Source organism: Cucumis sativus, chromosome 3 (assembly GCF_000004075.3).
Source record: "Cucumis sativus cultivar 9930 chromosome 3, Cucumber_9930_V3, whole genome shotgun sequence".
NCBI classification, from domain to species: domain Eukaryota; kingdom Viridiplantae; phylum Streptophyta; class Magnoliopsida; order Cucurbitales; family Cucurbitaceae; genus Cucumis; species Cucumis sativus.
Genome location: NC_026657.2, coordinates 8,443,787 through 8,687,148, shown reverse-complemented (window position 1 = coordinate 8,687,148; position 243,362 = coordinate 8,443,787). Strand labels below are relative to the sequence as shown.

The 243,362-nt window shown below is 33.9% G+C and overlaps 34 protein-coding genes, 1 long non-coding RNA gene and 2 other non-coding genes across 71 annotated transcripts; 22 read left to right on the top strand and 15 right to left on the bottom strand.

Moving 5' to 3' along the window:
- The first annotated feature begins 7,809 nt into the window (after positions 1–7,809).
- LOC101213244 (protein PHR1-LIKE 2) lies at positions 7,810–12,094 on the top strand. 2 transcript variants are annotated; one of them, XM_011652575.2, is made up of 6 exons: positions 7,810–8,647; positions 10,381–10,457; positions 10,652–10,706; positions 10,991–11,054; positions 11,140–11,209; positions 11,319–12,094. In XM_011652575.2, exons 1-6 carry the CDS (start codon positions 8,425–8,427, stop codon positions 11,736–11,738), a joined length of 909 nt encoding a protein of 302 aa, XP_011650877.1. In that variant the 5' UTR covers positions 7,810–8,424; the 3' UTR covers positions 11,739–12,094. The 2 variants fall into 2 exon arrangements, with proteins under 2 accessions (XP_011650877.1, XP_004133994.2); XM_004133946.3 differs by having other exon boundaries at positions 7,812–8,647; positions 10,976–11,054.
- Positions 12,095–12,995: 901 nt separating this feature from the next.
- Positions 12,996–15,504, top strand: LOC101213966 (probable calcium-binding protein CML22). Of its 2 annotated transcripts, none has more exons than XM_011652574.2 (5): positions 12,996–13,179; positions 14,073–14,333; positions 14,424–14,620; positions 14,710–14,884; positions 15,175–15,504. In XM_011652574.2, the coding sequence occupies exons 2-5, from the start codon at positions 14,129–14,131 to the stop codon at positions 15,279–15,281; spliced, it is 684 nt and encodes a 227-aa protein (XP_011650876.1). In that variant the 5' UTR covers positions 12,996–13,179; positions 14,073–14,128; the 3' UTR covers positions 15,282–15,504. The 2 variants fall into 2 exon arrangements, with proteins under 2 accessions (XP_011650876.1, XP_031737636.1); XM_031881776.1 differs by having other exon boundaries at positions 13,008–13,179; positions 14,108–14,333.
- A 1,254-nt stretch (positions 15,505–16,758) lies between these two features.
- On the top strand, positions 16,759–20,712 carry LOC101204513 (hypothetical protein). The gene is made up of 3 exons (XM_004134329.3): positions 16,759–17,961; positions 18,491–19,998; positions 20,270–20,712. Exons 1-3 carry the CDS (start codon positions 17,355–17,357, stop codon positions 20,327–20,329), a joined length of 2,175 nt encoding a protein of 724 aa, XP_004134377.1. The 5' UTR covers positions 16,759–17,354; the 3' UTR covers positions 20,330–20,712.
- A 2,293-nt stretch (positions 20,713–23,005) lies between these two features.
- LOC101204267 (ubiquitin carboxyl-terminal hydrolase 2) lies at positions 23,006–28,313 on the top strand. 2 transcript variants are annotated; one of them, XM_031881759.1, is made up of 3 exons: positions 23,006–23,275; positions 23,596–26,306; positions 27,345–27,661. In XM_031881759.1, the coding sequence occupies exons 2-3, from the start codon at positions 23,602–23,604 to the stop codon at positions 27,376–27,378; spliced, it is 2,739 nt and encodes a 912-aa protein (XP_031737619.1). In that variant the 5' UTR covers positions 23,006–23,275; positions 23,596–23,601; the 3' UTR covers positions 27,379–27,661. The 2 variants fall into 2 exon arrangements, with proteins under 2 accessions (XP_031737619.1, XP_004134376.1); XM_004134328.3 differs by lacking the exon at positions 27,345–27,661 and adding an exon at positions 27,668–28,313 and having other exon boundaries at positions 23,009–23,275.
- A 712-nt stretch (positions 28,314–29,025) lies between these two features.
- LOC101213004 (O-fucosyltransferase 1) lies at positions 29,026–33,948 on the bottom strand. The gene is made up of 10 exons (XM_004133945.3): positions 33,687–33,948; positions 33,421–33,586; positions 32,820–32,898; positions 32,630–32,700; positions 32,014–32,102; positions 31,194–31,317; positions 30,822–31,105; positions 30,489–30,618; positions 29,649–30,376; positions 29,026–29,459 (listed from the first exon to the last, which is right to left on the bottom strand). Exons 1-9 carry the CDS (start codon positions 33,692–33,694, stop codon positions 29,756–29,758), a joined length of 1,572 nt encoding a protein of 523 aa, XP_004133993.1. The 5' UTR covers positions 33,695–33,948; the 3' UTR covers positions 29,026–29,459; positions 29,649–29,755.
- An 894-nt stretch (positions 33,949–34,842) lies between these two features.
- On the top strand, positions 34,843–34,933 carry TRNAY-GUA. The gene is given in 2 exon segments: positions 34,843–34,879; positions 34,898–34,933. It is a non-coding gene; the product is annotated as a tRNA-Tyr (tRNA).
- Positions 34,934–37,307: 2,374 nt separating this feature from the next.
- Positions 37,308–60,555, top strand: LOC101204025 (protein NO VEIN). Its single transcript, XM_004134327.3, has 13 exons — positions 37,308–38,056; positions 38,926–39,269; positions 39,446–40,118; positions 42,832–42,936; positions 44,183–44,354; positions 46,614–48,370; positions 49,373–49,585; positions 53,008–55,275; positions 55,734–55,843; positions 56,447–56,849; positions 56,930–57,247; positions 58,322–58,579; positions 58,947–60,555. The coding sequence occupies exons 1-13, from the start codon at positions 37,568–37,570 to the stop codon at positions 60,009–60,011; spliced, it is 8,175 nt and encodes a 2,724-aa protein (XP_004134375.1). The 5' UTR covers positions 37,308–37,567; the 3' UTR covers positions 60,012–60,555.
- Positions 60,556–61,139: 584 nt separating this feature from the next.
- LOC101212114 (chromatin assembly factor 1 subunit A) lies at positions 61,140–64,213 on the top strand. The gene is made up of 2 exons (XM_004133941.3): positions 61,140–61,752; positions 63,709–64,213. Exons 1-2 carry the CDS (start codon positions 61,342–61,344, stop codon positions 63,877–63,879), a joined length of 582 nt encoding a protein of 193 aa, XP_004133989.1. The 5' UTR covers positions 61,140–61,341; the 3' UTR covers positions 63,880–64,213.
- Positions 64,214–64,755: 542 nt separating this feature from the next.
- LOC101212358 (alkaline ceramidase) lies at positions 64,756–67,961 on the bottom strand. The gene is made up of 3 exons (XM_004133942.3): positions 67,677–67,961; positions 66,698–67,009; positions 64,756–65,758 (listed from the first exon to the last, which is right to left on the bottom strand). The coding sequence occupies exons 2-3, from the start codon at positions 66,946–66,948 to the stop codon at positions 65,245–65,247; spliced, it is 765 nt and encodes a 254-aa protein (XP_004133990.1). The 5' UTR covers positions 66,949–67,009; positions 67,677–67,961; the 3' UTR covers positions 64,756–65,244.
- Positions 67,962–69,928: 1,967 nt separating this feature from the next.
- LOC101211869 (eEF1A lysine and N-terminal methyltransferase) lies at positions 69,929–76,655 on the top strand. 2 transcript variants are annotated; one of them, XM_004133940.3, is made up of 16 exons: positions 69,929–70,396; positions 70,719–70,820; positions 70,993–71,059; positions 71,304–71,485; positions 71,714–71,974; positions 72,596–72,679; positions 72,789–72,836; positions 72,928–72,992; positions 73,670–73,718; positions 73,792–74,050; positions 74,618–74,739; positions 75,021–75,101; positions 75,184–75,258; positions 75,568–75,725; positions 75,939–76,089; positions 76,174–76,655. In XM_004133940.3, the coding sequence occupies exons 1-16, from the start codon at positions 70,043–70,045 to the stop codon at positions 76,372–76,374; spliced, it is 2,259 nt and encodes a 752-aa protein (XP_004133988.1). In that variant the 5' UTR covers positions 69,929–70,042; the 3' UTR covers positions 76,375–76,655. The 2 variants fall into 2 exon arrangements, with proteins under 2 accessions (XP_004133988.1, XP_031739115.1); XM_031883255.1 differs by having other exon boundaries at positions 70,257–70,396; positions 70,681–70,820.
- Positions 76,656–77,285: 630 nt separating this feature from the next.
- On the top strand, positions 77,286–78,921 carry LOC101212603. Its single transcript, XR_968907.2, has 4 exons — positions 77,286–77,440; positions 77,610–77,665; positions 78,233–78,274; positions 78,627–78,921. It is a non-coding gene; the product is annotated as a translation machinery-associated protein 7 homolog (long non-coding RNA).
- Positions 78,922–80,602: 1,681 nt separating this feature from the next.
- On the top strand, positions 80,603–84,149 carry LOC101211635 (RPM1-interacting protein 4). Of its 4 annotated transcripts, none has more exons than XR_004215659.1 (5): positions 80,603–80,755; positions 80,933–81,036; positions 82,340–83,045; positions 83,245–83,427; positions 83,863–84,149. XR_004215659.1 is itself a non-coding variant. In XM_004133939.3 (5 exons), the coding sequence occupies exons 2-5, from the start codon at positions 81,031–81,033 to the stop codon at positions 83,890–83,892; spliced, it is 894 nt and encodes a 297-aa protein (XP_004133987.1). In that variant the 5' UTR covers positions 80,605–80,755; positions 80,933–81,030; the 3' UTR covers positions 83,893–84,149. The 4 variants fall into 4 exon arrangements, 3 of the variants coding, with proteins under 3 accessions (XP_004133987.1, XP_011650873.1, XP_031739362.1); XM_004133939.3 differs by having other exon boundaries at positions 80,605–80,755; positions 82,340–83,014; XM_011652571.2 differs by having other exon boundaries at positions 80,621–80,755; positions 80,942–81,036; positions 82,340–83,014.
- Positions 84,150–85,627: 1,478 nt separating this feature from the next.
- Positions 85,628–97,848, bottom strand: LOC101203780 (beta-galactosidase 9). 3 transcript variants are annotated; one of them, XM_004134326.3, is made up of 19 exons: positions 97,368–97,848; positions 96,763–96,858; positions 96,559–96,671; positions 95,946–96,012; positions 95,677–95,769; positions 94,947–95,090; positions 94,294–94,382; positions 93,727–93,832; positions 92,839–92,926; positions 92,551–92,672; positions 91,106–91,309; positions 90,451–90,683; positions 89,825–89,940; positions 88,905–89,002; positions 87,996–88,106; positions 87,744–87,854; positions 87,041–87,249; positions 86,372–86,720; positions 85,628–85,974 (listed from the first exon to the last, which is right to left on the bottom strand). In XM_004134326.3, exons 1-19 carry the CDS (start codon positions 97,551–97,553, stop codon positions 85,837–85,839), a joined length of 2,673 nt encoding a protein of 890 aa, XP_004134374.1. In that variant the 5' UTR covers positions 97,554–97,848; the 3' UTR covers positions 85,628–85,836. The 3 variants fall into 3 exon arrangements, with proteins under 3 accessions (XP_004134374.1, XP_031739360.1, XP_031739361.1); XM_031883500.1 differs by lacking the exons at positions 95,946–96,012; positions 97,368–97,848; XM_031883501.1 differs by lacking the exons at positions 96,763–96,858; positions 97,368–97,848 and having other exon boundaries at positions 95,946–96,028.
- A 2,365-nt stretch (positions 97,849–100,213) lies between these two features.
- LOC101211386 lies at positions 100,214–104,361 on the top strand. Its single transcript, XM_004133938.3, has 5 exons — positions 100,214–100,482; positions 101,614–101,862; positions 101,945–102,038; positions 102,747–102,880; positions 103,800–104,361. Exons 2-5 carry the CDS (start codon positions 101,641–101,643, stop codon positions 104,043–104,045), a joined length of 696 nt encoding a protein of 231 aa, XP_004133986.1. The 5' UTR covers positions 100,214–100,482; positions 101,614–101,640; the 3' UTR covers positions 104,046–104,361.
- Positions 104,362–105,345: 984 nt separating this feature from the next.
- Positions 105,346–110,135, top strand: LOC101211137 (hypothetical protein). The gene is made up of 12 exons (XM_004133937.3): positions 105,346–105,629; positions 105,703–105,805; positions 105,894–105,960; positions 106,164–106,265; positions 106,347–106,411; positions 107,042–107,131; positions 107,525–107,604; positions 108,347–108,563; positions 108,720–108,775; positions 109,150–109,245; positions 109,449–109,632; positions 109,818–110,135. The coding sequence occupies exons 1-12, from the start codon at positions 105,562–105,564 to the stop codon at positions 109,932–109,934; spliced, it is 1,245 nt and encodes a 414-aa protein (XP_004133985.1). The 5' UTR covers positions 105,346–105,561; the 3' UTR covers positions 109,935–110,135.
- A 477-nt stretch (positions 110,136–110,612) lies between these two features.
- Positions 110,613–115,570, bottom strand: LOC101210887 (probable magnesium transporter NIPA2). The gene is made up of 9 exons (XM_011652569.2): positions 115,399–115,570; positions 115,037–115,236; positions 114,774–114,830; positions 113,732–113,822; positions 113,226–113,386; positions 112,396–112,523; positions 112,168–112,305; positions 111,472–111,564; positions 110,613–111,397 (listed from the first exon to the last, which is right to left on the bottom strand). The coding sequence occupies exons 2-9, from the start codon at positions 115,161–115,163 to the stop codon at positions 111,221–111,223; spliced, it is 972 nt and encodes a 323-aa protein (XP_011650871.1). The 5' UTR covers positions 115,164–115,236; positions 115,399–115,570; the 3' UTR covers positions 110,613–111,220.
- Positions 115,571–116,533: 963 nt separating this feature from the next.
- On the top strand, positions 116,534–116,606 carry TRNAR-UCU. The gene has a single exon. It is a non-coding gene; the product is annotated as a tRNA-Arg (tRNA).
- Positions 116,607–118,665: 2,059 nt separating this feature from the next.
- LOC101203535 (serine/arginine repetitive matrix protein 2) lies at positions 118,666–125,543 on the bottom strand. 5 transcript variants are annotated; one of them, XR_004214891.1, is made up of 9 exons: positions 125,414–125,543; positions 124,385–125,192; positions 123,364–123,807; positions 122,702–123,224; positions 121,129–122,297; positions 120,885–121,025; positions 120,290–120,797; positions 119,873–119,934; positions 118,666–119,642 (listed from the first exon to the last, which is right to left on the bottom strand). XR_004214891.1 is itself a non-coding variant. In XM_004134325.3 (6 exons), the coding sequence occupies exons 1-6, from the start codon at positions 124,908–124,910 to the stop codon at positions 120,790–120,792; spliced, it is 2,811 nt and encodes a 936-aa protein (XP_004134373.1). In that variant the 5' UTR covers positions 124,911–125,510; the 3' UTR covers positions 120,181–120,789. The 5 variants fall into 5 exon arrangements, 2 of the variants coding, with proteins under 2 accessions (XP_004134373.1, XP_011650869.1); XR_004214890.1 differs by having other exon boundaries at positions 125,338–125,510; XR_968906.2 differs by having other exon boundaries at positions 124,385–125,510.
- Positions 125,544–126,010: 467 nt separating this feature from the next.
- LOC101210647 (glutamyl-tRNA reductase-binding protein, chloroplastic) lies at positions 126,011–130,308 on the bottom strand. 3 transcript variants are annotated; one of them, XM_004133935.3, is made up of 5 exons: positions 129,726–130,299; positions 129,372–129,452; positions 127,525–127,629; positions 127,221–127,370; positions 126,011–126,442 (listed from the first exon to the last, which is right to left on the bottom strand). In XM_004133935.3, exons 1-5 carry the CDS (start codon positions 130,104–130,106, stop codon positions 126,197–126,199), a joined length of 963 nt encoding a protein of 320 aa, XP_004133983.1. In that variant the 5' UTR covers positions 130,107–130,299; the 3' UTR covers positions 126,011–126,196. The 3 variants fall into 3 exon arrangements, with proteins under 3 accessions (XP_004133983.1, XP_031739287.1, XP_031739288.1); XM_031883427.1 differs by lacking the exon at positions 126,011–126,442 and adding an exon at positions 126,598–127,046 and having other exon boundaries at positions 129,726–130,308; XM_031883428.1 differs by lacking the exon at positions 126,011–126,442 and adding an exon at positions 126,976–127,117 and having other exon boundaries at positions 129,726–130,308.
- Positions 130,309–136,399: 6,091 nt separating this feature from the next.
- LOC101210403 (chaperone protein dnaJ 20, chloroplastic) lies at positions 136,400–137,912 on the top strand. Its single transcript, XM_004133934.3, has 2 exons — positions 136,400–136,914; positions 137,544–137,912. Exons 1-2 carry the CDS (start codon positions 136,402–136,404, stop codon positions 137,682–137,684), a joined length of 654 nt encoding a protein of 217 aa, XP_004133982.1. The 5' UTR covers positions 136,400–136,401; the 3' UTR covers positions 137,685–137,912.
- A 4,918-nt stretch (positions 137,913–142,830) lies between these two features.
- LOC101203290 (nipped-B-like protein B) lies at positions 142,831–146,888 on the bottom strand. Of its 2 annotated transcripts, none has more exons than XM_011652565.2 (4): positions 145,386–146,888; positions 143,964–144,861; positions 143,599–143,717; positions 142,831–143,488 (listed from the first exon to the last, which is right to left on the bottom strand). In XM_011652565.2, the coding sequence occupies exons 1-4, from the start codon at positions 145,461–145,463 to the stop codon at positions 143,246–143,248; spliced, it is 1,338 nt and encodes a 445-aa protein (XP_011650867.1). In that variant the 5' UTR covers positions 145,464–146,888; the 3' UTR covers positions 142,831–143,245. The 2 variants fall into 2 exon arrangements, with proteins under 2 accessions (XP_011650867.1, XP_004134372.2); XM_004134324.3 differs by having other exon boundaries at positions 142,831–143,482; positions 145,386–146,887.
- A 2,613-nt stretch (positions 146,889–149,501) lies between these two features.
- Positions 149,502–152,775, bottom strand: LOC101210151 (Werner Syndrome-like exonuclease). Of its 4 annotated transcripts, none has more exons than XM_004133933.3 (6): positions 152,375–152,775; positions 152,037–152,216; positions 151,049–151,179; positions 150,790–150,951; positions 150,039–150,149; positions 149,502–149,879 (listed from the first exon to the last, which is right to left on the bottom strand). In XM_004133933.3, exons 1-6 carry the CDS (start codon positions 152,676–152,678, stop codon positions 149,823–149,825), a joined length of 945 nt encoding a protein of 314 aa, XP_004133981.1. In that variant the 5' UTR covers positions 152,679–152,775; the 3' UTR covers positions 149,502–149,822. The 4 variants fall into 4 exon arrangements, with proteins under 4 accessions (XP_004133981.1, XP_011650865.1, XP_031738584.1 ...); XM_031882723.1 differs by having other exon boundaries at positions 149,510–149,842; XM_011652563.2 differs by lacking the exon at positions 150,790–150,951.
- Positions 152,776–152,939: 164 nt separating this feature from the next.
- On the top strand, positions 152,940–167,278 carry LOC101209902 (DNA repair protein RAD50). Of its 2 annotated transcripts, XM_004133932.3 has the most exons (27): positions 152,942–153,377; positions 153,494–153,580; positions 153,740–153,907; positions 154,904–155,079; positions 155,598–155,712; positions 156,301–156,529; positions 157,037–157,215; positions 157,366–157,536; positions 157,658–157,762; positions 157,851–157,958; positions 158,064–158,275; positions 158,571–158,663; positions 159,530–159,657; positions 160,132–160,246; positions 160,359–160,488; positions 160,711–160,920; positions 161,764–161,972; positions 162,180–162,381; positions 163,823–163,992; positions 164,070–164,394; positions 164,984–165,109; positions 165,198–165,250; positions 165,822–165,972; positions 166,109–166,171; positions 166,247–166,380; positions 166,530–166,658; positions 166,776–167,278. In XM_004133932.3, exons 1-27 carry the CDS (start codon positions 153,255–153,257, stop codon positions 166,813–166,815), a joined length of 3,951 nt encoding a protein of 1,316 aa, XP_004133980.1. In that variant the 5' UTR covers positions 152,942–153,254; the 3' UTR covers positions 166,816–167,278. The 2 variants fall into 2 exon arrangements, with proteins under 2 accessions (XP_031738582.1, XP_004133980.1); XM_031882722.1 differs by lacking the exons at positions 164,984–165,109; positions 165,198–165,250; positions 165,822–165,972; ... (2 more) ...; positions 166,530–166,658; positions 166,776–167,278 and adding an exon at positions 164,496–164,633 and having other exon boundaries at positions 152,940–153,377.
- Positions 167,279–169,687: 2,409 nt separating this feature from the next.
- LOC101209658 (adenosylhomocysteinase) lies at positions 169,688–171,758 on the top strand. The gene is made up of 2 exons (XM_004133931.3): positions 169,688–170,573; positions 170,696–171,758. Exons 1-2 carry the CDS (start codon positions 169,863–169,865, stop codon positions 171,440–171,442), a joined length of 1,458 nt encoding a protein of 485 aa, XP_004133979.1. The 5' UTR covers positions 169,688–169,862; the 3' UTR covers positions 171,443–171,758.
- Positions 171,759–172,553: 795 nt separating this feature from the next.
- On the bottom strand, positions 172,554–175,384 carry LOC105434825 (protein RALF-like 24). Of its 3 annotated transcripts, none has more exons than XM_011652562.2 (2): positions 174,850–175,383; positions 172,554–172,812 (listed from the first exon to the last, which is right to left on the bottom strand). In XM_011652562.2, exon 1 carries the CDS (start codon positions 175,271–175,273, stop codon positions 174,890–174,892), a length of 384 nt encoding a protein of 127 aa, XP_011650864.1. In that variant the 5' UTR covers positions 175,274–175,383; the 3' UTR covers positions 172,554–172,812; positions 174,850–174,889. The 3 variants fall into 3 exon arrangements, with proteins under 3 accessions (XP_011650864.1, XP_011650863.1, XP_031738606.1); XM_011652561.2 differs by having other exon boundaries at positions 174,845–175,376; XM_031882746.1 differs by lacking the exon at positions 172,554–172,812 and adding an exon at positions 172,837–173,838 and having other exon boundaries at positions 174,845–175,384.
- A 3,780-nt stretch (positions 175,385–179,164) lies between these two features.
- Positions 179,165–182,171, bottom strand: LOC101203054 (heat stress transcription factor A-5). Its single transcript, XM_004134323.3, has 2 exons — positions 181,661–182,171; positions 179,165–180,961 (listed from the first exon to the last, which is right to left on the bottom strand). Exons 1-2 carry the CDS (start codon positions 181,886–181,888, stop codon positions 179,786–179,788), a joined length of 1,404 nt encoding a protein of 467 aa, XP_004134371.1. The 5' UTR covers positions 181,889–182,171; the 3' UTR covers positions 179,165–179,785.
- A 1,440-nt stretch (positions 182,172–183,611) lies between these two features.
- On the top strand, positions 183,612–185,535 carry LOC101209164 (trihelix transcription factor ASIL2). Its single transcript, XM_004133930.3, has one exon. It carries the CDS (start codon positions 184,021–184,023, stop codon positions 185,119–185,121), a length of 1,101 nt encoding a protein of 366 aa, XP_004133978.1. The 5' UTR covers positions 183,612–184,020; the 3' UTR covers positions 185,122–185,535.
- A 2,419-nt stretch (positions 185,536–187,954) lies between these two features.
- Positions 187,955–192,522, top strand: LOC101208921 (nucleolin). Its single transcript, XM_004133929.3, has 12 exons — positions 187,955–188,475; positions 188,789–189,333; positions 189,435–189,524; positions 189,626–189,865; positions 190,286–190,507; positions 190,610–190,898; positions 190,971–191,281; positions 191,364–191,473; positions 191,636–191,685; positions 191,788–191,861; positions 191,955–192,051; positions 192,246–192,522. The coding sequence occupies exons 1-11, from the start codon at positions 188,136–188,138 to the stop codon at positions 192,048–192,050; spliced, it is 2,367 nt and encodes a 788-aa protein (XP_004133977.1). The 5' UTR covers positions 187,955–188,135; the 3' UTR covers position 192,051; positions 192,246–192,522.
- Positions 192,523–193,910: 1,388 nt separating this feature from the next.
- LOC101208677 lies at positions 193,911–198,365 on the top strand. Its single transcript, XM_031883170.1, has 5 exons — positions 193,911–195,390; positions 195,854–195,952; positions 196,603–196,647; positions 197,443–197,580; positions 197,826–198,365. Exons 1-5 carry the CDS (start codon positions 195,004–195,006, stop codon positions 198,153–198,155), a joined length of 999 nt encoding a protein of 332 aa, XP_031739030.1. The 5' UTR covers positions 193,911–195,003; the 3' UTR covers positions 198,156–198,365.
- A 547-nt stretch (positions 198,366–198,912) lies between these two features.
- LOC101202818 (uncharacterized protein At1g28695) lies at positions 198,913–202,232 on the bottom strand. The gene is made up of 3 exons (XM_011652558.2): positions 202,035–202,232; positions 201,539–201,934; positions 198,913–199,629 (listed from the first exon to the last, which is right to left on the bottom strand). Exons 1-3 carry the CDS (start codon positions 202,185–202,187, stop codon positions 199,132–199,134), a joined length of 1,047 nt encoding a protein of 348 aa, XP_011650860.1. The 5' UTR covers positions 202,188–202,232; the 3' UTR covers positions 198,913–199,131.
- A 1,912-nt stretch (positions 202,233–204,144) lies between these two features.
- LOC101208436 (rac-like GTP-binding protein RAC2) lies at positions 204,145–207,182 on the bottom strand. The gene is made up of 7 exons (XM_004133927.3): positions 206,720–207,182; positions 206,518–206,605; positions 205,822–205,931; positions 205,669–205,732; positions 205,147–205,211; positions 204,974–205,039; positions 204,145–204,430 (listed from the first exon to the last, which is right to left on the bottom strand). The coding sequence occupies exons 1-7, from the start codon at positions 206,834–206,836 to the stop codon at positions 204,332–204,334; spliced, it is 609 nt and encodes a 202-aa protein (XP_004133975.1). The 5' UTR covers positions 206,837–207,182; the 3' UTR covers positions 204,145–204,331.
- A 999-nt stretch (positions 207,183–208,181) lies between these two features.
- Positions 208,182–213,622, top strand: LOC101208191 (NADPH:adrenodoxin oxidoreductase, mitochondrial). 3 transcript variants are annotated; one of them, XM_011652556.2, is made up of 14 exons: positions 208,182–208,372; positions 208,623–208,797; positions 208,957–209,061; positions 209,517–209,630; positions 209,723–209,776; positions 210,009–210,125; positions 210,284–210,393; positions 210,469–210,542; positions 210,931–210,992; positions 211,235–211,433; positions 211,671–211,731; positions 212,089–212,156; positions 212,378–212,523; positions 212,794–213,622. In XM_011652556.2, exons 2-14 carry the CDS (start codon positions 208,681–208,683, stop codon positions 213,025–213,027), a joined length of 1,461 nt encoding a protein of 486 aa, XP_011650858.1. In that variant the 5' UTR covers positions 208,182–208,372; positions 208,623–208,680; the 3' UTR covers positions 213,028–213,622. The 3 variants fall into 3 exon arrangements, with proteins under 3 accessions (XP_011650858.1, XP_011650857.1, XP_004133974.1); XM_011652555.2 differs by having other exon boundaries at positions 208,182–208,382; XM_004133926.3 differs by lacking the exon at positions 208,182–208,372 and having other exon boundaries at positions 208,418–208,797.
- Positions 213,623–214,343: 721 nt separating this feature from the next.
- LOC101207799 (cytochrome c oxidase-assembly factor COX23, mitochondrial) lies at positions 214,344–216,849 on the top strand. The gene is made up of 3 exons (XM_004133924.3): positions 214,344–214,527; positions 215,597–215,673; positions 216,351–216,849. The coding sequence occupies exons 1-3, from the start codon at positions 214,431–214,433 to the stop codon at positions 216,396–216,398; spliced, it is 222 nt and encodes a 73-aa protein (XP_004133972.1). The 5' UTR covers positions 214,344–214,430; the 3' UTR covers positions 216,399–216,849.
- Positions 216,850–218,197: 1,348 nt separating this feature from the next.
- Positions 218,198–220,090, bottom strand: LOC101207556 (60S ribosomal protein L37a). The gene is made up of 5 exons (XM_004133923.3): positions 219,948–220,090; positions 219,451–219,490; positions 219,100–219,188; positions 218,611–218,693; positions 218,198–218,514 (listed from the first exon to the last, which is right to left on the bottom strand). Exons 1-5 carry the CDS (start codon positions 219,948–219,950, stop codon positions 218,451–218,453), a joined length of 279 nt encoding a protein of 92 aa, XP_004133971.1. The 5' UTR covers positions 219,951–220,090; the 3' UTR covers positions 218,198–218,450.
- Positions 220,091–220,770: 680 nt separating this feature from the next.
- Positions 220,771–223,859, top strand: LOC101223089 (BTB/POZ domain-containing protein At5g17580). Of its 2 annotated transcripts, XM_011652553.2 has the most exons (4): positions 220,772–221,253; positions 221,720–221,778; positions 221,879–221,948; positions 222,028–223,859. In XM_011652553.2, the coding sequence occupies exons 2-4, from the start codon at positions 221,744–221,746 to the stop codon at positions 223,627–223,629; spliced, it is 1,707 nt and encodes a 568-aa protein (XP_011650855.1). In that variant the 5' UTR covers positions 220,772–221,253; positions 221,720–221,743; the 3' UTR covers positions 223,630–223,859. The 2 variants fall into 2 exon arrangements, with proteins under 2 accessions (XP_031739105.1, XP_011650855.1); XM_031883245.1 differs by having other exon boundaries at positions 220,771–221,253; positions 221,720–221,948.
- A 730-nt stretch (positions 223,860–224,589) lies between these two features.
- Positions 224,590–226,698, bottom strand: LOC101222852 (RING-H2 finger protein ATL51). The gene has a single exon (XM_004134320.3). The coding sequence runs from the start codon at positions 226,206–226,208 to the stop codon at positions 225,060–225,062; it is 1,149 nt and encodes a 382-aa protein (XP_004134368.1). The 5' UTR covers positions 226,209–226,698; the 3' UTR covers positions 224,590–225,059.
- Positions 226,699–232,758: 6,060 nt separating this feature from the next.
- LOC101207305 (hypothetical protein) lies at positions 232,759–242,369 on the bottom strand. Of its 10 annotated transcripts, none has more exons than XM_011652539.2 (20): positions 241,982–242,369; positions 240,786–240,946; positions 240,430–240,511; positions 240,273–240,350; positions 240,109–240,168; positions 239,884–239,988; positions 239,475–239,585; positions 238,982–239,023; positions 238,050–238,220; positions 237,669–237,808; positions 236,892–236,989; positions 236,690–236,796; positions 236,562–236,604; positions 236,165–236,256; positions 235,844–235,892; positions 235,371–235,441; positions 234,108–234,227; positions 233,908–233,993; positions 233,656–233,701; positions 232,759–233,158 (listed from the first exon to the last, which is right to left on the bottom strand). In XM_011652539.2, the coding sequence occupies exons 2-20, from the start codon at positions 240,860–240,862 to the stop codon at positions 233,123–233,125; spliced, it is 1,614 nt and encodes a 537-aa protein (XP_011650841.1). In that variant the 5' UTR covers positions 240,863–240,946; positions 241,982–242,369; the 3' UTR covers positions 232,759–233,122. The 10 variants fall into 10 exon arrangements, with proteins under 10 accessions (XP_011650841.1, XP_011650840.1, XP_011650852.1 ...); XM_011652538.2 differs by having other exon boundaries at positions 240,786–240,985; positions 241,982–242,356; XM_011652550.2 differs by having other exon boundaries at positions 240,109–240,186; positions 240,273–240,360; positions 240,786–240,845; positions 241,982–242,354.
- Between the last annotated feature and the right edge of the window lie 993 nt (positions 242,370–243,362).

Genomic DNA, 243,362 nt, shown 5'->3' with positions numbered 1-243,362 from the left:
CTTCCTCTTCTTTATTTCTTTCTTTCCCTCTTCTGCCTCGTGTCTATGTGGAACGTTGCCAAGGTATTTGTCTATATCCACACATCTTCCAAACACTTGTAAGTATGTATTTATTTTAGAAACATTTATTTATCCAATATTTATATATTTATTTATGCAGGTGGTAAGGATAGATGACTACAACATTGTACGTCCAAGTGAGTTGGCTTTAAAGGTCTTGTTAAGCAAACACCCGGTCTGTATCAGCATTTCTGTTGATGAACATGGTAGTTTTAAAAGATACGGAGGCGGAATTTACAAAGGTCCGTTCCCAGAAAAATCAAATCATTCCATGTTAGCAGTACGGTATACTTCAAAAACTCATGGGGATGTATCTGGGGAGAAAATGGATATTGCATAATCGCCACTGAAGTATTAAGGAAATAAAAAATTTATCAAAAGTTTATTAGTTATCCAATAATTAACAAATAGGAAAATAGTAGTTTCTTTATTGTTAATTTACTTAATAGGAATTAACAACTTTATTAACTAACATTATTCACGTCATGAATTGAATAATATATTATGACTAGATCGATTTTGATAACATTTTCAACCATTTCATGCTCTCTCATATTTTAATATCTCAGACTCAAATTTGGCAGAAATGAAACCATCCAATGAAACCCAAATATGAAAAAAGAAAAAAGTAGCAACTTACAAAATACTTAATTAAATGTTAAATTTATTTGAAAATAAAATAAATGGTAATACAATGATGTATATTTCTAAGGCAATAAATGTCAAAGGTCTGAGTTAATTCAATTACATAAAATGTGACAAATTGATAATTTTAAGTAAATTTGGAATGGAAAACAAGATATACCTATATTACAATTCATCCACTCACTAAAATCTAATTCCAAATACACTAACTTTTATCACAAAATGGTAAAAATTTATTATAAATCATGTAGTTAACAATCAATATTAATGAAGATGAAAAATATAGAAATTTATTCTCTTATCGACTTAATTTAATTATTCAGTAATTATAATGTATTGCTAGAGACATTAATAAAAATAAATGAGTATTGATGATATTATATTCTCATACCACTTACCCTCTTCTTCTGATGATATTAAATAACAATAAATTAGTATTGGAGACTAAAATTAGGGTTTTGTGATGAAAAATAAAAATCCAATTGCACATAACACCCGAAAAACCCTAGAAATCGTGTTCACATGGTGTGTAGAATATTGAAGAAAATTCACCAAAAAATAAGGTTTTAGAGTTCAATAATTTCCACATAACTTATGGTAACAATTTTTTTTTAAAAAAATAAAGTCTACTTTTCTTTCTTGCGGTCATAATTGTAACTTTTAATAATATAATTAAATCAAACTCAATCATTAGGTTACCAATGGAGGATTTTACTTAATTTTAGTTATGTTTTTTAAACTTATTATCACATAATTGGTTTATTAGGCAACGTTGTCACTTTCCTACGGGTTCAAAATATTATTTAAGTTAGTCATCTTCATCATAGATGTACTAAATTCAAATTAATGCTAACATAAAAATGAAGGTTCATATGTTCTTAATATACATCAAACCAAATTTATCAACTAATTAACCTAAATTCATTTATTTAAAGTAGTCATATACTTTATTCAATAAGAACTTAACTAAACTAAACTCGACTAACATTCAAACGTACATGTTAATAACCATGAGATACACGATTCAGATCTTTCTATCACCAATCCAATCGTTGTACAATACCTTTCATTGTTCCTAATTTGTCGATTTTATTTTATTTTGATTCATATCAATTCATCCGGTAAATTTGACCTCTTCGGACAACGTGTGCTAGATATTATTTAGGAATTAAAGCATCCATTTCTCTAACCTAAAATATAATGTCTATTTAAGTAATAATGTTGAAAGAGTTTCAAAATGAGAAGCTTCATTTATATACTCTAATACTCTAATTTATTATTCTTAGGTTTGATAGTACTATTTGCCAACAAAAGAAACATTGCCATGTGAAATAAATGGGCTTTTAAAAGCAAATGAAATATTTAAAATAAAAATTGTCAAATCATTATTGTACAAAATGTTATACAAAAGCACTTCCTCTCCTCTTCACCTCCATGGCTACAAAAGCCACTTTTTCTGCCATATAACATGGAACCAAACCTTAAAAATAAAATAATAAAAAGAAAAATCCCAATAGAACCATAATAATAAACGAACAAAATATATATTTTTTTTAAAAAAACCACGATCGTGAATGTGAAGTTGCTAAGTTATGCACGTTTCACCTAATCTCACGTTTGAGTGTAAAGAAAAACTTGTTGTAATGTCGTTCCTAGGTAAATAGTCACTATATATTAAAATTCATGCCCTCTAATTAGTCATGTATCGAGACAAATTGTTTTCTTTCTCTTTTACTGTCAATCTACGATAGCTTTATTTTTATATTTTGAGGTTGATTTTATTTTATTGTATATATACATTTGAATATTTAAGTCAATCTCGTACTAGTTTATAATAAATCTTAAATTGATTTATTGTTACGTTTATACATTATATCTTTTATCCATTAAATTTTAAAAACTTGTTCACATCGTGTCCTTTCCATAGTTAGTATATTATCATTGTTATTTGATGAATATCGATAAAAATGTTAACTTCACACTAACAACAAGCACAAGTTTTAAGATTAATTCAACGTGATTTTTACATATATATTTGAAAACACACATAAATACTAAAATGGAATGACATACCAAAGTATTAGAACCAAACTAGCTAGCCTCTAACGTCCACATTGTTAACCATACAAAATGACACGTGAGATGTTACTGATTTGGTAAGACATAGACAAATGACAAAATAAAGCTAGGTGACAAAGATAAAACATGGTAGCATATGATCTATTGTAAAAGTTACGTAACAAATGAAGAAAAAGATATTTTTAGGTTAAAATACAAATTTGTTCCACGTGATTTGAAGTTCGGTTAATTCCATATGTCCATGATAAGTAGTTTAGTTGTTTGGATCGATAATTATTTATATAAAACTAAGTGTCGCAATTTTCATAAGCCAAAACCCTTCATCATCATCCACAAAGTAAAGCACAAAACTCAATGATTTCATGTGATGTTGAAATTACATAATAAAGGAAGAGAGAAATACAAGAGAGGGCCATAGACCAAACATCCCCAAACCATATCTTATTTGATCCCAACAGTTTGAGTAACATAACATTCATTCAATTGTCCACCTTACCTATTATTTATTTATCAGTAAACAAAATTAAAAATAGTTTCAACAAGTTTAATATTAACTTATTCGATGTTTCGTTTTAATTTCAAATTTAATTTCAGTTTAGTCCCTCAAACTTTAAAATGATACACTTTTAGTCTTTAGATTTTGAGTTTGGTAAAGTAAACATTTGTAATTGATTTTAATAGTTATGGAAATAACTTAAAATTTTGTTATATTCGGTCAAATTTATCATTTTTAACGATCTTTCGAGTAAAAACTAAACTCCAAATCAATTTATTTATTAATTTGGTTGAGCCTAGTGTCATTTAATTAATTTAAATATATAATTAAAATCTGAAGTTAGTATATTTTATTTGAAATAAAAGGTGGGGTTGTAGATTTGTGATATATATGTGTGAGTATGATTATTGGCTTTTGAGTGGCCCTTTCAAAGGGTACCCTTTAGTGAGTTGACTTTGATTTTGCTTTTGTTTTCTTGATTGAGGAGAAAGAAGAAAGCATGCATATTACTAAAATCCTCATTTATAATGAACAATGTCACATTCAATTGGTGACACCCAAATTTGTTGGTTGCTTAAGTTAGGTGGAGGAGGGGACCTTAGGGCTCACATTTTTCTTTTCTTTCTTTCTTTTTTTCTCATAAAAATAAGAGTACCTTTGATATTTGTGTTTCTTATGTGTTTGAAATGATACGAGAAGTGGGTCTCCCTATAAGAATCATTTAATCAATTTACGTGTTCTTTTTTTCCCTTCTTTTGAGTGCTTCCAAAGGTTTTTTTTTTTAAAAAAAGAGAAAATATGCAAAAGTGAAATCAAGGTCAATCCGACAAGGTAAGGAGAGGAAAACAAACATCAATAAATTTCGAACTTTTTTGTTGCAATATATTCATTTATTTTAGAATTGTTTGAGCGGTCATCGATTCAAGAAAAGGCTTGCACTTGTATATAGTAAATAAGATTGTCAACAAATTTAATCAAATTATTGATATAGATTATTTTAGGTTTAATTTATAGTAATCAATCTAATTATAAATTAAATTAAACATAGACCTAGAGCCAACTTACCTTATACATGTTTAGGTGACATTAAACTCAAATTTTTTTTAACATAATTTGAAACATTATTCATTCAAATAATACACATATACTCAATATACTTATAAATAATAATAACAATATTAAAGTATGTGTTTGAAATTAACTTTTTTTTTTTAAATAAAAAGTAGAACAAAGGTTGATGGAAATGTTGGTCAAAGAAAGTGATGAATTGCATTATTATAGCAAAAAAACATATAGAGTCAATAAATCAAATTAATAATCATAAGTTGGTCTCCTATGAGGATGAGCTAAGGCATGGGTGGTTGTCAACCATGTGGTTGTTAATAATGGTTATCAAATCAATCAATTAATTAATTATACAAAGTAAACTCTTTTTGGGTACCCATAAATAAAAATAACCAAAATACAGATCAACAACAAAATTCCCCATTTTTTCACAAAACAAAAAAATATCCCCTAACAATTTTACATTCTTAGTTATGATTGGCTTATCTTCCTATCCAATCATGCCTCTAATCTCGTTTTATCTTTTTCATTTGTCATTCACGACTAAAGTTTAAAATATCGATCCAAATATTGAGATTTCAATTCTGAAATTTGAAAATAAGTATATGATGTTTAGACATGGATAATAGTAAAGAATTACATTTTAAAAAAATTTAATAGATAAATTATATTTTTGACAAAATATTTATTTAATGGTTTTGTTATGAATTACAAAATAAAAGTTTAATTTTCATTACTTAATTTAATTTTTAGAAAAATAAGCATTTTAAAAAGTAGTAAAATAATAAAATTATTTAAAATCCTTTAAATAAAATAGTTCAATTTCACGATTTCCTTAAAATAAATAGGGTCAATTTTCGAGTTTTTTTCAAAAATAGAAAAATTCGAATTTGTAGAACAATACCACTAAAATACAAAATTTACGGGGAATTGACAAAAATAGGCCAAAAATGGGGTAAATAAAGACTTTTAGGATTGATTGTAAAAAAGTTGACATTTAGGACAAATTGGAGGTAAAATGACGAAAATACCCTCATTTCATGTTCAACATTTCAATTTAAGAACCTGCGAGATGTTTACGAGATGTCTACCAGATGTTTGCGAGATAAAATAATAATAATAATAAACTGTTTTAATTGTTTTATTTTTTTAAAAAATCCGAATATGAATTGTGTTATATGTATATATATTTGCATCTTAAATGTATCAAGTTGATTTATGGTTGATTTAAGGTTGTTTTAGAGATGTTTCAAAAGATGTTAGCAATTTATTATTATTATTATTTTATCTCGCAAACATCTGGTAGACATCTTGCAAACATCTCGCAGACATCTCGCAGGTTCTTAAATTGAAATGTTTAATCTGAAATAAGGGTATTTTCGTCATTTCACCTTCAATTTGTCCTAAATGTCAACTTTTTTACAATCAATCCTAAAAGTCTTTATCTACTCCATTTTTGGCCTATTTTTGTCAATTCCCCAAAATTTACTACATAATTTTTTCATTGACAATTTTTTTAAAAAAATATAAAAATAGATTAAAATTATATAAAAAAAGTATTGATTTTAAAATTTAAATTATAAAACTGAAAAGAAAAGAAAAAAAACACATGGGGCATAGTTATTTAAAATAGTATATAGCCCTTTTTACAATTATTTGTTTATTTATTATTAGAACATTGAAAAGAAAAAAGAAAGGCCTTTGTACAATAACTATTTGAGTAGTTTTTAGAAGTCCAAATTTAACTCACATACCTTTTGACATTAAAATTGCCTACCAACAACTCCTAATAAAAATAATAAAAAGTACCTAGGTTTCAGAAGTGCTTTAGTTACTGTTTATTTGTTTTTGTGTATATATATATATATATATATATTATACTTTGTTTTTGTGAAGCAAAAAATGAGAAAGTGAGAGTAAAAGTTGAAATAGATTTTGGCATGATGTGGTTTCTGTTCAAAACCACTGCTCCTCCACCTTACTTGCTTGCTGCCTTACTTACTTACTTACTTACTGCCCTTTTGCTTTCAACTTGAGGCCATGTCTTTTCATGAAAGACAATCTAACCCCAAACCCATCCCTCCAATATCCACCAATACTTTCAAAATTATTCTATCACATTTTTGTCCCTAACTCACTACCATCCATCTACCCACTCTTTTCAATCCAACTCTATTTTATATCGTTTTCACTTTTTACAATTTTAGTTTTGTTTCATTCTCAATTCGACACTCTTTGGATTTTAATAATTAGGATTACGTTACGGCACTACAAATATTATTTTCTTATTTACAGCACTATCACCTTCGTTTTTTTAAAAAATAAATTACCCACAAAAATGAGTTTGAGTTAATAATTATTATATTAAAAAATAATTAGTAGGATTGACTCGAATAATAAGATGAAAAATGACTGAGTTTAATAACTAATAAACTAAAATAGTGAATGTGTTTCTTTTATTGGCCAACAAACCTAACTCAATTTGGTGGTTAAACGTTCTTATAGTAGTAGGAGAGGTAGTAAACATTTTACGTTTTTAAACGTGTTCAAATTATGAGTTAGAGAGAATATAATCACGTTATATAGTATGAATATTTTGTTGACTTTTTATGTTTGATGTGTAAATTTTAAACATGCAAGAATATATGTCTATATTTTTCTTAAAAAAGGTTAGATATTCAAAATATGTATTATTAATATTTTTTTAAACTAAAAATATTACATGGCATTGCTTGCGTGATGGAAATTGAAACTTTTTCGACTTTTGAAGAAAAGAATTCTCAAAGTGCAAGTGCTTATGTTACAAGTATTACCAAAAAAGTAAGACCAAATGTCTTTGAAAGCAATTTTTCAATTTAAAAAGAAAAAGGAAAATAATTTAATCATAATATTTTGATAATAAGAACAACCAACTTAACTTTAACAATACAAGCACGATTCTAAAATTAAAAGATTCAATTTTATCGATAGCTTAAACATAATCTATCGCAAATTACAGTTAAAATGATATTTTAGAATTGAAGAAAGATTCAATTTCTCATTTAGTAAAAAACTTATCATAACAAAACACGAAAAAAATTATTAATAACCGCTGAAAATATCATATTTTATTTTTGTAATCAATATTTTCTTGTAATATGAAGCGAAAATGACATATTTACCCTTGTGAAAGCCATCCAAAACCTACCTTAAATAGACGCAATCATGGAAGTAGGGGACAAAATTTATAATAAATGACCAAAAATTAAATTTGTAATTACACACTTCATTTATTTACATCACTTTCATCTTCTCTCTACTAATTAAAATTATTATTATTATTTATTAAAAAAAAAAGAAAGAAGAAGAAGAAACCCACCAGCTCCTTTAATGGAGGGGTCCAGTCTGGCCGCCCTCCTTTGGCTGGCCTCCCATCTTTTTGGACTAGCTCTGTCTCCTCTTATCCATAAAAAAAAAACAAAATTAAAAATTAAAAGTAATCTCTTTCATCATCTTCCTTCCACCTTCGACTTCAATTTTCTGAAAAAATAAAAATAAAAATCTGTTCTAAGGTTGTTGTTCCTCCATTAATGGCGGTTTAAAGCTCCAAAATTCTCATGTGGGTCATACCCAAAACCCTCCACTCCCAATAAAACAATTTTGAAATATGAGTTCTCAAACTCACTTTTTTTTTTTTTTTTTTGTTTAAAGATTTGTATGATTTTAAGAATTTTCAAATGGAAAAGAGTTTTAAAATCAATCACATGGCAAGTAGACTGCAGGTTGCCTTTCTGATTTAGCCTTTTACCCACGCTCAATACAGACTCATACTGACAGAGACAGAAGAAAGAGAAATTTTTTTAAAAAATTAAAAATAAAAATTGGGACAGAGACACTACGCAGAAACATCGCTGTCTAAATTTCTCACTATTTTTTCTTTATTTAATTTGTTTTTTTTTCTTTGAATTATTTCTTGAATTGCTTGACCCATTTTCGGAGCTCCGACCCACAAGGGTAGTGTAATTTAATCGAGTGGATTTTTTGTTTGTTCCTTTGGTTCTCAATTCTTTTTGATTTTTTGCCCACTCGCCGGAGCAAAAATGCTCTCTGGGTTTTCACAGGAACCGGCCGGAATGTACTCCACCATTACGGCGCTGCCGATGGACGGCGGCGGGGGTAAGTTTCAGGGTTCTTTAGATGGAACGAATCTTCCCGGTGATGCTTGTTTGGTTCTCACGTCGGATCCGAAGCCGCGCCTCCGCTGGACGGCGGAGCTTCATGAACGATTCGTTGACGCCGTCACTCAGCTCGGCGGCCCAGACAGTGAGTTTTTTTTTGTTTTTCTTATTCTTCTTCTAATTGCTTCTTTTTAGTTCTCTATCTGAAATTTGGGCTCTGTGTTTGTGCAGTGTTTAATGTAATGTGTTGGGATTTGTTTTTCTTCTTTTCTTGCAATGTGTGATTATAAAGAAGTTGCGTTATTCTGTTCAAGACTCTGTTCTTGTTTCTCTGCAAATATGGCAGCGTTTGTAGAGATTTTTATGTTGAGGAATTTGGATGTAATTTCACTTCGTTGTTCCTGGTTTCTTGGAGTTTTGGAGATATTGAACTATTTGACTGTGATTAAAGGCTTTCTTTCAAGAATTTTAGTAGCTGAAGTTGAATGAGAAGTTTGATTCTATACTTTTTTCTCTCTGTCTCTCTGCAATTACTTTTGGGAGGAAGAAGATATTCAAAATTTGATGATTTTATTTAATTTTTGGGATAAAAAGCTTCACCACCATTGAGTAGAGAAGAATAGTAAAGGGAATTTTGATGCTGAGTTGAAGTTGGAAGGGCTGTTCTTACATCTAAAGACAAGGCAGAGAGGACAATATTTCTTGCTATCTTGTAGAACATTTGGGTGGAGAGAATTAGGAGAAATGTTAAAGGAAAAATAGTTGTCTATTTTGTATACACTCGTTGCTTGGAGTTTCAACTAATGTTTACTTTTCGTAGTCAAAAGATCTTAGTGAGATCCACTTATCTATTAAATGTAGTAGAACTAGACCGCCTCATCAGATTAGTATGCAAACAAGCATTGTCCTTTCTAGAGGCTGCAGTATCCTTGAGGGTGTTGTGGTTAACAAATAGATTCAAACCTTCCTTTGAGTGTTTTAAAAAAGAAAAAAGAAAAATAAAAGTTTTAGAACTATCATTTGTCTATCTTTCCTTTGGTTTCCATGTGTTTTCCTTCTTTAAGTTAAGTTGGGTTAGGTTTCTCAATGTTTCCTTAAAGTGCTGTGCATCAAAAAAGGGAAAAAAAATAAGAGTAGTTGCTAGATCCCTGGTCAAGATCAGGCTACATAGATGAAAACAATAAGCTATTTTTCTTTATATCTTTTAAGACTCCTTCAAAAACCTCTCAACTTGCAACTTTGATTTTGATTGATGGTTTGGTGTTCTTCGTTTTTGCCCTGGTCAAAATGGCCAAAATGTGAATTGTAACTGCTTGTCTTTCCTATAAATTGCTCTCCTGTTTTCTAACTCAACCATCTAGAGTTTCAAATCTTCTCGGTTATGTAACCATTCTGTAAGGCTAAGATGCAAGCTTTAGCAACGAAGTACTTAGATTTTGTTGTGTTTGCAAAACGATTATGTTGTCGAGTAGAAAGATTTGTATTGATATCTTGTTCAATTATTATGTTTTAGTACATGCTAGAGAGTCGATGATCTTTAGGATGTTTTTGATCTATGGTCTCCTCTTGGGTGCTCCTAAAGAGTTTTATTATTCATCCCTTGTGGAGGATAATTTTTGTGATCTCCTTGGCTTTAACGTAGGTCCTTTTTGTTTTTTGGGTAATCCATCATATTTATGAATTTTGGTTTCCTTTTAAAAGATAATATGCAGTACTTTCATTCGCTGGAACCGATGTTTTGGTCTAGGACTGGGTGCATTGTAGTTCAACTTGCCTGCTTCATAATAGATGTTTAGAACAATTTTTCCTTGCTATTTCACAGTGGTCAGAACGCACTGTTGATCTCATTCATGATTTTGGTTTCTCTACTTGTTTCAGAAGCAACCCCAAAAACAATTATGAGAACAATGGGAGTAAAAGGTCTCACCCTTTATCACTTAAAATCACACCTCCAGGTTTGTTCATATCACCATTATACTGACCGTGTGTGTGTGATTTTCCTTTTTTCTTTTTCTTTTTTTTTTGGGGGGGGGAGTGGGGAGGTCGAATTTGAGGTTGTGTTCTTAACCTCCAAAACTTTTCTCATTGAGAAAGTTCTTCCATTGTAGATATTTACACCATATGTTTTCTTGATGCCTTGTGCTGGCAGAAATATCGGCTTGGGAAGCAATCGTTCAAGGAATCAACCGAGAACTCTAAGGATGGTACAAACTTCCCCATCTAAACAGTTAGGACTTGGCAGTTTCCTTCCTTATTTTGCTTGCTTTCCTGCATTTGTTGGAATGAAAATATCAAGTAGTTCAAACTATGTTTACCTTTTTATTGAGATAATCACATGTCAACTAGCCGGAAACACGGGCTGTGGTTTGTTGTTGTATATCATTTGTGTGCTGTTTGATATTACGAATGCTTCTTGGAGGTAAGTGCTTGCATCCAAGAAAAAAATAAACGACTCACAGACATAGGATTTCAGCTTCTTGCATTGCAGAGAGTCAAGAAACAAGTTCCTCGTCGTCGCCGTCGTCGAGAATAATGGCACAGGATCTGAATGAGTATGCTAGAGTTTTTCCTTTTATCTAACGGTTTTCCGTGTGTTTTCTATTGGTCTTCCATTGAGTACTTTTGTTTTTCAAACAGTGGTTTCCAGGTCACGGAGGCTTTACGAGTGCAAATGGAGGTTCAAAGAAGGCTGCACGAGCAGCTGGAGGTTAGTCTCTCGTTTGGTCTTCTCGAACAAACCCGAATGTGTTGTAAATAAATCTTGAGAGAAAACTCACTGTTTTCCATTTTCTACTCCATGCTTTTACTATAAGCAGGTGCAGCGACATCTTCAACTTCGCATTGAAGCACAAGGCAAATACTTGCAGTCGATACTCGAACGGGCTTGTCAAGCATTGAGTGATCAGGCTGCAGCATCTGCAGGACTCGAAGCTGCCAGAGAAGAGCTCTCTGAACTTGCAATCAAAGTCTCCAATGATTCAAAAGAGATGGCACCATTGGAGACTCAGAAAGTGCTTCCCTTTTCAGAACTTGCTGCTGCTTTAGAAAATCGAAAGGCTCCTACCGTTATGCCTCGAATAGGCGATTGCTCCATGGATAGCTGCCTAACATCAGCTGGTAGCCCGGTTTCCCCAATCGGAGTAGGATCAACTGCCACCGCAATGAAGAGACCGAGACCGGTCTTCAGTCATGGAGATTCAATGGCTCTCGAGGGCAATGCTCGGCATGACGTCTAATGGATGATGAGTAATATTGGATGAAACTTAGGACTTTCCCCTGTCTAAAAGTTCAGCCTTTTCTTCTGATCTACGTCCTCTAGCTCATCCAAATGTGTTCACATCTTTAATGAAGTATTATGCAATCTATTTTCTGGTTTGTATATTCTTTATAATCAGACTCTTTTTGCTGCTTCTAGTTTCTCTGATCTTCATTATAGAGTGATCCATCCTCTTTTGCTTTTGGAAATGTGAAAGTTTCCATATGAATGCCCCCCTTTGTACAATCAATGACAAAAGTGCTGTTGACCAACTTTTTGAGATGATGCCAAAATCTTCCATTATTAATTGGTTGATTAAAATCCAACCTTCTTCCACTTGTTCTTGTTTAGCTCAAGTAATTGGATTGCTAGTAAGAAGGAGACAAAAGGGTAAAGTGCACCTTTTTCTTTTTCATTAGAGTCAATGGCACAATTTACCTCGAATTATTATTCTTATTAATATTTATAATATTATAATTGTTATTTTGGAATTCATCTGCTCGAGTTTTCTTACGAAGTCAAATTAACGTTACATTTGAGAGATTCGATCTCATGTTATACTAAAAGAATAAATTTAAATTTTTTAAAAATAATTTCAAACTTGCATGTTGTACGTTATGTTTAGCGACTTTCAAAATTCGTGATCAAAAGAATACATTAATATAAGTGGTAACTTTTGAAACGAAAAGGAATATACACTTTATACTACAAGATGAGTATAGCAACTATGTTATAAATAATTATTTTTAAAAATCTTATTTATATTTAAAATCTTCAAAATTTCTCTAACTTTGATGTGATTTTAGTTCATTTATCTCTTCCTTCTAAACTTGAATAAGGACATATCTAAAAATGATGACACCATTCCAAGTTGAATTAAAAGAGCTTTGATATTTTTACACCAATGTCGTCTCTCATAGTTTTTAGTACAATTTAATGTCTAACATGGTAAGACTTTCAGTACAACGGTTTATAATCAACCAGTAAAAAAATCATTTTTGCTATCGTATTTACTATTTCTCATTCTCTTCTCTTATTTGCTGTAATGTTTATTATTTTCTGTCTATATAAAAATATTTTACACAAAACTTTATGAAATTTGGTTAAAACTTTGATGATTGTATTAAAAAATGCAAATCTTGGTAAGATGATGATAGAGTATACTAACTAATTCAGTGTCATCAACTTTGAAAGAGAGAGAGAGAGAGTTTTAAGATATTTAAAAGCAAAAGAGCATATTGGATTATACTTCCACAGAGCTAACTCTGTTGTCAAACAAAACCATCATGGAATCTCCACTTTACGCAAATTCCATTTCCATTTTTCTTCTCTTTTGATTTTCCCTTTCCCATTTCCTCCCCTAAACCTTACACAAACTTTCTTCTCCAGTGAGAATAATTTTTACATGGAATTTTCATCTGGTGAGTACAATTTTCCTTCTAATTTTGTATCCATGTCTTTTCTTTCGTCTACTCTTTTTGTTCTTGCTACTCGATTACAAGCTCATTCAATTCTTTGCAGATGACGAAACGGATATTTTATTTGGTTCTTTCACTTTGCTGAAAATAGTTTAATCTGTGAAATTTTCGACATGGGTTCCGTAGTTTGTTGTTGTGCGTTTTGAAATTGAATTAATTTGCTTGTCTTTTACGTCGATTCTCTGTTACACGGTGCAAGCTAGGGATTTGCTTTAATATTCAATAGTCATTTTGAATGATTGCTTTGAGTTTACGTCCGAGAGTGAGAAAGATGTCAAAGGATTGATAATTAGAAATTTGGAAAGATCGTCGTCTATTGTAGGCGACGTGTTGTGTCTGAGGCTTTGGGAATGGATGGATTGTGTAAATTGGGTTTTCTTGTGAAAATGTATGGAGGATATAGTCCAACTCAAACTTTGAAGCATATACGAAGTAATTGTTCATGTTTCAATACTTAAGAAATGCTTTCATTTATAGGATTTCTTTTCCATTTTAGCAGACGAGCAACAACAAACATTGCATCTTGTATTGTTCTTATTTCTTGTGATCCTCGGCTCCTTGTTTGTTAAATCCCAATCAACCCAAAAATTTAAAAATTCGTAGAACGTCCAACAAGTGAGAATGAGAATCAATATTTACAAGAGAGTAAATAACATTTTAAGAGTTCAAACACAAAACTTCTTGCTCTGATATCAAATTAAATCACCAATACTCCATCCCTAAAAGCATTTTTTTTAATCTTCTCAAGTACTATTTTTTTTTGGTTATTTGGCTACTTCTTGAGTTGCTATTTTACTCATTGGATACACTGATATCGTTTTCATTTGACTTGTCAGGCACACATTGATTTTCTCTATCTTTTATTATAAAGGAATATCTCATTCTTGCCCTCATGTCCAAAGTTGGAAGCATATTTTTCTGCTGCAGTTCATCAAATAAATATAACAGACTGGATGCGAAGCTGGGAAGAAAAATGGTTGAAGTCAAAAGAAATTCAGCTGGACATGACAATTTCAAGTCATTGAATGGCATAATCTTGAGATTTCCTCAATTCAAGGAGGGATTACAAAACATCAGGGGTGTATTTGAACAGTATGGTGAGCTTTATTTCGACTGTATCACTCTTTCTGTGATTGATTACCTTGCTCAAAGATGTCTCAAGTTATCTATTTATCTCTCTCTCATAGATGAAGATTCGAATGGAAGCATCGATCGCGAAGAACTCAAGAAATGCTTACAACAGCTACAAATGCATATGACCGAGGAGGAAGTCGAGGATCTTTTCCACTCTTGTGACATTGATGGAAGTGCCGGAATACAATTCAATGAGTTTATCGTTCTCCTATGTCTCATTTATCTTCTCAAAGACGAACATTCTCTCACTGTACGTACGAAACAAACTATTATTCCCCCCACCCCACACAAACCGACATTTTTATTCCCTTTTCAATCCTTCATGGAGGTTTGTTACAGAAATCAAAGCTGGGTTCACCTCAACTTGAAGCAACTTTTGACACAATCATCCAAGCTTTCATATTTCTAGATAAAAATGGTGATGGCAAGCTCAACAGGAAAGAAATGGTCAAGGCTCTGAATGAGGCTTCTCCATATGAGAGATCCCCTGCACGCATTACAAAGACTAGATTCAGTATTGCTCTCTTCATTAAGGATACTCCATATTTGTTTTCGTTTTTGTTTTATATATCGCTTTTGAAACTCCAAACTGTCTGGTCAAACAATATGTTGAGTACATATTCATTTGAGCTGAGTAGTAGATTGACACATTAAATCTCCGTCTACTTAAACCGTCTTAGCTTTCAACTTTGGTTCAAACTTCTATGCCGGAAAGATCAAAGTTGAATATACATAAACCAAAATTGAGAGTGTCCTTAAACCTTGGTTGTTTACTGATTTCCCACTTTTTCTTGATGGATGCAGAGGAAATGGACTGGAACAACAGTGGGAAGGTGAATTTCAGGGAGTTTCTATTTGGTTTCATTAACTGGGTTGGAGTTGACACTGATGATGATCTCTCTCCCACATGAATTTAAAACAGGAGAACACATGAAGACAATGGATTTAAAATAAGGTCAGATTGATACAATGTTCAAAACTGAATGACTTTGCCTAGTGAATATAGTTATATACTAATTACTATTGTTTGTTTGTTTGTTTGTTTCGTTTGGTGAATTGTAATGTTCAGACGATCTTGTGGATTAAATTACATAATGTTATTCTTACTGTTGTTATTATACGGTGTTGACACAAGCATGACTCAATATCTTTGTACGAGTGAGAGATAGACCATGTGAATTATGATGTTGATCTCTCACCCATATAATTGTTGAACGAAAAAAATATTTTACTTTATCATTGACATTCTATCGTTATATTATGGCAACTCTTTTGACGAAGAAAATATCAAATGAACATACATATATCAGCTTTTCATTATACATACACACGCACACCAAAATTATTCATAAACTAATTTATATTGTAAATTCAAATAAATAAGGTCATTTTGATAATTAAGTAGTTTCTCAAAAGTAAACCTACAAACAAAAAAAGATATTGTTCTTAAAATTTTGATTTTATGTTTAGAATTTGACCCTTGGACTACAAATGGAAATAAATGGATACCGAGGAGGCCTTAAACATGTTTGGGCAAAAGTACTTGAGTGCAATACTTTAAAAATATTGTACTAAAAAGAAAAGTAAAAAACATCATATCCTAAATTTTTTTGGATTGTCAATTAAAACCGTAAAATTTAATAACTTATATTATATTCAATTTTAATTATTTAAATAAAATTGTTGATGTTTCTAAACAAGCAAACGAGGTAAATTATTTACCATATAAACCATATTAAAATATTGATAGATATTGAAATTTTGCCGTAATACTTTTTATAGTTTTGGTATTTAAAACAAGAGTTCGATTCACATATTGTTTATGAAACGTATGATTTGAATATGCTCGTGCTCAATTGCTAATATTGTACTTATAATTATAAACTTTGAAAAATTGTAAAAAATGAAACATTGACGAAGTAATTTTATTAAATTTTAATTTTTTTGTATCTTTTTACCGGTTAGATTTTTAAAAAAATTGTAAATATAGTAAAACTATCACCGATATACTTGTATCGCTGATAGACTTCATATGGTAAATATTTGCAACATGGTCTATCAGTGATAGACTTATATCATTGATAGAATTCGACAAATTTTTGCTATATTTGCAAATTTTTTAAAATTGTGTTATATACTTAATTAATTTGAATTTAATTGCTAAATTTGCAACGATTATCCATGCTCAAAATTTTTAAATTCTATTGTTTGAAAATCCATTAAAACAAAATATTATTTACAATTGCCGAAAGAAAAATCTGAGTGAGCGTTTCACGCGCGCAGAGGGCGTGGACTTGCACGTCAAGGTCAGTCAAAAGCCAAAGGCCACGTGGCACTCCCGACGCCGCCGCGTCTGGCGTGGGAAATATCCTAACATCGTCTTTGTTAATTCACTCGCTTCTCTAAGCTCGTCTTTATCTTTTTTTTTGCTTCCCTTTTTCCTCCAAATTTAATCCTTCGATTTTCTCTTCCCATTTTCCCAGCGTTATGACCCTCACACGACGTTACCAAATCTATATCTTTTTATGGAAATTTATTAGGGTAATTCGAAATTAGAAAACCGCCATTTTTGAATCAGTTCAATTCTTCTTGTTCTCGGGAGTATATTGTTGTTAAGTTGCTGGAAGAGTTGAAAGCTAATGGAAGTTTCATTGAAATGTTGGTTTCTGTTCGATTTTTACACTTCTGCTGTTTAAGTTTTTTTTTTCATTACAATTGATGCTCACTGTAGAGGAAGAGTGAAGTTTGGCGTTGGGTTTAGTCTAGATTTGTAGATTCAGCAACGGTCTCTTTTGATTGTCTGAACTTTTCACCGGCGAAATCGGGGTTTTGTTTTTTATACTCTGTTGTTTTCTTTGATAGCTTGATTCATAGCATCAATCTTATTTCAGTCCGTCGTTGATACCGTTTTGCTTGATACTGTGTTTATATTAGCGACTAGAAAACTAGTGGCAGCGTTGGATATTGAAGTTATTTTGTAGGAAATGGCTTGTGAAGCTATAAAACTGTGGACTTTTAATGGATTAGTAGCTGCATTTCTTGATCTTGGTATAGCTTTTTTATTATTAAGTGCATCAAGTCTTGTTTTCTTTACATCCAAATTTCTGGCATTGTTTGGATTATGTCTGCCTTGCCCTTGTGATGGGCTATTTGGGAACCTTAGTAGTGATCACTGCTTCCAAAAGTTACTGGTGGATCGTTCGTCTAGAAAAATATCTTCAGTCGTGCATTCTACTAGAGAAAAGTTCCCATTAGATTCCTTGTTGGATGGACCAAAATGTTGTTCTAAGTCAATGTTGGTTCACGAAAGGAATGTCAAGGGGGATCGTGTTGAATTGGAAGGTGAAGCGTCAGGTAGTTCCTCTTTTAAAATCAGATCACCACAAGCTATGGTTTATGGAGACTATCCCAGTGTCAATGAATTGCATTGTGGGGATGGTGGGGATCGCAGGAAGGTCATATCAGCATCTTCGTATGTCATTTCGCAGGCGGATGTGGAACTTGAAGACCTTTCTCGTTCTCCTTCAAGCTTCAGTGGATTTGGGAATGACAATACCGAGGATGATGGGTTCTTTTCTGTTGATTCTGGAGGTGATAAAATTTAATTTGTATTATTTTTCCTTCTTTCCCTCTTAGATAAATTTAAAATGTCATAATCATATATGCGACTTGAATTGCCTTTTTTGTGCCAGTTATGAGCTTATAGGAAAACAGATGGCTGACAACCATGTCTCCTGAATTTCATTTTCATTGTAGTGTATTATTTTTGCTTAGGAGTTAGGACCCTTAACAGTTAGGTGATTGATTGGAAAATTGGGTATTTAGAAGTTATTGGGTTGTACTTGGTGGAAACAAGATTATATTTTGAATATGAATTTGGGGTCGTGAGTTCTTACATTTTGATACTTGGGATGTATTTAATATTCAAGTGGAGTTTTGAATAATTCAGTCAAATTTTACTTATTTGGTCATGCTCAATTACTCTATTCCTTATTTTACCTTACCATTATTTTCTAACAGAAGTTTTGAGTTTCCTTGTAAGGGAAAAGTTTGCATTTTCTTCATAATTTATATGGTGATAACCGATAGCTGTAATCTGGGTGTTCTACTTCAATTGTAGATGAAAGGGAGGATTCATCAGACAACAGCGATCAATATAAAGTATTTCCGGATCTTGAACTAGATGATTCTTGTGATGAGAAAATATGTGCAGAGATGTGTGAAGCCTCTGTTGCAGAGGCTGGGAACAGCTGCAGAAGGGAGTTACGCTTGGATGGTAATGAGAGTGATACAATCAAACAATTGGAACAAGCACTTGAAGAAGAACAGTCGGTTCGTGCTGCCTTGTACCTGGAGCTTGAGAAAGAGAGAAGTGCTGCTGCCACCGCTGCTGATGAGGCCATGGCCATGATATTACGTCTTCAGGAGGAGAAGGCATCTATAGAAATGGATGCTAGGCAATATCAGAGGATGATAGAGGAGAAGACTGCTTATGATGCTGAAGAAATGAGTATTCTTAAAGAAATTCTAGTGAGGAGGGAGCGGGAAATGCATTTTCTAGAGAAGGAAATCGAAGCTTTACGGACAAGTTTCTTTGAGTATGACGGAGTAGGTGTTGATATGCTTGACTCGGAAGTTACACCCCCAAGGGCCCCTTCTTTCACCTATCCAACTGAAGATCCATGTATTAATATATTCAACAAAAAACATTCTTTGCAACATGAGATACCATCAGTGGGATCACAAAAATTAACTTTTGAGTTTGGGGAAGAGTCGCCATCTATTGGAGCGGATGAAACTGCTGATGCTGCAAAAGCTAGGGGGATGTTGTTGCTCCAAGTTCCTGATATCTACAAGGGTAGTGAAGAGATTGACTATGAGTTACAAGGTAAGGACATGGTAGAGGATGAAAATTTATACGTTGTACCAGGAAAAGTAACTGAATTAGAGCCATATTTGCAAAGCAATGAGTCAAATGCTCTAGGTAAGGTTGAGAAATGCACGGAATTGATTGCAGATGAACAAGAAGTCCACGAAGTGTCATATGATGGGTTGGCTTTTGCTAAAACAACTCTTCCTTGTCATGAAAAGAATGGTGACCATCAACGAACAAGAGATCTCTACTCTGTGAACAATACAGATCCCCATCTTCATGATATTCATGTTGTTGAAGATGAAGCTAAAACTTCAAATGAAGCAGTTGATAATGCAAGTGAAGAACCTTTGGTCAATGGTACCTCGAATATTCCAGGTAAATGTGACAGTCCATCCTTCAGTTTGTTGCAGAATGAACTAGACTTCACGAGAAGCAGCTCAGATGCCTCTGGAAGATTTCCACCAATTGCTCGTTCTCGAAGCCATTCCATGCGATCACAATTGCGTAGAAACTCGATGTCTGCAGTTGATTATGAAAGGTCAAAAATTGGCAATGAAGTTGAGTGGCTCAGAGGAAGGCTAAAGATTGTTCAAGAGGGAAGAGAAAAACTCAAGTTCTCTGTGGAGCACAAAGAGAAGGAAAGCAATCAGTTTCAACTTTTAGAAAACATAACAAATCAACATCGCGAAATCCGACAACTAACGGATCCTGGAAAGGCATCTCTCCAGGCTCCACTGCCTCCATCCTCAAAGGTACATCAACCAATCTTTAGTTGATTAATAATATACTATATGCATAGATCTATACACTCTAATATATTGTAAACAAATTTAACAGCTCATCGACAGTCATATTGTATAATGAAAATCCAATTTCGCCATTGATCTCATTGCAAGAAAACTATAAATGCTCTGCATTCCTAAAATTCTGCCTGCCCTTTTAATCATCGTCGAGCCATACTTGACATAAAAAATTCTCTTTCCTTAATCATAATTGTCAATAATCTGATGGATCTGTTTTCAGGATGTGTCAAAGAAGCGTTGCTGGCGAAGTTCGTCCTTGAGCGTTCACAGAAGCAGCTAACTAGTTTGAAACTCTCACGTATAAGAAACAATAAGAAAATAACGAAACACCATAGCAGATCATATGATAAAGCATCCTCCAGGTTAGAAATTCTAGTCCTCTTTCCCCACTGTCATAAAAGACTACAAATCATTTGTAAATTAGGAATAACTTGACATGTTATGTCTTATAGTTTGACAGGTTATACCTTCTGTACATTCTCTTAAAAAGTTCTGATGCGGCTGATAAAACGTAGTTACCATATTTATGTCTGTTTAGATGCATGAGCATAAGTTGGTAAAACATGCTTCTTGTTATTAAACCTGTAGAAGCAGTAACCATATTTGATTGTTTGGTCTATTCAAATAGCTTGTTTGGTCTATTCAAATAGCTTTTTCGACGTTCTCAGGCATCGAAAATTGAACTGAACCCATTGCTAAAATAGAGTTGGGAGGGTTATTATTATAAGCTTCATTGTTTTTTCTTTCAATATAGAACCAAAATCATAACCAGAGTTTCAACATCTGATAATGTGTTCACTAACAGAGAGTGAGAAACAATAATACAAATGTGGGACCCGTTTTATTCTGAGAGTTTCAATATTTGATAATGTGTTTACACTAATAGAGAGAGAAGAAAATTAAAAAAATTGGGACCCGTTTTATTCTAATTGGTGTTGTTTACCCAAACTAGGAATGAGAATAAATTGTAGGGCCTAACTTAAAATTTGAAGGTACATTTTGGTTTTTTTAGTATCAATAGTGTACTTTGAACCACATACTAATGAGGTATTCAATACTTACTAATTATGTTGATCAATCTCATTCTCATTCCTTATTTTGTAGATCTACACTTTCTTTGTACTTTACAATTTTGCCCCTTTTCTTCCTTTAATTTTTATATACATACAGTTTGTATATATATAGTATTTCTCTCTTCTCTCTCTACATTCTTCTTTCATTTTGAACTTGAAAGGCAGGATTAATTTTACCCGTGTCAACTATTCAAATTCTTTCCCTAAGAAAAGGTCGTTCTTGTTTATTTTGGCCAAATTCGAGTAACGATTGTCTGGGTATATACGTCCAACATTCATAGAAAATGAGAGGCAAAGAAACAAATACCATCGGAAACAAGCCCAAAGTTAGCTGACATGAATGAAGACATTGAAAAATTGAAACACATTTCATTTAGAGAAAATTTAAAGTTTCATACATACAAATATCCATTTTAGTAGAAATTCATACTTAGATACTGTGTGCTTTCATCAAACTTAGTTACTATGTGCTTTCAGTGCAATTCAAATTAGTAAAGATTAAAAGACGATTGAGAAAATAAATATTTTTAAAAAATATATTTTGACTAATTGCATATTCTCAAGGTTCCTTTTTTTATATAGATGTATTGTGTAGTTAATTAATTAGAAATATGAAACAAAATTAGGATAATCCTCTCTGTTCATTGCAATTTTGTTTATAAGTAAACGATCTATGTAAACAACATCAAACAATACCACTGACTCTTCATTCTTATTTTATTTTTAATATCCTTTCCACTTTTTTTTTTTCTTTCCCTTTTTTATGTTCAAAGGTATTGGATTCAATGAATAAGTTGAGATTGATAGTCTAACCTTGACGTCCGTACACAAGATAATCGTACTCTGACAAATTGAACGGAAGATCTTTATCATATTTTGACAAATTCACATTAGAACTGTTTTAAATTTTACTATGATTATAATTTAATTAAAATTTGAATGTGGATTTAGTCGCTAAAAACTAAAATTTGTAAATTATAAATAGGAAATTTACATAGTAGAAAATGAAAAATCTATACACTTTGGGTTTGAGTTAAAACTTTAGTTATCAATTTTGTTATAGATAGTAAATACTTTGCTAATTATTCTATTTTAAAAATCTCTCTAAGGAATACAAAAATGTCTAATTATTTATAAAATATAGCAAAAAAGAAAAACTTAATTGACTATATGAATTTTGTTATATTTTGTAAATAGCTTCGATGCTTTTCTATTTATGAAAATGTCTCAGTATTATGTGATAGATTTTGTTATATTTTGTAAACAAGTCATTATTTTACTATTTTTTTAATGTCTCTATGTTCTTATATAAAAGATATAAATATTAGATTTTATTTTTTAAAAAACATAAACAAAACTTTAAATTTTAAAAGAATCTATTAATCCCTTAAGACAGATTTGAGAAAAATTAAAATTTCCCCTAATTTATATCCAAAAACTTGTTGAAATTGAAAGAAAGGATCATGAAATTAGGAAAAATAATTTTATTAGGAACCATGGAATAAGGTGGAATTCTTATAATTGTAACTAAATTAAAAAAAATTAAGCATAACAAAAATAGGTATTAAACAAGGTCTTTAATTTAGTTCTCAAAAGAATAAGTAAATATTTTTTGATTTGCACTAACAAATTCAAATCTCATACAACAACTTTATGCTAAAAAATCAATTTATATAATAATTACAACTATTTAAACTCTAAATTTAAATTTAGATTCTATTTGGAAAAATCTACAACAAAATTTGAGGGCTGAAACTAATAATGATATTTGATTAAAAGATTTTGATTGATAAAAAGTTAAGAGTAAATAAATTGGTATTTTCGCTTATAACAATCAATTGGCGAAATTATTTTAAAATATTTTGTCACCCAATTTTATTGCCTTTTCTGAATCTATCTCTCTTCAAAAGCCCTCACTAATCTTAACGCTTTAGAGCCATCTTCTTCTTCTTCTTCTTCTTCTTCTTCTTCTTCTTCTTCTCCTTCTTCATCTTCCAGATTGATAAGAGCTTTTTAGTAGCAGCTCTAAATATCTCTTGAGATCTTAAACCTTCATTCATTCTTGATTTTTTCAATCTTAATCTCTCATGTGATTGCTCCGTTCGCTTTAAATTTCCATCAGTAGTCTTGGTTCTCTTCATCTCCAATACCAGGTACAGGATTTCGTCTCTTGTTTTGAACTCTACGATTGATTATTCATAAGAAGCTGAAATATATTGTTCTGGATCTTCGGAATTGCCCAGAAGAAGATGATGCGTTTGTAGGTTCTATTGATTGTGTATGAGTTACAGGAATGGCTGGTTTTAAAGTTCCTCGTGATTGTTCGATTTCGAGAGTGGGGGAGGAGGGGTTATTTACTTTTTGAAATAAATATTTCATTTTTGTGGTTTAGTTGATTTTGTTCGATTTGATTATGTAATGGACATATTATGGGGTTCTTTGTTTCTAATGGTATCTAAGAATTTGTTTTTAGGGAACCATGGGGAAGAAAGTTAAGAAGAAGACGAACCGAGCTCCTCCAAAAGAGAAGCGGGTATCTTCAAGTTCACCGAGGAAGGTGCCCCAACCAAGCAACACAACGGTGGAGACTGCTGATGAGGAGATTTCAATTGTGAAGGAGAAAAGCCAATGCGGTCATCTTGATAAATGCTTTAATTTAAATGAGTTATCATCTAAACTTGGGTCCGCGGAACCTATTAGCTGTGAAGATTGTCAAGATAGTTCAGCTGATAGAAGGGGAGGTAGAGGGAAGGCTAGACATGGGAAGAAAAAAGGGGGAACTTCTGTGGATGTAAAAACTGATGCTAAAGCAATTTGGATTTGTTTGCAATGTGGGCATTATGCCTGTGGGGGTATTGGACTTCCTACAAACTCTCAGAGTCATGCCGTTCGACATGTCAGGCAAACTCGTCACCCTGTGGTGATTCAGTTTGAAAACCCGCAGCTTCGATGGTGTTTCTCTTGCAATACATTACTTCCAGTAGAGAAAACTGAAGAGAATGGTGAACAAAAGGATAGCTTGTCTAATGTGGTGAAATTAATTAGGGACCGGTCGATGGAATCCACGCATGTGGATGTTGAGAACACGCGGTACACTAGTAGTGAAGTTACAGCCGCAACTAAACCAGAAAGTTCAGTATTAAGTGATTTGGATAGAAGAAATCAATATATTGTAAAAGGATTGATTAATCTTGGTAACACTTGTTTTTTCAATTCAATCCTTCAAAATCTCTTGGCCATTGATATGTTGAGAGATCATTTTGTGAAATTGGAAGAATGTGTTGGACCTTTAACTATAGCTTTGAAGAAGATCTTTATAGAAGCAAGAACGGAAAGCAGAATGAAAAGTTCAATAAATCCGAGATCAGTTTTTGGTTGCATCTCTTCCAAAGCTCCTCAGTTCAAAGGATATGAACAACATGACAGTCATGAATTGCTCCGTGTCCTACTTGATGCATTGTCTTCTGAAGAGCTGACTTCAAGGAAGATGACAAATTCTAAGGAAGAGAGAATATCTGGAAATCCCACTCCTACTTTTGTTGACGAGATGTTTGGAGGGCAAATATCAAGTGCCGTATGTTGCAAAGAATGTGGCCATACATCGACAGTTTACGAACCATTTCTAGATCTCTCTCTTCCCGTTCCAATGAAGAAGCCTCTGGCCAAAAAGGTCCAACCAGTCTCTCGAGCTAAGAAGACAAAAGTGCCACCCAAGAGAAATGGAAAGACAATTCCTAAAACTAACAAGGTTTCAGATATTGTACCAATTCAAATTGCCTCAGTTCCATCATCTAGTAATGAGTCTTCCCTTCCATCAGAGGCCAGTGCCAGTAGCACAACTACCATTATGGAGAAGACTTCAACTTCTCAGAATGTCTCAGATGCTAAAGAGTCTGGAAAAGAAATTTCGGTTGAGAATGGAGGAGAATGTGCTTCAGATAATTTGACTTGGATGGATTTTCTTGAACCAGAACTGAATGCTGACAATTGTGATATTTCCACTACTCAGGATTCTGAAAATAATATTGAAGTATTTATTAGTGACAATTCACAACAAAGCGTTTCTGGGTTGAGTATGCCAGTTTCATCCCTTCACAGTGAGCCCAATCAACGACCAGATTTTTCTTCAGTAAATTCGTGGAATGATGAAGCTCCTTTACAGGTGCAAGCCTCTGAAGTTTTGCTGCTTCCTTACAAGGAAGAGAGTTCCACTGCTGAAGTAGCAAAAGAAGATGATCAGGCTTCCTCATCAATTTTGGGCTGTGCTCAAGAAGATTTTGATGGATTTGGTCTTGGTGATATGTTTGATGAGCCTGAAATTCCTATAGGGCCCATTGGGAGACCCTCCACTTCAAATGAAGTTGCAGAAAGTAGTTTTAATAGTGAGTCTGATCCTGAGGAAGTTGATAATACTGATGCTCCCGTCTCTGTGGAGAGTTGTCTCACTTTTTTCACAAAGCCGGAACTTCTGTCCAACGAAAATGGATATAACTGTGAGAAATGCTCAAAAAGACTACAACAACAGAGGTTGGAAATGAAGAAGCAATCAAAGGTTGCTTGCAAAGCTGTAGCAAATGGATGCCAAACTGCAGTAGGGGGTGATATATCTAGTTGCAACGAGGACTCTTCAGTTGAAGTAAAAAATAAAAGAAATATGAATTTAACAAATGGTTCTATAAGTTATAGTAGTGGTGAAAGCTCTAATTTGAAAAAAAATGTAGATTGTTCCAGTCAAGATTGCTCAAAACCTGTCAATTGCCAGAAAAGCAAGACAGATCCCCCCGTTTTGGATGAGGATGAAGCGAAGGTTGACAAAGATATGAATCCTGGCCTATCACGTTCTTCGGGTTGTAATAACACCCGCAATCAAGAGAATTCAGATGATAAATCCAGTTGTTCTCTTCCCAACGATGAACCTGCAAAAACTAATATTGAGCACTTGAGTTCACATCTAGCTGTCGGTAACCAATCAGAAAAAAGTGAAGATGGTGAGATGGATTCTGATTCAACAATTGTGAATGTGAAGAGAGATGCAACAAAGAGGTTTCTCATACACAAAGCCCCTCCTATCTTGACAATTCATATGAAGAGGTTCAGTCCTGATGCTCGGGGTCGTTATAGTAAATTGAATGGCCATGTCAGATTCAAGGAAACAATTGATCTCAAACCATACCTGGATACAAGGTATTGTCTTTATCCTTTTAACACCTGGTGCATTTTACATTTTTTTTTTTCCTATTTAGTTCTACAAAACAATTGCTTTCATCCGTTTCCCTAGGTGAAAAAAATCCACTTTTTAATATAAATAAAAGAAATATAAAAAGTCCAATGGGGTGAGGAGTAAAGAAAGGAAAGTTGAAGTCAGTCAACTACTGCCTCTTCCCAAATCCATTTCAAAGGACCTAAATCTGTCATTATACTTTAAATTGTTTATCGATAAAGACCCAAGTGCCCTGTTTACCCATGTTGCTTCTCTGTTGAAGATACTCAGAAGTTGCATCAAACTTCCAAGTTTACTTTGGGAGGCTACCATGGGGGAATACTGATAGTGATAGTAAACAAAACACGACGTAAGATTTTTGTAACCATTGTTGAATATATGGAAATTCAACTTTTCTTTGTTTGCATCAACCTTCAGTTATACACCGTAGGCTCCTCCTTGTCCAACTCTTCTTATCATATCAGAAGCTGCGCTTCAATGATATGGGCACCACCGTATGGAACCTCTAAGCTCTCTAATCAAGATCTTGAATTTAGCGGGGTGGTCGTGGCAGGTGATACCACTGCCATTGTTTTATGATTGCTAATGAAATCTCTACTCTGGTCATCATCATTCTACTGCATCTAATCTCTCTGATTCTGATAGTAGCACGTCCATTTAACCTCCACGTTTCCATTATTATAGGTTTTGTGCTCTCCTTAGCAATTGGTGAAGCTTTTTTTAGATCCTTTCAGACCATCAATGAAATCGTTTCTTATTCAACAAAAAAAAAAAAAACAACCTGATCCAAGAAAATGATGATACTGATTGTGTAAACAAGAAGAAAAATTTTCCAATGTAAAATTTAATTCGCCCAATATGTTATAGCTCATGGAATCACGTTCACACACACCATTCGTGCTACAACATGAAGAACCGTGGGTAACAAAACGAATGTCATGTGGAATTACATACACTACTTATACCAGTGCTCAGAATTTCACCTAAGTGCATTTCCACAGTGCCCCTGAGCCAAGGATGTGGGCCAATCGCTGATGTACATGACCAGTGGAGTTCTTCCACGCTGCAGTCAAGCTTAAGAGTTCTCTGTCTTACATTGAAAAGGAAATATTCCCTGCTGGTTTTCTAAATTCTTCATCAGTTGCAACTTGTTCCTTCTTGGCTACATTTGGTTTGAAGCAGATACATACTTGAATGATATCTAGTAGTGACCTGGAGGGTTAAACTAATACGAACGCTGGATGAGAATTTGATGACTAGTGACTGAATTAGAATAAATGTACTTAAAATGTAAAGTTAACACCATGCTTATCTATGTTCACAGGTGTGCTGATAGGGACAAGTGTAGTTATCGGTTGGTCGGGGTCGTGGAGCACTCTGGATCTATGAGAGGAGGTCATTATGTTGCATATGTGAGAGGGGGCAACAGGAAGAGGAGCAGTGGGGAAGCTGAGGAAGATGCTTCTGTTTGGTATTATGCTAGTGATGCTGTCGTAGATGAGGTTACCCTGGATCGGGTTCTTGGATGCGAGGCATACATCCTATTTTATGAGATAACATGACAAATCTTTGGCTAATACGTGCTTACTTCTTCATAACCTCCAACAGAAAGAGAGAAGAGAGAGAGAGAGAGAGAGAGAGAGAGAGAGAAATAGGTTGGTGAGTGTACAACACCTCTTACAAAAGAATTTTTCCCCCCAGTAAAAAGAAAAATCCATTCTTTTGATCTATTAGATCTAGGTTTTGAAATATGATTATCACAGAATTTGTGTTATTGCCATTGCCAATAGGGGGTGTGAGGGGCTTGAGACCCTATCCTTTTCCACCCCGGATTTTGTTCTATGAGATAAATGATTGCTCAAATTATTTCTTTTTCCATCTATTTTTCTTCCCCGGTGACTTTCTGAAGAGTGAGAACATTTGTCTTCACAGATTGGTATTAACGAATCAAAAATTTTGAGTTGTGTTTTGATGGCGTTTTGCTTTTGCTATGATAACAAGTAAATACACTAAAATAGCTTTTACTTCAATAAATACTTTCTCGAAATGCAGTGAAAAAAGCCCTCTCGTCTTCATAATCATCTATAAATTTTAATGGTCTGAAGTTACAGATTTCTATGTGGTATCAGTCTTATTGAATAATTTCGTCTTCTAATTGTTCGAAACGACTAAAAACTGACTTGACTTCGGATATTAATATAGGGCGAATGGAAATAAGTGTTTAATGCGACAAGGTTTTCCCTTTCACTTGCTGAAGTAAAAATAACCCTTCAAAAGTTCAAACTCTCTCCCTCAATATATTGTTTCTTTTTTATTGTTTCTTTTTTTTTTTTTCTTTTTTTTTTTACAATAACGGGCAAGAAATGAAGTGTTCGAACAAGGCTTTTCAAGTTTGACTATGTCAAAGAATAACAGAAGCACACTTGCAACTGTTAAACATTTGTGATTCTAAAATAATTTATGTTTGACTAGTTATACTAGAAAGATAAATTTAGCTCAGATTTCATAAATAAATTAATGCTGCGTTTTTACGAAACCGTACCCAAGTTTTTCTTCTTTGCAATTACTCATTGCTATATGAGATAAATTCAACAATTAGACGTATCAAAAAGTCTTCTTTTTTTACATATATATATAAATAAAAACTATAAAGCAAAAAATGAAGTACTATGAAGAAAGGGATTAAACAAGAGCAAAACAAGTCATTTGGGATTAAGAGAGAACGATATTTGGAAAAGTTAGTACACTTCAACTGTTACTAATAAAATTCAGTCGTCTTAATTCAACCATCTTGACTGTCATTTTATCTATAGAGCTATGAATTAACACATTTTGAAGCCTCCATGTCAGTTAGGTATTTAAATAAAGGGATAAAAAAACAACATAGATTGGTCAAGACTCAAGAAGGAACTTCGTAAAAGTTTTTACGTGCATAGGCTGTGTGAACCAGTGGGCAAAAATATGCTATTGCTACGTTACAATATAGGACACTCGAGAGAAAAGTTAACATATGAAGAAAGTACATTATACACACCCTAGATGAATCAGCTATTATCTCGCGTCAGCATGACTTTCCTCCTGTCATCGTGTTGCAATGCTACAATAACCAGACAGACCTGAAAATAGCAAAAAAAAGAAAAAAAATGACCTTCGGGATTCAACAGGACAAAAATCAATGTCATGGAAATAAGGCTCCTCTATCATGTAAAAGGAAAGGGCAATACCAAATGACTCTCTATGACAAGAATGCTACTATGAAAAAAACTGTGGTTTATGTTTGCCATTTTTTTACCCATAAAATTTACCTGGAGGCAAGTGCCGTTGGTAAATGAAACCTATTCAACTGGAATTGGTTACTGTGTTGTGCTGAGTGAAGTTGTAATGAGCTTAATAAAATCTTGGTATATGTTTCTCATCTTCGTACTGAGGTAGTTGAATTTGATTGGGTTGAGACATCCAAATCATTCTCAGTTTGACTTTCCACCAATTGGCCGTTCAAAATCTCCAACACGTTATCTGGTGGACATTTATCAGCAGGGTTTTTCGGTGACATTTGGCAGAAACATTCAGGCCAAGAATTTGTATAGAATGACTCTGGTGAAATGCGATCATGTGGCCCGCCAAAGTGCGTGCCAAGCATTACTCTCCTAATAGCTTCTTCAAAGCCTGTTGTTCTTCCGTTCTCTCTGTCAATGAATATTGGTGCAAGAGCTTTCCTGTCTGGTCTGATTGTAGTTCGGAAGCCATAATAAAGACGGTGCCCCAGCAAATTGTTGGCAAAGTTGCTTGGTCCATCATAGGTTGGCATGAAGATGTCAGAAAGGAGACAAACCATGTAGTCAACTGCAGAACCTGTCACTCCTCTCACATTTTCAACAAGTTCCTCTGAAGATTCAACAGAGCTATGGTTCTCAAGACGGGGAAACAAAGCACGAAATGGCTTCATGAATCGTTCACCACCAAAGAGATCACCAGCCGCCAGATATATTCTGGTAGAATTGTCAAAACCCATGGAACGTAAAATGAGACCAACCTACAGAACAAAGAAGCATTGCACCATCAGTGATTTTTTACCACTTTTACTTGCATATCCTATTAAACTGGTTATAAGCAAAGTTATAGTCAAGTGTGTATGCAATCGTCACCTCCTCCGGGGTTAGGGGACATTTTCCAATTGCCCTTCTTTCACTATAAACCAGTCTCTTCTTTGCAAAATTTTCCTCTCGGTATTTCTTCAAAATCTTTTGCTCTTCAGGAGTAAAAATATCAAAACACCTGCAAACCATGAAAGAATGTAGATATGCCATAACATTACTTCTTGAGAAAAAAAGTAAACGGTCAAGCGGCAATGCCTAAGCCTCTCTTGTAACTTTCTTTAGGAAGAAGTAGTAGTGTCAGAAAGAAAAGAAAGAAGACTACAGTTAATGTAACTGTAAGGCAGCCACCTGGACATTGCTTAAATCGAAGAAAATTCTTACCCTGCAAAGGCCAGCATATCCATCTCAAAACGAAGGTGAATAGACATGAAATGGCCTTGATTGCGGAGCTTATCAACTATTGATTGACTAATTCTTAAAATATGTGGCTTAAATCTCAGAGCGTGATAGTTAACCCTGCATCTCAATCTTTGGTACTCAGGATTGTCAATTTCTTCTGCTAAACGATGTGAGAATGGAGTGAGATATATAGCACCATGCTCCCTCATCTTCTCAAGAGCAGCTGAAGTATACCAACTGATTGGAGCATCTCTAGGGGGTCGGAGCTGAATCCATTAAAAAACATGAACACAATTACAAAATTTCCAACAAAAAGAAAATTTCTTTTAGAATTCCAACATTTGACTTATTTACCTGAAAAGGTTTTATCTTCTTAGTTTTCCCATTCTTGCGTATATCTGGAATGCTTTCCACGATTCGTACATCATATCTCAGGGTCCTTATAAAATTTTCAACATCATAGATACCATGAAAACCACTGCACAAATAAAATCTATAGTTACCAGGAATGTGTTATGGATGATAAAATATACTGTGAAAGGATTAAACCAGATATAGTTGAAGTTGTAGTACATGAGACATAAGTTTTTTAGAAGCAATCATAGAAGTTCTGCATCATGCCAATCGAAGTTTTAGTTAGTAAGAATGGCTGAGAATGCTTCTATTTACAGAGGAGGCTGATTAAATCCAAACCATTCTTCTAATTTGCCTAGTAAGTATTTCTCAGGCTTAAGATGCCTAGCTTGTGAAAATGTGCACTCAACATTTCAAGGAACTGAGAAAAAACTGAAGCCATATCGGGACATAGATAATCTGCAACCTCAAAAGCTGGAAGTTAAAGCCACGTCAAAAGAATCCTTCAGAAAATTCCAGGAAGAGGGGGCTTAACTTGACTTCAAAACCTTTAACTTACTATCATTTTCTATACTTCAATTGAATGAAAAGAGCCATATACATATATATATGTATGTATATCACTTTAGCACATATAACCATGTTTCAAAATAAATGCTAGAAGAAAAAAGAAAAAGCTCCTGTCACTTCATGGTTTCATGGCCTCAACGGACCAAATAAAAGAAGTAGGCAAGTACAACATGACATCCAAATGCATGGTGACTAGAATAGATGGAAAACGGATTTCTTTTTTTTTACACAAAAGTAAAATTTGAAATACCTCTTCTCATGCCAAAAGGAGTTTGCATCTAACTCTGGTAGAACCAGTGTTGCATTCATAATCCGAGCAGCAAGAACAGCATTACAGATCTAAAACATCCAAAATAATATTTTTATGTTGAGAAACGAGCTGTGATGTAGAGAAACGAGAGAAATTAAAAAAAGACCCCCCCAAGAAAAAAGGAAAAAAAAACAAAACAAAAAAAGATGAAGAGAGCTAAAAAAGAGACTTCTATATTTTTTTATATTTGTGAGTGTCCATGTCAGCTAGTGTGCACCTCGATTAATCTCTTGGGACAACCCATTTAACCCTATAACATTTGCATGTCAAGGAAACCCATAGGATATTAAATCCTAGGTAGGTAGCCATCATGAATTGAACCCATGACAGAGATTTCTATTGTTAATAATGAGAAACAAGTGACATCAATCACCAATGACTAAGTCAGAAAACCCCAAGGGGAGTCACTGTAATGATAATAAATAATTTAAAATGATCCATCATTGGCGAGTCTATAAACATACCATCAAATTTGAACTTCCATCTTGCTCAAAACAAAAAATGCTGAGAGTGCATGAAAAAAAACTAGAGTTCGAGATATGTAAGAAATACTAACAGCACTGCGTTGTTGATTCAGACCACCATTGCAGCGAACCTTCAGGTAACCGTTGCTCTCACTCGGTGGAGCTGTCATAGTGTGAATAAGTTTTAAAATCTATCTTATTTAATACAATAAATCCATAATTTATGAACGAAAGGGAAAAGCATGCAAGAGACGGTGATCTTTAAAGGCAACAAAGAATTACGTGGCCAATCTGATCGCGGAGCTGAGGAAGGTCTCCAACCACGAGAATCAGCACGGCTCCAAAGTTCTTCAGCCTTGATCTGGCCACACAAAAACAGAATGAAATTTCAAGTTTCCATCATGTTGAAATATTGATCGCTGCCTTACCAATAGCTTTACCTACCACCTCCCTCCATGTTTTCAGAAACTAGCTCGTGCGAGATGGCTTTCTTTCCGCCATCCTAAACCAAATTACCCAGTTCTCAATTAAAAAGGCATCAGACCCTTTTTGTTTTGTTTTTTTTAATATAAGGTCTTACACTTCATTTTAAAACTACAATGTGGGGTGACATACATTTCTCCTATATTTCAATGGAGAACAGCTAAACGCAGATTTTGAAATTGTTTCAGGAAAACAAATTGAGATTGTCCCGAAATTCCAGTAATAAAATAATGGGGTGACATACATTTTCCCTATATTCCGTAAGTGAAACAGGAATGAACACAATCAATTTCATGGAATTAACTATGATACTGCCACTCTATAGTTCTACTTCAACACTCCCGCGACAGAGGACATAAACAGCAAATAATCACACGCAACAACCTTGGCCTCAACTAACCTCCGATCGAGAGACGGATCCAAAGCCACCTTTGCTCGTCGATGAAACGAACAATGAAATTGTGCAGATCAAGAGTACAACCACAGCGATTGATAACCTCCCCATCATGCTCTTCAATCCTCCGGCACCTTGCTTCACGTGAGACCGATGTAAATGGTGCCCGGATCTGCAGCGAAGGAAGTGGAAATTTCAAGTTCTAAGACAACGAGGAAACATCACAACCTGAATAAGAAAAATGTATGAGAAACCCAAGATCCAATAATAACCTTCTCATGGTTGAGGGATGAGTGTGTGCACTGCACAGAGTTGGAGATTCTGCTTCGATTTCGATCGTCAATTCGTGCACAACCAAACAGTTAGCAATTCATACACTGATGATCTACAAGATGGTGGAAGAAATTGAATCGATTTCTTGAATTTCTATATGCCGGCATGCGCAGATTCGCGGGAGAACTGGGCGTGTTGAGCACGGGCGAAGCGATGAAGATAATATTTAGTTAGAAACACAACAAGAATTTATACAACCATCGTACTTTAAATATAAATTAGGGAAATTGCAGTAAAAAAAACTCCTTACTCCTCTTTTTCCACGACGTAAATTTAAAAAATATGACTAGTAAATAAGCGTAAATTACTTTTTAATCCGTCATTTTTCAATTTAAGAAAGGTAGATTATAAAGGTTTTGTTATCACAAATAAAATAGATACGGTATACTTACCCGAATTTTAAGCTTGGCAAAATAATAAGTTACCAAAAAATACATTTTACATTATTATTATTTACGGAACAGATATATTTATATACGGTGAAAAGACACATGGCAACATTGACCTTTGTTATAGTGGGTCGAGTCCACGACTATCTTCACTATCCCATTTTTTACCATAGTTTCTCTTATACTATATTTTTTACATTATTTAAAAATATCTTATTTCCAAATGTAATTGAAAATATTTATAAATACACCAGCTTTTCATAGCCTATTTGATAGACACGAATAGACATATGTCTATATCAGCATCTATTACTAATATTTAACTATATTTGTAAATATTTTGATTTGTCTGCTATTCTCTTAAAACAATCAAGTTACTATGACTTGGTTATCTTTTTACCGTTAGATCAACCTAATTTATTTAAAAATTATTTTAAACTTTTATGAAAATGTTGCAATACTATTCAATTTTAATAGACGTGATAGAATAGCAAATCTTTGATACTAAACTTATTTTACCAATATTATTCTTAAACTTTTGAAAACGTTTAAAAGATGTTTTCATCTGAGGCTCCGACTTTTCTACTTTCCATTATTTTCTATCGGTAACAATTATTCTTTCACTTTTACAATCACACAAATTAGTCAAACTTAATGAGCTAATTAATTTATAGATTTATTTTTAATTTCAAACTTACATCGCAAACCGACCTTAGCTCAGTTGGTAGAGCGGAGGACTGTAGTGAGGCAACATCTCAGTTATCCTTAGGTCGCTGGTTCGAATCCGGCAGGTCGGACTTTTTCTTTTTCATTTTTCTTACTATTTTTTTTTTCATTTTTCTTTTTTTTCATTTTTCTTTTTTTTCATTTTTCTTTTTTTTCATTTTTCTTTTTTTTCATTTTTCTTTTTTTCATTTTTCTTTTTTTTCATTTTTCTTACTATTTTTTTTTCATTTTCTTACTATTTTTTTTTAATTTTCTTACTATTTTTTTTTTAATTTTCTTACTATTTTTTTTTAATTTTCTTACTTTTTTTTTAATTTTCTTACTTCTTTTTTTTAATTTCCTTACTTTTTTTCTTTTCATTTCCTTACTTTTTTTTCTTTTCATTTCCTTACTTTTTTTTCTTTTCATTTTCTTACTTTTTTTCTTTTCATTTTCTTGCTTTTTTTTTCATTTTCTTATTTTTTTTTCCATTTTCTTACTATTTTTTCTCATTTTCTTACTCTTTTTTTTTTTCATTTTCTTACTCTCTGTTTCTTTTCCATTTTCTTACTTTTTATTTGCAACGAATAGGTGGTCATTTAGAAAAGAAAAAAACCGTTAATAGTACTTATTTCTTTTTTTTATATTGTAACATGTTTTTTTTTATATTGCAAATTTGACAAATATGACGAAACTTTATATATATATATATATATATATATATATTTTGCAATTTTGAAAATGTAAATAACGTAGGCTCTATTATCATTTTTTTCTTCTATTTTTTTGTTGTTTTTGCAAACTTTCCTTTTATTTTCTTACTTTTACGAAGTGGTACCACATGTATTAAACAAAAATAGTAACATTAGTTGTTGTTTGGATTGTTCAAACATGTCAATTAGATGAAAAACTTACGTCCACTTTCAAACTATGTGAGTCGTAGACACGTGTGGTAGGATAATTTGACATTAACTTGGATAGTTTTTTTAAGCTGTCATTTATAGGAGTTAAAACATAATGCATTTAACGTCCAAATTTGAAGAGTTGTGGTTATTAAAAAACATATCTAAACATGTGTTCTAAACAATCAGCTAAGAGGTCATTATTAGTTCAGTTTATGGTAGTCATCTACCTATTGATTGATTTAATGTGATATTTGTTGACACCTGAATGTGTGCGTAAGCGAGATCAAACAATCACATGTATAACAAATGGATGTTGTAATTTGTTGTATGTTGTCTTAAATGAAACAGATCGTGTATCCAACATGATATCGAGGGGGACACATGTTATTATGTAATTTTACTTATAAATTGAATATGTACATTTTACGACCATTCATTTAAGTCAACAATGTGATCAAATGAGCACAGATCAAATAGTGCAAAATTTAAATTGTTAACATCAGTATTAAAGGTTCGACCGTCACAAACATGCATGGTAGACAGATGAAATTGAAAAGAATATAAGTTATCGAACATTTCATACAAAGTTTGATGATTATACGCAACGCACATGAGAACTGTTGACGAATTACAAATGAACAAAATCCTTAAATAAACGACATTAATTATGCTATCCACGTTCAATCATTAGTCTCTCTCGTACTCAAGCTCGTGTTTCAATTGCCTGTGGTCTTTCAAGTTTGACCTCAAGCTTTTATCTTATATGCATCAAACACAATATTGCGATTCATTTGCACCGTATTCAACTGTGTATCTACCATCTACATTAAAAGTAAAAACACATTTGATATCAATTTTGAAACAAGTGTCTCAAGCAAGGTTACACATAGAAACAAAGATCAATATCAATATTTTAATAATACATACAACACAACTACAATTAGAACATCGTCAAAATGCATCATAACGACAAATATCAATTCGTTCAACATCGTACCGCATCCACTTTTTAAATATTGGAATGATATAAGTCAGTCATATAGCGATAGAAGTAAACCCAGTACGTATGGTATTGCACAACCCAATTAAAACAAATGATTATCTGGTAGCTTATGGATTTTCAGTAAGTCAATATTAATTAATTTTTATAAAATAAATCCGTTGCACAAATTTTCACCATTCTACAATGTCAATTGTACGACCAGAACAACTTTATTAGCTAACTAATTGAAGTCACCTATTGTAATCTCCTTACGAAAAACAAGTACATATATAATATATTGGGGCACTTTTTTAAAAATTACGAACATGCGGTCTTCCCTCGTCGAGGAGTGAAGAAAAAAAAGGAATTTAGGTTATTTTGATTAGAAAATTCGTAAGAGAAAAGTTAGAACATTTGACAAAATATTTAGAGAAAAAACTCGGTATAACGAATTTGGTCGGTTTATTATAAAAGTAAATAGTTTGTTATTTTTTTTTATTATTTAAAATAATTGTATAATTGTTACGTTAAAGAAAAAAACTTTGGTCCATCAAATTTCATAAAATATTAAACACATGAAAAAGAAAGGGGAAGCGATGTGGAGGAAGGAAACCTATATGTTTGAAAAAGGAAAGGAAAAGAAAAAAAGGAAACCTATATGTAAATCCGAGCACCGTCATACCGGCTCCCGCCAAATAGCAAAACCCTAAACCCTAAGTCCGTATCTCTTCCGCTTCAAATTCCGACGAAGTGTACAGTGGAATAGCGGCCGATTCAATTTCAGGTTATTGAATGTGAAACCACTAAGTTTCTAACTCACGCAATCGGAGTTGAGAGCGATGTACGGTCGATCGTCCAGTTTCGGTAATCACGGTTCCGGCCAGCGGCAGCAACGGCTGCCACCACAAATGCAGTTTCCAGACGCGCCGTACCTGAATCACAATGTTCCATTTTTTCAAACTCATCCTGGGTTTATTCCTTACCAGAACGTCAACTTCCCTATGCAGAATACTGGCTTTCAGTTTTCTCCACCTTCCAATTTCGGTTTACACTTTCCACAATCTCCCAATCCAGGTGTCCGCCTTCGCAAAGCTTCCACAGCTTCACAGCCGGAAAGTTCGACTAAGAAGGCGGGAAAAGACCTCTCGAAGATCAACCATGCTGTAGCCACGGCACACACCAATCTTCTTGAGGCCGGGGAAAGCATCTCAGCTTGGAAGGTAGTGCAATCAGCGCTTTCAATTCTCCAGGTTGATTCATGGGATTCTTTAGGGTATCGTATGCAGGAAATCAGCGATCTTCACCGCATCATGGTGCGGGAAGGGAAGGTAACTTGAGAAAATACATTTTAAACTTCTCTTTTACTCTCTCTCTACTGTTTGATTTATCTGGTCAGTATTGGGGATAGAGTCTATATTAAGTATAGATTGTCTGGGAACTTGAGTGGACTGGAATTATCGGCACTAGTCTACTAGGGCCTTTATCTAGAAGGAAACTCATATTGGTCTGGCCCCACGCGGGCCGTAGGCGGGGGATTCAGGGTGGAAGAGGGGGAGAGAATGACAATCCCTTCCACTCGAAGTTTAGTTTTATCTAAATACAGAAGATGTCGAATATGAGAAAATTGTAGGTATGATCGTTAGCAACAGGGTTATTTTGTTTTGTCTGCAGCCATAGGCAATAATTGTTCTGCAAGCAATGATAATTAGTGATGTTGTATCTTTGGTTGCTCAATGATTGTTGTCTGAGCAGAGTAAAACCATTGATTTCAAGTCAACGGTAATGCTTTATTGATTTTTAGAACTCTAATGGAAAAAAAATCGCAACAGCTTTCAATTAAATCTCAAATTAGCTTAAAAATGATTCTTCAACCGTGAGATAGTTTCTTTATTTTCATTTATCTGCTTTCCTTTATGTTTTCCCCGAACAATCTCTGGAATAAGTTCTATAGATCGTCATTAGGGGGAAGATTTGGAATTTAATCGTTCTTCTCCCTCTATCTATAGAACCAAAATATCACATGTGAACCAGGTGTAACGGATCAGAAGTCAGTTGTTCAGTTTGTGTCACTCTGTAACAGTGGCCCTAGAAATAATGGAAGGTCACACCATATTTTTGATAAACATAAGTGTGTACCTACAAATTTACGGTCAAAATTATATTAAGTCCGTTATTGGTTTTGTCTGTATTGGTTTAGATCAATTCATTTATTCACTGCTTTGTGGGGGTGAGAAGAATTACTACGTTATATGAATTGGAGGAGGCTATATGCAAGTATGAAGGAGTTGGTGAATTTAAAGAGTTGAGACTGGGCCCTTTTCTGCGTCATCCTCTTGTTTTGCATTATTTCTCAGTGGATTCTGAGGTAACTGAAGTATTTAAAATAACGGGTGAGGATATTATTTCTTTCCTGTTTGAGTTCATGGATGTGGATGCTTGTAGTAATAAGAAAATAGCAGTAGAAAAGTTTTTGGAGTTCATTTCCAGGAAGCTATCAGTCGAAAAGTGGGAAATGCTGGGAATACGTGTTCAAAAACTGGGGTATGTAATTTTGTTCTCTCAGTCATTGCATCACCACTAGAATAATAAGAATATTTTCATTTATGGTTCATGCATCATATCATCTATAAATATTTAATATGCTCATGCTAGTTTGTAATTTTAGTTTGATGTTACGAATTTGCTTTTCCATGAGTGAGATGAGTTGGTCGTTGTAGGGACTATGTTTCTGTTGTAAAAAAAGCCAGGAGATCAGAAGCTGATACTTTCAGTAAGTATCTGACAAAATATGATGAGAAGCACGGGAAGAAGCGGCCTCTTTTCTCGTTGCAGAAGGAAAAGTTAGATGAGCGTTTTAGTGCAATATCTCAACGAGTTGAATCATTTTCTTCTGTTCACAAAGACTTTTGTGGCAAGCATGTTAGATTTGATTCATCAAGCTCAGGAGATGAAGGCAGTGGTGATAGCACATACGAAAAAAAAAAGGTTGACACTGACTCAAGCAATGATCTAAAACTTTCATTACAAATCAATAAAAGTGCTGATCGACCAAGTAGCTGTCCTTACCCATCTGCAACTGAAGAGATGATGCGGCTTGGATTGAAAGGTGAAGTAAGTGGCCATGCCACTCCTATTGGCAGCCAGAAGCACTGCATAGGTAGTGGTACACTCAAAAGGAAAAGAAGATCTAGATCTCGAGGGCACACTACTTCTGGAACCTCAACATCAAGCAAAAAATTTAAGGAAGATTGTAGCCTCCCCGTCAAAGATGATTTTGGTAATTCTGAGGAAGGCAGTGGCTTTGAAGCTGAATATGAAATTACAAATAATTCTTTGAGGATGTTTGTCACAATGTGGAAGGATGGATGTAGAGATATGACTGTGGCTGAGGTGTGCTACTTTTTTTACTTTTATTTTTCACACACACTCACATATATATAGAGATAGATAGATAGATATTGCTGTATGATTGGATTTATTTATACTTGCCATCTGTTCTCATGTTAATATGAATTTATGCATGTAACACTTAAAATTCTTATTCATATGCATGCTCTTTCATTTTTTCTAACTTTTCATTGGTAGGTGACAAGGAAGAAAAATAATGTTCAAGGATAGAATCTCTGAAAGGGGACAAAATAAGTAAAACACCCAAAGAAACAATAGAACAAAAAAAATACAAGAGCCTAGAAATAAATAGAGGAACCAAAAACAACAAACCAAACTGCCCAAGCTACACCAAAAAAAAAAAACATCAAGACTTTGAAAATTCAAAGACAACAATGAAGACGAAAGCTTTTTATTTTTTTATTTTTATTTTTATAATAAGAGAAATGTCATTGATAGATGAATGAAATAAGGGAGAACAAACCCATTCAATTGTTTCAAGCTCAGTTAGGTTACATACTTGCCACAGTATGATTTGAGTGCAAAGCAAGATGAGAAAGTCAACATGATAGCAACAAGGCCACAACCAACCCGATGGTCTCTCCAAAACAATGCATGAGATCCATTTCCAAGACAAATCTGAACCTTAGATCAAATAATGTGATTAATAGTCTAATAGATTTTCAAGGTGACTTAAAGAAACCATGCTGAATGGGTTGAGGCCAATGTCTCTCAATTGAAGAGACATAATATTTTATTATTTTTTATAAAACTCATCAGTAAAAAATTCTTCAGCAAGGATTCTCCAAGTCCACTTTGAAATTACGGTGTCTAGAGTTATCGATGCCAAGACCCTTCATCAATTTTGGAAGCTGTGTAGTATCCCAATTCACATTGTGCACACCACCACCTGCACAAGAGCCTTCCCAAGAAAAAAAATCACCAATCAACGTATCCAAAACCTGAATTGCATTAAAAGGAACTCAAAACAAAGAGAATTAGTATATGGGCAAATTGACTAAGTGGTTTAAATAAGCTATTGGTGAATCATGTTGGCTACGAAAGGGTTGGGTAAGTCCCACGCTGACTGGTTGGGAGAGATGGAAGACCATCTACTCTATTTGATAGAAGTCCTTGATCGAGTTTAATTCCTAGAGACTTAGTTGAAAGAAGTCTTTGAGAAGGCGGAATCGATGCGGTAGCTGGCCGCTTAGATGGAATGCTCCTTAAAGAGTTGGTGATAAGGGTCTCAATCCTAGAAGCAAATGCTACCAGGTTGTGTAGCTTCGAGCGAGGGAGGGGATAGGTGGGCTCTACGGCTTGTCATGCTTTCGCCCATTTGAAAAAATTCTCCCACTACTGCCTCCCATAGGAGTTTGGGCCGTGTCTCAGTCCCAGTGTGGCTGATTTAGGTTTGATTGAAAATCACTTGTTTGGACAAGTGGATAGGGGCATTAGATCAATGGAATGGCTAGTCAAGACCAGGGTAGACCTGTTTGCCCATACCATGAGGGCAGAGGCCAAGACGAATGCGAATAGAGAGAATTTGTAAGATTACTAAGAAAGAAAGCTTTTCTTCTACATATATTTGCCATGGGAAAACTCGGACTTGAGGTTCAAAGGAATGGCTTGGTGCCCATTCCCACTCCAAACCAGCTCCATACGCCTCTTCTAGGTGGCTGACCTAGGGAAGTTGACTGATTTTGACCGTATGTCGTGAAAAGAAGCGATCCATCCTGGCATGAGAGGACTCAGGATGAATGGCCCTCCTTCTTTTTAAAGGTGTATTTCCAATCTAAAGAGGAACAAACATGAATATGGCAACACAGCAAACGAAAACTTTAAGATACGACATGTTGGGGCACCTTAATTATTTTTAAATATATGTATACATATATCAACATGTTATGAATACATATAAATTTTTACCTTTAAACACAAATGAATGTCCATACAATTCAGTTAAAGAGATAAGAGATAAGAAAATAAATATGTAAAGAGCCTAGAATATAACAAGAAAAATGAATAACAAATAATTTGGAGGACGAAGTGACAAATAGGATGGGCAGATGGTTGTTGGGGTGGGGGTGGCAGCTAATGTGTTTTAAAACCAAATTAGGTACCCATTTAAAGACAGGCCAATTCTCATTTTAGGGTTTTTGACTAAGAAGCACCGGCACTTGTAGAATTGGGCTCTATCTTTAATTGGCCACCTAAATGTTTTTATAACACATTAACATATCTAAGAAGTGCCCCTAACATGTCCTTGAGTGTCTATAAAATTAAAAAAATAATGATAATAGACACACCACCTGGCTGTCAGTTTCTAACTTTGACAGTTGGTTTGGTCATTTTACAAGTGTTGGTGCTTCATAGTTTGCAATTATGAAGTCTATCTTGCAATCTTTGGACAATAGGTTGCAGAAATGAAATAGTCCAAGAATTACCCCTTTTGGTTGTTCCCTTTTATTTAGTGAAGGTGTTATGTAATTATTTATTTTTATTTTTAATTAAAAAAGGAAAAAGGAAAAATTATTCAGTGAAAGTTTGTTTCTGGTAAAAAATATAAAATAAAATAATGGTACCAAAAAGGCATTGGATGGTTGTTTATCTGCTTGTTGAGCGTTTAAAATTGGATTTTGGAACAGGATCATGCGTGTTTTCTTGTTTATTTATTAAATCAAAATAGGAAAGCTAAATCAATTCTGTATTGTAGGTAATCAAACGGATGCTTGACCATTATGGTATGAACCTTCGATCGACAGTAAGAGTGAGATCAATGCTATCGTCTTACCCATTCATTGGATTACTCAATGTTGCTGTAAGGGATTCATTATTTTGGATATTATTTGCTATAGTATATATTATATGTAAATTATTGGCCATTTGCTCTTTATGGTAATTTTAATATTATTATATTAGTTTAGGGCTTCTAGATATGCCTATATATATATCACTCCAATATATAGAATTAGATGAACTATTCTCCCATATTTAGTATCATTGCATAACATGATTTTACTTTGATTTGAGAAGTGAGATTTATGGTTATTTTCCTACACTAGAGAGTTTTAATGGCCGCTTTGTCCACTTTTGGTTGGAGAATATGAAATATCTGCCAGTTGGCTACTGTGGTTGCTTCAAGGCAGAATGATTTTGAGATTTTGGGCATGCTGTGAAGATATTTGAGACTATCTGCATTTGCATACCTGATGTGTATGGTTTTCCTTTTTTTGCACAAGATAATTGAATGACGAGAACACTTGTGTTGAAAAATAAATGAATGATGTGGATGCTAGACGTCCATGGGAATAAGTAATAATGATCAACCCTAATAAAAGGAGAATGCCACAGACCACACATGTCGAAAGTCCTCAAAATCCTAATTTTTTTTACAAGTCTGTATGCATGATTGCAAAATTGACCTTGACCATGTTTGTTTATTCTTCAGCCTCATGCATGTGTGCTGTCCACTCCTAACAATTACTCGACGTATGGGTTGCATTGAAAATTATACAGAAAGCTGATAAGGAGGTTTTGCCTCTTTCTTTTGAAAGTGCACCTCCCTAAATTTTTTTATCTAAATTTGTCACAACATTTCAAACAATCAACTACTTGCAATATTTTAGAGGTTTACAACATCGGTTCTGATAAACCTCATTTTATTACCTATCTGCAAATAATTGAGTCATTCATTTGTTCAGAAAAATAAGAGCTTGGTTTATGCATTTTTTCAAGGAAGCTGTGAGTTGTTGATTATGTAGACAACTGGAGAAAATAGACGTGTATTTATTAGGTATATCGACCATGACTCCTCTTATGTGAAAAATTATGCATCACTCTCATACTGGTGGGTAGAAGCATTGTATTTCGTATAATGTTTAATCATCATCAGTGCATACCAATCTACAATAACTGATGGTTTACGTATATCATTCTGTCCATTTTCTTTAATTTAAGTTCTGATAATTGCAGTATATGACTAATGATGTAAAGACGTTTTTCTGTGCTTATTTTGTGATTAAGTATTCTAGGCCCCTTATTTTTCATTGTTGCCATTACTTCAGGTTTCATCCATTAAGAATGGGATGTGGGACAGCATTTATGATTCTCTACAAATTATCAATCTACCTGAATTAACTAATACAAATGTCAAGAAACAACCGGTGTATGACTGCATAGATGTCGGTCCAAGTGCGGAGGGTGCTCTTATAAAGCATGTTCCAAAGTCCACACATGGTGAGTAGTGTTTGCTTGCTGGGCTCATTATCATTTTTGACACTGAAGTTAGTATATCAGATGGATGTTGTACTTCTTTAGTTTTTCATAAACTCGGGGTGAGCATTGATCAAGGTCGGGCCAAACATGGATGCTGAGCCAACCATAGTCGGCTCCCATTTTGGCCGAACTGACGTTGATTGAAGAGAACTGTTAAACTGACTGAATGAATTGCTTGGTCAGTTTAGTCAGTTTATTTTTTAAAATATAATAATTATTATCTGTAAAGTTAAATTTACTTTTGGGCTGGTTGCATTGCAAAAATGGCAAAAAAGCCTAAAATAATAGCCATATATCAAGGATAAAATAATTGCATATATCAGTACAAAAATTGGTAAAAGACTAAAAAACCCATATCAAGCCCACCGTTACGCACACTTCTTTTGGCTTTTCTCAAATTGAAAGCTATCAATGATAGCAACTATCGGTGATAGTCATTGGTAGTTGCTATTAGTGATAACTTTCAATTATAGAAATGTGTTATCAGTTGCTATCCCTAATAGTTGTTATCAATGGATATCAATGATTGCTGCTATTAGTAATAGCTTTCAATTTGAGAAACGTGCTATCAATTGCCATCATTAATAATTGCTATCAGTGATGGAAACACGGGCATTGGGGGGCATTAAGACTGGTCAATATTTACTATATTTGCAGATATTCTAAAGTTGTGCTATATTTTCATATTTTTCCCCCTATTATGCTATTTTCTATAATTTCTTCTTACTTTTACCTTTTTATTTTTATTTTATTTATTTATCTTTTTATTTTCTGGAGGTGGTGTATTAAAAGTGTGTGTGTATATATATAATTACATGTTTACTTTACATTTTTAAAAAAATAATATTATTATACATATTATAGAAAAGGAAAAACCAGAATTTTAAAAGTTGGTTGGTGGGTCAGTTTTGTCTCCGGTTGATTCAGCTAATAGACCAGCCACAAAACTGTCACGGATGAAATCTCATGCGTAACAGATTGAACTAATGGTTTCGGTTGATTGGTTTGGTTTGGTTTGGTTATCAGTTTGTGATGCTGATCCCTTTTATAAACAACAGTCATAGACCAGCATGCAAGAACTTTATATTGCTTCCTTGGACTTGAAATACTTTGGTCTTTTTCATTTTTAATTCATTTTATAAGAAACTGAGAACTTCATTGAAAAAAAGGACAGGGTTAGGGTTATGGTCGAGGTGTGCTTAAGCTAGCCCGGACATTCCTTGATATTAAAAAGAAATTTAAGTGTTAGGGGTAGAGGAAACCCTTGCACAAGCACAACACGATGATTGGTCGTTTGTTTTCATTTAAAGGCTATAGTTACAAAGGAATTTTGACGTTAAGGAACACCACCAAGAAGTCATTCTGTACATAGTTATAAAAAGAGTTAGAGGCGGAGACTTATCTTCAAATGTCCTAGTCAATTGTTCACTTTATTTGAAAGGCAAAGGAGCAGCCAAATTTTCCCAAAAACAGGGCCTTTCTTAACTTCAAAGGAATTTTGATGTTAAGGAACACCACCAGGAAGTCGTACTGTAAATAGTTATAAAAGGAGTTAGAGAAGACTTAACTTCAAATGTCCTAGACAATTGTCCAATTTCTTTGGAAGACAAAGGAGCAGCCAAATTTACCCAAAACAAAGTGGCTTTCTTATAGTAGTACCTTTTAGGAACAACTGGAGATATGTTGAGCTGTATTGTTTCACAATTTTCTAAATTTTGAGCAAGTAATTTATGGGGACTAGTTGCAATTAAATTTCTAGAGAAGAATTGCTTGTGATATTTATTGAAAGTAGAGATGTAGAACAAACACAAATTTACGTGGAAGCTCTAGTATAGGGAGAAAAACCACAATGTTGATATTTATTATTATTTTCTTACGATAATAAAGGTATGAAGAGGAGAATATTGATAGGAAACACGAGCCTAATTAATATAATAAAAAATTAGGACAAAGTAAATCTAAACTAACCTTGGACTTTCAATATTACCCAAGCCCACTATTTCTAACAATATTAAATAGTAAAAACTAGAAATGGTTGAGTTGAATTGAATGATCATAGAATTCGGCAGTTCCATTGTTTTATTTTGTTTTATATGGTACATGTGTACTTGTTGGAACTTTGATGTGTTTGAATCAGTTTCTTACTTTTGCAATCTTGAAATAGTATTAGTAGTGAAATTGATATAACTATATTAATAATTTATTTTTCATGACTCTAAGACATCACTGTGGAAGATATCCTCAATAAAGTTGGTCAGCACATCAAGTTTGAGCAGGAGATTCGCAGCGATGGTCGACTTCTCATGGAAAATAGAATTCAAATTTTGAAACAGCTCTGCAGCTGTGAGTTCTGGCTTGTGGAGCAATATTCTGCCAAGGATTTTAAGTCTCTTGGTCACGGGGACTTTTTCAGTTTCTTAGAGAAGCATGCGTCTATGCTTCCTGATGAGTTACACAAGTTTCTTGTGCCTGAGATTTCTGAAAGATCCCCTTTGGAGGCTTGCATGCTACAGCGTCAGTTAGTGACTTTGGTATCACAAGCTTGTAATAACTTATCCGAGAATGAAATAATAAGTAAGCAGATGATATATAACCTTCTTACTCAGCAATTTCCCTTGATCGACTTCAAACTTACTGAAAATGGGCCTTTGGAAGATTTTATGGAGCTTGTGGGGCAGCAAAAGAACAGTGTTGTTTCAAAGTGTGTCACATTTTCTGTTTCATTATTAGGGGGATCTCATTTAAGAGATTCTTTGGCCACGATGGATAATGATTCCCTCGGTGCCACTTCATTCTCTGCTGAAGCTGGGCAAGGATTGGGAGCCATTAAATCTGTGACATCGGAGGATGCTATCAAAGTCTTGGTTAGAGCACCAATGTTGTTGGATTTGAACTTATGGTCTCATTGGGATCTCTTATTTGCTCCAGCTCTTGGTCCTCTTGTACCCTGGTTACAGAAGGAAGTTAATACAGAAAACTTTATGTGTATGGTTACCAAAGAAGGGAAAGTTATACGAATAGATCACACAGCTACTGCCGATTCATTCTTGGAAGCTGCACTGCAAGGATCTCCGTTTCATACTGCAGTGAAGCTTTTGTCTATCTTCGCTTTACTTGGTGGAGAAAAATATGTTCTCTTATCCCTACTTAAGCACCATGCCAGCCGTGCTTTTGAAGTTATTATGAAGAACTCTGTTGAAAACATAGAAATGTTCGAAAATTGGGGTCAAGGGCTTGAAAAGGTGGCCTTTCATCAGAACTTCATCGAGCAGGTTGCAGCTGGTAATTTGAGTCTTGAATTGAAGAAGAAGATTGATATGAGGAACAAAGCAATTTCCTTGTTGTCTAGGTTTTTTGTTGACTGCCTTGGTTATATACCAGTAGAGTTTCGTTACTTGGCTGCAAATATATTGCTTTCTGGCATAACTTCTGTCGTTAAAGATGCTGCATCAGCTATTTTACACGAGTGTTGGAAACCAGAGCAGCGTCTAATGCTTCATGAGATAGGCCTCTCACTTGGTGTGCCTGAGTGGATTCAGGACTATCACACAGTTTCTTCTAGTGCTTCTTCAGATCTGTTCACTGATGCATGCTTAAATGATAGGTCTGAGATAAACAGAAATGTACACAGAGATGGTCTTTTGACTAAGTATTCTACTTCAGAACAAAATGCTTCTTTCTCTATTGAAGAGAACGTGTTTAATGAAAAACTAAGTGTTTCTAGTGCAAACTGTACTGCCAAAACATCTAATGATGCAAATGGCCTCAGTTGTATGTCGCTTGCTTCAGAACCTGATGGAAATAAGGATGCGGTTGAGATTATCCAATGCATCAGGCGTGATGAATTTGGTCTTGATCTTGATCTTCCCATTTCTGAGACTGGTATGTTGCGGAAGCAGCATGCTCGTTTAGGAAGAGCTCTTCATTGTCTTTCACAGGAGCTGTATTCTCAGGATTCACACTTTCTGCTTGAGCTGGTGAGCAGGGTTATTTCCTCCATTTACATTTATTATTTCTCACTTTTTTTTTGACAAGAAAGCTATTTATTATTCAATATCTGAAGGTATAAACACACATCTTATATAAAAGTGGGGAAAGGGGGCGGGGAGGGGGAGGGGGAGGGGGAGGGGGAGGGGGAGGGGCAAAGCAATTCCAGAGCTGGACATAAAATGGTGTTGCTATATTATTTGGGCCTACGTCCTAGTGCATACTGTTCCTGCATAATAGTGCTTCTGCCTTGCTAGACTTAGTTTCTCACTGGAGAACTCAACTGGGTTACAATTCTTTGACAAAACACCACCTTTTCTAAAACCTGAAGCATCAAGGTAACTTAAAAGGGGTTTGTTAAAATTAGGCAAGCCCAAATTATTCCCCAAACAGATTTACGTTTCTGTGGTCAATTGGTTAGAGGTGGATATATTTTGAGTTATTTTCTAAAAATATCAAAGTGTTCCATCTCCTGTACTGTTTTAGAATCTTTAGGTACAAGCCAATGTTTGATGACATCAACTTTTGAAGGAGCAATGTGGATAGCCTGTTACAATTACATAGCCAAGAAACCATATAATTTTTTTTCTGGTCCAAGGATTTTGGAAGTAAGTGTAGGGAAGTATGGAGTTATGAACTCCACTCCTCATTTGGCCTAGTTATAGTGGATCCCACCACTAAAACATCAATTTTGTCAAACCCCATTCTCAAATGATTTGAATGATTCATTTAAGAATTGCTAAATATAAACATCATCAAAGAGATTTAAGAAAGGAAGCAGAACCTGGGTCATTAATGTTTTGAATATTCTTGGTGTATATGGTAATCTATTAAGTTTGAGAAGCCATGCACATAGCATTCCAATTGTCTTGAAGGTCAAACCTTCCATTTCATACACCACATATTTGATTTCATCACATGCTGTTAAAAATATCCATTTAATGACCACGATTTATTGCAATCATCTGATCAATCTCATGCTGTTATTTTAGGTTCAAAATGCTGATGATAATATCTATCCACAAAGTGTCGAACCCACTCTAGCATTCATTTTTGAGGAGTCAGGAATTGTTGTTTTAAACAACGAGGAAGGCTTCTCTGCTAAAAATATCAGAGCACTCTGTGATGTTGGAAATTCCACAAAGAAAGGATCTAATGCTGGATATATAGGAAAGAAAGGCATTGGCTTCAAATCAGTTTTTCGGGTATGTTCAGGGTATCATTATGTTACCTTTCTCTTCATTATTTACCAAGTTATTTCCATTTCAGATCATTATTTATTTTCCTTTTGTGGGTTGGGACTTTCCTCTTCCTCTTATATTATAATTTCACTCATCAATTAAATAAAATTTGATGGTTTGTAAGTGTTCGTGTGTGTGTTTTCCCCTTTTTGTTTTGTTTTCATTTTTTGTTTTAGTTGTGTGGTTGGTATCTACCAGATGCTTCCGGGATAAGTAGAAATTACCATACTGAATACCATAATGCTTGAAAAATATGTTTTGTTCTCTTGTATTGATATGAAATGTACAACCGTAGTTTAATAGGGTTTTTATAGGATATTTTAATAATGTATTTACTCAGTAAAATATAACTAAAAAGGAGAAAAACTGTACAAATATTTTTTTTAAGATAAGAAACATTTCATTGATAAAATGAAATAAGGGGAGACCCAATCACCTAAAGGTGGTTACAAAAATAAAGATCCTGTGCAGGATGTTCAAGAGAACCCATTAAGTCATAAATGAGAGACTTCAGAGAGAAAGTAGAAGAGGGGTCAATATTCCATCTTTAATAATTAGGCACCAAGCGAAACCTGACAATGGACAATGGAGCAGATAAGTGGCATATTCCTGAATTTCAAAGCCAGGAAGATTACGACGAAGGCGTAAATCCCAAGCCAAAGAATCAACAAGCCACACTTCAACAACCGTAAAATCAAGAAGACAAGGCAAAACAAACGAGGAAATATCACAGAGAGAACGCCACAATCGAGCCAATGGTCCTTCCAAAAAGAAATGGTGGAACCCATGCCAAGGCAACACGGTAATCGGGGAGCAACAAGGTCAATCGTATGATAAATAAACCTCCACGGGGATTGAACATGCCTACAAATAATCGACGATAACCATGATGGAGAGTAATATTTGGCCACAATGAGCTTCCCCCACAAAGCATCATGGCTTATGTAAAAACCGTCATTTCCATTTGGCCAAAAGAGCGGAATTTCGAGGACAGAAATTACCTATGCCAAGTCCACCAAGAAGCTTAGGACGCAGAGTAGTAAGCCAATTCACATTATGCATACCGTCATCACCGCAAGATCCCTCCCAAAGAAAATTACAAATGAATTTCTCCAAACAATTAATAACATCATTAGGAGCATGAAAAAGAGAGGTAATAAGTAGGCAAACTAGAAAGAATGGCCTAGATGAGAGTATGTCGTCTGCCCTTGGAGATATTGGCATATTTCCTCATATGAAGCTTATGTTGGATTCCTTCAACAATCTGTTGCTAAAAAGATATTGAATTAGAATTGCCACCAAGAGGAAAACCAAGATAAGAAGCAGGCCAATGACCCCTTCAACACCCAAAGAAGTCACCATCCAATCAAGATCATCTTCAGAGAGTTGAATCCCAAGCAGCTCACTCTTCGAGAAATTATAAACAAACCAGAAGCTTGTTCAAAGACATGAATGACTTCAAACAAGTGAGTAAGTGCAACACGTTTAGCGGTAGAGAAAAGCAAGGTATCATCAACTATTTGTGAGTGGCTCAAAACAAAATTAGAAGCACCAATTGGGTGTGTAGCATTTAGGTCTTTAGAAAGGCCAAAAGACGGCTTAAACAGTCAGGCACCAAGATGGAAAGGAAATTAGAAAGGGGATCTTCTTGTCTAATACCATGAGTGGAGATAATCTTACCAAGGAACCTACCATTAAGAATGATAGAAAAATTGGCATTGATGATGCAACCTTGAATCCACAAACGCTAATTCCACTCGGAACCTTTGGCTTGAAGAATAACAACTAAAAACACACCAATCAACAATATCAACTTCCTCCACCTTTGTACGAGCCACTGATGTGCCTCTTCTTGAGTCTAACTCCTTGTTCGATCTTTGTTCTGGGTCGAGCAGCAACCTATGGGTTATAGTCTTTGAACCTCTCCTTTTTAGTAGTCTCACGTCTAAGAACCTGAAACTCTTTGTTTGCGAACCTATCGCTTTATTGGACGCTCTCATATGGTCTATTTCACCAAGATCAACTGAGGCAAGAACGTCTTCCACAACTGATTCAACAACATCCATTCTTCTTATTTGTCATTTGATTCTCTCGGCATCAGCAGAAGGCTAGCTAGGCACCAAGGCTACGAAAGAGAATTGGGAGTACGGGAAACCTCTGGATTTCAAATCACTGCCTCTATACTTAGTATTGGCCATAATTTACAAGTAACATTATGTAGTCTTAGTCGGAGGGGGAAGTAAGGATTTACCTAGGGGTGGTTACTGTATGGCCATGTGATTTCTCCCATGACCGTCTGGTCACATTAAAGTTGCCCCCAACAATCCAAGAATCCCCTCCCAAACCAGCCAAGTCATCAAGCTCCGACCAAAAATCAGGGTGATACAAAACTATCGGATAGACAATATACGGTTGAAAGCCAGAAAGAGAAACCATTCACCATAGATACATGAATAGAAACAATATAAAGCTCCTGTATAGCATCATGCACAGTAAAGTCAGGTGCACAGTAAAGTATCAACCGAAGATCGCATCAATCTCCGCCCAGCCAATAAAAGCAAAGCTCCAAATAGATTTAACCAAAAAGGAGTCAGTATCAGGTAATTTAGTTTCCTGAAGGAGAACAATGCTTGGGTTATGTTGCTGAATCAGCCTCTTAACAATAGTGCGTTTCTTCCCGGAATTCAGATGGTGGACATTCCAAGATTGGATCTTCATTGGGCAGCCTCAGGAACCTCCCTAATGGCTAAAGCCTGTGATTTATCGTAACAAAGATTTTGTAATTCCCTCTATAATTTATTTCATTTACCATTTGCTGTGCAAGACTTCTTAGCCTTTGGTGGTGGAAGAGAGGGAAGGGCCATAATACACAAACCATGTTCCAAGAGAATGGAGTCCATTGCTCATAAGCTGATGGGTAAAGGTGCAGATGTCGATGGAATATCACAGGTGTTAGGAATGCTAATCATAAATGCTCTCAGTGGTTACATAGATTAAGAGGCTCATATGCACAATTATCTAAAGCAACTTATTAGATGATTAGATCCTTTCTTAGTAGGTTGTTAATAGAAATGTAAATTAACTATTATCTTGGAAGATGGTTTAGCAGCAGTAGAAGCTTTTTGGCCTTTGCCTGTGTGATGGCTATTGTGCCATATATTGTTGAAATTTTCATTAATCAGTTAGAGAGTATTTATAAATTGGCTATATATACAAAAACACTAGCAAATTTTGTGCAGCGTGTCTGAATACTAAATAAACTAAGATTATTTCCCCATTTATGTGTATTGTTCTTTTGCTTTTCTTCTATTGCTCTCTCTCTTTTGTAGAGTGTGGTGTCTTTTTTATATGCAGTCTGTTCTGATGGCTAGGTGCTCTTTCTGCAGATCACAGATGCTCCTGAGATTCATTCCAATGGGTTTCATGTTAAGTTTGATATTAGCGAGGGGCAGATTGGGTTTGTCTTGCCAACTATCATTTCTCCTTGCAATGTTAACTTGTATGGTAAGTTGGCTACCAGTGCCTCTGATCATGAAGATACAAATATTTGGAACACTTGTATTGTGCTTCCTTTCAGATCAAAATTATCTGGAGGAGTAAACTTGATCAATAATATTGTGAATATGTTTGCGGACCTCCACCCGTCTTTGTTACTCTTTCTTCACCGTCTCCAGTGTATCAAGATCAGAAACTTGATTGATAATTCACTTATTGTTATGAGAAAAGAAATTGTTGGAAATGGCATCATTAGAGTTTCTCATGGGGAAGAAAAAATGACATGGCTTGTAGTGTCACAAAAGTTGAAGGCTGATGTTATCCGTCATGATGTCCAGTCTACTGAGATCTCAATTGCATTTACTCTCCATGAAGAAGAGAATGGGGTTATCAGTCCATTACTGCACCAACAACCAGTTTTTGCATTTCTTCCTCTAAGAATGTATGGCTTGAAATTTATAATTCAAGGTGATTTTGTTTTACCTTCCTCCCGAGAGGAGGTGGATGGAGATAGTCCCTGGAATCAGTGGTTATTGTCAGAGTTTCCTGGTTTGTTTGTGAGTGCAGTGGAATCTTTCTGTTCTCTTCCATGCTTTGAGAGCTGTCCAGGGAAGGCTATTTCAGCTTATATGAGCTATATTCCACTCATTGGAGAAGTTCATGGTTTCTTTTCTAGTCTTCCTCGATTGATTATTTCTAAGTTACGCATGTCCAACTGCTTACTTTTGGAAGGAAAAGAAAATGAATGGGCTCCCCCATGCAAGGTTTTGAGAGGTTGGAATGAACAAGCTCTTACTCTTCTTCCTGATAATTTGCTTCGTGAATATCTTGGGCTTGGATTCTTACACAAAGACATAATCTTGTCTGACTCACTAGCAAGAGCATTGGGTATTGAAGAGTATGGGCCTAAAATTCTTGTGCAGTTTATGTCCTCTCTGTGTCAGAAGTATAATAGCCTCAAATCAATGGGACTGTTTTGGTTGGGTTCTTGTCTAAGTGTACTTCACAACATGCTTCTTCAGTCTTCTGGGCAAACGACATTAGAGTTGGAAAGGAATGCTGATCTTATAAGATCTCTTCAGAAGGTTCCACTAATTCCTCTCTCTGATGGTACCTATAGCTCCGTAGCTGAAGGTACAATATGGTTACATTCTGATTCCTCAAATGCCACAGTTGATGGAAAGTATGGACTCGAAGCTTTCCCATATTTGAATTCCAAGATTCGTGTAGTTTGCCCAGCCTTCCTTTCTCTTTTTTCTGTTGATAACTCACAAATCGATGTGCCTTCAGTTGGGAATATTAGCTGGATGCTTTATAGGATAGGCGTTCAACGTTTATCTGCCCATGAAATTATTAAAGAACACATCATTCCAGCTATAACAAATGAATCAAATCTAAATGGGAATAAAATTTTAATGACAGAGTATGTTTGTTTTGTAATGACCCACCTACTATCCAGTTGCCCTGAATGCCACATAGATAGGGGTTTTATCATTTCAGAGTTACGTACGAAGGCCTTCATTTTAACAAATCATGGTTACAAAAGACTTGTTGAGGTACCAGTTCATTTCAGTAAAGAATACGGAAATCCCATTGATTTGAACAAGCTCCTTAGTGTGGAAATGAATTGGCATGAGGTTGCTGACACCTATTTGAAGCACCCGGTCACCAATTCACTCTCCTGTGGACTTACAAAATGGAGAAATTTTTTCCAAGAAATAGGCATCAATGATTTTGTTCATGTAGTTGAAGTTAACAGGAGCATTGCCAACATGCCTCATGATATTATGGTGAATAGAAAGTGGGACCCAGAAATAATATTTTCTGGTGCAATGGTAAAAGATTGGGAATCACCAGAGTTAACTCATTTATTAACCATGTTGGCCACGCATGGAAACAAAGAGAGCTGTAAATACCTTTTGGAGGTTCTTGATACTTTATGGAACGATCATTTGAGTGACAAAGTTGTGGGTTGCTGTATTTCTAAATCTGGTGATTCGAGCAAACAATTTCAGTCTGCTTTTATGAATAGCATTTGTGATGCCCAATGGGTGGTATCAAGTGTGGACAAGAAGGGTCACTATCCTAAAGATTTGTACTATGACTGTGATGCAGTGCGGTCAATTCTAGGAGCCTCTGCTCCTTATGCTCTTCCAAAGGTCAGTTGACTCCCCTATCTCCTGACGTTGATTACTGAATTTCAAATAAATTTTCCTCTTCTTTTATGACTTCATGTAAGGCTATAACTTGTGTGAGTACTCCATGAAGCGAAAGAAAAAAAATTCAACACGTCAATTTTTCTTGTTCCACAACTCTTCATTTGAAAGCTGTCCAAAAGATGGGTGAGGCAAAATATTTCAAGCAATTGGAGTGACTTTTTCAAGTTTTTCTTTTCAGAATTCACGGTTACAATGGGCATTTTTGAAGTGCTTTAAAATGTCCATATGCTATGAAGTATCCCTGTACACTTTCATTAATTCTTTCGATGCTTGATGAAGTGATTTATTTTATCTACAGCATGTTTCTATTGCCTTTGGTGTTTTGGATTTGCCTTAAGCTTTTGTTTGTTATAGTCTTATCGACCTGTAGATGTTGATTGATCTTGTTGTTGCGACAGGTTCAAAGTACAAAGTTGGTACGTGATATTGGGTTCAAGACTAGAGTTTCTCTTGATGACACTTTCAATATTCTTAAAGTGTGGAGAACCGAGAAACCTTTCAAGACAAGGTACCATATCTCTTTATAATAGTTTTGTGTTAATTTGTGGAACGACTGCAAGGAATTAGTAGAATTGAAAGGGGAAATGAGTTTGAAAACATTTCGTAGAACCTCATGGAGTGAGCCGAAAATAAAAGCTTAAGCTACCCTCGCTTCTTCCCTTTGAAGCTTTCCCTTAAGGTCCTTTTCCTCTCAAAAATCAAAATAATGCCGAAATTTTCTTGACATCCTTTAGTTTTAATTTACAATTCTTTAATTGAATTAGCTTAGGTCACGTGTTAAGTTTTGATAACCTCTTATATGGATTATTGATACCTCATGAGTTTCCTCAGATTTCGTGTTTTATGTGATTGTGTAATGGAAATAATAAATGTTTGTAAACCGGTCGATATATAAACGGTAAGGATCTTTCATCAATCCAATATGATACCTTTTTGTTTATAACGGGTACCCTGATATTTAGTCACTGATTTTATTACATTTTATATTTCAGCAGAATAATTTTTGTAGGAGATATGCATTCCTCTCTTTGTAAACATTTTCCATTATAGGTTAGACTTTGTTTGGTCTTGTATAAAACTATCCATTTATATGACTTCTTTGGTGTGCCAGCATATCACAAATGTGCAAGTTCTATACATTTTTGTGGAATGAGATGGCTTCCTCAAAACAGAAAATCTTGGAGGAATTGCACTCAGGGCCTTTCATATTTGTCCCTATTGTACCAAACTCTAGGCATGAGGATGTGGTGTCTGGTATATTTTTGTCTCCCAAGGAAGTGTATTGGCACGATCCCATTGTCTCTATTGACGAGATCAAGGATATGCATCTTCAATGCAGCTTGACAAAAATGGTTGATAGTCCCATAATCAAGACTCTATGCAATATTTATCCAGGGCTTAAGAAATTTTTTATTAGTGAATGTGGAGTACATGAATACCCTCCTCTACGCAGTTATCTTCAGTTTTTGAAACAGTTATCAGCTGTTGCTTTGCCTTCACAAGCTAATGATATGGTAAGTCATTTCAATAATAGATGTATTTTCTTAGAAATAATTTTAGACGATGACAACTAAAGTGTACTTTCATGTATTAGGTATTTGAAGTCTTTCTAAAATGGGCCAATGGACTAGAATCAGGACTCCTGGGTTCTGAAGATATGGCTTACCTGAAGGAATGTATAGGAAGCCCCGAGTTCAAGGTCCTTCCCACTGAACAAGATAAATGGGTTTCGCTTCATCCTTCCACTGGCATTGTGTGCTGTTGTGATGATATGGGATTAAGACAGCAATGTAAGAATATGGGCAAAATAGATTTTGTATACTTTGGTGAGATTGGCAATGACAAAGGAAAGGTTTTCCAGGCACATTTCTCTCACCTTTTGAAAGCTCTAGGGGTTCCTCTTCTTTCTGAGGTAACCTCTCTTATTTATCTTACCTCTGGTGTATGTGGCTTATTGAGTTCTGTGGAAATCTTTGGAACTACAGCCTTAACGGTACTACTGTCATGTTTCACAGGTCGTCCAAAATAATTGTCTGTTCGTTTTTCTTTTCTTTCCTTTTATTTGGTGTTGGGGGGTGGGCTTGAGTCAATTTTCTTAACATATGATTGTTGCCGCTAGACATACGATTTTCCTCAAGATAGTATCCCTGTAAACCGTGGGGAAAATGGAGTGTTTCACAATACTTATAGCATAAGTATTTGTTATGTTTATGTTTTCTATTTGGTCCTTGAAGTATCCCCTGGGGGAAAGAAACTCAAACATCTGAAAGGAACGAAGAAAACAGCCTGAGGTAGGGGAACCCCTGTCTGAACACACTAGAAGATGAGAGCCTTCCAACCTTAACTTAGATATGTCTATAGTCTTCACTTTTGAATAGAAAAATGATGGGAAATATAATACCTTAATGTTTGAAAAGGACACAAATATAGTTACTATTACATTAGATATTTTAGCTGGGATGCTGGAATTTGATGGTGTGTCGTGTGACTACATTGCCATAATATACTGATAACATTTTAGGAAAGTCCTGTTTCAAGGGATTGTTTAAGCATGATGTAAAAAAGCTTGATTCATTGCTGTTATTACCGTTTTATATGTCAATTCAACAAAATGTATCACATTATCATGCTATTGCTTTTTTTACTTTAGAGTCAGAACTTTGTAAGACAATGTATTGTTAGAACTTTTACAACTCAGGGACCGAACAAATAGGCTCCATAGACATTTCACTTAAAGCCACTTAAAAACATATTTAAAATAATTTGACATTTTTCTTGTTTGGGTCATAAGAAGCCATCTCAAACAAGTTCCAAGTTCTGGCATGGACATTACGTATATATGGAAATAGAGCTTTTAAAGGCTATCCAATACTTCGCTCGTGAGCATGATATATTCGACTGTACTAACAAATGTTAAAAACTCCACATGTTTATTGTTAACTTCAGGTATTATCATATTAACTAATGAATTACTATTTTTATGCAGATTGTAACTCGTGAAGCGAAATATTATGGTCCGAGGGACTCTAGCTTCAAAACTTCATTAATGAACTGGGCTCTTCCTTTCGCTCAGCGCTACATGTATAGTGTGCACCCTAACAGATACGCCGAGCTCAAGCAATCTGAATTTGACATCGTGAGTCGTCTACAAGTAATTGTTGTTGAAAAGCTGTTTTCCAGGAATGTTATAAAGAATTTCGGGTACGCCTCTGATGAACAGGTTCCATGTAGCTGTCTTCTGCAGGTACATGTAACCCTAAACCCTAAATCCATCGTTTAGTTATTCTGATTAAAAAATAAAAAAGTTGTCTACGAACCACGTCTTGTAATGCATCAATTTGAGCTGTTTCAGGATCACCTCGAATGAATTAATACGTGCATGCATGTGCTTAGAAACAAGAGACTTACCATTGAGATATTTCTTGAAAAAGAGAAATTACAGGACTCTTTTCCCTCTCTTTTTGCTTCCACAAGATGAAATACTCACAATTGGAATTTGTTTCTTATCAAAAAAAAAAACAGAAAGAACTCACAATTGGAAGAAAATGGTTGAATTTTCATACACATGTATGTCCTGGTTTGTATGAATTTCTCATGTTATGCTCTTGCAGGACAACATCTTATACACAACTCAAGACGAGGTCTCTCATTCCTTGTTTATGGAGTTCTCTCGTTTACTATTCAATGGAACTCCTGAGCTTCATTTGGCCAACTTCCTTCACATGATCACCACCATGGCCAAATTCGGTTCTACCGAAGAGCAAACAGAAATTTTTATCCAGAATACTCAGAAGGTTTTGAAACTTCCCGAGGAGGAACCAATTTGGTCTCTTTCATCTCTCACCTCAGTCGTTGAGACTCAGAACTTACTTCAAACATGTCTTGATCGTACCTTACCAGACGAACAAGGTTCGACTTCCAGGGCTAGAAAGAAAGCACGACATTGGCCACCTGTTGACTGGAAGACGGCTCCGGGTTTTAGTTATGCTCGCGAGAATGGTTTCAAAACACAACCAGCGAGCTCACTGCCTAACTGCAAATCATATGTGGAAAACGTGTTTGAAGGCATCAACAATCAAATGGAGAACTTGGCTTCGATTTCAACAGACACAAACTTGACCCATGAAGTTGATTTATCCACCAAGCCGGTAGCATCAGTTGACAACATTGGAGAACTTGTCAGCGTAGGTGATGTAGATCTTGAGGTAATTGGTTCTCACATTGATATACGTGGCCGTTTTAGGAAAAATCAGCTTAGAACTGGCACCCCCGATCCAGCACAGGCAATGATGACTGGGAGACTTGGCGAGCAGGCGGCCTTCAAATACTTCACTGAAAATTTCAGTGATGCAGTAGTTAAGTGGGTTAACAAAGATGCAGAATCTGGATTCCCCTTCGACATAGTTATAGAAGAAGACGAGGATACGAAACATTTCATTGAAGTGAAATCAACCAGATCTATAAAGAAAGATTGGTTTGACATCTCAGTGAAAGAATGGAAATTTGCAGTCAAAAAGGGTGAATCATTCAGTATCGCACATGTGTTATTATTACCTAATAACCTCGCCCGGGTTTCAGTTTTTAAGAACCCAGTTAAAGCATGCTATTCACACAAGCTCCAACTCGCTCTTTTAATGCCGAAACTGCCAAAGGAATTCACCATTGGCTCCTCCTGAAATGACATTCTTGTTTCCATCATTTCTGGGGATTTAGTTTTGCTTTGCAGGGAAATGCAGCAAACCAAGCAATGGGGCAGTTTGTCAGTTCGGTTTTTCGAGCTCATTGTTAGGATTCGTGAAGGAGAGCATCTGGTCGCAGCTTGCTGGGAGAAGGCTGGAATGTCTATACATGCTTTTCACAGAAGTCACAAGTCAGTTTCATGGAGGCTTCAATCTATTTATTAGATAACTTAGTCCAAATCCTCATCTTTAAGCACCAGCAGCAAGGGGCCTATTCTTTAACTTTTGCCCATCTTTACTTTTGTACATGTAAATAAATTTTTAGGGTAGTGAAGGATAACATTCATTTTAAATTAATATAGTTGAAGTTTCTGTCCCCAAACAAAGGGGAAAGAAAGAATGGCAAAAAAAAGACTTTTTAGTGTAAATAATTTTAGAATTTTTAAGATTTTTTAGCTTTTCAGTCAAAAATAATTACGTAGCAAACGTTAGGATGGGACTTCAAAACAAATGGAAAATTCATTGTACATTTTTTTTGGTACTAAATATCTCTAAATCTATCTATTTTCAATATAACTTTTATCATCCTTCAAATTATTAATTAAAATATCATTTCTCAAACCCTATAAAACAAAATATCGTAATTTTTTTTTTCTTTCAAAAAATAAGTATAATTATTGTCTGTATATCAAAGTGGGCTTGGTGACAGTCACAGAATTTACAAAAATTGGATCACTTTTAAAAACCAAATCAACAGAACCGAATTTCACTGAATTCGAAAAATATGGTTCGGTTCGACTTAAAGGAATTACGAACCAAATCGTTTCTAATTCAGGGTAAAAAACGAGCAAAATCAGATTTAAAACCGGTGAATCAAACAATTTTTAACTAAAAAATACATATTGACAAAAAAAAAACCTAAATAATACATATTGAGAAAGCCAAAATCGAAAACCAAAAACCAAATTCCATATAGCAGTGGAGTCTGAATCAGTTTGAACCGAAAATCGGTTCAGTTGCATTTAAAAATTTGAACTTTTTCGTTTGGTTTGACCATCGACCGAACCGAACCGTGCTCAACTCGTTGTGGTGTGGCAGCCAACCCTACTCCTGTTTCTTCTCTTTTTCATATCAACCGTTCCCATCTTATTCCTCTCTCTACTCTCACTCCCCAAGCTGCCATTTGCAAAATGCTTCCATCTCGAGCTCTATAATCAACCCTTTGTTTTTTTTGTTCTTCAATTCGTAATTTTGAAATCCCTGTTTTTGTTGAATTTATTTGTTCAAATCGTTCTGATTTTGAAGCCCAGAAGCTTGTACGACACCAATGGCGTTTGCGTCTGGTTCCGTGATCCGCAATGCAACCAATCTCTCTAATAACCTTCTTCGTTCCTTCTCCACTTCCATCAAAACCGCTCAACATAACAATCACCTGCAGACCCAAGAATACTTGGAGGCGAACAGCTTTATTGGTAGCTGGCAGGCCCCGAAAAACCCCAAGGAAGCGCAGGCCAGACTTGCTCGGCTCCGAAGGGAGTATGCCAAGCAGGTGAAACAGGTACGTAAGAATTACATCCAGGAGGTTGAACTCTTGAGGCTCGAAAGGGAGCAGAAGGACGAAGCCAAGAAAGAAGCGCTTAGGGTTGCCAATGAGGAACGCAAGAAGCTTAAAGCTGAAGCTGCTAAAGTCCGAGCTGAAGAGCGTAAGGTTGCTGATGAAGAGTTCCGACTGACTTTGGTAAGTCATTTCCCCATCTTCTTTAACATTTACGTCGTGAGATATTATTGCTTGAAGTTTTAATTGGTAAGAATTTGGTTGGAAATGCATCCATTACTTCGAATCTATATGAATTCTGAGAGAAGTCTGTTAATTTTTCTTTTAATGATTGGAAGGAGGGAATTTTTTTGTCTCTGGTTCAATTCCTTGCTTGAATTGGTATATTTATGGTTATATGTTTTGCTGCTCTCTTGTTCTTGTCTTAACTTCGCTAAATGTAAATGGGTGCTTTTGGTTTTCTTCGTCTCATCTCTGCTTACATACTCAACGCTTCTCTTAGTCCGACTTTGCCATTTTGGTAATTCAATAGTGGGAACTTTTAATTTGATATGCTCATTGAATGATTATGTGGTGCTTTTGAACTAAATTTGAGTCCCCAAGGGTCACAACGATGTTGAAGAGTTGCCAGAAGGTCGAGGTTCTGCTAACGAACTCTCCTATTATGTCGAGAATTTAAACATTTGAAGTCAGGATAATACTCGTACGTGAAGTGAATGCTTTCATGCCAATTGCCTATTATTATCAATCATGTGTGTTAACTGTTCATCATATGGGGAAAATCTGGAGCAAAACTTTAGTTGTGATGTTCTATATCTGAGGTCCCCAATCTTCCTTTTTCAAAAGCTTGTCAGCCGAATTTTATTCAATAGGTGCCATGGTTTTGGGAGTTCCTTGATCATTTCCTGTTCTGGACCAAAGTTTGAGCTGTTATGTTCTATAGTGAAATGTTGAAATTACAAAATTATATGAAAAGGAAGAAAATTCCCATTCAGATAAAACACAGAAAGTTTCTCTAATTGTTTGGATTGGAGTCCACGTTATAGTCGCTGAAAAGGAGGACAGGGTTGTCAAGAAGGCTTCTGTTTTCTTCTTGTTTTTGAAACTGTCATTTCTTCTTCTCTTGAAAATGATTCTGGCGGTTGACACACGTCTTATGCAAACCAGTAATTTAGAATCTGAGATTAGGAGCTTGAGATTTGAAACTTCATGTAGCTTGATGGGATTTCTTAGGAATAGAACAAATGAAAGTCAGATCTAGGTAGACTTTATTAGCTTCAAAAGAATGTTCTAGTCATTGTTTGTTTTCCTTAAGCTGGACTTTTCCAACATAATAAATTGTTTCCACTTCTTGAGAAGAGTTTGAAATTTAAGCTTTTGGGACAAACTAAACTTTGACCAATGTTCTACGGAAAACATTCATCCACTAAGGCTTCAGGAGTGTGACAAAATCTAGTGATCAATTGACAAGATTATCAATTTTGTAAGGTCTCGGTCACCCAAGTAAAATTTCCCATCTTATGGGAATTCATGGAAGGGACCATTGGGCAAACAAGTTTCAGAGTGGCCAAGTTCTTCATTCATTTTATTGAATATTTTCCTGTGCTTGGGCAATTCCTCTAATCCCTGAGGATTAATTGTAAGGCCCCCTTATTGCCCTTGATTTTAGTGGGTGCTAAATGGGGAAGTGGCCTCTCTTGAAGAGACTTTTCACTCTTCTCAATATTGAGAGTTCAATTGTACAATTATTTCGGATTGATATATTAAGAGAATATCGATATTAAAGGATATTTCTACAAGTCAAAAAACTTAGAAAAATTGTTTAAATTAATATATGAGTTATTTTTACTCTATTAAACTAAGTTATGGATATTGTTACTAGTATTTCTATTCATATTGAATTAGATAGACGTCAATTTTTTATGTTTTGCAATCATTTGCAAAACAGATAAAAAGATATCCATAGATGAATGTCAATGTCGAACTTTTTTATTCATGGATGTATCGACTGATATTTTGACAATATCAACGGATATTTTCGTCCTTGCTAAGAAGGATTTCAACCATGTTCTAGTTTTCTCATCTTTTCTTGCAATTCACTCAATAATCTAACGTGGCTCAATTGATGTGATTATATAGGTGAAAGAAAGAGCTGAGAAGTTGGAGCATTGGAGAATGATGGAAAAGAAGAGGGAAGAAAAAAAGAAAGAAAAGAAGGAGCTACTAAGACGGCAGAGTTCCATGTGGGTTGATGAAAATAAATTGGAAGAGAAGCTATTAGAAGCCATTGTTAATACCATCACTCTCTGAGCTTTCTTACTTTCCAGTGATAATTGCCCAACTTTCTCTTACGTTTCTTTGTTGGAAGCAATTTTTAGTTACTGGATTCTAGCTGAGAAGTTTCTGCATAATCCAAGTTTTTGACTCTTGCGATGAAGCACTCGACATCTTGTACACCCTTTTGTTACTGTTATTATTATCGTTTGGGGGGAAATCAGTTTCTACTCTTTGATGTTGTTTCTGTTATTATTATCATTAGGGGGGAAAGTCAGTTTCTTCTACACTTTGATGTTGTAGCATTTAAAACTTCAAACTAATAATTCTATAATTCTATCAATTTAGAGCATGTTATCTTCATTACAAAGTTATAGAATTTTAATTCTCTTCTTGTCTAATGGGAGATTGTTTTGTAACTATGGCTTGAGATTCTTCCTCCTCCTTAATTTAAGAAAGACAGTGAACCAGCCAAAAGCAATCAAAAGCAAGCGTAAGATTCAAATCCTTTCTTGTACTAAAAAGGATAATTTATGGCTATATTTACTTGATTTCTTCTTAACCCAAGTAACTAAAATAAAAACATAATTTCTTTGGAGAAGTTTTTGATATCATATAAATATAAACACTTGAAAAAAAAAAAAATAAATAAAGATGAAAATTTGTTCAAATTTAACAATAGAAAATATACTACTATGTATTTGAATTTTATATTGATTTGACTTGATCGTTAAATCCAAGCTGATTAAAGTATAATACTATAATTTTTAGTTTGTGAAGATTGAAGTATGCTAAGATCTTATGGTACTATTAATTAATAAGACATGGTTGGCTCTTGGGAATGGTTTGATAAGTAATCACGAGAAGTTACAAAGTAGACATAAAATATGTTAAAAAGTAAATCAAATCAGTTACAAGTACAACCGTCAACCATATCATATCATATATAATCATCATCAGACTACAAGTTCCAAATGAACATATAAATAACAATCAAAATTGTTATACTAAACTTGAACTGCTTCTTCTGGAAGACAATTCTATAGCAAATTAATGAAAAATCCCTATAAGACATTTCCTATGAGAGCAGTAAAACTCTAAAACTGCTTAATATTACCTGCCAAAAAGAGAAAAATAAGAAGATAGAACACAAGTTTACACCTGTAGGTAAAAACCCAATCTAAATCAATGGCAGATGAGTATGATCTTTACATCCATAAGAGAAGGAAGAAAAAAAAAACACAGGCAAGAAGGAGGGGGTAAAAGAATGTCTAATCCTATAGATCATAACCAGCCAAAAACCAAAAAACCCATGTCAAGATTAAAAGAAGGTAAAAAAAGAAAGAAAGAAAAAAAAGAATGTCGTTTTTCTTTTTCCTTCCCAAGATACGACCCTTTCGGTCACTGGCTCTTTGGTTTTTGAACCTTCACGTATGGAAACAACCCCAAAAAGTGGACTACTCTTGGGTTCCACTCGAGTTGTTGAGCACGACAAAACATTAAAAATGTATTTGCGAAATAAGAATTGAACCCCATTAATACATGCCATAATGCATGACCTTGAGGGTTGAAATACCAGCTAGAGATTTTCCTGCAGTACAAGCGATCGAAAAGCCAGCAAACGGTCCCAAGAGAGATGGTCGTCAAGTATAACTTTGCAAGCCGCTTCGCGTGTACGTCGTTCGTGTGAATATAGTACTTGTACATTCGAGGGATGCAGAGAAGACAAAGTATTGCATAATGTACCTTAAAGCCTGCTCCGAAACGTATGATTGCATGAGCAACAGCAAAGGCAGCTCCATATAGAAACAAGAACGTAGGCATCGTACTCCGGTAGTGCCAATCTGGTGAATAAAGGATGTAGATATAGAGGAGCATTTCCCATACCATTGGTGTTTCATCACCTTGCTGTTGTCTGAAAAGAAATTTAGCATTGAATCCAATTTGATAGGTTAACAATGGATGAAGAAGATTTGACAGAACATGCAACCCCCTAAATGCTGTACAAAACATTCACAAATTTCATGGCATAATAAGTTATGCATCCACTAGCTATACTTAACGTTCACGAGAGTGTTTATGAAAACTACACCATCTATTTATGAAATAAACCAATAAAGTTCCAGGAAAAAGAATTTCACAGGGCACTCATCATTACATGCACCAAACTTCCCCTAAAGAGGGCAGGAAATGTAAAATTTGCAACTCCTAACGCACTAGAATAAGAGAAAATCAGAGGACAGAGATGATGGTTGATAGAAGAACCAGAAAATTCATCCACGAGAGAATGAATTCCAATAATTGATGAAATACTGAGACAGTTTTAACTTGTTCTTTCTTTTTTCTTTTTGCTATCCTTGTGTGTGAATAAGATATAACGAGATCATAAAAAAAAAAAATTTAAAAACCATTACTTTAAGAAAATACAATTTCTACAGCCAGGATACAATCGTTTCAACTTACTTGTAACCCTAAATGGCTAAATCAATCTTTTCCCATCCTGACGTGCAAGCACAAAGCAAACCAAACAGCATAGTCCTAATTTTTATTGGGCAATTGAAAAAACGTTCAAAAGTTTCCCAATAATTCTAGTTTATCATTTGCTTAACAATTTCCTCCTACCTTTCCTTTAGCTGACAAGTCTCTAAAAGGAGAAATCTATTGAGATGGACAAGGATAGAGCTACGGTTCACCAAATTTTCTTTTTAGACTTTTTGATTCACAAACCATAACTTCCATATACAAATTTAGAATATCAACTAAGCAATTAAAAAGAAATTCCAAGCCAAAAATAGGACTGCCACATAAGTCATCTTCACTCTTTTATTCTTCAATATAAAGGAAGAAAACTTACACTCGTTGCAAGGTGGCGTGATACAACATGCTTCCTATGGCAAGGACCATATTTGATATGTGAAGAACACTAAATCTCTTCTCAAACCTTTGTCTCAAAGCATTCACGAGACCAATAAGTGCTAAAATGAGGCATGGAATATTTGATACCGTGTTGAAGAATTCGGCAATATAAGAAGAGTAGACATAGTTCTTTTCACACCACTCAGGAGATGTGACAGGACCCCAGAAACTAGATATCGTATCTGCCATTCTAAAAATAAGTATGCTCGACAACACTCAAATTGCCTGCTACCGTTCAGGATTTACAAACCTGTAATCATATTCTTTAATAAGTAATAAGTAAATGAAAAAAATAACACAGATACAAGTCAAAGTAAAAACAACTTCCATTTTTGACCCAAGCAAATACTGCAACATCTTAAGGAAATATGTATTTGATGAGGAAACTTTTCTGAATCATCATGAATTCTTAGAACTGAAGGATCCAATTGACCAAATTCGTTAACAAAAACAACCCGAAGATGTGAAATGTCTAGACAGAAAGAGGCTTTCCATCTTTCTAAACTTCTTGGTCAAGTTAACAAATCCAAAACGACAGAAACCGCCAAACCTAGAATCGCACTAAGCTAAGAAAACGTAATTGCAACTTTCATACACCATTCCTTAAAATTCTTTATCGTGCAAATAAGAAACGTCAAGAGTAAACCGACTCCAACACAACGACACTAATAACCATAGCAATGTTTTCTGAAGCAAATTTAGAACCAAAATAACACGCTGACCCTGACTTCTGTACGAACTCTTTTCATTTTTTCCATTTTTCCATCGTGATTTTACTTCCTCGTGGAATTCATGAAACTGACGAACAGTTCAAACCTTCAAACGCAACAATCACGGAGCAATACAACGAAACATGTAGAATAAAAATCAAAATTGCAAGAGAAAAACAAAGTCTACGAATTGAAGAAACTACTGACCGTTATGAAACAGATCAAAGCTAGAGAAGAACCATGGTTGGATCGTTGAAATTCAAATTCCTGAGGTGTTTCTGTCGGTGGTGCGAAGCGATCGGAGGAGATCTGAGCTGAGAGTCCGAACCAATTAGGGCTACCCAGAAGGAGGACGACGAGCGCGTGGTGAAGATATAAAGGAAGATGACGGAAATCAATTTTCTGCCGTTAGATTATATACACCGACGGTTGATATTGCTCCGGTCATCGAGCTTTGGCGCGGCTCGTGATTTATGGAATCAGAATCTGACTTTGAAGCGCCTTAATGCTGCGTGTTATTACGCGCTCACGTGCTACCTCGTCGCTTTTCTTTATTTCTTTTTTTCTTTTTAAATTGTTACACTAACGGCGATAATGTTTTAAATACTAAATTATTGATTTTAGATCAATTCTAAAAAATCTAACAAATTTCACACTTCATACGAAAATAAATAAAATTTATAATTACTTTTTTAAATGATTTGTCTATTTTTTATATTTTTTTAAAAACCTTTATCTGCAGAGAGAGAGTTCGCAAAAAAATAGAAATTATATATATATATATATATGCTAACAGAACTCAATATCATTTATATTTCTAAAATTATAAAAATAACAAATTTTAAGATCATACTATTATCTAATTATCACTATTTTTGTCAAATTTAGAACAGGTAAAAAAATAGTGTTATAAGCTATTTTCTTTCTAAATTCATTTGTCGTATATATAAATATTTTGCTCAATTTACTATATTTTTTTTAAAGCTTAGCTGTTTGTATATTTGTTTTTCCGTGGGAATTTACCTTTTCCAAATTTCAAAACTTTTACTTAATTAATTTTTGTTTTAATTTGATTTATAAGTTTTAAGAATGAGTGTTTAACCTAAATTTTTCGCTTGCTTTCAATTTAATTGATTATAATTATAGCTTTTTATTCCCTAAATCTGAGTATTAAATGTGTTTGCTAGTCTTTATTAACAAAGTTATTTGGCTGTTAAAATGTTGACGATGGATTGAAAGGTAACTTGTCGTTAAAAAATATATACATATAATTGTAGATACAATAAGATCTTAGAATTGTAGGCAAGTTTTTTTGTTTTTGTTAAGCTAATTTCACATTTTGAAAAAACAAAACTCTATAATCCATTCAATTCATACCTTTTCTTAGCACGAGTTATGAAAGTATTGATTTTATCTTTAGTGACAATGGTCAATTCATTCTAAGTAGGTGAATGAGCGTTTGTGTCGAAGTAGTAGGCGATACAACATTACATTTGTCTCTACTCGTTAATCTTAAGCGTTTGAATCGAGTTTTAATGTGGTAAGACTTTAAAAACCACGAGATCAACTTTAGATTACAGACTCTATGAACTAAATTTTAATCTTTTATAGACAGTAGTTGCTAAATTGACACCGTAACCTAAAAGTGAATGAAACACCAAACTAAATTTAAGATTCGTTCAAAACCTAGATATTAAATTTGAACATTTAAAAAGCATTTTGGGGCAAAGATTGTATATGACTATAACAACAACGTATTGCTATAGTGAATACTATTTAAAGAGTCATTTGAGGTACACGTTTTTCAAAAGTAAAGCGAACACCTCTTGCTACAGTAAATATTATTTTATACTTATCAATTTCAACATTGCTTCAAAAACTCTAATTTACTACGTTGTTTACTATTTTACATTCATCATCATTCTATTATTCACTATTACTTACTATTTTTTTATAAAATATTATAATTTAAACTAAACTAATACACACGAATCAATTGTAATAATTTCGAATTATAACAACCAACTTATTAACCATAAAAACTTCTCAACTACCTATAAGAAGTTTCAAATTTTGTTTGTCTATTTTACATTATGTCTTTATTTTATTATCCGACACGATGTTTATTATTTTATTATAAAATTAAAATTGTTTACATTAAAAACTAAATAAAAAAGAAAAATGCATCTAATGATTACAAAATTAGAAGAAAAAAAAAGTTATCTCTCCTCTTTATACAGTAAATTTAACAAATATGACTAATAATCGATGGACAATAATTTACTTTTAAATTTGTCATTTTATAATTTAGAATTTAGAATTTTTACGAGAATTTTTTTTAAAAAAATAGAAAAGTTATTTACACGATATCAAAATTTTAATTCAAGCGCACAATTACATTTTCTTCCATTTATGTTTTTTTTGTTTGTATTTTTGCAAACTCCATTTTCTTTTTAACATTTACTTTAATTTTTATTTTTTCTTAGTGGCGCTAATCCCTGCTAAAACCCTCGGAGATCCGTTCACCATAAGCACAGCAAAGCACCGGAAGAGAGGCCGAGAAAAGCAAAGCCATGGCGAAAGCCGACAACATCCTCCAAACCCTCGGCGACTTCACCAGCAAAGAGAACTGGGACAATTTCTTCACCATACGTGGCCATGGCGATGCTTTTGAGTGGTATGCCGAGTGGCCTGAGCTCAAAGACCCACTCATTTCCCACCTTCCCACCCTCTCAAAATCCCCTTCTCCCCAGATTCTAGTTCCTGGTTGCGGCAACTCCAGCCTCTCTGAGCAGCTTTACGACGCCGGCTTTCGATGTATCACCAACATTGATTTCTCTAAAGTTGCAATCTCTGATATGCTGCGCCGGAACGTAAGAGAACGCCCTGATATGCGGTGGCGCGTCATGGATATGACGAACATGCAGGTAGCTAACATCTTGATTCTCGTGTTGGTGTGCGTGTTCTTGTAGGATGTTCTTAGCCATACAGCACGTGCTAATTTTGGCGCGGGATTGATTTAGAGCGAAAATGAGTGGAATCAATGCATATAGTTTATGAATTGTAAGGCATCGGCTTTCATGAAGTGTAGCTCGTTAGATAGGGGCACTACCAAAATGAAATATGGGGACAAGTTTGAATCTTATTATCTGGGTTAGAAGGTAGCTGAGTTATGGCTACAGTTTGTTGCAGTTGATTTTCTTTTCCACAGGTTGCACTTTCCCCCTTTTTCTGACATGTGATTTACAGTTCACGAACGACACATTTGATGCTGTCGTTGATAAAGGTGGATTGGATGCTTTAATGGAACCAGAAGTTGGTTCTAAGCTAGGAAGTCAATACTTATCCGAGGTACTAATTTTGAAGTCAATTTTTGTAAGAAAGAAATGGTAATATTCTGTTTGTTTGGGCTGTCTTTAGTGTGATTTGATTTTAATTAAGCCGTAGCAGTTTATTTTAGTTTCTCTTCCCATAAAAAGGAGACAAGTTATATTTGATCTCACTTAGTGGATCGTCTTTACAGGTGAAAAGAGTTCTAAAACCAGGAGGAAAATTTATCTGCCTTACCTTAGCAGAATCTCATGTTCTAGGTACTATCTTCAAACTTAGTTTCGTAGATCATCTCTGCCACATTCAATTTTTATTTATGTACTTATTTTTGCATCTCTTCAGTTGTACGTTTAAAGGGAACAATTGGTTTTAATATTTTTTAGGGGAAAGATCGTATTAGTATGGTACTATGGTGGAAATTATTTAACCTTGGATTTTTTTTGTTTGTTTGTTTGTTTGTTTGATTCTATAAAACATACATTTTGATTCATTATGCTCTCGCAGGCTTGCTTTTTCCCAAGTTTCGTTTTGGATGGAAAATGAGTATTCATGTCATACCTCCAAAACCACCGTCTAAGCCTAGTTTTCGAACATTTATGGTGGTGGTGGAGAAAGATGAATCTACTGCGTGGCACCAGATAGAATCTTCTTTAAATTTTTCTTCACTTGATTCTCGTGGAGACCAGGTTAAAAATTGCCTTATGCTCTTCTTAAGTCATGAATTGATGTTGGAAGATTCAAACTCATTGACCAGTATTTAATAACAGAATGGAACTTCGTTCAAGTTACCTTTAAGCATGTTGATTTGGTTGAAAATTATCTGTAGTTTATTTGCTCTCTAATATAAGAACTGTTATGCAGACCTTCGCTCAGTAATTTGCTAAAGTTTGATTGAGGCTACTGATCTATTTCAGACTCGTGAACTTGTCCAAAGTCTTGAGAACGAGAATAGAATTCGCGAAAAGTATTCTAGTGGTGATGATTTGTTGTTCTCTCTAGAAGACCTGCAACTTGGAGCAAAGGGAGATCTGCAGAAACTTCACCGAGGCCGTCGAGTTCAATTTACTTTAGGTGGACAAGGGACTTCTATTTTCAGTTACAGAGCTGTACTTCTTGATGCTCGGGAGCATTCTGGCCCATTCTCGTATGAATGTGGAGTTTTTATAGTGCCCAAGGTCTTTTTCCTAGAGTCAAAGTTAATTTATTAAAGAATGAAAAATAATTCACACCTCATATTATGATGGAATATTTTATTTGTCTAGACATTGTAGATAACCATTTAATCTATACTGTAAAGCTTTGAATTTACTCTACTTCAAAGGAGGTAAGGTACCTTATGGAAAATTTTGTTGTGCTGTTGAACTTTGTTAAATCTGCTCACCAAAATTGGTTTGGGACACAATCTTTCAATTGCCACAATGGAGCGTAAATTTTGAAGAAACATCAAACTTCAGCCTCTGCTGAAATAATTGGGTTCTATTCTACCTTCCCTGACCCTGCACATTTCTGGACACTGGTTACCTCCTGTGAGAAAGAGTAGAAAATTGTCAATATAAGACTTGTTTGTTATTTGAAACTTTCTTTAGCTTATAGTAAGTAGATCATTGAAGTATTGCAAAAGGTTATGGGGAGGATGAAAATTGAAGTACATGTTTGTGATCTACTTTCTTTCTTTTGGCTGTTTATATGCCTGGATGCAAATCAGTGGATGGTTGGAATTCCCTCCAGCTGTTTATGCCTTTGATGCATGTGTTCTTACAATCTTTTTAGACGTATAATGGATTGTTATATTTCAGACTCGAGCTCATGAATGGCTGTTCTCTTCAGAAGAAGGCCAGTGGATGGTTGTTGAAAGCTCAAAAGCTGCTCGCCTTATAATGGTACTTGTTTATTGAATATCAGAACTCTTCTGCCAATTTTTATCTTTGTACCGATTACAAAGTGATTTCTATATTGGTATCCATTACAAACATCACTTATTTGCTCTAGGTTCTATTAGATGAAACGCAATCTGGTGCCAACATGGATGCTATTCAGGTACTATGTGCTTTGCCTTCAGTTGTACCGTTTGGAAATGACCTGATATTTCTAACTTTGATACTTTTCACATCTTTCGTTTTACTTTCAGAAAGATTTGTCTCCCCTAGTCAAACAATTGGCACCTGGAGAAGATGACAGTGGATCTCAAATTCCGTATGTAACATAAACTGCTATATGCTTCCTTCCCTTTTTTCCAAAAATAAATGTATCGTTTCTCTGTATCTCAATAATTGTACACTTGGACTCTGCATGGGTGAGGTTGCCGCACAGCAATGTGTCGTTGTAATTAGTAATTTAGTCTTCTACCTTTTTTATTCCATATATCACGTTCTTCATAGTGACATGTAATCAAAGTTTGCATGCCACTCACACGTAATGACAGTTACGTCAAGGTTTCTGAAATACTGTTGTTCAGAAAACTGTTCTTGATTTGGACAATTGAAGAGAAATCCTCATTTTGTATACAAGTGCAACACCTTGTTTTTCACAAGCTCAATAATTGCTACTGATTGAAAATTACTTGTGCAGGTTAATTATCAGGGGATAAATATTTGTCTATTTTTTTAAAAAAATTATATTATAATAATTTGTTTTAAATTTAAACATAATTTTAGGAAATAAAACCACTGAATGGGTGTATTTCTCAGTCTCACTGTTTGATTTGAAGGATTCTTTTATTCATTGAGGAGTTTATTATTTTATATGCGATTTATTGTGAAATTATGTTGCTGTTCTGTATATACTAGAAAAAGCGACTAATGGATGCTTTGGCAATGCCACAAAAAAATTGTTATTTCCTTACTTAGAATATTGGTTGTTATTGGTTGCAGATTTATGATGGCTAGTGATGGAATCAAGGAACGCAATTGTGTTTTCCAGGTCTTTAATGTTTCTAATGCCCTGGGAAATTGGATATCGTACTTTTCCTAACACCTTCTTACTTTATTTGTAGGGTACATCGTCTTTAACTGGTTCAATAGTAGTTGAAGATGTAAAATATGAACATGTAAGCGGCGATGCCAGTCGCATCTTCCCATCTGGAGATTTGATATTCCGCCGTCTTGTTTTCCAAAGAACGGAGAGTTTGGTGCAGTCTGAAGCTTTGTTGACAAGGGAGAGAGTTGATGACAAAGTTTCTGGTCAGATGGACAGGAAAAAGTCTCATGCATCATCCAAATCAAAAAATAAAGGAAAGAAGAGACTTAATAAGGGTAACAAACTCCGAAATATAGTTTAATTTTTAGGATTAGATTATTTTCATTTGAATGTAAATAGAATGATGCATATCATTTCTTTATTAATTTTTCTGCAACAAACGCTGTCTACTACTTAGGAAGATCCAATAGATTTTGGGATTAGGAATTTGAAATTTAGTTCAAGTGTGTATGTGTTAAGTTCAAGCATAGATAGAAAAGTGACAAAGGCCATTATTGTTTACCAGAAAAACCCAAGAAAATGTTTGGGAATAAGATTCTCAACAGTTTTTTACCAGCACAACATTTTTTGTATTTGATGCTCGTGGAGGTGGATACAAGCCTTAAACCTTAGGATGGTTCCTAGAGTGCTGCAGTGGATCCTACAGTTCTTCCTCTCTCTTGTATCTCTATTTTTGTCGTGTTTTCTTTTTCTTTCATAGTGTATAATGTGATTTCTGATCTCAAAAGCTGCAAATGCAATTAAACTACTCAAAACTTTCAGGTTTAACCTAAAGTAGTCCCAACAAAAGTTACCACCTATTCTGCACCACTCTCACTTTGTTTTCCTTGATAATGTGACAGAGTCTAGTGACCAAATGAAGGCTTATCATGGGTACCTGGCAAGTTCTTATCATTCGGGGATCATATCTGGTTTTATGTTGATATCTCAATATTTGGGGAGTGTGGCATCAGCTGGAAAAATGGTCAGTTCACTGTCTTTGATCCTTCAATGATCTCGTCCTATCTTGAAAATGCAAACTAGTACTTTTCTACAAACAATTTAGTTTTTTAATCTTGGTCATAGACAAAAGTAGAATCCTACCAAGTACCACCTTAAGCTTATTTAACCACTTCCTTCTTTCTTTTACATAAACAGCATTCGTAGTAGTCCTCTCCTGCTATTTATGTCTTGTATGCGTGTCTCTTTCTCTTGTTTCTTTCCTGTTCCAACTTCCCGCTGAATTGAACTAGCTGTTCTTGACAGGTGAATGCAGTTGTCATTGGTCTCGGGGCTGGTTTGCTGCCCATGTTCCTCCGTGCATGCATGTCTTTTTTGCACATTGAGGTAATTCATAATTGTGCTCCCCTAACCCCGAAAACTTGGTAACTTGGATTCAATGATCCTCATTGAGTTTAAAATGATCCAGGTGGTTGAATTGGATTCAATGATCCTCAATCTTGCACGGGATTACTTCGATTTTACTGAGGATGCAAATTTGAAGGTATTCTTGCCACACCTTTGTTAATTTTGTTAGCCAATACAACGTTTTTCAAAGTTTAATATGGCTCCAACCTCTACTGGTATGAATTCATGCAAATACAATGGTTATAAAAGAGAGGTTTATGGGCTGCTGGAGATCTGCAAACTCTAATATTCCTGGAGATTCTGTGGGGTGGGTTAAAGTCTTGGCTTTGGATGTGCATCTCTTAGCCTGTTTTGATTTTCGAGCCATCTAGATTTTCTCTTGAAACTTTCCTACATTGCACTTTCTATGTATCTCAAGAGTATGGGTTATCTGTGGACGTTTCAGGTTCATATTGCTGATGGTATTCAGTTTGTTAGAGAATTCAGAAACTATGGGACAAATGGTTCAACGGTAGCTCTTGATAATGGAAACTCTTCTCAAGTAGAACAAGGAAACAAGAAAGTCGACATACTTATCATAGATGTGGATGCAACAGACTCTAGGTAGTCTGAATTATCATTTGTGCGATATTTGTAGTTTGTTCTCTCTCTCATATAAAACCTATATTAGCTTATAAATAATGAATGCACAACATATCAAAACAAAACTACAAGAGTACGGGAAGAAAACCTCAAAACATATATCTGAAAACTTCCATAACTTGCCAAACTATACCCTTCTCTTTTGCCTTCTCATTGTTTTTCTGATCTTTGCAGCTCTGGAATGACCTGCCCAGCGGCTGATTTTGTAGAAGAGTCATTTCTACTGGCAGTGAAAGATGCCCTCTCCGAGCAGGGTCTTTTTATTATAAACTTGGTCACAAGATCTCCAACCGTTAACAATATGGTGGTCACGAGGATGAAAGGAGTGAGTATAAACACTCTGAAAAGAAGTTGTGTGTTTATTTTAGGCTTTGTTTTCAATTGTATCTTATAAGTGTTTCCTGTGCAGGTCTTCAATCACCTCTTTTCCCTTCAACTTGAGGAGGATGTGAATGAAGTGCTATTTGCTCTTCCTTCAGATTTATGCATAAAGGAGGATCATCTCTTCAATGAAGCATCTCTTCAACTTGAGAAACTTCTAAATTTGAAACACCTAGAAATGAGGCAGAGCATAGTTGATGCTACAACGAAGATCAGATGTTTGAAGTAGAAGCTAGCACTTTCTTTGAAAAATATTGTAATGTACAGTAAGATATATGTTCCCTTTATAGATTTAAGTTTATCAAGAAAATAATAGGGTGGAGTTATTTTTGCTTAGAAGAATGTTGATTCATGGCCATGCTAGAAAGGCTGAAACATATTCATATTTCTCTTGATTCAATTTTTGTGTTCTGACTATATATATTATGTTTTGTGGTAACTTTGCCACATTGAGAGTTTGATTGATCGTAAGTGATTCGAACTTCTAATATTTTGGTTAAAGTCAAGCTATGCTCTGGTTGACATTTTTATTTATATCTATTCATTAATTTACTTATTTAGATTTTATTTGTCTTCCTCTAGGTGTGCAATAGACTCGAATCAAAATATTTGATAAGCTTTTCATCCCTTACCATTTTTCATGACTTGTATGAATATTTAGACAATTTTTTGTAATGTGATAAGCTATTTTTAATAACGTAAGAATGGTTGATTGATAATACCTAGGTTACATTGAATTACATATTTAGTCATTAAACTTCAAATAAGCCTAAATACATTTGTAAACTTAACTGGTATAGATAAAATCTGAAATTTTGTTATATTTTTTAAAATGTTTTTCAAAAGTTTGGTGGTTACAATAATTTTAATTTTTAATTTTATTTTTCTAAATGGATTATATAAGATCACTACTTTATTTTATTAAAAAAATATCTATACCTCTTGGATAATAGATTTTTTTTTTTTTTTTGGATTTAAACTCGGGACATTTAATAGAAAGTTTTGGATTTTCTTAAACAAAATCTAAATCTAATAGATAAATTAACTGTTAATATGTTAAATGATCTTAGATAACTAAAATTGAATATTGAAAGACTAAAATAGTAATTTAACAAAAAAAAAAGAATAAAAGAACACGTGTGCAATGCTTTATGGCCTGGCTTCTATAAATAGATTTAGCCCTGTCGTTATACTTGAGAAGCCGTCAATTGTCGCGAATCGAGTAATCCCTCTTTGTGTTCTTCTTCGACTCGGGCCAAACCCTAGCGATATCTCAGCCATGTCGTCCAAGCAAGGTACGATCGATCTATTCAGCTTTTTTTTTTTCCCCTCTCGATTTCATCTTCGTTACGGTAGTATCATCGATTGAAATCGGTGTTGTTGGCTATGATATGATCTACAATCCCCGTTTTTACCGACTTAAATCGTGATATTGAGAATCGATTTTGGTTTATGTCTTTGTAGGAGGGAAGGCAAAGCCTCTGAAGCAACCCAAGGTTGATAAGAAAGACTACGACGAGGTATGCTTTTGAATTTATTATTTTATGGATCCATCTCGCGATTAGATTTTTCATGGTTTTCCTTATTTCGGGTTCAATTTTTGGTATCGAAGAATTTCGATCTGCCTTGTGATGTTTTGAAGGCTGTAAATGATTTCATTGAAGTTTAAAATTATTGATTGTTGATCACCCCCTTTTAGAGCCTCATCAAAATTCATGATAAGAGAATAGAAGTTCTGTTTAAGTAACGCGTACCTAAATTTTGGGTTCGATCTAGTTTTTTTGCTTTTTTATTATTATAATTTAATAAAAATTTAGCTGCAAGCATCATTATCGTCGATTCCATTCACCGGAGAGGGAAGGTTCGATTCATTGGTCATTATTAATGGATGCTCTCAGCTGATATCACTTTATTCCAATCATTGATCTTATTAATTAATGGTTACTTGATGAAGGGAAGATGGAGGGAACTGTATCTACCTCTACCCTAATTCGTTCTGGAATATATATATTATAGTTATCTAATTAACCTGGGTTAGATATTATTTTCAAAACTGAAATTTGAATGTTTATGGGTTTTCTCAACAGGTTGATATGGCCAATATGCAAAAGAAGAAGGATGAGGAAAAGGTGAGAACTAGAACCTCATAACTGAAAACTGATGGTCTAATTAGATGCTTTTTGTTTGGTTCTTGAAAGAATGCAAACTGTTCATGTTGGTGCACGTCCTTTTAACTTTTGTTAATTTTGGTTCATTCATTTTCATGCTTTCTATTGAAATTTAGTTTGACAATTCACTCACTAAATTTCTTTAAAATACAACCACAAATTTGTAACAAAGTGTTTCCTCTGTGTATAAGCTTTACGTTAAAATTTTGCAAATAAGAATCATAAACTTAAAATTAAACTTAAAATTGTCACATTAACTTTTTCTTCTGGTCCATTGGTTGTATAATTCTGCGATGTTTGATGATATATACAGGCGCTCAAGGAGCTTAGAGCAAAGGCTCAACAGAAGGGGACCTTTGGAGGTGCTGGGCTCAAGAAGAGTGGGAAGAAATGAGGGGTTCCCACTTCCCACACAAATTCATGGAGGTAGATTTACTTCACGACCTGAAATTGCAGACATTTAATGGCTTTTGAATCAGTTGATTGTCCTTGTGTGTTTTATGTAAAACCCTGAAAAGAAGATGATATGCTGTTGAATGATTATATAGAAGTTGAATGCTTCTCAATATCCTAAACTTTCTTTAGCTAAATATTCTTAACTTTCCTCTCGTCTTTTGTTCTTTTTTTATTTTAATAAATATAATTAGCAAAAACATATTCTAAATTATCTCTAGACTTGAAACTAAACGAGGTTAAGAATTTAGTATTGGAATTGCATTGTTGTGGTTGGGAAATTTTTTATTCAGCATTACTGAAACGGCAGTACCATTCTCTCTCTGTTTAAACTCTAGTTTTGTTGTTTTTCTTAAATTGCAAATTTGGTTTGTAACTTTGGAATTTTTGTCTAACGATTAGAAACTTAACTCGAGGTTTCAAGTTTTTAAAAATCCCCATAGATCTATTACCGTTAGGGTGATCGTCGGTCAGGCGGGCCAAAACCAGGGTGAAAACCGACAACAGTGTTCAGCTTATCAGTTTCAGTTGGTTTTTCGAAACCTTCTAATTAAACCGACCACTGACCATATTTTAATAAAATTGACCATCGAGTGACCATATTTTAATAAAATCGACCATATTGGGTGTTGGTTCGGTCATTTTGAAAAGTTCAGATTGGTTTCTGGGTGTCAATCCTCACATCTAATTTAAAATTTTACAATATAATTTCATAAGAAGCCAAACACCCAATATTCAATCAACCAACTATAACACATTATAAAAGAGAATTAATTTTGAAGAATAGGAACGTTTGGTGGTTGAATTACCAAAACATACCTTTTCCCCATGAAATTCAGAAATAGGTTTAAATAATTTCAAGAATAGTTTTATCTATTATTTTAACTTATGAGTATCCATGACAATTTTTTTTTATCAAACAATAGAAATAACGTAGCTAAATTTAAGGAACCCTCAAATTATTATTTGAAAACACTAGAGGCCTTCAAATTTATTTCAATGTTTAGACTAAGTCATCAAACATAATTGTAATACAGTGGTATATATATCGAAAATATATATAAATACAACAAATATTATAACCTTTTTGTATTTGATAATGATAGTTCGTTATTTTTATCTATCACGTCAATCGATTTAATTTTGCGAAACACAAGTCTCAAAGACACAATTATGGATCTAGAAAATTTATTCACATAAAGCTTTGAGTTGAATTTGAAAAAAATTTAAAATTAACCACTAAGCTATCTATAAAAATACTATACGTTTCAACCCTTGGACTACACTAAATTTTTCGGTGACTGCATTACAATCCTCAAAGACACAATCACGGATCTAGAAAATTTATTGACAGGAAGGTTTGAGTTGAATTTGAAAAAAAATAAAAATTAACCACTAAGCTATCTATAAATACTAAACGACTCAATCCTTGGATCTATACTAAATTTTTCGGTGACCGCATTACAATCATATTTTGTTTAAAATAAAACAACTTGTGTCTTGCAAATCCTACGTAAATACCGCTGCCTTCAGCTCCCCAATAAATTCAACTACTAAATACACCAGTCTACTACAATTCAAGAGTGGTTTTGTAATTTGCATCAAATTTGTAATTAGAGAAATGATATCTAAACTAAGAAGAAAAAAAAAGAGTAAAATTTTGAATTTATTTGTTATTAAAGATTTAAGAGTTTGGGAGTTGCACTATTAATGGGCCGACAGAAGAGTCGCTATCTATGATTTTAATCATCCAGTTGTCAAGTTCGTCGTCTTCATCCGTCAGCCAGCTGACCTCATCTTTTCCATTTTTTCTTTTTTCTTTTCTTTCCTTTCTCCAAAGATTCAGTTAAACAGTGAAAAAGGGTTCAATAATCTGATAGTGAAAAACAATAAAATATGTTCTTTCTCCACAATTCATTTCATTTCAATCCTCAAAATGGGGTCGAAGATTTGCGGATCTGTTTTTCAACTCTATCCGATTTCCAAAAGGTTTTCACATTAATCTTCCATTATGCTTCTGGTCCTACTTCGAAATCTTAGCTTTATTAAGTCAATAATTTAATGGAAGTTCCATTTTTTTCTTTAGTTTAATTTGTTTGTTTCTTCCATTTTTTGGCCGTACGATTTTTTTCTTTTGTGCTCAATTTTTTTATCGTTTTGTTCTAGCTTTTGCAGTGTCGATGGAACTTGGAGCAGGTTAAAATAGGTTACTCCTTTTCGTTTCAAAGTACTGTTTGAGGATTTAGACCTTTGTCTGAAGGCTAATGGCTGTGAGTGTTCCAAATATCTCTCTTCTTTGTTTGTTATTTTTTGCTTATTACCATTTCTTTCTTCTTCTCTTGAATGTTTCTGAAATAATGAAGTTTTATACTGAATTTCTTGGTTATCTTATTTACTATGTGTTGCGAACTGCTGGGATCTATGATTCGAACCTTGAATTGTTATGTTCGCGTATGGCTTGAACTAGATGAGCTATGCGTAGGTCGGGCTGTTTATGGAGTTTGTAATGTAGAATCATATTGAACTACGTGTGTTTGTGTGTGTGTGTGTATCGGGGGATTCGAACCTCTGAAATGTGCACGTCGACTCATCTTCTTGGTTTGCTTGTTTTAAATCTATTGATTCCTTTGTTTCTCTGTTCTTGAGTCGTGGTTGTTAATGGAGGTCGTAATGCAGAATTATGTTGAATTGATGTCGAGTTCAGAGAGTACGGAATCGGTTTTGACTGTCTTGGAGTCCAAAACTGGCTTGACCTTTTCTAGCTTATCTTAATTAATGGGTTGAACCTTTAGGCTAATTTTAAACCTCTCTTTCCATGACTGAGTCTCTTGAACATATTATGGTTTAATGAACTTTTTCTTCACCTTCCATCTTTCTATGACTTCGTCAAAGATTCAGTCAAGAATGTTTCTCCTCTCATACAAATTAAATTACATAAGGTTACTTGCCTTATTTCACGTGGGATATCTTATTCATACACTCTTCGTCTGCAATACCATAACACCATTGACAATGGTGTTTTTCATTTTCTTTTTGCCATGAATTTTGATTGATATCTGGATATGCATGTGTCTCTCGACAGGAAAGAAAATATTATTCGTTTATTTTTCACCATGAGAATGCTCATCTTTCATATGAGATTTGGAAATTGTTTGCAGTTACAAATTTTTCCTTTTCATTTTTTGAAATTTGTATGCTTCTTTGATAAAAGAGTTCATGCTGTTTGCATACCTTCGTTTTCCTTGACATGGATTGTTGTTTTGTAACCTCTTCATAGATCTGTTACCATAGCACTTTTAAGGACGATAAGGAAACTCATGAGGAAGTTTCTAAGATGATGAAGGAAATTACCTTTATTGGAGAGAAAAGTGTAGTTCTGTCAGTGTTTTATCACATTATAATATCTCTAAAAGGAGGTTCATATTTGTGTTACATGTGATTTTAGAATACTTTTCTAGTAGTCATAACTTTGTGTACGAACGCAATCCGGCTCAAAACCGAAAATCTAGTTTCTTTGCTTACGATTGGTCGATTCAAAATAGATTAGTAAAACATTTTCTTCTCCCACTGCAGCGGAGTTCACAAGTACCAAAATTTGGTAAGTGGGATGATGGGGATGATGTCCCGTATACGACCTATTTTGACAATGCGACAAAGGCTAAATTCGAGAGGATGAATCCAAATGATTCTCTTCCTCACCGTGAGGAGATTTCAAACACAGTGAGGTCAAACTATGAGCAACACAAAATCAAAGAGGGTGGTGTTGTGAGGAGGCAACCTGAATCTCCATTACACCATGATGCTCCGGAATTGTCTGGTCGGGATTATAATGGTATAAAGTCCGCAAAGAGTCGGGGTCAACAAGTATCAAGGCCAAAGCACACACAAGAAGATTTGGGCTTGGAAGATAGCAATATGAAGAAACAACTTGATTCCCCTTTGGACCATCGATCAATGGGTCAAGTTAGCTTGAACTCGCCTCTTCATCAACGTCAAGGTAACCACAGCTCGACCAGTAATTCATCGAAAGGGACTATGAGAAATGGCACAGTTTCTGAATGCAGCATAGAAAATTCACCTCTTCATTCGCGACAGCATCCAAGGACTGAAGCAAAAACTGTTGTACCATCTTCACCGTTACGGGAAAGAAGAGGCTCAAGTTCGCCTAGAGGAAGTAGTCATGAAGGTTTAGCTCCCTTAACTCCTGGAAGATCACGTCAACAATCTGTTCCTCGGGGCAATGAAACCGTAGCACCTTTCCTCATTTCCTTTCATTCACGTATTTAAGTTCACAACTAGAGTGTTCTGAAAAGATTTTGTACATTATAATGCTCAGTGACTTAGTTTCCAGATTTGTTCCTTAGATATCAACGTGTTTTTAAAACAAAAGTTGTCTACAATTCACTGCAACCCATTGATTTATGACTATTGATGAGATTATTTTGAATGACACAGTCTCCTATTGTTTGATGTTGCAGCCTGATCGTGGTGCCACAGTCCCAAAATTTGGTGACTGGGACGAAAGCGATCCATCGTCATCTGAGAACTACACTAATATTTTCACCAGAGTGCGCGTGGAGAGACAAACGGAAGACGGAAGTTTGCCAGCTGGGACCAATGTTTCTAGTATTCGTAGTCGTTCTAGTGCCGAAAACTCAAAGGTACGTCATGGTTAAATTATCACAATCCAAAAGCTTAAGACCTGATCTAAAGACTTCCTTATTTCCGAGTTATTGGTGATCAACACAACAAGTTTTCAATGAATCTTTCTTGCAAGTAAAACGGTCAGATTTTGCATGGTTTCTTAGAATCTGAACTATTTAATTGCTTAAATTTTATTACTAGTAATTCTGAATTATGTGATTTAGAAATATTTTGACCAACTTGAGATGAGATGTGATTAGATATGAGTGGTTGTTTTGTTGGGTGTGGTTGTTTTGAAAATTGAGCCTAAACTAAGCCAACTTCATGCAATATTTTTAGGTGGGAAGAACTAGAAGTGCTATTTAACTAACATATCTTTTCTTTCTCTCTCTCTCTATTTTCCATGGAGTTGGTAAAAGAGTTTGATCCATTTTTCTTCCTCTGTCCTACAGAGATGTTGCTGTTTTCCATGGGGAAAATGACTTGCAAGAAGGCATAGAATATGTTTTTTGCTTTTTCTAGATGGAATGGCCATGGTGGGAATTTGTTGTTTTTATTGGAAATGTTTGAGTTTGGGCAGAGGCATTTTTGGCCAACAGATTAGTGGTAAAGCTTTTGTTTTTGGGCATATTATGGTTCGCCACGTTCTCTTTTTGACTTTAATACATTCAAAACATTTATTACTGCTAATGCATATATTATTTCAAATATTATTCATTCAAGTGATTGAGTTCCTTCATGTTGTGTGTTATCTTTTTATGAGTGTTTATAGAAGATTTAACATATTAAGAATATTTAATATCAACGTTGAAGAATTGACGTGTAGATGGATATTTTAATCCTTAGGTCGAAGCATCGTTTAACTCTCAAGTGTCAAAGAGCAAATATTTTTTATAAAATAATTATTCAAGGACAAATATGAAATTTATGAAAATATTGGATCATAAATATTTTTTGGATTTGGTTACATTTATGGAAATTATTATTTGATTTAACTAACTTATTAATATATTTTTAATCTATTTAATAACTAAAAACCATTTTTTTTAAAAAGGAGAATTTTCATAAATATAAAACTTTTGGAGAAATTTCTTTTTTTAAAAAGTCCACAAACGTTACTCCATGTAAATATATTTATTATTAATATTAGTGTAAATATAAATATAGAATATTAAAAACCAATTGAATTAGTTTTGCTTTATGTACAAATAACTATATATGATTGTTTTGTAATAATGAAAATATAATATTTTGGTTATGTATTTTTAATTAGTCAACATTTTTTAATATATAATTTACCTTATCATCAAAGTGTTGGTTGATTTACTAATTATTTTTACAATTTTCTTGAGCTGATGAAATTAAAAGTAAAATTATAGAAACTTTTGACATACCCAAATTTTCATATATAGTAATCAAATATAATTGGATAAAAATTAATTAGTAACACCTTTTGAAAAACTAATTAGTTATTAATTTATCTTTTAACATTTCACAATCCATTCTTAATAATTTAGTGTTACATTTTTTCTTTTAGTACAAATACATATATAGTTGTAGGATCTTTTTAAGAAAAAGAATATTTATTTTTAATGATTTGTAAAGTTTCTTTCTAATTTTTTTTTTCAATTACTTTTCTTGTTTGTTAAAATTTTGATACACTCTTATGCTACATCTTTTTATATACAATATAACTTTTCAAACTCAATAAAATTAATTTGATTTCATGTTATACTTAAAGTTACTTTAATTATAATTAAGAAACAATTTTCCGAGACTAATATTTTTATCTTTTTATATCTTATGTTAGACACTTTTACTTTTATACAGAGAATACATTTTTAATACAATTTTAAAAATTTAGAGACTAAATCTACACTTTAACATTCATATAATATAAAATAGATGGTTTAAATTTAACAATATTTATTATAGAAATGTAAAGTTTTGAAATATATAAACAAATGTTGAAATATTTATTAAATTTTCATAAAATAAAACTATAGTTTCAATTAATTTTTCAAAAATGATATATTAAAGATTATAAATTATTTTTGTGTATTTATTGTTAGAAAAATTTGGAATAGAATTGATTTTTTCTTCAAACCGATTTAAGTTAATAGAAAAGAAAACAAAATAAATACATGGAGGTTATGGCTTCAAAACTTGACCTAACATATTTTAAAGAAATTTAATAGAACAGTTCTCAAATCAACCTTATTCTTTTAGTTTTGGAACCTTCTCTATTTTACTAAATTTTTTTTCTCAAGTACTTTAGAACTTCATTTCATTTGTAAAAGTGCAGTCAAGACCAAAACTAGAAATAAAATCGCAGATTTACAATGGAATCGACGATGATGATTTAAGATAATAGTAAATACACAGCATACTTACATATAGACAATGGAGGATTAGTTGTTTTCGTGTCAAACAGAGGAATGGATACTTGACGTTGAGCTACATCGAGCCTCGACAGCGAGGGTCTTCACAATGCTATGGCATGGATCGCCCCCAAATGCAGAATTTGAAATTTCAACTGTGCAACTATTTTTCCCTAAGCAAGCCTGGAAAGGGAAGATGAAACTGAATGGCTCAGTTATCCGAATCAAAATAGTTACTTTTTACCTTCCGATCTTAAAAGGAAAAGGAAAGGCTAAATTAAGAAAAATATCTCATCCAATTAAAAAATTATTAACCTTAAGAAGTTTCTCTACTTTAGAACATACATTAAAATTTTCGATGAAAATTAAAACCTAGAACAAATGTGGCGGTCACTTAAAACAATGTGATACTGCTCGAGTCTCAAGGAACCACAACTACCATATTGTTTCAGATTCCATGAATTTCTATTCGAAAAGTAGTTATGGAACGTTTTGCACAATTTTTATTTGCAATTTAGGCTTGAAAATTCACCTTATATGCAATAATATTCTTTGGAAATATCAAAAGAGGACGACTCACCTGTGAAACAACGGACAAAGAATTGGTTGCATGACAGGGACCTCTAGAGAACTTGTTGCAACTTCCTTGAGGAGTTCCATAGCTAGCAAATTCGACCGAGGAGATTACATGTCCATCGTCACAATGCAAGAACATTTCCGGGTTTGCACGGTTTGAGAGAGTTTCTCCATCAGATATATAGTCATTAGACAATTTCCTAAGAGATGGATAGTGAGACTCTGAGACTTGACCACAGATGACTCCAGTTGAATACAACTTAACTACAATCTCAAGCGGATTTCCTCCCGTTTCCTCGAAGAGAACTAGTAAATTGCTTGATTCCTTTAACCACGAGCGTGGAATATGATACCTGAAAGATACTTTTACTTGCAACGTTAACAAGCAATACAGCATCTATTCTGATTCAATATATATATTTATACTTGTAAACAAATTGAGAATTTAAAAAAATAAATGTAAACAATAGAGAGAATTGATACAGAGATTTGCATGGTTTGGTGTGTTAGTTACGGCCACAAGCAGAGGGAGAGACCAGTTTTTTATTAGAGAGAATGTCAGACTAAAGAATTATAGGCGTCCAATACAAACACGCACACAAACGCATGCCATATATGTCATCATTGAAACATAGTTTGGATTCTTTAAGCTATTTGGTAGGTTCGAACATACCAGCTTTGTGTTGGCCTCCCGCAATTTGTTGCACACTTTCCCGAATTATAAGCACCACGATAGTCACATTTTCTGGGACAGCCATCTTTTGGGGAAACCACACTCCAGTATCTACCTATATGATGGCCATTAACCCAAGCCTGCCCCTTCCCCATGCTTCCTAGATTAATAGCGACCGGATCGGTTCCATCAGGTGAACTGAAGTACGCCTACACCAGAGCCAAAATAAATGAGCTTCTAAATTCGAAGAGATTATGTTTGGTCAACTTAACTTCCATGGATCGCTGGAACTTGGAATGAGGTCCCTGATTTTCCCAAGTGTCAATTAAGAAAACCCATCTATGATCTATCGCATCAAACTGACCATATAAATACACCAGAAATAGAAAATAGGCAAAACAAAGCTTCCTTGTGAAGAATTGTCTACCAAAATCCCTACAGCATCAATCTAACCAAATAGGGACACTGGATACAGTAAAAACAGAAAATAAAGAGTTTTCCAACAGAATCATAAAGTGAAAAATCCATGGTTGGGATTAGCAAAAAAAAAAGGTCAAGAATAAGATAGCACAAAAAGTTACGCTATTAGGTAAAGAGATGCAAAAATGTCATTCCAGATCCCTCCCTGAACACAAATGACAGCAGTCAAATATGATTCTTTTTTCAATAAACAATATTATTTGATAATCTCTGGATAATCTACCTTGTACCAGGTGAATGTTGACGGAATAGCATCAACTGACAATTCGGTCCAATCGGCCTTCTCATTTTCTTCTAAAGAATAGAAATTCAAGAATTCACCCTTGAGCCCAACCTAGTGCCAAAATGAAATTTTGATTTTATATGTCAACAACTTTCTAGATGTAACTAGAGAAATTTGAATACAGATTTAAACTACTAAGACTCAGGTTCAGCCAAAAGCTAAAAGAAAACTATCGCTGTTAAATATTATTACCTGATAAGTCCATAAGGACTTGGAGAGATCGATATCTCCATTTTTGAATCCAGTGAGCTTTATACGACCTCTAATACCTGCCCCGTCTTTCTCAATGAAGGCACCAGAATTCTATTGTATGATTAAAAGAAATCAAATAATACATAAGATCCACGAACATACCACCAATAAGAAAATTAGCTTAAAAGAAAATATGCATTCAGAAGAATGAAGAACTAATTGTATGTAGTTAAACTGAAGCAAAAAAATCTAGAATTGAACCTAGAAAGGATCCAGCTCAATAAAAGTTTAGGGCCCACTCGAGTTTAAACAGAAGAAATTAATGATATTTTGAAGAATCCAGTGGCCTTTTACTACTATGGCTAATTCTTGAGATCTTTTAGAAAGAAAACATGAGCACTAACAAAAAAAAGTCAAATAGTTCAGATTACGTTGTTGTAATAGAAAATTTAAGGTCAGTGCTAAGGATGGTATCTTGAATATCCTTATCTCAGAATTGTCACCAAGGCCTATTCCATTTCATCCCAATTAAGGACGTTCATGGCAGATCAAAATGTCCTTCAAAATTCAGAAAAGAAACACTCCTTTTATGGTTAACGTTAATTGATGAGCTTCGAGCTCCATCTTTTGAATTCTCTAATCATTTACCTTTACCTCTTTGCGGTGTTAGATCACCATGTTTCTTCTTTAGAATAGGCCACCTGGATTCTAATAAGCACAGGGAATGGCGGTATCCACCTTAAAGAGACATTGGAGAAGGACACAGTGTGCTTGAAGTGAATTGATAATGCATTTAAATCCAGACAGTTTCGATAATGGCATTAAACACGGTCATCTAGTCATCACTCACCACAAACCACAGTTTCACGTAGATCTCCACAAAAGAAAAGATGTAGATGAATTTTTTACCTGTAAACCCATTGCTTGAGATAGCAACAGCAAATCATTATATCCTTCAAGAAATTGGACAGGCTGGACAAACTTCACCCATTGACCAATTGCACTGCCTTTTCTTCCATATGACAGAAAAAATGGAATAGAGTTAGCGAAATGATTAGTACATGTACACACGACACAAATTTGCAGATATTTCTTACTAGTGCCAGCAAATGGAAATTTAATCCAAAAACTTTTTCGTATAAGCTTTCTAAAAAATTTACCATATATGATAGAAAAGAATTGTTTGTGTAAAGAGGAAAATAAATACTGATCAAAATGGCAGGAATTCTTCAAAACTAGATTCAAATAACTGATCCCTGGAGAAATGGGAAGGAAGTTCAACGCACTTCATAAATAGCCACCACTAAATCATCTCAAATCTAGCTGTTGTGATGCTGCCAGTGAATATTCCAAAAAAATGCAGCAGATTACATAAGTTTGGTTTTTTTAAAAAAAAGAAAAGCCTCTTTCATCGATATAATGAACGAGAGACTACATAAATTTGAATTCGACTTATGTTTAGATATTAAGAAAAAAAAAAAAAAAAGAGGGAATATTTGTGGAAACCAAAACAAGAGTGCCTATTCAAACTCCAGGTTAGATACTGGAAAATAGAAAATGCGGCTCAACTGAATGAAATCCACCAACTCGTAAAGCGTATTCTTCAAATTCAACAATTAATACTAGGTTGTAGCACTATATTATTTTGATTCAATAAAATTAAAAAGGACAGTTTTTTTTCTTTTAAATAAACGTATATAGGATGTTTGATTCATTAAGTTATCTTGAGTTCATTAATTTACGTCGATTCTCATTCCTAAAATTAGCAAATCATCAGATCGTCGCAAAATAACAGATCAAATACAGTGCAAGATATCATGTTCAATCACCTGTAAGTTTCCCATTAACAAACACACGGAACACATCGCGAACGCTATCGATCGTAATTGTAGGGGTTATGTTTCTTTCTTTCCAAAATCTGATATCATCATTGGAAACATGTATCCTGTATTTCACGAAGTGCATAGGCGCTAAATAACTTTATTCTAAAAAATAAAGAAAGAAAGAAAGCTAAAAATGGGATAATACTATGTTAAAATCATAATTATCGTGAATATAAAAAATATATAACATTTTTACATTAATTTCAACACTCTCCTCAAGTATCGACCAAGACTTGAGGCCTAATTTCTTTTTATTTAGAAATAAAACTTTCATTGGCAAGACTTGAGAAGGCTTGAGGCCCAGAACCTCTAAGTTTGAAATGAAGAAACCGTCATGGCAAAGATTTTTTTTCCTTAAGTTTAACTTGTGAAAGTTTTCCATCTCAATTCTAATTGGTTTATTTAGTTACTTATAACGTTTCAGATTTCATTACTCGCATGAAACTAAAGTTAGATCAAGTTTGGTAATAGTATACAGTAGTGATAGTAAGACAACGCTTCTCTTATAACGTTTCAGCAAGCACGTGCATGGTGTTCTTGTTTCCAATTTTATCAATTAAGTGAAAATTTACCTGGTCATATACCAAAGGTAATCAGAGCGATCCTTTGTAACATTTAAATGCTCCAGTATACCCTTGACAGTAAAATTTTGATCACTCCAAATTCCGATGGGTTCTTTTACCGTCATCCAAGAATTAGCAATTATCGAAAGTTCATTCTGATCCGTAGCATGTAATTTCAAAGAAACATTAGCAGAAAGGGGCGCATACAACTCCAATATCTTGATGGAAGTCTGTGCTGCAACCTGCTCAACATTTGCAATTTTAGCTTCTCAAGTTAAATTATGAAGCATCCAGAGACGGAAAAAGAAGCTTTGGGAAGAGAGATTGTATGCAACTCAAAAGCAAATGGCAACACACTGGAATCAGAAAATCTCTATGCTCATCATTTCTTATCACTGAATCAGAACTATTGTAGAAACTTGAAAAAATAAAACCACCAGTACTGATTCAATTTTCCTAGGGCATCATCAACATATATCGGTAAAGCTTATAGAAGACTGAGAAAGAAACTGAACTTCCCATATAGTTTCGGTTTTCCTTGGACTTACATAGATTTACCACAGCATTGTAGACCAATTTCTAAGATGAAAGTTGAATCACATTCTTCCTTTGTGCATTACTAACAAGAAAGTTCGAAGTAAAAAACCCAATATGAGTATCATACCTTTGCAGTGTTGAACACTACGTTCTGGCAGTCTGGTAAAATACTAACAGACCATGGTGGTAAGTTATAAGTTTGTCCATTAAATTTTACAGCAACTGCTTTACGTTCATCAATGTTTGCAAGAAAGGCAGAACAGTTTCTTAGAGTTCCAAGCTTTGAAAGTGTTAGGTCATCAGTTTGAGATTTCATATGGTATACATGTGCCTGAAAACAGTAATGAAAGAATTATAATATTCATATTTATCAGTGAACTGTAAGGCCCCTAGTTAGGCAAATATTAAGATTATTAGGAAAATATTAGTTTGGTAACTAGAAGGGGGCAAATTAGTAAATAGCTAATTAGTTGGTGAGGACTGAGGGTTATAGTTATAAGTAGGAGTGAGTTGAGAGAATGGGTGTGAAGAATTTTATGGTGATTTCCTAATTGGGAATTTGGGAGAGGACTCTCAGCCCTCTAGAATGTGTTGAGGTATATTGTAATTTCTTCAATGATATTGCAATATAATTTTAGCTTTTAAGTTTTCTTGTTTGTTCTTTGTGTTTTTGAGTCTCTTGTTAGGAGGTGTCCTAACATAATCCTCTACCAAATTCCGAATTAGGAAATCATCATAAAATTCTTCACACCCATCCTCAACACTAAAACCCTATTTATAACTAAAACCCTAGCCAACTAACTAGCTATTTACTAATTTGCCCCCTTCTAATAACCAAACTAATATTCTCCTAATAATTCTAATATTCGACTAACTTGGGGCCTTACATAAACATCCATCAGCAAACAATAATTCAAATCATTTGGACACTAAATGGCATGAATAAATATTTTCATTACAAAATAGGGAGAAGACAGCTTCAGCCCACATCAAGGTAAGAAAAATCTTTCAATTGGAAGAGGAAGAGGAAGGATGTAATTAGTAAATGAGAGAATGGATTTACACAATGAGGAACAAACAAAAAGTAGCATAGTTTGTGTGATCCATTTTTAAGATCTCTTGCCACTTTCCAGCATTGATGTCACAGGTAGAGTCAAGTCATCAGGTCCCGTATCCCCCAGAGAAAAATCCAGGAAACCCTTTCAGCCAAAAGAGTTGAAAAGATGGCCCAAAACTTGCATTAAAGAAAAGGGTTGTTTTTGTTCTCTGCACTTGAATGCTAATGCCTAACTTGCCATAAACACATCATGGAAAAGGTAGGGCATTCATTGGAGATTGGGTCAGTATGGGAAAGTCTGTTACATTGCATTTCACCTTGTTCGGTTGTTAATAGAAAATAGGTGGTATTGATACATTTGTGGAAATGAAATTTTTTGTATTGACCCGTTTGGAGCTTTGGAATTTAGAAACCCTTGTTCTCTATCAATTTATCCATTTCAATACTCATTTGGATGATAAAATTTCTGATGATAGTACAATAAAAACCATAAAAAGCACAAGCTATTGTCAAACCTCCTGCTTGGGTCCCAACTTAATATACTGGGGTGAGTCAGCAGACACCAAAGCAGGTTCACAGAGCTTTAATGCAGTATGCAGATCCTTCAAGTGCCCCCATTTGGGTTCCCTTATCAAACCTATATGAAGAAAATAAATATTGCCAGTAGAGCCTATGAACAATGATTTTGTGAGCTTAATACAGGATAATGTCATGGGAATAGGTAATATTAAAAGGTAGCAGACTGTAACCGACTAAAAACTAAAATTTATCAGAGAAAATCTGTTTCATCCTAAGTTACCTACCATACTCATCAATTGGAGAGTCGTAATCATAGCTAGTAATATAAAATGGGCCTCCAGCAGTACGGCCAAAATTTGTTCCACCAAAGTACTGCAAATGTTAAGAAGTACACTTGGTTACATCATTGAATAAATGCAGGGTATAAACATTCTGTTGATTCCATAACCCTAAAAGTAAAACATTTCACATTTTTCTCCAATTAAATACATAAATTCCCTCGAGGAAAACAAATGTTTTCCCATAAATACATAATTTCATCAAGGAATTTGAAAGGGGGGAACACACACACACAAAGAACCACAAAGAACATCACGAGCCAACTTACAAGTAAGCCCTCAACTTCCTATTTAATTAGAAAAAAAAGGTGAAATGTTTGGAAGTCCCCATGAAATCCTAACCCTAAGGGATGTGCTGTGCATAATGCTTCAGCCTCGTCAAAAAATTCTATCACAAAGAATTATGTTGTCCCACTCTCTTTACTTTTCATTTCACTTTGATGACTTCATCTGGTTTTAAATACAGTACTCCATCATGATTTGCATTGTAAATTCTATCACTGTCATTCCATTATCTCCCATATAAATAAATATATGGTTGGGAAATAGATATGGCCATAAGTATATTTCATTATATAGTAGAATATATACCGGGCATGAATGTTATTGACTCCCTGCGATTTGAAGTTCCTTTCTAGTAAACGAAAGGTGTTTCTCATGAAATATGATTACATATAAAAGTTGAACTCCTTGACAGTGTTACGTAGTATGACACATGAAATCTATGTATAACCATTCAAAAAATGCACAAAACTATGACATGTTCAATTCTCATAACCATCTTGATTTCATTAAAATCTGGTAATTGACAATGTTCCAACTGATCTCACATACCATATAATAATTCTGAAAGCTCCCTTCACGTTGGAAGAAGCGGGCAACAGAGAATGCAAGATCTTCAACTGGTCTATGGGGTGACCTCTCACCCCATGATGTAAACCTTCAAAAAATTGAAATGTTTATGCCACTGAAATTTTTCAACAGAACCAATTATGCACTTGATCGTGTAAAATTGATATATGAGCTTATGAACTTATTAAATTATGTTTAGCTGGGGACAAACAGTATTATACCATGAAATGTTTTAGTCAAGCTTCTAAACTTTCAACATTTTGTAGGGCCCGGTAAATTACAAAAAAAAATGATGGAAGAATTGAAACGAGGACCCAGGAAAACAACTCCAACCAATAAAATAAAGTAATACTATCTAGGGATGATTGTCTGTCTTAAAATTATTACGACCTCTTTCAAACCAAACTTTCTACAGTAAAGTCTGAACTAGTACTTCATAGCATCTTCAACTTCAACTTCTTTATGAAAGATTACCACATAAACGATCATATAGTAATTAATAATTATGGCACAATAATCATAACCCTACTAGAAATTAGAAAACTATACCATCCATTCCAATTTTCTGTCCAAAATATGGGTTTGCTTGGAGAATTTGCCTTAAATCCGTCACAATAGTAACCATTGCATGAATTTATCTGTATCATTAACAAATTAAACATAAGTTAACAAGGTTTGGATCTCAAGATTTCAAGAAACAAGTAAATGCAAACTCTTGTCAGTTTATTATAGACACGATTTTATCGAGTGATCTTACCAAACAGGTTATACAAAGTGATGTTTAAGCTACAGTTAAATTTTTGTTTTGTACTTCAAAACCTTTAAACACACAACACACATATACTGCACATAACTTCTTAACTCATAAAATACATTTGACAGAATAGTTTTTACAAGTAATTAGAAGAGTGAAAGAACAACAACAATGTTTCGTTATGCTTTTAAAAGATGCTCTTGAACAACTAGCACTTTTTAAAAATCGATGTAAATGCATTGCATTCTTGAAGTTGATATAAACAAAACGTAGATAAAATAGAAAAGAAAACCTTCCCAAACAAAAGTTTATACTGAAAATTAACATAAAAGGGATATGAAATTTTGATCTAAACAAAAAATTTCATAAAGTACAGTGACACCTCAACTTTCTTGACTAATATATGAAAGAGAAACTGAAAATTGAGTAAATAGGGTAAAAGTTTTACAATGGTTGATGGAGCATCCTTCTGCTGGCACATAACCCATGGAACCTCAGCACCAAGACCTAGAGCCATGTTGCCAACCCATTTAATATACTCTTGTCCCCTCTTTCCATACGAACTTTCAATATTTCCATATTCATTTTCAACCTGTTATTTAGTTTCAAAGAGTGACAGTAAGAATGGTAAAAGAGGGGACACCATCCAACTGTAGTGAAAAATCCAGCAAAATAACACAATCTCATGCTATAAGAAATCATAGGAAAAATACTCTAAAAAGAAAAATGGATCACAAAAAAATCTAATAATGAGGGGTTACAAAATGAGAATATGAAGCATATCACTTTAATAGTAATACTTCAACCCCACAAGAACAACACAGCAGAATCGAATATTCCAATGCTCAAACTCAACAAAGTTCTAAAAAAACATGCAAGTATTTGCACAGCAGAGCTGAATTGTGATTTTCTGAAAAAATAACTTTCGAAGATAACTTCATCAAAATTCTGCAATATATGAAATGGTTAAAGAAAATGGAAGTATTGATAAACATTAAAATAACCAATCAACAACTCAGCTTAATGTAGGGTTGTACTCATGAAACTTATCCTATAAACAGCTAAAAAAGTAAATAATAAATAGAATCCCAATAAATTTCAATTGCAAGGTTAAATATCACGATCATTAAATTAACAGCAATATTCAATAACAAAGAACATTAACGTTTCTGTTTAACCTGCAACATGATGACAGGACCACCTTGCCAACAAAATAGTTTTTCATCACGCAAAAGATCTACTATCTTTTTGACAAATCGCTGCATCTCCTCCTATAAAAGATGAAGTGTTGCTACAGTTAATCATCTCATAGCAATGCAACAAACATTAATTGGCAATACCAACATGTTTAAGGTAAATTTATGAAGGTTACATGCCAAACTTTTGGCTCCAAAAAAGATATAATCAACTAGCAAGTACAAATATACGTTAAGAGATGCTGATGCACCTTGAAAGGAGCATTGTCTGTTCGAAATTCAATTCCAGGTACATCTCGCAACCACAAAGGAAAACCCCTACAATAATCCCATACTACATAACGGTTAACATTTCGTAAATTTGAGGAGAATAATTTTTAGATGGGCAAGACATCAGTAGTTGTACGGAGTTGTGTCGTCCGTGTAAGGACTAGAAGCTCATCCAGACAGAATTTTTCAACAGATGCACATCTTTTTAAGTGTCTAAAATAGTTCCTTATTTCCTGTTTTACCTAACCTATCTACTGTAGTATTACATTCTTTTTTAAATATGCTACTGGAAAATGGACATGGCAAACAGCCGTAATCAGGATGAACTTTGATTTTGTTTAGTAAGTCATAATACTACACCTCAGATGCCGACATGTCACGTTGTTATCTTGAGCCCTAAGTATTAAGCTACTAGATGATACCAAGAACTAATTTTGTTCTTCAAATGAAATGAATGCCAGGTTTCAAAACGTAAATGCTATCAGTTTCAAAGTGATAAGTACAATATAACAAACAACACGGTCTCAAAGAGAGCCAACTCTCACAAATTTGACTAGTAAAAGAAAACACTAATTGGGTGACAGGAGGATATACCCAAAATTCCATTCTGCACACACGTATGGTCCAATGCGTAAATGAAGGTAGAGGCCACTGGATCCTACCAGCCTTATAAATTTAACGAGGTCATATCTGCCATCAAAGTTATACTGGAAGGAGAAAATGTAAAATATATTTAAGTTATCAAGCAACCTACTAAAAACATGACGATTGGACTAGCTTGTAAGCAGATTACTGCACCTGTCCCTTTGTTGGTTCATGCCCATTCCAAAACACGTAACTCTGAATGACATCCGCCCCACCTTCCTTGCTCTTCTCAATTATATCAGGCCACATCTGTGGTAACATAAAAGGAAAGAACCTTACGATCAGGCCACATCTACAATCATGTAAAAACCTATAACCAAATTGAGTAAGTGTGATCAAATCTCACAAGTGATGAGTGCCAAACATTCTTTCCAATACCCTTATCATCTTTTATTGGAAACATAAAGATTTCATTGACATGATGGTTGATGAAATTACAAAATGGAAAGTCCTAATTAAAGGATTACAATAAAGCACTTCCAATTGGTAATGAAATTTGTGAAGCTAAAATAACAAAAAGGAAAACTCGATTTACACCAATAATAAGACAAATAAATGATGAATGATAGTAAAAATTAAATGTCTCTCTCCATTTTCATTATCTTGATGTATCCTGATTATTGAGCACAATAAACTATCCACACACAACAAATTCACTTCCCTTCATCCAAGGCCAACTCGATTATTCTCTCGCACGTCATTTCAGCAAATATAAATACAACAGTAAAGCAGTAAAAACAGAAAAATCGCCAAATTACCTCCGGAGAAGCGCGAGGATAGTGAACACCAGCAGAGATAAGCATGCGGCGCTTTCCATCGATGATCAGAGCCCTATGATCGTAGCTCACGTTAAAAGGCTTGAAAAACTCCCCAGAGACAACCAATAGATGAATCGTCAGAGTCAAACTCATCAACTGAACAATCAAAACACCTCGCACCGCCATTTAACTTCCTTGCCGCCGACCAAAAAAAAAAACTCAACCGGAACCGCCGTAGAAATATCCACTAAGAAAAATTTATAAACGTACAACCACCAAGTGACACCATAACCATAACCATAACCATTCAAAAAATTTCAACAACAGCGATCGAGCTCGAGAAGTTCAGAGCCTCAAAACACAAAGGTAATTTGCAAGGCTTCAATCAATTACCGTCCGCCATTTCTGAGGGAAGAGCTAAACTGAACTGACTTCCGATAGAAACAAGGATGTGCTGCGGGAGAATTTCGGATATTGGTGAGAATATTACCGCCACCTGTCCCTTATGTAATGGCGCGTGTGTTTACGTAACAAGCATGCGATTGGGATACTTTTGTGCATCGTTTTTATAAATATATTTTTAGTAAAAATTGCTGAAGGAATAGTTAATTTAATTTAATATAAATAAGTAAAGATCGGATAAAGGAATAGTTAATTTAATAATTTTCCACGTTTTTTTTTTCTTTTTTTAATGTCTTCGAATGATGTGTTCAAAAAATGTGTGCTTTTTGTCTATAGACGGATTCAGACTGGGATCAAAGTGGGAATAGATGCTGTCCTTGCCTATGATTTTTACGCCTTCCTTTTAAATTAATAACAATATATAATCAAACTATTTATTTCTTTTCTTTTCTCTTTTCATAGATCAATCTTGTTTTTATGTTAATTAATTATATGTATTAATTTAATCTTTTTTAAAGTAAATTGATTAGATATGTTAATCTAAAATAGTGAAGTGTGAATAGATTTCTTCACGTTGACTGGTTGGATTCTCTATCCTCCATTCTTTTGTTTTTGTTTTTTCTCTTTTCTTTGGGTGCATATGTGTTATTTTAAATTAGAATTTGACTATAGGAATAGTAAAAAATAGTAAGATTGATAAAATATTTACTGCTAGTAAAAATTTTAGATTATAACATTGATAGTATCAATGACACGGGTAGAAATATATTTTTATTTATTTTGCTATTTTTAAAATGTTCCTATAAATAATTTAAAAAATTATGTTTTAAATTGTGTTGTAACGTTTAAATTTGATCTTGTTTTGTTGATATCTACCACGCTTCAACAGACTAAAAGTTTCAAGTTGCACAACAGTTCTTTCAAGAGTGGATAACAATAGTGAGGAAGCTCGTCGATTGGGCCAATTTAGGACATTTTACGCCCTCCTTTTTATCTTTTTGTTGTAATTTTTGTTCTAAAAGCTTTTCCTTTCGAGATTTTATGTGTGAAGTTTATGATTCCCATAAGTATGTTAAAAAAGTCAAAAGCTAATAATCGAATGTTCAAATGCCATGCATCAATTTTTTAAATATCAAAGCATGTAAAAGCTTTGGTAAAACGTGTTTTGTACTATATTGTTGATCTCGTCCAAACACGTTTTTAAATACTTTTACGAATTGCAAGAATTTTAATGTAGTTGGAGGGAGTAGTTGTACACTCAAGTTGTTTGAACGACTCCATTTGTGCTCAACTCCACTCTAATGTCTCGTCAAAATTAATGGAACGATCTAGGTGGAGGGACAAAATCACTAGATCGATATCTAACCTAATAGGTTAAAGCACATTGCCAACCGTCTTTCGAAATTAAACATGTGAACAACTTTTACATAACATATTTCATCCACTTAAATTTGAAGAGTTGTTTTCAAATCCTCAGGCCACAATGAACTAGTTTATTCATAAATATAACTCTAGTTGTCTATGAGTGACAAGTTATATTATCTCTAATCGACAAATGACATTAGTATACGTAGACTGTGGCATTTTATTGTATTTGTAGCTTTTCTTAACAAAATTTCCATTTTACTAATTACCATAGTTTTTTTTTTTTTTTTTTTTGCGTTTAGATACTATAGTGAAAATATTTATAACAATTTTGAAAGCGCAAAAAGGTCCTAGGTAAAAAATTGTGAAATACAAAAATTACCTCAATCAACAAGATCATATGAGTGCAATCAATCTCAAGCATACAATGGCTCCTGATGAAATAATCATACCTTTAATTAATTCCACATCGAACATATAATGCATCGAGATGGTACGAGATGAAAGACATAGGTGTAGATCTACATGATCACATGCTTCATTTTAAACCTTTCAAAATTAAAGAATGGTATAGATAACGATACACGATCCAAAGCCTTAGTTGCACCGAATGTTTCGAGAAGAAAAAATTATGTATTGTTGCCTCACAGAATTATTCATTTAATTTTTAGATTTTGGGTCTTAGTGACACCCACAGGACTCACAATTAATGAATTATGCTAATATTTTTAGCAAGCATTACTGGAGATTTTTCAAATATAAGACTTTTGCATTATTAAATCTCTCGCTTTGATAGTACCAATAAATCATAAAAACATATATGAAATTTATGAAAAAGTGATGGTCGGTCATGCTTTTCTTATTTTGTTACCGTACTTTGTTATGTTTTTGTAAATAACTCCATTATTATCATTATTATTTTTGAATGAAAAATAAAAATCCAAAATAATGGGTGAATCAAGAGAAGAATGGGCCGAAAGGAAGACAAAATGGGCCCGACGAGAGCCCAGGGCGGGGGAGGGGAGAGGGAAGAATAAGGGAAGCGCCGAAGAGGACAAAGACAAAGAGCAACGAAGAATGGCAAAAATAAAGAATAATTTCGAGGAAAGGAGGATCTCGCAAGGATGTAAAGTTTTTCAAACAAAACACCTCCTCGCCTCTACATATATGGAATGGAAGGAAGCCAACATTGCTTTTATATCTCGATTGCCGCCCCCCTTCTCTTTCTCTCCCATTTTCTCTTCCCATTTCTTCCTCTCCCTCCTCCCTTTCCTCTCTGCAAGTCTCTTCCGTTTCATCTCTCGGTCGCTTTGCTCCACCCCCAGTTCGCCGTTTCGTTCTTCGCCAGGTACGATCCCCTTTACTGTTTTCCTCACGCTACTGTTGTATTGCCTGAATCATGCTTCTTTTCCCTGATTTCTTGCTTTTGTTTGTCGTTTTGTGTTTTTTTATGGTGGGTTCTGTTCGGTTTGATTGTTTTTTGTGGTTCTTTCTGTGTTTTTTATTCTTGATTTTTTCTCGATTTTCGCTCGAGTTCCGAACTATTGAACGAGGTCAGTTGAAGGTTTTAGGGCGCTTTGTTTTAGATTCAAGAAGGTGACTCGTTGAATAGTTTTACTCACGGTTCAATTGGTTTAGGGTTTTATGCTTTTTGGTTGGGGGTTCTGTTCTGGTCGTGAAATCTTAACCATATATTAGCTAAATTTAGGGCTTTATTATTTTCTGAGTTCATCAGAGGGTTTATTTTTAAATCATAGTTTCAAGGGCCGTGATTGGGGGAAACAATCATGGATGAAATGGGTAAATAAAATGTGGATTTAGACAGTGGGATAGAGTCCAATTGGCGTCCCGTTATTTTTAGAACACGTTTGGCATTTTTTTTGTTATTTTTTGTAGCAATTTAATTCCACCAAGGGTTTAAATTTCTAGCAGAATTTATGATCAAGAAGTATATATATAATATATATTAATTTCAAAATCGACCAAGTTATCTGTTTATATATTTATTTGAGTTACAAACAAAAAAATAGTGTGAATAGTTTCTCACAAAAAAAAAAAAAAAACATAAATAATTTATGTAAATTAACGTTAATGGTAGAAAATAAAAAACGGAGTTGTTGGTTCATAGATCAAACTCCGTCTTGATTCACCGAATTGTGTATAAATTAAACAGTTTTTTAGTAATAACAACTAAACAGATTAAATTGATGCGCACATTCTTTTATGAATTAAACAGACTTTTAATTATGATTCCTAATGGATATTTCAGTTCTTTGGTATTTTTGTCATGTATTTTCTTTTTTAGGTCGATGATGTGCAAAGTAAGAGAATTCTGTATTTTTTGTTTTGAACGTTCAACTCATTTGTTCAATTTAATGTCGACTTCTTGGTAATTACATTACAATAACAATGGTTCGACCTCCTAGTTATTTCAATCTGAATTACTTCTCCATTTTTGTGGACGATTCTACTTTTTCAGGCTTGAAAGACAGAAAGAGCTGTCGGGATGAGCATTCAAAGTTCAAATGATCTACATGATTGGAGTTCAAGAGTTATTGAGAGAAGAACAGTGTTGGACTTCGACTTGAATTGTCCACCCCCAGACGAGTGCATTGATCCAACTGGCCTGCCTGATGAAGCAGCGCAATACTACAATCATTACCAAGGACAAGCCACGGACGCCATCGACGAGGACATTGCTATAATTTCTCCTAGGAAGTTTGCTGAAGTATGTAACATTTTTGTAATATTATGATTGCATTTCTTACTTAGGCCACACTGGGGATTTAAGATGATGTCAAATTTTTTAGGCCAGGAAGAATTTTCGCAGAAACCACTTTGAGAGTGGCTGTGGTGCAGTCATCAGACGTAATGGCAACACAGAAGTTTATGGTGCTCTCTCAGGTTTATGCTCTTTTATTCTATATCTTACACTTCTTTTTATGTATTTCAATGGTTGGTTACTTCTCACTGATAGCGTGGCTACATTACCATTTCCCAGTTTTTCTGCACTTTTTTGTCGCAAACTCAAGATGTTCTTTGAGAATATCACATTCACGTTTTTAGTTTTTTCTTATTTACTTTTACATACTGTGGTGAATCTTCTAAATTGTGGACCTACAACACTGTTTGAATTAAATTTCAGTATAATGCATGTTTGAAAGAGAAAATTCTTAGTTCTTAACATGCAGGCTGCTGTGTTTAAAGTGTTTAAGATCTTTTCTAGTCACCTGTAGGCTTCCTCAGGATAGAACCAAAGCCTTCTTTCTTTCATAACATTCTTGGGCATGTATTTTTATTTTTATTTATATTCATAATCATATGTTCATTACCTGTTCCTCCATTTATTGCTGATCAATTTGTTATTCAGTTGCATCCAATTTTTTTCAAACTCTAGTACCTCCTCGGATAATTTGATTTTTTTTTTCCAAACACATTCCTGCCCAAACTTGGAATCATTATTTTAATTGCAGTCAGTCATGAGATCAACATTCTTTTGATTGGAGGCCTTTTTTTGTAGCTTGCCTCCGTTATTCATGATTATAAAAAAATGAGATAGATTAACACATTTAGTTCATTAACTAACACATGTTCTTTTTGGATATTTTGCAGATGTAACAACTTGGCCCCCTTTTACAATTTGGTCGCCTCTTACAATTAGCAATAATGTATCCTTACAGGAACAACAAACAATTCACAACTTGGACCTTCGCCTAAGCTGTGAAAGCAGTAGTAGGGCCACTAAGGTAGTACTGATTTAGTGATTATTACACTTGCAACCTTTGGAATTGCCTGTTCATTGTTGAAGTCTTTCTTCTATCTTTTATCTGCATATGTTGAAACTGAATGTATATGTGTTTTTGAAAAATTCAGTCCACATTTGTTATAAAAAAAATCAATGTTGATTTCTGTTGTAAAAATATGTGGCTGCTTACTAAAGATTTATCTTGTTCCTTTTTACACAGAAGTATTAGCCAAATGGAAAATAATGAAAAATAACTTTTTGGGACCACATTTTTTAGTTTTAAACAAATATTTTGTGAACAAGTTTTTTTAATAGAAAACTTCTTCTAAAATCATTGTAAATGAGAAAGTGCAACAGAAAGTGGTCAGTTCATCGCCTAGCAATCAGCGTGCATTTTGGTTTCCAATCGGACAGCTCCATTTTCATTATCTCTGGGAAAATATTGATTCAAGTTTTGATAACATCCTTTAGATGCTTATGATATCTAAAACGATTCAAACTATCTGTTGCAAATTTTCATATATTTACATTCTGCTGTGGCTTCTAATATATCTCCATCTTCTTTCATTTATTTTCAATAAAAGTTGTTTTCATAAAAGATGGAAAAAGAACAATAATATGATCTCCGTCTAAATTGCTTCATCTTGTGCAAGTTTTTGTGAGGGGGGGCATATATTTCTCTCTGCCAAATTTTCCATTTTTGTCTTCGAATGAAATTTGCCATTGATTCAAGCTTCTGTTGACCATTGCCATTGGCACACGTCTTGGCCAATGATGTTTTTATCTGAATTAGATTTGTGATGTTTCTTAATCTTATATAAAGCACTTGGATTTTTCTGGTAACTACATTAATTAAACACATCGGATTAAGATCCTTATTTATTAGAGCTTGAAACTAAAGTGTAAACCTCCTTTTGCAGGCAAAAACTGACACTGACATTCCTTCTACACTTGCACTAAGTAGTAGCATCCCACCTACAGATAGGACTTTGCGATGTGCAATCTGCATAGAACCATTGGTTGAAGAAACGACAACAAAATGCGGGCACGTTTTCTGCAGGAATTGCATTGAAACGGCCATAGCTACTCAACATAGATGTCCCATATGTCGGCGAAAGCTTAGAAGACGAGATATTATCCGGATTTACCTTCCTTTTACAAGTTAAAAAAGAAAAAAAAGATGAATACAACACATGAATATTGCATCTGTATTCTTTTTCTGATGATGATGACGACGTCTAGGTTTGTACTTGCACACAGTTGCATTAACAAAATATAGATTTCTTGATTTCTTCTTTTTTTCTTGTTGTTCATCATCTGTATTGAATGAAACTATAAACAAAAACTACAATCTCTTTGATATGAGGTGGTTTGTATTTGACTGAAAAAGACAGACGGTTGATTCATTAAAAATAGTTTATTGATCACTTGAATTAATTAGAAAGAGGGAATGGAAGTGTTGGCTGGCTCTCTTTTGATGAACATCTTTTACAATGCTTTTCTGTCTTCTTACTCTAAGGATATATATTTTGTGTTCCTCAGCTCCTTGAGAAGGCGTTTCTAATTTTCCTGCCTTTTAAAAATGGGATTTCTTGTTCCTTGTTCATCCATGGTGGAAAAGAATCTAAAAAACAGGTGGCTTTGCTTCTTATTTATGCTTTTGTGTCTTCATGTGTTTGATTTTCGATTAATTAGTTACCTACAAAACGATGTTTCTTTTTGTTTCTTCTTTTCACGTTCTTTAGAAAACGTAAACTTCGTAAAGAACGTTTAAGATGAAATTGTTGTTAAAGTAGTTTTAATTTAATATTTTCAACCAGTTTGATTATTTGAATTTGAAAGTAGTACAAATAAATAATCACTCTTCAATCTTCACCTATTTGAAGTTTAAGTGTCTCATACTTTTCATTATTTGTTGGTTTTTCATCTTAATTGTACTAAAAGAATAAAAATAAAAAGCCTAGAAGAGTCTAATTCAAAAAAAATTAAGATTACACTCAAACTTGAGTTAAAAAAATGAATAATCGATCAAAAAAATATTTATATTCATATGTATTTAAATGATTTATTAAAATTCATGATATAAAAGTAAGAAAAATATAAAATTTATTTTTTTATTATATTTTGAAAATAGTTTTAATTATTTGCTATCTATAAGAATTAAACCAGAAATAAAAACTAATGTGGTTAAAAAAATTTATAACCTATAGTTTGTGCATTAATCAGATCATAATTTATGTAAAACTATATATTATTGAAATTAAGGAGTATATTTTGTTAAATGTGTTGGAGGATACGCGACGATCGAAAAAAGGGTAGAAATTGTAAAAGATATAAATTTAGAGCAAATTTTGAAGAAAACAATAATTTTAGGTTGAAAATTGCAATAATCTAACAAATTTAGGGTAAAAATAGAAAGAAAAACTTCTAAAATATTCATCACATATATTTTGAAAAACCCTTTCGCCTCTCAATTTCGCGGGCTAAATCTTGCAAGGCGAAGCCCATATTCAAGCGCTCGGCCTCCATTTTCGGGTTTGGTCCAAATAAGCTGCCATGGCCATGGGAGAACTGAAATTTCTCTCTACTTCTTCATCGTTTTGAATTTTTGTACAGACGAACAACGCGGAGAATCAGAATCTCTCTCGGTTCCGTGCAAACTCAGGCAGAATAAGGAGGAAAATGATGCCGGAATCGATGGAAGCTACACCGTCTGTACCTCCAAGCCTCGATCTCCAAGCAGTTCGCAGGTTTCTCTCTGTCTTGCTTCTGTGAGTCCTAATTATGTGTAACAACGTATAATCGACGCCATTTTTGTATCAGCGAGCTGGAAGAGCTGCAGAGATCTTTGGAGGAAAACGAAGAGTCTACGACGGATTCATTAGGTTCTGAGAAGTTACTGAGGGAGTGTGCTCTCCATCTCGAGGTTTTCTACTGCAGTTTATCTTACTTTTCTCTATCCGGGCCTTTTGTGTTAAGAGAAATGTGTGGCTCTTTTTTTTTTGAATGTGCAGAGCAGAATACAGCAGGTTCTGTCCGAATACTCTAACGTTGATAGTTTCTTGGGGATTGACGATCTAGGTAACATATTAAGCTTACTTTTATATTTCTTAAGGTTTGAATGCATTTATGTATGTGCATTTCAGAATTTCGTTCTCCATTGTGTTAGATGTTCTTTCCTTCATCTCAGCTACTTACTAAATTAACGACTTACATTCCTTTCCTGCTTTCTGATCCATCTCTCCAATGTTTTTTCCTTCGTAATTTGTTGAGTCTATATGTAGATGCATATGTCGAACATATGAAAGAGGAACTTGTCGCGGTGGAAGCTGAAAGCAGCAAAATATCCAATGAGATCGAGGTTCTTAAGAGAACCAATATAGAAGGCAGTCTCTCCGTTTATGTTTTGATTTATACCTTTCAGCCTCCTATTTGTGTTGACGTCCTCCTTTGGCTTTCATTTACAGATTCTAATAAATTGAAGATGGATCTTGAAGTATTGAAACTGTCGTTAGATCGTTTTCCTTCACAGGTTGGTTTCTATTGCAAACAAATTTTTACTATACCAACAGTTACTTAATTAGGTTGAGATGATGGAGACCATGCTTTGATGCATATTTTTCTTGAAAGTTGCAATGCTAATGTTGAAAAAAGACATCAAGTAATTCCAACTATGGAAGGTGGTTGGCTTGTATTCGTTTCAATAATTAGGCGAATGAGGAATAAGGACAAAAACCAGACGGAGGAAGTTCTAGGAAATCTAACACCTTAATTTTTTTCACCGAAGCTGTACTATTTAGTAGGTTTGCTCCTTCAGTTATTTAAGTGGTTTGATTTGTCAGTATGTAAAAAAAAAAAAAGAAAATAGATTCTTTAACATATCGGATAAGATATTTTGCAAACGTTTCTCTAGGCATTACTGCCAATGCTTTGTTTTGGTCTACATGTCTCTCTCTCTCTCTCTCTCTCTCTCTCTCTCTGCTTTTTTCCCCCTCCTTCCAACGATTACCTTATTTTCAATTTGATTCTGTGGTTTGATTTTGTCAATTTTGTTTGGCCTAACGTATGATTAGCTTAACTTGTTTATACGCCTAATCAAAAGGTTCTTCTCCAAATGAGACTGTCTGCCACCATGTTATCATTACAATTTACAATCTTGTAGGATCCTGAAGAGGCCACATTTAATTGCAGCTCTATGAATGGCGAAGATCCGATGAACGTGATAGTCAACCGTGAATGCAATGCATTTGAGGTTCGTTCTATCACTTTATTGCTTCTGACTTTATTTTTGGTGGTCATATGTTCCCTATCAATTATAAGTAAGTTCCTAGGGAGCGTGCAATTTAATGATGCTGAATTAAAATGCATGGTTTCACTAACTGTTTTTTTTTTTTTTAAAGGAAACGAGAATTTCATCAAGATAATAAAAATTATACGAAGATTAAAAGTACACATGAATATTGCATAGAAGCAAAACAAACGAAGGATCAATAGGTTTCATTAACTGTTTCAACCATGACTTTGTATCTCAATGACAAACTATATGTGGTTTGACTTGTTCTGAAGTGGTTCTTCTTTTACCCATTCATATATACAAGGCTTACAATCATCAACTATTTTATGAAACTGTTTATGCTTCTTCCAGGTTTTGGAACTTGAAAGTCAGATCGAGAAGAACAAAAAAATTCTAAAATCTTTGCAGGAAGTAGATGAGATATTTAAAAGGTAAGTTGTGTTTTGAGATGTGAATTGTTATATTTAAATCTCTTGATCTTAAAACCACCTTCAGTTATGCAACTCGGTTATGTCTCTAACTTGAGTCTCCTGAGCTTAAGATTTTTAATCTAAGATCAATTAACCTATGATCCGTAAATTAGGAGCATGAACAATAGAGAAACATTAATAAGACAACCAAGTTGATTCAATCAAGAGTAATAAGAAATTGATCTATAAAATTTGGAGGTCATCAGTCCCTAAGAGCTAAAAGTTTAGCTATTCATGTTTAGCGCTACACAATCAAATGGGTTATAAAATGGGTTATGCTATTGCCATGGCATTGTAGGTAGACGAGGGAAATTAGAAGTTCGGAGCGCCATGCCATGACATTTATGCCTTGTGGTAGCACCATTTTCTTGTTTTTTCTTTGTTCTGCTGTAGCACCACATTTTCGCGACAAGCACCTAGGTGCTATTCCCTCGGGTATTAGGCTCCTATCTTTGTATGGTATTCTTCTCGCACAGAGATTCTGATTTTCTCCAAATATCTTTATAGAGTCTAGATCTTCATCTCTCCTTCATTGTTTTATTCATAGAGAATAAAATTATATATGCACAAATCGGACATGATTATCGCAAAAGTAACAACAATCAAGTTATAGTTCACATGAATTATATCTCACGAAATGTGCTATCAATTTAATACCAACGATTTCTCTCTCTCATCCTCCCTCCTAATTCTCTCCTTTTAGTTTGGATGTTATTGAGCAGGTTGAGGGCACAATTGGTGGTATGAAGGTCATTGACGTCGCTGATAATTCCATTAGATTGTCATTACATACACATATTCCAAACGTGGAAGATTTTTCAACTTTACAAAGACTTGAAGGTTTGATTGAGAAATCTGAATTGGATCACGAGTTGATAATAGAAGTTTTGGATGGGACAATGGAGTTAAAGAATGCTGAGGTATATTTCGTTGAGTACCACAATTAATTGTATCCGTGGCTATCTTGGTCTAATCATTATTAGAATTTAAAAAGTGATTCCATCTGTTGGCACCTCTTTATCTTTCTTTTATGTAATCTCTGTTGAAGTGGCTTGATTCATTAGTAATTTGCACAGATCTTTCCTGCTGATGTCCACTTGCACGATATCATCAATGCTTCAAAGTCAATCAGGTATGTTCCCTATAAGATTCCTTTATGCACTTGGTTCCATTGTAGTCAAGAAGAATTGGGAGAAACCGGAAAGATTCTGTTTCTTAAATTGTAGTGATTTGGCTACTATTTGAACTCTTTTGGTCGGTTGGAATTGGAATCAAGCTATTTGAGCTGTTACTAAGTAGCCTTATTTTCACACAGATAGAGAGAGAATAACGTTAATGGAACCATGCAGCAGTTTAATTAAGCATATCTAGCTGCGATAAATATCATATAATGACATCAGATCTATTTATCCGTAGTTGGAATGATTTGGCTACAATTTTGCAATAATTTTCCACTTATGGAACTGAGCAATTTATCTGACCCATTCATTGGTTTTGCATGAGCAGCAATTCTTCATTGGAATGGTTTGTAAGAAAAGTACAAGATAGGATTGTTTTGTGTACTCTTAGGCGGTTTGCTGTGAAGAGTGCAAACAAATCATGGTGAGTCTCGTAAAATTTTCAGATCTCTTGTATAAGTAAAGTTAATGTATAAATAAATCGTAGGGATTTCCCCCTCTTCTTGTGTCCATCTCCCTACAGGAATTGGTCAATTGGATGGGGAATGCACATCAATTTTGACTTAAAATAACGTAATTTCTATCTTTTATTAATTGTTGAGACTGAAGTACTTACTTTTCATGCAGTCATTCCTTTGAGTATTTGGATCAAGACGAAATGATAATGTGTAGTATGATTGGAGGGATTGATGCGTGTATTAAGGTGTCTCAAGGTTGGCCATTAGCCGATTCTCCTTTGAAACTTATTTCACTCAAGAGCTCAGATCATTATACAAAAGGAGTTTCTTTAAGCCTCATTTGCAAGGTGGAGGTAAGATGGCTCTCGTTTTCCTTTTTATCCTTTTTTATTTTTATTATTGATACCTGAAAAGGTCTATTGGTAACATCTCATGTCTGCCAAAAGCTAACTGGATCAAATCAGTCTACATATATAATGGATGTCATTGGGACATTATGTGTTATATGCATCTTTCTGATTATGTTTGAATCCTTCAGAAAATGGCAAATTCCTTGGACGCTCATATTCGCCGAAATCTATCAAGCTTTGCAGACGCTGTTGAGAAAATATTGAAGGAGCAGATGCATTTAGAACTCCAAGCTGACAGTGGTTAAAACCTTTGGCTCTTCATCAAGCGATTCAGGTTTCTATATTCTATCTACTTCTTATAACTGTCCTGTAAAGTTGTTTCTGATGAATTTTCATGCTGAAAATTTTAGCTTATATATTCCTTTTGTCTGTATAGACTAAAAACTCGTTTATTTATTTATTATTTTTTTATAATGGAAAGACACCTAGGTCTCAACTTAAGGCGATACACATCTAAATAGAAGTATTTAAAAAAAAAATCAAATGAACCAAAATCTTTGATACTATTTGTGATCTACTACTATAATAGATTATGAAATTTTTAAATATTTTCGGAAGTTATCATTTAAATTAATTTTCCATGCATATATAAGACACCTTACCCCTGAATTATAGATAGAAGTTGAGACCTAGAATGGGCGAATTTGTTTTTTTAGGTCACCACCACACAATTTTAGGCCCCAATTTTCATTCAATATTTCAAAGGAATTCTACTTCAACAATAGTTTTGTTGTTTTTTTAAAAGGTCAAGAGTAACCTTGTCTATCAATAAGTTTTCAATCTAAAGCCTAGAATTTGAGACCGTAGACTAACTTAACATAACCTCTGATTTAGATTTACATAATGCTCACGAGCTTCAAGGATCCAATTTTTAGAATAATTTACATCACAAGTTGCAAGTAAAAATAAAAGGAGACTATAAACAAGATATAACATCAGGCTCGTTTATATCATTGGTAGTGTATCAAGCACAACAGTCAAATTACTGACTTGATACAAAACTTAATCTTTCTGCGAAAACAATTACAATTGTTGAATCATCAAAAACCAAGACTAAATGTTGGAGAAAGAGAAGAACATTGATTGGTTATATAGAAATCTCCCAAACCCTACAATTTTACAATGTATCTTCAAATGTTAGCGCTATAGTAAACTTCTATTCAGTACCTTATCCCTTTGTTTATCACAACCTGTAACGTATATCGTATGGCTTTTTCTTTTTTGATTCTTTCTTTCTTTTTGTAAAAAAAAATAAAAAAATAAAAAATTGAATCTGTACCTCAAAGATGAAAAGTGAGAACCAAACAAACCTTCAAACTCCATTTGCCTTTGCTAATATTGTGCCCACCAGGTTTGCTTCTTTCTTACAATAAATTAAGAATCTTCCATCCAAAAATCTGTCCTCCCCCCAGCAATGGCCACCTCTTTGGATGATAAGAGAAAATTTACAATTTTTTTTTTCTAAACAAGTCTTCTTCTTTTGTTATTATTATTATTTTTTTAAAATTTGCTACGCTGCTGGGGGTGTTTGTTAGTCAGAATTTGTGTTTGAATTAGGCCGTTTCGGGGACCTAACGACAATTGGGACATCGGAGGATGGAGAACTCCCCATATCCCTAGTTTTATGTAGGAGAAAAGTTCCGGAAAGAATAGTAACAAAACCGCATAGTTCTGTTGCAATTTGTGATGCATTTTGTGAATCCCAGTCCTGTAGGTAAAATAAAAAGCCAATCAGGGCAGATAAGAGGAATTTAGGGAAAGAATAAATGTGATATAAATTACCTTAAACATAATCATACTGGCAAGGATGGTGAGCGATGTGAACATCACATAGTAAACTGGAGATACTACGGCAGTGTTAAAGGTGTCCAGAGCCTGCATGATTTATAACATAGATTCACTTCTCTCGCGATACCAACTTTATTAATATTATTAGGAAACGAAAGCTGATATCATAATCAATCTATACAATAAGATAGAAATAATACAAAATAACGTGATAAATAAATTATGCAATACAATCCCCACATTTGATTGGTACTATATATGTATGTATATCAATTGCTTCGAAAATTAAGATTGGTACGGTACATCAACCATTATCTCTTAAATTATTTTGGAATAAAAATGTTATAGTTTAGGTAAAAAAAACTCTCAACTTGACGAGGGCTGTCGGTTCGAATACTGACAGATATAAAAAAAAACACTTTCTACAAACTAAGATTTTTTTTTTTGTTAAATGCTCGAGGTGAATATCTATTAATTAATTTAAAAAGAATTAAATTAATTTTGGTTTTCCACTAATTTTTTCTAATAGATTTTTCATGAAGGGCGTTGGGTTAAGCATTTAATTAGTTTTATATCTTTTTAATTAAACAAATATACCACAACTATAATGTTATATATATATATATGAGAGAGAGAGAGAGAGAGAGAGAGAGAGAGAGAGAGGGTTGGAGTTGAATAGATTATTTTTACCTTGTTTAAATAGTTGACTTGTAAAATGCTACCTCCAGTCACAATGACGGTAAAAACCCACGTCTCAAAGTACTTAAACTGATTCATCCCTGAAAATGTGAGCTTAAGTGCAATTCCTACTGCTTTGACGCTCATAACCTACACAAAAATTAATTAATTAATTAATTAAATTCAAAAACTTATTTAATTAAAAAGACGTAGAAATCATATAGTTTTATGAGAACAAACCGTTAGAGAACCCATGAGAGAGCAAATTCCGACGTAAACAACCATGTGGGTTTGTCCGTATCTTGGCACATATCGAACAATCAGAACAACAACTAGAACCAAAACTATCACCAAGTATACTATAAAACCTGTTAATAACCCAAAGTTTATTAGTTTAAATCCATCAACACTGAGATTAAATTCATTCAACCATAAATTTCAATAAAAGCTTCATTAGTCGCATGTTATATTGTATTATATATATATATATATATATATTATATATATATATATTGATTAATTATAAGATTATGGAAATATTTTCATTCACATTCTTTTTGGAGTAAAAGAAACATTCTTTCCCAACACTTGAAGTTGATTGTAAAAGATATTGCCAAGTAGTAACTAAAGAAAACAAGTAAATTTTTTTAAATGACAAATCTACTAAAATATATATTTACAAAAGATAACAAAATGTCATAACATACATAGTAGACGCGATATATAGTTGATAAACAGTAAAATTTTGTAATATCTGAAAATATTTTGATTCATTTTACTATATTTTACAATGATTGTCAAAGTTTAGGGTGCACAGGAATGAAGTTAAAAGTTCATGGTAAAATTTGATAAATAATAAGATAAAAAAGAATGATGCTATTTTCCTTACTTGAAAAGTTAAAATACCCCCGATTTCCTCATTCAATCAAAACTAGCTAATTAGAGAGAGAGAAAACTAGTATATACTTGAAGTCTACTGTTTGTATAAACTATATAAGCACATTCAAGGTTTGAATTAAAAGCATGAAAATATAATATATATATATATAGGGTGGAAGGAATTGAGAAACCTGGCTCCGTAGCAAGCACCCAAACTTCCTTGACAGATTCAATATTTCTCTCCTGAGGAGCATGCAAAACAATAGTTGTTGATCCCACCACACACAGAACACATCCGAGCATGCCGAATATATGTAGCCTTTCCTCTAAAATGAAATGAGCTAGTACTGCACTGCAAAACGGTGTCGTTTCATTATATTACTCAAAACTCCAAACATGCTTACTACTCTCATCAATACATTCCCACACATTAGCACCAAGTACGTTAAGTACCACAAGTATATATGCATCTACATATTAATTAAGTATTATCAATATTGACAATAATATATGGGCAAGTAAGCTGTGATTTAATTACTTCCAAACCTGGCTGTCATTAGTATAACATATAGATGTATATTATGTGAGATATCGATTTACTAAGATTAACGTCAGACCTTCCATCTTATGCATAATACATGGATAATAGATGTATAATGTTTCAAAAGTAATATATGAGTGTTAAATTGTTATATACCTGAAAATTATACTTAAAGCTCCCAAAGGAGTTACGAGAATTGCAGGAGCATAAGCATAGGCAGCGAAATTAGCAACTTCTCCAACAATCACTGCACAAAATCAAATAAACTGATGATTGTTAGTAAGAACATTATTATTCAAAGCAAACTAATATAACATCTCAGCCTCTGTTACTTATGAACCTGCTTTTATTGTGATATGCAAATGCTGCAACAGTTATCCAACTCTAAATCACTCTTTTCAATAGTATGCAACTCAACTCAAGAAGGTGATTTAAGGCATGTGTGGAAGTAATTTTGAAATGGTTAAAATCACTTTTGTCATGTCTAAATAAAATCACTTAAATTTAATTTAATATTTTATATTACACATTTAAGTGCAATTTTTATATCATTAAAATTGATATTGAGAGGTGATATTAAAAATGATAAAAGTAATTGTTCCATTTCATAATCATTACGAAACATGTAGGTTATGGAAAGAAATTCTATGAATGATTATGATCTATGATCTATACAAAACAGTATAGCTCCGAAAGGAAAATGAAATTACCTATTACATTTTATACATGAACTACTCTTGGTAATTGAGAATAAACATATGATTCTGTTTGGACAAATGCAATAATGGAGGAGGAAAACAAGAGAAATGTCAATGCAGAGAGGCATACTTGAGCTCCTAAATATGGCAAAATTAGAGATACTCATAATTCCAAAGAGAAAAGCAGCGGCAACTAGTTTGTACCTTGTAACTTGAAGTATTCATATTCATAGATAAGAATTCTTCGACTTCCTAAATCTTAATTAACTACTTGAATTCGGAGAAAGAAACACTCAAAAGAGGAATCAACTGGAAAAAAAAAAAGAGATTAAACAAACACACACGAGCAGAGTTTGAAAATTCATCAAACAAAAATTCAAGTTCAAGTGCTAGTGCATGTGGTAATGCTTTCTTGAGAACGGCGGCTAGTTTTAGCAATTCGAGGTTTGAACGTGATAACAATATGAATAAGAAACGAAATGAATGAAGAAGAAACTTACTACTTATCATCCCAGCCCACCACATAGGTTCATACAAATACGAATATCCTCCAGAACCTGGTCACATGAAAACAAGTTCAATAAAACAAGAAGAAATACAACTAAAATCTACAAATTATCAAAACATCGGTTCTAACTACATACAAAGCCCTACGTTAAATCACGAACTTAATCGCTTCAACTTTTACACAAACACGAAATTCAACCATTAATTAAATCGAAATTATTCCAAAAAGAGGATTAATAAAAACGTTCAACCAAACCTGCTCTGGTTCCAGAAGCACCGGCTTTCATAAGACCTTTCTTCTTGATAATGAAGCTACTACCTATGAAGATACTGGAAGAGACAGCAAGAATGAGGCCATGGATGTTATCGGAAGATAATCCCATAGCTTATAGAAACGGAAAAGAAAGATAATCAGAGATAATCTTTCAATGCCGAAATAGACGAACCGGTTAGTTCCTGCGAAGGATTGAACATCAAGAAATTGCATTACGGAGAAAGAAAAAACAACGAATAATGCATTGTTATTATAGATATATCTATATATATGAAATTAATGTTATGATTGTGAATAGAATTAAAAGATAACTGCAGACACACAGAAAATGGCGGAAACCTGACCTTCATAACATCAATTGCTGATGGATTTTGAAGCTGGAGATCGAAGAAGGAACGAATCGGATCGGAAAGCGAATGGAAATGAAACGGAGGGAAAAAGGAGAAGAGAGAGAGAGAAAGGGAATGTGGGAATTGGGAGCGCTAAGTGGCGAACGGTGAGTCCGTTACATTTTTGTTTTCTTTTTCCTTTTATTATTATCATCATCACCATCATTATTATTATTAAATGGTTATTTTAATTTGATAAAAAAAAAAATATTGTCCACAATTTAAAACTTCCGCCACCGAATCCCGCGTTTCTTTTGCAGTTACGTCTTGCTATCTTTGTTATTTATTGCAACGAAACTGAAAGAAACTACGACCCCGTTTCGCTTCTCTCTATAATTTGGGTGGGAATTCAAACTTCCTCTACAACTTAGACATTTGAAAATATATCGTTAGTTATATACACATTGGTATGAAAATTGGACGTTTAGGTTTTCAATGGGATATCAATCCAATCTTAAAAACAAATTTTCAAATGTGTGTCGGTATGGATTTGACATGATGATCGAAACGTGGTCAAAAGTTTAATAAAATAAAGTGTATAAGTTTAATTTATATCAATCTACTAGTTTGTTTAATACCTAATGGTTGTAGGGTTAGATGAGATTTGTCAATGTGCATGTAAAAGGTTTGTTTGAAGGGTTAGATGAGATTTGACAATATGGGTGTAAAATGTTTGTTTATATAAATATTGTTTACTTTAATTTGATGAATAAGAAATCAATTATCATTTCAAATGTTATTGATGACTTAATTGTTGAACTAAAAACAATTGTCTAAACCAACAATTCAATTTTGTTTATTCGATTTAAATGCTAACAATTTCTTAAAAGTTGTTGGCGATTACTAATTAGCACATTAGATTTATAAAGTTGTTAGTGGTTGTGTTAGAATGCAACAATTTTAGAGTTTTGATTGCCTTTTGTATCAATCTGGCTTATAAGATTTAACAATCCTGTGTTGCCATATATAGATAATTCTTAAAACAAAGGTTTAAATCCATCCACTCATCCTCCCTCCTTATTTGGATCTTAAGAAGAAAAATATCAACAAGTTTTTTAAGAACATCTCATGTGAATATGAAAGGATGCAAGCGCCCATGGCCTAATGGATAAGGCGTCTGACTTCTAATCAGGCGATTGTGGGTTCGAGTCCCACTGGGCGTGCACCAATCTTTTCATCCATCTGTTTTTCTTTTTAACGATATTTTGAATCATGTTAAGGATATGATCATCTTTGTTCTAAAAAGTAGTAAACAATTTTCATCTTTCACGTTTGAGATCTAACATTAGAATTTTTTTCGTTGAATTTTACATGTATATATGATAGGTGAGTGAAACAATATGAAGCTCCGACATGTTTAAATTGATCCTATAATGATAAAATGAAAGCTTCTCTAATAAGTTATAATATATTTATCATAGTTGAACTTAACCTAACATAACATAGGAGATAATTCAATTATTATAAATATATAAATTAATAGTTTTTTTTATAAAAAATATTCTAAAATTTCAATATTTAGCTCATAATTAATTAATCTCGATTCAAATTAAATGTAGTCTGTAAGATGTAATTTTATTATAGAAAGTAACTGAAAATTAGAAGAGTTATTTATAACCAAAAAATTAAATATAATAGCTAAGTAGCCTCCGTGGTTTTACTATCGTTTGTAAAAAATGCCCCTTTGAAATAATTAATTTAGAGCCTTTATTATTCATTTATTTCTTGTTAGTCAATAACATTTGTTACTCTTAAAAAAACGTTTATTATCGTTATCTTATAATAAAGAAATCAAATATATATATTGTAACCTAATAGTATATAAAAAAAAAGTAGAGTGGAGTTATAAAGACGAAAATTTCCAAATTCATTATTAATTATTATTAAGCATTTTTAGAAAAATAAATTAAAATACTTTGAAGTTATAATTTTTGTTCATAAATATTTCATCAAATTTATTATTTTTTACCATTTCCCTAATATTAAATAGTGTGATATAATAATGTGCAAAAACAATTAATTCGAAATTTAAAGACCGAAATTCCTACAATTTATTAAAACATTTTATCAAATTTATTATCTTTTACCATTCCCCTAATATTAAATGTTGTGATTTAATAACGTGCAAAAACAGTTAATTCGAATTTTAAAGACCGAAAATCCCTACAATTTATTAAGGCATATCAATATCATCAAACGATATGGTAACATTCGTAGCATTAAAATACTCGTGAACAAAATAAATTTTGTAATCCAATAATGTCAAATATAATAGTTAAGTAGAGCTTTAAAGGCGAAAATTTCCTATTGCAAAGCATGCTAATATCATTTTAACTTTAAAACATTAATTGATGAATTAAGAATTTTAGTGTCACAAGAAAATCATGCAATAATGCAACTAAAACAATATTATGATTTAACATCGAGTAATTTTTTTTCTTCCCACTTTTTGTAAGATGAACCCATCGTCACTAGAGGTTTAGAAGGAGAAAAAAAGGCCATACCCAAATGAGAGAATGGTATGTTGAAGATTAGTTATTAACTTTTCTTTTTTTTTAAAAGAGAAACAAAATTTATTAACTAATTTTCATCAACCACACGAAGGGATCCAAGAACCGTTTTTCAATATATGGCAACACAGGATCAACGAGCACAAAAGAGTGATTCAAAATCTCAAAGCTCATTGCACACACAATACATCAAAATAGAGAAAGATCGTTAATTAAGGCATTCGCCATGAAAACAAACACCAAACTCTGACAGAAACTCCCAAAGAAAGATCTTAATCTTCCATAGATAGGATTTGAGGTTATTTAGATGACATATTAGGGCCATCAAAAAGGTCTCCCATAAGAATTTCAACAGTAAAAATAGTAAAAATGTTGAAAGAATCTAGAGGCCTAAGACCAAAAATTATTTACATTTAGAAGATGGATGGAATCACGGAAAAAAGGATGAGATATAAACAATCCATCCAACAATTACCAATTCATTAAAAAAGATTCAGTCAAAGAATCAAAAACTCAAACTGCAGAGAAATAGTAATAAATAAAAAAGAAAAACATAACAAAAAAAAAAAAACGCATAAACAGTAAGCATTTAGAGGTTATTTTCAATGTTCTTCGGAAATTTTAAACAGAGATGAAAGAGAAGTACTTTGATTTGTTTGCTAGATTTGGCTATTGGTAGTAATGACACAAATATTGGCATCAGAAGCATTCCTGAAGCTAAACATTGCTTTAAGAAATTAAATGTAAAATGAAAACTAGTTTATAAATCTCAAATTTAATCAATCCAGAACAAGAAAGAATCTGGATTTCTTTAATCCCAACTATTCAAAATTGATGCAAAAAATTCTAACCTATCCTAGCCAGGTTGACATAAACATGATGAAGACACAAGCTGTGAGGTTCAACACACTATAGCTTGGTTCTCAGTTCCTTCAGAAACATTAGACCGAGCACAAACTAAGACATTGACATCCACCTCATCCAAGTCGCAACCCGAGTTCGAAATCAAAGACTGCAGCTCTCATACCGTCGTTTTGCAGGTTATCCTACCAAGAAATTACTTGAAAAGGAAAGACCAGGAGAAGTGGAGTGGGAGGAGAGAAAATGACTAAACATTATGTTATTACCCAAACCAATATCTATCACTACTACACTACAAGCAACCAGCAATCAGATACACCATTTGTGTAGCTTATACTAATATTCTCCCACAAACAATCAACAATCAATTTCATGGATCAGGATGGTTACTTTTTAAACTCAGGAGTACTATTTATTAGTCAAAGACATCAGAGCTACAAAAGAAGTTATTAAAAGAAAAGAAAACCTGTAGCCATTAAGAGTAGCATCGTAGACTCATTGTCCAACATGCACTTTCCTATCCCCTCAAAGAAGTCACCATTGTGAGTAAAAGGTTCACTTTGATCATATACCGCTTATTTTATTTTATTTTATTTTTATGAACAAATCCACCAAAATAATGGAGTCCAAACCTATAGATTCCCCTATAAATATCTTCAACCAAGCAGTTGCATACAAGATTACCTGCCATATATATATTTGCAATTCACCGTGAATAAAATGCTTCCAAGTGAGTCAGCCATTCTGATCATACCCAGAAGGAGGAAATTTTGATGCAATTTATCTCAGCAACATCTGGTTTCAACCGACCTTTAATGATACCTTTGCCTAACGAAATAAAATTTTGGAGATTGGAGGAAAAGAGGAAAGAGGAAAAAAAGGAAAAAAAAAAAAAGAAAGAAGAAAGAAGAGATATGAGGGAAGAAGACAACAGCACCAGAGCAAATTGTACTGCGTAAAAAAAAGAATAATGTTCCAAAATATACTAATCATCGTGTAAATGATCCAGGAGTTAAATGGAAGGTTGCTGTTAATAACTTCCCACTGCAAAAGCATACCTTCGTGTAAACAAGAGAAAATCAACCCTGACAAACCTCCAATGACAATCACCCCGAATAACCTGCATGTATATTGGATAGAACAGGTCCAACGCCCATTCAAATGGATATTAAAATGAAACCCATGCAGCGGCTACATCAAAAGAACTTCTAGTGTGAGCACTAAAAATTCTAGCCTAAAACAAGAGGTATTTTGATTGTGTATAGGAGGAACCCTAGGAAATATTAACTTGGAACTCAAAATGAGATCAACTCTTTAGTCCCAACCATGGTTAGCCTTTCAGCACCCAAAAACAAAAAACAAAATATAAAAGAGAAAATACCAACATACTTTGATTCCTAAGTTAACAATTCTCGTTCAAATAGACAATTCTATCGAAAATTCACCATGTAAAAGAAGGTCATAGTTAAACATACATCAAGTAGTAAAAGAAGCTCGATACAGATTCAGGGTGTCTTGTCTCGTAGACAAAAGGACAGCAATACTTCAAACGCTTAAAGCAGACCAACATCAACTGAAAGAGTCTAAGAGACTATAGCCTGCCAACCTGCAAAAGATAACCAAAGACAAAAGAGCTGGATGAAAACTAAAAATCAGAATTTTCTGAGCACCCAAAGAAATGGAAACAAATCTTCAATCAAGTAGTCCTTTCTCAAATGAAGCAATGGGTGCCCTTGAATGCGCCAACAAGCCAGCCTGAAATTTGTCCTAGGTTATCAAGGTATTCAAGTCCGCAACAGTCTTCTAATCATGTGATTCATGAGTTACAGTAAAGCATTTCCATGACAAATTTTGAATGTAACTTCATCTCCTGAACGTCAATCACCAGAAATTGCATCTGTATTAAGGTGATATTGAGCCTCTTCTGTCAGCATTATCCAAGGAGAACTTGCAAAATTACAACCTCCATTAAACTCTAACTTCCTGTGTTAACACCCAAGAACCTATTTGCGTAAATATCATTGCAATCAGGAAAGGGAAATCCAAAAGAAACGCATTTGCTGATCTTACCAGCTAAATCAACTTGCTCAACACCAGCCACTTCGGTTTTGTTTGGTTCCTCAACATTAGAATATTGGGAAGTTAACCCTTCTCTACCCTTATCATCTCCTGGTATATCTTCTATAACCTTTGAGAGACTAGATCCATGCCCTGAAAACATTAATCTATATTCATCAATGTTTATATGTTCATAACTATTTAATTGTTCATCCACATTTTGATATATTAGATCCTTTAATTTAATTGTACTTACCTCCTAGAGGTTCTAGTATTGACTGCTCACCATGTTTAAATTCATTTTCCTCTGTACTTGGAGATAAATTACTTTCACCATTTTCTCCTGAAATTGAATTTGATCTAGACTGCTGTCTCCCAAGATTCTTTGGATTTTCAGCTATGCATCCATTATCTATATCACTAGGCTTATCTTCAGGAGAGAGTGATCTCCTTCTACGTTTTGATTTGGTTTCATCAGAACTGGTAGGAGACAGCCTGGTCACTCGTTGATGTCCAGCCTCAGGAGATATAGATCTGGATGACCTTCTATCACGATGCCTCAACCTTTTGTCTCTGCTTCTATCTGATTTCTCCCTCCTGCGATGCTTACCATCTACAGACTTTGACCTGGATCTTCTTCTGCTACGATTTTTCAGTTTTTCATATCTAGTGCTATCCACCTTACTATCAGGGAGATGTTTGCTATCTGAAGAACTTGACCGCGAACGCCTTCTACCATGATATTTATCATCAACCTTTTCCCTAGAGTTTGATCTAGAACGCCTTCTATGTTTAGAAATGTTTTTGTCCAGGCTTCTAGGCGAGGGTCTTCTTTTACTATGCTTGTCTTCCAGAGAAGCAGATCTTGATCGCCTTCTTTCCCGATTTTTCAATTTTCCATGTTGCATTTCATTAATTTTTTCATCAGAATGATGCTTCGTCTCGACAGATTTAGACCTTGACCGTCTTCTATGTTTTAGTTTGTCACTGTCATCCTTTCTTGGGGATGATCTGCTTTTCCCATGATGGCGAATAGGTGACCTTAAATCAGAATGATCTGATTTCCTACCTCTTTGTGGTGAACGCTCCCGTTGGTGACTAGGAGAATCAGAACCTGCTCTGTATGATTTTCTTCTGCGAGGACTTATGCTTCTACTTCTATTTTTCCTTGAGATGGGTGAACGACGACTTCTTGATCTATCTAGATCACGCCTTCTAGATCTTTCACTCGCTTCTCTCGATTCTCTATAACCCCTCCTATCGTCTTCGTACCTAGAATAGTGGCGAGATCTCACTGGTGATCTAGATCTATGATCTCTTGAGTGACGATACGGAGGTGAATAAGTTGGAGACCTCCGCCTGCTTCGGTACTTGATAGGTGATTTTGATTTGGATTTTGACCTCTCCCTGGGCAAGGAAGGCGATCTACAAATAAAAGGGGAAAATCAAAGTTATACCTGTTAAGATGAAACAAACTAAATTCAAAGAGGATAGAACCTGGACTTTATACACATGACATACAACTCAAGAAAAATACATACAAGTTCATGAGCAGTTTCCTTCCTACCAAATCAAACATGTGGTGAAAAGAGAAGATAAAATGCATTTGTGGTATATTTCAAAAGAATAATGGGGTTGGTATTATTCAATAAAGGAATGAATTAAGCTAAGCCACCAATGCTCATTGCTTGCAAATTCAAGACTCTTGAATTTACTCAAGAACCCTGAGGTCCTTTGTCCTATTTTATTTTATAGCTAGAGGCAGGGAATTAGCTAATTATTTTATTTATAGCTGAGGGTGAAGGATTAGGGATCTCAGTACAGCATACCTTGATTTTTCTTTTGTCTCAGTTTCTTCATTCCCAATTCCATCAACTTTAAGTTTTTTGCTTATTTCTGCTGCTCTAGCTGCTGCCAACTCTGTTGCAGACTTCATAGTTGCTGCACGATTAGCAGCCTGCTGAGCTGTCATAGTTTGCTGCATCAACAAAGCCTGCTGGAATTGCATTTGTTGCATGGCTACAGCTTGCTGCATCATCATGGGCAGAGAAGATGAAGCAAGTGAAGGGTTCGCGGCAGCTGGTTTCTGTGGAAGTGACTTTGCCATCTCTACATTTAAAGGTCGACCTCCAACATCCATATTGTTCAATGCCAAAGCTGCAGTAGCTTCTTCGGGCTTTGAGTATTCTATGTAAGCAAAATGCTTTGAATCAGTAATGGTACATTCAACAACAGTTCCACAAAAACTAAAAAGCTGCTTCAGTTGTTCCACGGTGAGAAGTGGGCTAAGATTGCTAACTTGCAGTGTTCTCTTCAGTGCATCAGCAGCCTTTCCAGATTTGTCAGATGAACCTTGCCAGAGAAACATCAATAAATAACCAGAAGCTCATTAGGGAAAAAATATATAGATTAGCAGTCTACAAGTTAATGACAGTACACAAGGGAACCAAAATAAAAAAAGAAGCATAAATTATCCCAAAACTAAGAATACCAGAAGAGTCTTTTGCAGACTGAGCTTGCTGAGCTTGCACTTGAGCAGCATGGGCTTGAAGGGCTTGGGCAGCAACAATAGCCTGAGCAGCTGCCATAGCAGCAGCAGAAGGGGCCATAGGCACTTGACTGATAGTTCCCATACTGGTTGTTGCAGCTATTGCAGTCATGAGCAAATTGTGAGGTGGATGATTTAACTTGCAATCTGTTTTCGCGCACTGACCATTAAGGTATTCTCGACATACTTCTCCAAGAGATGCTCCAATTCCAGGCAAGATAGCACCACCAGAAGCACCAGCTACAATGCCAGGAATCATTCCCATCAGCCCAGGAAATGCTCCCGAAACAGACCCGGAGTAATTAGGCATATTGGGCATATTTTGATTCACCAAATTTGGAAATGAGGATGCCGGAGCTAATCCCAGGAGTCCACCTGAACTTGTCCCTGGTTGGTGACGTAGAACAAATTGCCAAATCATCAGATAACATTGCATTGCAAAGTGGATAGAACGGATGATTCGATTAGAAATGAGGGAGAGCAAAGCAAGAAATCCTAGGAAATAAGTTATCAACATCTAATAAGTATTCATACCAACTATTTATTTTCCCCTTCCCCCTGTACATTTTAATTTCACTTTCAGATCCATAAATCTAAAGAACTATGACAAAAATCACATGAAAAGAAGGGAAAGAGCATTGCCACACCGCCCACCCACCTGGTTCCCCAGTCAGCCCATCCATTCCAATTAACAGAGTTAGAAGCTTCTCTTTTCCCTCTATTGGCATTCACATGCATTATCTTTCTTCTCCAACTCCTTCATTCATATTCATGAAGCATAATCATACAACAACTACGGGGCAGGGGATTGAGGAGGCATAATCATACAATAAGTTTGTATCATCAAACTATCCTAGTTAATTCTAACTATCGCACGAAACATTCAGGACTTAAGGTATTCTATGCACTCAATAGATTAATCAAACTTTAAACCACTAGAGACAATAAAACTGCAATCGAGTACCTGCACTAAAGAACACTGGGAATGGACTACCCATGATGGGTCTTCCGTTGCACTCAATATTAACCATGTAATTTCCTCTTTTTGGCACCACATAAGTGATCGTATATGTACCATCATTCATATCCTTCACAATGCCATCTTGCTCGGTTCCACCAACACCTACGCCAGGAGCCACCTTTACTTTAATTAGTGCACCACCATGGGGAACTTTCCTTCCATCGACATCCTTGGTTACCACAGTAAAGGATGCTGGCACACACGCGGCACCACCAGCTATGCCTGCTCCAGCTGCTGTGCATCTAGCAGGGTCCACAGGCCCAATTGGCTTGCGTTCCAAATCCTCATTATCTTCAAAATCACTATCTGAGGATGCTGCTTCTTTTGCAGGAATCTTATCTACGCCTTTAAAAGTAGCTTCGAAAGCAGCTTTAGCCGCTGCATCTTTCTCAGCTTCGCTCTTAAGTTTAGCCTCTTCAGCCTGCTTCATCCAGATTGGTTTTGCGACAACCAAATTACGATCAGCCATCAAACCTAATTCTCCTCGATTATTAGGTTTGCGCAGATATTAAACCCTTAAATTCCCCCCCAAAAGAAAAACTAAATCAAATCAACCCACCAAGGCCTCCACGACATCAAAATTCACACCACCATTCTAATACCTTGGATAGATGGAAGAAATTCCAATAACAACACACCAAACTTTACCCAAACAAATCAATGTGTATAAAATCTCAAACGTTCAAATACCCAATTCCCAACAAGAAATTCCTCGCTCGTTTGAAGAAGATTGAGTTCCGCCAGTAATTTCCTGATAGTTGTTAGGGCGAACACAGAACATAAAAACGAAGATTAATCCTTGTAGTTTCCAGGAAAATTAAAGAACAGCAGATGATAGAGTAATCCCTTAATTTCCCAGGAACCAAAAAGTAAACAGATCGGCAAAGAGAGCAAACCCTAGATCTGGAGGGAGTCCGACGAAGCAAAAGCCAACCGCGCGCAATCGATGAAGAATGTGGAAGGAAAACGTACCTATTTCGGCGACGGCGATGAGATAGGGCGCGCGATTGAGTGGAAGGAACGAGGAGAACAAGTGGAGTTGCTTCTTTGAACCCCCGATTTTTTCTGTTTCATTATTTTATTTTCTTTTCCTTTGTTAAATTGTATATTTGATCCTACAATTTTGATAAATTTAAAATTTAGCCCTATGTGCTAATTATAATTAGCCCTTTTCTGCCTGAGTTCGTTTGGAGTTAATTTTTAGGATTAACTCGAAAACACTCGATCAAGTGTTCAACCTAATTCAATCCAACCATTGATTTTTTATTGTTTAAAATTAATTTAAATTATCTACTATGGCTAATAAATAAAATCGAATAAAATTAATTTAGGTTTTCGTAGGTTTTATTGTAAGCATTCAATTTAGTAAATTCCTCTCATACCAATGTTACAAAATGGTATACAAACAGGTTTTGTTTTTTATTGACCAAAATTTAACCACATTTGTTATTGAAAAAAAAGTCGACGAGATTTTTAGGTTTCTATAGAGCCACGATAAAGACTCTAGTAAAGTAATTTAAAATTTGTCACGTTTGCTGAGTAAAATTTGTCAAACGAGCTTAGAGACCGTTAAAATCACATTTCAAACCTCAAATATATTGCTAAGAAAAATTGAATATAAGAAACAAGAATATTCATTCAGTTCTACCCTGGGTTATGACATAACTAAGCTTCTCATTCTCATACCTTATAACTAAACTTCTCATTCTCACACCTTAAAGCAACACTCAAGCTCTTTCATAAATGATAAAAGTTTTACTCTACACTATGCAATGATTTTATCATCTTGAATTGCTTCACTCTCTCAAAATCTGGAGCCACGAAATTCTTTTCCACCTCCCAAGCTTGTTGGGACATGCCATTAAATGTTGACTTCGCACCTTTCTCATCTGTAACTTCTCTAGGAAACGGAATTCGGATTTCAAATATCCCATTTTGAGGAGAGAATATGCGAACGTCGAAGCCTAACCGATCTACCCAGATCAGTTTTGCTTCTGTAAACTGTCAAGCAAAACGAAGAAGAGTGAGAATGGCACAAGAGGTGAGAGAGAATATTGAGATATTTGAGAAGATATCTCAGATTCTCAATACATGTAACTTTTTTTTATAGGAAACAAACTCTTTTTAAAGAAATGAAATAATGGAATAACAAAACATGACCACGAAAAGAGTCTCAATAAATGTATCATTTTAAGTTTTTAATACATCATAAAAACCCTTTTACGCCTCAGAAATGAAGCAATGTTCAAATCCAACTTCTAAGTTCTATCCCACAGTAGATTCAAACATATACTCCATCATTTCAACATTCACCAATAAAGATTCCTCGAAAACGATATTCGACAAAACTGAGCAAGTCGATTTATAAAGTCTGATTTGTTTTACTTCAAGGTTCGGATTGTATCCATATTATACAAAAAGTTATCAGCTTATAAGAATGTCAGGTTTCAAGATATAGAGCTAATGTATTGAGATGCAAAATTATAGAAATCAGAAGTTGCTGAGCTGCAGTTTGATGTGATTGAAGAGGGGGTCAACTCTATTAGAGGGGACGGGTGGAACAGATGACGTTGGTTCTATTAGGCGTGGTTTCCTTTCCTCTAGCCTTGTAGAATGATAAATATTTCAGAAGAATAAAAGAAAAAGATCAAGGAGGCTCCGTCTGCTGTTAGTAGGCTAGAAAAGAAATAAACTAAAAGTTAAATCCAATCTCCTACTAAGTTTAGAATCAAATAAGATGCTGAAGCGACTGTATAGATAAATGAGGTTCAATGCTAACCTGTAAGTTCAAATCAGCATATATGTTGCAAAATCGATTAACATCTTCGGAGTTGTTTGTGTTTATGTCGTCCACTAGCTTTTCAGCACAATTTCGAAGAGGATCTGGGCTTGCAGTTATATAATCTGAAGAGTTTACCCAAACACCAACCTGAAATCGTATAAAATGTTAGAATAATATTCAAACGAACATATCTTCATTTTATTGCATTGAAACTGGTCAATGATTAGTGTCAATGATTAGTGGTTAGACATTGCATTTAAATAAATTAATTTTAAAAAAGTGCAGAAAATGGCGTCTGTACCTCCCCAAAGTCATCTATCTGAAGTACCCTCTCCACAGCAACAATATATAGAAGATCTTCGTTAATGTCTTCTCCAAATCTCTTTCTCCATGTAGTATGAAGCCGCTGAAAAACATGGCATTTAACATTTAATAGAGAGTTGATCCAATCCTATGAGGATAGTACTGAACAATAACATAACGTTTCCAATGCCATAAATATAATCAATGCATGCGTCGTTCGAAAGTTATTGAATAGTAGCTCGAATAAAAATCCAAAAGCTACAAAATTACTTGTACATTAATGAGAAGATAACAAAAATTTGAAAAACACTTGCAACATCTCATAGTTCCAGAATGAGAGGGGATGAGAATATCAAGTGAAGATGAGATTTTGGGTGTATGTGTGGCTTGAAGGAGCCAGTGGAACAATGAAGGAAAAGTTTGTTTGATCCACCCCATCTTTCATGCATAACACCACAATGGCTTCGATTCAGAACCAGGCAGGCTGTTGCAATCTATCACCAACATTTACTACACGACTCAATGGTCCATAGGCAGAAATTTTAGATTCTTTGAGCATTGTGTTTCCCCGCAATTTTACTGAAAGATGTAATCCCCAACTCCTTTGGTCTCCAAACTAGCAGGCTATGGACCATTACACAGAATTTGAACCAAACCTCTCTCTTGTTTTCCTCCTCTAGCTTCCATCATTTGGTACTATCTTCGCATTGGCCCTGAGTATAAACATTTTCAGGTTGGGCCAGGCCACTACAAAACATCGAGGGAAGCCACAAGACAGCAAGTGCTTTCCTACCCAGATGTGATTCCAAGTGGAAGAAGTCCATTCATCATTTCCTAACTCTATTACTGAGAAGTCAATATATGATCAAGTAATTTTGTAATTTTCCACCGGAGGCTTAAAAAAAAAAACAAAAACAAAAATGCATTTCCTAGCTTTTGTGAACCACTACTTCTTCCTTACCATAAATGCTAGTAACCACTTCATTTCTCGATGTTTTTCCAACTCTTGGATAACTCCAAAGTCACGTACTAAGTAGCCATTATTTCTCTAAGATTGCCTGTCTCCAATCCTGCCTTCTAGAGGCTTCTCAAAGCAGTGTTTCAACTTCCTAAATGATCAACCCTTCCTCGCTCCTAAAAAAAGGAAAATATCTTGACTTTGAGTAGAAACCTCCTTTTATATATAGGTAGTTTTGGTTAAGCGACCTCCTTTCTCTTTTTTCAGGTAAATTTAGCAAAAACAACCTCCTTTTGAATGACAAAAGTTCTTCCTACAGTGCATCCAACTTCTACAAATGCCTTCTTGTAGTTGGATTCCACAATTCTAGTTTCTTTCACCTTCCACCGAAGGCATTCCACAGGTATGAAATGAGAAGTTGAACCTTGCACCCCAGGATAACAGGCTTAACAGCTACCATTCAACCCCACTGTAAGGGAGTCGACAACACTGAAGAGGATTTCTTCAGAAATGTACAGGTTAAAAGGCATCTCAACCTTTTTTAGGACTTTGGAAAAGATTTTGCAATCAACATATCATCCTCTTTGCAAATTTTATATTTTGTAAAGTTCCTATATTGATCCAGAAAGGCATCAGATTTGCGGGTCTCTTTGAGCGTTGGACCAAGTTATGCATAAAAGTATGTGAACATTATAAAAAGTATTCTCCCACCATAAGCATAAATTGTTGTTAAATGCACAATCGTATAGGTCGATTAATGGTTCCTCAAAAATGCTAAAATAATGTTGAAAGTGAGCATAGCTCCACGGAAATAAACTCCTCCCTTGGGATTGAAGGGTCCAAAATGCTAAAAGGAATTTGTATCCTACAATTTGAGATATTTGTACCTTCAAAGCCATTTTATTGTCTGGTTTGCCAATACTTCCTTGAATTGTACACTGAGGAGTCCGCAATCCACACTGCTCCAACTGCTCGAAAGAAAAATGGCAAACATGAGCGGTTTTACATCGTTTGGAAAACATTTCAATGTTCAGTATTAGACTATAAGAGCATATACTACACATTCCTTCAATGCATAGACAACTTTCAACTCATGAATTCGAAAGCAAACGAAGCCAACTTATATAGTTTCAGAGATTTCATTTTCATTTTCTCAAAACCCCAACTGGAGCCTTGACATATGATGTATCTATCCACACAAAATTTTACATTATCAATAGTAACCCAATAGAATGAATAACCTGAACATGGAGGCTGGACCTCCCATCGATAGAGAACTCCGGCAAAGATTCATTCAAGCTCAAAAGAGGCGTACCATCTTGGTCAACAGCGAAACGAACGCCAACACCAAGAGGCCATCCCTCTTGGCTCAAAGAAGAAAGCGTTCCAACAGAAGACAATTCCATGATCGTCCTCGAAACCTCAGCCGGAAACGGCTTCACATTCCGCAGTTCCGTCGGGGCCGACTCGGAAATCGTCGCAACAGAACATTTCAGAGCCCGATACGAAACTTCACGGAAACGGCATCCCTTTGGGTGAGCGAATGGGGATTTCGAAGTTGATTTTAAAGGAACAATGGAAGGTACAAACTGATTGGTGAGAATTTGAGCTTGAAGATGCATTTGATGATGCTCCAAAATCACCCTAGAGTTTAAGAATTGACGAATTTGAGATACTTTTGTTCGAATTCGTTGAAAGGGATAAGGAAATTCAGCTCGCAGATAGTAGGATGAGAATGAACAGTGCGAAAGAGAAGGTTGTGAGGATTGTGATCGACACACGAAGCTCCAGACAAGCAAACACAGCGAGAAGGGGAAGACGAAGACGACAACATAGAGCTGTGATCTGCTGTGTTGTAGCGTATTGTGGCTTGTACGTCAAACCTGATCTTCGGCCAATCAGAATTGAACATTTAAATTCTCTCTTTTTCTCCGATAAAACTATATTTTATAAAATGGTAAAAAATATTTAGCTAACAAATTTTAATATCAATCATACAAATATTTATCACGGTCTATGTGAGTGTAAATCAACATCTATTATTGATAGAATATGAAAATTTTGCTGTTTGTTATAGATATTTTGTTAAATTTTTTATTTTAGACAATTTTTTATTTTTGTATTTCACTGGTTTTGTTGATTGTAAATAGTTTATTAAATAGTTATTTTTCTAAAAAAAATATTTTTATTTAAAATATGTTTTAAATAAAAAAAATTATAATAAACACATAACGTATATTAGTGTATAAGTAAATATATTTCTAAAATGTAACCATAGAAATGTAATAGAGTTCTAACTAAATTTAATATACGCGTTTAAAGTAACGGATGGATTTATTAAAGGGCTAAAGGAGCACGTACTCCTTCACATTCTCGGTTTTTGTACTTTAATATTAATTTTAAAGTTTCATACTACAATATATATTAAATAATATTTTAACTTAGGTAAATTTTAGTTTTTGTAGAGTAGTTGTGTCCGGTAAAACAAAGTCATGGGTATATTACTCTTTTTTTTTATGCAATTTTTAAATCTACGTATTTACCTTACAAAAAATCATGTGAAAACTGTCGATCTTTCTTTATTGCTAGTTAATGTTATTGAAGTATCAGACAAACGTCAAAATATTTTTTTACATTTTTTTAGTATGTTTATTATATAGTGTCGAGTGCTCATATATAAAATTTAAGATCCGCGGTTGTATTTATACGAAATAATGGTGTTTCGTCTCTCAAGATTAACATAATTTAGCTATACATGTTTTAGCCATTGACTCTGTTTAATGTATGTATTATTTGAAAGTAAATTATTTAAGTATTTTGTATTGTCCAATTATTCACGAAAAGAAAAATTACTTTTGAATTTTCTTATTTTGGCTTGATTTCCTTGAAGGAGATGAGTGTTGACAACTGGTTTTTCTTTTTTTATTGTTGCTTTCAAACTTTATTTTCATTTTAATTAATGAAAGATACATAACATGAGCTTTGAGAATACCGAAGTTACTTATCGATTACTATTGAGAACTTGTTTGGCATATTTATTGACATGTATGTTACTCAACGAGTTAATGATAATGATTGAATGAGTAAAATATAATTCATCAAAATCAAGCGTACTAAAAGATCAAACGGCATCCATCAAAATCAACCTCAACATAAATTCAACTTCATAAGACATGTTTTTTTTTTAAAGATGGAGAGTTAAAATAAATAGAAAAAGAAAAACAACAATGAAAATGTATAATGTATTTCCTATCCCGACCTCACTTGTTGTTGCATTTCGCCTAGAAGAAGTTGTAAGTTGAGAAACTTTAACTCTAGACTTGATGCCTAGAAAACCAAATGCTAGCTCGTTTTGTATTTCGCTTGAAGATTTAGTATCTCGCCTTGTTTAATCAAAACGCTTGAATTGATTGTTTGTTGTCTCGCCTTGGTTACTTATCACAACGCCTAAGTATCAACTCGTAGGGACTAGTCATGTACTCAACAGTTTGCCTATTGATCAGTTCGCCTGGTTAAAACACCTACTACAGGAATAAGTTAAAGTAAAAGGATTGAGTCACATATTTTGCTCTATTTAAGACGTTTCACATTTCTGCTTATTTGTACAAACATATTTTATTGTATTGTCGTCCCCATAATAAAACAACACTATTCTTCAATTAGTTTTGCACTGAAACCATCAGAATCTCAACACTCAAATAAAAAACTTTGTTTTGCTCATAAAACTCACATAAAGAGGTTTGAAAGAAAGTATTTGGTGTGATTTCTCTCACACAAAATGAAAGAAGTAAAATAGTTTATATAGTGTGAGGAACCAAATAAAGACGTTGGAACTTAATTTGAAGCGTTTGTAATTATAAAAAGATTACGTTTAACGTTAAATACAAAACGGTAATAAAACGCTTGATTCTTTAATTATGCGATAAAAATCATATTATTTATTGTAACTCATCTCGCCTAGGATGTCAGCATATGTGATGAGATATTATAACATTTGACATAACTAAATATTATCTCGTAATCAATATCAATATCACATCATTTACAAAATTCGATAACTTTATCGTTTATGACTCTTGTCGCATAGATTGGTCCATATCGCATATCACGACATGTTGCGCAGTGTTATCTCATATGAAATTTTTCATTCAAACATCATTAGTTGGAGATAAGTTTTCTTCTCTCACCCACCGAACTCCTACTTTCTTTGGAGAAAATGGATATCTCTCGAGCCAACGCCACACTTCAAATTAAATTCATAGAATTTTGAAAGTGTATGAAACATTATTCTAATGGTTCGTTGTATCTAAATTTTATGCTGATTTAAACTTCAGCTGTCATCCACTATTTTTGCTCTCTTTTTGTTTTGTATTTTTTTTAATTAACAGCATTGTCTTTATAAATACCAATTAATTAATGACTTCATTGACTTTATTAATTAATAAAGACTTGATGGATTTTGCTTGATCAAACTTTAGAACCAACCAAATTTCGACACGTGTTGCATGGAAAATAAAAGGGTAACTATTTATTGGACACCACGATTATTTAAATTAAAATCTCATCTTTTTCAAACGTGACCCCACTGATATTATTATTTAACTTAAAATTTCACATTTTCAACTCGAGCCTATGTTATTGTCGTCATCATCGTAATCGTCTTGATTTGAAGAAAAATGATCGTAAAATGATCAAATTTAAACCAATCACGTATCGTAACATCACTTCCCTGGTTAACAATAAAGTTAAATGGTTAAAAATCTAAGTTGACCAAGTCAGATGATATATATCACGTACTTTCATCGTAACCATTTGATCGAATGAAATATTTTAATTGGACCTATTGCCCAACTTATACATAACTAGTAAAAGGCACCTACATGACATGTATAATGTGTAGTTTTAGATTATAGACATTGCATGAATATATCTAGGATGTGCTAAATTTAAAAATACAAAATTTAAAATATAATATAATTAGATGTACATGGGAAATAAATTACAATAATTAGATTAAAACGTAAGATTTGCATATATATATATATATATATATATATATATATATATATATATATATTTATAAACAATTTTTTTTTGTACAGTAGTTATGGACTTGATCCAAACTTTTGTTATATTCGTTTAAATTCCTCTGAATGGTACAACATGAAGTTGTTCGAAGATATATTCCAACACTATAAATTGTTTGTCCTTGTACTTTGTTAATTGTCATTGCAAAGCATAAACAAATGGAGAATCGTTTTCTCTTGAACTTTAGATATTCATTGTCATTTCGTGGAATAAAAACTTAGTTTTCTTGCATGATCACTCATTTGCTATTTTAATATTCTTTGCTAAATGATCGACATATCAATCTTGTCTGGTTAAACAATCTATCGGATGAATCCAAATTTCTCAATAGCATAATGAGACAATTCACCTTTAATATAAGTTTGTGGGGTGGTATTCAATTTAGAAGGCTTCACTCTCCCATCAAACAATAAGATTGAAATGCATACATTTTTTACATCAATAAACTTCTAAATATAGAAGTTTTGAAAATTACAAAAACTTTTCAACTTTTAAGTCTTTAAATCTGTATGGTTAATTAAAATTAATAACATATTTAACTTTTAATTATTTTTTGAAAATGTAAATGAAAAACCATTTGCATTCCAACTTTTCACGTTATAAACCATTTAATTCCACTAAACTTAAATATAATTAATTTAAAAAGCAGTAGAAGAAGACAGTGAGTCTTTTATAATTACTTATAATAAAAAAAATTAAAAATAAATTTACCATAAAATAAAAAAAGTGGAACATAAACAAATTTATCCACACTCAACCTTTTATATATATTATAGATAAATTGACTTTTAATTGCATTTAATTTATTTTACACAAAATGAGAGTCAAATTTCTTTATTCTATAACTAATAAACTTGCATTAATTTTATTTTTCTATAATTGATATTTGATAGGACCGCATCATTCAGACTTTATCTTTAAAAAAAAGTAGACCAATTTCTTTTAGGAACCAATATAACTTGTTTTTAATAAAATATAGCAAACTCTATTGAGCTTTTATTTATAGCCCTTTACAGACTTTTTTTTCCCTTTTAATCGGTAAATAGTTCGGCAACATGAAAATTAGTAAACTTGATAAAATATTTACGCTATATAACAAAATTTTAGATTCTATTAATAACATGTATATTTCTATTGATAGTATTAATATAGATCGTAATAGAAGTCTATCACCTTATATAATTGATATAATTCAAAATTTTATTACAACTTAAAATTATTTTGATTTATTTTACTATTTTAAAAATATTTTCATTCTAAATTTAGCTTTAAGATAAACAATAGATACACCCACCTCTTCCATAAAAAAATCAATAACAACAAAAACAATAATGTCACAATATTATTGTACAAATCGATGCATACAAAAGCTTTACTAATCTAATCAATGCTTAATTATCATAACACTTAAATAATTATAATTTTGTTCCATTAGTTTGTCCTAATTAATGATAGGCAATACAAATACGAGACCATAACCAATAATACAAATTTTACTTCATGAGTATATCATTAGTTTATTAGGGCAAGAGATTTGAATTAGCATAAAGAGATTTTGGTTTAATATTTTGTAAACAATTAACAAATTAAACACCCATATCTTATGCATATTATTTAATTTTCCGACCCATATTTGGAGGCAATAGTCATGCATGGTGGCTTTTCATAATACAATTCAATCAATAGATCTAAACTTTTGTCTCAATCATACGTTATATGTGTGACGATATCGATTTTAAAAAGTTAAGTTTATAAATATATTTTTTGTTTAAATTTTTATTATTATATTTTAATAGTATCGAGTCAACTTTTGAAAAGGAAAATTAATTATATAAAAGCTTGGTAATATTGATATATCATATACAAGTATATTATTTATAGATTTTGTTATATTTACGATTTATTTTTAAATAGTTATATGCTTAGTTATTGTCATATTATTAAACTATGAGATATGCATATTTCATTTAAGTCACATATGCATGGTTGGGTTATTGGGTAGAGATATTTAGGTAACAAGTTGTTCTCTTGGAGTATTGGTGAAGGAATTCTACTTGTACACCATCTCTTTTCTTTTATCATATAGTTTTATTCTCCTCTTGCTTTTATAACAAATATGAATGTAAAAATTTATAAGGTAGTTGTTTGGTTTAGACAAATAAATGAACGTGACTAAAATAATAAAATTAGTGGATAAGAAATATACATTGACTTAAATTATCATTTAACATTACACAAAATTTATAATATCGACTTTCAAATTTATATATATAAAACTAAAGTTATATAAATGGATATATAAATATCTATACAAAATCCACACATATATATCTTTGAAATATGTGCTATTTTCTACCATTATTTTGCGTTACTAACACCTAAAATAGTTAAATGACAAAATTTATAATCGAAAGTAGCGTATATGTTCGTATAATGGAATTTTTCATTATTTTAAAACTTTATCGTATAATTAACTATTATTTATAAAGTATTACAAATTATAATGATAGTTTAGTTTATACATTTTAATGTTCAACGGTTTACTATAAAAGACAAAAAGGTTTAAATTTGTAATTTAGAATTTTTAAAATAAATTTGGAGTATTTTTTAAGGTGTATGTTTAATTCAATTGTAGTGATAGATGGAGAGTTGAACGTCGGATTGTTGTACTAAAAAGTAATTGTTTTTAGTTAAAGAGGGGAGGAAAATAAATTTAATTAGAAAAAGAAGGAAAAAGGAAAATAGAAAAGGATAAAGCATATTTAATTGTAAACGAAGCAGCACCGTACAAATGACTCAGCGTTGGACGTCTCGTATAAATAGCGGAATATGATAGAACGGAAGATAGACGGAGAAAAACAGAGAGAAATGCAGTGTTCCGATTTAACCTTTTCAGGGAGCGATTCACGCTTCTACATCCCTTCTAACCCTACCACTACCGCCCGCCGACCAATTTCCGGCTACCGATCTCGGGTTTGCTTTCCACACACTCCGCCGTTCAATTCGACGCGCTTGCCGTCTCTTTCAATTCGAGCCAAGGCCTCGTTCAACGAAGGATTCGTTTCCTCCGAGGTCGCCGAAGGCTCCTTCTACGATTTGCTCGGCATATCTAAGTCCGGATCCTTGGAGGAAATCAAGCGCGCGTACAAGCAGCTCGCTCGGAAGTACCATCCGGACGTTTCACCGCCGGGGTGTGTGGAGGAAAATACGAAGAGGTTCATTCGTGTTCAGGAGGCGTACGAAACGTTAGCAGATCCGAGGAGGAGAGCGCTGTATGATAGAGATATGATTGGAGGGCTTCAAGTCGCGTTCTCTGCTAGGAGACGATACGACGCCGATGAGGTATTATATTAGTTCACTCTACCGATTTCAACTTTCTTTTTTCGGTATTTTAAGGATAATCATGTTTAATTCTTAGCGGATTTTGGAACCTCCTTCGATTTTTTTGTGTTTCCCCTTGTTTTTTTAAAGTGATTTCGTGTTTAATTTCTTATATGGTGTCCATAGAGATTAGAATCAGTGAAGAATTTTAATCTCAATGATTTTGAATTTTTAAAGTGAGGAAAGGAAGCGTCGTTTTTCTTTTCCTCTTTCCTTTTTGTTCTTCCGACTGTCTTATACGGACGCAGTACGATTGGTAGTGTATACTGTTCATGTTTAAACAAGGACCTATCGTTGATTATTCAGTGATTTGTTCTATGATCAAGAAACGGAATTGCACTAGCAAATCCTCCCAATATGGAATTCCGTTACTGTAAACCTCTAATTTTCCCTACTCTTCTGTTTACATTCAACATTTTCACCTAATTTCTTTCCTTCTCCATTAAATTCTTGTGTTCTACCGAACCTGTAAGGAATCCTTTATTTTTCTTCCTCCACTGAGTCTAACAAACAATCAATCCTATTGCAAAATTTCGATTTCCTATTTTCATATCATATACTCAACCTTCCAAATTTGATATTGGATTCAGGAAGTTGCACAGAAAAGTGGATGGAGAAACAGTTGGGAAGCTCAGATTTCGGAATTGAAGAGAAGAAGTATGGAGAAGGATTTGAGACCAAATATGTCATGGGGAGCTCGAATGCGCCGGCAAATGAACGAACAAAGTTGATGGAAATAGAATTATTCATATCAAGGAAAACCCATGTTTGACTCAGAATCAGTAAATAGAATACGGCTTATTCGGTAACATTAGCTTTTGTTGTTAGTTTTTTCTTTGTAATTTCCTTGAAACCTACTCTATGTGAAAAGCTTAACAATAAAAAGAAAAAGTGAGTCATTTTCAAATGACAAATAATTATATGCATTTCTACCCCAAATGCTCATTTTGATGCCCAAACCCGAGTATTACCCTTTGAAATATAGCAAAATATGAACAAAAGTATAGCAAAATTGTTGATTAACTTTTCTTATACTTTCTAAATATTTTTAGTAATTTTGTCATTTATGCAATAATTTTTCAATCTTTTTTCTTTTTAAATCTTATATACATAACAAATCTAAATCTTAAAAGTTAGAAAATCAAAACGAAATTTGTGATCATATGGTTCCTAACTTTGGTTTTATGTGAACCACGACATAGAGAACTTGAAGGAGACCATCAAATATCCTATCAATTTGGTCCTTTATTTATCATTTTTTCTTCTATATTTTTGGTCCCATACTTTGATGCAACTTAATTTTGTCCATTTGATAATGTTGATATCGATTTCCCCCTCTCGTGTTACCATAGAAATTGTTGTCAATCGAAATTAATTTTAAATTTCAAATTGAAATTGTAGACTAAATTTAAGGTGTATTGAAATTACATCCAAGCTAAAGAGTAGATCAATCTTGGTGGGTCTTTCATACCTAACAAGCTCAAATTTAAAAATACTTTAAACTATGGTTCAACACAAATATGATTTCTTTTTTTTTAATCTCCACAACTGTCAGCCGCCTACAAATGGTGGGTTGAGGCTTAAAAAGTTTTTGATTGTTTAAACGACTAATGCGGATTGAAAAAGCTGCCCCAAAAAGCCTTAATTACTCACAGCATTTGGCAGCAGTGCTTCTTGTGAATACACACAATTTTCCAACATACACACATATATGTATAGAATGTGTCTGCATAATGTAATGTAATTATTTTCTGACTTTGGCCCCAACTAAAGATGGATGGTTGGATCATCCATCTTCATAATTCTAAAAAAGAACTCGTACTAAAGAATTTTAGACCATATAAAAAAGGTAAAGTTGGAAATGGTATCTTTTACTTTAAAGACCGTCTTCCACGGACGAAATGACACTGTTTTAATAAAAATTATGTCTTTTCTCACAACTTTATTAATGTAACTGTTTGATTGACTAGAAATAGTTCATAAAGTGTTGCTTTCGTATTAGTTTTAGGGTAAAAGAATACACATGAGAATTATTCCTTCAATCACATTGTTCTTTTTACTGTACACTTATTCATTGCAGTATTTGTTAAATTTTGTGGTAGAAAGTTATATGCGTAAAGAGAACAACATTTGTTTGAAGCTTTTTGTGAAGTAAAAAAAGACTACCCTCAATCCCATGTATTAAAAAAGTAAGAAGTAATATAGAATCAATGGATTTATGGTGAAATAGCGGAAGTCGATAGGATAAATTTCATTTTTTCTTCTTCTAATCTTTCTATGAATTGGGTCCACATTATGGATCTGTCTACTTGTGTTTTAAAGTTTGAGTAGACAAAGCAATAATGGAGGAGGTGCAGTTGTTTGATGGGAACTTAAAAGAAATCCTTATCCCACTAGTTGGGTTTAATAACTGTTGGCTTGCAAAGCGTTTAATTTCCACATTAAAAGATCTAAATACTGTTTCAACTTAATTTCTTTTAGAAAAAGGGACTTTTGAATTATGAGTTGAATATTTCTTTTCATTACTGTCCTTTTTTTATTTGTTATATATATCGTAACTATGCTTTACTTCCAAAATTTTGAGAAACTTTTGATGAATTGAGCTTTGATCGGATGATTATTGACGACATTCAAGTGAGTTTCTTAGTCTCAATCTATTTGAATCTTCATGAACTATTATTACCATTGATTTTAGATCAAAACGATTTAGATAGCTTTAAGATGATAAAATATCAAGAGAACAGTGGTGAAAAAAGAGAGAGGTTCGTATATATGGTTAAGATAAATATTTTAAAGATAAAAGAAATCATCTTTAAAATATATAAAAGATGTAAACAACTTGTTCTGAATATTTGAAATATCGTTTCTTAGTGATATGGTAAAGAGTAAATACACATGCATCTACTAGAGTATGAATATTAAATGAAGAGAATATTTTTATAAATTTTTGTCTACTTTAACAATCTTTTTTAAGAAGCTTAAGATGTCGAGTTGAGGCGTGCAGTTGACTGCTTGAAAGAAATTAAGGATTAAGTTGACGTGATGGAGACCTCTTTCAACATAGTGAACCCATTGTACGGTATTTACAATGACTTCAATAAACATAGAAGATTTTTGTCTCAACAATTGCATTGGTTTTCTCAATTTTATACACATTTTTTTAATCTTAAATCATACGCAACAAATTTCTTTTCAAAAATAGAAAGAATTGATAAATTATTTATAAATTTTGTTTCTAGAGGGTTTTTTTTTTAAAAAAAATTATTCGTGAAGTTCCTTTTTTCTCTTCTTGTCATTGATGACTAAAATGTAAAGTTGAAATCAACACACGGAAACATAAAAACTAAAAATAAATGGTCGATCCTAATAAAATCTATATGTTTGTGTATATATTTCGATTGTAGAGGTTAAAATTTGAATCCTCAAACTAACACCGTGTGGAATTTTAAAATTCTTTTATATAGTTGTAAATAATAATATATGTACTTTCTAACTTTTATGCATTATTGTTTCGATTAATTTTCATCTTCATTTAAAAAGAATTGCACTTTAGAACTTAAGAAAGTTTCTTCGAACAATTTATGAAATTTAACAACAAAAATAAAACTTTTTAAAGTTAAAGCTTAATTAAAACTTATCATTATATTGGTTGCTTGTTTCTAAACGAAATCCAATATTTAGACAATTTTCAATACGATTCTTTAATATAGATATAGAGTATTAATTGCATCTTCCAAAAGAAGTAAAAAGTTGATATGATTAAATTATTTTAGATCAAGATATTTGTTTAGATATATCACTTATAATGTGTTTTGAAGAAAGACGTAATATGACATTAATAGGTTTGCGGAGCCTACAACAAACCTAACAATAAAACAAAGTTATAAGTACATATATATATATATATATATATATATGTATGAGACCTAACTCGTATAACTTAACTCATGTTAATTCTTTCCATAAAATGTTCATTTCTTATAGTAATCAAATTCAAATAACAAAAACGTGTATATCTTAAGAATAATTATTCCTTTATTCAAGCAAGTATTCGGCTCATTTGTTCTTCATGAGCCTAACTATGCAACATTTGTTTTAGGTTAGAGTGGTTATTGAAAAGTGTATAATGTATTGAGTTTTTCTTTCGGTGTGTTCTTTGTATATGGATGATTTCAACTTTATTTTATTAGGAAGAAACTTAATTTTTTTTACACAAAAGTTTCTTGTTCTAAAAAACAATTCAAGTAGAAGTATTTTAGGTATTGTTTGGTAATCATTTGGTTTTTGATTTTAATTGAAAACCAACTATTGAGACAATAATAGGTAATATCAATGGACCGAACCAAAGAGTCTTCAAAGAATTTAGTTAAGAGATCAATATTTTTTACTTCAAAAGGAGAAGATTACGAAAAACACGATGATAATAAAAAATAATAAAATATTTTAAAAGAGTTTTTCTTCAAAAACATGAAATTTTAACAAACTATTTACACTTCATAGAACAAAACCATTGAAAAACAAAATTTATTACACTTGATTTTTCTAGAAAGTGTAAATATTTAGTCGAATGTTCTATTTTTTACAATTTATTATTTAATTTTTTTACGCTAATAGTTATTGTCTTTTTTTTAAAAAAAAAAACTAATAAATCTGTGCACTAATAATTAGCATGGTCTTCTATCTTGGAGGTAAGAATATCGAATAACATGTTCGTGAAATTATTGAAGGAAGAAAAAAACAATATTGTCCTTCTCAAACTATTATTAGTATTACTATAGTTTTTCTTTAATAAATCGGGTGCTCCTATTTTATTTTACTATGGTTAATGATTAACAAATTTGGTATGGCTATTAGGCTATGACTTTCCTAGTACAGAGTGAGAGAGGTGCTAGTAGGCCAATCTATTACACGACTTGTCTATAAGATGATATTTTATTTTTGTTCATTCATATTTAAAAAACTACTGTTTGTTTGAACGACGACTACGATAAAATTTTCTAGCCTCAATATATTAACTTCTGACTTATTAATATTATTTACTAAACTAAATGTGTTACTAGCTTGATTGACATAACTTGTTTTAAAAAAATTGAGAAAAACTACTTCAAATGTGTAACTTGTAGGAGGTTGAAGTTTTAATTTAAAGTTAAGATATAATATTTAATTTTACTTTAAATTTTATAGGAAATTTTTTAAAAAATAGCAAAAAATTAAAAAATTATTTAAACTTTTATAGAACACAATTACTAGAAAAAATTTGTTACTGAGTGTAATATGGTTCTATTTTGACAAATTTTCTTTTATTATATATATGTAACAGGAAAACGATAACAAAATAATTAATAACGTTTATCAAACTTCTATTAAAGAGCTATTAAAGAGTTGAGTGACATAGTCTTGTTATTATAATTGTTTTTGTTTTTGTTATTTTTACAAACACATTGTTATTATAATTGTTTTTGTTATTGTTATTTTTACAAACACTCCTATGTAGTATATAATAAATAAATTTTATTTAAATTTTAAAAGTGGTAAAATAAATTATTAAATTAGAGAGTAATGTATAATTGTTGAGATAAAATGAAAATGATTAAATTATTGAAATAAAATGAAATGAAAATTATTAAATTATTAAAATAAATTGAAAATTGGCAAGACGACGACTCACATGAAAGTTACGACATACGTCGAAATCATTTATAATATCATTCACAAAGAGACGTATAAACTAAACATTGAGTGCATGCAATCTTACTAGTTGAATTTAATAATCATCTATGTGGTTGTAGTTGTAAATAATAACATAATTAGATTCTAATTTAAACAAATTTCAATGTGATTCTTATTCTATATGTGTGTTTAGAAGACAATAATAAATAAATAAATATGACTAAATTCTATATATTTCTATTTCTTATAAATCTATCAAGAGTTAAGTTCTGCACATCTAACTTCCCTTTTGAAATGAAAGAGGAAATTACATAATAAGCTTATGCATCTTGCCTACTAAGCAATCTCATGAGCTTGCATTTTACTTGGCTACATAAATGAATTAGGGATGTTCAGTGTTAACTGGTGAAAAAGATTGTCCAAATCCCAGCTCGTTGATCCAGCAGCGAGTTCATGTGACAACATCGATCACAGAGCAAATATCAATCATGTTAGACCTCAACAACTGAGTGAAAATGAAGGAATGCTGCAGAACAATTGAAAAACCATCACCGGGCTGTTTGTTAACTTTGTGTCATATCATACAGAGTTGTCGATGCAGCTAAGACGACGTTTATAGCTTTCAATATGGGACAACATACGGTAGAGCGCAGATATCAATTGAGTCAATCTGCATTGCCTCTGCCCATACGTATGGTGTCGTTGTCTCCATCTCATACCTGTGTGCATTCAGCTTCTTCAATTTGGAAGCACTGCTACTATACAGCCAATCTTGGTCACAAAAATCTGACCATTCCTCCATTTTGGGAACTAAATACACCTGGCTTAAACACTCTAAATCTGGATGTGGTGGCTTGGACTGTACCTTTGACAATTCGGATCAACTTGGTTAGATTTAGCAGATGAAAGAGCTGGGAGAATTTCAGTAAAGTCGTTTGATTAGTGTTCTTTAAGACCATAAATATTGGCTGTTACCTGCCAATTTGAAGCAGTTGGTGCAGAAGATTGGCAAGATTTTAACATCTTGTGGTTTACTCTAGGCAGATCAGAAGAAGAAGTGAACTTTGTAGAGTTACTGGACATATGATCCTTGGCTGTTGAAAATGTAAGCAAAAATTTATCAGTGAGGTAATAAAACAGTGCCATCCTTGACAAAAACTACAAAATTTTCATGCCAATAATAAACAGTAACAAAACTTCAAGTAATCTCAAGAGAAGTGCAGTTGAAATAAGGAGCAGCTGCCCTTCCTTAACCTGCTTAGTTTCAAGAGGAAAGGTCCAATGGATCTAATTTTAACACAACAAATAGGCAATATTATCAGCATCAAGATTCAACTCACCAAAGATTCCATTGTTCTCAAATTCCTTCCTCTTCATGAGGCTTCCTATACTTGCAACAGATCCGTGGCTGTCCCTGAGAAGTTGTGATGTTATTATTGAATCAGGACTGGTAACGTCGCCTTCGTATCTTTCTTTTGATTTTTTTAGGTTTCCAAACTTCTGTTCAATCTTCTCCTTCTTTTTCTTCTTTTTATCTCTTTCTTTATCCTTACCTTTCCCTTCCTTATCTTTGTCCTTCTGTTTGTCCTTGCTTTTTTCATCCCTCCCATTTCCTTTCCACTTCTTCTCTTCAGTTTTAGCATCAGCATTCTTCTCCACCGAATCCACTCCATCTTTAACCATAGGCTGAATAGTCCCTCTTTTTCTGAACTTTGACTCCTCTTGTATTCCTAGATCTCCATATTTTGCTTCACGACTGTCCTTATTCTTGTTCTTCGTCTTCCCTTCATTGAAGTTCTGAGTGACCTTAGCCATTGTCTTATCCATCCAATCATCTTTCTCTGGAAGACAAGCAAACAACTTCTCCCCCGAAAGGTTCCTAAATCCACTATCAACATCCTCATCCTTATTCCTCTTAGGTAACTCGAGCGCAATTTCGGAGACACTAAATTTCTCAGGCAGATGGCTACCACAACTAAACTTTCCGTCACTGTAACCAGCCGACTGTCCAGCATATCTCTTCTCGGTTAGTCTGCAGTTATCCTTGTCTTCAAGATCTTTCTGAAAGAGGAATTGTCGATTGTGACATTGGATTTTATCTGGAAGTTTTGACTCATCCAAGGTTTTAGCTTTATCTTTAACTCTGTCTTTCTCCTTGTCCCTTTTATGTCTGCTCCTGCTCTTTTTCTTTTCTTTGTGATCCCTATTCTCCTTTTTCCTCTTCTTTTTATGCTTATCCTTTTTTTCAAAAGAATAAATCAATTAGCATAAGAGAAAACTACATACAAAACTGAAAACCTTTAATGTCTTATTTTCAGGAATGGATGATAATCGGTAAGACAAACAAAAGTTGGTAAGTGAAAACTTTTAATGAGATCCCACAGACTGACAAGAAGATGTTTTGCTAAATTTTAATAGAAAAAACGCCATGTCGAATCTATGCACTCATACCATATATTAAAAAAAAAAAAAAAATCAAGAAAGAACCTAATAGCAAACCAGTACAAACACAGGCCACAGCAAAATATGTAAGAACAGTCACTTTCAGTCTTATGATTCATGATTAGCACATGCTAGAAAAGAGCAAGTCATAAAGCTCTCATGAGATTCAATTCAAACAGTTTATTACATAAATCAGAACAAATGCTTCAAATCAATTAACAAGCATGTAGAACCAAATTCTTCTTTTTCCTCACTATATATGCCTATGATGAGGCCTACACAATCATGCTTTGTATGATCTGAAGGGAAGTTTGCTCAACCTTTTTCAATAGGTCTAGATCCTCTATCCTAGCTTTCTTTTCGTATCCAGGTGGTGGAAATGGAAAGCATCGCGACATTGTGCCGACCAAGAACAAAATCCGCTTTTGAATTCTTGAATTACTTCACTTTTTCTTGTTGGGAATGAAGCTAGTTTGTTCCCTCCACTGCCCCATGTTGTACTTGTTTTCAACATCTATAATTCTTCTAGAGCTTTAATAGTTTCTGAGCAACCAGAAATTCTCCCATTCAGCAAATGATATTTCCTCAAATTCGTTCTACAAACTTACTCAATAGCCTTTTGCACAGAAGAAATTTGAACAAACAATACCAAACTAACTACAACTCAGTCAAACTAATGAAACCTAAGCTTCTTGGCATGAGATTTTGCAAAAAAACAAAAGGGAAAATTATGTCAACCCAAAAGGTTTCTTCAGTATGAAAAGACGACCACTATAACCCAGTCTTCTATGAAGTGCTCTAAGCCAATCAAGAACCAGAAAATCCTCCTTTAACCCAGAATTCATTGCAAAAATCATCCCCTTCTGAAGATCAAACGCAAATAACAACAGAAGCTTTATGTTCCACAGATCTATTTCCTCAAGTTATGAATCACTGCCAACGGGTATGAGTATCCAGTGTCGTTCCCAAGTCAAGGATTGAAGTGGAACTTAAAAGCTCGGCAATGCCAAATCCTCGAGACCAATTCCAAGTAAACCTGGATCTCACTGATTCAAACCCCACTCCGAAGCAAACACCCAAACGATTCAAAATCCCAAATAAGTAAAAAAGGGAACAAAAAGAATCGAATGCTTCAACAATGAGTGAAGCTGCAATTAGATAGAATCGAATCAATAAACCCAACATCAATGGAGTTTTTGGTCGAATTCAGGCAAAAACACACATAGAATTGAAAAAGGCAGAAGGAGAATGCGACGATGATCATGGATTGAAATCCCTTGTCTCAACAAAACGAGCATTTCAATAGAAACTACAACATTCAACAACTTAACTCCCGATTGAGAAACAAGGTATAAGAAATTTTTCGCAATATGAACATCGACAATCACTTCAATCTCCTCACAAGTCCAAAACTTTTGAGAGGGTTTTAAAAATTTTCCTCTGTTTTAACGATGGAGACTAATTGGGAGTTGCTTAGCTCAAGAATTGATGTTGAAAAGGAGAGAAATGGAGGAGATGGGGTTCAAGGAAACAGTGATAGAGAAAGAAGAAGAAGAAATGGCGTTGGGACGAATCGCGAGAGAATTTGATGAGTGGAAAATTCTGAGCGAAGAAAAACGAAGAAATGGGAGTGTTAAAGGCTGTCTATTGCCTGACGATGACGCCCCAATTGGTGTGTGCTCAAGCTCCTCCACTCTCCATCTCTGCCCTCCACTTGTCAACATCCTAGCCCTACCAATTATACATTCGTGTCTTTTTACTAAAATAATATTTCAATTTTTTTAAAAGTTATTTTTTACCAAAATTGATTCCATCTTAATAATAACAATAAGTTTCTATAACGAAAATGAATTAGATAACAAAAATTGATAAACTAATATTAAAATTAAATCTAATATTTTCTAAAATAAATAAATTAAAATCAAACAAACTTTGGAGATCAAAATCATATTCTAACGTAGAGTGTTCGTAGGTCATGAAGATCTGACATTTTAGAGTTTATCCTTACAAATACACATTTTAAAGCCGATACTTAAAAGTGTTTTAGTTACTAATTGAGTTTGATATCCACACAATTTATATCAACAGTTGACAGATATCAATTAAAATATCTGATTCTATTTGCTCTCCCTGTTTCGTCTATTGATTTATTTGTTACAGTGTTGCACAATACTTTCACCTTGTAGTACATAAAATTTACATGTTGCATATTTACAAGGATTAAAATGTTACTATTATACCAGATTTACGTATTGCATATTTACCATGATTAAAATGTTACTATTATACCAATGTTATATAATAGGATGTAACTAAATCTAGTTTTTAAATAGATTTCTAAGAGTTAATTTTATGAAAATTTAATATAAGATGAAGTAGAAAGAAAAGAAGAAATGGATAGTTTAAGGGAAAGTAAAAAAAAAAGTAAATGTTGGTGATTAGGGATCTCAATGTCATCTATAAGGCAGAGTAGTGAGTAGTGAATAGTGAGGATAAATAGAAAAGATAGTAAAGGAGTGGAGAACACGCGGTGGTGATGCGCGGGTGAGAAGAGAAAATAGAGGATTACTGCAAAACCACCTGCCTTAGGAGGGAAAGCGCACATGGATTCTGTCTTTGCAGCTTTTACATGTGGCATCCCCCCTCTCATCATCACTCACTACTTCCCCTCTTTCTCTTCCACGTGTCTCATTCTACTTCATCCTTTTTTTCTTTTATAAAGAGTTTCGATTAAATTAAGTTATGACTTTGGATCATTTATGATGTCTTAGCCTATTTATTGAGCAAGTTTCTGGGGGTTTTTAAAAAATATATATATATATAAAATAATTCACTAAAATATAAAATTAATTAATTAAAGTGTAAATCTTTCTATGTTCGTATAATTCACTTCTCCCATTTTTCTCTAGTGTGGTTGCGTTTTGATGGTAGGAGGGGTGAATTTAATCAACAACTATTTGATTGAATTGGGTTTTTTTTAGCTACTAGGTTGGGTATGATCTCCTTCTTGTATTTCCTTTGTGTATGTAATAAGGTTGGGTAGCTACATCTGCAGGCTTCACTAATTCTTTCTCTTGCCTTCTTTAATCTTCCAATTTGGAAGGTATTGAATGGTGAACTTGTTGTTCAATTCATTATTTTAGAAACAAAAAACGAAAAAGCAAAGTTCTAATTTTCTAATTGCCTTCTATATTTGCAAAGAATCATAAGAAATGATTACTTTTTTTTTTCTTAATTAAAACCCAAAATTTCACAATGGATTTTTTTTTTACTAAAAGTTTTTTATATACGTGTCTCATGTCTTTAAAATTTCAAATTATATCATTTTAGTTCAAATAGGTTTTAAAAAAACCTATGTGTATTGATATAATTAACAATTAGTATCATTATGACATTCAATTTATAAGTTAACACAATATATCTGATCAAGTTTTCATATGATTTAAAACGTAACTAATTTTGTGTAATCTAAATAATAAAAGTTTTTTTTTAAAAAAAAACAGAATTACTAGACCATCTTTAAAAAAAAAGCTAAATTAGAATAAATTGAAAAGCGATTCATCAAAATAGATTTATAAAAAAATTGTTTAATCAAGAACCTAGAGAATTAAGATTCTTCAACCTTTTTTTTTTTTTTTTTTACTTTTTTAGAGTTAATCTTAGTTCTCTTTGGTTGAAAGTTTTGGAATATCTATTTAGCATTGCTTCTTTAATAAGAAACTTTGGCGTCCTCTTCTATAAATTTATTTCCTTTTAGATTAGATTCTTCCATTGCTTTTTGTGATTGCTCCTTTGAGAGGAAAGCAAAGCTTGGTCAACAATTTCGAAACCATCCAAATTTCCTACCAACTTATTTGATAACTAAGGTTCGTTTGAATTTTGATTTTTGTTTTAAAAAATTGGCTAAGAATTCAAATGCTTGGGTAAGAAACATTAAGATCGTGAGCAATTGAAATTGTGAGAAAACACAAATTACAAATTCAAATGGTTACTAAGCAGAATTTAAACTTAAAGGTTGATGCAAAGAATGAGAGAGAAAGACTCTTGTTGTACTAAATTTTCATAATGGTATATATGTAATTTTGCCTTGAAAATTTATAGCTGTAGTTAGAATTGTGGGCTTGGCCCTTAAGGTATTAATGGAAAGATGTATATTCTATTTATTCCGACTCATTGTGCCAAAGTAAGAATATTGTGTTTCTTTTCCAGTTTCATGTAAGGCTCGTTTTCGTGTTTATTGCTTTCAACGGCTACACCTTTGTTAAACTCCATGCATTATGGGTTCAAGAGTAAATAAATCTACTCCTTTTGTAATTAATTCAATTTGGGTTAATTAAAAATAAAGTTAATTTACATGTATAGGCTCTAACTTTTGAAACTTAGAGCGTAAAAGATTAATGGATAAGTTTCTAATATATTCAAAAGAGAAAAAAAAATTTAACAATTTTATGTCTAATAAGACATTAAACTTTAAAATAAGTGTCACCTGGGTGATGAATTTTAAAAAGACCTAATGCAACAAAACTGAAATTTCAAGGACCTATTAGACATTAATTTCATAGACAATTTGTAATTCAACATAAAATCAGTGACGAAAAATAGAAATAACATGGCTGCTTAAGATTAATTAATCATTTTAGTTTCTTAAGCCAAGAAACAATTTCAACAAAAAGATTAAATAGAGCAATTGGATAACTTAGCTGTGAATCGAGCCTTCAATCTCAAGGCGAGTATTGAATGTTATCGTAACAGCAACATCACGCTATTGGCTCTGAATCTGCTACTTTTTCAACATGTGGAAATCCTTTTAAGATCTGAGGTTAAGATTGTTACAATGATAAAGAACGCTGGGAGTGAACAATAGTTTTTAGGTAATTGAAATGGTAATTTCAAACATCTTTTTTATTATGAAGATTTGAATAAATTCTGAATAAATTACCATAAAAAGAGAAAAAAGGGTCATTTGATAATACCTCGTGTAAATACCAAGAAGCAAATGCGTCTGTGGCAGCATACTGCAGCTGATCCTTTGACAACACAGCCACCTCCCAGTTCCCAAGTCTGATTCTGTCGGGCTTTTGAAGCTACAATGTTCAATTGTAAAGGTGAAAATTTGATTTGCAAATTGTAAATATCTCTGAGCTTAGGATCTCTATGAACATTTACTTCATTAATATGAATATAAGAGTATAGTATTGGGGTTATGGATGAAGAAGAGAGAACTACACAAGTTTCAGAAATTAAAATTGGTTTTCGGCATCTAAGAAGTAACTAGTAAACGGGTTGGAATGTTTGAAAATCGTTCGAGCAGAAAATTTACAGCTCTGTTAACCCTGACTTGATTTTTTAAATTTAAACTTGTTTTATCAATCAATATTATTACCTGGTTTCACTATCTTTGAAGAAACATTTGGATTCTTTTTCAAAATCCAAAAAAAAAACTGTTTTTAAAAGTTGCTCCTATTAGTTTGCAATATAACATAATTTAGAGGTGAAAGTAGGTTTTAGAAGGTTAGTTTTTAAAAACCAAGAACAAAAAGAAAATGATTTACAAAACAAGGGCTTAGATTTAACTTATTTTTCAAAATTTAAAAACTCTTTTTTAAGTACTTCAAAAAGAATTCCAAAACATTTCCAGAACTTTTTACTTCATTACATTGATAAGAAATATTTCAATTCAAACAGCTTAAACTCATACAAACAGAAGTAGTAGTAGTAGACCACCTCTTTTGATATAAGCGTCTCAGTTAGAGCCCGAAGACCCCATTTTTTGGGAACTCCAGCAAGCTTTTGATTAGCTAGATCTGAAATTTCGTTCAATGGTTTGACAGACACATTATACTCTTTAAAAACTTTTGAAGCATCACTGGCAATCCCAACTCCAGCCTGAAGTTTATTCAACATGGTTGATTAAAATGGCTTAAAACTTCTAAGTAATATATGAAAACAAACTTATAGAAGCAACTATAGTGATGTTTCAAACCTTGCTGAGTGTGTCATCCTCTAGAAGAGCCTGCAAACTTTGAGGTATTCCCGAATGAATGATATGCATCACATGGCATTCAGAATTTTCCAGGCACAGTTGCATAACTGCTGCTTTTCCGGGTGGAACACCTGCATATAAATTCATCTCAGAAGAGTCAAAGAAGTAGAAATTCTAGTTTTGATCAACAGATTTTGCGGAAGCCACAAAAAATTAAACAGGTTGTAAGAATGATAGAAGGAGTAATTAGCTTAAGTTCTGTTGAGTTACCAGCCACCAACCAACCAAGATTTGAGTTTAACCACAAAAACCAGATAAAGCAACAAACTATAGTCACAAAGAACTGGGGGAATCGAGAATCCAAGGTCTAATTCTCAGCCGTAATTTCATTAAACAATCAGCAAATACCGCAAGAAAGAAACAATAAATCGCTTTCTTTCTCTTTTTCTTTTGCTTTTAGATCAGCAACATGTGGGAACTAGGAGATTCAAACCTTTTAACTTTTTGGTTAAATATATATGTTTCTTCCACTTGAGCTATCCTCATAGCTCTCTCCAAGAATAACTTCTGGCAGATCATAAGAGCCAGCAACAATTTCAATCTTATCAAATAAGGTTGTGCATGATTGAAGTTAATTGATAGCGAAATGAATATTTTCATGCATTTGTTCTGTTGTCAAGCATAAATTTCTTGAGGGGAAACTTTTAACAAAAAGAAAATTCAATGAACGAAGGATCATCACATTGAGGAGGAAATCCAAATAATATTTCTGGTTCTTGAAGACACTACAGATTTGGTTCCTACGAGAAACACAACTAACATACTTTTGAATAAAGAAAACCGTATTCGATTCAATTGTTTGGCGAAATAGCGACAGATGAGAGGAGAAATGTGTAACAAGAAACCGAAAGAAGCATTTGCGTTTTCTAGTAGTGGATGAAACTTCAAAATTCACGTGTAAGTTTGTTCAATCGAATCAACTGCTGACCTCTTTTAAATGAGGGTCTCCACTCGATGTCGAACCCAATAGTAATTTGATCCATTGCTTTCCTCGTGGAGTTGATTTTCTTCGCTAGCTCCCTAGACGCTCTATCGACCTCACTCACAGTTCTACTGTAAATAATTCGGCCACCATAATTCAATGCAGGAAACCTCATCTTCGAGTTTACTGAAACCCAAAACAGTACAGACATACCCGCACTTCCAATTTCAGCACAAAAGTAAAAAACCTAGATCCCCAAAAGATAGTTCAAAAACCACAACCCATGGTTCCCCAAATTCCTCGCCTCTGCTACAATACATTTTACAGTAGAAATAACAAAATACCTCGACAGGGCGATAGGGGAGAAAAACGTGGAGACTGATGAGAAAAAATGGAACGAGGCAGTCGACGGCCGGTGTCGGGAGAAACGCATGAGACCTCGTTTCCGTCGGGCGTGGAATTTGGTCGTCGTTTTTTGGCGCTGGTGGATTGATAAGCAGCTTCAATGGCCTCAATTGCTTGGAGTTGTTGCTCTGTAAACGGCTGATCGAACTCCGATGCGGAGAACGACCACGGCGGAAAAGATGAGGAGCATGCAGAGAGCTCCGTCGAAGAATGGCTACTGTTGCTACTGCCCCGAAATTCCATTTAAGTGCTCATGACGGACGGAAATTTGATTTTCGTTCGCACTACGCTACGGTGACCCAAATGGAAGGCCTCTAGTTTGATTTTTGCTCCATTTTTTCAAAACTTAAACAATTTTGACCTACCAATTTTACAAAATTACCCTTTTACAAAATTTTGCTTGGACCAAATAATTAGCCTAAACCAACTATTTCCGGCCCAAAACCCTAAATGGAAGTCCAGCCCAAATGCAGGCCCATAACAAAATAACAGCAAAGCGCCAAGCCATGACCGTACCGCCACTGCTCATCGTTGGAAAAACTCCGGCGAGACTCTCTGTTGGTATCGTAACAGCAAAGCTAGCCAAGCCATGACCATGAGGCGACGAGGCGATGAACTGATACTCTACGATTGACGATGAACTGAAGTTCGCTAGCTTCTTCTGAAGCGTTCTTCATTGCCAGCATTCTAAATACAGTACTGAGTTTGAGCCCGGTGTTGGTTCTCAGAGTGAGAGTTCAGAACTCTTTTAGCGGTGAAATTTTGCGTCGTACTCTGTATTTTGAAAAGAATTTTTGGATAGTAGTGAAAGTTGGAAAGATGAGCACAGTGGACAAGATGTTGATTAAAGGCATTCGGAGTTTTGACCCCGAAAATAGGAACGTCATCACCTTCTTCAAGCCATTGACGCTGATCGTTGGCCCTAACGGTGCTGGGAAAACTGTAATTTCTTCTTGGCCCCCATTTTCTTATTGATATTTAGTCTTTGATTTACACTGCTCAAACATATGGGAATATTTGTTTCGTCTTAATGGCGGTGACTCATTCTTTTTTTGAAGACCATAATTGAATGCTTGAAGCTCTCTTGTACTGGCGAGTTGCCTCCCAATGCCAGGTCCGGCCACAGCTTCATTCACGACCCTAAGGTCCGTCTGTTTTTGCACTTTCAGTTATTTTTCAGTTCTTTTCATTTGGTAATGTCAACTGATATTGGTTTTGGACAAGGGATGAATGGGTTATCGAATATTCTGAGCTCACGTAGTTTTTCATTAAATAGACAAGGGTTTGCTTGGACGATTGTGTAGGTTGCAGGAGAGACAGAGACAAAGGGACAAATCAAGCTTCGGTTTAAGACAGCGGCGGGTAAGGACGTGGTTTGCATAAGGTCATTCCAACTTACTCAGAAGGCATCCAAAATGGAGTATAAAGCAATTGAAAGTGTGTTCCAGACGATAAATCCACATACCGGAGAGGTGCTGGCATATTATTATTAGTATTATTTACATTTCTTACGTTAGTGGTTTTTTACTCATCACTCACACGGATTAAGAAGGTTTGGAGGGTGTTCAAACAATTACATGTGATTCTATGTTGGAACTTAAAAAGAAATTGAGTAACATGGGTCTAAGGAGGAAAGAGGCAAACAAACAAAGAGAGTGGGGAAAGGAAATCTGGAGTAAGATGGCTGAACTTGATTTTTCAAATTATGTGAGGGAGAAAATAAGTGGTTGATCAAATTGAAGGAAGTGCAAGACTTCAACAACATTAGTTGGGGAAAAGATTTGTTGATTTTGACTCGATGCCAAAATGGATTTTTTTTTTTTTTTTTGCAAAGGTATTGTAATAAATGCCGATGGTAGGGGTTTGAACCTGAGACCTCTTGTCCACAGAAACATACAGGTGTCACTTGAGCTAAGCTCATGTTGGCAGAAAAATGGATTTATTAAAAGAAAGTACATAATAAATGTGGTACTGTTCACCTCTGGGTTTCTTAACTGACATTGAGAGGGTGTCCTTGATTTTTTTAGAATTGTTATATAATCTTCTGGTGTCAACATTTCATTTTAAAGTGGTCAGTAGTTTAGGCAAAGGGAATCCGTCATTCCTGACGGCTGACTTTCAAGTAACCAATTCTTGGTAATTGTCATTTCCCCCTTTCTTGCAAATAGACTGCATGCTTCCTTACAAAACTTTCATGTTTTGTTGTTATGGAATTGTGGCATCCTTTTCCTGATGAGTTGACGTGTAAAATTCTCAGATTGTATATGTTGTCAGTAATTTTGTTTGCTTTTAAATGAGGTAAGTAAATAAAAATGATGCAGTGACTGTTGTTTGTACGGTTGACCATGCATACTTGTTGACGGAGTAGTGGCAAGGGGATATTGGTGATTTGAGCCTGTTGCTATTGGTTTAAATTTTTGACATCATTAATTCCAGTTATCGTTGTTTGTACTGTTGTAAAATTGCAGAAAGTTTGTCTCAGCTATAGATGTGCTGACATGGATAGAGAGATTCCTGCATTAATGGGTGTGTCAAAGGCTGTTCTGGAAAATGTGATATTTGTTCACCAAGATGAAGCTAATTGGCCATTGCAAGATCCTTCAACTCTGAAGAAGAAATTTGATGATATCTTCTCTGCTACAAGGTACTGTTTCCATGTTACGATGAATTCAATGTCGTTTGATGACTTATCTCAACATAATAAATAATATGGCTAAATTATGTCTTAAAAAATTCTTATAAAAAAAAAAAAATCTTATAAAAAAAATGTCTTATAAAAATGAAGTTGTGTCTTTGGCCAGAATAAATGAAAGCTTTTATTCAAGTTAAGTCTATATTTTCTATATCTTCTGTCTCTTCCCCCCGTGTAAATTAAAAATATTCAAGAAAAGTTATCCCCATCATCTATTTCATTTTCATGCATAAACACTTTTACTTTTGCTGTTCTTAGAGAATCCTTTGACTGTCAGTCTATCCTCATAAGTCATAATGAAGATTGTTTATATCATTACTTTTAGGAAATTTGTTTTGTTGATGTATTGGAAAGCATTGTTCAGATTCTTGTTCTCTGGGTTTTGATTCCCACCTATTCTTCCATGCTTGGGTGAACGGTGACTGATGATGTAAGCTCATATTTTAATTTTTGAGCATATTATTGTACAGATATACAAAGGCATTGGAGGTCATAAAGAAGCTTCACAAGGATCAGGCTCATGAAATAAAGACTTACAAACTAAAGTTGGAGAATCTTCAAACTTTAAAAGATGCAGCATATAAGGTTCTTGTTCATGTTTTCCGTGCACGCATTGATAACTGATTTCACATTCTATATCTTCTTGGCTTGCCATTTTTCTTTTGGATGGAGGTAGTTCCAGCTGTCTAGAATCGTACACATCTCAAAGCATGATGGAACAATAATTCTTAGTTTTACTTCGCTGTGGTGAGTAACTTTTAAAATATATTCAAGGTCTATGATCCCTTTTGGTGAAGAGAGTTCAATATGACCAATTTTTAAACCAATGCATATGTGGTGGAACGATAATTCTTAGTTTCTTCCTTCTACATCAAACGGAACTGCCAACCAGATTGTATTAGCTTGAGAAATTTCTCCTTTGTAAAGATTGTTACGTTGTTCCCAGACAAATGTGGTTGACCTAAAGGAACAACTGAAATTAACTAAACTATTCAACTTCAGTCTTACATTTTCTCTTGGTCCTCCATCCAGTGGCACACAACGATTAACTGCATTTTCATCCCGTTCTTTCGTGGTCTTGTGATCCTGCCTTCAAATTTTTATTTGATGTTAGATGTCTTCTAGACTTTGGTGAAAGAGTTGTCTTGCTGACATATTCTCTCACTATTACAGCTCAGGGAAAGCATTTCTCAGGATCAGGAAAAAACAGAATCTGTTAAAGGTCAGATGCAAGAATTGGAGAAGAACATTCAAGATGTCGATGCCAAAATTCATCACGCTGAAACACTCTTGAAAGATGTGCGGAAGCTACAAGATCAAATATCTACTAAAACTGCTGAAAGAAGCACTCTATATAAGGAGCAGCAGAAGCAGTATGCTGCTCTCTCTGAGGAGAATGAAGGTCAGTTCTAGTTGGAACAGAATAAATAGCTTCAAATTTCTTGATAAGTAGTAGGAACTAGGTAAAGAACTGGGCAGGCTAGCATCCTTCAATTAGGTTACATGAAGAAAGCAATTCAATCATTGACAATTTTTAAGCGTGGTTGAAGTTTGTTTCATTGTTTGGATTTGGTATTTAAAGCATTATAGTGGTTTTCTTTGTTCTTATTAATTTAAGCGCAAAGCCTTTTGTGATTCTTTCGATTGCAAAAGGTTCATATCATTGTGTTGCTTTCATTTTCTTTTTCTATTTAGGAAAAGGGTAAAGGAGAAACTAGTTCCCATGAGGATTTAGGGTGTGCTATCTTTCTGAAACTTTTGTTGTCTGTATTTCACTGATTTAAATTTTTTTTCCTTTGTCTAGTGAGGTCATCACAATTTTTTCTCTCACTATGGTTTTCAGTCCTATGATTTTTCTTTTTTGTGGGGCTTCGAGCTTTCTTCTCATTGGCTTCTCTCCATTTTGTAGACACTGATGAAGAACTGAAGGAATGGAAAACCAAGTTTGAAGAAAGAATTGCTATTTTGGAGTCTAAGGTAAGCAAGTTGGAGAGGGAGATGAATGACTTGGAGACAAAAAGCTCCTTTCTTAAGCAGGCAATTAATGAATATATATGGGAGATTAGTAAGCTTCAAACAGAAGCTGAGGTCAGTCATCTTTGCCCAAATTTTAACAATTTTATACCTGCTTTTTACTGCCGAAAAGAATGGGTGGTATACATTGCCTTCAAATGTGGCAGTTGATGCCACGTTACTTCTGGAACCAATATCTGGTACTGTTTAAACTTTCAACTCCAGGTGCACATGTCATTGAAGAATGAACGTGATTCTACTATTGAAGAACTTTTTGCGAGACATAATCTTGGTTCTGTACCAAATACTCCTTTCAGTGACGAAGTTGCATCCAACCTAACCAATAGAATAAAATTAAGACTAGTAGACCTTGACAAGGATATGCAAGATAAAAGGGTAACTTTCTTGCTTTCAATTGACTGTATATTATCTAACTTAAAAAATCTGTTTGCATTGGATTTTTTTTTTTCAAAACATTTTCTTGAGAACCTATATACTAAGGGAGGTGGAATTGCAGCTTTCAAATGATGTTGAACTTAAGACAGCATGGGATTGCTACATGGATGCAAATGATCGATGGAAAAATATTGATGCCCAAAAACATGCTAAAGCGGACATCAAAGTAAGTCTGAAATGACGTTGGACCTTAAAAAAAGGAAAATAAAGTTTTGGACTGTATGTTGTTTATTCTATTAATTGATTTTATGCAGAGAGGAATCATGAAAAGAATTGAAGAGAAGGAAAGCGAGCGCGATTCATTTGAACTTCAAATTTCTCATGTTGATCTTTCTCACATTGATGAAAGAGAAAAAAACATGGTAGGTAGTGGTTGTCCAACTTTAGGTTTTTTAAAACTTGGAGTTGCAAATTTTTTGGATGGAACGGAGATGATGCATATGGACATCATATCTTGGTTATTGCAGCAAATTGAAGTTGAGAGAAAGACAAACCAGCTTGCTGAAAGAGAATTTGAATCAACAATACGTCAAAAGCAAAGTGATCTATATGGCATTGAGCAGAAAATTAAGGCTGTTAACAGAGAGAAGGACATAATGGCTGGTGACTCTGAGGACAGAGTAAAACTTGCTCTCAAGAAAGCGGAGTTAGATAATCATAAAAAGAAGCACCGAAAGATGTAAGTGAAGTATCTCTTTCTGGCCTATGTTTCATGGCATGTTAGCTTCTAACCAAGGGTAAAACAAAATGGTGAAGGTGTGAGGACGTAACCAAGTTGAGTTTAAAAATTCTAATCTTGGACTAATTTTGTGGGATTCTGTAAGGTCTCATACATTGCCTAATCATCAAAGCGTTATAGGCCGGTGATATCACTTTTTATAGACTTGGTGGAGTTTCTGCATAAATAAGTTTTGTCAGCTTCAATTGCAGATATTTATGTTTTTTTTTGCTTTCTTCCATACTTGTTTCTTCAGAATTGACGAGTACAAGGACAAAATTAGAGGAGTGCTAAAGGGGAGATTTCCTCCGGAGAAAGATTTGAAAAAAGAAATCACTCAAGCACTCAGGTTCTTCTAGAGCCTCAATACCTTTCTGCTATCTATTTGAAGAATAATTCTATAGTTGAATGCTTGCTGGGACCAATGCTATCTCATGTACCGATTTTTATTTTATTGCAAACTTTGTTTACCTCAACCTATGAACTGGTGTTACAAGAGAGCTCTCTAATAAACCTGTTAAAATAAAGAACAATGGAGGAATATAGGCCGCATCTATAATTAAGAATCACACAAGGCATGAAGTTTGTTCAATTTCATATCTCAACTACATTTTATGTCTTCATATTTGCTTGGAATGCATTTTAAGATAATGGTTTTCTTTACACAACGTATTTGCTTGGAATGCATAAGATAATGGTTCCCTTTACAAATTGTTTGCAGCTCGTGGAGGGAGTTTCCACGCTGTAATGTTTCTATTGTTTTGTGTTATTCTTGGAAGAAATCATGTTCTTAATCTTACATAGATATGTCACACACACACACACACACATTTAATTCTGTTTTGCAAACACATAATATACTTCTTGGTATAATAGTCAGGTTCTGCATTAAGGCATTAGCCAAATGAATTGTCTTAGGTCTCAAGAATATGATATTTTTACCTGTGATTATCCATCATTTTTGAGTCCGATGTTGACTTGGTTGCTTTCTCCTTTCTTCTTTTCTTTAGCTCCTGGAATTGGTATGTTTCACAAATTCAGTCTCAGGGGATTTTAGACACCAATTCAGTCTCTAGTCTTGGGGGATTATGTTATCATAAAAAGGATTGGTCTTGTTGGGATTATTCAATATGATGAGCTTTATATTCTTTGCAACAGGCATGACCTGCTCTTCGTATCAAAGAGCTAGTGTAATTTTTTTCTCTCTTATCTCAGGGCTGTTGGCATGGAGTATGATGACCTAAATTCTAAATCACGTGAAGCTGAGAAGGATGTGAATATGTTGCAGATGAAAATACAGGAAGTTAATCATAACCTTTCCAGATATCAAAAGGAAATGGAATGTGAGTTTTTCTTCTTGCCAGTATTTTTGGAATTATACGTTTCTTAAATTTTCTTTTAGATGTTTGTTATTGAATTATTGTTACAAGAATGGTTTTTCTACTTTTCTCTTACATCATTCTTATTTTAAGGTTATTTTCTTATTATGTTAGTTTCAATATGTTTCTTGTTGATGTAGGGAGAATTAGGGAAAAAAATGATTAATCATTTTAAGTTTCTTATTTGGATTAACATGAATATTTAAGCAACACATCAAAATAACCTGACAAAGAAAGTCCAAGTGCCTAATATTTCAAGGAAAAGACTCCCGTAAGATTGCTTTTAAATTTATAGTTCTAATGCACCGGAATTTTCAGCAAGTTTTTGTGTTGCTTTTAGCTTTTCCCCGCTTTCTCAATCTCATCGAATACTACCACTTTTATCTATATAAGATTGTTTGATTGCAAATGTTGTTTCCATCATTTGTTTTCATGCAGCAAGAAAGAGATTTGTTGAATCCAAACTCCAGTCCTTGGATCCACTCTCCTTTAGTGTAGATTTGTATCTCAAGGCCCTGGAAGGGGCTAAGGAGAAAAAAGATGTGCAAAAAAGGTTACAGTTGTGGCCTTAAAGTTCATGATGCTGCCATTTTGACATTTTAATTTCTGTTGATCCATGCTCTTTCCGATGATAATTGACAAGGTTTTCGGTGCATTATCTGCAGCAAGTACAATATTGCAGATGGTATGCGTCAAATGTTTGATCCATTTGAAAGAGTTGCCCGTGCCCATCATGTTTGCCCTTGTTGTGAGCGCCCCTTCACAGCAGAAGAAGAAGATGAATTTGTTAAAAAGGTTGAAATGCTGTCATTCAACCCTCAATTCTTTTTTTCCACCTGATGTTGTTATGGCTTTCTTTTCCTGCACATTTTATGATTCATTCTGCTATATTTTTCTTAAATGTGAATTGTATCTAGTAGAAGAAAGTTCCTCATTTGGATGCTGCTTTAACTCAGCGAGCTTATCTATGGAAATTTAGTTAATTATTGGTTTTTTGTTGTTCTCTTCTAATTTCAGCAAAGAGTGAAGGCTGCAAGTTCTGCTGAGCATATGAAAGTGCTTGCAGTGGAGTCTTCTAGCTCTGACTCCCATTTTCAGCAACTGGATAAGCTCCGCATGGTATTTGAAGAATATGTCAAACTTAGCAACGAAACAATTCCTAATGCAGAGAAAGAACTTCATCAGCTTAATGAAGAGCTGGATGAGAAGTCACAGGCCCTTGATGATGTAATTACCATAACACAATTTATGTGCCATCTCTTCTTCTTTCGATAAGGATGAATACAAAAAACGGAACCACAAGACATTCATTTAACTACTTATTTTTCTGTTCATCTTTCAAGTGTCGAGACTTGATTTTATGAAAGAGTCCCGAGTCCAGTTTAGCGAACATGCCAATTTCTCCTGCTATGCCCTGGTCTTTTAGACAGGCGAAACTTGCTTTTATCTAGGAAAGCCTCCTACTAAGAAGGGTTTTCGCTTGAAGGAGATCTTTGTTGTAGAATTGAATTAATTTCCTGTTTAGAGGAAAGAAAATTTGATTTGGAATTTTGTTGTAGGATTAATTTCTTTTCTTAGAGGAAACAAAATTTCATTTAGATCTTTTCTTTGTTTTTTTTTCTTTTTTTTTTTGGAAGGTTCCCACGTGGGTAGGGACAAAGTCTTCTTTCATTTTTAAGCCACTGAATTCAAGTTTTTTTTCCATGTGTACACAGTTTAGTTTCATGAATATCTAATAGTCTAAAAGATAAGCTACTAAAGTCCACACCAGCAAAATATTAATTTTATTCTCCAGCAGTGTGGTTGTACATGACTAGAATCCTTTGTGGAGATGTCAGATGAAGTAAAAAAAAGAACAATGAAGTTGAAAAGAATTTCTCACTGGGAAGGATGTACGCCCTACAAAAAATGGCTAAAGAGCTGATTTTTTTCCCAATAAATTGGGAGAAAAAGTGTAATTTACTCCATTTCTTTTCAACGTGAATACTGAAAAAGGATGTCTTTTTCTTATTTAAGATATTTACAAGTAGCATGATGTCACGATGTCATGATGTCTCTTTTTACCTGTAGGTGGTGGGTGTCTTAGCGCAAGTAAAGGCTGATCGGGACTCAGTTGAGAACTTGGTGCAACCTATTGACACTGCCGACAGGCTTTACCAAGAAATTCAAACTTTGCAAAAGCAAGTTGACGACTTGGTCTACAAGCTTGATTTTCGAGGGAAAGGTGTGAAAACATTGGAAGAAATTCAGTCGGAGTTGAATACATTGCAAAACACCAAGTAATTAACTTGATTATATATTTAATTCTTTAAGCCATACTTTACATTATTCTAGTTAAGAGTATGTGAAGTTTTCATGTTTCCGCTCTTCGAATTTCCAGCATCACTCTCGATATTTGTTCACTCTTAAAGTTAAAGCACTCTCTTTTGTAGCCAGTTTCTCTTCTATATATCCAAAGAATAACATCTTGTATTTTTTGGAAACAGAGATGGTTTACACAATGAACTAGAAAAGCTAAGGGATGAACAAAGATACATGGAAAATGATTTGGCCAACATTCAGATAAGGTGGCACACTCTAAGAGAGGAAAAAGTGAAAGCAGCTAATACTTTGCGTGATGTTAGGAAGGCTGAAGAAGAGTTGGACCGTCTGACTGAGGAAAAAGGTCAAGTTGATCTTGATGAAAAGGTAACTATATTTTCTTGGTAGAAAATAATGAAAAAGTACGAATAAGAAAAAAAAAATTCAGACGCAAAAGAAGTTGAGGAGTTCACTTGTTTAATATATTGCAAAAAATTTGTCCATGAAATCCGCGGTAAAATATTGAGTGTCATCTGCAGACTGTAAATGGCTGAGCATTATCTGCTTGCTGTCCACTCAGAACCCTTGGAGCATTTGTTTCTCTTAGCAATAGTGAATAGCACCTCTGAGATCGTCCCCCATGATAGTAAACAAGAATGGAGAAATCAGATGCCCTTTGCTAATCCTTCTATTAGCAAGGAATTTACTTCTCGGATGCCCCTTGATTAAATTGGAGAAGTTAGCACCCTTTCACCAAAAAAAAGAAGAAGAAAAAACCCTTAAAAATTGGAGCAGTATTAAATAAACAACCCTTCCTCCACCACCTCCCTCTTTGGCCTAACCCTTCGAGCTTGAGAATGACATCAATATAGGCCTATCAATCCTGTCATAAACTTTTTCCAGATCATGCTTCAAAAGGAAACCCTCATTCTCTTAGGTTAATGATGTAGAACATCTCCCTTCTTGATGTAGAACATCTCCCTTCTTGATGTTTCTTGAATTTTATCCTAAAAGAGGGGTTTGAATTACCATTTTTATAGTTTAGGATTAATTACCAATTTTGTATCATGAGTTAGTTATAACTAACTCAACTCCAAGTTAAACTAACTCAACCCCAAGTTAGTTTAACAACTCTTGTAATCTCCAGCCTATAAAAAGGCTTCTCATTTTCATTAATAAGACATAAAAAAAAAGAGGCATTATACATAAAGAATTCTAACTTTGCAGCCACTGCACCAGTTAACACTTACCACCTAACAAGCAAACTCAAGAACAACAAGGAACACTAAAAGATAACCTATCCTTCTGAGAGGGCTATCTCTCTTCCTAATTCCATCATGGAAATTCCTTCATAGTGATCCACACCTTGCTCCCAACCCACTCTCTCTTTTTATTTATAACTAAAAGCCCTAACAAACTTACTAGTTCTGTACTACTATGCCTCTACTAATAACCATATTAATAATCCTAATATTTCCAAACTAGGCTTACACCTTCAGAACATTGCACTCACCCATGTTCTCGTGTCTCTGGTTATATTTAACAAAAAAATATATATATATAAACTTAAACAGGAAAATGCAAAGGTAAGTTAGTTTTATGTAACACTCTAACATGCCATGGGCGAATGGTAGGACTATGTCAAGTTGTAGAACAGAGGCACTTGAAATACCAATGCAAATAACTTGTCACGGTTATGGACTGAATATTCTGAAAGTTTCTGATTGAAGATCATAGTCTTTTGCGTTCTTTCTATGTTTTTATCTGGTCCAATTTTAACTTTCTAGCGTTTCTAATCTTGTTATGATGATCTTTCCTGCGCTTGCAGCATTTGGCAGAAGCCCTTATCCCCTTGTCAAAGGAGAAAGATAAATTACTTAACGACTATAATGAACTAAAAGATAAGCTTAATCGTGAATATGAGGAGCTGGGTGATAAAAAGAGGAAATTTCAGCAGGAAGTTGAGACACTTCTTAGAACAACATCTAAGATTAAAGAGTATGTCCACTGAGTTTTATAGTGATCTTAAATGTTCTTTCATGCCTTCAAAGCTGATGTTTGGTTTTACCTTACAGGTATCTTGATTTAAAGAAAGGTGAGAGGCTGAAGGAACTGCAGGAAAAGAAGGCACAGGCTGAATCTCAACTTCAAGGTTGTGACAGTAGGAAGCAGGAAATATTGGCTGAATTAAACAAAAGCAAGGACTTGATGCGGAATCAAGATCAATTAAGAAGAAACATTGAGGATAACTTGAACTACCGGAAAACAAAGGCTGAAGTTGATGAGCTTGCCCGTGATATTGAATCATTGGAAGAGCAAATTTTAAAGATTGGAGGGGTTTCAACCGTTGAGGCTGAAATAGGAAAACTATCTCAGGAAAGAGAGAGGCTATTGTCTGAGGTTTTTCTATTCTTCTGCCTACAAATATGAAATCTTATTTTTCTTCTCCATCTAGTCTGTGCATCCAATTAATATATATATAATACATGTTAATTCTCAAGGGATAAATCTTTTGAACTGATCAATGTGGAGACTAGCTGAATTTGTGAGGAGATGGGGTATAAGGGCAATGCCATATACTTCATGAGTTGAGGAAATGAAGAATAAGACTGAACTAATTTTATGAGCTACATTAAAAAGAAAAAAAAAAAGCAGACGCTAACTTTGGGCTAGAAAGTGTCACTTCGGTTGAGCTAAAAGCAACGTTGGTCTGATAGAGGTAGGATGTATTTGCCCATCAAAGACAGTCAATTCATCGGGTAGTTTTGTATCACTAAAGCGAAACATCTGTTCAAACACTGTATAAAGTTTCCAGTTCAATATTGATATTTATGTAAGTCGATCTTGTAAATTGTGAAAATTTCAATTTGAATTGTAAACCTTGTTGGTTTTGGCATTTTTTAGTCTATTTTCTATTTAAGGTAGATGACATCCAGGGAATTTACATATATATTTTTCTGAATGGGTTTGTGTATAAATCTTGTAACAGCTAAACAGGTTTCATGGGACGATGTCTGTCTATCAAAGCAATATTTCAAAAAATAAAATTGATTTAAAACATGTGCAATATAAGGACATTGACAAGCGGTATTTTGATCAGCTAATCCAGCTTAAGGTTAGTTTTTTTTTTTTTTTCTTGCAGCTGTTAATAGGTTCATCTTTTCTAATTTGGTTCTGCTGATAAACTTAAGATTTAATGACAGACAACTGAGATGGCAAACAAGGATTTGGATAGATATTACAATGCCCTTGACAAGTGAGTTATAATTTTTATTTCTTTTTCCTATTGTTGTGTGTGTATATATTTTATTGGCAACAAATTTCTTGCTATCCTTCCTTGTTATTATCACATTTTTTAACTGACGATGAATTACCATTTCCCTATAATCATTCTTTATTACTTAACAAGTGTGGAGTTGGAGGCATTTAGAAAAAGACAATGACAGATTTCTATATTGTTGCATCATATTTACTAATAGGAGGTTAAGGAATAACCATTTTCTCTCATCAAACTAACTAAAATTATTCTCACGTTTTCTGAGCTCACCCACCATTCTGATTCTCTCTGCTGCAGCGATATGTGCAAGTTGTAAGCAGAGTTTTAGGAAAGAGGAAACTATATTCAGGCCTGTTGCTGCAAAAAAAATTGGCAATAGAAACCCATAGATATCACTATTATATTTACCACTTTTAATTTGCCATATATCATAATATGTTGGAGTTTGTAGACGAGATGAACATGCATGCATATTTTCTTTCCCATAATATATTAATTTGAGTTCTGTTATTTTCTTTATTTTTATCTATCTCTCGTGACTTCATTTCAGAGCACTAATGCGCTTCCACACCATGAAAATGGAGGAAATAAATAAAATTATAAGGGAGTTGTGGCAACAAACATACCGGGGACAGGATATAGACTATATAAGTATTCACTCAGATTCTGAGGGTGCAGGAACTCGTTCATATAGCTACAGGGTCGGTTAGCTTTTTATTATCACAACTTTTGATACCTTTCTGATATCTTTTGGCTAAGATCAAGTATATTAGCAAAACATTTTTGCTAGTATATTTTTTTACAATATATTCAATATTAGCGGTGTATACTGTTCAGGTTCTCATGCAGACTGGAGATGCAGAACTCGAAATGAGAGGAAGGTGCAGTGCTGGTCAAAAGGTCTTCAATTCAGTTCCCCTGCTTAATATTTGCCCTGTTTCCTTTGAAAAGTTATTATTGATATTGTAATTACAGGTTCTTGCTTCTCTTATAATTCGATTAGCATTGGCTGAAACGTTCTGCCTCAATTGCGGAATACTCGCTCTAGATGAGCCGACCACTAATCTAGATGGTCCAAATGCCGAAAGTCTTGCTGCAGCTCTTTTACGGTATGGATATGATTATACATTCATTTTGATTTTAAGTTCCAACCAAATAAAAGAACTGAGTGTTGAGAAATTGGACCTATAATTGAGCCGAACTAAAATCACGTATGCAACCAAACTTAAGTTAGATACGATTCCATCTTTTTCTGCAGAATCATGGAGGACAGGAAAGGGCAGGAGAACTTTCAGCTCATAGTAATTACACATGATGAGCGTTTCGCTCAGCTAATTGGTCAGAGACAGCATGCGGAGAAATATTATCGTGTTACGAAAGACGACCAGTAAGGCTCTTACTATATGTGTATCAATTTTGTGTATTTGTGTTTGTACATATTTTATTCTCATTTGGTTTTCACCTAATTCTTCTCATTACTAACTTGTCCAATTCTGTTTTACAGCCAGCACAGCATAATAGAAAGCCAAGAGATATTTGATTGAAGCCATGGAAGAATGTTTGAACTTCAATTGAATTTGAGTAGCTGCAAGCAAAAACATGGGCTTGTGAGTGAACAGGTCAGTTAACAACAAGCCAAAGAGTTTAGTATGCTGTTGCTTAGAAATTACTGTTGGTTCCAATTGGTTTCACATGTTTACTCTTTTTGGAAGCCAACTCTGATTCCTTGAAAGCTAGGCATTCTTCCTACCTAATAACATGTGTATACATACCCACATATGCATGCATGCATGTATAATGAGATAATTATGATTTTGTTGAGTTGTGAAAATTTTAACCTAGTTATTTGATGGAGGTAGGATTAGAATATGGTATAGGTAAATTCCTACCCTCATTTTTGTATTAATCCCTTGTAAATAGGGTGGTCCTCCTATGTATTTGACACTTTTCATTGACAGTAACATTCTATAGATTGATTATGAAAGAATTCTCTCATCTTATCCTTTAGGCTAGCCATATTTTTAAGAAGTATTATCGATATGAGCTAAGATTCAATCTAGGAAATAATAACAACAATTTACAAATCATTTTTTTATTCTTTACCCATCTTAATAGCTGCACCCATATTGTCACTTTAGACCTAAGTCTTCAAGACTTTACTTTTGGATATGCTAAAAAGGATATCTATCAATCGAGATAATTATCTTTACTTATACATTAGATACTTTTTCTTTTATGTAGTTAAAGGAGACCGAGGTCTAGCTGTAACAAATATTAACAAATATGATTTGCTAATATTTGATATGTTTTTGTGATCATTGTTAATTATTTAAAATTATATCTAGATATTAGGGTTCATCTAAAGGCTTTTATTTTAAATTGGCTGTAAGAAAATGTATTTTCTTTCCTGGTTGAACTACTTCCTTTTGTATTAATCAAAGAATCCTGACATTATGGTGTGTTAATTATATTACCTTAGTGGTTAATTAGGTTTTTGCTTAATAAGGCAGGTGTCGTCCTTGGTGAAGATTAAGCCGTTTGTTTTGTATTCTAGTGAAAAAAAATAGGTTGTCACTTGTAACCCTTTTCATTTACTCTAGTGAACTTTCTTATCCCTGCATATCCCTTGGACGTAGGTGTTAAAGCATCAAACAGGGTTACCAATTCTCCTTACTCTTTAATTCTTTCTCTAGACTATATATATATATATATATATATATATATATATATACGTTGTTTTTTATTATGTTAATGGGAACAAAATATATTTGGAAAGAGATTGGCAAATGGTTAGGACGTCACTGGACGGTGACGTACAGAAACATGACAGGCAACCTGAACAAGCTATTGGGTGGATAATTTGGTCCTTTCACTAGTTTCCTTTTCTTTTTTTTACCAAACGCATCTGATGCTGACGTGTACCAACCCCACCAATCAGCTTGCGGGTGTACGTTTAACAACTGTACTTTCTCGCATCAGATCACCAACTGCTTTGCTTTTAAAATTTGCATAATAATGGGAATCTTTTAGGTATATATTTTATAGTTGTAATTTTCTTAAGTGAAAACTCAGAGCAAAATTTATATTTTATGCTTTTTCTAAGTATGATATATTATGTGGAGGTAGAAAGAAAAAAAAGACTCTTAATAAATATATATTTTTATTCGTTTTCTTCATTTTTGTTCTTAATTTTCTAGAATTTAAATGTTAGTGATGTTTTGAAAGGTTATGTTATGGTATTTCTAGTTTAAAATTTGAATTTTTTTTGTTTTTATTTTATTTTAATTTCTCTCTTTTTGACAATGTAGAGAGGTATTGAATATCTTATTTCAATTTTGGTAATACTAGCATTATGTCAAATTAGTCATGCTCATTTTAGTTACATCTACGCTAATTTGTTTAACTACGTTCTATGTCTCCATTGATAATAATATTCTTCTAATTCATCGTTAGAAAATGAACCTTTTAGCTAACACTCTTTTAAACGGGAATCACCCTACAAAATTCATTTTTATATTTTAAAGTTCAAAACTTTTTTACTTATATAGGGGTACTTTAAAAGAAAAAATTCTTTCAATAATTTGATTAAGAAAATATCATGAAGGTAAGAAAAAAGCATATAATGTGAACCTATAATTGTTCGATTAAACTTTTAAGATTTTATATGAGTTAATTTAGACCGTTATCAATAATATTTTTTAAAATAGTCAACACCTTAGTTCTTACTTTTTAGACTTCCTTAGTTCTTACCTTTGTAGACTTTCTTACCTTTGTAGACTTCTATAAAAATATATGAATTCCTTAGTTCTTACCTTTGTGGACTTTCTTACCTTTGTAGACTTTCTTACCTTTGTAGACTTCTATAAAAATATAAGAAGTTTTATTTACTTATGGAAAGAAGTTTTATTTACTTATGGAAAGCTAGAAATTTAGTTAATATATTTAAAAATCTTACACAATATCTCTACGTTAAAAATATAGTAGAAATTACAAAATGATATGGATAGTTTTTAATTAATATAATCTTAAAAATTGAAGATATCTATTAGTTTTTAATTAATAAAATTTTAAAAGTTTAGGACTTAAATCGATATTTTTAAAATAAAAGTAAAAATTGGAATCCTAACAGTACAAACGACTAAGGGGAAACGATCAAGTTTCCCGCGCGGACCGTTAAGAAATGGACTTCGTACAATCACGCCCACCCTATTTTGGTGCACTCCTCGATTAGAAAAAAACACGTGTCGGGCTTGCTGTCCACGTGGACCCGCGTAACTTCCCGCTCAGACCGCTCGTTGCTTTTACCAAATCCACCGACCCCCAAACTCCAAATCTCATCAACGATCAATACGTCATATTCAATATCAACCGTCCATTTCACACCCTTCGAAGCCTTTATAAACTCCCTCCCTCACTTCATCTTCCTCGCCTCGCCTCGCTTCGCTTCACTTCACTCCTCTGAATCTAACAAAAATCTCGATCGCCATTTTCAAATAAAAGAAAAGAAAGAAAAGAACAAACATTTTCTTGAATTAATTTGATTTGTCTTTTTTTTGTTTGTTCATTCTACGATTCAGTTTTGATAATCACAATGTCTCTATTGGTAGACAAAACCAGCACTGGCCGTGAATACAAGGTCAAGGATATGGCGCAGGCTGATTTTGGTCGTCTTGAAATTGATCTCGCTGAGGTTGAAATGCCTGGATTGATGGCTTGCAGAACCGAATATGGACCAGCACTACCTTTCAAGGGAGCAAAAATCACTGGATCTCTTCACATGACGATTCAAACCGCCGTCCTCATTGAAACCCTAACTGCTCTCGGTGCTGAGGTTCGTTGGTGCTCCTGCAACATTTTCTCGACTCAGGACCATGCTGCTGCTGCCATTGCTCGTGATAGTGCCGCCGTGTTTGCCTGGAAGGGGGAGACTCTTCAGGAGTATTGGTGGTGCACTGAGCGGTCCTTGGATTGGGGCCCTGAAGGTGGTCCCGATCTGATCGTCGATGATGGTGGAGATGTTACGCTTTTGATTCACGAAGGAGTTAAGGCGGAGGAGATCTATGAAAAAACAGGGACGCTACCGGATCCTTCTTCAACTACTAACTCAGAGTTGCAGATTGTGTTCACCATTATTCGTGATGGATTGAAGACCGATCCTAAGAGGTACCACAAGATGAAGGAGAGATTGGTCGGTGTTTCGGAGGAGACAACTACTGGTGTGAAAAGGTTGTATCAGATGCAAGCTAATGGAACTTTGCTATTCCCCGCCATTAATGTCAATGATTCTGTCACTAAGAGCAAGGTAATAATTATATTCTCGGATTATTGATCCAGTAAAAGTTAATACATTCGCATCTTCCATAAATATTTGTTGCCATTTCATGGACTGATAAAGGGAATCGCTTTGAATACTTGATGAAACAGTTCGATAACTTGTACGGCTGCCGCCACTCTCTCCCAGATGGTTTGATGAGAGCTACTGATGTTATGATTGCTGGCAAAGTTGCTGTTGTGTGTGGCTATGGAGATGTTGGCAAGGGGTGTGCTTTTGCCCTCAAACAAGGTGGAGCTCGTGTGATCGTCACCGAGATTGACCCAATTTGCGCTCTTCAGGCATTGATGGAAGGCTTCCAGGTCTTGACACTCAACGATGTCGTTTCCGAGGCAGACATTTTCGTCACCACCACAGGCAACAAGGACATCATCATGGTGAGTGACATGAGGAAGATGAAAAACAATGCAATAGTCAGCAACATTGGTCACTTCGATAACGAAATCGACATGCATGGTCTCGAGACTTTCCCTGACGTGAAGCGCATCACGATCAAACCTCAAACTGATAGGTGGGTGTTCCCGGATACTAAAACAGGCATCATCGTGCTTGCCGAGGGGCGGCTAATGAACTTGGGATGTGCCACTGGCCACCCTAGCTTTGTGATGTCCTGCTCATTCACAAACCAAGTGATTGCACAGCTTGAGCTTTGGAATGAGAGGAAAACAGGAAAATATGAGAAAAAAGTGTACGTTTTGCCCAAACATCTTGATGAAAAAGTTGCTGCTCTTCATCTTGGCAAGCTTGGAGCTAAGCTCACTAAGCTCAGTAAGGATCAAGCTGACTATATCAGTGTCCCCATTGAAGGTCCTTACAAGCCTGCTCATTACAGGTATTGAAAGGACCACCCAGTGAGACGATCGATATCGGTTGGAACGATCGGACGGGTTTGTTGTTTTTCTTGTCTTTTTTTATATAGAATTATTTCATCATATAGAGTTCTAGGTTTCGTTCCATTCGAATTCGACTTGGTTAATTAGGACAAAGATTAAGTTCTTTTTGCCTAAAAATCAAATGGACTGAATAAGGTTGGATTTGTGTTGTGTTGTTACTTCCTTGCAGTTTGTTTTGGCTGCATTCTTTTCATAAAAGCAAAGAAATGACAAACAGTTTCATTTTTAATTTTTCACGAATAAATATATACTTTTATAATAATGTTTGTGATCATTTCTTTTTGGTTGAATGTTTGGGTCACAATACTCATGAATATGTTTATATTATAGTGAAATCAGATATCTAGTAATTACCTATTTTATTTTATGATTTATAAATATAGTATCCTGGGGGGATATTTTCAAAAATAACACAAAATGTAGTATAATTCTTTATAGCTCATTGAAAACTTTGCGTCATTTTCTTTTTTCTTTTTTTGAATATTCATAACAATTCCTTAAAAATTGTCTATTTAAATTAAAATTAAATTTAAAAACATGGAATTTAATTATGACTTTCTTGTTTGTTTTCAAATCCTTACTAAACTACCTTGAACAACTTTATTCTTTTCCATTTTTCACCATTATTTTTTATTTTGTAAAAAAAAAATTATGATGTTATTATGAGTTGTTTTTTCTAAAGTTTTTTATCATCTAATGCAATTTTCTTAATAAAAGGGTCAATTTTCCTAATAAAAAGGTGGAAAATAAGTTTATCAAAATCACTTGTCTTCAAAGGAATGTTTTATCCTACATCAGTTTGAAATGGAATGACCGAGGGCTTGATTTTCCATCCTAGTTGTTGACGTTTTGGAGAAAATTGGCTCTCTCCCACCCCAATAGCCAACTTTTTGAGGTGGGTTCTTCAAAAATATCATCAAATTTAGCTAATTCTAGTCTTTATACTTAAACTACATTTGACTAATTCATGATAAACTAAAATGCAAAGTCTAAATTATTACTTGCATGAAAAACAAAATTCGTATGTGCTGGCAGAAGCAACAGAACCAAAGAGAGGTAAGCCAAGCCGAGGCTATGATTTGTGAATTTAACAAGATGGTCAAATTCTTCTCTATGATCCAGAGGCTCTGTGGTACAATGTCTGGTGTTCAAAAGCAATTCCCATTTACTAATAGCAACAACTGTTCAAGTTATCATAACAAGATTCAACACCACTTTTTACAAAAGCACATAAATTTTCTTGCTTGATTTGACGATCTCAATGAACAACAACAATCTGTAGTTGATATCTGCTTCTGGGCACAACAGTTGAACGGCTGCCAACAAGTTGCAAAAGTTATATTCTCAGAATCAATTAGATATGTTGGAGAGCAGTACCATTTAGAATAACAATCATCAAGATGCAAAAATATACGAGTTAATGTAAAGCATAAACAATAGATAGTTGAAAAAGGGTTAAATTACAGTTTTGATCTCCCCATATACTTAAATGTAAGTAATAGTTTAGTCTATAAATGTTGATAAACAACAATTTAGTTCACCTATACTTTAGGATTCATATCAAATTTAGTCAATGTTGTGAAATTAATGAAATTTCTTCTACATTTTAAGGTTTGGTCATTATACCACAGTTATAATGACCACTGAAGGTTTAAGAGCTACTCTAGTAAGAACAATACGTTTCTCCACAAGTGACTTACAGAGTTCAGAATCCACCCTTCCAAAATTGGGGTTGAGAAATGAAATTCAAATTTTGTATGTAAAATGGTAAAGAGCAATTTGGGCATAACCATATGGTTTCTAGTTTTAATTCAACATTTTATACTAGACATTTAAAAGAAATGTGAAAAAAAATGCACAAGTGAGAAACCAATTTTCACTGGCAAAATACAAAAAACCTATATTAAAAGGACCAAACAGTGCTCATGATTGAAAATAGTGAAAACAAATGAACCTTGAGTTCATAGAATTATAGATCGTAAGTTCAAACATTCTACTTGCATTCCAGTGGTGTACTAAAAATGTTACTATCTTTGTCAGATAAATCTTTAATCCTATATTTTCTTAAGCATTGCAATGAAAAATACTCTGTTTAAGGCCTCTAATTATTGTAGTTTTAGGATAGGCAATGCTCCAAACACCCTCAATATAGTTCTTGTGGAAGAGATTACTAACCCTCACAAATCGGCTGGGTAGTTTTCCCTAGTCATCATGTTCTTCAAAGTTAATTATAGAATATAGTAAGAAGTATCCTTACAAGTGGGGTAGCAGAGCATGCATCCAGGAGAGGTGGAAGAAGATGACACAGAAATGGACAGAGGTACATTTGGGAGCAACTGAGGCTGAAATTGGAGGAATGAGTAAGAATATGGCTACCTGTTTTGGGAAAAAATATGAAACAAATGATAGAGGAGATGCATTCGTTGCACATGATGATGAAAACGAAGTATGGCAAACGACTTTCATCTGGCAAACGGGCGGTTTGGAGGAGGAAGAACTGCCTCCGATTGATGATATGATAGATGTTGGGAATGGTCTCAAAAGAAGGAAACTGTCACAACAGTTTTCCCTTTACTAGCTAGTTTGACACACACTCCATGAATTAGAATATAGAATATTTTCCTTTCTCACAATAGATTTAGTTTTGTCAAAATGACTAGTTCTTCTCTATATTGGCAGCTGACTTCAACACATTCACGCCCTCATATCCCACATTCATATCTCCATATCCTACTTATATCAATGGATCCCCATTTCCAGCAAAGAAATGAAGCAAGTTCATACGTGCAAGGGGAAGAAAAACAACCAGGGGGAAATCATTTGTTGGTTGATATTAGAGTCAAGATCCTAAAAAGTAAAAATAATACTTACCTCTTCCAACGAATTTAAGTTATCTATTTAAGTAATAAATTAAGCTTCCTTCACACCACGAAAAGAATCAAAGCTATGAAAATATCTGACATTCTAAGATCACTGTTTTCATTCCTCAACCCCATTCTTTATCACAACTTCAAATCAAGTTAAGCATTTCCCTTGTCGCTTTAATCTTCATAAACCAGTAACTCCATTACCCGAAAAGCAGAGAAGAAAATCATTCTTCAACTAAATACCCAAGAGAAGGAAATCGGTAATGAGGTTCCAATTAGCTAAATTAGGATTGTTAGACGAAATCAAAGACTCAAGTTCCCAAAATCAGAGAGCAGAGTCAAATCTCAAGGGTTTTCTCCACAGATCTCTCTAGAAACTCAACAATGCACCAAATTAGAACAGTCATTAAAACCCAAAATGTAGCATTATGGCACATTCTAAAAATCAAAGTAAATACTAAATACCAACTATATTTCTCACCTTACCAGTGGCATTCCATCCATCCATCCATCATCATTATCATCATCAAGTGTTTATGTCATGAACATCTCTGGCACATCTAGTAATGACTTCACAGCCTCTGTCATAAGAATTTGCTGGACCAGGATGACATTCATAATACGAAACACCTGGTCTTGAACAAGGAACCATGTCCCTTCTAAGTGTATCATAGCTTATATACTTCTTCTGCATCATCAGAACTCTTCTACTGATTTCTGATTCCATTTCTGGGTCAGTCAAACACTCACCGATCTTCTGATTGCAAACCCCTTTTGCCATTACCTCCATTTCACTACCCTTAAAAGATCTGAGATCAAGAATCGCATCGCAAAATGAGAAATGGGTTTGAAGGAAAACAAGTGGGAAAATGATGGAAAAGAGGAAGAAGAGGAAAAGGGATTTTGCCATTTTGAAGGGAAATTGTTTTTGTTTTTTCACTGTTTCGTCTTCTTTCACCAGCAATATAAGCTCTGAAATGTGAGATTCTTTATTGGTTGGATGCTCATAAATAGTAATGCTTTTGCATTTGTTTCAATGTTAAAACCCATAAATTTATAATGAAAACCAAAACCTTTCTCTATCAACAACAGAGGTTGGATGTAACCCATTTTGTCAACCACAGCTCATAATTCTCACACAAAAGAATTTTGCATATAATTTTATGACATTAAATCATATTCTTAAAATTATATAAATTTCATTGAAAATGTTAAACACACCTACTTTATTTACAAATATTGTTTTCATTAATAACAAGCATCTAAATCTTTTTCTAAAAATAAAAACTTTATTCGAAAAAGACCATTTTACAATAACCATTGTCAAAATTAAAATATAATCAAACTTTAAAACCACCATTTATTCTCCACCAAAATTGACATTTATTTCTAAGAATAATTTAAAATTTAATAAATTGAGAATATAATTGCTAACAATTATTCATTTTGTATTTTTTCTAAAAAAAATCTATAGTTTCCCCAAAAAAAATTACATCACATGATTTATTTATTTATTTATATTTGACTCAGCTAAATACCAAAACAAAACTTGAAAATTAAAAGAGAGAAAAATTGAATTATATAGTGAGAATGGAATGGACCACTAAGGGCCGAAATCCCAACCACTGAGCTTTGTCGGTGGATTTTGGGCATAAATTCAAGGCCCGACCCGATCATTAATTATAATGCAAATAAACTAGAAATAGATGCAAATTTACTAATTAAATTCAGAATAATTATATAGTAACATTTTAAAAATTTTATAAATATAATAAAATTTGTCAAATTTTATCGGTCGTAAAAGTTTATCACGAATAAACCATGTTATGAATATTGGTATATGGGTCTATTTTTACAATTTTTTAAAATGATGTTATATTTTAATTATTATTTGTGAAGTGAGGTCTATTACAATTACCTAATAAATGAAAAGGCAGAAAACAAAGAAAAGAGGGCCATTTTGGTCAAAGACAATCAATTTGCCTTGCCTTTGACGTTTGTTTTGGAGGGTGGGTTAGGTCTATTCCAATTTCCACCATGTTTTTTAAGTATACTGATCCAATTTGCAAAAGGAATAAAAGAATTAAACCAAATGTATAGGTAGATGGTAATTAATATATTCAGAGGGTGATAATCAGTTGAGGGTGTTGATTTTTCAACCAAATCGTTTTAGCAGAAGTTGATTTCTTGATTTGTCATGCTCACATATAGGTTTAGTATCATTATGTAAATCTCAAAAGTGCTCCATTACGGCCATTAACGTGAACAGAGAAAGAGCTGAATTTGTTGGCAATCAGATTCTCCCTACTGATTATGTCTTGAAAAACCCAATGAAGATCGTTCTGGGACTATAGTAATTAGGAGAATATTAGGAGGAAGGCTTAGCAACAGGAAACATTCAACCATATCAGAAGGAGGAAAAACTGAGCCTTAGCTTATTCAACCCTCCATACTCATTTGCTATCTGTTTTCAAAGAACATGGAAAGGCAGAGGAGAAATTTGCTTTGGAAGGATAGACTGGTGGTTTCAATTCTCGTCTTCTTAGATGGGAAATTGTAACCAAACAAAAAGAAAAAAGGGGGGCTGGACATCAACAGAATATGGAAGAAACTAATTATGCGCTACTTTGTAAATATGGCTGTGGCGTTTCTATAACGAATAACAAAGATAATCCATTGTGGAAAAGGCTTATATTGGCTAAATACAATCAATCCTCCATGGGAGATATCCCTACCAATAGTAGATATTGCAGTCCCAGACTCCCAAATCTCCTTGGAAGTCCATCATCAAAGCAACTGAATGGTTTGAAGCCAATATATCTTGGAAGATAATAAATATCTCCTTTTGAAGAGGTTCTGTGATGAAAAAATACCCTATAAACGATGGAAGAGATGAAGTAGCTCGAGAAACTCGCAGAATAGAATGCTAGCAATGAAGAACTCTTCAGAAGAAGCTACAATACTTCACTTCGTCGTCATTCGTACAGTATCAGTTCATCGCCCCGTCGCTTCATGGCTTAGCTAGCTTTGTTGTAATGATTCCAATAGAGAGTCTCGCCGGAGTTTTTTTAACGATGAGCGGTGGCGGCAAGGTGTATATATAGCAAAGAAGGATTGACTCTTTGACCGATGACGACTATGCAACGACAGCTATTATATGTTATGGGCCTGTATTTGGGCTTGGGCTTCCATTTTATATATGCTAAGAGTAATTTATAGCGATTTTATGAATAATAATTAAATATAAATATTTTTAAAAAATTACAAATATAGCAAAACTATCATTCAACTTGTAATAGACTCTTATCGCTGATAGAATTTGACAAGTTTTATTATATTTACAAATTTGTGAAAATGTTGTTATATACTTAATTATTTTGAAACTAAGTGCTAAATTTGCAACTATCTCTTTTAGATATGATTCAATTAATTAGACCTATTATTTGGTCTCTAACAACTTTTATCAAAACATAGCAAACGACTTTTATCAAAATATAGCAAAAATTCTATTATATGTTCATATCATTCGCTATATTTATAATTTTTAAAAAATAATGTTATATTCTTCATTATTTTGAATTTGTCTTTTAACAACAAGGGATCGATGGTCATTGGATTGAAGTTTGAAATTGTCGCTTTTTCGGCTCCCTTTGCTCATTCCTACCCTTTGGAACATAAATGAAGAAATTGAGATTTAGAGGCTTCAAAACATAAATGAAGAAATTGAGATTTAGAGGCATTTGATAAATCCAAATTTCACTATTACTTGTTTGGATTACATTTTCAAGTATTTAATTTAGAAAACAAGTTATTTTGAAAAGAAAAAAACTAAAATGTTCCATTTTTAAATGTATTTTAAACAAAAAAAAAAAAAAAAGTTTAAACAAAAATGAGTTTATTGTAAAACAAATTTTCTTTAAATCAATCCAAACAAACTCTTCAATTGGTTTCTAAGCACTCATTTTTCAAGCCAAATTCATTCTTAACGAGTAGTTTAATAGCCATCTCAACAATGATACGTTTACGTTTATTTGTCTTTTCAGCGGTAAACTAAGTGTCGAATATTGAACTATCCTCAACTTCAGTTAAATGACAGTAACAAAATTTAACCAAAATGGGAAAAAGAAAAAAGAGATGAAGTGGGCAAGAGCCAAAATCCACAACGCATTGAAACATTGCAACTCATAAGGATAAGAGATGAAGGGATTGGGTTTTGCCATTATTTTTGGTAGGGTCAGAGGGTCATTCTCAACTTGTGGCTGTTCCCCATTTTGTTCATTAAAGGCAATTGCAATCACTACAACAAGAACAGCACCAATCCCCATTATAGCAACTAAAATTAAATAACGAATATCTAGAAAATATTAACATCAAAGTTTGATCCCACACTTTCATTGTACTGTCAATATAATATACCACGTATGTCACATTGCTGTAACTTAGTAATGAGGATACGGCTTCTAAAGTTCCAATGGGAAGAGAAGAAACTATAATTAGCTCTTTTGAAGATTTTTTTAACATGCCAACTAAAAAACATGGTGCTTATACAACAACTTCAAAGCTTAGATTTTTATTTATTTATTTTGGGTCAATGAACTAAGTGTTTTATAGCTACATTGTAGAATGTTTTATTCAAGGAGATCGATAGAAGTTAATGTAGACTAAGAAAGAGTAAATAGATTCAAGCCACGTAGTCACCTATTTAAAATCTAATAGTTTCTTCATAATTATTAAGTGCATGTCTGGATTGACTTTTTAAGAAATATAATACACTCTAACCCAAACACCACAGAGAGACAAATAAAGTGAATTCACAGGCTCCAAGACAATTTATTCAATAGACAATGGACTCTCTTGGCCAAAATGGCCAAGCAACCCAGCAGACGTAAGTGTGTGTTTATTAGCAAAATTTCCATAAATATACAGCCGAAGTACTCAAGGTAAGGTGTGGTGAAGACATCTCTATGCTAAGGTATTTAGTAAGTTGTAGATTTACCTACCTAATTATGAATTATGCATGAATGAACAACATTATACACGGTTACAACGCATCAAGAAGAACTTGTAGCAACAGCGTACAAGTAACTCCAAAAAATCACAGAGCAATTGTAGGAAGTAACCGCAAATCCTAGTCAGAACTCACTTATTGTATCATAGAAACAGATGTAAACTGTTAGAAACGGTTGGAAATTACCTTTATGGTCAAAGAGATAGGCCCGGTCTCCCATCATCTGGCTCCTTGCATGAATTTGCCCTGTAATTAGAACTTGCATATTCACTTTTGGAACAACACGGTCTTTCATTAAGGAACTGTTCCCAGAAAACATCATTGACCCTGATCGAAGCAGCTGGAGGTCCGTGATTGTTATTTGAGGTCTCTTGAGGACAAAACGGAGTAGTCCCCTCATTGAGATTTATGTTTTTAGTGAACAGTCCCATCATCTGGCTCCTTGAACGGATTCGCTCTGTAATTGGAACTTGCCTCTTCACTTTCAGGACAGCCCGGTCTTTCAGTAAGTAACCGTTCCCAGAAAACATCATTGGCCCTGATAGAAGCAGCTGGAGGGCCGTGATTGTTATTGGAGGTCTCTTGAGGACAAACTGGAGTACTCCCCTCGTCTAGATTTATGTTTTTAGTGAACAGTCTCACATCTGATTCCTTTCCATTTGAATTTACTTTTGAATCTGGGAATTTTCGAACATTTTGACCCAGTTGTGGCATTCGAACTGAACAAGCAGTGTCATTGATTCGCAGGGAAGACGATGCAAGAGTGAGATTTAATTGACATGAGATGTGACTTTCTCCATCTTCTTTGGAACTAACACTTGGTTGTAACGAGTGTAGACATGGACTATCGTCATTGTGTGATTTCCCTGACAAAGATGAATCCCTTCTCAATATAAACGATGTCCCAGTGTCTGAGAGATCTAGTGTTTCAACTGCAAAATGAATATTTTCTTGGACAGCTCTAGTATCAAACTTTGACAACTGTCTTTGTGAACTGCCCCCTTCTTCGTTTGAACTCTGGGTGCTACGTGAAATTAAGTTGATATCTGATGCACATGAGGTTTCTAATCTTAGCTTTTGTGAAAAATCTTGATGAAAAATATTCCCAGACTCAGATCTGGAACTACTATGGTTATCCAAAAAACTATTTTCTACGACTGGCTGTGAAAGATCAGCTGAAGGCAGTCGTCTCTTCTTCTTAAATGCTGTAAAGTCCATAGACTCGACCCTTCGAGCAAGATGTTCAACAAAAGAAGGGTTCTGAACAGCCTTTTCTAAAAATGCCAATAAATTCTTCTGCCTTTTTTCCATGCTTTCCACCTTCACCGTTAGATCTTGCAACTGAAGTTTAGCAGTTGATTTTTGCTGTTTGAATCTTGATATGTTGGTTTCAAGTGTAGTTTTTTCACGTGCTAGCCTCTCTATTTCATCTTCAAAAGCAGCTCTTTCTGGATCGATGTGAGATCCTTGAGGATTACTGTGACTGTGAATTGGTTTCCGACGGTGGATGTTTTTCAGCAGGTGCTTTTGATCCTTTATAAAATCTTCATTTGCAAATTCCCACTTCTCAGAATCGATCTTCCGAAACCCCTGCCATCAAAATTTTCAAAACTGGAAAGTTTAGGCTACTTCATTTGCAAGTTACTGTGATTATGAAATTGGTCGGTTCAGCTTTTCAAAACAAGAGAATGAAACAATTTTCTTATAAAACTATGTGTACAACAGAAACCATTCAATAGATTTCAGCATAACATATGGAAAGATAATTCCCAGTACATAAAGACCATCTAGAGATAAAGAAATTATATAGTACCCAGCAAAACAAGTTCCAGCCAAATCTCCATTCATTTATGAGTAGACGAATCACATAACATTCAATTGGGAGTGCAAGGGAAAGTGGAGATAATTCTCTTGTAGTAGTACCTCAACTACAGAGATCTAGTAGAACTTTTTTCTCAGAAAACCAACAATTTAATTAATAATCTCGAAGCTAGGAATACAATTAACACATGTAAATTAGATATCAACACAACTCGTAGTAAGTAAGTAAATAGCTAAATCCCAACGGATTACATCAGTTGAAGCTACGAATGAATACAGAACAATCAAGAATTGCCGAAACACATAAGACAAATGTATTAACACGTAGTAAGTAACTGATGGAGAAAACAGCAATGAAGTTCATAATTACGCAACATGGAAAATTCTCCACACCCAATTAAAAGGAGGAGCAAAATAAAATCATTGTGACGATAGAAGTCATCGAAAGAGGCATCTCGAGAAACTTACATAGGTATTAAGCTGCCGAATGAAGCTGGAGAAGTTGCTGTGCTTGAAAAACGTTGGAAGAAGAAGGCGGGCGAATTCAGGAGGATTCCAAACCACAAAGCTCTTCTTAGAAGAGGTCCACGAGACGATCTCATCGGTGGAAGAGTCGTCAACCATATCGTAAGTTTTGATGAGAAACGGCGCTGGACCAGCGCCGCCGGTGCCTCCGCCGGCAGCAGCCGCCTCCATTAGATGAGAAGAACGGCGGATCGGGATGTGAATCGATGGCCGGAAGCGGGTGAAATGGAATTGGAGATGAAGATTAGGCGGAGGGAGATGACGAAGATGGTGGGAAATTGATTTTGGTGTGTAATCGACAGGTGAGGTTCTACGAGATTGACTTTGCTCCACCCGCTTCTTCGTCCTTTTTCTTTTCTCTTTCTAAATAAAATTTAAATTTGAGAAAAAATGGGTTACCTAAGATTTGTCTCCGTGACCTTCGTAAAAACGGGGTTGAGGGGTTGTTGGAATTTCTTTCCCTTCCCATTTAATTACGTTTGGGAGACTTTCCTTTTTTTTCCTTTTGTGTTATTTTGTTTTCTTTTTTTTTTTACTTTGGCGTTATATATATATATATATATATATATATATATTTATTATTATCGTTGTTTTTTTTTACCGAACAATTGTTGGGATGAAGATCGAATCCGTACTTTAAAATAAACGGTTGTATTAAGTATAATTAGCTAGAGGCTATTTGGCTAGTTAAGATGTTTTGAAAAATATATATCCCAACTTTTGTATTTTAAAACATTTTTTCTATAAGAAAAAATACAAACATTTGCGAGCACTTTAATATTAAAACGGTTAAGGGATGTTTAATCATCAACTTTTATGAGTTGACACTAAATAACTCAATTTTCGACAGTGTTCATTTGTTGAGTTTGTACATTTATTGATAAATTTTATCTTACAAATTTAAAGTTATTCTAAACAAGCTTTCAATTTTTATTTTTTAAATGTTCAAAGGTACCCTTAAATTTTAAATAATAAAACTCTAATGGTTGTAATAAAGAGATAGCAAGTCGGGTAAGCAAAGTTTAAGAATGATGCATCGATTTGGAGCAAGTCAAATCCTCCGTGTTAGTTTGTTTTTTTATTAGAATATAACATTTTTTGTTTTTGTCAAGAGAACTCACAAGTTGATAGGGGAATAAAAATCAAATATCAAATTGAGATGATGGATTTCGCATCATATTCAAAGTGAATAAAAAATAAAATCTTAAGTGATTTTAGTTTTTGACGAAGATACGAAAAAGAATGTTAAACCCCTCTTACTCTCATTTTCATCATCCTTATCCTTATCTATCTCTATTCGAAAAAAGGGAGAGAGATAAAGTAAAAGATGCTATGTGAAAATGGATAAGTAAAAGAGTATTAATTTCTAACCCATTTGAAAATCAAACTAAACGAGTTGGATTCAATTCAAACTTTGACAAACACTAACCCAACTCTAACACCAAGCTAGTCAGACCCATCCATTTGATTCAAGTTTCTAAATTTCGATCATGGAAGCTCACAAATACTTAACATACTCATACAATTAATAGAAAAACCAGCTTAAAAAACACAATAACTAAATTAAAACAAAATTTAAAAATAGTGAATACAGTCATAATTAGAAGTGTTCATAGTAATGGCAAAACCAACTGACCATAGTCGATTTAGTAAATGATTAAACAAACTTCTACATCAATGAGTAAGAATCGGTTAGTTTAACACTTAAAAATATTGTTTGAAATCAATCCTAATAGAAGCTCTCTTGTTTTTTTTGATTTATCACGCTTAACCATAATCGGAATGAAATCACTTCAAGAAACAAAAAGAGATAGAAAGAAAGAAAAAACGGGCACATAAAAAATAGGAAAGAAAAGAGTGCGTCCGAAAAGTCCCGAAATGGATCCTACCAACGAAGGCAAAGCCAAGAATGAAATCACAATTGTAAAATTAAAATGAAATTAAAAAGAAAAGAAAAGAAAAAGAGGGTTTACCACCAAACAAGCCCCACTCCCCACGCCAACGCCATCCACCCTTTCTTTCCCCTCTCTCCACTCCACCCACCCCACCCTTAGCGGCGGCTTACCATCTCCCCCATCACCACTCACCCCCCAATCACCTTTCGCCATGTCACTACTCCCCTACGCCCCACGCGCACTTTATCACCTCCCTCCCCCGGCGCACCTTAGCCCTCCCCCCTTAGCGGTGGCCTCTTCCTCTAAATCCTCCTCCTCCTTCCCTTTCTCTTTCTCTCTCTCCGCCGCTTCCTCTCTCTCCTCTCCAGATCTACCCTTTTCCCCTTCCCATCTCTCTCTAGATCTCTCATGGTTTCCTCTCCTATGGCTTCTCCTTCTTCTCCCATCGATGGATCTCCCCCTTCTTCTTCCCATCCTTCTAACCCCCTTCAGGCTCTTACCCTTTCTGCTCCTTTGCCTCCTCCCTCCAATCCACCGCCGCAGGCTACGGCTTCCTCTCGCCGTCTTCCGCCTCCCTGCTGGTCTCATGAAGAGACGATTGCTTTAATTGATTCCTATAGGGATAAGTGGTATTCTCTTCGTCGGGGTAATCTCAAGGCTACTCACTGGCAGGATGTTGCCGATTCTGTTTCTCATCGATGTCCTAATGCATCGCCGCCCAAGACCGCCGTGCAGTGTCGTCATAAGATGGAGAAGCTTCGTAAACGCTACCGTACGGAGCTTCAACGGGCTAGGTCTATGCCGCTTTCGCGATTTACGTCTTCGTGGGTTCATTTTAAGCGGATGGATGCTATGGAGAAAGGACCGTCTGCGAAACCGGAGGAATCGGATAGCGGTGGGGAGGAGGAGGAGGAAGAGGAGGAAGATGATCAGGAACTTTATGAAGAGTTTAGGAATGCTGGGGCTTCGGCGACTCGGAGTGCGAGGAAATTGTATGGGAATGGAATGAACAGTGGTGGTGGTGGTGGTGGAAGTGGTGGAGATGTAGCCGCTGCCGCTGCTGCTGCCGGAGGGTTTCGGATTCGAATTCCGACTGGTGTGAGTATTGCGCAACCAGGGTTGAAAAGTTATCCGAAAGCTGAACAAAAGATGAACCCTAATTCAAATCCGGTTTCAGGGATGAACCCTGCCGCCGTTAATTTTGGGACTAGAGTTGTGAGGGAGTCGAATCCGGTGAGGCCGGTGACAGGGAAGAGAGGGGAAAGGGAAAGGGAACGAGATCCAGTTGCAGAGATGGTGTCCGCCATTAAAACTTTGGGAGATGGGTTTGTGAGAATGGAGAGGATGAAGATGGAAATGGCTAGAGAGATCGAAGCTATGAGAATGGAGATGGAGATTAAACGAACAGAAATGATTCTGGATTCACAGCAGCGGATTGTGGAGGCTTTTGCTAAGGCAGTTACTGAAAACAAGAAGAAAACCAAGAGAATCCCATCTCCTGAAGCCTAAATTGGCTTCCTTTTCCTCCATTTTTGGGCTCAATCTGCTTCAATTCCAAATGGAGTTTCTTCATTCTTCTCAGAATGATCATAGTTAGGTTCTTTCTCTAGACTTTTGTTGTTTTTATTCCACTTTTTTCTTCTTTATTTACATCGTTCTCTACATCTTTGACTGGATTAGCTAGATTGTTATTGTCTAATCAATGTAGCCATATAAAAAAGAACCTTGGTAAATTTTCACAATATAGAGGTAAATTATTCAGTTTGTTTCAAGTCTCATTGTTTGTTGATCACTGTTTAGTATGGATAAAAAAGCTTCTTCCTGTTTGTTCTGTTGAAGCTTCTGAACTTGTTGCAGCTTGTAGCTTCCAAACATGCTGAAGAGAACTTCAAATTGTGAATAAAAATTCATACTATGGCCAAATTCCCTTTTTTCTTTTTCTCTTTCTCTTTCTTTAAGTTTATGTGAAGTTGATGAAGCAGGTGTTTGGATTTCTTGGATGAATTGGTGGCATTGTCTGACCATTTTGATAAGAAAAAGGTAAACCTTATTCTATTTTCAGGTTAATTTAAAATGACAATTCATTCATTCCTATGGTTTCATACTCAGGGACTAAATGCCAATTTCCCTTTTGGGATTTCTGAGTTTGTGTTCATGCCCAGTTTCTTTGTTTCTGAGGCAGTTCGTGTGATTTAAAGTATAAGATATATAAGGGGATGGAAAGTGCTTTTCTAAAATGTGATTTGCCAAATTGGGAGTGATTTTAAGAATGCAATTTTTTCTAAGTGCTTCTACAGATAAAATTATGGTTTTTAAAGCTCATTTTTGCAAAGCTTGTATCTTCTTTGAACACAAAATGGAGAATTTAGTAGAACAGTAGAAAAAAAATTATACATTTTCACTATATCACAGGTTCAAATTTCAACATTTTTTAACAATAATGTTGAGTAAAGATTGGTATGTGTTTGGTAAGTTTTATTTTTAAGACTAAAATAATTTTAAATAATTAATAATGTAATTTTTTGAATTGTTTTTTTTTTATATAATATATTTTCCCCTTTTGCTTTTAAAAACTTAGATAAGCCAAGTTGATTTTTTAGTAGCATTTGATTGAAGAGATATTTAGTGGTATTAAAAAGTCAACTTTGATTGGTTCTTTTGAAACTTTTAAATTCAAATTATTAAACTTTGAAAGTTCATTGAAAATTAAATATAAGATGTTGGTATATTTATTTGTTTGAAATGGCATCCATTATTGAAATTATTAGTAGATTCCGATATTGTAGATAAGTGCTTTCTTTTAATGATTGATTATGAGATAAATGCTTCAATTTCGATATATACAAACCAAATAACACATATTAGCTCCAACCTAAACATCGTATTTATATTTCAAAACACTTTCAAGCCCTAACACATCTATATGATGTTTTGTTTTGATCCGTATCATTCGAAGTTTTAACTCGATTTTGTGTGGAAATTGTGTGGGTTTTTTAAAATATTTGTTAAAAGCAAGTGGTTCGAAAAAAAATTTGTAAAAGAAAAAAATGTATTTAGTCTTCGGAAAAAATCAACGCCAATTTTTCAAATGTTTATGAAACCACTTGTGGTTTGAAAAAACATTTAAATAATCATCATATTTTACATTGAATTGAATCGTTCGAATTTGGTAACATTTAAATAATCATCATATTTTACATTGAATTGAATCGTTCGAACTTGGTAACATTGATGTTAAAAGTTTACAATGATGATTGTATCAACTTTAACTAAATATTCATAACGTTCGTCGTGAATGAACGTATATCAAAGATAAATAATGAAATCAAATTGACTTAATATTCCAAGATCGAGTATTTAGATATTTGGCAATATAACATAAGATGTCTTTCTTTTTCTTTTCTCTGTTTTTGTATGTACCACAAATATTTTTTTGTATGTACCACAAATATTTTTTTGTATGTACCACAAAAAAATGAGAATAATTGTGATCATGGTGATCATGTGAGCTTTATTTGACATTAATTGATTCTCCCATACATGCTAGAATGTTTGTTTAAAATAAATAAAGGAAATTCATGTGACAAATTAGTTTAGATATTTTTGTAAAAATATCTTTAAAGTTTGTGATTTTCTAAAAAAAATAGTAAAAATAATTAAATTCAAACTTTTATATGTATGCATTGGATTTTGTTTTTGCCATTTTCATAAATAATAAAATAGGTGTACTATATACTTAAGCATCAATAAAGTGAAGTTTCATTTGGAATTGTAGCGTGTTTTAAAAGGTAATTTAATATTCGGCAAATAAACAGAGAAATATGTTATTTTTAGATATAATAAACTAAAATAAACTTTTAAAATTAAAATTGTGATATTTTTTTTTTCTTATGGAACAATTTTTAAATATCAAGGAAAACAGTTTATTTATTAAAAAAACGATTTTTTAAAAAAATAAAACCCATGAAAATAGAATTTATTTATTGAGATAAACGATAAATTCTGAGGCATTATATTCCCTTTTTTTAATCGAAAAATTATAATAACAATTGACGATTGGAAAAAGAGAAATGTCAAAGAAAGAAATGTCATTGGCTGATTTTATTTTTTTGAAAATTAACAAAACAAATACTATACCTTAATGGCAAAAGAAACGCTGCAAACGCATTTATTTTAACTTATTTTGAAAACGAAGGCAAACAAACTAAGAAGAATCTATTTAATAAAATAATAACATCATACGCGCTTTACACGCGCCATTAGACGGTTATAAAAGCGCTCACATGGTAAGCCATGGTCTGAGTGAACTAGACAAGTAACCCCTCTTGGCTTATATAAATTTGACGTCCTCGTTAGGGTTTCTAATTTTCCACCGCTCTATATATTCCCAAATTCCAATATCTCTTCCTCTCTAGGGTTTCTTCATTTCATTTCCAATATTTCTTGCGATTTGCTATATCAAGAGTGATTCTAGGGTTTCTTTCATCTTCTACGTTTCAGATCTATTCTGCGAATTCATCGAGATGCCTCCAAGGACGGTAAAGAGAGGCTCGGCATCCGCGGGAGCGAAGAGAGGTGGAAGGACTACCAGAGGGACGCCAAAGAAACAAGATCAGCCGGCGGAAAGGGAGGTTGTGGAAGAGACGGCGAAGGTTGAGGAGGTATCGGTGGTTGAGGTTGAAACCAAGGAGCTTCGCGAGGAAGTCGCGGTTCAGGAAAAAAGCCCTGTTGTAGAAGATAAGCCTGTTATTCAGAATAAACCGGTAGTTGTCGAGGAGAAACAGCCGATTGCTGTAGACGTTGGGGAGGTCGAATCTTCGCGCGAAGTCAGATCGGATTCGAAACAATCTGTTCCTCCTAAAAGTAAGTACTGTCCTCTAAATTCGGGCACGTCGCCGTTAGGGTTAGTAATTATTGTTGGGGTTCTTATTTATATGTGTGATACAAGTTAATTATGTTTTTTTGGGAATTTCATTGTCTTAAATTGCTATCATCTCCTTAGCTAATAGTCTGAGTTTTGTATGTATTATGTTTTCGTACCTTGACGAGAAGCTGTAAGTTTTTCTATGCCAAGTTTCAGTACTACGCTTTGGTTCTTCATTTTTAATATACCCGGTGTGTTTTCTCGAGTGAGTTTGTTGACCGGGATAGATCTTCAATCTACATCTCGTTTCAGAAGAAGAAGAAGTAAAGGATGAAGAATATGGGAAGGACGAGCGCTTGGATCTCGAAGATAACGATCCCGAATCAGAACCTGATGAGGATGGAGGGTTTGAGTATGATGAAAAAGAAATTGAACAGGAGGATGTTCAGGAAGTGGTAGATGGGGAGGGGGAGCCTGAGGACAATGTGGGGGATGAGGAAGGTGATATGGTTGAAGAGGATGTTGAGGATGCTCAGGAGGATCTTGAGGGGGAGGATGATGATCAGCAAGGTGGTGAAGACCATGAGCACGCTGGCATGGTTGATGCCGATGAGGATGAGCATCATGAAGTTGTTAAAGAGAGGCGTAAACGCAAGGAGTTTGAAGTGTTTGTTGGTGGCTTGGACAAGGACGTAAAAGAGGAGGATTTGAAGAAAGTTTTCAGTGCAGTTGGTGAAGTCACTGAAGTCAGGCTAATGATGAATCCGCAGACAAAGAAGAACAAAGGTTTTGCATTCTTACGTTTTGCTACTGTGGAAGAGGCAAAACGAGCTGTGTCAGAGCTGAAGAATCCTGTGGTATTTAAGCTTTTTTTTTAAATCCTTTCATGTTTACTTAAGGCAACGGTAAGATTTGGACATACCAAAAGTTTATTTTATCTCAATTAATGAAATTCCAGATTAATGGTAAACAATGTGGTGTGACTCCAAGTCAAGATAGCGACACCCTTTTTCTTGGTAACATATGCAAGACATGGAAAAAGGATGCTGTAAGTTAATGGATTTATCAAATTCTATTGATCAGTGAGTTTTTTTTTGTAACGAGGAGTTATGAATATCCTGACATTATGATAAATGTATATGGATCCAGCTGAAGGAGAAGTTGAAACATTATGGAGTTGATAATGTTGAGGATCTGACACTGGTAGAGGATAGTAATAATGAAGGATCAAATCGTGGATTTGCCTTTTTGGAATTTTCATCTCGTTCAGATGCTATGGATGCCTTCAAGCGTCTTCAAAAAAGGGATGTTGTATTTGGAGTTGATAGGCCTGCCAAAGTGTCGTTTGCTGATTCTTTTATAGATCCTGGTGATGAAATTATGGCACAGGTTAGCATTGAGATAATTAATTGAAATTCTTCAATTGAAGTGTTCTGTATCCAATTTTTCTGGCACATTAACCTATTGGAATTAAATTATTGGTGCCCACCAGCTTTGTTTTAATCTTTCAAGATTATGAGAATATGTTTCCTGGATATAGAATATGGAGCTTTTCATTACTTTACAAGATAGTTACCATAAAGGTGGGGAAGGGGGGGTATTTGTTTTGTATGGTTTCTCTTATCTTTTCATGCTGTATTTTTTTGGGTCATCAAATGTCCAGTTGACTGGGGGTGGGTATTTGTTATTTTTCTACATGTATTTACGTCCATCTTTCATTACATGTAGTTGATATTCAAATATTGTTTTTCATATTGCTTTTGTTGTAATGTTCAATGTTCTGCAATTGTTTTTTTGTCACACAAACAGGTCAAGACTGTTTTTGTTGATAGTCTCCCTGCCTCATGGGATGAAGAATTTGTTCGAGGACTTCTAAAGAAGTATGGGGAGATTGAGAAAATTGAGCTTGCTCGAAATATGCCTTCGGCGAAGAGAAAGGATTTTGGCTTTGTTACATTTGACACACATGATGCTGCGGTTTCCTGTGCAAAGAGCATCAACAACTCAGAGCTTGGTGAAGGGGACAACAAGGTATATATTTGTTTTGAGGAATTAATGGTATCGACTTTCTACAGTACTTCAGAGGTTCCTATTTCCGAAACATTTATTTTCTTCAATTCCCTTGTTTACTAGGCTAAAGTAAGGGCTAGATTATCCAGACCATTGCAAAGAGGCAAAGGAAAACATGCTAGTCGTACTGATTATTGGCCTGGGCGCACAACTGGACGTGTAAGGGGTTCTTGGACACGACCAGCTCCACGAAGTATTCCTATTCGTGGAGTTAGAGGTGTTGGCAGCCATCTCCCACCGGTCAGTGTAAAGAGGCCTAGTGGTGTTAGAGATAGACGTCCCGTCATTGCAGTGCCACCACGAGGAAGACCTGTTGCTGCTGTAGCGAGGTCTTACGACAGGGGTCCTCCTGGTATGCATAAATTTATATGGAAAGCTGAGTTGGTGGTATTCAACCGAGTCACTAATGTATTTTTGTGTACAGTTGCTTCTTACTCAAAGAGTAGCTTGAAGAGGGATTATGGTCGACGGGAGGAGCTGCATCCATCCAGAAGCCGGATGCTAGTTGATTATGCCTCCAGAGTTGTACCAGAAAGAAATCCATCCTACAGAGATGATTATGCTTCTCGGGCTGCTGCCTTCTCTGATCCACCTAGGAGAGATGCACCCAGAAGAGCTTATGTAGATGATGGATACAGCCGGAGGTTTGAAAGACCCCCTCCACCAAGCTACCGTGATGTCCGTGCACGCGATTATGATGCTCTAATTGGATCGAAACGACCATATTCTTCAATGGTAAGATTTATACCATGCATTTTAACACAGGTAATTTTGATTTCGTGTAAGTATGCCCTAACTTCTTTTGGCCAACTTTTAGAGTGATGTGCCTCCAGCTTATGCTGATACTGGTGTTCGTCAATCAAGAAGTCGTTTAGACTACGATTATGGTGCTGGTGCTTCTCAATATGGTGATGCTTATGATAGCAGGTATGTTAAAATACCTGAAAATATAGATAGAGTTGATGGGTATTGAAAAATTGTCATAAATGGAATAAATAGATTGTAATTTGATGATGAGATCTAATTACACTTTATTTGCACTGTCATTTCTACTTTTATTTTTTTACCAACACGGATTTCTGTTTATAGGATTGGAAGATCAAATATTGGAGGATATGATAGTCGAAGTTCCATATCAGGTTAGGGGTTAATACTACTTGTATTGGAAGCCATCAGGTTGTGTGATAGTCAGTAAATTTGACTTAATATTTTATGCTCATGAGCTTTCATTGATCTTTCAGGTTCTTTTAGCAGTGATGTCGGTGGAATGTATTCGTCTAGCTATGGCGGGGACTATATGACCCGTGGTAGCAATGTATGTCATAGTTTTTCATTCTCTTTTGGTTGTGTTGTGGGTTTTTTCATTTTTTTTCTTCATATTGATAAAGATGTCCCTTGCTTTTGATAGGTTGGTGGCAGTTCTTCTTACTCGTCAATGTACCCTGGTCGTAGTGTGGGGGGAAGCAGTTATATGGGCAGCGGTGGTTCTGGATCATACTATTGATGTGAGTCACATACTGTACTTTGATTGTTCTATTCTTGCCATGATTATTCTCTCTTTTTCGTTGCATATCCCCTCCTGCTTTTTCTATGTTGGAGACATTTTTCTCCCTAAGAAGAATGCCATTCTTCTTTCTAAGAAGACTGTGAATGGTGGAAGTGGAACAATATGGTCACAAGTTATCTGTTTATGGAACAGACTCAATATGAAAAAGAGGCTTCTATAGGATGTGGACAATGTTGGGAAGCGTGCATTATCTATCTGCCTACAGTTCTGGGAAGAAACTTTATCAAGATTATAACCGCCTCTGAACTTTATTTCTAGAATATGTATTGAATGATGGACCATACTGGTTAAGTTGTTAAGACCTTGCTGGTTTTTGATATTTGTAATTCTGGATTGGACCATGTAAGGGAACTTGTGACATATTCAGAAATGAAGAAAGACGTGCCTGATTGTGCATATTCTCTCATAAGTTGCATTTATGTTTTTCTCTAGAGAACATTGAAGGTGATGTTCTTGCTTCGTTTTTCATTTTGGAGTATGGACATGAATTATGGCATTGGGGGACAAGTGAGGAAATTGAATATTCTTTTTGATCCCTTTTGGACTAATGTAGTCATGGAAACCCTCTCAATGGTTTTGTAGGGCTGACCAACAGTTAGCAAAAGCCATATTTTGATTGATGGGTAAATTTGCCTGTGTGGTCATTTGATATTTTGATGATGATGCAAGAAACATCAAGTTTTTGGATATTCTCTAGTAATGGTTAAAAGATTCTGGACTTTTGTTCCATATATTTTAAGTGTTTATTTGATGACATAACTTAGAGATTTACTGGAGCTTTTAATAAATATGTTTTATGACTTATTGGTATTGTTGATTTGGAACTGAGGGTTCATTTCTTGTTGAAAAAGATGGTTTTTTTATCTTAGACTAAGGTGGAGTATTTGCTATTGAAGTTGTTCTGCTAAAGAGGTCGTGTTTACCCCCATGGAGAAAATTAAGTGTTGTGTTTATTTTTTACTCCGACTCTTCCATAGTGTTCAAAAGGGTTGACATCAGTGTTTCGTTTTGTTTGGAAGCAAAAGATTTTGGAGTGTGGGTGCCAAAGTCTAGTTGAAGTTGGAAGCAAAACCCTGACTCTGATTTCTTCTTTCCTGTTTGGAATTAATTAATTCGGACGTAAGAATTTATGACACACAACAGACTATGATGTTTCTTCTTTCAAGTTGTGTGCTCTGATACACAATGACTTTTCATCTGTCTTCAGAATTATTGGCGAAATGGTTTTGTTTTGGAAACTTAAGGACGTCCTAGCCCTTTTTCTTCATCCTTTTGACACTTCATTTTTCAGTACAGCTTTTGGTGATTGATTTGATTGTTATTATTATTATAGTAAGAATTATTATTGTTAGTTGACGAAGGGTAGTCAGGTCTTTAAACATGCAAGGGTTCTTTGTACATTGTTATATTGGTTGCGAAGTGTTTCAGGATATTGATTTTATTTGAGTGAAGTGTAAGACACCAGGTGGAGTTGCTTTTGTTGGTGCAGGGCAGACTGCTTTGTTGGGTACCTAAAAGGTTCTTTATTTGTGCTTGCTTCTTATCATCTTTATTTGTATTTGTGTATAATGCCCAGAGCCAACTCAATATCATGTAAACTTAGGCTAAATTTCAATCAATCAAATAAATAATATTTGTTTGTTTCCAGCATTTTTACTCCAAATGATTTTCCAGTTATTGTAGCTTTTCAAGGGCGAAACACTCAAATGTTCAACGTCGTTGGTGATCCTATGATTTGTTACATTGTATTGTAGGTTGTGGTTTACGTAATTAAGTGTGATTTCTTTGCTTTTGTTCATCGTTTCAAAGTACTGTTAACAACAGCTATCCAGATCCACCATCCATTGAACTCTCAACAAAAAAAAACGACAAATTTCCATTTGAATATTGCTCTATTATCGGGTCAGAATTAATATACTACTAAGCTGCGGCGTTGCATTCTACTATAATATCTTAGAATTGTACCCTTTGTCCTATTTTTGACCCAACCCAAATCCTACGGGATGGGTTGATTGCGATATTTGAATCATGACTTTTTATAAACACCTCTAATGATCATTTTCCCAGTCTAAAGATGACTTTTTTTAATGTTTGTGCGTTTAGTTCTCCCTTCTTTTGAACTTTTAATTTCTTATTATTTATGAAAATTAGTTAGAGTTTTTAATTTATTAAAAATTGAAACTAATGGATAACATTTATAAGACGTGAATTTGGGGGGTTTCGTTCCTAATAACAATTGTTAATTTAATAAAAACTAATGGATAAATTTGGATATGGTTTCAAAAACCTGAAGACATTAATGGATTACAACTGAAAAGGGAATTTCGGTGAATGGCCAAATTGAGAAAGTGATAATTGGAAACAAAGGACGCATTTTAAAAATTTAAGATAAACGTAAACGTGCCACGAAGTTATGCCACGTGGCTGGGCGGGAAAAGGTGGTTTGCTGCCCGGCAGCATCTAAGTTTTCTTCGATTTTTAGTAAGTGTTTTTTTTGGGGGGAATTACAAGTGTAAATAGTTTGTATCGAAACCTCTTTTTTTAGTGCGTGTTCTATGACCAACGGTGGAATTCTGGTTTTGGTGAGTCTGGTTCTCACCGGAAAAAGGAAAATGGAACGGCAATTCCTTTTTTGTGTGGTTCCACCAATGCAAACAATAACCGATTGAGGATTAAAAGTAAAATTCATTGCCAACATAGTATGAGAAGAAGGAAACTTGGACGTAAACGGCAAGATTTCTCCATCTTTTCGCCGTTCCTCGCTGTCATCGCCATCCATTCTTGTTCTCCATTCGTCATAATATGAACCTTTGACAATTCCTTGAACGCATTTATAGAAAACCCATCAGCCAAATACCCTGCCGTTGGTAATTTCAGTTCTACAGATCAGATGGGCCGGAGGCAAAGTGACGCCGTCCGTGGTGTTTGTGCGCTTACAATCGTCTTCCTCATGGGTATTTCTTCCTGCTTTATGGTCTATCGGTGCTTAATTGGGTCTATTCGGCCGACTTCCGTCGAGGTTTCTTCTACTTCCGATTTTGTTAATAATGGCGGTGTTTTCAAGAGTGGGGAGCACAACGAAGAGTGTTGCCGAGGTATTGATCATTTGGAGCTGTGGGGAGATGCTGTGAAATGGGGTTCTGATTTTAAGCTCAATTCATCGAGGGAGTGTTGTTTGGCTTGCAAAGCCATGTGTGATGGTCACAGTGGACTGTGTTGGTGTGATTCTTGGGTGTTCTGTGGTGATTCCAAGGCTTGCGGACCACATTTTGGTGAGGTATGACTTCGGACTATCATTTTTTTCTTATCTCCCCTTCTGGTTCTGTTCCATTGTTGTTGAGTTAATTCTGATGCCACTCATGGCAGCCTAAAGGATGAGTATATGGAAGAACATTAAGCTGGTGTCAAATATATCTTTAGGCCCTGTTTATAATCATTTTGTTTTGGTTTTTCTTGAAAATACGAAAACCATGATCAAGAAATTGTGAAAGCAGCTCAATTTTAGATGGTTCATTATCATGTGCATGCAAGTTGGTATTGCAAATACAAATCGGTCAATATATCCAGTTTCCAGTTTCTCTTTACGGAGTTTCCTGGTCGATGGTTGTTGTACATGGCAAAATGAAGGAACATTCGTTAATTTCATCAGAATTCAACAAAGGCTCTTTGGTTTAGTTCGGTGAATTTATTTCATTTTGATTAATTTGAAGATTATATTTATAGTTTTACCTGCCTGCCAGTGCTGGTTGAAGAAACAAAAGGATATTTTGAGCCCTGACATAAGAGCCTCAGGAGATCAAGTCATGTGGACTTCTGGCCTCATGTTTGGGAAAACTGAGGTACTTTGCAATTCATTTAACCTCATTCAGTGTATCTAAGGTTTTGTGATTATATTGGATGTTGTTTACCAGTGCATATTGTTATTGTTTCATTGAATTTGTTTGATTCGAAGTAGTAAGATAGGGGTTTGAATGGATTCAGTTTCATGCGAATACGTGAGGACAGTAGATTGTAAGAAATACTATGTTCTTTTATGTAGTAAAGTAAGTTTCTATTTGGACTCAAGTTTTAGAAACTAATAGTTAGGGGATGGTTCCTTTAGGATCCCAACCAAGAGATACTCAAGGACACCCAACAACTCAAGAACAATCAAATATGAACAATATGTTAAAATATAAGCTTTACATCACAAGAACAAGTAACCCAGCCCTAGAGGACTAGACTCTCCCAAACTCCCACCCAAGCCAATTCACTACAAATTTCTTCATAACTTGCTCTCAGCCCAAACCCTCTATTTGTAATTAAAACCCTAACCACCTTATTAACTAATTACTAATATGTCCCTTCTAATAATCAACTTAATAATGTGAGATGTAAATGAAGCAGTTGAATAAAATAATGGTTAAATGCAGAACTTCTCATCCAGTCTTCAATTGTATTCTGTTTGAGCCTCGATTAATAAATAACCTCTCCTTATCTTGTTTTAAAGGGAATAATTCGCATGGAGACAGAGTATGGATCCTTTCGCATTAAGGTTCGTTATTTTCTTCATCTTCAAGAAGTCTCTTTCATGACATCGTCTCAGATTTGTACTTCTAAAGCTTGTAGTTTACTTGTTTTTGGTTCTTGTCTTCCAATAAAAAAATATGGTCATTCAATGCTTATTTAACTGGCGGCTAAAACTAAAACTATAACTATGCTTTGTCATAGCCTGCTTGGCTTTTAGGGCTGTAACTAATGCCCTAGTTTAAGAGATCCAATATCTGGTAGAATTATCTTTTGGCTTAAATTATAAAATCTACCCCCAGGCTTTGCCCTTTTGTTTAAAAAAGTATCATTCTTCTTTCAAGAGGTGCAATATAAACCCTTGGCTTTTCATAAATTTTTCGAAACATCAGACAAATGTTGGAACCTACGACATAAGTTGGGTTGGGATTCTTTTTTTACATATATTTGTAAATAATTTAGCTTTTATATTTTTTGGCAGTCACTTGGTTCAATCTGAGAATTTCTTTAATATTCTTACCATTGGCAATAGTTAGTTTAGTAATCACTCACACTCACTCCTTGTTTCTTTTTACTGTCATCTACCAAATGAAGTTTTTTCTCATTAAAATGTTTTGTTCAATACCTTCCTCTACCAGAGCCTCTTTTTGGGGGTTTTTTGGGAAAACAAAAATTTATGATCTTGTCATAGGGGTTTTAGTTTTTTTAAAAATTGATTTTAGATTTATCTTCCCTCTCTTTGTTCTTTTACGTTCCTTGTATTTTATGCAGCATTCATCAACCATAAAGGAGTATAAAATTGATATTTGACTCTCTCTCCCAGCTTTTTCCTGACTGCGCTCCTCATTCTGTGAACTTTATTCTCGAGCTCTTAGCATTGAGCTCTTATGTTGGTTGCCAATTTCATCGTGCTGAAAGTCGCGGAACCTTCTGGTTTTCCAATGGGGATCATATCGACAATGTAAGCGTAACGGGCTCTACTTTTTAATAGCTTACTGAGATGCAAGCTCATTATCACTGCTCTAAAAGATTTAAGTAATCACTATGCTGAGAATGTTTCCATGGGTGAATTAGGCCACAAGGCTGATATTAAGATCGAAAGAATTCAAATCAAAGACTTAGTTCATCTTGTAGTTCGGTTATCGTTTATATTTGAGTATATTTTAATGTGTTATTTTCCATTTTCTTTTCTTGTGTGCTTTATAGGCTCCATATGGTCCTCCTTTTGCTCTAATCCAAGGAACTCTTGAAGCACATGGAGTCATATTCAAGGAGAATCCCAAGGAAGATTGTCCAGCCATTAGAAGAGGATCCATTGCTTGGGTTGGTTCAGGCCCGGAATTTTTTATCAGCCTCGCCAACCACGACGAATGGCGTAAGGCGTACACTGTGTTTGGTTCTATTCTTCCAGAAGACATGGAAATGGTAGAGAAAATAGCACAGCTTCCTACAAAATCCGAGAATTGGTATAACATAAATGTCTCTGTTTTGGAAAAACCAATTCCTTTTCGATTAAAAAGAACGAAGACTGACTGAACTATAAAATAGAAATTTTATATGCCGATTTTCAAGAGGGTCACTTTCCTTTTCCATTTTGGCCATTTGGAGAGAGAATGAGGAATCTTTTCAATATAACTGATTTGTGTTATCGTACTTTTGTATAAAACTAATTAATTGCACTACTTGTCTAAATTGTTTATTGGGGCATTTAGATGAGTTTATTAATTAAATTGATTGTTGTTGTTAGGAGATGTTTGTAAATTTGTTTAAAGATAAATTATTTTAAATAATAACTGTTGAAAATATTTTTAAATCTAGCAAAATGATTTTTGTATTTGAACCTATTCTATATATCATAGTATATCATCGGAATAAAAAAATTATAAAATCAATAATTTTAAATTACAATTAGAATTCAAATTCATCTATCCAAGTCAAACGTATTCACTACTTATTTGTGAGTTTGTTGGTGGTTGTCTCTTAGTATTTAGTTTCAATTCTCAAACCCGAGCAATGCGAGTTTGTCGGTGGTTGCCTCCTAGTATTTAGTCCCAATTCTCCTCCTAGTATTTAGTCCCAATTCTCAAACTTGAGCAATGGTTAATCATCATCGATGCTCATGGAGGTAGTAATTGATACGTAGTCTTGAAAGTTTGTCAACCGTGCTTTTTGACTCATTTTTATTTAATTGTCGTATCTTTTTCATTTGATTTACTTATTTAATATGATCTTTTACTGAGAATATTTAAAGCTAGTTCTTTTGTACAAATGACTTTAGACATGAGAGTCCACAATTGTTAAAAAGTGGTTAGAAAAGGCAATGTACTTTCTTTTCTACAAATGACTTTAGACATGAGAGTCCACGATTGTTAAAAAGTGGTTAGAAAAGGCAATGTACTTCTCCTTCGACAGATAAGGTAAACATACAAATTCAAACATTTAAAACGGTAATTTCTACATCATATATCATCATCCTAAAGAATAATCGATTTACATCTGCCGGAAATCTCCATCAATGTTTCCAAGACCTCTTACATCCCACATGATCCGTCCACCAGAAAATCTCGGACGCATTCGTCGACTTTCTAAACCGTTTCCAATCGCCGAGGGTAGCCCTCAGATCGCTGATCTTAGCGACGATGGTGCGGCAGCAATTGGCATGGACAGTGGAAACTTGATGAAAATCACTGCTCTTTTGACAAAACCCACTGAAAAAGAGAGTGTTGAGAAACCTAACCTTGAGATTTAGTTGCCGAAAAATGCCGGCACGGATGAGATTGAAGAGAACGTCCTGTTCCTTCTGGCCAGCGGTGTTGTTCTTCATGGAATACCATTTGTCGAAGAGAGCAATGGTTTTGTTGTTGGATCGAACGAAGTAGAAGCCGGTGTTGATGGGATTGGATTGAGACCATGGATTTCCATTGAAATGATCCGTGCTAATTTGAAGATCTTCTGTTTCATCTTTGCTTAGCTTCGGAAATGGATCCCTTAGCCACATTACATCCGTATCCTGTGTTGTTCAATCCATAATTAGTTAAACATTTAACTATAATAATAACCCAAAATAACAATTTCCTTTCCATACATCAATTTTCGTCTCGATAACCATCGACACCGAAAAACTATTCAAATTACGATTTAATTAAAAGATTTCAAAAAATCAACCGAACCTAAAAGATATAATCCAAATCCAATAACGTAAAAGTAAGGTTGTCAAGCCTAATGGACTATTAAGGATGAACAGAAGGAAAACCTAGCAAAAAAAAAAAAAAGAACGATCCATGGGTTGTCAGTTTTCGGTCTCGAATTTTACAAAATCTCTTTGTCCGACCGATGATCACCGGCCCCTACTATATTCAATGCTCATGTTTTGAATCATTCTAGATTCGATAAATCTTAAAATGATCAGATTTTTTTTTTAAAAAAATGAAACTATTCACTAAATATAACTAAACCTAAACTCATATAATCATATAATATGCAAATATATATATGTGATATATGTGTAACCTAGATTTCGTAAAAATGCATCATTGGAGACTAAATTTTAACTAAAGAAGAAAATTAATGATATAAAAACTAAAATGAAACAATATTTTCAAATATTATTGGAGTCCGTTTATTTTATCAAGTTTTAAATATATCGAGAGTACTTGAAAAAAAAATTAGAATTAAAATCGAGCCAAATTCAATCAAACCTCTAACCAAAATTGTAATGTAAGTTAAAATTTTAAAAGAAAAAACTTTCCATAAGTACTTCCAATTCATGGTTTGTTATTTCAATTTTTAATTTTTAATTAAAAAAATATATATGAATTACGCCTATGAAACAACAAAGTGTAGAGTACTTCGAGGGCTTTAAGCAAAATAAATAATGCAACACCATATGCAGCAACTTCATCCAAAGACTCTTCTCGATAACGTCTATTTTATAAAATTTGAACTTCCTATATATATATATATATTATGTTTTCAAAAATTATCTCTCTCCCTAGTCCCTATCTTATTTCATGTTATTATATTCATCTAACAATCCGGAATGAACTTTTTTAGTAAACAATTATGGCTTAGAGATCAAACTTATTGGAGAATGAAAGATCATACAAATTAATGTTGACCTAGACTTGAGCTCCATAGAAAATCGTTTTTGGTTAAAATCAATTAGATTAGTATCACTATGTAATCTATGAAACTATAAACTAAAAGATAAAATCAACTTTATTCATGAAGAAATATAGATTATATATATATATATATATAGTGGAAATTGAAATGGAAGCTTTCTTTTTCTTTTTTTTAAATGTTGGGTAGATGATCTTAGAAATTGGAAATAATAACAATAATGTTGTTATGATATCTAGGATTTTGTGGAAACCAATGTGGGATACTTTTATTTTCCAAATTCATATGATACCTACTACAAAATTGGAACTATTTCAAATTCATGATTAGAATTAAAATTAGTAAAAAAATTGTGGAATAAAATTAAAATTGTAATAAAAGATTCTTAGAAGTGTTTTTTGTTAGTTGAAAATTACATACGGTAAAATCCCCTTAGTTTAAGAAAAAAAATTTGAAGAAGATCAGATTCTTAAAAATTATGAAATGCAATGCTAAAGAGGAAAATGATGGTTACGAGAAAATCGAAGATTTAGTTATGTGGTATATTTTAATGATAATTTGAAACGAATCAAAACTAGTGTGTTCTAAAAATCAGTTGAATATTTTGAAAAATCTTTCTAAACAAAGCCACGATTCCGAGAAATTCAAATCTCCGGCGAGATATACTGCTCCACGATTTCTCAAAATCGTCGACAAAAAATCTTATACGATGATCTAATTCAACGATGAACGAGGATGATCTACTCGGAGATCAAGAAAAAATCAATGAAAGAGAAGGAGTACGAAAATGTGTTTACCGTGAAAATGAAACTGTAGCCGCGTTTAAGAACTTCGAGAAGGAACAAAGTTCTTTTCCACATCATTTTGATGAATTCCTCAGACATATATAGCTTCTCTCCACCGAAATCAACTCCTTCCGTCTCCAACTTGAAGCAATTCAGCCGCTGAAATCGGCAACGATCATATGCCGTTTGATCAACGGCAACAAGAAGAAGATGATCAAGCAATTTTCGAGTATCTTCTCCCAACCAAAAACCACTAAGAAACACATCAAGCATTGTAGTATCATCTCTAACACCTTGATCGGCATACGCCTTGTTTATGACAGTAATTACAACTGTCTTATTCGCCATAGCCGCTTTCTCTAACGCAAAACCAAGTGCATCACCAGAAGAATACTGGAGTGATTCAACCTGTATAAATTGAAAAACAATAAATAATCGAAATTCGTAACACGATATATATTTAAAAACGCAGAGAGGATATTCTGAAGAGAGATCAGAGAAGACATACAGAATTTGAGCGATTGCATTGGAAAGTAGAGGGGAAAAAGAGGAGCGGATTAAGAGAGGAAGAAGGAGCAAGAATGAGAAGAAATGAAGAGATGAAAAAGAGTAGGAGGAATGCATAAGTTAGGAGAGGAGGTTTCTTGGGCGGGAAATCCATGGCTTCTCTCTTTAATTTCTGTTAACGGAGGGACTCTTAGATTTATGTTGTTAAAGGGCTTTAAGTGGAGATGAAGTCAATGATTTTTTAGTTTAATTAATTTTACTTATTATCTTTTATTAATTTCAATAACTATGATTTGACTTTATTTTAATTTTTATAAATATATTTGGCCTTTTTTTTAAATATATTAAAATATTTACATAACAAAACTCTATCACCGCATATAAATATTTTCTTAAATTCGATTCTCCATATTCTTTACCAACTATTTATCCTAAAAAAACCAATAAACACAAAAGTAAAGCCATTCTTCTCCATTATTATTATTTACAAAATAAAATGGATGGTCTATTTTCTATTTCGTACCATTTTTCTAAAAGAAATTAGAGAAAAAAAATATTATTTTACTTAAATTTAAAAATATTACTTATAAAATGGCAAAATGATTGAAAATATTTATAAAATAAATAAAATATTCTACTTAGTGGTAAATGCATAGAAAAGTTGACCACACAGTGATAAATGCTTTGAAAAATTGACCTCCAAACTTTGATATAAAAACTACTGAAATTTATTGTTATTTTTATTTTTACTATATTTTGTAAGTTTCAATTTTTTAAGTTAGACAAGTCAATAATGGAGTAATTGAGTAATTTGTTTTTCTTAAAATACATTTCAAAGCCATCTTAAAATACAAATATTGAAAATAATAAAAGGATGATATGGCGTTTGGATTTGGAATAATGCATTGTTTTCAATTTGAAACTTATTCATACAAGTTTGAAGGAAAATAAATCAACGTACGCGTCCTTTGGTTAACATTTAGAAAGCGACATTTTTAATTAAAATATGAATACATGTTAAATTTTGTTGACAAACTATTCTTTTTTAAATACTTATATGCATAAAATTACTGGATTTGTAGAAATTTAGAGGAGAAAAAAAAAATTAAAGCACACACAAGCTCATTATCAGTTAATTTTGTTGAAAAATCATTGAAAAATAACTGACTGATTTTAAAATAGATATAAATGATTTTAATTATTTTTAAAATCAATATATAAAATGTTTTTAGTGATTTAAACAACTTTGGATGATATGAAAATTGTATTTAAAAGCTTAAAAATCTTAAATGCAATTATTTTTGAGTGATTGAGTGATTTTGAATATAATAAAAGTGATTTCAAAGGTAAATGCATAGATCTCAGTTTTGTGAAAAAAAAAAATCTTAACTAATATGTATAGATACAACCAAGCAAAAAATAGAAAATTTTCGGTAAAATTTGTTGTTATTTCAAATAACTTTTCTTCCCTAATATATGAAATAATGAAAATTTTATTTTGAATGACAAAATTGTTGAATATATTTAATATATTTACAAGTACAATTAAATAAAATATCATATTTTATTTTTGAAAATAAAATAACTCCTGATTTTTTAAAAATAAAACAACTCTTAATTTTGTGGTTAATTTTTTCATGCACATAATGTATAATAACTTACATTGGTAGGAATAGGATTGGTTGACGTTTTGAGTTTACGCTTTCTATTTGTTTTGCAATATTTACGGATCTAAGGAGGAGGGGTTTCCGACATGTCGTACGCCTAAAGCCTTCCCAATTCCAATGCATAATTTTTTCTTTCCTAAACCACACTTTTTAAATCTTTCTAAGTCAAAAAAGTATTCACACTTTCGTATTCTATAAGCCAAAATGGCATTTGGAAGCCCATGACTCCACCACTCAACTTTGAAAAAAAATTTAAACATTATTTGACGAAAATTAAAATGAATGATAATGAAAATCAAAATGGCCAAAAAAAAAAAAAGGGACAAAATTTCTAGAAAGATTTCTAACGATTGGATAATTAGATTGTAACGAGACTAGTATTAGATTCTCTTTAAACGTCAAAACTTGGAAGTACAAAAACGAAACTAATGATAGAAACAGATATCCTCAACGATACGATCATATGTTCAAATATCCCACCTTCAAATAATTGATATATTACGATACAGTAACATAATTGTTAACATACACCCCAAAGATCATAAAATTTAACCTACATGGTTCAATTACAAGTGATATGGGAAGTTCAATAAATGAAACAAGTATTGGAGAGAGGCTTAATTAAACATGATTATAGAAAATTGCAGATTGGGAGTTTTCTCTTTGGCTTCTTGGTTTTTGGAGGTTGAAGAACCACCTTGATTGCAGCATCAAATACAGCCTTTACATTCTGCATTGATAAAAAGAGGTTCACTTAGCAGAGAGGAAACTAAAACTAAAATTATCTTAAGGACTGTTATCTTTGGCTTCAAAACAAGAGAAAAAAGGGCCACAGGTTAAGAGAAAGGAGTTAACAAGTCTCTTCAAATTCAGTTAAAGCTAGCTTTGTCTCACTGAGCTCATTCATGCTAGCACATTAAAAGTTTATAGCTTAAATCTTGTTTTATTTTTGAATTGATCTGAAAACCAATAGATTTTTCATTATTTTAAAACCAAAATGACCAACACTTTCCTTTTTGTACTTCAGAAAATCAAACTAGCCAATGAGTACAGTTCAACCAACCAAACTGGTTTGGTTAGTTACTTAGGGGTTAGCTCTTGATCTTTGCATTTTGTAACAAACAAACAAACAAACATTTGCTTTAAATCAGTTTTTTCAGAATTACAGTTTAATTATCTTTTGCTTTTACTATATTAAGAGGTGATTAGGTTTTCAGAAGTGAGGTTTAATTATCTTTTGTTTCTATTATATTAAGAGGTAATAATAAAAAACCTGTTGGGTCTTTGAACTGCACTCGATGTATGTCACTGCTCCAATAAGCTTCTTAAGTTCCTCCCCCTGAATATATATATGAAAAAAGATAATCTGTACAGTTCCTTTCCATAAAAACTTGGAGAAAGGGAAAATGAGATTCAAAAGGAAAATGAAATAGCTCCAAAGAAGACCTGTTTCGTTGATATTGTACATGCCCCAGGATAGTCCAAAAGGAATTGCTCGTCTTCTCTCAGATCTGCCATCCCAAGTAACAGCATACGACTTTCAATCAGAACAATACCACAAATGCAAAGAACAGGTTTGTGGGGTAGGGGTGGGTGGGGGGCGAATAGGAGCTGCAAGAACTATCTTCCCCTATATGAGAAATATACATTTTAGAGACACGAGCAGGGATCATTTTACATATTTCAAATATATCTAACTATGTGGAGATACTGGTTTAATGTGTGGACTTGTAGGTAGAAGATCAATAATCAAGACGTTTATCTCGGATTACATGAAATTGAAACATGCATATTTATCTGTTGGTGTCCCTGAAAAGTTAGAAAAGATGGTTCCGTCTTCCATATGTGGATGTGCGTTCTTATACTAGCCCACAAAAACAACCATCAGGAAAGAATATGAGAATTTTACTTGAGAGTGAAGGAATTGATAATTCAGGCAATGAAATTAAAGTTAAAGAAGAAAGGCACCTAGTTTGGTCCCTACAAGAATAATGGGTACTGATGGGGCATAATGCCTTAACTCTGGGATCCACTGCTCCAAAAGAAAGTGACATCAAGAAGAATCTAAATACTGAATCAAAATAATAAACATTCCAAATATCGTGCAGGAATTAAACTTACTTTCTTTGATATATTTTCAAAGCTGGCCCGACTTATAATAGAAAAGGCAAGAAGGAAAACATCAGCTCCTCTGTAACTCAAAGGTCTTAGCCTGCTATAATCTTCTTGACCTGTAAAGGTATCCTTTTAATATTCATATACCACTTTTATATGATTAAGTGCCTTTGGAAATTAAAGGGAACATTTATATGATTAAGTGCCTTTGGAACAAGGACTCTTTCTTTATTATGAATTGGGCAGTCTTGGAAATTTTTTTTAGAAGAACAACTTTGTAACATGGTTCCATTTTAAAGTGCATCTGAATTTCCTCTAAGTACTTGATAAAACTTATTCACATATTCCTATCATACAGCTCCTGATGACACATAAAATGCCTCTCTACGACGATAGTCAGATTCTATTATAATACACTGGTTGAACTACTGTTATATTCCGATAGTGATTACAGTTTGCGTTTAGCTTCAATTTGAAACTTCCGTTGTCTTATAATTTGGTTCAATCTCCAAAAAAACGTCACTCCATTTCCACGGTGTTATGGTTTTTAACGTTATCAGGAAGTGGCAATTATTAGATGCAATCAGCTTTAAGCTTACACATACGAAAATATAGAAATCCCAGAAAAGAAAATCCAACAGTTTAAAAACAAAACTGGATAAATTAAGCATGCTTATCAGAAACAGAGGAAAAGAAAATCACCAGCAGTGTCCCAGAGACCCAAATTCACAGACTGCCCATTAACCAAAACATTGGCGCTGAAATTGTCAAAAACAGTAGGAACATAATCCTGCCAAAGCAAATGATTAACACAATACCCATCGACCCAAAAACTTAATTAAGCTAAACACATAAACTATAAATTCCAAGAAAACAATCAAAACAACAAGAGTTCATTCCATACAGTCGGAAAAGTGTTGCTAGTGTAAGAAATGAGAAGACAAGTCTTCCCAACAGCGCCATCTCCAACCGTGACGCACTTGATGAACTTTGTAGCCGCCGTAGGAGTAGCGGCGGCCATAAAGGGTTGTTTTTTGAACGGAATTTAAAGAAAGAACAGGTAATGTGTATTAAAACCCTAGAATGGCATGTTTGGAAGAGGAAATTGAGAGAATTGAGAGGAAAAGATGGACAAAAAAGTGGGAAGAAGGGTTGAAAAAGGGTATGAGAAAGAAAAAGAAGCATTGATTGGTGAAAATGGGGTTGAAATTGAGGTGTGAGAGAGGGGAAAAGGGGAAACAGAAGGCAACCCCACAGAGAGAAAGATGAATCAAAGAGAGTATCAATTGTAGTAGAGGAAATTGAATTGAAAATGAGAGATTTTTGAAGAGTGGTTTTCTTTTGTATTGTTCCAGCACCCCATGCAGATGCGCGCTTCTACAACCACGGTCACCAAATTATTATTGTTCTTGCTTTTATTACTATCACTAATTACTTCTTGTTTTTTCTAATTTTTTTTATCCAATTTCTTATTATTTTGTTTCTTTCTTTAGTTAAAATATTTTCTTAAATTACAAATTTAGTTATATTTTATAAATATTAGTAAAATATAACAAAATTTATAGATAGACTTCCATACATATTAATAATATTAATACAACTCTAAAAATTTATTATAACTTATAAACATTTTAATTTATTTTTCTATTTTAAAGAACGAGTCGTTATTAAATAAAATAATGAGAGGGTTGAACGAAATAATAATAATGATAGATGAAATAGAATTCTAACTTTTATTTTAGAAAAAAAATAAATATATTTTTATTTTAGATATTTGAATTTAATTTTTATTTGATTCATAATTTTCAAATATTGCATTTTTAATACTTGAATTTTGATTGACTAACAATTTCAAAATGTTTAATTTAATCTCTTAAAATTGGAACTTGTTTTAGTTTAGGAAGTTTCAATTTAGTATATAGATTTCAACATTTCTACTTCTGATCTCGATTTTTTATTAACTATCGATTTTCGTTCGTTTAAATTAAATTAAGAAAAAATAATTTTAAGGATCTATTTTCTTTTAAACTTTTTTTAAAATTGTTTAAAATATATTTAAAAATTTATTTTAAATGACTTCCACGGCTTTTGTTTTTTTAAAAGTAACTTATTTTCTAAATTAAACACAATCCAAACACACCATTAGTTTTGGGTTTGTTTAATTTAAACTAATTATAAAAAATATAAATTTAAAATTTAAAATTAATAAACCGTGCAAATACGTGAAAAAACAAATAATTAAAATTAAAAAAATTAAATATAAGCAAAAGAAAAGGTGAATATTGGGCTTTTAAATGTGTAATTATTTAAGAAGCAGTTTCAAAATATTTCAAAAGAAAAACTAAGAAAAACTAATTATTGTTTCTTATTCTCCTCCCTCAACCACGCAGCCCACCCCGAGTCCATGCTCTTCAGCCGCCGCCCTCGGGTGTTTGCGCCCCGCTCGGCCAACGTTCGCTGAGCCGAGCCCAGCCGTGCAGTCCTTTAAGCCGCGCCGCTCACTGCCTGTCGATTGCCACTCCGCGCCGCTTCTATCGCTGCTCGTCTGGCCGAAACTGTAAGTTAAGGTCAGATTTGTTGGTGACATGTGAATATTTTAGTTTTATATAATCGTTGCCCAACACTCAATGGACGAAGTTTATTATTTTTAAGAAGAAGTGAAACCGGGAACTACATGGAAACTTGTCGTAGTATCAGTTTCCATTCAATTCTTAACGCAAATGGAGATTCAGAACAAATATGTGGCATTAAATCTCTTGATTTAGTGTTTTCAACCTTATAATTCGATCAATTTCGTTTTGGTGCAGCGAAATGCAATCCTAGATTGTTCGTATTATAGAGCTTTAAAGTTTATTGATACTGGCAATGGCATTATCCAGAGCTAGGGCATTATTTTGTAGAAGTTTTTCAACTTTTGCTTCTCATCCTACTCATATTTGCGTTGTTGGGAGTGGACCTGCTGGTTTTTACACTGCTGAGAAGGTAAGTTTTCTTTTTGTTTACTATGTTCTGGAGATACTGATATATTAACATTGATTTGAATAGTATGAGTTTATTATGAGTTTAATTTATTTGGAGAAATACAAAGAAATGAGAAAACTGATGAAATTGATTGTTTGTTTGTGAATTGCTCATTAATAGTTGTTGAAGGCGCTTCCCAATGCTCAAGTTGATATAATTGATCGTTTGCCAACCCCTTTCGGTCTAGTGCGCTCCGGTGTGGCACCCGATCACCCTGAAACAAAGGTGTGAAGCTTGGTTATTATTTCTTCTCGCTAGTTTGTAGATTTTGAAAGTGTAGCATTAGTTGTAATTGCTTGTGAAGAAATTGTTGAACTGATTTAGAAGATATTGGACGATTGAGAAAAAGAATTTCTTTCAGAATTATTTCTATGCGTTCTCCTTGTTCTGTTTTAGTTATGGCTTAGATTGTAACTTTGGTTGGAGCTAGTAGATACGAATCTCATACATATTTTAGCTTGCATGTTTGGTAGATGATGGCAGCTGCAGACGTGTTGTTCACCTAAGTATGGACATTTGTAATAGAAAGTTCTAGGAAATGTGCTAAAGCGGAAAGTAATCTTAATGGCGTCAATAACATTCCCTTTACTTGTTGTGAAAAAGAATTAGAAGTAATGTTTTATTTGGACTGCAAAAATATTTCTCCTATTTGAGCTTAGTTTATTAAAATCTTGCAACAGATTGTGGTTAATCAATTTACGCGGGTTGCACAACATCAAAGGTGTTCATTCTTTGGTAATATCAAGCTTGGATCTTCCATTTCATTGTTGGATCTCCGTGAGCTGTATCACACGGTTAGTTTTGGCTTAGATCTTCCATTTCATTGTTAGTCACGCTGCCAAAAGCTTACTTCTTGTTTTCTTATTGATTGTGGTTGCTTAATTAGGTTGTGCTAGCATATGGAGCAGAAAGTGATAGAAGTCTCAAGATTCCTGGAGAAGTAAGTTTAGTTAAAACTGTATATTTTGCTCCTCTAGTTTACTGCCTCCTGGTGGATTGCTTCCGCTTCTTCATTCTTCCTAGCTTGATAATTTTGTAAACATAGTGAATGTTCTTTCTAAAAAAATTATTTATTATTATTATGTTTTCTGAATCATTGACAAAATTGCAACTACTAATTCACTAGTCTATTAGTTCAACAAGTTGATTTTGGATGTCGTATCCTTCTACAGGATTTGTGTGGGATACAGTCAGCCAGAGAATTTGTTTGGTGGTACAATGGGCACCCAGATTGCAGAAACCTAAATCCTGGTTTAAAGGCCACTGATACAGCTGTAATCCTTGGCCAGGTAACTTCAGGCCATTCTGTTCTAAGTTTAAAATAACGATAAAAAAATTTGTCAAGCATTTCTGGGCTGTACTTCTCTAATAGATTCCCATGATGCAGTAAGAAACAAGAAGCTTTTAAGTTAGTTCAGACTACGATTAAAGTATTTCTATTACCCAGGGAAATGTAGCTTTAGATGTTGCACGCATCCTTTTACGGCCAACATCAGAATTGGCATCTACAGATATTGCTAGTCATGCATTGGAGGCTTTGCAGGAGAGCTCTATAAGGTTTCTTACCTTTGAGTTCATTATAGCATTAAGATTAATGCTATTGTCTTCTTATTTTAACTATTTCTCATATAGGAAAGTTCTTTTGGTTGGAAGACGTGGACCAGTGCAGGCAGCTTGTACTGCCAAAGAGTTACGTGAAGTTCTTGGTAGTCCTCAATGCTCAACCTCTTTAAAAATTGATTTTAATGTTTTCTTAGAAATACTCTTGTATCCTTGTCATTGAGAGTGAGTTTTAAGTGGTCAACTGTTTTTTATTTTATTAAGTTTAACCCTTGTTTGTGTTACTCATATCTCTATAATGTAATGTTATGGTCTCTTCACTACTCTATAATTTCTTCATGTGTTTGTGCGTGCAACTTTATTATCTTGTAAAAGGAACAGTCATATAGATGAAAGCACTATGAAAGTTGTCTATCAGCTTAATCTGCATACCTTTGTACTTGATTATTATGCCTTCTGATTTTTGCATTTTGCATTTACATTGTGTCAATCATAACCAATGATGTCATTAGTTGTTTGATTTCATCACTGCAGGTATTAAGAACTTGCACATTCACATACAGGAAGCCGATCTTCTCAAGAGCCCAACAGATGAGGTATAATTCAACTCAAGTTATCTCCATGTTAACTAATGAGAAGCTCTGGTAACTGTTAAGAAGGAATGTAAATAGTTTTTTAGTTCCCTATCTCTTCAGGTCACGCAATTATCTAGGGCACAGGTCTCATAGCGTAAGAGTGTGATCCTGAAATTTGGGGATTTTCCACAATCACACATTCAAATATACATTTCATTGTTTTATCAACATCACTTTTGTCTTAATACTGTCTTTTGAAAAAGGAAGAGGTGAAAAACAGTCGAATACAGAGGCGAGTTTATGAGTTGCTTGCTAAGGCTGCTGCTTCTGGACCTCCCCATTCTGGTACAGGTCTACGTGAACTGCATTTTGTTTTCTTTCGCAAACCTGAGGAGTTTCTGAGTTCAGTAGACAAAAAAGACCATGTTGCTGGTGTTCGATTTGAGAAGACAGTTCTTGAAGGTAATTGTCCATGTCCTATTTCTTATGTCTCCTTAGTAGATGCACTCCACTCATGTAAGTAGGATGGTTCCTGTAAAACTCTTTTGTGAAAATTTGCGCAAATCTTATGAAAGGTGTTCTGGATTAGGAAGCCGATTTCTTCAATTTCTCTCATCACCAAAAATTACAAACAATCCTTCAGAATTACGTGCATCCTATCCCATCCTTATGTCCTTGTGCTACCATTTCCTTCTGTAGGTTCTAGCCCTGGAAAGCAGATAGCTAGAGGTACTGGGGAGTTTGAAGACCTTGACTGCCAGTAATTTCTTCCTAAGTTATATTTTTAGTTATTTTTTTCTTTAATTTTTTTTCTTTGGTAACAAATTATACATCAGAATATTTGTTAGGAGGACACTTGAGAGTTGAGTGTAATGGGAAAATATATTTTCGTTTTGATCTCAATTTTATTGAGTGATATAACTGTTCAGCAGAAGCAAATATGTTTTACTCATTGAAGTCAACATCTTATTCCCTTTCTCATGATTGAAAATTAAAAAAATATGCGCTATGAGATAATGAATATTAATTTACATTTTCTTTTGTCATATCAGATAGAATACTTTCTTTCTTTCCGTGGAAATAAGCTCATCTAGAATCAATTGCTTGGTTTTTATAGGATGGTGCTAAAGAGTATAGGTTACAAATCAGTGCCTATCGATGGTTTGCCCTTTGATCACCAAAAAGGTATGATATTCAGATTTACCAAGTGGTCAAGAACACTTATACGAAGCCATGGATCGAATGTATCCAACAAACTATTCTCATGTCTCTCTATTCATTTATGCCCTCAAGTTGCCATGGAAAAACTTCTTCTCTAGTGTTTTCCTTTGCTGATTCTATTATTTTTAGAGAAAAAAAGAAAAGAAATTAAAAAGGGTTCCCTTTGCTGATAGTTTGATTTTCAGGAATTGTACCCAACATTAGTGGTCGAGTTGTAAGCAATGTTTCTGGAGATGCTATCCAGCTTGAGGAAGGATTGTATGTATGTGGGTGGTTGAAGAGAGGACCAAGTGGAATTATTGCAACAAATCTCTATTGTGCTGAAGAAACCGTGAGTATTCAAATCCTTCTCTCCTTGTTTGGTCACTACAACGTGGCTTGATTAACCAAGATCATATCACTATTTCTGCCAGAAGTCTAGTTAATTTTTACTTCAAACTTCGTTCTACATTCCAATCATGTCCTAGATCCAACTACGCACAAATATTTCAACATGAAAAATGAAACTATCTCACCGAGTTTGAGCACCAAAAGCTTTATATAGATATACCCATATTTCTAATTTTAAATTTTTAACCTTCGTTAGTCATTGATTCATCAGGTTGCCAGCATATGTGAAGACCTTGATAAAACAGCATCAGAGTCCTTTTTTAGCTCACCAAAGCCTGGGAGAGAAGGTCTCATACGTGCATTAGACGATCAAAATGTAAGATATGTACCGTTTAGCGCTTGGGAAAAGATAGACTCTGTAGAAAAGAGGCTTGGAAGTCTGGAGAACAAACCCAGGGAGAAGTTAACCACTTGGGAAGAGCTACTGAAGGTGGCCATGGAATGAGTATATCTGATGATTAAAGCTCATTCTATTCTATTCCTCATTTCTTTTCCAAATAATGGAATCATCTTCACAAAAGATTCCAAATCTTACTTAGCCATTCCGCTTCCTCGTTTCACTTCTACTTTAGAGACAACATATTTTATCGCTCTCACATTCGAGCATAGAGCTATTTCCTTTTATACCTTGCTTTCATATCCTAACATTGAAGACGCTAACGAGTAGTCGGTTTTGGTCGAAGTGTCGGTTTCTTTGGCTAGTATGCAAGATAGAATCAGCTTCCATTGAAGAGGTCAATAATAAAAGTGGCTATACATTCTTTTTTTTTAGGAGCTAGAGAGAGGATGGCAGGAGACACTTGAACTGAGCCCAAAGTCCACTTCTTGGTTTCACTGGGAAGTGCAAATCATCTTACCCTCTAACTTTCTCCACTTATTTATTCATTTTGGAGAAGATTTTGGCTAGTCGACATGTCGTATTTTGATTGGTTTGGAGGATAAACGGTAGCTGACATTGGAAATTTTCACTTGGTTTATAAAATGATCAGATTATGAAGTAAGCATTTTTTAGAATCAAATTATTTTAATTTTGGGATGCATATATGGGCTGAGTGAATAGTCATTTATCACTTTAGTATATTTTTACAATTTCTATTTTGATTTTCCATTTTTGCTTTTATTCATTTAGTCTAAATACTTTTTAACCTAATTATTTTAGTGTATATACTTATGAAATACAATAATTTCTTCTAGTTTTTCTTTTCTCTTTCTGTTTCATTTGTTTCAAAACTTAACACTATATAAAATTCTTAGATATATAGCGTTGAATATTGAATATTTCATGTAACAAATTTAAATGGTAATTTAATTTCTTAAAAATATAAAGACAAATAAAGGAAGGGCTAAAACATCAAAATGAATCGTAATATTTATAAAATATATTAAAATATCATTGTCTAGTCTAACTATGATGAATCTTGATAGAAGACTTTGATAGTAACATCAATGGATCTTGAAAGAGATAGCTTGTCTTCAATAAACCTTAGTAGATAGGAAAGTATGAATATTTTGAAAACTTTTGTTTTTAGAATATAAAAAACTATGAAAATAAAACTCAAAGAGATTTAATAATGTGTTTCTTAAAAATTTACATTGTTATTGAATATTTTTATCTAGCTTGGTAATTAAAAAATCACTCAAGTATAATGGATGCAATGGGTTTTTTTTGTCTTTTAAAAAAACATTACTTATTACATATTTAACAATCGGTCGGGTTGGACCGGATTGGGCCGGCTCGATACAAATACCTATAAAATGAGATTGATTCTCTTGCTCTCTAATCGGAATATCAAGCGGTCATCTTAACCGACCTCTCTTTTCCGCCAACACAGAGTGTGTTCTTCCGCCATGGCTTCCACTTCCAGGGATCCAACTCCGCCGTACCCCAGTGCGGCTAGAATTTCCGATTCTCCTTGCTATCCTCAGTACAGCGCTTCCCTCAAATGTACTTTCACTCTCGTACTCCCTCTCCGTTATTCTCTTTTTTTTTTTTTTGCTTTTCTATAATTCTCCGCCAGAAATTTAGGTATCTGTGCTCCAGTTGTCTCACAATTTGATTTTGGACTTGTTCTACACTGGTTCATTTGAGATTGATTGCGTGCTGTGCATCAATTGTTTTCAGCTTGTGTTTTTTATGGTTAAACTTGCGAATTAGTGGTTGGCGATGATCGTGCGAATTCTAATTTTTGTGGCGATTCTCTGTGCTCTGTTACTTGAATATTGGCTGGCCTGTTTGATTACTTTTCTAGGGTTTCTATTTCCATCCAGTTTAGATTAATTGATGAGGAGTAAGCGAATAGTGATCGTATGATAATCTTAAAAACATAATAGGATTTACCTGGGTATTACTTGATAAAACGCTCGTCGGAGTTCTTAGAGTGGCTGTGTTTTGAGTCCACTTACTGTTCTAACTAATAACTATGGAAATGGTGAAAAAGGAGCTTTTACTAGGATTTTGGAGCCGAATGATCATAATCCCCCTTTCCTTGGGGCCAAGTGTCATAGTAGGAATTACTAAGTTGGATGGTTCATTCTTCTACTCCAAAACTAATTAGTTTTCAATCCCATCCAATTTCATTATTTGGCTTATTCTTTGAGTTATATTTATAAGAGGGTTTTAACTTTCTGGGTATCCCCCTATGTATTTGTTTGATTTAGGATAACGGATTACATATAACACATAACCCCACATATGGACAGAATAACTTTTAAAAAGATGTTTAATGCGGAAGCCTCGAGCTGCAACTTAAGGCAAGGATAAAGGTCATATACAAATTGTTCATAGGAAGCATGCGTTGGTAATGGATGTTAAGTCATGTGCAGAGTGAACTTGTAATTTGAATTTTTAAATGAGGACTATCGTTAAAGTGCAGCTTATTTTTGGTGTTCCATGACCATCCAATGAGAAGTTAGTGCTTAGATTACTTATTTTTGTAGATTTGGAATTTTATTTTTATGTCAGAGAACATTTTGAACTTCTTATCAGAGAAAATCTCTTTTTCCAAATGTTGTAGGTCTTGAAGTACATAGCTCAGAGAAGAGCAAATGTCAAGAACATTTTGATGTTTACAAGGAATGCAAGAAGAAAGAGGTATTTTCTACTCTTATTTATCACATGAAATTGGAATGATGGAACATTTTGTAACGTGTGGCATTGTTACTGAAAAACATATGCTCACTATTTATGGGAATTTGGCTTCTGAGATGATGGTACTTACTAACCAAGATTGTAATTCCAAATGAGCACATCCCAAAGAGGCATCAAAATGTTAAAATATGATCTTGGTCTTCAGTAAAGTTATATTTTGATCTTTTAAGTTTTAGTAATTTCTATGTCACATATTCTATCCTAGTTAAAATCTGCAACAAAAATGTGACTACTCATTTTGTGATATCAAATTTATATGCAAGTGATGTGTATTGTCTCTTCCATGTGAAAACCTCTTATTAATTATACGTTGATTGGCAACACAATGAAATACCATATTAATGATAGATTGGATTTGAAGTTATTGAAGCTTGCGGGTCTAAAATAAAAACTTTTTGCAAATTGGGGATTAAAATTACTCTATGACCTGAAAGATACTATGGCATATAAGATAGAAATATTATTGTGATTCATGATACTTAGAATCCTCTGGCCTATGTTCCATAACATATCCTTGGTTGGTGTAGTATAGTAGCATAACGCACCAATTCTTGATCAGATATTCTTTGTTCATGAAGTTTCTAACTTGAACGAGATGTTGTGTTGTGTCTTCTTTCCAGCGGGAAGCTCGATTGGAACGCAACAAGACACGGTCTTTCTTCTCATGAAATTATCTTCAGGCATGTTTCTTGATGTTAAAGTATGTATGTTTTCCATGCAATCTACAAGCCTCCCACCACTTCACATTCTACTCGATGATGATTATTGATCGCATATGCCTTTAGGGTTTTATGTTCATTTGGTGAATAATTCTATGAAATATCTACCCACACTTTTAGGGTTTTTTTTTAACTTCAGAATGTTTAGGATTATGCTGCGTAGGCTATTTTACCTGATGTACTAAAAGAGGGAAATTGTCCAACGAACTCTTTTTGTTCCACTCTTCCTTCATTCGGGTTCAATGTTGATTTTATGAGGAGATGCGACCACGTAGAGCTCAGTTAGGGGTCGGGTTATCAAACGAATGGATATGTAAGAAAATTCACTGGGGAGTAGGTACAAAGAACAAGCTATTTGTAGATCATTTAACTTTCTATCAATATATTTACACTTCAATAATTTTGCTCTTTTTCTAAACTGAGTCAAAAAATATATAATCCCCATCTATTTTCAAAATACCAAAACTGAATTTGAAACCTAATCGATCTGCATTTGACTTGATTCAAACCAGCCAAACCGAAATGAAACATATCAATCCCTAATGTGCAGCTAACAACTCCAAATCCACCTCATACAAGTTTAACTTCCTTTAAGAACTTATTTGTTGCTACTTTGATCCTCGACTTCAAAATCAGATTGAATTGTTTCCATGTTGCTAATTTCATATGTTCGTGGAAGGCAATGCCTCTAACAGTTCAAAAATCGAAACCTCAACCGATATAAAGGCTTCCTAAATTTTCAGGAATATTTATAGAGATGCAACAAACAAAAATAACCTAAATTTTCAAAAAAAAAAGAAAACAAAAAAACAAAAAAAATCGACCACAAGGGAGTTTTTATTCTAAGGGATGAAAATTTCATGAACAAACTTTCGGACAACACCTTCCATTATCTTCTCATCGAAATTCCCACCAGTCAACTTTGAGTTTTACTAATAAAGATACCTTAGTATATATAACAAACTATTTTGGTATTTTGAGATAACCTAATTTTTCTGAGGCAGCTTCCGATGCACATTTTCAAATGAAGCCACTACTCCTACACTTGTTGGATTTGGCTTTAGCTTTTTAATCTAATATCTGCCTTCTCTTACCTTTCAAAATTACTTTTTTCTTCAGAATTTGAGTAGAGGGCTTCATGAAGCCTTGGACGAGATGGTAAGAAATTTTTTTGTGGAAAGAAAATTTTAAAAACTATTTGTTAAACTGTTTTTTTCTAAAGAGAAGTTTCTATAAAAAAAAATGTTTAAATAAAAATAAAATTTTAAAAAATCTTTTGCTGAAAAATCACTATAAATGCACTTCTAGCTTAATTAGTATTTTTTTAACACTGTTCCATTATTTTATGTTATTTTCTGTTGGAGTGTTTTTTTTGTACTTTTATTGTCATTATCAGATTATATTTTTAAAACTAACGTCTCTTCTTTCTAGTTCAAGGGAGAAGCCTCCATCCATTATCTAAGATCAACCTTCAAATCTCCATCATTATCCCCAATATTAATACGAGGGAAATTATAAAAAATATATATATTTTTTCTATAAAAGTCATTCTTCGTAAGTCTAATTTCTACCCACTTCTTGCAAATTATAATGTATATTTTGCATACTTGTATTCTTAGTAAAATTTCAAAAACAGACAGTTTCTAAAAAGAATCTCTCCATTATGGCAATGGTGGAAGTATGGTACTCATTTGTGTTACTAGAAAAAATATCCCAAGAGATGAAAGTACATAAAGAAGCAAGCCAAATTACGATAATAGCTGATAACAATTGAAAACAAAAAATTTGCCAACTGATCAAAAAGTAGGTGTCCCAAAAATCCAGGATACTTTCAAATGGCTAAAAAACAAAGCAGAGCTAGGTTAGAAGCTCCAGAGTGAGAACTTGAAATAAAGTCAAATGGGTACACAAATTGCTTAGAACAATCTTCTTCCAAGAACTCTACACTAACAAACAGGTAGTATAACACAAAACGGAATGAAAACAAAATATAAATCTAACTTAACTCTCAGTCTGCTCCCTCAACCTTCGGATTGTGCTCCTAACGGTTACCGCACTCGCAGTGCTGCCCAAAACAAAAGAAAGAAACAGCAATCAAAACCTTGAAAAGAATTTTAAACCACAAATACTTCGTTGCAAAACAAGAATCAACTGTACTCACTTCAATGTGTAGGCACCTCCGGCTTTCACCTTTCCGCAGTCCTTGCAACCCCATATCCCAACAGCCTTCCTCTTCACTGCATACTGTAAGAGGTTCGGAACATCAATCATTGATTAGATTCATAGAATAAAAATATCATTGACAACTAGATGTTTTCATTACACTTGATCTTAGTCAAAAGGCAGAGGAAGGTATAATGTTAGTTTTCACTATAAACACAAAAATGTCGAAGCCTAACATAGTTGCAAGAATTATGGACAAAACCATCACAAATATGATTAAAATAAATACTAGTAATATTTTCCTTTCCTATCAAGGGAAAAATATACTTTTTAATCCAATAATTCTACATTCCTTAAAATGTCAATCCTAATAGAGCCCTCATCACAATTCAATAAGCTGTATCAAACGCTGTTCAACATCCATACAAGAAACTACTACTTGTAACCACCAAATACAACAAACTATATGCTGAATAAAGGAACTAACCTTTCCGCAGAACTCACAGAAGTATTTGCTGTGCTGACTGACTTCCATCTTCTTAATCTGCTTCCTCAGACTAGCACCATACCTGGTACCTGTTACAAAATACACAATAAACTAATTACAAACACAATACACAGCATAACGTGCGCATGCAAGTGCGTTCAAGGATAGAGGAATAGGAGGCTCTAAAAAATCTACCACCTACTTAAACAAATTATCGCATGACTGATCATCTTTGAATGTCAAACTAATTAAGAAACCCTTTAGAAGTCACACCTCCACTCATAGCTCTAAAACTATTTCACTGTAAATTAAATATAAACAAAATAATATACATAACACGCTGGAACATACCGTATTTGCCGACAATCCCAGCCTTCTTGGTTCTTTTCGTCTGCGATTATACAGGAAATCGCAACAAAACACGTTAGATAAATCTAATAATCTTCACATAATACGTATAGTAAAGTAAAGATATCCTAAACCCTAGCTCAAAATGATTTTCCAGATTCTAATCTATTTTTTTCACACGATGATTGCTGAATCTAAAACAATGTTCAAGTTCGGAAAAATAATGGAACATGAAGAACGTGAATTGCTTAAACCAGTTTTATACATCTAATTGAGCTAGAACACGAAAGACCCATGGAATATAATCGATAATCCACTACCATATAGAAAACTAGTGACGTAATAATGAGGTTCGTGTTTCCAATTTTAGTTCATTAATCTCTCGCAAATTAAATCCTACAAACTACAGACAACTTTTCTCGCCTTCAAAACTTGAATGAGAAAAGAAAAAACAAATTGAAGTAAATATGAACAGCAAAGACGGGAGAAAGCATGAGTACCATTGTTGAGGCTTTGACGGAACAAGGGCACCTCTGGGCAGACGCTGATGCAGAGACTGAACGGCTAAGCGGGAAAACCCTAGAGTTTTCTCCGGCTGATTATATAGCCCTACCGAATCACGATCTACGTCTTCGGCCCATATTTTTCAGTAATTGGGCTTTAAGCCCATTCTTCGGGTTTTTGTTTGTTTGGGCTTAGTTACAGGTCCATCAAATAGCATCAAGGAAGCCTACAAATAAAACCAGAGTTTAATAATGAAACGTATCAATTACAGTATATAATAATATTTAAAAAAATTATAAATATAATAAAATTGGTTAAATTTTATCAATGATAGAAATTTATCATCGATAAACCATGTTGCAATTACTCATACGAGTCTTTGAGACTATCATCGATAGTTTTGCTATATTTGTAATTTTTTAAATGTTGCTATATCATTAATTATTATTTATATAGTAGCCATCAATTATAATTATCTTAAAAAATATATAGGAAAACAAAATCTTTCTATATAGCGACATTTTTAAATGCTTGCAAATATTTAAAAAAATTATCGATCAAAATTTCTATTGCTCATAAGACAGTGATAGACTTACCAACGTTGTGGTATTTCACTAATAGACTTTGAAAGCTATCCCTAAATTTTGGTATATTTATAAGCTCTTTTGCATTATGTTATACTTATTAAAAAATTAGTTTAAATGTCACGTTTCCAACTGTTCATAAAGTATACTTTGAGTTTCATTCTATTTTACTATATAATTTTAGCCTTTAATGTTTTTTTTCTCTTTTTTTTTTTTTCTTTTTTCTTTGTACTTTTTAATAAGCAAAACTTATATTTCTAACTTTTGAACTTAGGTTGAAAATTAGAGGACAATCATGTTTCTATTTAAAAAAATATGTATGAAGGTTTAAGATCAAACTTTACATTTTTCTTCAAATCGTGCTGATCTACGAAACAAACTAGAAAATACTACGATCTCTCTTATGTCGAGTATATACTAAGTGTCAATTGAGCTACCAAGTAGACACTTGCTCAAAACAAAAAAATGAAGAACTAAACTTAAACTAAAATGTTGAATAGAAAAATGTTTAAAGTTTGAAAAGAAAGAAATAAATTTCTTTTAGTTCAAGTAACAGAATCCCACTAGTTTTGGATAGTTACCGCTACATCTCACTTCCTTTCTTCCATTTTCTTTTCTTTCTTTCGTTGAAATATTCAAGTTCTATACTCTGTTCTCTCTCTTTCTACGTGACTAAGTCCAAATAACACGAGGATTTCAGATACCCACATTTGATTTTGTAAGTTTTCTTTCAATTTAATCTCCATTTTCCATTCCATGGAACTAATTATTTAGTTCTCGATGTGGTTTTTATCAGTTCTTTATGCAATTTATTGTTTCGGTAGAAGAATCATCTCGGTAATGGCTGTATTTCTCAGCATTTTGATCGCGCTTACATTTTCAACTTTTGTGTTCATATGCCTGCTGTTTAGGCTTTGACTTAGCTGCTTACTTTGTTCGTTATCGCGTTTGAACTAAACTACATTATATCTCAAAATGTTGATGCGTTAGAGCCACTATAGTTTATTTACAGTAGCGTTATTTCGATAGCAAAAACGATGACTGCAATTTTGGGAAATCACTGTCTGGAATGATCTGTGAGAGAACTACAAAGTTCTGATTATTTGAAACTAGATGGAAATAATAACTTAAGAACTAACTCCTGACTCCTGTTTTGTGGTGTTTTTTTCTTTTTTTTTTTGTAGATTATACAGAAGGACATTCAAAACATGGTAGACAAATCAGACAAGAATGCCTCTTATTGGTGAAGAACTATTTTACTTTCATGCATTTTTTGCTAACCCTTTAATTTTTCACGTCATGGTTGTTTCCAAACGGTCGCTCATCTTCATTATGGTTTGCAGGTTGCCTAAGCCTAAATCTAGAACTGATATACAGTTTCATGTCAGTGGGGTGCCCTTCAATTTGGATAGGGTGAGAATATGGGATTCTGGATTCAGTTACATATTTTTTTTGTGATTTGTTTTGGTTATGTTTATTGTTTTTTCCATAGGATATTATAGTTGAAAAGTCAGGGAAGATAGCGGAGTTATTGAAAGAAAAATCCGAGGACAGTATCCAAGAGTTCCTCAGAAACATACCAGCTCATCCAAATACATTTGAACTTGTTGCAAGGTTCTGCCATGGGTTTCGTCTGAAAATGTCATGTGAGAATGTGCTTCCTTTAGCTTGTCTTGCTTTCTATCTGGGGATGACTGAAAGTCACAGCCCAAATAATCTGTTGAGCAAAGCACTTACCTTCTTTGAACAGAAAATCCTCCCTAGCTGGAATGAAACCATTAAGGCTTTTCTTACAACAGAAGATATCATGCAACAGGCAGTGGATACAGGCCTTGTTGACGAATGCATCGAATCTTTGGTCGGTAAGGCAGTGAATAATCCATATCTCCTTGGCGAACCGATTGTGAATTTCATAAGTGACGAACTCAGTGAGGATGACGTGCTTCATCACAATCCAAGTGCAAGAAGAAAACTCTTTGTTTCTGAATGGCAGTCTGAGGATTTGACAATTCTGCCTCTTTCACTGTATGAACTGACCATTCATTCCCTGAACCGGCATGCTGTCCCGCTGAGATTTGTAGCTGCATCCCTTTTGAAGTATTCAAAGAAGTGGGTGTTTTGCAGTGCTAAGGGAGATGAAAAAATTTCAGTATGTAAAACAAACCGTCAAAGGGAAGTTATAGAAGCAGTAGAAAGGCTAATGCCTCATCAGAAGGGACTATTTCCTTGCACAATATTGTTTGAAATGCTCCGGTTTGCCATTCGTTTGGAAGCTAATGCTGGTTGTAGAAATGGACTTGAGTTGAGGATAGGAAAGCAGCTTGATCAAGCTACAGCAAGTGACCTTTTAATTCCTTCTCGAGGCTATGCTAAGGAAAGGCGTTACGATATTGAGTGTGTGAAGCGAATTATAAAGCACTTCTATAGAGATTATGGTTCAAATATGGAAGGATTAATTGCCGCAGCAAAACTCATTGAGGAATTCTTGTTTGAGGTTGCTAGTGACAGAGATTTGGAGATTAATGCATTTGTTTCATTAGTTGAAATGTCAAGTGCCGCATCAATGGGAACTGATAGGAGCTCCGATGGAATATACAGAGCTATTGATACATATCTGGACAAGCATAGCTTCCTGACAGAATCTGAGAGAGAAGAAGTGTGCAGAGGGCTGGACTACCACAGGATGTCAGCTGAAGCATGTGAACATGCCGCCAAGAACCAGCGACTGCCGTTAAGAATCGTGGTCCAAGTGCTTTTTTTGGTGCAATTACAGCTACGTGATGCGATTGTGAAGGATATTCAGCGTACGGACAACAAATTGACACAGGACGAGGTTGAAAATGATAGAGAGTTGAACTTAAGTGAAGCAATAGTAAAAAATGAAATGGAGAAAATGAGCAACAAGGTGATAGAACTGGAGAAAGAGTGTCATGTGATGAGGAAAGAGATTGAGGAAGGCTGCGTCCACATGGTGAAAAAAGAGAAGACAAACATGTGGAGAGAAATGAAAAGAAAGTTCGGTTGCATAAATAAGATGAACAACTGCAATTGCCAAGTTAAAAAGAAAAGGGTTCATCCAAAATTAGGGACTTGAGTAACAGGCATCTGATCATCCTATAAACTCTTCTGTAATTATTTGATTTCATGTTTTTGCATTGTTATTTAACTCATAGTGAATAAATCTCCAAGTTCTTAGGCATCAAGCCAAAAAATTTCCCCAAGGTTTATTCCTTTGCCCCCCTGCTTTTCCACATCATGTAACATTGACTTTACAACGTCCATAATTTTAATTGTAAAAAAAATGTTTATGGTTTTTTTATAAAATGAGAATGATGCTTCATGGAGCACTTCATTGATGATAACTAAGTGCCTCTATCTTATTGGTTAGTTCAATGAAAAAAGAGAAGCAAAATGATAAAAGGAAAAGGTGCTTCGACATGGAGTTATTATTTTACATTTGACCTCCATCAGCATCTCAACAATCAATAAATATTCAAGCATGGACCAGAATGCTTGTGACAATGATGGAAGGATATCTAGTGGTCCATTTTCTGCTAAATTCCCAAAATCTTTTTCAAAGTTGAGATGTTGCCTTCAGAATGCGAGTTTAGCCAATCAAGGTATGACGCCTCTCTCTCTCTGGGCTTCAATGCAAAATTTGAAGTGTTGGTCAACATTTTCCCTCTCCAAACAAGAAGATGATGGTAACTCTGCTGTTTGTCAAAGAGGTCTGCACCTAACTTCAATCCATCTTTCTTGCTATTATGGTTGAAATGGTTTGTTCTAAGAGCAAACCAATATGATCAAGCATCAATCTGAACCTCATAAATGGAGGTTGAGATTTAGGCAGTATTGTTTGCCAGTATTTTTAATACTTCTTTACGTTATTAATTTGTACACTTCTCCCCCCTTATTATATAGATATGGTCCTTGAACTTTGTCTGATTTAGATTGTTTTTCTTTGTTGTCAGTATCTGACATGAATACTTTTGTTGAGACAAGTTTCGATTTAAAAGCTCAAAACTTCACATGGAAGAATAGAAAAAGAAGAAAATTTAAAATTTAAATATTGAAATTCAAGTTTAACCATTCTTTCCCTCTTACATTATGCAAAGTGAATTAGGTAGCCCTACAGAGATTCTGACAACTCTGCATAAGGCAACAAAGTGAAAGAGCATAATAGACAGTAGAAAAGTGCTAATCATTGAGACAATTCTTAGGCTTCAAAACCACACTGCCTTGAGTTTAAAACTTTTAGAAATTCAATAGTTCAGACAATTCTGGTCAGTTACCATCAGCAAAATCCAACCAAAAAAAAAAAGAGAACTCTTTAATAGATGACAGAATATGATGCATGAGTAACATCTCTGAAGAGGCCTGTAAATCGTAAAATGTACATTCGAATTCAGTCCATCTAGTCTGCTAATCTTGTATGAATCTGGGTTTTCTTCTTTGATTTCGCCAATATATTACAGAAGTAAGAGTGAAAATTTTTCAAATTTTGTACAGTTTGTAAATCTACTTTCAACTGGAAATGATGCAACTCTTTCCTTTCCCATAATTTGTAAAACCCAGTTTCCCAGTTGAAATAGATCTATTCATTCCCAAGTTGGAAACCCCAGTTCTGTGATTGGAATGGGATTGCTCTTGAACAAATACTTTTGAAGATCCAATCCCCATTTGCTGTAATTCATCTTCCTCTGCCTCTTCCTCACTATCTTGACTGACTCTCAATATATCAGCAACAGAAACCTGCCCTTGCCATGATAAAGAATTCAAGGAAACTGACCTTCTAAATGGCTCAACAACACCATCCACAACAACATCATATTCCTGTCTAACTTGATTCATTCTTTCTCTTGCCCCTGAAATTTGACTCTCTGCTGCACATCCTTCCCTTTGATTCTTGGAAGAAGCATCATCATTTTCAAGCCTAGAATCAACAGTTTCTTGCCTCACTACTGTTAAATCATCCAAATCTTGAACCACTACAACCACTATTGTGTCATTAGTTCTGTGCTGATGCTGATACTGAAAAGCAGATGAAACAAAATGTTGTGTTGTTTGAATTTCTTGAGTTGGGGTTGAGAAAAGATTTGTTGGTGAAATATTGGAGCGGCAAAGAGGGCAAGTCGAGTGAGATTTAAGCCATGTGTCAATGCAAGGAAGATGAAAAGCATGGCTACACTTTGGGAGCAATCTTAAGCTCTCATTTTCTTGAAACTCACTCAAGCAAACTGAGCAATCAGTGCCTTCAACTAACCCATCTCCTCTTTTGTACTTGCAGACTGTGATGGACTTGATGAGAGCTTCATCCAAGCCAGGAGGAGGAAGAGGAGGAGCTTGGAGCTGGTTTTCATGACGGATTTGGGAAATATTTTCTTCATCCTCCATTTCCATGGCGTCGTTGCTGGTGGAAGCTCTGTTCCTGCAGTACTTGGAGATGATGGTGTAATAGCTTACCAAAATGAAGGCACTAGCCAAAATACCAATGATAGCAATGATAAGAGGAGAGAAATCAGTGGCAGAATCTCCATTGCTGCCATAGCCAAAAGGTGGAGGTGGTGGAAAGATGATGTAACACCATTGAGGACAATATATGCTGCAAATCTCTAAAGAACAATCTTTGTAAGCATATGGCTGCCATTGATTTGAGTTTCCTACTGAACCCATTTTCCTCTACCACTTGTAGATCTTGCAGGTACCTCTATTTTCTCTTTTTTCATGTGTTTATGGGGTAGAAAGAGAGTTTGATTGAAGATGCAGGGCAGAAGAAAAAGAAAGCTTAATTAGGGGCTTTGATGCAAAGGGAAGGAAAGTGGGAGGAGGTAAGAAATTGTTATATCTCATTTATCCTCTCTCTCTCTACTTTTTCTTTTTTCTTAATTCTTGTCCTTTCCTTTTACTTTTCCCTTTTCAACTTCCTTCTACTTCACAAACATGTCTTCAACAAAGAAATGGTGTCAATATTAGGCCTGTCTAAATTCCTTGTGTGAGACTTTAGGTTTTGATATCAAGTTTTCCATTGACAAAGGAAAGGACGATGAGTGTAGGTGTGGGTTTGATAAAAGCTAAGTGAATTCTAAGAAATTAAAGTTGGTGAATTTAGGTAAGACAATCCCTTGGAACCATAATTTTCTTTTTCCATTTATTCATGCTATTTTTTGTAGCCCATCTCTATTTATTAATATTTACATCATATTTGAGATTATAAGCATAATCTTTATATATATATATATATATATTGATTAAAAAAGCTCATCAACAAGTTAGTTGAATGGTCCTTTTAGTTATAAAATATTTCAACAATATGATATTGAGAACATATTGTTTTATAAAATACCATTTTCATTCCTATCCTTTGTAATCTATTCCATTTTACTCTATAAATACTTTCAATTATCCAATTTTATTTTCTATACAATAAATCTTAAATTTATTCTATATTGTTAGTTTGTTGTTATCTATTATAATTTTATTATAAACTACAAAGTTTAGTATACATATATACACAAAATTGATTAAACAATAACAATAAATTTACATATTTTTTAATATCTGATTGTGATATCTTTAAATTTCGTCACACGTGATTATAATATATGATCCTCCCACATTGAGCCCATTTATTGAGAACCAATTTTATAATTATATGTAACACTCATGAAACAATATTGCCAATTTTTTAAACTTCAATTATTGACAAATCATATTATAGATTTGTGTGACTTTCTCTCTCTCTCTAAATCTCAATCACACAGTAATTTAATTTAATTATAACAATAATAATAAATAAAAGGCTCACTTAAATAAAATCTAATCTCACCTCATCGTATTATAGTAATAACTTTTTATTTATAACATAAACAATTTCTTTTGGGGTCAATTTTCATTGTAGGTTTGTTCTATTTTATTTGAAAAGTAAAGAAATAAATACATCAAAACAATACTAAATATTCTATTTCAACTGTTTAACTTTATTAACCCTAAATTCAGTCTATTACTATTTTTTAAAAATACTTGATTATTTATTAGCATGTTTAATATAAATTTTGAAAAGTATTCTTAAATTGTATTTTTTTTTAAAAAAAAGAGAGAAAACCCTTCCTATCTCTGTAGTCACGTGAGTACTTGATGTGGCGAGTGTTCATTGGTCCGGTGGTTGAAGGATGGGAGACTTCTAGAAATAATGACCCTTTGGCCTTTTGAATATGTGGCAGTTAATTTGCTACTCGTAGTTATAATATAATGTAATGTAATATAAAGACAATCATCATAGTTTTAAGGCTATAGTTTTAAGGAATATAAAGATTATCGTCCATAAATTCCTAAATATCATCGATGGTCTATCGGTGTCGTATTTTTTTTAGAGAATAGTTACAAATATAGCAATAAAAACTTGTCAAAGTCTACCATTGATAGACTATTTTGCAAATATCGATCTATCACTGACAGACTCTTCGCAATAAAACTTTGGATTTGACTGATATATATTTACGACTGTTATTTCTTTTATTTTATCCTTATATTTTAAGATTTATATAACATAAATATTTAGATGAAAATTATTATATTACATACCCTACACAATAAATAGATGGTTGCTTCAAACAATTACATGTCTTTGTATATGATATGGATGGTTTACCTACAAAGAAAATGATATGGCTAAAGTTTCAAGCATTGCCTAATGCCCTAAAAGTACTTTAGGATTTGACATTTGAGATGAAAAGAAAAAAGTCTTCAAACAATTCTTAATAGAAATTGGTTCAAACACCAATTTTTCTAATTCAATTTCTTGGAGAATTGTTAAATAATACTTGTTAATTACAACCTAAGATATATATTTAAGGTTTAATTAAAAACTACTTTCCATACTTAACTATGCTAACCCTTAAAGCATTAACAAGTAATAGTCTTATATTAAAAAATAAAACCATGGAAACTTTAAAATCAAACAACTTTAACGGTTCAAAATAGAATAATAACCAAACGAGATGAAATTATTAGTCAAATAAACTTTGAGTTACTTCATAAACAGTCTAATATTAAAAATTATTCAATGAAATATTTACTGATAAATAGCCGTTGGAGACAATTTTAGACATTACGATCAATAATTGATATATTCTATCGTGATCAACAAAGGATTCATGCTTGAGTTTAAACTTGTCAACGACAGTTATCGAGAAATCCACTTGGTTTGACTCTTTCCAACTCACAGTAGGAAATCTTCACTATTAGATGAGAAATTTGAAACTAAAGAAATACAATATATAGAAAACTATATAACTATATTTCTATAGATCGATTATAAGGTCAATCCCCTAAATCCCCAATAGACAGGTTTGGTGATGACATATAACTCTAGTTTGAAGGTAAACAAACTCTAATTAGATCGACTATTGAATTTTCTATTAAATCAATATTATAAGTGTTGTTCATGAATAGAAAACTAAATTATAAGTTACAGAATTACAGTTGATAGGAAAAATCTGGAAATAAAATTTGCCATTGTTGCAAATTATGAATGAAGATTAAGAAAATATGGACCTTTGTTTGCATGAATTGTTCTAATGATTAACAAATCTAATTCGACTAAGTGTTCAAACGAAACTGCTAAGCTGTTTGGTAGAAAACTCTCCAAATTCTAATGCTACCGATCCTAAACAGAACATTGATTGAATTGTAATCTCAAATATATCTCAGCCTTAAAGTCATTACTCAGACTGCAACTAGTCGTTTGTCTAACCGACGTTTTTCTTAATTGAAAATATCATATATTAGTTTGATAATAATTTTGTTTTTATTTTTAAATTTTAGATTTTATTTTTGCTTTCTTTTCCTTTAACTATTATAATACCATAATTTGTTTTCTAAAATCTATTTTTAGCTAAAAACAAAAAAAAAAAAAATTGAAAACTGTTTTTTAGTTTTTAAAAGTTTTGCTTGATTTTAAAAAACGTGAGTGAAATGTAGATAACAAAATACAAAAATTAACTAGAAAGAGCGGTGTTTATAAAGTTTGATTTAAAACTAAAAGTAAAATGGTTATCAACATGAAGAATATTTTTAGACTTTGTTTAAAAAATACCTATACTTTATTTTTTAAAAGAACTTGCTTAACATTTTTTAAACTAAGAGAGTATTGTTCAAAATTAATGTTTAAAGTTCTTTCATCAAAATTTAAAATTCAAGAATATTTTCTATACGTTAGCTTCTTTTTTTTTCTTCTAATTTTATTCCACTAATATTTTCTAAAATCAACCAAAATTTTGCGACTAAATAACAACAATAATGATAATTTTCAAAAATAGGTTTCTCTTCTTGAAAGTTGGCCATAAATGTCAGTTTTTCTGTCAACATGAGTTTAGCTCAACTGAATCCCTACTCCAGCATTTATTACAATACCTTTGCAAAAGAAAATCATTTTTTCTTCAAAAAGAAAAGAAAGGTAGAAATCATAATTGATAGAACTAAGTCATGCACAGCGGAAAAAGAATCGAATTTCTACCCTAATTGCCACAATTAACATGTAACCATAAACTAATCAAATTAGGGTTTTAAGAAGTATTACCTTTGAAGCTTTCAAAAGGTTTGATGTCTTCTTACCAATTCTACCCGAGACCACCACTAGTACTCAACTGCTATCCTCTAGACAAAGAACCGGGTTGTGGGACCCAATTTTGGTGTAGAAAGTAATGGAGATAAAATGAGATTGGAAGCTTTCTTTTTTCTTTTGTTGAGATTATGAAAATGATAAAAGAGGCAAAAGTCCTTCAACATTTGAAAACATCTCTATTTATAGCCTAATTACATGCAAAAATGCATGCAATTCAATTGCCAAATCTCAACACCTAATATTCCACTAACAATTAGTGGAACTTAGTGGGCTAGGTGTCTATATCTCATATAGCCACATATCCCACTAAGAGTTAGTGGGATTATCCAACAAAATGTTGGATTTTCCCACTAACTTAGTCCAAGGGTAAAATGGTCATTAGATTTTTCTAGTCAAAAGTCAAACTTTGACTTTTCTAAGTCAAAAGTCAATATTTTGACTTTTTACCATTTTGTCCGTCTTGACTAATTCCAACCTCCCGAGCATGAATCCGCATTCATTTTTCCAAAATTCAAATCACATTTGAATATAAGGCCGGTCAAAGTTTGACTTTTCAAAGTCAAAAGTCAACATTTTGACTTTTTACTATTTTTGACCAATTCCGAGCTTCTTAGTATGAATCCGCATTCATACTTATAGTATGTAAAACATAAAGCTCTATTTCTAATTAGAAGACCGACGATTATATCACTGTATATGTCGGTTTTCCTTTCTTCTCCCTATTCGAACAATTCGACTTATTTCATCACACTGTTCTAAGTTTAATCCATATGAGCTAGCAGAGGAACCTAATGGACCTATAGATCATGGGCTCCAACGATTCAAGATTAACTAGCTAAACTCTTTTAAACCGAGTTAATCAACATTCGTTAACTAACGGGTCATTCCACTAAAGTCCCGTAGTTGCACTCCCCTCACTATAGATATATTTGTGTCCATTTGATAAAACCATAATCAGTAAGTTAATCCTTCACAGGTTGCTCGTAACCTTGGCTGGGTCAAAATACCGTTTTACCCCCAAGATTACATCTTGCTCCTTAAGTCCCACTAATCCACTATTGAACAATTGGTTTAAGGTTCAACCTATAAACTTAATCCCTCTCGGGCCAATGAGAGGGTGGGGCCCCTTGTTCAAGACTTGGATTCAGTGCTTAAGAGAGCAACCTATCTACTAACCCTAAAGCGGGTAGGAGTGAATTCCATCTTGTACCCTATGTTCCCAGCTATCCACCCGATCTTACCCCTGAAATGGGAGGCTTATTGGGCCAACGCTGATGAGCTGCCCTCACCTATGCAGATCTAAGGATAATCTCGTATGAACAGGAGTTCATAGTTAACTCAGGATTAAGACTAAGTTACCTAGGTCATCAATAATTGAGATAGTCAGTTTTAAACAGTAAACGGTGTTATAACGTAAAAATGACTAATTCATGGTTCAGTCTTATGTAAACATTTTACATAGGATGCCCCCACTTTCATGTCTCTACATGAACGATTAGGATCACATCGTTTGTACTACAAAGTGGGCCGCATCCATAGTCTCTCAAAATAAGGCGCCCAACCTTTATTTCATATACTATAGACTATTTAGGCTATATACTCGAACTTGATCCACGTTTATGTTTACACATAAAGTTCAAGTTTATTCAAAAAATAGCCTTGGAACTTTGATTTATTGGATTTCAGATTATAATATTTAATTTCTCAATAACAACTTTATTGAATAGAATATGATTTACAAACTACGAGTTTTAGGACAAAAAATTCCAACAATAATATGATATCTAGTAGAAAAGAAACCAAATTAGAAAATAATAACAATTCAATGGTGTCATAGTTATGTTTTATTTGGAGTCCGTCTTACTCTTGTTTAAGTTTATTGTCTATAAGTTAGCAATTTTTTCTTTAAGAAACGCTTTTTGCTTCTTGCTGCTATACGTATATTGGTATGGTAACCTATCTTCTGGTTTGAGTTTGTTGGCCTTAGTTGGAATCACATCCCGTCCCATCATATTATCCACAAAAACATATCCCATTTTTACGTGGGAAGAATGCTTTTTGTCAGATTTTGGGATGGATGATCTTTTATTAGGGACATAAACGAAATTTGGTGTACTGTGATGGTGATGAATCAAATGAAATTTGACCTTTAGTTGGTCTAAGCATGCTGTGAAATAACCAATTTGTAGGATATGAACATGCTTGATAGATTGATGAGTGAACGTGTATCTCGTTTCTTCCTCTCCCTCTTGCTTCTTTGACTTTTTCATCAAAGTTGCTTCACTCCCCCTTCAAATTCTTCTTCTCGCTCCTTGCTGTTGGCTGTTGGATCTTGCACTGATTCACGCTTTAGTTTCGATCTTTGATTCCAGAAATGAGGGAGGAAGAAAGAACCATGTTGATTCGGTAATCTCACAAGCAGATGACGAAACAAATGAAGAAAAATAAGAATCACGTTTTGTCGATTTTCATTTGGATCTCCCATTATGCTATCCATACCATTTCTCTATGTTACGCACAACCAATGAACCAAAGAAGCCAATGACACATAAAGATGTTACCAAACAAAGAGAGGCAGCGTGGCTTTCCTTATCAAGAGAGTTGAGAAAAGGGTCATTTTATGTATCTATAAATAACGTTTGTACAGTAAAAGGAGGGACTAAAAAATACGTGGAAGTGTTCTATTATAACTGTTCTTTCCATTCCTTACATTTACAATTAAACCAAACCAATGTTGAGAGCTCCACCTATCATGTTAAATATGATTATGGGGAAGAAACTAATAGGGGAAGATAGCATTTATGTCTATGAGGGTAAGAGGTAAATAGCAGCAACAGAAGACCTTTATGATTTATTTCGTTTATTAGTTCAGGCTATGATGAAACAAATTCAGTTACATCTCTCCTTTGCATAATGAATGAATGATGAATATGGACACAATACTTGAATGGTGAAGGGGTTTGATCTATGCTTTTCCTTTCCTTCTATCATCCATTGCCTGCTTGAAACATATATCGAATTTAGTAAAAAACTCGAAGCATAAAAACTGATGTGCCCGTGCATCTAGGAGTTCTATTTTCTCATCCGTACTTAATAGCATGACGAACAATCAGACAACAAAAAAGTGCAACAAATTCTCAAAAGCAAAAAGTATTTGTTGAGCATCATTCAACTAGTTAAGATATATATATACCCTCGACAAGAGGTCGAAGGTTTGAATCCCTCGAACTCCATGATATGAGCCCTTTGACAGATACCTCAATCAACGAAAACTCTCGTGATATCCTAGAGCTAGAATTAAGAGTGTGAAATCTCTAAATAATTAATCAAATTGGGTTAATGGCACAGATTTGGTGAGAAGAAAATACGATCAAAAGAAAATAAATGCATGCTAGCCAAAGTCGGCATTGATTTTCATTAGTAAACCATATCAAATATGATCCTTAATGGTGTCCAAAAATTGATCCTTCTAAACTCAATTTTGGTAAGAGAGAATACCTTGCTTTGAAACATTCTCATTGTCAACACGAGAGTATCCCGCATCCTACAAGAAAAATCAGCATCCTAGATTCAATAACTATTAGAGAACTAAGCAATTATAAAACTCAAGACATGTGCAGGTACAGTATGCTTCTTGTTGATTATAGACAATTCTAAAGAAAGAAACAGGTCAGGTGAAATTAATGAGCCCAAGGTTTTTGGTTAGTCTGAGAACATTGAACCAAATGATCCGGTAGAAGGAAACATTACCTAACATCATACGTATTAAAGGGAAGAGATGATCCATCTGAGCATGTCAAAACAAATTGTGTAGAGATTCCAGAAGGAATTTTCAACTGCATCCACAAATGTATAATAAAGATACAAAATAAAACTTTGGTTTATTCGAAAACATAAACTAAACTTCATGTGCCATCATCAGTAAGTTGACTCCTAACAAGGGCACATACCGATAACTCCCTTGAATATTTCTCAGCAATTACAACAGCTTCTGTATTTCCCATCTTAATTTGGTAACCAGACCTCCTCAAAGAAATAGATGCTGGCTCCCAATTTTCAGACGAATCGATCTGTATGAAAAGCATGTCATAAATATCTAGTATATAAGTCAGTCAAAACGTAATATTACCGTGTATTCTATATTCTATTAGATACAGCTCCTTCAACAGGTGAAGAAAGGTAAGTTTTGTTTCATTCTATTGCCTTACCATTTAAGAGGCTGACACTATAACAATAAACAAATAATATCATTGATGATTGATCTCCAGTTTATAAGTTTTTCCCCTTCTAATTTATTCTGTTATGGGAGCGAGTGCCTTCCCTCTGTTTGGTTAAGAATTTTTTTCATCCAAATAAAAATGAGAAGACAGTTTGTGAGTTACGAAGTTTTACTGGTATCTCTAGATTGAAGTTGAAACCTGGTTGAATAGTAGACCAGTAAATGTTTTCAAGACAATATGGGAGATCAATTTAAAAGAATATTACAGTTTTGATCAAAATAAATCCTATAAGAAAAAAATTATTTTCACTTATTGGTAGTGGCATAGTAGGTAAGCAACTAAACTGAAGTGGCAGTATAGGTAAGCAACTCAAGAATGTATGTGTACCTATAATGCTTTCTTTTTAAGAGTTGAATTCACCAAGCACCATATTCCTAAACGCTTGCATTATAATACAGAGTTAGCAGATGGCTAACATATTAACCAAAAAAGTTTAACAATTTTCGAAGATTTTCAAAAAAAAAATAATAATAATAATTCATCCAAAAACCAGAAAATAACCACAAAACTCCTAACAAAACATTTTCAAGTAAAAAAAATGGTAAAACCAACAAAATGTAAACAAGAAATAAAAACCTAAGCACAAAGTCAAGTAGGAAGAAAATTATCTAAATTCAACATCAATGTGCCCAAATCTACCAAAAAGATATATAATTTAACTAGAAAAACCTGGGCAGAAATAACAGTAATGAAAGAAAAAAGACCTTATAAAACCACTAAAATGTCTCTAACTAGCTATAAATCTTCTAAAAATGAAAATCAGCTAATGGATGATATTGGTTTCACGATGTATTTTAGCTCAAGGCTTTTTCCAACAAAATAATGGACTTGAAGTTAAAGTTGAATCACTTTAACTCTGTATAAGGGTAAGAAATAAGTGCAACCCAAGATATGAAATTTTCTCGAAGGTTTAGTTATATCATGTAAACCTACCAGCAAAAGAACGTTAAATGTAGCTTGACCCTTTGAGAGATACGTGTCAATCTCCAGTTGCATGTCAGGATCTATAATGGAAGTTGAAACTAGTTTAGAAAGGTTAGGGAGTATATTAAAATGCCTGAAATATAAAAATGCTAACCAACTAACGAATCAACATAATTTACAAAAGACAACATGATAGTTTGAACTATTTTGTTAACCAGGGTCAAGGCTTTTAAAGGGGTAAAAAAATATTTATTAAGTACATGAAATTTCAGCCCATCAAGAACATTTGCAAACCTTCCATCACATCCTGCTCTTGGAGGCAACACATAGCTAGCTAACATCTCATCAAGCAATTGAGAAAATATGATTTTGCTAAAATAGGCAAAGGATTATTGTCCAGAGAAGCGATTAATTTAGCAACCTCAAGAAGATGCATTAAGGGTAGAAACTTAGATTGATGATTAAAATTCTAATCAACTTACCACATCTTATTTTGTTCTGATCATTAGCAAAAAGCTTCACCAGGTCTCCCTGATAATTGAAAAAGCAGCAGTGTAAAAACACAGAAAGACCTTCTAATCAAAATAAATCACAATCATTTTCACTGAAAGTGATAAGGAATGGAAATGGAGAAATCTTAAAAGAAAATTTACTTCAAGCAGAATATGATAAGATAAGACGCCAAAATTAAATGCACAATTGCAATCTAAGAAATCCGGACTGGTTTTCTGAATTTCATATACTATTAGTATTAGCATGTAAAATAAATTTTGTATCAGAATTCGAAGTTTTTGGTCAAAAACCTGATGGCCTTTGTCATCCATTGGTATACACTCGACAGCAATTAGTTTATCAACATCATCAGCTCCAACAACATATTCTGGATTTGTAGCTCCTACATCAAAAGAAAAAACCATTCAACGATATGAAAAAGCTACTAAAACAATCCAGTAGTAATTAGTAGCAAAGATTGCAAAATGGTATCCTGAGTTGCCCCACAAAAAGAATTACAATGTCAATGGAGGGATCTTTTATCATTCTTTTTCTTTCCTTTTGTAGCACCTTCTGTACCTTATTGTATATTTTTCAATTTCAATAATACATTTTTCTTGCTATCCAAAGAGAAAAGGAAAAGAAAAAAGAAAGAAATGTAAGAAAGTCACATGACAAATCCTGCAAAGCCAAACTCATTTCCATTACCTTCAATATACTGCCTTGTGCCATCCTCAAGATGCCAAACCCACTGACACAAAAACCCATATCATTAATTTATGGACATTCCACATGAATACTCAGATCTTCAATTAAATGATACCAGAGCATGTCACCTGAAATATACAGAGAGAAGTCCCTCGTGTAGGATATCCACATGCAAGAAGTCTGCTCCCTGGTGTAGCCTCACCAACTATTTGAAAATTCTCGATGCTAGGTCCCTCTGATTAAAACTTCATGTGAGTGTTCATGTCTTGGTAAAGTACTGGTTATATGCACGGTGCATTGATCACCCACTAAAAGAAATAGAAAACTCACCAATCATTACAGGGTTGTTGTATCTCTCATCGGTTGTATAACGTTGCAATTCCACAGCATCATCATCAACTGGAGGGGTAAAAGCACCGGGCACCTCCCTAAGATAATATGGTTTTATAGTTGAAAGGTAATAGAGATAAGATATGCAAGAATCATCTTCATGTATCATATTTTTATTCGACCAACTAAATTCAAGCTGAAAGGTAATATTAACTGTTCTATGTGAAAATTGAATGGCACGAACTCAATAAGTATGTTAGTTGGCAAGTGGTTATCATACCATTAAGGTGCTCACTCTATGATACCTTTTAGACCAACACAATTGTTCGGGATGCATATTCCTTCAACTCAAACAACTCTTGGGCAAATAACGAGCCCAACCCAACCCAATCATGAATTATTTGGGTTGAGTTGGATTCAAATCGTGCAGGTTACTATCATATGTTATTGTAGAAAACATAAAATACCAGTATCTTAGTAAGTCATTTTCGATTTATATCATGAAAGATTACGCTACGAAGACTTGGAATTTATTTTAAATAACCAAAAAATAATTATTAAATGAAATTTAAATAAATGTATGAATGTATAATTTTATTCTTAGCAAAAAAATCACCTTTAGTTAATAATGCAAAAAAAATCATCTTTAGTTAATAATAATTTCAGTTGGTTTAAATCAACCAAACTAATTTTTGGTGAACACATAAACCAATCCACAGGACACTGATTTTTTTAGTTCAACCGAAGGTATCCACACCACATCTTAGAATGCCATACCTGCCAGCATAGTATAAAGGTTCTGGAGAATTGTCGTAGTTGACAGGCTGGTACATTTCAGGTCTTAGACTTAAGTCTACTGGTCCTGGAATACTATTTTGCACCCTAGAGATAAACATATCATCAGTTGTTCTCAAAGGCTGCACGAAACAGAGATGAAAATTATGTTAAATCATTGATGGACCCATAAGACATGGTAAATTTAATTATATCAACACTCTAACAGTATTAACATGGAAGAAAATTACTTTACAAGATTTGAGCATTGGACTTCCTAGTTCCTACTCCTATTATAATGTTAGTTCACCAAATCACCCAAAAGCTTAAGTTGATGGGTTATGATAAATTTAATTATATCAAGGTAGTTAAATGCAGTACTACCTCAGCTTTGGCAGGAAGCTGGTATCTCGAATTCCCTATATCAGCACTCTCTCTCTTTTGATATTGATATCTACTCTCAAAGAACTTAAAATCAGTATTCTCTCTCTTTCTATATGGAAATCCACCCTCGAATTGATTTTCAGCAGGAGATGTTCGTTCTCCAATCTTTTCCTGTGATGAAAAGATGCAGAGCCTTTGTTACAACAACTTATCAATATCAATTGACAGAGATAACAATCACATTGCTTATAAAGAACTGAAAACAAGGATGATGGAAATTATAACTGCTAAAAAAATTGTGTTTCTGACTTCATGAAAATTGGTCCGGAGGACCAGTATAAAATTTAGATAATTCACAATTTATCATGTATATTTTTGGCAGAACACACAAAACTATATTGCAATATCAACGAAGAGATTACACTATGACATTTTAAATCAAGACTCCCTAGCCAATTACCACTATACCCTTACTAATATCCTACTAATATTACCAATAAAATCCTATTAGTACTCAGAAATTTCTTGGTTTAAAACAGGGCATTTGACAAAGTTACATGTCGGGCATAACAAAAAGGGCAGTCTGGTAAAACGTTAATGTAATCGTATAAGAGTTCTAAAAAATGGTGGACCTCTCAGAAGGGAACTTTTCAAAAAAAGAAAAAAATGGTGGGCCAAGAAGAGCAGTGAAATTTTGTAATATCAAACATTTCCTCCCGCCCACCCTCTATCCGTTTGACATGAAATTGCCATTATAACACTATGGAAAAGATCAACTTTCTATAGCGAAAAATAAATGAAGCAATAATAAAAAGGAATGCTAGTAGATGACTATATGGAGTTGCAATCAGATATAGCAAACGTTTATCTATCCTAGTTGGGTAACTTGTAACTGGAGAAAAGGCAACAGATTTCAATATTAGCAAGCTTACATAAGAAGTTCTGATCTTCCGCTGCAACTGATCATGAAGAAGCTACAAAAATTTGAGGGGAAAAAGAGGTAAATAAAAATGAAAAAGAAGTAAGCAAGCACTACCCTAGGAGAGGGTAAAAAAAAGGCAAGAAGAAGAAGAAGAACCTGATCTCTTAATCAGTAAGTATAAAAATGTTGCAACATGTATCACAAACTAACCCAATAAATTGGCCAACGGAAGAATTCAAAAGGGCAATAAGTACACATTGTACACTACTACTCTGCCAGAAAACACTAATTTGGACTAGAAAGCATTCTGTAATAGTGTAATTAGGTCTAGAGATAGATTAAGTGGGCTCATAGATATCATGTGTTCCGCTTCAAAATTTCTACCAAATTTTTTTCAGGATTTCTTTGGAATAAGGATAGCCAGAATACCCACAAGAAAGTTGGATTTATGCAATTTGGCAGATGTGAAAAATAGTCTCAAGCATTATATGTAGAGAATTTACCTTCACATTGTTGGTTAAAACTGAGGCATTTATGACCTGAGGCCATATGCCATATTCTGCCAAAAGCCCAAGCAACGATGATATGTAGTGATATCTTTCATCATCCACAGCCTATTAGAGAATGAGAACAGTACCATTCAGTATTATTAACATAAGCAAATATTAACTTCCAATTTTGGTTGTCGAAACATTTTTTTTTCATCACTTTCCTTTCTGATGAATACCAACTAGAAGCTTTTTCTTTTTCTTTCTTTTTAGGTAATCTTCATGGGTTTTGGGCTAGGGGTGATATTTTCATTTTTTTCCCTCTTGAATTCATAGGACTAAAAATATACAGGTTATAAGAATGGAGCGATTGATTGCAATAAGCAAGGTATTAGATGGAAATAAATTTGGAAAGAAATTAAACCTTCAATTCATTAGTCAATTTTAAGTTCACTTCAAGATCTCCTTTTCTGTATCCCAACTCATTGAAGGCAGAAGTTATGGCTTCAGTTTGCTTCTCATCAACTGCCTGTAGCACAACAAGAAAAAATGAATTGTGTTATCTGAATAATAATTCTAAGAAATCACTGAACGAGGAGAAAACTAAAAACAGTATCCTGTACAACTATATCCAAGAACAAAGACAAACCATTCTTATATCTGAAAATTTCCTCTCCAGTGCATATTTCTCATTCAACTGTCGTAATTCCTTTCACCACAGATACTTCTTATGTAAGGTATAACAGATGTTGAAATAAGTACACAGCAAAAACCAATATCACATGAACCCAGAGTCATCTAAGCTATGTATACCTTCAAACAAGCAACTGAAATTTGTTGACGAAGAAGTTGAATCTCCCCTTCCTGTGCTTTTACTCGTGACAACAGTTCCTATGTACAACTTTAAGTACTCTAAGATGCTGCAGATGGCTTAAAAATAAATTCTGATCAAATTGTACAAAGTTCATACCATATCTTCTTGGTCTTGATGATTATTGACATCCACAGCTCTTTCCAGATTATTAGAACCAAGAGATCTTTCAAATGTATGCCTACAGAAACAATGGTATCAGATTAGACCTCACTGGAGTATGACAATAATCATATAAACAGTTCAGCTGCTATTTAAGCCATTAACCAAACTAATTTCCCAGATTATCCCTCCTTAAATGATCAATTGAGACTGTGACGAGGCAATTAAAAATAACAAGATAAAACCTATCCAGACCTCTCTGTCCCTACTTTAAGCAATTGGTACTACCCACGTTGATTTTACTAGTGGGCAAAAAATCAGCAATCCTGCTATGAGCAATTCAAGCTAATCACCTTTTTTTTAGTTGGGATCTTGCAGCCTGCACACTGTCATCATTAAGCCCCTGCAAAGAGCTATGGGTAGTCGACATCAGATTGGAAGTTCAAGTTCTTCACTTCGGCAACTTCTGATTGCATCAGCGCTAACATTGTCCATCACGAAAAAATCTAGCACTCTACATCATTTGATGTCCATATAATGACGATTCATACAACTTTCATTCACAGTATGTATGATAACCATGCATCAAATACAGAGTATGTCCGTCAATTCAAAATGATGGACACGGAAATAGTTCAACACATCAAAATGACAAAAAAAATGTATACAGAGATATTTTTTGCTAAAAAAATTTAGCTCTTGTACACTACAAAGTCTGGAAGAAGCGTGTACTTCCCCTGAGATTATTGCAACTGACGTTGCATTTAAATTATAGAGCATAACTGTAAGGGCAAAACATATTTCCAAATGAACTTCGACAGTGTGAAAAGATCGGGAAAAACCAAAAGTCGAGAGCACAAAAATAGACAGATTCCTAGTTCCCATTTGAAAAAAGTTTGAATAACACTTCCTCATCGTCTTTACTAAACACTCATGAAGAAATATATTGCACATGAACCTAATGAAATGCTAGTGAAGTATGCTTGATGCTACATCCGGATCAAGATTCATTTTGATGAATCATTAACCACATGAGCTATGGGATTGAAAAATGAAACGAGATACTCATAATGTTGGCCACAGGTGCAAGAAAGCACAATAAACAAGAGAGATAAACAAGCCAATTACAATCAGAAGCTGGGATTGGAAATGGCAAACAACCGTTGAATATTTACAATTACAAATAAGAACTCAACTGGCTGATTCAACTAAGCAACAGCAATATATCAGAAAACCAGTACAACCCAGAAAAATAATAGCGATGAGAAATTGTAAATAAAAAATCAAAGTCCATATCAGATCCATTTTCACAGAAATAAAAACATAAAACCCATGTAGTATTTTCACCAAAGTGGTGATTTGAACCCCGCAATTTGGCTTCCAAAAGAATAAAACCCAAACTAAAAACGAACATACCAGAACGGACAAGACATCCCCACCATATCCAGAAACATAAAATTTAAACAACAATCCAACAAACATATCCTTATTCAGAACAGGGATTGATTCATCAGCCATTAATTGACAGTAAAACAAAATAATGAATTACCCAAATGATGTCTAACAAAACCCAAGAGATCTCGAGCTCAAATTCTTTGCCAGGTGCGATGGAGGAAAAAAATTGCCAAATCGAGCTGCTTATGAGCTAAAAACAGTAAGAATGGCGAAAGAAGAAAGGTGTGGAAGTCAAATCGAGTAATGGGTTAGTTAAGGAACATGAATTTCATCCACTTATAGTCTCCAAATTCTTCTGGACTTCTCGAATCTTTCATAGAGAAAAATGGGAAAAACCATATATGTAATTAATTGATGAACGCAATCAAAAGTCAAAATCAAAAGTCCCCTCCGCATTATGAAACTGTGTTTCGCTGAATAAATGGTGAAGAAGATGATTAAAGAAACAAAACAAAAGAAAGATTAAAAATTAAAAATCATAATCAAACATTATATATTATGAAATTTTTGTGTTTATGACAAATAGATATCCAAATGCAAGGGAGTACTATGATATAATCCATAGATTCTAATTCTCTATATTATTATAATGTTTTCTTATGTACATATATTATTGTTATTATTATAATGTATGTTAGTCACAAAGTTTGGTCTGTTTACATATAGTTGTTTAAAATGCTTTTTCTAAAAGTTGATTTCATTTACCTTTCTTATTACTATAGTTTTAATAACCTTGTCAAGTGTATTTTCTTTATTGTGCACCACTACCGTTCATTTCAAGGGCAACTACAAGTTATAATAATTCATTTCAGCCCAGGTAAAATGTCACAAATGTCATCGTTACTGTTATACATTTGATACATCTTATACACGTCTAATACATTTGATACTTCTTGCTAATACATTTGATAGATACTTTTTAATACACTCGATAACTTCTGATACACATAATATTAATATTTCTCGTTACACTTGATTATTCTCGATACACTTGATACCTCTTAGGCCTTGATACACTTCACCACTAATAAACTTGTTATGCTTCATTGGTACATTCAACCAATTTGATATGTTTGATGTACATGATATATTTGATACATTTAATGCACTGTGCAAATACACTTAATTAGTATTATTCACTTATACATTTGATTGATTAAATACACTTAATTAGTTTTTATATATTTATAATTTTTTTAAATGTTGTTATATCATTAATTATTATTCCTCAAATGGTCATTCATTACAATTACTTTTATAATTATGGGACAATACGAGATATAGGAGTGTTTTCAAGGGTCATTTTGAAAATGAAAGATGAAGGACTTTGAGTTTGATTAGACAAATAAATAGGAATAATTATGTTTCAAAATTTATTAATGCGTAATTATGTTTTTTAGCTTTAGAAAGTAACTTATATTCTATGTAAATATGGGTATTTTGGATTTTTGCAAATTCATATTTATTGTATTTTT

Excerpts from the sequence above, each read along its gene's own strand:
- LOC101213244 (XM_004133946.3), top strand. The coding sequence starts at position 8,425 with ATGCTCTCTGGGTTTTCACAGGAACCGGCCGGAATGTACTCCACCATT. Across the intron at positions 8,648-10,380 it reads TCAGCTCGGCGGCCCAGACA|AAGCAACCCCAAAAACAATT; the intron begins GTGAGTTTTTTT and ends TACTTGTTTCAG. Across the intron at positions 11,055-11,139 it reads ATGGCACAGGATCTGAATGA|TGGTTTCCAGGTCACGGAGG; the intron begins GTATGCTAGAGT and ends TTTTTCAAACAG.
- LOC101213966 (XM_011652574.2), top strand. The coding sequence starts at position 14,129 with ATGTCCAAAGTTGGAAGCATATTTTTCTGCTGCAGTTCATCAAATAAA. Across the intron at positions 14,621-14,709 it reads AAGACGAACATTCTCTCACT|AAATCAAAGCTGGGTTCACC; the intron begins GTACGTACGAAA and ends GGTTTGTTACAG. Across the intron at positions 14,885-15,174 it reads CATTACAAAGACTAGATTCA|AGGAAATGGACTGGAACAAC; the intron begins GTATTGCTCTCT and ends TGATGGATGCAG.
- LOC101204513 (XM_004134329.3), top strand. The coding sequence starts at position 17,355 with ATGGCTTGTGAAGCTATAAAACTGTGGACTTTTAATGGATTAGTAGCT. Across the intron at positions 17,962-18,490 it reads CTTTTCTGTTGATTCTGGAG|ATGAAAGGGAGGATTCATCA; the intron begins GTGATAAAATTT and ends CTTCAATTGTAG. Across the intron at positions 19,999-20,269 it reads CACTGCCTCCATCCTCAAAG|GATGTGTCAAAGAAGCGTTG; the intron begins GTACATCAACCA and ends ATCTGTTTTCAG.
- LOC101204267 (XM_004134328.3), top strand. The coding sequence starts at position 23,602 with ATGGGGAAGAAAGTTAAGAAGAAGACGAACCGAGCTCCTCCAAAAGAG. Across the intron at positions 26,307-27,667 it reads AAACCATACCTGGATACAAG|GTGTGCTGATAGGGACAAGT; the intron begins GTATTGTCTTTA and ends CTATGTTCACAG.
- LOC101213004 (XM_004133945.3), bottom strand. Across the intron at positions 32,899-33,420 it reads GATCCGTCTCTCGATCGGAG|ATCAAGGCTGAAGAACTTTG; the intron begins GTTAGTTGAGGC and ends TTGTGTGGCCAG. Across the intron at positions 32,103-32,629 it reads TGAATCAACAACGCAGTGCT|ATCTGTAATGCTGTTCTTGC; the intron begins GTTAGTATTTCT and ends TGGATGTTTTAG.
- LOC101204025 (XM_004134327.3), top strand. The coding sequence starts at position 37,568 with ATGTACGGTCGATCGTCCAGTTTCGGTAATCACGGTTCCGGCCAGCGG. Across the intron at positions 38,057-38,925 it reads TCATGGTGCGGGAAGGGAAG|ATCAATTCATTTATTCACTG; the intron begins GTAACTTGAGAA and ends GTATTGGTTTAG. Across the intron at positions 48,371-49,372 it reads CACACTTTCTGCTTGAGCTG|GTTCAAAATGCTGATGATAA; the intron begins GTGAGCAGGGTT and ends CTGTTATTTTAG.
- LOC101212114 (XM_004133941.3), top strand. The coding sequence starts at position 61,342 with ATGGCGTTTGCGTCTGGTTCCGTGATCCGCAATGCAACCAATCTCTCT. Across the intron at positions 61,753-63,708 it reads AAGAGTTCCGACTGACTTTG|GTGAAAGAAAGAGCTGAGAA; the intron begins GTAAGTCATTTC and ends GTGATTATATAG.
- LOC101212358 (XM_004133942.3), bottom strand. The coding sequence starts at position 66,948 with ATGGCAGATACGATATCTAGTTTCTGGGGTCCTGTCACATCTCCTGAG. Across the intron at positions 65,759-66,697 it reads CACGCCACCTTGCAACGAGT|ACAACAGCAAGGTGATGAAA; the intron begins GTAAGTTTTCTT and ends ATTTCTTTTCAG.
- LOC101211869 (XM_004133940.3), top strand. The coding sequence starts at position 70,043 with ATGGCGAAAGCCGACAACATCCTCCAAACCCTCGGCGACTTCACCAGC. Across the intron at positions 70,821-70,992 it reads GAAGTCAATACTTATCCGAG|GTGAAAAGAGTTCTAAAACC; the intron begins GTACTAATTTTG and ends TCGTCTTTACAG. Across the intron at positions 75,726-75,938 it reads GTGGATGCAACAGACTCTAG|CTCTGGAATGACCTGCCCAG; the intron begins GTAGTCTGAATT and ends TGATCTTTGCAG.
- LOC101211635 (XM_004133939.3), top strand. Across the intron at positions 83,015-83,244 it reads TTCCTCGGGGCAATGAAACC|CCTGATCGTGGTGCCACAGT; the intron begins GTAGCACCTTTC and ends TTGATGTTGCAG. Across the intron at positions 83,428-83,862 it reads CTAGTGCCGAAAACTCAAAG|AGATGTTGCTGTTTTCCATG; the intron begins GTACGTCATGGT and ends TCTGTCCTACAG.
- LOC101203780 (XM_004134326.3), bottom strand. The coding sequence starts at position 97,553 with ATGGCGGTGCGAGGTGTTTTGATTGTTCAGTTGATGAGTTTGACTCTG. Across the intron at positions 96,859-97,367 it reads ATCCTCGCGCTTCTCCGGAG|ATGTGGCCTGATATAATTGA; the intron begins GTAATTTGGCGA and ends ATGTTACCACAG. Across the intron at positions 95,091-95,676 it reads GTCCTGTCATCATGTTGCAG|GTTGAAAATGAATATGGAAA; the intron begins GTTAAACAGAAA and ends ACTAAATAACAG.
- LOC101211386 (XM_004133938.3), top strand. The coding sequence starts at position 101,641 with ATGAGCATTCAAAGTTCAAATGATCTACATGATTGGAGTTCAAGAGTT. Across the intron at positions 101,863-101,944 it reads CTCCTAGGAAGTTTGCTGAA|GCCAGGAAGAATTTTCGCAG; the intron begins GTATGTAACATT and ends CAAATTTTTTAG. Across the intron at positions 102,039-102,746 it reads AGTTTATGGTGCTCTCTCAG|ATGTAACAACTTGGCCCCCT; the intron begins GTTTATGCTCTT and ends GATATTTTGCAG.
- LOC101211137 (XM_004133937.3), top strand. The coding sequence starts at position 105,562 with ATGATGCCGGAATCGATGGAAGCTACACCGTCTGTACCTCCAAGCCTC. Across the intron at positions 105,630-105,702 it reads GATCTCCAAGCAGTTCGCAG|CGAGCTGGAAGAGCTGCAGA; the intron begins GTTTCTCTCTGT and ends TTTTTGTATCAG. Across the intron at positions 108,564-108,719 it reads TGGAGTTAAAGAATGCTGAG|ATCTTTCCTGCTGATGTCCA; the intron begins GTATATTTCGTT and ends TAATTTGCACAG.
- LOC101210887 (XM_011652569.2), bottom strand. The coding sequence starts at position 115,163 with ATGGGATTATCTTCCGATAACATCCATGGCCTCATTCTTGCTGTCTCT. Across the intron at positions 114,831-115,036 it reads TGCTTCTGGAACCAGAGCAG|GTTCTGGAGGATATTCGTAT; the intron begins GTTTGGTTGAAC and ends TCATGTGACCAG. Across the intron at positions 113,823-114,773 it reads GTGGGCTGGGATGATAAGTA|TGATTGTTGGAGAAGTTGCT; the intron begins GTAAGTTTCTTC and ends GATTTTGTGCAG.
- LOC101203535 (XM_004134325.3), bottom strand. The coding sequence starts at position 124,910 with ATGGCTGATCGTAATTTGGTTGTCGCAAAACCAATCTGGATGAAGCAG. Across the intron at positions 123,808-124,384 it reads CCCAGTGTTCTTTAGTGCAG|GGACAAGTTCAGGTGGACTC; the intron begins GTACTCGATTGC and ends GTCACCAACCAG. Across the intron at positions 121,026-121,128 it reads AATACTAGAACCTCTAGGAG|GGCATGGATCTAGTCTCTCA; the intron begins GTAAGTACAATT and ends TAATGTTTTCAG.
- LOC101210647 (XM_004133935.3), bottom strand. The coding sequence starts at position 130,106 with ATGCATCTTCAAGCTCAAATTCTCACCAATCAGTTTGTACCTTCCATT. Across the intron at positions 127,371-127,524 it reads AGATAGATGACTTTGGGGAG|GTTGGTGTTTGGGTAAACTC; the intron begins GTACAGACGCCA and ends ATACGATTTCAG. Across the intron at positions 126,443-127,220 it reads ATGCTGATTTGAACTTACAG|TTTACAGAAGCAAAACTGAT; the intron begins GTTAGCATTGAA and ends TTTGCTTGACAG.
- LOC101210403 (XM_004133934.3), top strand. The coding sequence starts at position 136,402 with ATGATAGAACGGAAGATAGACGGAGAAAAACAGAGAGAAATGCAGTGT. Across the intron at positions 136,915-137,543 it reads GACGATACGACGCCGATGAG|GAAGTTGCACAGAAAAGTGG; the intron begins GTATTATATTAG and ends TATTGGATTCAG.
- LOC101203290 (XM_011652565.2), bottom strand. The coding sequence starts at position 145,463 with ATGTCGCGATGCTTTCCATTTCCACCACCTGGATACGAAAAGAAAGCT. Across the intron at positions 144,862-145,385 it reads ATCTAGACCTATTGAAAAAG|GATAAGCATAAAAAGAAGAG; the intron begins GTTGAGCAAACT and ends TTTGAAAAAAAG. Across the intron at positions 143,718-143,963 it reads TGAGAACAATGGAATCTTTG|CCAAGGATCATATGTCCAGT; the intron begins GTGAGTTGAATC and ends CATTTTCAACAG.
- LOC101210151 (XM_004133933.3), bottom strand. The coding sequence starts at position 152,678 with ATGGAATTTCGGGGCAGTAGCAACAGTAGCCATTCTTCGACGGAGCTC. Across the intron at positions 150,952-151,048 it reads AGGATGACACACTCAGCAAG|GCTGGAGTTGGGATTGCCAG; the intron begins GTTTGAAACATC and ends AATAAACTTCAG. Across the intron at positions 150,150-150,789 it reads AGACGCTTATATCAAAAGAG|CTTCAAAAGCCCGACAGAAT; the intron begins GTGGTCTACTAC and ends TGAACATTGTAG.
- LOC101209902 (XM_004133932.3), top strand. The coding sequence starts at position 153,255 with ATGAGCACAGTGGACAAGATGTTGATTAAAGGCATTCGGAGTTTTGAC. Across the intron at positions 162,382-163,822 it reads AAGTTGATCTTGATGAAAAG|CATTTGGCAGAAGCCCTTAT; the intron begins GTAACTATATTT and ends CTGCGCTTGCAG. Across the intron at positions 166,172-166,246 it reads GGTGCAGTGCTGGTCAAAAG|GTTCTTGCTTCTCTTATAAT; the intron begins GTCTTCAATTCA and ends TTGTAATTACAG.
- LOC101209658 (XM_004133931.3), top strand. The coding sequence starts at position 169,863 with ATGTCTCTATTGGTAGACAAAACCAGCACTGGCCGTGAATACAAGGTC. Across the intron at positions 170,574-170,695 it reads ATTCTGTCACTAAGAGCAAG|TTCGATAACTTGTACGGCTG; the intron begins GTAATAATTATA and ends TTGATGAAACAG.
- LOC105434825 (XM_031882746.1), bottom strand. The coding sequence starts at position 175,273 with ATGGCAAAATCCCTTTTCCTCTTCTTCCTCTTTTCCATCATTTTCCCA.
- LOC101203054 (XM_004134323.3), bottom strand. The coding sequence starts at position 181,888 with ATGGAGGCGGCTGCTGCCGGCGGAGGCACCGGCGGCGCTGGTCCAGCG. Across the intron at positions 180,962-181,660 it reads TTCGGCAGCTTAATACCTAT|GGGTTTCGGAAGATCGATTC; the intron begins GTAAGTTTCTCG and ends TTTTGATGGCAG.
- LOC101209164 (XM_004133930.3), top strand. The coding sequence starts at position 184,021 with ATGGTTTCCTCTCCTATGGCTTCTCCTTCTTCTCCCATCGATGGATCT.
- LOC101208921 (XM_004133929.3), top strand. The coding sequence starts at position 188,136 with ATGCCTCCAAGGACGGTAAAGAGAGGCTCGGCATCCGCGGGAGCGAAG. Across the intron at positions 189,525-189,625 it reads AGACATGGAAAAAGGATGCT|CTGAAGGAGAAGTTGAAACA; the intron begins GTAAGTTAATGG and ends ATATGGATCCAG. Across the intron at positions 189,866-190,285 it reads GTGATGAAATTATGGCACAG|GTCAAGACTGTTTTTGTTGA; the intron begins GTTAGCATTGAG and ends TCACACAAACAG.
- LOC101208677 (XM_031883170.1), top strand. The coding sequence starts at position 195,004 with ATGGGCCGGAGGCAAAGTGACGCCGTCCGTGGTGTTTGTGCGCTTACA. Across the intron at positions 195,953-196,602 it reads TCATGTTTGGGAAAACTGAG|GGAATAATTCGCATGGAGAC; the intron begins GTACTTTGCAAT and ends CTTGTTTTAAAG. Across the intron at positions 197,581-197,825 it reads ATGGGGATCATATCGACAAT|GCTCCATATGGTCCTCCTTT; the intron begins GTAAGCGTAACG and ends TGTGCTTTATAG.
- LOC101202818 (XM_011652558.2), bottom strand. The coding sequence starts at position 202,187 with ATGGATTTCCCGCCCAAGAAACCTCCTCTCCTAACTTATGCATTCCTC. Across the intron at positions 201,935-202,034 it reads AATGCAATCGCTCAAATTCT|GTTGAATCACTCCAGTATTC; the intron begins GTATGTCTTCTC and ends CAATTTATACAG. Across the intron at positions 199,630-201,538 it reads GCTACAGTTTCATTTTCACG|GATACGGATGTAATGTGGCT; the intron begins GTAAACACATTT and ends TGAACAACACAG.
- LOC101208436 (XM_004133927.3), bottom strand. The coding sequence starts at position 206,836 with ATGGCCGCCGCTACTCCTACGGCGGCTACAAAGTTCATCAAGTGCGTC. Across the intron at positions 206,606-206,719 it reads CTAGCAACACTTTTCCGACT|GATTATGTTCCTACTGTTTT; the intron begins GTATGGAATGAA and ends TTGCTTTGGCAG. Across the intron at positions 205,040-205,146 it reads GTACAATATCAACGAAACAG|GGGGAGGAACTTAAGAAGCT; the intron begins GTCTTCTTTGGA and ends ATATATATTCAG.
- LOC101208191 (XM_011652556.2), top strand. The coding sequence starts at position 208,681 with ATGGCATTATCCAGAGCTAGGGCATTATTTTGTAGAAGTTTTTCAACT. Across the intron at positions 210,394-210,468 it reads TTGCAGGAGAGCTCTATAAG|GAAAGTTCTTTTGGTTGGAA; the intron begins GTTTCTTACCTT and ends TTTCTCATATAG. Across the intron at positions 210,543-210,930 it reads AGAGTTACGTGAAGTTCTTG|GTATTAAGAACTTGCACATT; the intron begins GTAGTCCTCAAT and ends TCATCACTGCAG.
- LOC101207799 (XM_004133924.3), top strand. The coding sequence starts at position 214,431 with ATGGCTTCCACTTCCAGGGATCCAACTCCGCCGTACCCCAGTGCGGCT. Across the intron at positions 214,528-215,596 it reads GTACAGCGCTTCCCTCAAAT|GTCTTGAAGTACATAGCTCA; the intron begins GTACTTTCACTC and ends CAAATGTTGTAG. Across the intron at positions 215,674-216,350 it reads AGGAATGCAAGAAGAAAGAG|CGGGAAGCTCGATTGGAACG; the intron begins GTATTTTCTACT and ends TCTTCTTTCCAG.
- LOC101207556 (XM_004133923.3), bottom strand. Across the intron at positions 218,694-219,099 it reads TCTGTGAGTTCTGCGGAAAG|TATGCAGTGAAGAGGAAGGC; the intron begins GTTAGTTCCTTT and ends AACCTCTTACAG. Across the intron at positions 218,515-218,610 it reads GGAGGTGCCTACACATTGAA|CACTGCGAGTGCGGTAACCG; the intron begins GTGAGTACAGTT and ends TGTTTTGGGCAG.
- LOC101223089 (XM_031883245.1), top strand. The coding sequence starts at position 221,766 with ATGCCTCTTATTGGTGAAGAACTATTTTACTTTCATGCATTTTTTGCT. Across the intron at positions 221,949-222,027 it reads TGCCCTTCAATTTGGATAGG|GATATTATAGTTGAAAAGTC; the intron begins GTGAGAATATGG and ends TTTTTTCCATAG.
- LOC101222852 (XM_004134320.3), bottom strand. The coding sequence starts at position 226,208 with ATGGGTTCAGTAGGAAACTCAAATCAATGGCAGCCATATGCTTACAAA.
- LOC101207305 (XM_011652539.2), bottom strand. The coding sequence starts at position 240,862 with ATGTCGACTACCCATAGCTCTTTGCAGGGGCTTAATGATGACAGTGTG. Across the intron at positions 240,512-240,785 it reads AGATCCCAACTAAAAAAAAG|GCATACATTTGAAAGATCTC; the intron begins GTGATTAGCTTG and ends TTGTTTCTGTAG. Across the intron at positions 236,257-236,561 it reads CACAAGGCAGTATATTGAAG|GAGCTACAAATCCAGAATAT; the intron begins GTAATGGAAATG and ends CTTTTGATGTAG.